General features: G+C 38.3%; 1 protein-coding gene across 2 annotated transcripts; it reads left to right on the top strand.

Annotated features, from left to right (window-relative positions):
- The first annotated feature begins 50,122 nt into the window (after positions 1-50,122).
- Positions 50,123-190,713, top strand: CPNE4 (copine 4). Of its 2 annotated transcripts, none has more exons than XM_087947769.1 (14): positions 50,123-50,299; positions 56,940-57,011; positions 60,352-60,426; positions 84,872-84,955; positions 87,969-88,058; positions 142,406-142,504; positions 158,566-158,652; positions 161,098-161,157; positions 173,017-173,150; positions 181,476-181,530; positions 183,861-183,912; positions 185,131-185,264; positions 186,762-186,998; positions 190,134-190,713. In XM_087947769.1, exons 1-14 carry the CDS (start codon positions 50,279-50,281, stop codon positions 190,263-190,265), a joined length of 1,332 nt encoding a protein of 443 aa, XP_087803895.1. In that variant the 5' UTR covers positions 50,123-50,278; the 3' UTR covers positions 190,266-190,713. The 2 variants fall into 2 exon arrangements, with proteins under 2 accessions (XP_087803895.1, XP_087803894.1); XM_087947768.1 differs by having other exon boundaries at positions 181,476-181,542.
- Positions 190,714-223,461: the final 32,748 nt, after the last annotated feature.

Here is a 223,461-nt window from a genome sequence, read left to right as displayed (position 1 = left end):
CTGGGCAGGACATTGCAGTAGATAATTTTATGTATTACGTTTAAGTTGGACCAAAGGCGGCATAGTTCTAGGTTGTCTAAGCCTAAAATTTCAATTCTCATCGCATAAGGTATTCTGTTGCGAGTAGAGGAGTAGAGGACTCTTCTCGTGAAATATCTCTGGACTTTCTCGACTGTATTAATATCCAATATGCAATGCAGGTTCCAGACTGATGAGCTGTATTCAAGTATTGGTTTAGCAAATGTTACCAGAGAAAAAGCTATGCAGGATTAGGTTAACAACTCTTAATGCCTTTTTGGCTATGTAGTTACAGTGGGATCTAGCACTTAGGTCCTTGACATAGTGGGAGTCTTCTTCAAGATCGTGACCATTCAGCTTGTATTTTATTTTCTGATTTTCTTTTCCAATATGTAAGACAGAACATTTGTTTTTTGAGATTTGAAGTTTCCACTTGTTTGACCATTCTGACACATAATCAAGGTCTTTTTGAAGGGTAGCAGTATTGTCAGTGGTGTTGAATAGTTTTACATCATCAGCGAAAAGAACGCAGTTGCTTTTAATATGATCACAAAGGTCATTTATGTAAAGTATAAAGAGAGTTGGTCCTAGAATGCTGCCTTGGGCGACACCTCTGTTGACATGTATGGGATTTGATAGGGCACTCCCTATTTTGACCATTTGTTGCCTGTTTGACAGGAATGCAGCTATCCAATTATGCAGGTGTCTGAAGATACATAAGATTTTAGTTTTAAAAGTAGTTTGTTGTGTACTGCTGAATCAAAGGCTTTACAGAAGTCTATGTAAGTCTATGTAATCGAATTTTGTAGTCCATATGTTTTTACAGTGTAGGAGTTGCAGATTACAAGATAATATTTTTCTGAAACCAAATTGTTTGTTAGAGAGTAGGTTGTTTGTCTCTAAGTGAAGGATAATGGTTTGGCTAATAATTGAGTCCATGACTTTGCAGGTGACACATCATAAAGAGATTGATCTGTAATTTTCAACTAGGCTGGGGTCTCCCTTTTTGAAGAGGGAGATGACCATGGCTAGTGACCATAGGTGGGCAAGGAGCTGGTACTGAAGGATTTTTCAAAGATTATGCTTAGAGGTTCTGCTATGGCAGTGGAAAGCTTTTTTAAGAAATAGTCCATCGGGTCCAATAGATAGAGATGGTTTTAGATTTTGTAGTGCTTTTTCGATGTTATCTTCTGTAAAATTGATATGTATTAGATCATTGTAATTGTTTGACTATGAAATATTGGCATGAGCCATTGCTGTTTACAAAGACTGAGCTGAAGAATGTGTTAAAGAGGCTGGCTTTGATGGTTTCATCGTTACAGTCTTTACCATCAGGTCCTTTTAGGGGTGGGATGGATCTTGAGTCTTTAAGTTTGTTGTTTATAAAATTATAGAAAGCACAGGTGGAATTCGTGCGTAGAAGGTTTTCCTCTTGTTTAATGTGATAATTGGTGCATTCAGTCTTTATCTGATGGCATAGGTTTTTGTAGTGGCTTTTAAAGTTGGCAACATGGCCAGATTTGTTTTTCCACCAAAGGGATTTCTTTTTGGATTGGAGCTTCCTTATTGTTCTTATAAAAGTTTTCATTTTTATCACAACAACAAAAAACAAACATAAAACCTTCTTTCTGTTCCACAGTGTGTCACTTGAGTACATATTTCTTCGTGCACAAAATAATATTATCATACATATTTAACTTGTATATATTTATAATCATTCTTATCAATATTTTATATCACATATGTCACATATTCTTTTATTCTTAACTTTATAATCATTAACTTTCAATAATATATTTCAAGTTCATTTTCTTACTCTATCTAGCTCATCTTATCAGTAACAATATATTATGCTATACTTATATAATTCAATTCTTTACTCTTCTATCCAACCATTCATAACATAAATTCCAAATTGTATTATAGTCTTTTTCTTCTTGTTCTCTAATCGCCATTGTCAATTTTCATTTTTCCAATTTTGTGCAAATACAATCCTGGCTGCTGTTAATATATTAATAATCAAATACATTAACTCTTTGTTATAACCCTCAGGCAAAATTCCCTATAAAAATGTCTCTGGTTTTAAATCTATAGGTTGTTTTATCATCTTCCCCAGCCACATGTCTATTTTAGTCCAATACTTTTTAGTCTTTGTGCATGTCCACCACATGTGGTAGTATGATCCTGGTAACTTCTGACATTTCCAGCACTTCGCCGACTTATCTTCCAACATCTTAGCAATTCTCATTGGAGATAGATGCCACCTATAAAACATCCTATACAAATTCTCTATATCATTGACATAGTTAATTTATAATTTCTAGACCATAATATCTGCCATTTATCAAGATCTATTCCATAGCCAAAAATTTTCCCCCACGCAATCATTGTTTCTTTTACTTGTTCATCCTCTAATTTCACTCCTAGTAAATAACCATGTAGTTTTTTAATCACTTCTCATCAGTGCCTGTTAGGATTTTATCCAATTCGATCAATTCTTTATAAAACCCAGTCATCTTAATGTCTTTTTCATACCTTGTATGTATTTGCAAATACGAATACCAATTTATATTTACCCCTTGTAATTCAAATTCTTGCTTTGATTTGAGTTCACCCTTTTCATTTAATATTTCATCATATCTAATTATGTGTTCTTTTTTAAATAGCTGTGGATAAACACTTCTAAAGTTGATAACCAGACTGGTATTTTCAGATAATGAGAGTCTCTTATTTTTTCCCATACTGTGCCTTACTTTCTTTGTACCATAAAAATGCGTGCCAACCCAATTGTAAATCATGCCCTTCTAACATTAGTAATCTGGCATTTTTCAATACAATCCATTCCTTCATCCACATCCATATTGTTGCCTGATAATATAATTCCCAATTGGGTAATCCAAAAACCCCTCTCACTCTTGCATCCTGTAATAATTTTATCTTGATTCTTTGCCTTATCTCCCTGCCAAATAAATGTCATCATTTTATTTAAGTCTTCAAAAAAAAATTTTTTTTCAGTCTTATTGGAATCGTTTGAAATAGATATAGTATTTTGGCAGTATGTTTATTTTTATTGTCGCTATTCTACCTATTAAAGATAGTTGTAAATTTTTCCATTTTTCTAGATCTATCGCAATCTATTGTAATAATCTGTCATAGTTATTTTCTTTAAGAGTTCCACATCTGTCATTTGTATCCCTAAGTATTTCACTTTTTTTGTAATTTGTATATTTAGTTTGTCCATTAGTCTTTTCTTTTGTTTTTCTGTCATATTTTTCACCCAAAATTTTGTTTTTTCTTTGTTTATTTTGAATTTTTTGTTTATTTTGAATCCTTTGTTTATTTTGAATCTTTGTTTATTTTGAATTCGCCAAACTCCTCTATTTCTCTGATGAACTTTGAGCCTGTTTCCAATGGTTTTTCCAATATGAAAACCAAATCATCTGCGAAGGCTTGTAATTTATACTCTTGTAATTCATTCCCTTTATTTCTCCATTTTTTCTAATATTTCTATTCAAGACTTCCAATGTCAATACAAATAATAATGGGGAAAGCGGACAGCCTTGTTTAGTTCCTTTTAGGATATTGAAGTTTTCTGTCAATTCTCCATTTATCATTACTCTTGCTGTTTGCTTATTATATATTGCTTTTAATGCATTCGTATACTTGTCTCCAAAACCCATCTCCTCCAATTGCATCAACATAAACTGCCAATTCACATTGTCAAACACTTTCTGTGCATCTAAAAAGACTAAAGTCATTTGTTTCTCTGAGGGGTTTCCTAATATTCCAAAGTGTTTAATATTATCCTCATATTGTTTTTTATTTGTCTCTTGGGCAGAAATCCATTTTGATCTGAATAAAATAGTTTAAATATTTTTTTAGTCTTTCTGCCATTATTGAAGCAAATATTTTATAATCAACATTTAGCAGGGATATTGATCTATAATTCTTTATTTGTTGTGGGTCAGTATCTTCTTTTGGTATAAGTGTAACATATGCTTCTGTCCATGAATCACGTATTTTATTTGTTGTCAAAACTTCAATACTTACAACATTGTAGTAGAAATTGTTTCCTGAATTGCCTTATAAAATTCAGCTGGTAGCCCATCTGGGCCAGGAGCTTTTCCAGTATTTTGTCTATTTATTGCTTCTGTCAACTCCATCATTGTTATTTTTTCATCTAACATGGTCTTTACTTCCTCGGGTATTTTCGGTAGTTCTGCCTCTTGTAGATATTGCTGTACTTTGTTTTCTAATATTGCCCCTTGATCATATAGTTCCTCATAAAATTTCTGTACTATTTTTTTCTTCTCTTCATTTTCATAACATAACATGCCATTTTCATCCATTAATTTGGTGTTCTCTTTGATTTTTTTCTTTCTTTAATTTGTATGCTAACCATTTCCCTGGTTTATTTGCATTTCAAAGTAGTTTTGTTTAACTCCTCTAATCTTTTGTGACAGTTCTTCTTTTTCCATTAGTCCAATTTTGTGTTTAATTATATCCATTTGATTTTTGGTATTTTTGTGTTGTGGATATTTTTGTAAATCCTTCTCCAGTTTTTTATACGCTTGTTCTAACAATTGTTGTGTTTGTCTCTTTTTAATATTCTTTTTTCTTGTATAAGTTATGATTACCCCTCTGGTATATGCTTTCATAGTGTCCCATACATTTTGTAATGAGGTTTCTCCTGGTTTGTTTTCTTTAAGGAAGAAAACAAACTCTTTTTCCAGGTGTTTAATAAATTCTTTCTCTTTCAAAATTGAATTATTCAAAGTCCATCTTGATCTTTTCTTCTGTCCTTTCCATTTAATCCTTATTGGATTGTGGTCAGCCCAAATGTTTGTATCAATATTTGCTTCTTGGATATTAGGTATTAAATCTGTTGACATCCAAATCATGTCTATTCTTGACCATGATAAATGTCTATTGGAGTAAATGTAAATTGTCTATTTTTGCTATTCAATTCTCTCCATATATCTTTGATACTCAACTCCTCCACCATCTTAAAAAAAGATTTAGGTAATATTTTCCGTTCTTCTTATTTGTTTTCTGTGTTTTATAGTCCAGTTCAGTATTTACAATTGCATTAAAATCTCTGAGAATGCATATCTTATAATAATCCAGTTAAATTATTTTATTATGTAAATTCTTATAAAATTGGTCTTGCTGGTTATTAGGAGTATAGATTGTGATTAAAAGTACTTCTCAGTTATTGTCTACCCTGTTTCTCCAACAATACGGCCTCCCCCAAGAGGAAGTCCCAGCATGTTTTATAGGCATGAAATGAAATTAAGCCCCTCCCCCAAATTAAGGCCTATATTAAAACATGCAAAATGGGGGGGGAATGGTGGGGGGGCTTGCCATTAGGAAGTATTTTTGTTGCACACCTAGATTTGGTGCTGCCTGCGTTGACCCCAATACGAAGTGCCCCACCAACGCCGAGGTCAACATCCAAGCCGTCGCCACCTGCCCACCCAAAGATGCAAGGGGGGGAATTAAGTCACCCCCGAAAAGACGGCCTAGCCATTTTTTCAGGGCTCAAAAAAAAATAAGACCCGGACTTATTATATGAGAAACACGGTATTATTTCAACCATCAATATTCTTCCTTCTTCATCTGCATAGATTTGCCTGGCTTTAATTGTATTTCTAATATATAAGACAGTTCCTCTTTTATTTTGTTGTGCCAATTATGTAAATATAGTTCCAATTCTAGAACAAGTCAACAAATGTGTGTGTTGTCTTTTAATATGCACTTCTTGTGAGGAGATTATATTCATATTTAATTTTCCTAATTTATGAAATATCTTTTTCCTTTTAATAGCTGAATTTAATCCATTTATATTTATAGAAATCAGTTTCTTTTCCTCTTCCATTATTTATACTTTATAGTTAGGATTTATTGCTCTTGTTGTTCTCTGTTCCCTTGGTTCTGTAATTATCATTTGGCTACTTACTGCTCCCTCTTCCTTTCTTCCTTTGTTCTTTCTCCATTTCCATTGCCATTTCTGCTCATATTTTGAGTTCCTCTTCTCTTGCTCTCTCATTTTCTGTTCCTCCAAAGTATTCATCATAAAATAATTCTGCGCTCTCCACCGAGTCAATTCTGTGTCTTTGTTCTCACCAAATAAATGTCAAACCTTCTGGAATCAACTATCTATAGTTAATTTCTTTTTTGATTAAAATCTTTGTCAAGAATTGATGTTCTCTTCTTAAATCTCTCACTTTTCTTGGTATTTGTTTCAAGGCTATAATGTTTTTTCCTTTGTACTTCCAATAGATCGTCTCTTGCCTTCTGCAGTATCTCAGTTCTTATTGTTTTCTTGGTAAATCTCACATGTACTTCTCTGGGTTTCTCATTGCATATCTTGTAAATACTCAATATATTTCATCCATTCCATCCATCACCTTTTCTTTAGTCATCTCCAAGGGTTCCGCTAGTATTTCTGTCATAATTTCTTTAAGGTTTTCTCCCTTTTCTTCCTCAATATTTTGAAATCTTAAATAGAAATCAACTTTTTCCATTTCCCAAAATATTGAATCTTTCCCTTTCTCACTTTCGACCCTTGTCAGTCTATTATCTATTTCTCCCACTTTCTTATCTGTTTCATCACCTCTTTCTTCTATCTTCTGTATTTTTTTTCTCCATATATCATTAATACCTGTTGTATATCTCCTTCCATTTTCTCCATCCTTTCCTCCAGCTTCTCCATTCTATCCTCTGCATGCTTCCCTTGGTCTTGTATTACTTGTAACATTGACTTGATTTCTTGCAAAGAAGTCTGCTTTTCTTTATCTTTCTCCTGATGCATCATCGTAGTGATAGTTCATTGATCTAGATAGATCATTGATCAGCTGGGCTCAGCGACGAGGAAGTAAGAATTGATGATCCTTACTCATGTCAAATCAAATTATATTCCATTCTCAAAAACCCAAAAGAAGATAGAAACCAATCTTCAAATTCTTCTGTGCCTTAATCCAGTTTTATCCAATAAAAAGGAGCAAAAAGAAGAAGAAAAAGAAAGAAAGAGAAAAAAGAAGACAAAAAAATCAATGATGGAATCGATGAAATCCAATAGCAAAAAAGAAAACTGTAAATCCAGTTTAAAAAAAAAATAGAATAAGAGTTGTATAAAATTCAAAAAACCCAATAAGGAGACCAGAGGAAAACTTCCCCAAAAAAATAAGCGGGGAAAAGGAACTAGCAATGCAAATCCATCCACTTCTACATAAAATAGAAAGAAAAAAAGGGAATGCCAAGAGAGAGAAAAGAGCCACAAGTCCAAAGATAGTAAACTTACTAGTCGATCAATCTATAAGGGGAAGAAGAAAAAGTAAAAGAGAAAAGGAAAAAATATAAGGAAAAGATGGGGAAAAAACCAATCCAAAATTAATCCATATTAAAAATCTGGACCAAAAAATAAAGGAAGCCAGTAAAAAGGGGAGGAGAAAAAAAATCCAAAATGTACTTCAACAAAATAGGATAATCAACCAAAACAAAGACAGAGCAAAAGAAAAAGGAAGGTGCCAACTATAATTTATAAAACCATTATATCTAAGTAAAGCAAAATCACAGTGTAACATTCAGTCAATCCAGGAAGCCAAAGTCAAAAGCAAATATCTTGTTCAAGGTCACAATGTTCTTTCTTTTTCATAATCTTATTCAACTTTAAAGGCAACACCTGTCTTTATTGCTGACTTATTATCTTTCTCCGCTTCTCTGTCATCAAATAATTAGTTTCATGTGACCTCCAGATGGCAGTGTTGCTTAGCTTTCCTTATAGTTGTTCCTTAGTTACACTGTATCTCTATACTCTTAAGCAGTGAAAGTAAAAAGTACAAAGGAAAATCAAAAGAAAAAGGGAAAGTACTTTGTATATTTAAAAGCAAAAAAGATTCAATTTGTTTTTAAGCTCAGTCCAATCCAGTTATTTAAACAAAGAAGCCAGAAAGAATAATCCTTTCCCCCCCCAAGAAATAAAAAAAATCCAAATAAAATTGACAGTTCCTTGCCATTTGCCGCTATTCTTAGTTTTTCTGTCTTCTCTTTCTTTAATAATTCTTTTATCTGGTGTACTCCTTTATTTATTTATTTTTTAAAATAAAAGTTTCTCACCCAAACCAACACACTGTTTTCTTTCTTTCTTCTTCCCTTCCGAGGCTGGCACAGCTGCTCATGATAAATGGCCGCTTCCCACCGCTGCCGGACTGCAGGAGCTTTCCTGTATCTACCAGGGACTTTGCGATATCCCTGGGATTGACAGGATGTGCTCCTTTCACTCACTATCTCACCAGGATGGTTCAGGTCCCTGGGACCGTCTAGCTTGCTATATATTTAGTAGCAAGAATATTAAAAACTTTTAAAATCTAGTTGAGTACTTTAGTTAGTTTAGATGCCGCAGATTCCCAGTGGTAGGTAGTTTAGATGCCACAGAATCCCAGTATTAAACATGTAGGACAACAAAAGAAAACAGATACTATGAGAGGCCCAAACATAATACTGCTTCAATGTGCTCTTCCTGGGATTGCCCCTGAAGAGCATTTAGAAACTTCAATTAATGTAGAATGCAGCTCTATGCAGGTAATAAATAGTGCCAGATATACAGCACACTAACACCACTACTGGATTAGCTGTATTGTTTACTGGTGTACTTCCAGGTGCAAATCAAGGTGCTGCTTATATGGCTTGGGACTGGGTTACCTGAGGAAGAACCTTTTTCCAAGAATCTCTACCCATCCAGTTTAATCCAGGAGACTGGGCATGATGCAAATCTCGTCAGCCAAAAAGTATCAATTTGCAGGGGTTAGAAGGTGGGCCTTTTCTGTAATAATCCTTGCTCTGTGGAATAGTCTCCCCTCAGACATTAGAATGCCCCAGGGGTGGGATTCAATTTTTTTTAAACAACTGGTTCTGTGGATGTGGCTTAGTTGGTGGGTGTGGCTTGGTGGTCATATGACTAGGTGGGCATGGCCAACTCAACACCACTCATGTCAAGGGGTGCTTCTCCTCGCCTGGCCTCTCATGGCACTGGGGATGTTGCAATGGTCATAAGTGTGAACAATGGTCATTAGTCACTTTTTTCAGTGCCATTGTAACTGAATGGTCACTAAATGAAATGACCAAGATTACCTGTATAAAAATACAAAAAGATTCTTTGCTTGCAAAAAGCTGCCCTAAATATAAATCATTAGATTAAAAACACCTGCAAGCCGGAGTTACAAATCAGGCAGGGTGCCAGAGCACCTTGAGGAATTAAAATAGTTAAAATGCAGTGATGACTATCACCAGCCAACTCTTGCTCATAAAGCAGAGAGGTCATTTAAACTCTCCAGAAAAAGCACACCCAGGAAAGCAATCCTTAGATCAGGGGTGGGCAAACTACGGCCCGCGGGCCACATCCGGCCCGTTGGTCTGTCCAATCCGGCCCGGCCCTGAAAAAAATCGCTGGCCGTGGCGTATTGCCCTGCACCATGTGGCCCCCAAAGCTGCAAAACAGTGCGGAGCGCTCTCGGGTAGGAAAGAAAAGAAGAACTTTGCAAAGGCCTCGGCTGGGAGTTCGAAATCACCTTCGAGTGCGACCTCTCCGAAGGTGAGTCCCCGCCGATCCCCCTTTTTTCCGGGCTTCCAGGCTTAAACTTTGCAAAGGCAAAGTTTGCAGGCGGAGCGTCTTCCGGCCGAGGAGTGGGAAGGGTTCTGCCCGGTGGGCGGGCGGGCTGCTTGGAGCGGGCTGCTTGGAGCCACCTAAAGCTAGGCCGCTGCTGGTGGAGCCTTGCCCTGCCTTGGTGCCCGTTTCCCGGCTCGGCGGTCCTGCTCGGGTGGCACTTTAAAAGCCTGCTCCCACCACCCGAACAACTTCCCAGCAACTTGCGGCTTCTTTTTTCCTCGCGGGCGCTCGCGCCTGGCCCCGAGCCATGCGGCGGAGGGGAAACCCAGAGCACCGCCGGGTCGCCTCCTCCAAGCAGCCTGCCCGCCCGCTGGAACCCTTCCCGCTCCTCGGCGGGAAGACGCTCCCGCCTGCAATCTTTGCCTGTGCAAAGTTTAAGCCTGGAAGCCCGGAAACCCGAGCAACTTCCCAGCAACTTTTGGCTTCCTTTTAACTCGCGGGTGCTCGCGCCTGGCCCTGAGCCGCACAGCGGAGGAAGCCCGGCCGTTGGGTGGGCTGCTTGGAGGAGGCGACTCGGTGGTGCTCCGGCAGCAGCAACAGGCAGTTCCGCCCGGGCTCCGCTCAGGTGTCCGGCTGGGGCTGTCAGGAGTTGCTACCGCCGGCGCAGCTCGCTGCGGCTCCAGTCCCGCGTTGCCTTGGGAAGGAAAAGGCAAAACTAGGAGCCACTGAGCCTGAGCCTCCGGTGCCGTTGCTGCCGTTGCAAAGCACCGCCGCGGCTCTTCCTTTTTGCCTTTCCCTTCCCAAGGCAATGCGGACTGGAGCCGTGCGGAGCCGCGCCAGGCGTGTAGCAACTCCTGACTCAGGGGCCTCCGAGGGAGGAAGGAGGAGAAGAGGGGAGAAAGGGTGGGGGGCGATTCCCAAAAATCTTGTGCTGACCCGGCCCGTCTGTCAAATTTTAAAAGTCCATGCGGCCCCCGAGCCAAAAAGTTTGCCCACCCCTGCCTTAGATCCATTTGCACCACTTAAAGATACCAGCTGGTCTCACTCACCGCATAAGTTTGCCAAAAAGTTTGCCCACCCCTGCCTTAGATCCATTTGCACCACTTAAAGATACCAGCTGGTCTCACTCACCGCATAAGATATCCTAAGGAAATCATCCAATTTAAGGAAAGATCACATTCCCTCCAGAAAGGCAGGAAAAAATCAGTGCCAAACTTGCATCCTGCCTCTTGGAAATATATCCCAAAAGAACAGTGCCAGATACCACTAGTGAAGGAAGACCCCCTCCCCAGATAGAAAAAAAAAATGAGGCAGGAAAAAATTCAAACACAATACAAACAACTAAATCACAACAGTAGCTGTTGCTTGTTGAAGCTGAATAGGGAAAATTATCCCATCAATAAATATAGGATTAAACCTTCACCAAAAACTAGTTTTAGACCAAAACTCAGAAAGGGTATGTAAACTCATGTTTGAATGTCAATCTTTGTAGCTAGTCAAGAAGCCTTGCTGAATGTCACTCATCTTGGTTCCCTGTCATTAAAAGTTTCTTTCTGACAGCTCTGCTTCATTATTCAATTATTTCTTCAAAGTGCTGATTGTCCAGGGAAGTATTTCCTCCCAACAGCAGTGTAAAAATCTTAAAACAACCCTTCCCCTTTAAGAAAGTCAAGCCCCAGAAGCTCCAGAGACAGGAAGTCTAGGCATACTGGCAAGAATGTAATAAGGGTGGGGGAAAAAACAAAAGGAGATTGCTTCTAACTACCAGTTCTCCAAACTTCTTAGAAAGTTAACAAGAGGTTCTATAGAACAGGTCAGAACCAAAAGTGGTATTCAGCAGGTTCTGACCAGTTCTGGAGAACCAGTAGTGGAAATTTTGAGTAGTTCGGGATACCATCTGTGACTGGCCCCGTCCCCATCTATTCTCTGTCTCCCGAGTCCCAGAGGATCGCCTGGATCTTCTTTTGTTGCCCTGCACAGGAGAACGGAGCTGGAAATCAGGTTAGGGGGTAGGGAGAAAATGGGGATTTTACAGTATTCTTCCCCTGGAGTGGGGTGGGAATGGAGATTTTGTGGTATCCATCCCCTGCCACGCCCACCAATCCACACCCACCAAGCCATGCCATGCCCACCAAGCCACCCACAGAACCGGTAATAAAAATTTTTTGAATCCCACCACTGGTCAGAACCAGTAGAATCCCATCCCTGGAATGCCCCAATCCTGCTTGCCTTTCACAAGGCTTTAGAAACACTACTATATTTCTGAACTGGGACATGAAATGTGTTAAGAACCCTGTTCTTGGCTTTACCGTTAACTGGTCAAGTATCTCAGGTGCTGGATATATTTCTTCTGGATGTTTTTCATTGTTTTTTATTGCTTTTAAAATGTCTTTTATTATTTTAACTGTTTTATACTTTTTGAATTTTAACACCATCCCCTCAAAGATGGCCCCACTCAGATGGCAGTTATAAAAATTGAATAAATAAATAAAAATAAACATATAAACAATTCAACAGAGCTCAACCATCAACCCACCGCAATACCTGGGATAATAGCCAGATCTTTAATAGTATCCTGAGTGTCATCAGGGATATAGCCTCTTTGTCACCACAGAAACTATCAACAGTGTAATTTTAGTCAGCAACGAAGTGGTCTTTATTAACACTTACCTCTGTTAGCCATAGCTGACATCTTTATGATTTTACATACATCTAACAATTGAGGAAGTAAGTTGAGCTACCACTTGAAATGTTTTAAAATGTCCTAGAGTAATAGCAGATCAGGGACATTGTAGAAAATCTTAATTAACAGTAAGTTCCAGGCCAGCAACCCATTTAGGTTAGACAGGATTTTTTAAAGTTCCATCAGTTCTGGCCGTAGTACTAAGCCATGTACAGCTTGCATGTAATGGAAAGATATATAAATAAATGAAATAGAAGAAATCTATAATTTGAAGCCAAAGTAGCTGGCAGCCCTTAAGGGATGTTGCTTAATCTAAAAAGCTACATAGGTCAAAAGTTGAATTTGAGACCTCCTGAAAATTCCAGGATTATAAACTAGAATGAGAAGTCAAAATTGAAGACTGTGATAAACCCTTTCTGAAACCTTGCAAAGAAAACTGCTACAAATAGTTGCACTCAACTCAAAAGCAACTTATTTACTTTGAAGTTGGAAACACAAAAGATAAACAACATTTTCATTTAAAAAATAAACAAAGCATTAAAGTAGCAATTGGCTTACAGCCTATATTGTATTGCCTACATGTTACGGAGAATGAGATAATTTTTTGAAAAATATTATATAAGCAGTTTTCCATCAGTTTCCTATATTTAGAGGAAAAATCTGGAAGATGCATGGAAATTTTTTTATGGAAAGAGAGATCCGCCACTAGTTATGCATCAGTTGTGGTGGCCTTTATCTGCATCTTAAACTGTATTAAAACAATCTTCCTTAATTTGGGAACAGATATTCTGGGAGCTGTTGTCCTAATACATCCAAAGGTGATGAGTTTGGGAAATACTGTTCCATGTTATTTTTCATCCATGTCTAAGAAGTGTTAATAACTGTGACAAGCTTCAAATATGGAGAATCTTCGGGTGAGAGGTGCATGTTTGCAATACTGAATTGAATTCACCCCATAAATTAAATATTTCTTATTATATCTCAGTCTTCAACTCATTGTCAATCTTTTAGACATGGCATTCTTTTAATTAAATGTTGTTCTTTTATAAAGTAAAAGTGTTTTCATTTGCTTGTCAGTAAAGATAACGAAGTAATAATATAGAATTAGAACAGCTAAAATGAGAAATAATAAATTTGTATATTTACTAGAGCAACCTTTTCATATATCTCTCAACTGAAATTGTGACCACAAAACATGCAATTAAAAATGTGAGAGTAAATTGGTTTTTTTTAAAAGCAGAAATGAAAACGTTTAGATCTACATCAGAATGGTCAAATAAAAAACCCTATGTTTACAACTCATAATTCAGATTTTAATTTTGCCTCCTTGGCAGAATATACGTAGTTGGCTCCAGTAGTAGTGGAGTGATAAGTTTCAATAGTGAAACTTATTAAAATCAGAACTAATATGACTTTGAATCATATTCAACCAGCTTTTTTGTTATTCAGTTTCAAAATAATGAAATAATTACTGTTCAAATAGTCAAAACAAATCATTAATAATATTTCACATAGAAATTCATGTGACATGATTGAAATCCTATACATAATTATCTGTGGGTATTTCTCCACTGAATTTATTGTGTGTAACTTACTGCTTTGCCTTTGCTGTTTATTCAATTGGTGAAATAGATTGAGCTGCAAAATAAAAATTAATTTTAATCAATTTAAAGGCAATCTATAGCTTTCTGTCAGCAGGGCAAAGTCTGTATGTCCATTGAGGGAGTTTGTCCAGTGGGGGAATAAAAAAATAGAAAACCTTGTTACCTCTTTCACTTTATAAAGAAGGGAATGCCATTAATAATCTCAGGGTCTAAGAAGTTGACATTATCATCTATACTCTGTAAAACAAGGAGGGTATGCTCTGTTTTTCCCTCCAGTATATTAGCTCTAGCCATTGCTGTTTAAAGGATACAAAGTCCAAACCCATAAAATAAGTATGAGGCTATGGTTGGACTTCCTTTTTTTGTTGGTTTTTGTTTTTAAATAATTTTATTGTTCTATTTGTATGTTACATTGAATAAGTTTTCTGTGGAGTGTGAGAACATGGAGCATCACTTCATACTATTAGGAGATTAAAATAACATAGTATTCCCAAATGCAACAATTATGTTGTCCTTCTGAACATAAATATTCCTGATAATGGCTGTGTCATACAACATGCCTAGCCATGGTTTAACTGATTTGTTAAATAAATCACTATGGATGGAGTTACAGAAGACAATAAGCCAACTCTCCCACCCAAAGGCACTATGTTATAGCAGTGATGGGATGGGATTCAAATAATTTAACAACTGGTTCTCTATTCTAATGACCATTTTTAGTATTAAAAAAAATGATGTACAAAAGGGTTTGGGTTAGGGCCTGAGTGTTAGGGCTGTGACGTGGCCTGAATATCAAGAGAACCAGGGGCGGAAGCAAGCATTATTTACCTGAAGCTGAAGTCTTACTTTTCTTCTGTTTATTGTTCTTGGGATAAAGATTGCCCATTTATTTGTACAATATTTAAAATGTCATAACATTTAAAAATTAAAAAAATCAGATAGCTAAGTGGAAAAGTAACTTTTCTCTGTACTTTGAAAGTTCTGCCACAACAAGTCACCTTAAAAATGTTTACCTAACCCATTTCAAATTAAAAAAAACTAGTAGTCTGAGTTGCAAAAAAAATCAAGAGCTTAAAAACAGTATTTTAGAAAGAGAAATGAAGGGAAGGGGGAAATGAAGGAACTGGAATTTTTACATATCCATCAAGCTTGTCTTTACAAAAAACCATTATTCTGCCTTAACTCTTTTTCCTTACTGTCTCAAATGACCAGAAAAAATACATAAACTGCTCAAGGATTTACAGAGACACTTTGGATTTCTCTTGCAAAGTTCTTTAAATGCTGGTAACGAAAAACCAAGAAGAAAGTTTTATGGCTTCCTTCCTTCCTTCCCTCCCTCCCTCCCTCCTTCCTTCCTTCACAGTGGAGAACACAGATCTTTAGTTGAGAGAAAAAAGAAAAAACTCTTGGCACAATCCTAAGAATTAATTTAACGAGATGGAAAGGCCCAACTGATTTAGGAGTGAAATCCTCTGAAAAAATACAATTCCTATCAGGGGAGCGAGGGAATCGTGGGAACTTCTGGGAAGACTTTTGGCCAGGGAGAGAAGTAGCTACAACCTGAACCCAGATCCCTTGCCCCCTCCGCCAAAGTGTCGAGATATGGGAAGGTGATGTGTAATTTCAAAGGTGCAAAGAAATGGACAAAATGGGAAATCTATGGAATCATTTCCTCCAAAAACCCTTTCAGGACTTAAGGCACAACAGAGCAGCACAGGCAGACCATTGACCTGACCTGCCTACTATTGGAGCCACTGACTGGCAGGGACTTTTGAGCAGGAATTTTCTCCTTCTCCTTCCTTTGTGCTGGCTGTTCTGACCAAGGCTTCCTGAGACACCAACAAACACTCATAAAACCCAAAACTCTTTTATTTTAGTTCAATGGCTGTAAATTATCGTCATTCACAGCCTGGAATAAGTCTTAACCAGTAAGAATTAGTCCCAGGGGACATCTGCCAAAGTTCTTCAGGAGATATCTGACAACAACACACCTTATCTGACTTGCTTCCCATATCCCAGGAAATGTTATACTATAAAACCATTAATAATATTTTGTAAACTCATCAGTGAGCAATATAGATCATGTCTTATGATATGGTCTGGGGGTGATTTGTGGGCAATTTCTCTTTGTCTGGAGATGTTTGAAGGCCAGGTCTACTTCCCGGCAGCTGTGATGACCCAGAGTGTAATACAAACATAACAAAAAGCAAAATGTAAATAAACTTCCTTTAATGCTTTCAACTTGGTTTCACTGTTCAATTGTTCACAGTTGGAGATTAAACTCTTTCCAAAATAACATTCCAAACAAAAGAAATACAGTCCAAATTCAAAGAGCAGATAACAAAGCAATAAAAAAACAAAAAACAAACCGCACTGAAGAAAGTTCCATGACAGACCAGGATAAGTAATTACAAACTTCAAGAAGATAACCAGGTACAGTCCGTTGGAAGAACGCCAATCAAGATAAACCTCATCCAGGAATAAAACACTCTTTGTTTCCGGTGTTTGCTAGCACACAGGTCCGAACTCTTATGCAGTTCTCACACCTGCATCCCATGAAGAGGATCAAGGCCCTCTCCTCCTGAGTAGACCACATCTTTCCCTTATCCTCTCCTCCCTGCGTGCCCTAGGATGGATAGGGGATGGGCCTGGGTCCTCCTCTGTCTGCTCAGCTGGCCTTTGCCCTTCCCCAGCTCCTCCACAACCTCCGGAGCCACACTTCCACTCCATGTTGGCTGTTCCTCCTATCCCTCAGTCAGTCTCTACCAGGGGCATGACAGCGGCTCTTCATTCTTCATTATGGTAATTGGTTCTGTTGGCAGTCCACTAATTCTTTCTCTGAAAGACCAAATGTAAATTCTATCTATTTCTAAGTTTGTAAGTTCCTAACCTATGCCAGGAGAGTGAGAACAATAAGGAATAAAGGCTTAGAATGAGGGGGATAATGCTCATGATAGCATGTGCATTTCTAGCATGATCCGTGTATCTGTCATTTCTTCAGTGGAAGAAGAAAACGGGGGGAGGCTGATAAAGAAATCCTTTCTTGATGTAACCTGAGTATATTTAACCTTATATTGAATTTGTATAACCTACACATGATACAATGGAGGGAGAAAAGCCAGATGGCCAGAACCTATCACCTCTGAGAGGCACAGCCAGGAGATGAGAAGATCATAAAAATTCCACAGTGAGATGTATCCAGGGAATCTCTGGAAAAAGTTTGTTCTAAAAAGGGGGTGGGGGGAAATTAGGTATGTCCTGGGAAACTGTGAGAAAGATCGTTCCTACAGAAGGGTGGAAGGGGAATTAACATACTGGCTTTTGTTTCTCTAAATACACATCGAGATAAAGGGAGGGGTTCTAAACTCCCTTATGTATCCCTGTATGCCTGAGAGACCTCAGACCCTGCTTTGAACTCCTACAGGAATTGTCTCATCTCAATAAAGGATTCCTTTTGATACGTTTGGTTCTCAGAAGTTCATTCTTGCTAATTGAATGGGAAAAAGTTATGTAGCCTGACATAAAGCAGTGTCAGCAATAGAGGTCAGCCTGGAGAGGAAATTAAAAAAAAAAAAAACCTTCACTCTACTGAGGGGACCCTGCAAGAAAGGAAAATGTCTGAGTACAGCAAGGACCAAGGGGAAGCCGGGGAGAAACATCAACAGTTACCCAGCCATATACTGACTTGGTGCACCCCATCGAAGATAGCGAAGCTGCCTACAAAACCTCCACAAAGCCCTGGTGGTCTATAGGTATAGGAAAAAGAGAAATAGGAAAAAGAGACAGCTGGGACGGAAGAACCAGAGGAGTAACCCTCACCTGGGGCAATCGTAAACCCGGGTGGAAATTGGAGCTGGAGGCCCTATCGGATCAGGAAGAATAGGACGAGGAGCCACTGGCCGAGGACCGAATGAGACAGTACATAAATCGCCTCGTGAGGGAAGCCCTGGAGAACCTCAACGTGAGGGATGCACCAGGACAACAACGCAGGAGAGCGAGGGAACCAGATAACGAGAGAACTCGAGCCGCCACCCCAGATCCAGCGGAGATTGAGCAGGCAGAGAGACAAGCCGAAGAACCAGCAGCCATACCAGGTACACAACCTCTAAACCCCCCGGATCAGGGGATTAACCCTGGCCAACCCAGAAATGTACAACTGCAGAGGAAGATCCCGCCCTTGGGAGTAAAATTCGATGGAGACCCCCAGAAATTGGGATTTTTCCTGGCGCAAGTGCTCACCTACATGCAAGAATATGGGTGGGATTTCCCAACCCAGGGGTCCCAAGTACGGGTCGTCACCCTGGCCCTTGAAGGGGCAGTAGCCAGATGGATGGTGACGCTCCACAACGTCAATGCCCCAGAATTAAGAAACCTCTATCGCTTCATGACAGCCTTATGCCACCGCTTCGAGGACCCCCTCGCCGATAGAAAAGCCCACGACCACATTAGCGTCATAAAACAAGGCCGTCGCCCAGTAGCAGAATACACCGAGGAATTTCGTGACCTGGCCGGCCGGGTAGAGTGTTCCTAGTCTGTTGGTTCAAAGATGGACTAAATAATGACCTATACGCTGCCTGCCTGGCCCGTGGGGCTCCAAACCTTTCGCACGAATGGTACATGATGGCAGAGGAGGCAGAGATAGACATGACTCGAAACCAGTACCGCAGTGGCAAGTCTTGGAAAAGATCCCCACCCCAGGGGAAACAGGAAGTCTTCAAACCCCAATCCACCATGACTCCAAGAACGTCTGGTTGCTTTAAGTGTGGAAAGGAGGGACACCGCGCAGCAGAATGCCATTCGAATAACCCTGCCAGAAAGCTAGACCACCCATCAGGGGGGAAACCCGGAACATCCAGCCCTCAAGGAAAGGAGACTGTCCTGAGAGGCTGAGTAGATGTGGGATTCCGATCGCCCTCCAACTCAGAGAAAGATTCCCAAATGCTCTGAGGCGACCTGAGCCAGTCTGAAAGCAATCCGGAAGATGACCCACTGGTAAACAATCCAATTGAACCAATCACCCTACCCCTGAGACTGTTTATCCCCAGCCGAGGGAAAAGGGGAGGAAGTTGCAGCGTTGCTGGATTCGGGATGCACCTGATACCTAATAAACTCCTCCCTTGTAGATAAATTGGGAATCCAACTGAAATAAATGGAAAATCCCATCACTTTCTGCCAATTAGATGGAACTATAGCGGGGGGTGGGGAGCCAGCCAGGTTTACCACATAACCATTGAAAATAAGACTAGGGAACCATAGGGAGATGCTCACATTCATTGTAGCCCCAGGAATGGAAGAGCTGTTAGTCCTAGGTCTCACAAGGCTGCGGAAATGGAATCCAAAAATAAATTGGAGGAAAGGAACCGTACAATTCCAGAGAGACGTAATATTTGCAAAAAGCTCAGAGGAAAGGATAAAGAAAGGACAGAGAACAGAGAATCAGCCATGACCGGACAGTTGGCTGAACCCATTAACATCCCCAATGAGTACCAGGATCTGGCCCAAGCATTTAGTGAGGAAGCTTGTGATGAACTCCCACCCCATCGAGCCACAGACTGCACTATCAAAATCCTACCAGGGGCTAAACTCCCAAAACTGGCTCCGTACACTTGTGTGTTAATTACAAAAAATTGAACACGATTTGCATAGAGAATATGTATCCACTACCCCTTATGAAGGACATGTTAGCCCACCTCTCGAAAGGAAATTTTTTTTCAAAGTTAGACCTACGAGAGGCATATTACCGCATCAGAATAAAGGAAGGGGATGAGTGGAAGACAGCTTTTTTTAACACACCATTGGCATGCTACCAATTTAAAGTGCTCCCCTTTGTACTGCAAGGAGTGCCTGCCATGTTTATGCAATTGATCAATGAAACCCTTCATGAATTTTTATATAAAGGGGTTCTAGTGTATCTTGATGATATTTTTATCTACACGGAAATGATGGAAGAACACATCAAGCTACTCCGTGAAGTCCTCACAAAACTCTTAGACGCTAAACTATATGCAAAGCTCTCTAAATGCAAATTCCACCAAGAAAAAATTTACTACTTGGGGTATAGAATATCCCACGAGGGAATAGAGATGGACCCACATAAAGTAAAAGCTGTACTGGACTGGGACCCACTGCACACCCGCAAACAACTGCAAAGCTCCCTGGGGTTTGCGAACTTTTATCACCAATTCATTCCAGCTTTTGCAAACATCGCCCTCCCTATCATGAACTTGCTAAAAATGAAAAGGAGGGGGAGAAACCCAAACCAAGGCAACCCCTTACCTGGACAATGGAATGCCAAGCGGCATTCGAGAAGCGCAAACATCTATTCTCAGCAGAACTGGTTCTTAAGCACCCAGATCCCAAACAACCATTTGTCATCCAAGCAGACACCAGTGATGTTGCAGTTGGAGCAGTCCTCTTCCAAAAGAATGAAAGTGGACAATTACAACCATGCGCTTATACATCCAAGAAATTGACGGAAACCGAGCAAAGATGGGCCATATGGGAGAAAGAGGCATATGCTGTGCGGTGGGCAATGCTCACATGGAGACATTTCCTGGAAGGAAACCAAATCTCCTTTGAAGTATGGACTGATCATAAAAACCTGGAAGCCCTGAGAAATCCAGGAAAACTCTCCAAAAAACAAGGAAGGTGGGCTCAATATTTTAAACGGTTTAATTTCACTCTCAAATATTTTCCTGGGAGAAAGAACTTATTAGCAGATGCCCTGTCCAGAAAACCCCAGTACAACAGCAAAAAGATTGAGGTTATAAAACCGATGATCCAACCGACCCAACTAGCAGCCAAAGTAATCACCCGGGCACAAAAGAAAAAAATCATCACTGACTGAAGACACAACGACGTCAATATTTAAGAAGGCATTACTTAAGGACAACTGGCTCCAGGCTAACAAAAACACTTGCTTACTCAAAGATGAACTGGCTTGGGTAGAAAACAAACTTTATGTCCCTGCAAGCCAGAGAATGGACCTCGTGAAACACTGCCACGACTCCAAAATAGCAGGACACTTTGGGTTTGTAAAAACCCTGCACCTCATCAAAAGACAATTTTGGTGGCCGTCCCTCAAAAAGGACATTGAAAACTATGTTGCGAGTTGCCCCACCTGTGCTGCTGCAAAGAGAAGACAAGGAAAATATCCTGGACTTTTATAAACAGTAGCAGACCTTTTGCTCCCTGGAAAGAGATCTCTATGGACTTTATAGTGGAGCTTCCCGAAAGTGCTGGGAATACTGTCATTTGGGTTGTAACTGATCTTTTTTCCAAACAGGTTTACTTTATTCCACGCCAAAAGATCCCAACTGCCAAGGCATTGGCAAAGATGTTTCTAATACAAATTTATTGCCTTCATGGAGTGCCCCAATGGATTATCTCAGATAGGAGTGTTCAGTTCACATCCAAATTTTGGCGGGCGTTTTTAAACCTATTAGGCTCCACCCAGGGGTTGTCGTCAGGAAATCACCCCCAGATTGACAGATCGACAGAGAGAGTGAATAATGTATTAGAACAATATTTAAGATGTTTTATTAATTACCAACAGAACAATTGGACTGACCTTCTTCCTTTTGCAGAGGTAGCATACAATAACTTAGTCCATAGTAGCATGGGACTCACCCCATTCCAGGTAGCAATGGGCCAAGAATTCAACCCCATGCCGGAACTACCCACCAAAGAACATGAAATCCTTAAGGAGTGGATGGATAACTTACAAGCCATGTGGCCAGTGGTAAGATTATCTTTACAGGAAGCTAGAGCAGTTTACAAAACTCAAGCAGACAAAAAACGTTGCGAACCTAAACCTTTCAAAATTGGGGACCGTGTATATTTGCCCACAAAATTCTTAAAATCATTACAGCCCTCTAAGAAATTAGGACCAAAATTCCTTGGCCCATTCCCCATATCCAGAATTATTAACCCCATGATGGTAGAGCTTCAACTTCCCAAAACACATAGGCAGATTCATCCAGTATTTCACTGTAGCTTGCTCAAACCGGAGATCACTTCAAACCTCAGACCCCCCGCCCCTTTCACACCTCCAACTCCCATCATGGTACATTGATTTGTCATTGGATTATTCAATTGAAAATGAATTAATAAATGTTTCATTAAGAATGTGTCATTAGCAGGTAGTATTTCTTAAATTAATACCTACACTGGATCTTTATCAATTGATACAATTCATCAATCCATCTCAGAAATAATATTAGTAATGTTTTGGTTATCCAAGTGTGTTAAGCAGCATTTAATGCTTAACTACATTGCTATTTATAGGCAATTTATTAAATTGCAAATTACATGAACAATGTAATGAGATTTCACTCCTTTTCATAATCAAATAAAGATTAAATAAAAATCTGCATAATAATAGCACCATTGTACTCTATAAAAAAGAACATTCTTTTCTTCAAGACAGGTGATAACACGATGGCAATATTTTCATATTGTGGCAATTGCTTTTAAACAAAATCAAATACTTGTGTAACACAAACCAAGTAAATGACTCAATTTGTGTCATATGCATTCTCTTGAAGTATTTAAAAGCATGGATCTGAAAACAGACATAGTATTTAAAGTCTGCCATGATTAATTGAATTTGCCTAAGAATATCTGTTCTGGCCTTAAGATCTTTAAATGCAGATAAGGGCAGACCAATGGGATTTTCAGTGGTGGCATTAAAAATGGAGTGTAATAGGAACATACAGGTGAAACTCGAAAAATTAGAATATTGTGCAAAAGTTAATTTATTTCAGTAGTGCAACTTAAAAGATGAAACTAATTTATGAGATAGATTCATTACATGCAAAGCAAGGTAGTTCAAGCCATAATTTGTCATAATTGCGATGATTATGGCGTACAACTCATGAAAACCCCAAATCCACAATCTCAGAAAATTAGAATATTGTGAAAAGGTTCAATATTCTAGGCTCAAAGTGACCCACTCTAATCAGCTAATTAAGCCATAACACCTGCAAAGGGTTCCTGAGCCTTTAAATGGTCTCTCAGTCAGGTTCAGTAGGAATCACAATGATGGGAAAGAGTGCTGACCTGACGGTTGTGCAGAAAACCATTATTGACACCCTCCATAAGGAGGAAAAGCCTCAAAAGGTAATTGCAAAAGAAGTTGGATGTTCCCAAAGTGCTGTATCAAAGCACATTAATAGAAAGTTATGTGGAAGGTAAACGTGTGGAAGAAAAAGGTGCACAAGCAGCAGGGATGACCGCAGTCTGGAGAGGATTGTCAGGAAAAGGCTATTCAAAAGTGTTGGGGACTTTCACAAGGAGTGGACTGAGGCTGGAGTCAGTGCATCAAGAGCCACCACACATAGACGGATCCTGGACATGGGCTTTAAATGTATTCCTCTTGTCAAGCCGCTCCTGAACAACAAACAACGTCAGAAGTGTCTTACCTGGGCTAAAGAAAAACAGCTCAATGGTCCAAAGTCCTCTTTTCTGATGAGAGCAACTTTTGCATCTCATTTGGAAACCAAGGACTTAGAGTCTGGAGGAAGAATGGAGAGGCACACACTGCAAGATGCTTGAAGTCCAGTGTGAAGTTTCCACAGTCTGTGTTGATTTGGGGAGCCATGTCATCTGCTGGTGTTGGTCCACTGTGCTTCATTAAGTCCAGGGTCAATGCAGCCGTCTAACAGGAGATTTTGGAGTACTTCATGCTTCCTTCCGCAGACGAGCTTTATGGGGATGCTGACTTCATTTTCCAGCAGAACTTGGCACCTGCCCACACTGCTGAAAGCACCAAAACCTGGTTCAATGACCGTGGGATTACTCTGCTTGATTGGCCAGCAAACTCGCCTGACCTGAACCCCATAGAGAATCTATGGGGCATTGCCAAGAGAAAGATGAGAGACATGAAACCGCACAATGCAGAAGAGCTGAAGGCCGCTATTGAAGCATCCTGGTCTCCCATAACACCTCAGCAGTGCCACAGGCTGATAGCTTCCATGCCACACTGCATTGAGGCAGTAGTTGCTGCAAAAGGGGCCCAAACCAAGTACTGAGCTTATACTTTTCAGAGGTCCGATATTGTTCTATGTACAATCCTTGTTTTATTGATTGCACGTAATATTCTAATTTTCTGAGATTTGGGGTTTTCATGAGCTGTAAGCCATAATCATCACAATTATGACAAATCATGGCTTGAACTATCTTGCTTTGCATGTAATTAGTCTGTCTCATATATTAGTTTCACCTTTTAAGTTGTATTTCTGAAATAAATTAACTTTTGCACAATATTTCTAGTTTCACCTGTACTGTAAGTATGAAGATGACACTGTCCAAACTTGAAGGCAGTAGTCAGATTCTTCATGCTGTGGCAAGATATGGTGATAATAAACTTTTTTAACTGTTGTTGGTAACAGAATAACCAAAAAGCTCTTAAAATGGATAAAATAATAAGCCACATAAAGATACTACTGTTTTCTTTTGACTGTGTTTCTATTTGATGTTGAAACTTTTATTTAGCTAAAGTTCAGTTTGCTCATTTGAATAAAAATTGACCGGAGAGTGGGAAATATTTTATTTATTCTAAATTGTATTGCTGGCATATTTTTGAAAGTATGATTATGAATTATCCTTGGAAATGTGTCTACAAATTAGATTCTAATAAGCTTCTGAACTTCAAATTTTGTTATACATGTAGTATCACAGATGGCATAGTAGAACTCTTTCATTTTCCAGGTGACACAAGCTGGTACCATGTTGTTCCTCAAAATCCTAGTTCTAAACTTCTAATTTTAATTACTCTAAATTGCCCAGAGATTTCTTCACAGTAGAACTTAAATAATTATAAACAACCTATTTTCAAATTTGGTAGATTTATGCATATCTCTTTTCCTTTGCTTAATTGCATCCAAAATTGAATATATGCTATTTTATCCCAAATACAAGACTTTGAAAATAGCATAAGGAATTATGTATACTTTCTAAGGAGTATATATATGCATTAATGCAGTGCACACTATTATTTTTAATTGCTTTAATTGATGTATTTGCATGCATCTTCAAGTCAGTGTCGATACCTGGCAATTCCCTGAAGTAGTCCCTGAAGTTTTCTTGGGAAAGTGTTTTGGAAGTGGGTTTCCCATTGCTTCTTTCATAGGGATGAGAGAAAACAACTGGTCCAAGATCACCAACTGGCTTTGTGCTCAGATAGGTCTAGAATCCAAGGTCAACCAATTTCTAGCCTGATTCCTTAACCACTGCAACGATTTGAGTCTTTTTATATTTAGAGACATTATATTCAATCATTTCATATTACGATCCTAGTAAAAAATACCCCAGATGCTGAGATGTAGTAAGCAGGAACAAAATTTAAGATTTAGGATCTGTTTTTCCTCATGCTGAATTGGGCATTTTTTTTTCTTCTAGCCTGAGGATCTTAAAAAAAAGTTTCCCTCCAATTTATTCTATACAGAGGAAATAAGTGATGCCATTTTTCTGCCCTTCCAAGGGTGTTTTGATGGAATTGGAGGACTTGGGATTCTGAAGATACATAATTTTTATAAGGTTCTTGAAGCCCCTTCTTGTTCCAAGATCAGAGCATCAATGTTGGAGGGTCATTTAATCATGTAAAAATACATCAAATTGTGCATAAATTTAACTATTCTTGTAAATATTATGAAATATGTGCCAAAGGAAACCATATTGTGCTATATCTTAAAGTAGATAAAAATTGATAAATTATATATGTCTATCTGGGGTAATAGTAGTTTTTCAATGTCTCAATATAATTATCTTAGTTATTCACCATTATTCCTCAAAAACAGATTCCACAATTTTGAAATATAATAACATTGATATCTATTACTTCAAAACATTTACCCAAATATCTACTAACATACATTATAATATTTTTCAAAAAAAATATGAATTGAATACAATCAAATTGTTTGAATTAAAATATCCATTTTATTTCATCATCAACAATGAAAATCTACAATTCATCAATTCTGAAACGTTTTCCAGGAGATAAATAGACTTGTAATAAAATATTTTAATAGATTTATGTTCAACTTCAAATCTAAGGAAGCAGATTTATTTTAAGTATTTGGTCCACTGATGTTTCCTTATCAAATATTCCAACTTTTTATTCCATAAGTCACAAATATCAATAATTTTAGCTTTAAAGGTATTTTTAAATGTATGATGTAATTTTAGTCAGTTTAATTTCAACAATAAACTCAATCAGAAAATATAGTATCTCAAACTTACTTGAAGCAGCTAAGGTATCTGGTTCATACTAGAATCAAAATATGCTTAAGTTGGTTATATTGTCACTGATATGCATTAATCAAAAAAGTTTCATCTATATTTGTTGGAAATCCTTACAAACAATTGTTTTAAAGTAACTATTTCAGGCTCTGACCATAATTTCTAATATAACTTTATGCCACCAATTTTAAAAGTAAGATTTTCACAAATTTAAATATTCCTGAAACTTAATTAGTCTCTATTGTAATAAAGCTCAAATATGCCTGTTGCTGTAAAATTGTTAGAGGGTATACAGATATTCATAATAACATTTCTGTTGTGCCTGTAGATGTTGATGTTCAATTAAATTTTCATTCCACAAACATTGATATTGTTGAAACTCACTAATTAGCTAAACATGTCTATAAGTTGCACAAAACTTAAGATCTTTATGTGGTTTTAAATCAATGTTACATAGGTCTCCTGTAAAAGATAAAGGTGATTTTCCAGATATACACAGTACATCAAATAAAATATACTGGAACTGTAAGAAATCATTTTGGAAAGACGCATGGACCAGGGATTTGTCATTTTTCATCAACTAAATTTGAACTTTTCCAATATTTCTTGTAACTTCAAAGGTGCTTCCAAGCTATCCATGCAGTCCTGCAATGATGGTTAAATATCAGCCTCACAAAAATACATTCTATTTGCCATTCATTCACCATAATCAAATATATGTAATATATTATAATAAATATATATTAAATATATTCAACAATGATTTGGACAAGGGGATAGATGGGGAACTCATCAAATTTGCAGATGACACCAAGCTAGCAGGAATAGCTAACACTCCAGAAGATAGGCTTAAGATACAGAAGTATCTTGACAGACTTGAACATTAGGTGCTATCTAACAAAATGAAATTCAATGGTGAAAAAAATAAGGTTCTACTTTTAGGCAAGAAAAACAAAATGTATATGTATATGTATAAAATGTATATGTGGTACCTTGCTCAATAGTAGTAATTGTGAAAGGGGTCTTGGAATCCTAGTGGCAATCATTTAAATATGAGCCAGCAGTGTGCTGCAGCTGCCAAAAAAAGCCAACAGAGTTCTAGGCTACATAAACAGAGGGATAGAATCAAGATCACATGAAGCATTAATACCACTTTATAATGCCTTGATAAGGCCACACTTGGAATACTGCATCCAGTTTTGGTTGCCACGATGTAAAAAAGATGTTGAGACTCTAGAAAGAGTGCAGAGAAGAGCAACAAAGATGATTAGGGAATTAGAGACTAAAACATATAAAGAATGGTTGCTGGAAGTGGGTACGTCTAGTTTGATGAAAAGAAGGATTGGGGTGACATGATAACAATGTTCCAATATCTCAGGGGCTGCCAGAAAGAAGAGGGAATCAAGCATTCTCCAAAAACACCTGAGGATAGGACAAGAAGTAATGGGTGGAAACTAATCAAGGAGATGCAACTTAGAACTAAGGAGAACTTTCCTGATAATTATAAAAAATTAATCAGTAGAACAACTTGCCTCCAGAAGTTGTAAATGTTCCAACACTGGATGTTTTTAAGAAGAGATTGAATAACCATTTGTCTGAAATAGTATAGGGTTTCCTGCCTAAGCAGCGGGTTGGACTAAAAGACCTCCAAGGTCCCTTCCAACTCTGTTATTCTATTCTATATTTAATTGAAATAATTATAAATTAATGGACAAGTCTCAGTGCAATTTGTTAAAATTTCAAAAATTATATTTTGTTGTTTCAGTTGTTTTAAATAAAGTGTTAATAGTTTATCTTCTTTTTCATCAGATTACCAATATTTTAAATTTAATCCATTTAAAAAGAATTCAATTTAATCAGAATAGAAATTGCCCATCAGTAACTTAACTAATTTAAAGCATTATACTAAGCCTGTTCCACAGAGTTCCTTGCATATGCCAGTAAAGTAAGTATTTTAGGATGTGATATATTAAGAACATTTTTACAGAATGTTAAGAATTTTGTCTGGTAATTTGTTCAATTTTTATTTTTTTATTTTTGTTCATTCTGATATTAAAATTTTATAATTCATTTTTGTATACTTTTTTCCTGTACTTTCTTTTTAAAAATTGCAGTAAAGGTTATTTTTAAAAATGTTGAAGCAACATACTTTTTGAATTCTGTGAAGTCAAAACATCCTTTCCAGGAATGGAGTTCTTTTGCCTTTCCTGCTCTTGTAAAGGGATATCTTAAAAAATATTGGATTTTGAGTCATCTTTCCAAGCTGCAGCTTTACAGCAAGTAGTTGAAATTCTGAATACAGTTAAATCCAGAGCACAATTTAGATGTGGGTTCTTTTCTGCACTTATTTATATAGCTGTCCATTTCACACAGTGACTCTGTTTAGTATATTGTGTGTGTATGTGCGTGTGGTACATATTATATACAGACACATACATGCATCTCCTCTTTAAGCAATTATTATAGGTACTATAATTACCAAAGTAATTATTATGTTCATATTCACAGAATCACTTGATAGAATTGCTTCCACTTTTCCATTTTCCTAGAGTTTTCTGCCCTTTCAGATCTTTTCCAGAAGTTCCCTTTAACCAATTTATTGTTCTTTTTATAGAATATTTTTTATTTAAGTACTATATTTTTTGTTGGAAACTACTGTTTTTTCCACACAGAAGAGTAATACTCCTATCCCTATATACGTTCCTATTAATGTGTAAATAGTATTTTGACTGAATGTAATCATCTGTATATTATCTGTGCTATTCATAAAACTGGGCTAAATTGGTTATTTATCTCTGAAATTAGTTAGAAAGTTAGTTTTGATAGACTTGTTGTTCCACTGATTTCAGTGAGGCTAAAGCAAAAGCAACCTAACCCAAAGGTTCTTTTTCAAAAGGCAACTGGATTTTAGCTGCTCCAAGTAAAGCTACTTTTTGCAATTGACTCAGGTGAATTTATCAGTGCCGATTGTATTCAAGTGGTGCTCCAGTTGTTTTGGTATTGCACCCAAGGCAGATATTACTGTTGGTACTTCTTTTGCTTTCTTTTGGCACAATTGTTCTATTTCTGTTTGCTTGGTCTTTATAGTTTGTTATCTTCTCTAGTTCTTTCTCTTCCATCCTGCTGTGTCCAAATATTGCCTCGTCCACTAGGCAGACTATTTTTTCTTTCTTGATAACCATTAATTCTGAGGTATTATGTGGCAGGTGGCTGTCTATTATTGTAGTAGTTGTTGTTATTGTTATTATTTAATTAAGCATGAAACTCAGTCAACTGAATATTTTAAAAATGTTTAAAAATTAAAACATAAAATTATTATTATTATTAGCCACACCATTTACATTTTTCATCCTTTTTTACATTTCTTACAATCTCATTATTATATCATCTCTCCTCTCTTTCTCTGCAATTTCCACTCTAACACAAGTTGAACGCTTTGAGATTGGAGTTGCTATTGTATTGGCAATAAATTTATACTGTATTGTAAAAAGGCACCAGGATGGTATTTTATGAGTAGTCCAGATTTCAGACCTATATTCTCACAGAACACTCAACAAAAATCCCATCAAAAATCATTATATTACTCCCAGTAATCTCTATGCCTAGGCTCATAAATAATACTAAATCAGAGTTTTAAAACTATGGCTTTTGAATAAGTCAAAAGAGTCTGGTCCATATGCAAATTAAGCCTTTGGGTATGGTTTCACACATTATTATGTTTCACACATTATTGTGATTATTGGTTTCACACATTATTCCACACATTATTATGTGTGGACCAATTTATATATTGACCTTGCTTCCTTTAAAAATGCAGATATGCTTCAACTCTTCTTGCGGCTGGATATTGCACTCCTTGACAGGAATCACATTTTTATGCAACAGTAATTTTTCAATATGCAATTATTACTCATTAAGGCCATAAAAACACTATAATATAATACCCATATGAGCATAAAGTATATATATCTCATAACTACAAGGTATGGGAAAGATCACATATTTTTGGCAACCAATTGAACTTCAATTGCAATTTCTGATTGAGTGATTGTTTTAATCCATACCTATTATTTTTTTATTCATGCATATTTTATACTATCACAAACCAAACCAAACAATTCTTTCTCGATCTCCTGTCTCTTGTGAAAAATATCTTTTCTTAGCAGCATTCAGGTTTTGACTGGATGTGAAAAGCACTAAATTTAGAGAACAGTATGTTGTGGTCTGTGAAGGAGACAGTCAGAACTCTTGTAGGATATAACCAGGGGTGGGATTCTACAGGTTCTCACCTATTCTCTAGAACCGGTTGTCAACATTCTAAGCAGTTCAGAGAACTGGTTGTTAGAAGAAATTACTGGCCTAATTCTGTAAGGAAGGCAGGAAGGAAACATTCTGGTGTTCCTTACAGAAACTGCCTCTCCGTTGACCCTTATTACATTCTTGGCAGGACTGGACTTCCTATCTCAGGAACTTCTCTGGAGTTTCCCCCCCCTCCTTTCTGGCACTTTGCTTGTGTCGAGTGACCATTCAAAGTTACAATGGCACTGAAAAAAAGTGACTTATGACCATTTTTCACACTTACAGCTGTTGCAGTATCCCCACAGTCATGAGAGGCCAGGTGAGGAGATGCGTGCCTCAATGTGAGTGATGTTGAATTGGCCACACCCAGCCAGTCACATGTCCACCAAGCCACACCCACCAACTAAGCCATGCCCACAGAACTGGTTGTAAAAAATTTGAATCCCACCCCTTGATATAACATCTATGTAACGATGTTGGTCATTTGCCCAGCCTGGCTAAAGATATGCGGTATGTTATAACTTACAAAACTTTAAATAGCTTAGGACAGTATTTTTTGATCTCAGCAAAAAATTTTGATGTATGGGCTTCAACTCTTCAACCCTGACCAACATACTGGCTGGGATAGTTTAATCTCACACATCTTAAGGTTGCAAAGATAAGAAACACTGCCATAAAGGACCATTCTGCAATCAAAATAAACTTGTTCTCTGGTGAATTCATGGACACCACCATGCAATTTTCCTGGCCACAGTGTAGAAATGATTTAAAATTGCTTTTCTCTGGGATGCTTTTCAGCTTCCTGTTCTAGTATATAGCATTGGTACTCTCTAGAGGGCTCCTGTCAAAGCATAAGAGGAGGTATAATTCTCTTTTGGAGGCTGCCTCTCTCTCTCTTCCTCAGGTTTTGTATTGCAATTACAACAGATCGGTCATGTGAAAAGAGAGTTGTTTCAAAGATATGCATATGTTATTGGCACTAAAAAGTACTACATTAATTGAAAAATAAACATTGAGTGATTACATTCAAGAGTCCATTCAGGGAAGTAGAAACCTTTTCAGCACAATTTTAAAAAGAGAGAAAAAAGTATGCTTGTGTACATGGGAATGAGAGACATTAAATGGAATATGTGAATAACATATCATTCTATAGTTTGCAGTGCATGGCAGCAGAACCATCTTTAGGTTTGAGTTGGCACTGCCTAGTGTGCCAAAACTTAGGAGATACCAATGCTGTTCTTTCTTCCAAAACAAAGTGTTAAGTTGTGGGAAAGACGTCTCGAGACCAGTTAATCTTTAGTTGCTTTTAATTTTCTCTCTGGAACTGAGCAACAACGGAGCCGCGGCAGCCTCTTTTATAGCGGCTGCTCGCGGCTCGCGGCCAATGATGGCTATTCAAGTTTCCCGCCGTCTGCCCGACCAATCAGAACGGAGCATTTAAACATTCCAATATATAACACCCCTCCCTATGTGGTCCAGTCCCACCAATCAGGCCATCCCTATGTTACGTAGTCACGTAAATAGGTGGGGCTCTTATGGTTTCTACTGGACCTGCGCAATTCAGTCGTGGTGTTGTCTTCGGACTGCTCGAATGGGTTCGCTGTTCCTCCCGTCCTCTTCGGTGGAACCTCCTGGAAGTTGGAGTCAGCCATGCCACTCCCGCCTGGCCTTTCTGGGCTGGTTGAGTCGGCTTGGCTGCTCCTGCCAGGAGTGGCTTCATGATGGTTTTCTGACGCCTGCTCCAGTCTTCCGAAGTTTTCTACTTCTTCAGGTACGTGATTTCGATTTCCCCTCGGGGCTAATGGTGATATTGGTTGTTGCATTGTTGTTAGGGTTTGTTTTGTTATTTCTCGTGCTTGTGGAGGGTCTCCCCCTCCCCTCTCATTTGTGTTTGAGGGGTCTCCCCCCTCTCTGGTTTGGTTATTATTTTAATTTAATGTTTGATTTGGTTCCTGTGTTTGTGTGGGCTCTTCTCCTTCTTCCCTTTGATTGTTAGTATTTCTTAATAGGGCCCTTGATCTGAGTTGGTCTATATGTCTCCTCCAGCTCTTTCTGTCCTCTGTCTCTACCCTGTATGACTGGGGTCCTGTTACTTGGATTATTTTAGCTGGTATCCATAATGGCTCTCCCGTTAGGTTTTTTGCATAGACCAGGTCCCCTGTTTTAAATGTACGGCACTTACTGGAGGAGTCTGTTGGCTTTTCTGTGCTATATGTGGGGTGTAGTCTATCTAGACTAGATCTAAGTTTTCTTCCCATCAATAGTTCTGCTGGGCTTTTATTAGTTGTGGTGTTTGGCGTAATGTGCTGCATCGTTAGCAATTTATATATTTTTTCCTGGATGTCCCCAGCTTCTAGCCTGTGTAGTGTTTCCTTAGTATAACGGACCATGCGTTCCACCTGTCCATTTGTAGCCGGCCGACCCGGCACTGTTAAAGCGTATCTTATGCCCTGTTCGGCCAGGAACCTCTCAAATGGTAGTGCAGTGAATTGCGGTCCGTTGTCAGATACAACTAAATCCGGCAATCCATGCATTGCAAAAAGCTTTCTTAGTTGTCTAATAACAGCTTCTGTTGTGGTTGAGTGCATAATGCTTACCTCTAGCCAATTTGAGTAAGCGTCTACCACTATTAAGAATGTGTGTCCTTTAGTTGGTCCAGCAAAATCAATGTGTATTCTAGACCATGGGTCCCTAGATGTTTCCCAGTCAAGTGCAGGCGCAGAAGGGGGTGCAGGTCTAGATTCTTGGCATCGTTTCAACGTTGCGACCCATTTCCCTATGTCCGTATCCATCCCTGGTCACCATACATAACTCCTAGCCAGGGACTTCATTCGGACAATACCCGGGTGACCTTCATGTAATAATTTAAGTATTTGTTCCCTCAATCTGTCCGGTATGATCACTCTATTCCCCCCACAGTACACATCCTTTTAAAATAGATAGTTCAGTTTGTCTATTCCGAAATGGTTTAACAGTCTCGTCACTTTTGGTCTCCGGCCACCCTTTACCTACCCAATTTAAAATCCGCGCCAGGATTCTGTCTCTCGCGGTTTCCTTCGCAATGTCTGTTGCTGTTATGGGTAGGTCCAGGGTCTCAATGTGCAGGGTTGACGTGGTTGGTGCAGGATCATCATCTAACTCAGGTAGTGGAGAATGGCTCAGGGCGTCAGCGTGTGTTATGTTCTTTCCTGGCCGGTAGATTAATTCGTAGTTGTATGCAGCGAGGAATTCGGACCACCTCGTCATCCGCGGTGACAATATGTTGGGTGTAGTAGGTTTGTTTCCTGCGAGTATTCCTAAAAGAGGTTTATGATCTGTGATCAGTGAAAATTTCCTGCCATAGATGTACTCGTGGAACCTTTTAACTCCTGTTATTGCAGCCAACACTTCTCTATCCAATTGGCTGTAGTTCCGCTCCGCTTTTGATAGAGTTTTTGAATAGAATGCGATCTGTGCTTCTCTTCCATCGGGTAATATGTGGCTGAGTATAGCCCCGACGTCGAACGGTGACGCATCGCAGGTTAATGTTAGTGGCAGGGTTTCGCTGTATTGGATTAGTACAGTCTGATGTAATTAAGTCTTTGATTCCCTGGAATGCGGTTTCTTCTCATCACCCCCAGGTCCAGGTAGCTTTCTTATCCAGCAACCTATGTAGCGGTTCTGCTATCATTGCCTTCTGCAGCAAAAATACATTGTAAAAATTAATAAGTCCCAAGTAGGGTTGTAAATCTGTTTTATTTCTGGGTCTGGGAGCTCCCTTGATTGCTCTGATTTTCTTTTCAGTGGGGTGGATCCCTTCTTTGTCTATAAGGTATCCCAGGAATTCAACCTTATCGGTGGCTAATTGGCACTTCTCTCTTTTAACTTTAAGTCCCGCCTCTTTAAATTTTTGTAAGACCTTCCTCAGGCGGTCTTCCAGTTGTTCTTTGTCCTTGGCTGATACCAGCACGTCATCAAAATATGGCACTACCCCTTTAATTCCTTGCAGTAGGTGCTCCATTAGACTCTGAAATACCCCTGGGGCCACGCTAACTCCGAATTCTAGTCTTTTGCATTTGAATGCCCCCCTATGAGTCACTATTGTTTGTGCTTCCATGGTTTCTGAGTCAACTGGCAACTGTTGATAAGCTTGCGCAAGGTCTAATTTCGCGAAAATTCTACCTCCCCCCAAAGAGTGTAACAGGTGCTGTACCACCGGATCTGGGTATGCGCTTTGTTGTAACTCGTGGTTGAGGGTGGCCTTGTAGTCTCTGCAGATGCGTACGGACCCATCTGGTTTGATAGGAGTCACAATTGGGGTTTCCCACCTTGCGTTGTCTATTGGTTCTAATACCCTCTGTGCGATAAGTTTATCTAATTGTTCATCAATTTTTGGTTTTAACACGAAAGGAACTCGTCTCGCCTTTAACCTTATTTGGGCTATCTTAGGATCCAAATTAAATGAGATAGGGGACCCTCGGTACTTGCCCAGTTTTCCATTGAAGATGTCCTGGAATTCTCTCATCAGGTTCTCTTCCCAGTCTGTCTTGGTGATGTTGTTTATTCCGGTCACTCCGATTCCTAGCGGTTCAAACCATCCGAGTCCCAGTAGGCTGGGGTGATCCCAGTCATCTATGGTCAGTGGAAGGACTTTCGTGTATTTTCTAAATTTGATCTGGAAATGTCCGGTTCCGACTATGGGAATTCTGTTTCCCTGGTAGTCTTTAAGTGTGAGTTTTTGTTTTTCTAGTTCCTTTCTTTTCATGTCGGGTATCAGGCTTTTAAGAGTGTTCCATGATACCATTGATAGATACAAGCCGGAATCCACCTCCATCTCACATGGTTGGCCTTCTATGGTGACTTGTACCAGTACCTTCTTCGCATTGACTGCACTCGAGTGTCCAATAGTTATTGTCTGGTGTGTTTCTTCTTTTCTATTGGTTTCTTTCCACCGCTTGTTTCTGCTTTCTTGGCTCCAACGGCCCCCTGTCTGCCTTTCTCTCGTTCTGGGGGGGGGGTATTTCCTCTTCGTCTAGGACTATAGTTATTTCTGTTTCAACATGCCCTAGCTATTTGTCCCCGCCATTCACAATGCCTGCAAATAGCATCGAAGAAACGGCATTTGGAACGTGGGTGGTCTCCTCCGCACCCAGCACAACGAAATCCCAACTTTCTTTCCCTTCGCTCCCGTCTGCCTTTCTCCGACCGAAGTAGATTTACTTCTTCTTCTTCCTCATCGGTTTCGGATAGGGATTCAATGTCTTCATGGTGTGTCGTGGTGGTGGGTTTTTTAATTTCCTCTTGCTTCTTGTTTTGAGCTTGGTTAGTGTCTTTTGGGGTTTCTTGTGTTACTTTATTCATCTGTCACATGGTGGCTGCTGATTTCTGTGCTGCTTCTGCTGTGGTGGCTTCTTCTATGGCCTCAGTCAATGTTATTTTGGGTCTGGTCAGTAATCGGCTCTGTAGTGTAAGGTCTCTTAATCTGAGGACTACGCGATCCCTCATAGCCTCATCCATGTTTAGGAATTCGCACGCTCCTCCAATGTCTCTTAGGGCTGCAACAAAATCTCCGATGCTTTCGTCTTCCTTTTGGTTGTGCTTGTAAAATTCGTGTCTCTTGATAAGGCATGAGATGGTTGGTGTATAATGGGCTCGCAGTAACTTGTCTAAGTCCGACCACGCCATTTTCTTTACATTGTGGGGTGATGCCAATGCCTTTGCCATTTTGAAGACGGTGGGTCCGCAGTGGGTGAGAAAAACGGCTCTCTTCCTATTTTCGGATATTCCTTGGAGCTCGTTCCCTTCTAGAAACATGAGGAATCGGTCGATGTACGATTCCCAGTCTTCCATTGCTGGGTTGAACAGTGCGGGTGGCGAGTTGTTGCCAGCCATCTCGTCTAGCTCGGTTCTCATTGCCACATGCTCAACTGGTCTCCTTTGTCTCAGTATCCCATCCTCGTCGCCAATGTTAAATTGTGGGAAAGACGACTCGAGACCAGTTAATCTTTAGTTGCTTTTAATTTTCTCTCTGGAACTGAACAACAACAGAGCCGCGGCAGCCTCTTTTATAGCGGTGGCTCTCGGCCAATGATGGCTATTCAAGTTTCCCGCCGTCTGGCCGACCAATCAGAACAGAACATTTAAACATTCAAATATATAACACAAAGCCTACTGTAAAAATACAAGTCTTTTTAATGGTGGAAAGTGATGCTGCCAATCAATATGGCCTAAGGGCAAAGCAGTTTGACTATGTATTTCTAAAAGTTCAATTTTGTTAGGATCAATTTCTCTTTTCTTCTGGGTTTGGTATTATTTATTTATTTATTTATTGAATTTACATTCACCCATGGTGACTCGATACGACCTACAGAATGTAAAACCATATTTAAAATTAAAAACAATAAAAATGAACAAAAATAATCAAAATCTGGGGAAAAATAAATAAAAAATCACCCCCAACTCCCACCTTCCACCACGATGACAGCAGATCACATGAGCCATTTGATGGGTTCCATCCCGTTCTGGGTTCCCCAGGCCTGCTGGCAGAACCAGGTCTTCAATGCCTTCTGGAAAAGAATCAGAGTGGGGGCCAGTCTAATCTCTGGGGGAATGATGTTCCTGAGAGAGGAAACTACCTTCTTCTGGGTCCCACCAGGTGTATCTCCCTCAGGGATGAGACCCGCAGCATTCCCTACCTCCCCGCTCTAATGGGTCGGGTAGATGTGACCAGCAAGAGATGTTTCCTCAGATAACCTGGTCCCAAGCCATGAAGGGCTTTAAAGACAACCAGCATCTTGAATTGCACCTGGAAGCAAATCAGCAACTAATGCAGCTCCCGCAGGAGAGGTGAAACATGTGCACACTGGGGTCTGCACAAAACCATGCGGGCCGCTGCATTTTGCACCAACTGGAGCTTCCGGGTGTTCTTCAAGGGCAGCCCCATGCTGCCTTTTTATTAATTAATGCTAATTTACTAATTTTAATTAATTTTACTAAATGCCCTTGATGCTCTTTTACTAATTGTTTTAGTATTGTGTGGTACTTTTCTAATAGTTATATTAGGTTTTCAGGTATTTTATTTACTTTTACCTCCCAAAAGTATAAAAATGATTATTTTTTAAAATGGATTGGTATGCAGGTTGCAATTTACATGTTCTTCTCTATATCATAGGTCCTCAGATAAACAAAAAATATGTACCACTGAGATCTTATAAAAAGTCCATGACTCTTCATGCAATAGTATTTTTAAAAAATCATAAATCTGACATTAGCAGAAGGAATAGAAACTGTTTGTGTATAGGACACTAAAAATTGTTCTCTTAAAATGTACACAAAGAAATAATTTTTGCATGTGGTTCATTTTTATTTTTGTTCTCTTCTAAAAGGGAAATGTGAAATCCACTTGAGATAGAGATCATATCAGAGTGCGCACAGCTTTATTACGTGAGACAACCCAGAAGCAGTAACAGCAAACAGAGGTTTGTAATAAATAGTGGTTTTATCTACAAAAGAATATATACTGTACATATACGTACTGCAGGCAAATTACAGCAGGGAAGAACACACAGCAAGAGAGATATGCCCTAACAGGGCCTCTTCTTAGTATACAGGCTATTAAAGGGATAACAGCCAAAAACCTTGTTGACTCATTCCTATCATTGCATCACTGCATCAGCTGGTCAGCTCTTAAATCACTACCCTGACACTCCTCCCATATAAAGCTGAACAGTTGTCAATCTAAATCCTTTGGCTTAACATATATCCTCCCTGTTGTGGTTTCCTTATCTCCACACCTAGGTAATTATTTATTTCTCCCAGGCTTTTTAATTGAAATTTCTTTTCAAGCTACCTGGTAAAGGAGTAAGCCTGTGAGTGATGTTTAACAATAAAACATATGTAATCCACATATGCTAACAGCAAACATTCTGCTCCTTCATACTGTGCTGTGTATAAACATGGATCTGCTTTGCTACCTCTGAAACCTAACTTTCTGAGAATGGCATCTAGGTGCTGATTCCAGTTTCTTATTGACTGTTTTAATCCATATATGGCTTTATTTAATAATATCCAGGGGTCTCTGTTCCATAACCTGGAGCTTGAGCCATATATATTTCTTCTTCTAATTCTGCATTTAAATATGCAGTAGAAATATCGAAGTGATATATGGTATATCTGCATGCAGCTGCTAAAACCAGTGCTAGGCTTATGGTCTCGCTTCTTATTGTTGGTGCAAACACTTAATCATAATGAACATTTTTCCATTGTGCAAATCCCTGCTCAACTAATCAGTTGAACCTGCAGTTCATTGTTGTGTAACACATTCTTTTTATATACCCATTTACACCCCACTGCCTTTTGTCCTTCTGATAATCTCATGGATGTAAAAACCTGATGCACATTCATAGACTCCATTTCACTGTCCATAGCTTTCTTCCATTTTTCCTGTTCTGCCCTAGGCAACAACAATAGCTCTTAGTAATTATGAGGTTCACATCAAACACTACATACTCTAACCCCACTTGCTGAAAATTGATCAGGAGGTACATCTTTATTGCTTCTTTCAAATCTCCTCGGTATCATCTGTTCCTGCAATTCTGTGACTTCTCTTTTTATTTCAGGTCTATCATCTTCTATATCTACTACTTCTGACCTGCTTTCCTCTTTCCCCTTTATCGGCTTTGTATAACTTCTCCTTCCGGAGAACTAGTGCTATGCGTTGGCATGAACACCTCAGAATTAGCATACACCCTATTCCAATTATTTTGTTCTGCAAAATTAGCAGATCATTAAACTACCACCTTTCTGGTTCCATCTGTGAATCTATAACCTTTGGAACCTGGCTCATATCCAACAAACCTAAGTTTCCTGGCCTTTTCTGTCTTTTTATCAGCCTTTCCTGGCTTTTGTCAGCTTTTTCCTGCCCTTTTCTGTCCTTTTTGTCTTCTGGTGCCTTTGGGATTATGTACCCAGGCATAACTGTCAAATGTTCTTAGGTGAGCCAATGAAGGTTTTCTTTCATATAATAGGAAATATGGAGTTTCATTTATAACAACACTCCATATTCTGTTTATTAAATAATTGGCTGTTTTCAAAGCTTACCTCCAGTACATTCTACTCATTCCCGCATCTGCAAGTAGTGAGTCTTTCATGGTTTGCATTATGCTATTCCTTCTTTCAGCTACTCCATTTTCTGCTGGCGAGTACAGATTCATACATCTGTGCCTTATGCCTAAACTCCTCAGTCATTGATGGATTTCAAAGATTGTGCAGGGTGCCAAGATGTCTGACTACCTAAGTAGTGTTTATTACATTTATACCATTTTACAAGACAAGGAAGAGTAACATAGATACAGCATTTGGATTGGTGAAACCCCCAACCAATCCTTAAGAATAATGATGATCTTAGCAAGGTGACATCATGTACAAGTCTGGGACTTTCCAGCCCAAGATAGTAGGGAGTGAGATCATGCAAAGAGGCCCTTGTATTAGACACAGCAGTTTGCTGTGTGCACCATCTACAGGATCTCTTCTGTCACTACAAGCTGTTGTGACTAGGAGGTTTGAGCCTGCTATGTCAGAAGACACAAGCTCTAGTGATGCGGAAGATTTGGCATTGGGATTTGAGCCTGCTTTGATGGGAGATACAGACGTGAGCCAAGAGGAAGAGGAAGATAGGGCATTGGAGTTTGAACCTGCTTTGCTGGAAGTTTCGGAATCCTCATCCTCTCCAGGACCTTCCTCATTAGTTATACCTGTGTCGGCAGATATTCAGGAGAACGTGCCAGAGTCCTTGGATGAAGATCAAACCGAAGAATCTTGGTTTGATGCAAGGAACAGACGTAAGCAGAAACGTCAAGCACAAACTGGAAGGAGACGTCGAATCAGGGACTGAGGAAAGAGACTGACATGTCCCTCAGGGAATATAAGGAGGCGTGTTAGCTTTGAATCCCCGTTCGGGTCAAACTTGTTAATTTGCGTCTGCAGTTTGGACAAAGTATTCTGTTTGCCGTTCATCTCTGATTTATAGTCCTGCTCATTATCAGAATTTGCAGACAGCTTCTGGGAAAATTGCCAACGATGAATTCAGCCAAAGGAAAGTTAACTCTGTTGTTCCTGATATTGTCTGTTTGTGTTTTTTCCTTTGGACATTTGGACTCTCACCTCTTGGCCACAGGTGAGACAGAACAACAAGCCATCTTTGGAAGTTATCAGATATGAATTCTGTTCCCGTCTGTTTGCAGCTTTCATACTTTACAGTCATATCTGTGCTCTACAAATCTTACCCATTGCTTGAACTGTAGCAATACCTCTGTCTTGCTTTTTAGCAGATAGCAAAACCCATATCTAGTGTAATAAACCACTATGACTAGTGCATACCTAGCTCCTCCTAGAGAGGGTGCCATAAGGCCAATCAAATCAGTGTGTACTAACTGCAAGACTCTGTTTGTTTGCCTTGAGCTTTTCTTACACACAAGATACATCCTGGATTTTACTCTTTACAAACAGCGCAAACTAAGTACTTCTGGCATTTCTTTATCTTAAATCCCTCAGCTACATCTGGCATCTTCTGCAGTACTCTGAAATGTGTATGCCCCAATCTCCTGTGCAATAACTGTGTACACAATTGTCATGCGTAGTATTTTCAGATGATGTTGTTGCCAGGGAAAAAGATGATGATGAAGGACTACTCCTCATAGGTTGAGTAGCCCTACACCCTTGTCTCACTGCTCCTCTGTTTCTCCTCTCAGGGCAGTGTCTCTGAAGATGCTCTGCAGAACCACATGTGAAGGAACATTTCATTGTGTAAATGGTCTCAGCTACTCTGCTATCATCTTGTAATGTTACAGTTTTTGGCCTGGGCTGAGCATTATCTCCTTCCTTTCCTTGTCGCCTCTCCAGCTATTTCTGATCTTCCTCCAGTAATCGGCCAGTCAAATACATCATGGTTAAGTCCGTCTTTTACATAGTCTCTAGGCTTGTCACAAGAATGCCCCATGAAGTATCTAACGAACTGAACAACACATATACCTTGTGTATCTCAGTAAACATAATTCTTCTTTCCTCTAATTCTAGGAATGTCTTTCTCATGGACTGCAAATGTGTAGACATGCTCTCTCCTGGTTTCAGTTGTGCCTTATACAGTCTCCTTGTCAGCAACACTTTACTGCCATGGTCTCTCTTAACATACACACTGCGTAAAGCCTCCCATTACTCTTTCACAGACTGGAAGCCCCTCATGTGTTGACTGTTCTCCAAAGCCAGAATTATGCTGGCTAATGCCTTTTCATTCCTTCTCCGGTTTCCATCATCTAAAACTGCTGATGGATCAGTAACTGTTCTCCACAACTCCTCCCTTTGCAGGTATATTCCCAATTTTACACACCAGGAGAGGTAGTTTGCCTCATTTAGCTGAGACACCATGAAACCTCTTCCCATTATGCTGATGGAATCCATGTTGCCTGTTTCTGTTACAATTGTCAACCACTAAAAAACCACAATGCACAACCCCTCTGCCTCTGGAGCAAGTTCTCGCTGAGTTTCTCTTTTCTCTAGTCTCTCTGGTCACTCTGGGCTTCCCTCTGGTCTGGACCCATAACCTGTCAGAGTGCACACAGCTTTATTACATGAGACAACCTAGGAGTAATAACAGCAAACAGAAGTTTATAATAAATAGTGGTTTTATCTACAAAATAATATATACTATACACACATATACTACAGGCAGAGGTCCAACAAGCAGCAAATTACAGCAAGAAAGAACACACAGCAAGAGAGAGGTACCCTAACAGGGCTTCTTCCTAGTTTACAGGCTATTAAAGGGATAACAGCCAAAAACCTTGCTGACTCATTCCCATCATTGCATCACTGCATCAACTGATCAGTTCTTAAATCACTACCCTGACAGATCATATTCAACTTTATACCTGATCTGCCTATATGAAATGCAGATTTATTGCATTCAGATCTGGCTGGATAAGCACTCTACTAAAAATATTGTTTAGTTATAGATGATTTTAGGGAAGAAGATTGTTCTAAGAAAAAGCTACAGTACCACTATGGACAACTGAGTTTTCCCCATGTAGATTCTTCCAGTATCTAGCAAATAAAGTTTGGAAATTTGGACAGGAAAGACTTCCTGGTCAGTAACAGGCCCAAATTATTTCTAATACTCAAAAAAAAAAAAAAAAAAAAAGCTACAGGATCCTTGGTGCTTTCTGAGCTTGGTTGTTTTCTTGCAGACATTTCATTACCAAACTTGGTAATATCATCAATGCTAGAAGGTAGTAGAGTTTAGTGGACTTGCTGATTCTTTGATTAGGCTGGTGTTTAATGTTTTCTTCTTTGAGTTTATAGTTCCTTGATTGGGATATTGTTTGCTTCTTGATTGTTGGTCTATTGTTAATCTTGGTGTTTATCTCTGCTCATCTTAATAGAAAAAGCTGAAAGGGTCTTTGGAGGTCTTTTAGTCCAGCCCCCTGCTCAAGCAAGAGAATCTATACCATTTCAGATAAGTGACTGTCCAGTTTCTTCTTAATAAGTATTTCTAAAGTCTCAACGTCTTTTTTTAGCATGGCAACCAAAATTGGTTGCAGTATTCTAGTTGTCGTCTTACTAGGATTTTATAAAGAAGTACTAATACTTCACAGGATCTTGATTCTATGCCTCTGGATTGTATTAGCTTTTTTGACTGCTGCTGCACACCGCTGGCTTATATTCAAGTGATCATCCACTAGGACTCCAAGGTCTCTCTCACAGTTACTGTTTTTGATCCAGGTTTCACCTAATCTGCACATATTGATTTTTCTTGCCTAAATGTAAAACTTTGTTTTTATTCACATTAAAATTCATTTTGTTGGATAGGGCCCATTGTTTATCAAAATCTTTTTGGATCCTGAGCTTGTCTTCTCAGGTTTTGGCTATTCCTGCCAGCTTAGTGTCATCTGAAAATTTGATGAGTTACCCTTCTATTCCCTCTTCTAAGTCATTTATGAAGATATTGAAGAGTACTGAGCCTGAGACAGAGTCTTGTGATACCCCACTATTTACTTCTCTCCACATTAAGGACTTCTTGTTGAGTACGGTTTGTCAGCCAACTATAAATCCATCTGGTGGTGATATTGTATATTCCAGGGGTCGCCAACCTTTTGGACTCAGGGACCACCAAACTCATAATTTTAGATCCCAGGGACCACTAACCAGTTCTGTGGGCATGGCCTAATTTGTGGGTGTGGCTTGGTGATCATGTGACTGGCTGGGCATTGCTTGTATGTAAATATTATAAATATTTATATAAATATTTATTTATTTTTATAAAAAAAGAGCAACTTTTACTCAAAATCAGGCAAAGCAGGCAGATTGAGTTGGTTACAGAATCACAGATTCATTCAGAGATCTATCTATCTGCCATTGGCTAGCTGAATCTGTCACATAAAACTTGCTTGCAAGCAAACTCATAAAATTTGCTAGCAAGCAAACTCACAAAATGAACTCACAACATACTATGCATGTAAATATTGAATTTTTTATTAAAAAAAAGAGCAACTTTTACCCAAAATCAGGCAAAGCAGGCAGATTGAGTTGCTCACAGAATCATTCTACCTGCCATTGGCTAGCTCAGTCTCTCAAATTTGCTTGCTGTGAGTCTGCACTGAATTTGCTTGCAAGCAAACCTTCAGTCCTAAGGGAGGTTCGGCTGTGCTGAGCCGAAGATCTAAAGACTAGCTAGAAAGCAAGAAATCCCACCATTTCCTGCTTCTAGCTAATCTAAATCTCCCGGCACAGCAGAACAGATGATGTTCGGAAAAAGGAAAAATAGCAATTTAGGAGGCAAGTTTACCCAGTAAGGAGTGAGTGGGCGAGGAGGTTCCCACGGGCCATGTGGGTGGCGCAGCCTTGTGTTTCTGCGCAGCCTGGATTAATTGCTTTGTGGGGGTTGCTCTGGGGGGTGAGATTTCTCTGTGGCCCACCAAAATTTTCTCACGGCCCACCAGCTGTTCTATTCCACATTTTTCTAATTTACCAAGAAGTAGGATGTGGTCTACTTTGTCAAATGCCTTACTGAAATCTAAATGTACTAGATTTCACTGATCTACTAATTTAGTGACTTTATCAAAGAATGAAATAAGATTGATCTGGCATGATCTGTTTTTAACAAACCCATACTGGCTACTAATTATAACTTTATTTGCTTTTAGTTGTTCACAGCTCTGTTTTTTATTAACTTTTCCAGGATCTTCCCAACTATTTATGTTTGACTGATAGATCTGTAGTTTCCTGGGTCTGTGTTTTTTCTTTCTTTCTTGAAGATGGGGACCACATCAGCCCTTTTCCAATCCTCTGGTAATTCCCCAGTGGTCCAGGATGTTTGAAAGATATGGTACAATGGTTCTGAGATAACATCAATTGTTGGCAAGGAATAGTTTAGGTCTTTTTGTTTCCTTTTTGTCTTTTTGATTATCTCTTTTATATAATATGTAGATATTTATCTATATGTGTCTATTGATGGCTGATTTGTCTGAGTGCCAGGAATTCTCGTGTTTTTTAACTGTGCTTGATATAGGATGCTCACATTTTTCCAGGATGAATTATACAGTCTGACCATGTATTGTGAAATTAAGGAATTTTCATAGATTCAAGTACTGCACATTATGGATCTTACATCTATACATCTACAAACTGGATGTAGGATCCATACATCTTACACAGTATAGAAAAATAAAATACTAGAAACTATTATGTTATTTTAAATTTGCTTTACATTAATTCACACATACCTTTATACCATGATTTCCCAATCAATTTTTGACTGAATATGTGAATTAACTGAAATCATTGGGTAACAATCAATGTTGGACATCATTCAGTGGAATTTAATTCACTCAGCAGGGTTTTCCTTCTTTTATGTATTTATCTATACGCTCCTCAGTCTATGTAGGTTTCTCAACCTAAAGTGGTATGTGAGATCCTACAAGTTGAGAATCAATTCCTCCAGTATTCCTGTTCCAGGACTGGATGATTAATTATATCACTGTATTTAAGGTGCAATAGCTCTGTCAATCACATTCCATTTGTACTGACAGATATTTTGGAGATATGCATATTTTAGTGTCTATAAATGAACTTAATCATATAGTTAATTTACAGATTAAATTAGGGCTAGGGCAAAGCAGCTCCAACACAATATTCCAGCTATACTTGGAAAAGGTTAATTTCACATTAGTTACTTGCTGCTATTTTCAAACATAGTTAATGCAAAAACAAAAGATCTAAGTGACCTTTTTCATTGGCTTTTCATTTGTGGCATGCAGGTGAAATGGTGTGAAAACATAGTTAATAAAAACATAGTCTTGGCTTCCAGTTTGCAGGGCTTCGGCGGCAGGCAGGAATCTGCGATCGTGCGCGGTTTCTGCCTGGGCTCGCCACTGGAGCGCCCTGAGCCAGCTGGCTTCGGGGATAAGCCACCCCGTAGAGGTGGTGAAGAGGGGGGAGATCGCCAGCAGGGTCGAGGGGAGCCGCATTTCTCCTCCTTAGCCGGCCAAACTCCCTTTCCCAAGGGCGGTAGGAGCGGTGGTCAGAAATGGCCCCCTCAAAGAAGCACTCAACCGGAAAAGAAAGTGCAGGAGGAAGATAAGAAGTGAAAGTTTTGGCTGACCAGGATAAAAAGCAACAACTAAGGTACCCTGGAATTTAAATTTTATAAAAGATAACATTGCTCCCAAAGAAGAGTCGGAAGCAGCGAAAGAAAGTGAAAAGGGAAAGGTTTTTTTTCCACTCTCCTTCCTCACATTGACAATGAAGAGAGCTGAATAAGAAATCGGAAAAATCCGCTTTGGCATTAATAGGTAAAACTGAAAATATAATTAAATGCCAAAGGGACAATAAAGATTTCTGGACACTAAAAAAAAATTTTTTTTCTATAAGGAGGAAGGGAGAGGAAAAGAATAAGGGCAGGATTTGGAAGGAGGAGACTGCCTGGACTTCAAAAAAATCTAAAGTAAAGTCTCAATAAGACTTCTAAAAGATACATTTTAACTGGAACTTTGGAACTAAATAGTAACCCCAGGAAGAGAAAGTGAAGAAAGAAGAAAGTGTAAAAAGAAACAGCTTGTGTGTATTTGGATTGCTTGGTGACTTTGGGATTTTTGGATATTATATTTGAATGACTAAAAACAATTGGGTGGCTGTTTTAAAAAAATCCACAATGGCATCACTTATGGATGAACTGAAAATGGAATTTAAAAAAATATAAAGAAGAGACACAAGAAGGGAAGGGCTTCTTTGGCTCCGTTTTTCAATTCTTAGAAATGGCAATCTGCATCTATGAGAAACAACAAGAAAAGACTGCGCAACTAGAAGATTGGGACAAAGAAGAAGCCATCTTTAATGAACAAGTAACTCTATTTGGGGAAGAAAGGGGAAAGGGGGAAAAGAGAATGGAGAATTTAAGACTTTAAAAAACAGCCAAAAAAGGGAAAAATAATTTGAAAAGTGGATATAAAGTTGGAAAGCAACAGAAAAGGGGAATACAGAAGAGGGAAATGGAGGTGGAGAGACAGGGGGGTAAAAAGAGGAGAGAGAAGAAGAAAGGAAGAGAAGTTACAAAGGTTTGGAGCAAGATGTAAAGAAACAGGACTTATTCAGAGATAATGGGTGAAAATTTAACTGAAAAGGGGATTCTGTGAAGGTACATAAGATTGTATTGTTATATTTGTAATAGAAATAATGTTAGAAAATTGGAAACAACATATGATTAAAAAGTGGGATAAAATAGTCAGTGTAATTTAGTGAAACTTTTGTGAATAAAATAAATGAAATAAAATAAATGAGAGAATTGAATTAGGAAGGAACAGGAACATTTTAATTACTTAAGGTTTTATAAAATATAAGTGAAGTGGGGGGGAATTAACTATGGAAAGTTTATAAGTGTTCCCATAGAAGTATGATACTTATCTGAAAAGTAATGTGTAAAACGTTAAGATTTAAATGAATATTAATATTAATGATAGAATTGAATTGGTATGGATTGTTGTTTTAATTATATTATACATTTATAATTTTTTTCTTTTTTAAAAAAATACAGTGTGTAGTTTTAGAATGTACCAAGCAGGATGCGAATGGAAGTTATGTATTATATTAAGTGTTATAATTATAGGGGAAAGATATAAAGGCGTCATACTCCAATCAGTGATTACAGGAGAAATTTTGTTCAATGAGAAAAGATAGTAGACAGTTGAAACAGGACAGACAAAGAATATAAGTACAATGATTTGAATTGAGATGAAATAAATAAAATAAAATTAAGAAAGTTAAAAGAGGGGAGAAGCTATATAGAAAATATAGAATAGTAATAAGATATGGAATGGAATATAAAAATGAACATGAACTTGAATTTGTGACTGTACGAAGAGATGTAACCCGGGATTATGCTGCTTTCAAAAAAGATGTTTTTAAGTTTTATGTTTTGTTTGTTTATGTTTGTTTTTAAAAATCAATAAAATTTTCAAAACAACAACAACATAGTCTTGGATTCTGGAGTGAAGTATAAATTGTTTGTATTGCAAATTCATAGGTTATATTTTGCTTCCAATGTTTTTCTTACTAATTTCACCTCGCTTTGTTTCATTTGCAATTGCAAGATTTTCTTTCATAGGCTTCCTGAATGTAATCAATACTTAAGACACTGACAATGGCATAACTGCATATTTCAATAAGTAAAAAATGCTTTACATGTCATTGGAACTGCAATGCTGACTTTTCTTCAAAGAAATAAGGCCCACTGAATATAGTACAGGGGTCTCAAACTCGCGGGCTGCGGGCCAATTGTGGCCCGCAGGACGATATCCTGTGGCCCCCACCGTGATATGAAAGTATAATATTAGTGCGGCCCGCAGGGGGAATGGACCTCTGAAGGAAGTCCCGCCTGCCGTTCCTCGTCGTGGCTTCTTCTCCACCCTGAACTTTAACAAGTCCAAGTACAGGTCCAGACTTACTGATGATCATCTTCAAGCCATACTGAGGGTCTCAAGTGCCTCCTCTCTCAAGCCAAATGTGGCTCAGATATGTGAGAGGAAGCATTGTCAAGTCTCTGGCAGCAAGGAGTAAGCTGGAGAAGCCATGTTCTGAGGAACTGTTCATGATCTTCATTCAATGTTCCATTCATGTGTTCAGGACAGTTCATGTATTGGAGAAATCTAACTGTTGATGACATTTGAGGATATTTTTTTAACAATGTTTTTTGTGGAATCCCTTATGCGGCCCAGCCTCACCCAGACTCTGCCTCCAGCGGCCCCCAGGTAAATTGAATTTGAGACCCCTGATATAGTAGAATACATAGCTTTGCACTGTCAGTACTATAAAAAATGTTTATTGGAACTGTATTTTTATTTTCACGTTATTAAAGTTAGTAGACAATCCAAATGTATAACTATCAGGAAAACTTTTGATGCTATAATTCAGATTGCCTTTTAAGAGTTCTCAAGTAGGATTATCAGATATCTGAACAAGCAAAGGAGGACACTCACAATTGGAAAGAAGAACAGGGTGGGGGTGGGCAAGAGAAACATACTTTGAAATTCATGATAAAAATTACAGGGAAAAGGTGCAAAAAAGTACTTTGGCTTACATGTATATGAAATTATTTTTTTCAGCATCAGAAGGACTGGATTTTCAATTGCAAGGATTTGCTGATTAGGAGGAAAAGCCCTTTAGCATGTATCTGATTAAGGTCTTGTCAATTTCAGGCAGCAGTGCAAACCAAAAGAATACTAATCAATTAATTAAAGCCGCAGAGAAAAGTTGTTAATTTTCCATCATTAGGAAAATACTGTGCAGCAGAGTGATGCCTTGTTATTAGAGACTCAAAAACCCAAACATTTGATTTTAAGGCTATGCCTGCCAGATGAAGAACATGAGGACAAAAAGGAGGGCATGTTCTTATTTTGCCAGATGGCTGATCACTCTAATTTCAGACCAAGGAGAGCTATTGTATTTGATTTCTATAATCTCTGGAACTTCTGCAGATGCAAATCATTGAGTGAGAGCCATCATATCCTGTTTCACACTCTCATATTCTTGAGCAGATATAAATTCAACCTACGTTTTTCATGGCTATGAATAGAAACCAGTCATGAAGGGAGGACATAAAACTGTTACAGACCCAGATTGGATTTGTTTGCTCTTCTGTATGTCAGAATATGTGACAATAAATACAAGTTCATTCCTAATCTAACCTGTACTAGAATATATAGTAGAAGCTAATGTGAGGTTGTTAACTTAGATTGATGGTTTCTAAAGTTGCTACACAGTTTGTCCTGTCCCTCTTAAACTATCTACCAAAACTGTTTCTTGAATCTATGGAGATTCTCAGTCATCCAGGTCATGGTTGTCCCAAAGGTCCTTTTTCAAGAGGCAATTGGACAATTGCAATTAGACTTCTGGTTTTTGGACAGTTTGAACATGTTTTGCTTCTCATCCAAGAAGCTTCTTCAGCTCTGGCTGGATGGTGTTTCTTGAGTCTAGGTGTATTATTAGAATGATTTTTATCCTCTATAATTTTTCATATTTTTTAAAAAAGCTTTGTTAAACATAATTTTCTCCTTGACTTAGATTGTTACATGTGTTCTATATTTCAAATCTGTTTTAAATGACTTTTAAAAATCCCTGATAGCTGACTCTTTTGATTGACAGGTTGACCGGACAGAAGTCATAAGAACTTGCATAAACCCTGTCTTCTCAAAGCTATTCACAGTGGACTTTTATTTTGAAGAAGTACAGAGGCTACGTTTTGAAGTCCATGATATCAGCAACAATCACAATGGGCTGAAAGAAGCAGATTTCCTTGGTGGCATGGAATGTACTCTGGGGCAGGTAAAGTATTTGTGGTTTTCTTGGCTTTTTTTTTTTTTTTTTTGCTGTCCTCATTTACTTCTGTAACTGCCAGGAATCTTGCTGACTTTGACACTAAAAAAACCTAAAGACCAAACATACACTATCAATAAATATTAATAACTGTACTTTTCATGCAAATTCTGAGAGAGAGATAAAGATTTGACAAATGAGCTGAATGAGTGGGATATGGTATCATGATGAGTAGGGTATGGTACCATGATAAAATAACATTGACAGATGGAGTAACTGAAGCAATGTCTGGTTATATTGTGAAATATGTAATGCCTTCAACATCATGTATAGTTAAAAAAATTCGGAAGAAATACGAGTTAGTACATCCAAGGCACCTACACTAGAAGCAACAAAAGATTTGACAGGTTTGAAAGGCACAATAAGCATTGGGAGAAGAGAAATGTAATATTAGTAAGAATCAACACAAATAGTATTGGGGGGGGGGGCAAAAAAAAGAGACACTAGTACTGACCAAAATTTTAATGAAGAAGAGAAAATGAATGATGTTTTAATTTATTGTACATCACTGCTTGGTGAAGTTCCAGACAACTTGAGAGTTAATCTGGTTAAGAAGGGAAGATAAATTCTTCAGAATAAAGATGGTCCTTTATCACTGAGAAAGATAAAAAGCAACTTAATGGTTTCAGAAATACTTATGAAATGGAGAATTATTGAGAGTTGGGATAGCTTATTCAAAACCAAAATAACTTTTCTAGGTTATCTATTTTTCTGATGTGAAGTTTTGGAAGAAGTTAGAGACAAACAACCTACTCTCTAACAAACAATTTGGTTTCAGAAAAAAACTATCCTGTTATCTGCAATTCCTACACTGCAAAAACATATGGACTATACAAGTTGATCAGGGCAATTGACGCTATTTACATAGACTTCTGTAAAGCCTTTGATTCAGTGGTACACAACAAACTACTTCTAAAACTAAACTCTTATGGTATCTCTGGACACCTGCATAAGTGGATAGATGCATTCCTGTCAAACAGGCAACAAATTGTCAAAATGGGGATCGCCCTATCAAATCCTGTACCTGTCAACAGAGGTGTCCCCCAAGGCAGCGTTCTAGGACCAACTCTCTGTATACTCTACATAAGTTACCTCTGTGATTATATTAAGAGCAACTACATTCTTTTTGCTGATGATATAAAGCTATTCAACATCACTGACAATACTGCTACCCTTCAAAATGACCTCGACTATGTGTCAGAATGGTCAAACAAGTGGAAACTTCAAATCTCAACAAATAAATGCTCTGTCTTACATATTGGCAAAAAAAATCAGAAAATAAAATGGAAGCTGAATAGTCAAGACCTTGTTGATGTCCCCAACTACGTCAAGGACCTTGGAGTACTCATCTCTAATGATATAAGTGCTAGAGTCCACTGTAACTACATAGCCAAAAAGGCATTAAGAGTTGTTAACCTAATCCTGTGTAGCTTTTTCTCCGGTAATATCACACAATTAACTAGAGCATACAAAACATTTGCTAGACCAATACTTGAATACAGCTCATCAGTCTGAAATCCGCATTACATATCAGATATTAATACAGTCGAGAAAGTCCAGAAATATTTCACGAGAAGAGTTCTCCACTCCTCTACTCATAGCAGAATACCTTATGCCACCAGACTTGAAATTTTAGACTTAGACAATCTAGAATTATGCCGCCTTCGGTCCGATCTAAGTATAGTACATAAAATTATCTACTACAATGTCCTACCTGTCAATTAATACTTCAGCTTCAACCACAATACAAGAGCACAAAATAGATACAAACTCAAGGTAAACTGCACCAAACTTGATTGCAGGAAATACGACTTCAGCAACAGAGTGGTCAATGTCTGAAATACTCTACCTGACTCTGTGGTTTCTTCCCCAAACCCCAAAAACTTTAAACTTAGACTGTCTACTATTGACCTCACCCCTTTCCTAAGAGGTGTGTAGGGGGCATGCATAAGCACACCAACATGACTACCATCCCTGTCCTATTGCTTCTTTTTATTTTTATCCATTTTTTGTACTTATAACCATGTTTATACTTATACCTGTTATCTAATACTTGCTTGTCAAATAAATAAATAAAAATAAAGTTAATCTGACACAAAGATACAGTATTTGCAAATAGGAGAATTGGCTTCGAACAATATGCAGTGAAACTCTAAGCTTTGTTCCTTGGTGTCCAGAAATTGTGGAGAAGGCCATTTATTATCAAATTATAACATGTAAGGAAATGGGAATTAATGTAGAGAAAGAATTAAATTTTAATGAAGAGGCCAGGAGAAAGTGTAAACGATGCTAGTCATATGATGCCAAAAGAAATCAAAAGCACAATACCTTGCCTGTTTTACCTATTGCTAGGCACTTATTCTAAAGAAATGTATCAAATAATGGCAATGTTCACTATGATTCACTATTCATCCATTTCTGCTATTTAAAAAAAACCTCTGGAGGATGTTATCAAGTGTAACAGAAATTTATAACACATTTTCCTGTGAAGATATTTTAGAGGAAAATTTTCATCTTTGGGGTCATTTAAAAACCACTAGAATGCCAAAGAAACAAAGACATATACAGTATTGTAATTTGAGGGATTCATTGTAAAATTGGTTTTTAATGAATTTCTACCAAGCTTATCTATCCGTCAATTCATCTATCCATCACTTATTTTCATTCTGCCTTTATTATTTTTATAAATAACTCAATGAATTAAACATATTTAATATTCCCTCCTCCTTTTTTTTCCAGTTGGGCTGAATCAGACTGACTGGCCCAAAGTCACCACCTCACTAAAGTGGAACATTTCCTAATTAGTATACTTGTTGATTTGTGTGAAAGAAGTTTTTTAATATTGAAATTAATAATTAATAAAATGACTTTAGTCAACTATGAATTGACAATAGATTGACAATGGCTGTATTGTCACTTAAATATAAATACACAATAAATATCAATGTTAATGGTCATTAAAAATAGACAAAAGTTAAGGCTCAAAACAGAATGTGTGTCTGTGTGTGTGTGTGTGTGTGTGTGTGTGTGTGTATTTATGGCCATTGCTATTATTCATTGCATTTCATAATTATTACTGAATATAATTTTGTAGTATAGAGAAAAGAAGTATTAAAAAACAATTGTTCTAGATGTCACATTCCTTAGTATGCCACTGTGATGAAGCTTTATACAAAAACGTGGAATATCCATAAAGGTCAGTGGTATTAGGAATCTGGTCATTAATCCCAAATTGGGGGTCAGTTCTGGGCCTGATAATACTCCAAACTCAAGGTAAAATGTTAGCAACCTCTTCTAGTGGAGCGTACACATGGTTGAGTACCAACACATGATCACCTCCAAGATGGCAGCAATGGAGGAAGCATAGTTATATCGCAGAGAGTTAAAAGAAGAGAAAAGTTGCTATGAAATGAAGATAAATGATAGGAGGAGAGGTGGAGAGGGAAAGATGAATCACAGAATAAATCATAGAGAAAGAAAAAAGTGGAGAAAGAAAAGAAGAGGAAAGATTGGAGAAATAGGAGGAAAATGATCCACAACAAACAGCCTGCTAAGAGAATACCAGCTGCACCTGAGAGGCCTACTCAAGAGCCCGGAAGCCCATTGAAGTGAAGTGAGCAGAGAAGCAAAATGATCCAGCAGAATACAAGGAGGCAAGCTGGTGAGCAAGTGGGGCCCAGCTGTGGAGCAGTGAGGAAAATCATCAATGGGGCAGAGAGGCGAGCCAACTGAGGGCAAAGTAACGACCAGCAGAGATGAAAAGGATGAGCTGATGTGAGCAGGGAGGAGGAGAACTAGCTGTAGAGAGGAGACAAGAGGCAAGCTCACCATAGGCTATCCAGGCGTGAAGCAGCGCAAATGGGAGTCAAGCGGCCAAAGAACCAAGTGCAGTGGTAGTGCAACTGAAAGGAGAGCCAGCAGCAAAAAGAAGAAGATCTTGAGAGCAACGCAGAGAGGAGCGTGGGAAGCATTGGTGGAACCTGAGGCTGTCGGTGGTGGTGGAGCATTGCAGCAAAGGGAATCAGCAAACTGGTGACTGAGAATGGCAACAGAGCAGCACAACAGACCAACAAACGGGTGTGGGGGGCGGGAATGCCACGAACTGAGAAAAGCAGGGAGAGCTGAATACCCAGTAGTGGCAGGAGAAAAGCAAGTAGGAAGAGAAGATAAAAAGACAACATAGGACACAAAGCAAAATAAATCAAAGGAAAGTAGCAAGTACGGAACATATAAAGGCAAAGAAGAAAGAATTAAGCCTATCAGAAGGCAGGGAGGGAAAGGATCATAAAAAGGAAGGGAGGAAAGGGATAATTATAGAATATTCCAGGATAGGCTAAGAACCTTGCACTTAAGCCCATCAACACTGAAAATTTTAAAATTGAACAGTTTAAATTATCTGCTAGAACTTTAAATTTTTAAAGTAGATAATTTTGAACTATATAACTTTAAATCCTTAAACTAGACATTTTTAACTGATAGAACTTTAAATTTTTAGCTAGACTTCCCCCCCTAAATTTTAAATGATTTGTTAGAGTACCAAAATTCTAAATGGGACATTTTTCACTTTTAAAAATCTGTAGTAAAACCTACACTTTCATTTTCAATTTTTAAAAAAATCCATTCATGGAAAAAGAAACTGATACTATTGTGATCTGCAGAACATGTTCCATGGATACACTTATGTCCAAAGAATAACCTAACTGTATATGTACCAAAGGTAAACAAATCAAGCTGCTAGAAGAAAAAGTAAAGGATCTAGAAGGAACTCTAACCATTCTGAAACTCAACCTACAAAATGAGAAATCCCAAACCTTGCAAGAAATATATAGCAAATTGAACATAACAATGATCAAACAACTTCTAAAAGAATTGAGCCCTTAGAGGAAGAAGACAGATAGAAACACGTCACTCATAGAAAAAAACACAAACCTAGTACAAAATCCCTGTCCAACCCAACCCACTCTATCCTGAAACAGTTTGCTGTGGCAACATTGCCCAAATTGCCCTTTAAAGGAAATGAACAACACAGTGATCAAAATAAGACCAGCTGTTCTATTTATGAAAAAATTGCTTCTATGCTAGTATGTATTTCAGCATATGAAGCTCCACCAGAAATCTTCTAATGTATTTTATTGACAGAATTGTAATCTATCTCACTTTTATTATATTATTTACTCCCTTTGTATTCTTGTCTCTCTAGGAAGTTGCTCAAATTGCCTAAAATAATTTTCTCTGGGTTTTTTTCCTTCAAGCAACACAGTGAAGTAGGTAGAATTATTCAGTTCATACTGCAATTTGTCCAAGCTCATACATCTTAATGACATTATTTGCAACATTGGCTTTGGGTTAAGACAGCGAAACATGGGTTCAAATCTTCAATTGGCCGTAAACCTGAGGCAATTATTAATATTGCAATACCACTGTTATTTACACATTAAACATTTAATATTATTTACATTATCAGTGATATTTTTGGCTCATTTCTGATAGCTGTATCCATGCAGTTTTCTTGGCAGTGTTATAGAAGTAGATTTGTAGCCTTTTTAGATTTCTCTAGGCCTGGCATATTAACTTTTTTTAACCTAATCAGGACAAAAGGTTTGGCTTCCAAGATAAGGTGAGATGAATTTGCTGCTTGCACCTGCTAACATTTAAATATGCACTATATTAAATTAAGTCAGATGTAATATGCACTATATTAAATTAAGTCAGATTATGGGAGCAGAGTGCAAGTTCTGATGTGTATAACATAGTTGAACCAAAAGTTATGCTCACCTCTTGAGAGCTAAATTAGAGGCAATCCACCAAAAACAAGAGGGAATTGTAATGTTTGTTACATACATTATGTAAAGCTAATGTAGTTCCATCAAAAAGCCTTTCCCCATTTTTTGCAAGAGAATTATCATTTTTTTCCTGTAATGAATAGTAAAAAACAGCACTTTTTCTCAGAAATGTTAAAAATGTGATTTTTAATACATTTTTAAAGCAAACACGAATATTTTTTATCTTGCATTTAATCTTCACCTTCCAGTGGTGGATAAAAACTGTTCCTTTCTAAGCCTCCTTTTTCAGAGTTTTCTTTCCTCTGCTATAGCAGCTGTTGCTGATACTGATTTACTGCAAAGCTATGGGAAAAGAAAACAGGTGCAGGTCATATTTTCTCTGGAAAATTAAGTGAGCATATGACAGATAACTGGAAACTCAGAGAATGACAGGTCTGTAGATCTTTTAGCCACATTATAGATGACAGTTCCAGAGAGAAGCAGTGATGTCTAAGCAAAAATAAAATAACTGAAATGGGCTACTCTATGGCTACATCTGAAGTCTGGAATTTGTTGTTCCCTTTCTTGTGTGATTCATTTACTCATCATTTAACATAGGATTTTTTCACCAATTATTGTGAACTATTGTGCTTACTGTAGAGGCTTAAATTTTACTGTGCTTTATAATTTCAAAGCATATTTTAAAATTATGTGGCATAGTCTTTTTAATTTGTTTTCTGTTGATTGTTCAGTAAATTGCATGCATATATCATCCAGACATAAACTGTAGCTCATTTGATCAAGTTTTCTTTTTTTATTATATACAGATTGTTTCTCAGAGAAAACTCTCAAAATCTTTATTGAAGCATGCCAACACAGCAGGGAAATCTTCCATAACGGTAGGTCTATCTGTCCTAATGTTTTCTCCCTTTCATCTTGAGGGGGGGGGAAGGTAATACACATTTAACATTAGTTTTCTCAATCTTTCCTGAATTTTAAATAGAAATCCTTTGTTGGCATATGCACACTATTTTCCAAAACCTGACAATGATAAAACATAGCATGTGTTTAAAAATATGTGTTAACTTATTGATTGAATGATCTGCTCTTCACAAAATATACCTGCATTAGACTAGTTTACAGGTAGAAAAGCAAATTTTATAAGGCATTAAGACAGGGCTGTCACACTCACGGCCCGCGGGCAGGATAGGTCATGTGCTGGCCATGCCCCCACCTAGTTTAGTGAAGGGGGAAAAAGTCCTGATATGTCACGTGATGTCGCTGTGACAATGGTAAGTTTGACACTCCTGCACTAGGGTGTATATTCCTTCAATTTCAAATCAGCAATTGTTAGCCTTAAGTATAGAGCAACAGCATAATGGTTGCTGTCCTCTTAACCCAATCATTTTTCTTTTAAAATTGAATTTTATCTCACCACATGTAATTCTTTGTGAAACTTTCACTTCTCAGTCTTATTTTTACAACTTTGAAATCTGAAAAGCACTACAGAAATATATACTTTTAAATTAAATGTTACTGCTGACATCTCAGAGAACTGTTTTCATTAGTTTCCCATTACATGAACAATGGAATAACCAATAATATAATATTACTATGTGGTCATAAAGACAACATTTTAAATTGGAATGAAATTTAAAATTGTTGTGAGGGACCTATAATTAAGTGAGCCCCATGACAGGAAATGTAAATTGAATTAGCTTGTGTCACTTCAGCGTAAGCCTGGAACAGCAGTTTTGTTTAGGACTAATCAAATGCCCAGCAATATTTGTGTGAAAAATACAGTGAAAATATTTGAGATAAAAAACCACCCTTGACCAAACTGGTGTCTCAGTGGGTAGGTGGGGCAGTCATCAACATTTGAAGATAGCATCACAATCCCAAATCCCTGCCGCTTTATTCTATTAAGAGAAAGGATGGAGTTATTTTACAAGTCTGCCTCTGCCATGTTATCAATATTGACTCCTCTGAGCAGACTGTGTTTCCCTTATGTTTTGGAAAAGATGTTCAACAATCCAACAGGCACGGTTTGTTGTTACGTTAACAATAGAAGATTACGATAGCATGTCAGAAGGTTCCTGATTGACAAAGGCTTCCATTAACTTTAAGAAAATAAAAGCATGTCCACACAGTAGGGTGTCAACAGATATTTTTTTTCTAAGTATATTTTAATCTCACAATTGCACATCAAACACCTTAAAGATGCTTCGTCAGCTTCAAAGTGACAAAATGAAGAGATAAATAAGTTCTGTATTGCAATAACTCACATTGAGTTTGTATTCTGTGCAATTCAATTCTTTTTTATCCAGGCTGGAAAAAACAAAATGCAACAGATTATGTGAGTTATATACAAAATTGAAATGGACCACTTTTTACATATAAATTGCCACTTGCAGAATAGTAAATAATATGAAATTTGTCTTTCCAAACATTTGAGATTCTTGCAGATTTTTATAGGCCTGCGACTGAGAAGATTGTCTTATATGACAGAATTACAAATACTGAGTGTAAAATTCCAATTTGTAATCATATAATGTCATCACTCTATTCTCCAATCATTTCATTGTCCCTGAATGCATGGAAAAGGGACAGGAGTGTCTAGTGGTTATCTCACTAAGCTACCTTCATAAAATTTGCCCAATGTGGAAGCTATTTTCATGAATTTAGAGAAACATAAGCACTATCATGAGTATGGCCTGCAGATCAGGGGTGGGATTGTACCGGTTCGGACTAGTTCTATAGAACTAGTTATGATTCTGCACAGTTTGGAGAACCGGCAAATCGTGCCCCTGGCTGGCCCCTCCCTTCTCTGCCCGCCACTCCCCTCCCAGTCAGTTCTTGTCATGCATGGGCAACATCGCACACATGCCCGATGTCGCTGACCGAGTTCTCCCCTGCCCAGTCACTCCTTAAGGTTTTTTTTTCTTCCCAATGATCAGCTGTTTCGAGATCAGCTGTGCTAGGATCCTCCTTGCTGTCTTACTGTTTCACCCAGGAGGCTTTCCTGAGGCCCAGGAGGCAAAAGGGGTGCAGGGAGCAAAAATACCTCCCAAGAGGCTTCCCTGAGGCCCAGTAGGCCCAAAAAAGGAGCATAAGGGTTGCTGCGCATCCCCCCTGTGCTCCGTGTTTTGCCATCCTGGGCTCCAGGGAAGCCTTCTGGGAGCAAAAATGGAGGCTTCCCTGAGGCCCAGGAGGCAAAAAAAAATGGGGGGGTTGCTGCCAAAAAAAAAATAAGAAGCCATGCCCACCCAGTCACATGGCCATGCCCACCTAGCCACGCCCACCTAGCCACACCCACAGAACTGGTTGTTAAAAAATTTAAATCCCACCCCTGCTGCAGATATAGTTGTGCCCAGCTCATATAGTTCTTTTGCTCTTTTCACATGTTTGGGCATGTAGATAACAAGGCCACAACAATTAAACACATCATTTCAAATCACAACGTTGGCTTCAATTTCAAAGCCATTTTATCTGGTTCCTAGTAGTTCTCATTGTTTTGTTTGATGCAGATAAACAAGCCTCCCTATTCCTTTTATTTAGTAAACATTTTTTTAGGTAAATGAATATTGGGAGTAAAATCACATTTGCATATTATATCTCTCCATAGACATTGTATGTTATACCTTAACATCTTTCTATAAAAGTCTGGCTTTTAACTCTCAAAGGGTTAGAAAGCTCCATGCTTGTACTTGAATGAGAGGCCAAGTGTGTTTAGTTTTCATTTTTAAATGAAAATGAAGCTTTTTTCAGATCAATATGCAAATTTGAAATATTGTAAACCTTCAGATTATTCTGGACATTGAGTGATAACAATGCAACAATGCATAATATGTACAGTATGCAAATTAATACTAAGATATTATAGTATAATATATACAATAAAAAGGATATGGATATATTAATAGTGATTCATATCAAATATTATATATATGATAAAATGTTTCAAATAACATATCAACATATAAAATAATGTTATATGTCAAAGGTTTGGAAGTATGTGTTCGCTTCTGATTCCCAGTCATGTTCTGGAGAACATGGCCTGCAAGAATGCAGAAATGGAATATTTGTTAATTATATTGGCATTTGTGTTCCATTCCTGATAGTGAAGTTATCACATTGTGGCCTCATGAATCTTTCTGTTCTCCATGCATGCATATCATTAGATTGTGTTGCCTAAGATTTTATTCCTCATTCCTTGCCTTCCATTGTCTTTTCACATAGGTAATCGCTGAAGAATTATCTGGCAATGATGACTATGTTGAGCTTTCTTTTAGTGCAAGAAAATTAGATGACAAGGTAAGCCAACTGTTTATATTAACTTTACTGAATGAAAGAGAAATGCAGACAAATGTGATTTAATGAGATATCTTCCCCTGCAGATATTTTTGCTAATGTTATTAAATGTATTGGAGATTGGCAGATTAATCCTCATAATGAGGCTTTGGTCAAGTTGTATAGTAATGAGAGAGTAAAATTCCCAATGGAATGTAATTAGGAAAAATACAATTTAATTATGTGGGGACCTTATGTATTTAAAATGCCAACAATCACAGCAGTTGGCTTTTTCCAACTTATCACAGACAATAACATTCAAAGTTGACATCTTGCAATATAAATATGGACAAATGTTTGAGCCTGAATGTTCTCACTCACCCCAGGAGATTTTTTCAGATAATGTATAAGGTAGCCAGAAACTTGATGCTTTTCATGTATTCCTACAAAAATACTTTGGCCTTTAACCAGAGAAGATAGTCATTAATTAAGAAAAAGTTACTTATTTTAGAGATGATATTTAATTTTATTTATTTTTATTTATAAGTTTTATTTTAAAACACTGCTCTGTTTTTATTCTAAAATATTTATGCGTTACCTTATCTCTGACTATCTCTTTGCCTATCTCATAATAAAGGCTACAGAACTCAGAATGGACTCAAACAAAGAGATATAAATACCATTCTATACCTTAAATCTAAATAAATGAAAAGGGATGTCATACATGTTACATCCATCTTTCACAAAATGGTAGATTAGTTGCACTCCTCCAAAGCTTATAAGGAAGCCAAGTAGGAAAGTTAAGAGAATATGGAAAGAGTGATATGAAGAAAGAAGCAATTAATAGAATAAAAAAATAGGATGGATAGGATAGAATAGAAAAAAAACAGACAATCAATGCAAAAAAAGAGATGATACTGGTCTTTTTGGTAAAGTACCACAAATAATAATAATAACACTATCAAGACAACAACTTCTGCCTTTCCCAAGTCACTGGAAAAGACTCTATATGTGGGTTGAAATACAAATGCAGTCTAAATATCTGGATGACTGTGTTACCAACTATAATATATTAAATTTATATACCTTCTGACTCCAGGTGACACATCTGTAAATAAGTGCTGAGCACTGTTCTCATATAGAAGCAACTTATACCTAGCTGTGTCTAAATTTAATGTTATTGTTAAATAAATTCACAAAGTTTTAACTTTTTAGAAACTATTGATCTCTTTTTTAGGCTTTTTCACATTTTACCAATCTTATTCTCATTTTTAATGGAACTGTGACATCATTATTATATATACAAATTTTCATACATTTATATACATTCATATACATTTATCTACGATTTTCTAATCTCTATCATTCTTATTTCTACTATTCAGCCATTTGTACCAGTTGTCCCAAACCACATAATACTCTGACTCTTTGTTATCATTTAACTCTAGCGTGAGTTTATCCATTTCAGCACAATCCAATATCTTTTGGATTACTAATTCCTCCAGTGGCATGCTATCTTGCTTCCAATATTGTGGAAATGCAGTCCTCGCTGCTATCGTTATGTGTAGTATCACATATTTAATCTTTTTACTATATTTCCCCTTTATTATTCCTAAAAGGAATAGTTCAGGTTTAAACTCTATCTGGTCTTCCACTATTTCTTGTAGCCAATTCCATATTTTGACCCAGTATTTTTGGGCTTCTGAGAATAGCCACCACATATGGAAAAAGGTATCTTGGCTTTGTTTGCATTTCCAGCATCTTGGATTCATATTGGGATACATTTTTGCCAATCTCATTGGTACCAAATGCCATAAGTAAACATCGTATATAGATTCTCTTTATAAGCTGCCGATCTTGTTAATTTATAGTTTTTATTCCATATTTTTTCCTAATCTTTTTCCCAATTTTCCCAAATTTTGTGTCCAAAATTTTTGCCCATGCAAAAAAATTTTTACTACTTCCTCTTCTGTGTCAAATTTTAATAAATAATTATACATCCTTGTTATAAATTTCTCCTCCAGGCCTACTAAAATTTTGTCTAATTGTTGCAACTCAATATCAAATCCGTATTCTTCTGCATCTTTTTTGTGTCTCATTTGCAGTTGAAGATATGGCCACCAATCTTTAAATATGCCTTGGTCTTTTAACTCCTATTAGTTTTTAATTTTCCCTGATTATCTAATATTTCTTTATATCTAACTATTTTGCCTAAACCAATGTATTGGGGCAAATCATCGCCTCCATGGTGCATAGCCAACCAGATATTTTCAAATAATGTTTTCTCCTAATCTTTTCCCAAATCTGTATCAGAGAATCTCTCGTTTGATGTCTGTAAAAGTATGTATGCTTCTTGCTTCTCTTTTCCCACAAGAAGGTGTGCTACGTCATCTGTAAATCATGTCCTACCAGAGTTAAAATCCTTTCGTTATTCAAATTTATCCAATTTTTAATACATGCCAAGGCTGCAGCGCTATAGTAAAGTTCCCATTCTGGAAGTCCAAAGCCATCTCTACTTCTACTATCTTGTAGTGCTATTAATTTTATTCAAGCCTTCTTGCCTAATCATATGAATTTTAAAGTAATTTTGTTTAATTCCATAAAAAAGTTATCTAATTGTATAGGGATTGTTTGAAATAGGTAAAATAGGTAGAACATTCATTTTAATCGTAGTGATTCTTCCTAGTAAAGATAATTGTAATTTCCCCCACAATTCCAAGTCTTTCTTTATTTGTTGCAACAAGTTTCATATAATTATTTTCTTTCATCGAGGAATATCTCTCAGTTAACCATATTCCTAGGTATTTGACTTTCTTTGTGATTTGCAGTCACATTTCCTTTTCTAATTCTCTTTTCTGATTCTCTGTTAAATTTTTAGCTAATATTTTAGTCTTTTCTCTATTAATTTTGAGACTTGCCACTTCTCCATATTTTTTCTTGAATTAAAATGTTTCCTGTCTCCAATGGGTCTTCTATGAAATAAACCAAGTCATCTGCAAAAGCCTGAATTTTATATTCTTCTTTTTTTATTTTAGTTCCTTTAATTTCTGGATTTTATCTAATTGGAATTAATAATATTTCTAGTGTCAGGATAAAAAGTAGAGGTAACAAAGGACATCCCTGTCTTATCCCTTTCGTTATTTTGAAAGTCTCTGTAACTATCCCCATTTAATAGTATATTCACCTTTTGAGTGGTATATGTCGCCTCTATCATTTTCTCAGATTTGTCTCCTAAATCATATCTTTAATTTGTTGCATCATGAACTGCCAATTTAAATTATCAAAAACCTTTTGAGCATCCAGAAAAATTAGAGCAGCTTGTTTTTCTGGATGGGCTTCATAGTCCTCCAATATGTTTACTACCGTTCTTGTTTTATTCCTAATTTGTCTTGTCAGCAAGAATCCATTTTGATCTTAATGTATGGATTCGTTTAATAAATTTTTCATCCTTTTTTGCTATTATATTTGTGAATATTTTATAGTCGACATTTAACAATGACATTGGCCTATAATTTTGAATTTGTTTGTTATCTGTACTCTTCTTTGGTATTAAGGAGATATAAGCTTCCCTCCAAGATTCAGATATCCTTGCTTCCATCAGTGCGTCATTGTACACTTCTAACATTAATGGTTCTATCAGTTTGCCCATATTCTTATATATTTCCCCTGGAAGTCCATCTGGACCTGGAGTTTTGTTATTTTTCTGTTTTTGCACTACCTTTTTCAGTTTTGTTGGTGTTATTTCCCTGTTTAACATTTCTCTCTTTTCTTCTGCTTTCGGAGGAATATTTTCCCCTTTTAAATAATCCCTTATTTTGCCCTTCGCTATTTCTTCTTGTAATGGCCTTCAAAATAATTTTAAGTAATCCTTTTTTTCTCTTCCATATTATGTTGTAACTTTCCATATTCTTCCTTTTATATCTGCGTAAATTAATTTTGCTTTTATCCCTTCCCTATCCATTCTTTTTCAGCTATCCATTCTTTTTCATCTGCCAATGCCACATAGAGTGTTCCTAATTTGGGGTATTCTAAACAATTCCTATGTTGTTTTTTAATATGTATCTCCTGCAGGAACACTATATCCATTTTTTATTTTACTAATTTTACAAATGTTTGCTTTCTTTTAGCAGGTGAGTTTAATCCATTGATATTTATTGATATTAGCTTAAATTTCTTCTCCCATTCTCCTATTTGTGCATTTGTCTTTGTCTTCTGTTGGCCCTTGTGTCTCTTTGTATTCTTGCTCTTGCACTTTCCTTTTAATGCTGTTCTTTCTCCTTCCTGCTTCTTTCTTCCTGCTCTACTTCTTTTATTCTGTGTTGTTGCTCTTCTTGGCTTCTGGACTCTAGTTCTTCTCTGCTACTCTGTTCTTCTTCCATCCCCACAAGTTGATTGTACAGTTCCTGTGCCTTGCCTAAATTGTCAACTTTAATCTTTTTCTCCTGCTAAGAAACCAGCATTCCTTCCAGTACTAACCATCTGAACAATATATTCCATTCAGTCAGTTGTGTTGCCAAGAAGTGGTAGTCCCTTCTCTGATCTGTCACCCTTCTCGGGATCTGCTTCAATGTTGTATCTCTTTCTCTTTGTAGATCATCAGTTTATCTCTTATTATCCTATAAATTATGTCTCTTACTTTTTTTCGTGCAAACCTGATGTGAATTTCTCTCAGCAATCCATGCTTTCTGGCGTAATTCATGTGAATTCTATATACTTCGTCCAATTCATTCAGGATTTCCTGTTTGTCTCTTTGCAGAGCTTCTGCTATCAGTTCTGTCATTATCATTTCTAGATCTTCTTCTTTGGTCTCTGTGACATTCTGGAATCTTAAATAAAATGCTGCATGGTCCAACTCCAAATGTATAAGTGAATCTTCTAGGTCTTTATTTATCACCATCATCTTTTCATCTACCAGCTCTAATTTATTTTCTGTTTGTTCCGCTCTTGTTTCCACTGTTTTTATTTTCTGTTCATTTTTTTTATTGCTTGCTGAATTGTGCCCATTTTATCATCTATGTATGTACTTCATAGCTCTAAAATTAATCAATCAAAAGTAAAGGATTACACACTTTGTTTCAAATATGTACCAAAATCTATAAGATGCCTTTCCCAATTGTACAAATATCTTAATCTCCCTTTTATACAGGGATAATAACACTTAATAGTATTATAAAATTACTTCTATTTTTCTATTGGTCAATTAATCCTTCATTAGTTAATCCTTAATCCACCAATTAATTAAACCATTACTGAAATTCACAATATGTTCCAGTCTATACAGACTCTATTGCATCAGCTTCTTCCATCCTTTCTCCCCTTTCTTCTCTGTCCTTACCACTGCTGAAAGAAAAGCAATTGTCTTATAGTCCTGGCTCAATTCTTAATCAGCTCCTCAGGTTCCTCATGTAGCAGCTCTCGATCGCCAATCTTTTCCCCAATCCGAGTCAAAGTAACATAATTCTATCCACTTTTGTTCCACTCAGTTCATTCACTTTTCTGATCTAATCACTTAGTTTGGTTAGCTTGGCAAAATCCTTTCCCTTCCAAACACCACTACTCATATGCCGGATCGCCGCCAACCTATTGGGCTTCCACCCACTTGTTATGGAGACTCACTGTTCAGCTGTCCACAATCTTCAATCTTCCCTCTTCTGATAGCAGTCTCCACTTTTTGCAATATTAAGATTCCCCGATGCCACAATCTGTTATCTAATTTCTTCCTTCCTTCTTCAGTTTGGTTGTCGCAATCTTGAGTCCACCATTAAGAAATGACACGACACTTGCACGCTGGATTTAAAGGGTTTCCCTTCATCACAATAGGTGGTCACCTTCCACCTCACTGCTCCATGGACTTCCCTACTGTTCTGCGAATCCCTCTAAGACTTGCATGCCCTCAAGGGGCCTCCAAAAGTGTAGATTTGGGGCAGAGGAACAGAGCTCGTTCTTTTCTCGCACCACCGCGATGTTACCACCAGAAGTCAGAAACTATTGATCTTCTGAGTAAATATGATGCAGAATGTAAAGACATAAACCTTCCCACTACCTAAATGTACTATGCTACCGTGTTTCTCACAAAATAAGGCCAGGCCTTATTTTTTTTGGACCCCCCAAAAACTGGCTAGGCCATCTTTTCGGGGTTGACTTAATTTCCTCCCCCACCTAGAGCGGCCCATACGCATGTACCTCGCCACGAGGCCACTTCTATTGGCCAACAAAAGCTCCCCGAAGGCAGAGTCCCCAGCTGCTTCGGGGCATGGTGTGGTTGCCCGTGTCCCCTCGCCATTAGGCAGTCTCTTTTGGGCGATGGAAGCTCCCCAAGTGCAGACACCAGCCACTTCGATTGGCTGGTAGAAACGGCCTCGGGGTGAGTGCACACACACACACACACTCCCCTCACTGCGAGGCCGCTTCTATTGGCCAACGAGCTCCCAGTCAGAGTCCCCAGCTGCTTCAAGGCAAGGCATGGCTGCCTGTGTCCCCTCGCCTTTAGGCAGTCTCTTTTGGGCGATGGAAGCTCCCCAAGTGCAGTCACCAGCCACTTCGATCGGCCGGTAGAAGTGGCCTCAGGGTGAGCACACACACACACACTCCCTTTGCCCCAAGGCCACTTCTACCGGCTGATCGAAGTGGCTGGTGACTGCACTTGCGGAGCTTCCATCACCCGAAAGAGACTGCCTAATGGCGAGGGGACACAGGCAGCCACGCCTCGCCCTGAAGCAGCTGGGGACTCTGACTTCGGAGAGCTTTCATTGGCCGATAGAAGAGGCCTCACGGCGAAGGGAGAGTCTATGTGTGCACTCGCCCTGAGGCCACTTCTACCAGACAATTGAAGTGGCTGGTGACTGAACTTGGGGAGCTTCCATCGCCTGAAAGAGACTGCCTAATGGCGAGGGGACACGGGCAGCCACGCCATGCCCTGAAGTGGCTGGGGACTCTGCCTTCAGGGAGCTTCTATCGGCTGTCAGGGTATTCTAGCCTAGGATACCTGTAGGGCACTCCTAAAGGCCAGTTTTCTCCCCCTTCTGCCCTTCCCCCCATTTCTCTTCACCTCGTGTAGTTCTAACGAATGATGTGAGAAATGGCCGGGAAACGCATGGATTAAACAGGCCTAAATTTTGGGGCGGGGCTTAATTTCACCTCATGCCTAGAAATCATGCTGGGCCTTCCTATTGGTGGAGGCTGTATTGTTGGAGAAACACGGTACTAGGCAAGCACTGATAAGAGACAGTATATAAATGTCAGTATATAAAAATTTAAGTATCTCATTTTGAGATTGACAAGATTTAAACCACATTCCCCAAACAAACTTTGAAGCAAATATATCATTTCTGATCAAACAAATCCAGTTTTGCCATATCATTCTTACTTGAATAATCAGTGAATATACAAGTACAATTGGTGGAAATTAAATAGCATTCTAGAACTAATATCAATGACTCATGATTTTCCATGTTCAAACTGGAAAAGATGAGGTCATGAAATCCAGCATTTCCATCCAAGCAAGAGACTCTCCAAGGCTTAATAATTTATTTATTTATTTATTTCGATTTGTCAATCACTTACAAGATAATAGGTACAAGTATATACATAGTTATGAATACATGAAATGGATACATATAAGAAAAATAAAAGAAACAATAGGACAGGGACGGTAGGCACATTGGTGTGCTTATGCACGCCCCCTACAGACCTCTTAGGAAAGGGGTGAGGTCAATAGTAGACAGTCTAAGGTTAAAGTTTTTGGGGTTTGGGGAAGAAACCACAGAGTCAGGTAGAGTATTCCAGACATTGACTACTCTGTTGCTGAAGTCGTATTTCCTGCAATCAAGTTTGGTGCGGTTAACCTTGAGTTTGTATCTGTTGTGTGCTCTTGTGTTGTTATGGTTGAAGCTGAAGTATTCATTGACAGGTAAGTCATTGCAATGTATGATTTTATATACCATACTTAAATCAGACCGAAGACAGTGTAATTCAAGGTTTTCTAGGTCTAGAATTTCAAGTCTGGTGGCATAAGGTATTCTGCTATGAGTAGAGGAGTGGAGAACTCTTCTTGTGAAATATTTCTGGACTTTCTCAACTGTGCTAATATCAGATACGTAATGTGGGTTCCAGACTGATGAGCTGTATTTGAGTATTGGTCTAGCAAATGTTTTGTATGCTCTAGTTAGTAGTGTGATATTACCAGAGAAAAAGCTACAGAGGATTAGGTTAACAATTCTTAATGCCTTTTTGGCTATGTAGTTACAGTGGGCTCTAGCACTTAGATCATTAGAGATGAGTATTCCAAGGTCCTTTACAGAGCTTGGATCATCAACAAGGTCTTCACTCTTCAGCCTGTATTTTATTTTCTGATATATATATTTTTGCCAATATGTAAGACAGAGCATTTATTTGTTGAGATTTGAAGTTGTCATTTGTTTGACCATTCTGATACATAGTCAAGATCTTTTTGAAGGGTAGCTGTATTGTCTGTGGTATTGAACAGCTTTACATCATCAGCGAAGAGAACGCAGTTGCTCTTAATGTGATCACAGAAGTAATTTATGTAGAGTATGAAGAGAGTTGGTCCTAGAACACTGCCTTGGGGGACACCACTATTGACAGGTACAGAATTTGATAGGACACTCCCAATTTTGACCACTTGTTGTCTGTTTGATAGGAATGCTTCTACCCAGTTATGCAATTGTCCAGAGATACCATAAGATTTTAGTTTTAGGAGTAGTTTGTCATGTAAAAGTTCAAACTAATTGTGCAATGGCCCTCCTGTTGCCTTGCTGAATTGGGAAGCTACCATTTAATTTTCCAGATTTTTGTTAATAATGTTGCATGATGGGAAATTTAATATGGTAGCTTCTGCTTGGTACTAATTAGGACACTTACAATGGTAATTCACTATTACTGCCATTTTAGTCAGTGAGAATCCTCTTATAAAAAGATGGCCACTAGAAGGCAAAATTCTGTCGATCTGAAACAAACTTACGCCTTTGCTGAGATTCATATACTTAATTAACTTCAGCTTAGTATATTTCCTTAAAGGTTCAGACCATATGGATCTCTACTATTGAGGTTCGGATATTTCACCTATAAAAATTTGTTACAGCAAAACTTGATACTGTAAATAGAAAAGACAGAAGATTTTCTTTTTTAAAAAAAGAATCTTGCTAATATTGTATGAATATATGCAACGTTTGCAGCATACGTGATTAGAAGGAAACCACAAATCTAATTAAAACTGCCAGCAATATTTAGGTTAGCAAAATGTAATGAATCTGTAACTTAAAGTGTCAAGGTTAATAGCATCCCTAAATTAGGTATCTTTAATCACTCTTAAATATCCAAGACCTTTGTTTTGTGGCTCCTCTGAAAGGTGTGGCTCATCTGTGGCTCATCTCCTTATTTGGAGAACAGTTCTTGACTATGAAGTTTTAACCTCAGCTCATTATGTTTAATTTTCCAGAGACTTAATGTAGTCACATTTTTAGATAGAATGAAATTATAGGAATCTGTTATATATAGTTTGAAAACTTCTGGTCATGCAAAAAAGATACAAAGGAGAAGGGAAGAAAGGCACTCCCCATGATACAAAAGAACAGGTGCGCCAATAGTTGATTTTTCTTTATTTACACAAATGTACTCCATAATCTTGTGAACACAGGGTCCTGAAAAGAAGACAGTTATCATTATAGTTATTAAGTTCAGCAACAAAAATTTTCCTAGGGATGTTCCAGACTCAATTCTGAAGCAAACAAGATTGCTTCACTTGGTGATTGCTTCCACTTGGTGAAGTGTCCTGATAGAGTTAGTTAGGAATTTCAGCAAGTGATTATTATTCATATAGAAGTAACATATCCTCTGAGTTATCCCAAAGTGGAGCTGTACTTCATTTTTATTTAATGACTGAATAAAGTGAAGAAGAGATAGACTCTTTTGCAGATGTTGTAACAGAAAATTGCTGCTGTCTGTTTACCAGATTATCTCTTGAATTATTATTAGCCTGTGAACCTAATAAATGTTGTTGTTGTTAGTTGCAAAGTCATGTCCAGCCCATCATGATCCCATGGACAATGTTCCTCCAAGCCTTCCTGTCATCTACCATCTTCTGATGTCCATTTAAGCTCATGCCTACTGCTTCAGTGACTCCATCCAGCCACCTCATTCTCTGTTGTCCCCTTCTTCTATTGCTCTCAATCTTTCCCAGCATTGGGCTCTTCTCCAGTGAGTCCTTCCTTTTCATTAGATGGCCAAAGTATTTGAGTTTCATCTTCAGGATCTGGCCTTCTAAAGAGCAGTCAGGATTGATCTCCTCTAGGACTGACTGGTTTGATCGCATTGCAGTCCAAGGGACTCACAGGAGTCTTCTCCAGCACCATAGTTCAAAGGCCTCAGTTCTTTGGTGCTCAGCCTTTTTTATGGTCCAACTTTCACAATCATACATTGCAACTGGGAAAACCATAGCCTTGACTATATGCACTTTTGTTGGCAAGGTGATGTCTCTGCTTTTTAGTATGCTGTCTGGATTTATCATAGCTTTCCTCCCTAGGAGCAAGCGGCTTTTAATTTTTTAGCTGCAGTCCCCATCTGCAGTGATCTTGGAGCCCAGGAAAATAAAATCTGTCACTACCTCCATTTCTTCCCCATCTATTTGCTAGGAATTGAGAAAGCCGTATGATCTTAGTTTTCTTAATGTTGAGTTTCAAGCCAACTTTTGCACTTCTTCACCTACATTAAGAGACTCTTTAGTTCCTCTTCATTTTCTGCCATTAGAGTGGTATCATCTGCATATTTGAGGTTGTTGATATTTCTCCCAGCAATCTTAATGCCAACTTTTGATTCATCTAGCCCTGCCTTTCTCATGATGTGCTCTGCATATAAGTTAAATAGGCAGGACGACAGTATTCAGCCTTGCCAACTCCTTTCCCAATTTTGAACCAATCAGTGGTTCTGTGCCCAGTTCTCACTGTTGCTTCTTGACCCACATATAGATTTCTCAAGAGACAAATAAGATGATCTGGTACTCCCATCTGTTAAGAACTTGCAACAGTTTGTTGTGATCCACACAATCAAAGGCTTTAGCATAGTCAATGAAGCAGAAGTAGATGTTTTTCTGGAACTCCCTAGCTTTCTCCATGATACAGCGTATGTTGGCAATTTGATCTCTAGTTCCTCTACCTCTTTGAAATCCTAGCTGTACCTCTGGTAGTTTTCAATCCACATACTGCTGGAGTCTAGCTTGTAGGATTTTGGGCATAACTTTACTAGCATGTGAAATGAGTGCAATGGAATGGTAGTTTGAACATTCTTTGGCATTGCCCTTCTTTGGAATTGGAATGTAAACTGACCTTTTCCAATCCTGTGGCCACTGTTAAGTTTTCCAGATTTGCTGGCAAATTGAGTGTAGCACTTTTACTGCATCATCTTTTGAATAGCTCAGCTGACATTACAGTATCTTAAGTTGGTATTTGAAGACTCTTGTGTTGTGAAATATTTCTTATCTGTGATTCTTGGCAGTCTCGTACAGTTTTGGCAAGGTTTGTGCTTATCAAAGTTAATTAGTTTGCAGCAGCCTTTTAACCGGGGATTTGTAAGACTCATTAAAAGATTTCTGTTCCCTTTGGTTATTGTTTGTCTTATTGGAAAAGGGTTTGGTTCAGAACAGATGGTGAGGATGGCAAGGATAGTGGACCTGAGGACATTGGAGCCTGACCTACAGACCCCCATAGGCCGGGCAATGCTCGTTTCCTGCCACTGATGACGTCGCCGCTTTAGGTGTCTTAGTAGGACACTTGGCTGCAAAATGGCCTTGATTGCCACAATAGAGGCATAAGCCATCACAACAACGCCTATCCTTTTCCTCTTGGGTCAGGCGAGGGCGGGCAGCCCCCAACTGCATGGGCTCATCCAGAGGCACTTCCAACGGGGGCGCTGTCTTGCTGGGAACGGATGCAGTATCGGTCTGTCATTGCGCCTGTCATTGCTGAAGCCTGGCATTGATATGAAGACACAGGTGCATGAGCTCCTGCAGGGTGCGAGGGCATTCAATGCATGCCAACTCATCCAGAAGCTCCAACAACAACCCTCCTGGAACTGGTCTATCAGTGCTGCCTCATTCCATTGTAAGTCCTGGGCGACCACCTGAAAGCTAGCAATATAATCCGTGAGCGAGCCTTGCCCCTGCTTCAATTCTCTCAATCACCTGTTTGCCATTTGGGCCCGAACAGGGTCCTCAAACATGGCCTTGAACTGATGGCAAAACTCTGCATAATTGTCCAACAACTGGTTGGGCTGGGTCAACAGAGGCATCGCCTAACATGCTGCAGAACGTGACAACAAACTAATAAAAAAACCCACCTTATCCCAGTCAGTGGGAAAGTCCTCCGGCCGAAGGCTCTTATAAAGCTGGCACTGCCCAAATAATGCTAGAAATTGGGCCAGCAAATCATCAAATTTATCCAGCACTGCTACCGGCCATTTGTAGCATGGCCGGACAGCTTGCATCTGCACAACCTGCGCAGTCAAAAGAGCCACTTGCTGGCTTAACTGAGCATTGTCTGCTCTGAGCTGATCCAAGGTGACCCCACGTATAACAAAATCTGATCCATGATCACCCCATGTAAAACAAAAGCAAGTTGGAGGGGTAGCCAGAAGCAAAATGTGGTGACCCAGAGTGTAATATAAATGTAACAAAATCCAAAATGTAAATAAATGTCCTTTAATGCCTCCAACTTGGCCCCACTGTTCAATAATTCTCAGTTGGAGATTAAACTTACTAAAAAATAGTCTTCAAAAGAAAGCAATACAGTCTGAACTTAATGAGCAGATAGAGGTGAAATAAAAAAACAAAACAAACTACAATGATGAAATTTCCACAATGGACCAGGATAAGTAATTACCAAATTCAGAGAGATAACAAGGTACAGTCTGTTGGAAAGACGCCAACCAAGATAACTTCAGCCCAAAATAAAACACGCTGTTTTATTTGTATTATGGGGTTTTTTTTGTGAAAACCCAAATAAAATTTTCACCAAAAAAAAATGCTTTGCTTCTGGCAACACTGTGTTTTAACAGTCTCTCACTTATATACTATTCTCCCCAGCTGCAACTAATGAGGGGGATCATGGCCACATCCTCTCTTATAAGCCAAGTTGTTTCCTTCTCTGTTCCTCCCTGTGTGTTCTAGAATGAAGAGGGGATGGGCCTGGTTCTTCCTCTGACTGCCAAGCCGGCCTCTGCCTTTCCCTAGCCTCCTCCACAACCTCCGGAGCCACACCTCCACTCCCTGTCGGCTGTTCCTCCTCTCCCTCAAAGTCTGACTCTACCAAGGGCATGACGCTTCCCTCCTTTCCTCAGCTATTTGCAAAGCTTCCTCAGACAGCCATTTTGCTTTTTTGCATTTCTTTTTCTGTGGGATGATTTTAGTTGCTACCTCTTGTACAATGTTGCGAACCTCCATCCATAGTTCCTCAGGCACTCTGTCTATTAGATCTAATTCATTAAATCTGTTTGTCACCTCTACTGTATATTGATCAGGGATATGATTTAGTTCATAGCTGAGTGGCCTAGTGCTTTCCCCTACCTTCTTCAACTTAAGCCTAAATTTTGCAATGAGAAGCTCATGATCTGAGCCAATCAGCTCCTGCTCTTGTTTTTACTCGCTGTATAGAGCTTCTCCCTCTTTGGCTGCAGAGCACATGGTCAATCTGATTTCTGTGTTGACCATCTGATGATGTCCATGTGAAGAGCCTTCTTTTGGATTGTTGGAAAAGAGTGTTTGCTATGACCATTGTATTCTTTTGCCAAAATTCTATCAGCCTGTACCCTGCTTCATTTTGTACTCCAAGGCCAAACTTGCCTGTTATTCTGGTTATCATTTGGCTTCCTACTTTAACATTCCAATCCCCCATGATAACCATCATTTTTGGTGTTAATTCTATAAGGTGCTGTAGGGCTTTTTAGAACCAGTTAATTTCATCCTCTTCAGCACCAGTGTTGGGGCATAGACTTGGATTACTCTGATATTGAATGGTTTGCCTTGGATTCGAACTGAGATCATTCTGTCATTTTGGGGATTGTATCCCAGTATTACTTTTCCTATTTCTTTATTGACTATAAAGGCTACTCCATTTCTTCTGAGGGATTCTTGCCCGCAGTAGTATACCTGATGGTCATCTGAATTAAATTCACCCATTCCTATCCATTTTAGTTTGCTGATTCCTAAGATGTTTATTTATGCCACCAGATAAAAACTGAATGCACCAATTATCACATTAAACAAGAAGAAAACCTTCTATGCACCAATTCCACCTGCAATTTGTACAATTTTATAAACAACAAACTAAAAGACTCAAGGTCCATCCCACCCCTGAAAGGACCTAATGGTAAAGACTGCAACAATGCCACTATTAAAGCCAACCTCTTTAACACATTCTTTGGCTCAGTATTTGTAAACAGCAATGGATTATGCCCAGTATTTCCTAGTCGAACCACAGGCAACTACAATGATCTAATATATATCGATTTTACAGAAGACATTGTTGAAAAAACACTGCGCAATCTAAAACCATCTCTATCTATTAGACCGGACGGAATATGTGCCTACTTCTTAAAAAAGCTACCCACTGCCATAGCCGAACCTCTAAGCATAATCTTTGAAAAATCTTTCAGGACCAGCTCCTTGTCAAAACTATGGTCACAAGCCACGGTCTATCCCCATCTTCAAAAAGGGAGAGTTGAAAATTACACACCAATCTCTTTATGCTGCGTCACCTGTAAAGTTATGGAATCAATTATTAACCAATCCATCATCCTCCACTTAGAAGCAAACAACCTACTCTCTAATAAACAATTTGGTTTTAGGAAAAAACTATCCTGTAATCTGCAACTCTTACACTGCAAAAACATATGGACTACACAACTCAATCAGGGCAAAGCAATAGACGTAATCTACATAGACTTCTGTAAAGCCTTTGATTCAGTGGTACACGACAAACTACTCCTAAAAGTAAAATCCTATGGTATCTCTGGACAACTGCATAACTGGATAGAAGCATTCCTGGCAAACAGACAACAAATGGTCAAAATTGGGAGCGTCCTATCAAATTCTGTACCTGTCAACAGTGGTGTCCCCCAAGGCAGTGTTCTAGGACCAACTCTTTTCATACTGTACATAAATGATCTCTGTGATCATATCAAGAGCAACTGCATTCTCTTTGCTGATGATGTAAAGCTATTCAACACCACAGACAATACTGCTACCCTTCAAAAAGACCTTGACTATATATCAGAATGGTCAAACAAATGACAACTTCAAATCTCAACAAATAAATGCTCTGTCCTACATATTGGCAAAAAAATAATAATCAGAAAATAAAATACAGGCTGAATAGTCAAGACCTTGTTGATGATCCAAACTCTGTCAAGGATCTTGGAGTACTCATCTCAAATGATCTAAGTGCTAGAGCCCACTGTAACTACATAGCCAAAAAGGCATTAAGAGTTGTTAACCTAATTTTACGTAGCTTTTTCTCTAGTAATATTACACTAATAACTAGAGAATACAAAACATTTGTTAAAGCAATATTTGAATACAGCTCATCAGTCTGGAACCCACATTACGTATCTGATATTAACACAGTTGAGAAAGTCCAGAAATATTTCACAAGAAGAGTTCTCCACTCCTCTACACATTGCAGAATACCTTATGTCACCAGACTCAAAATTCTAGACCTAGAAAACCTAGAACTACGCCGCCTTCGGTCCGATCTAAGTATAGTATATAAAAAATCATACATTGCAATGTCCTACCTGTCAATGAATACTTTATAACCATAACAACACTAGAGCAAACAATAGATACAAACTCAAGGTTAATCTCACCAAACTTGATTGCAGGAAATACGACTTCAGCAACAGAGTAGTCAATGTCTGGAATACTCTACCTGATTCTGTGTTTTTTTCCCCAAACCCCAAAAACTTTAACCTTAGACTGTCTACTATTGACCTCACCCCTTTCCTAAGAGGTCTGTAGGGAGTATGCATAAGCGCACCAATGTGCCTACCATCCCTGTCCTATTGTTTCTTTTATATATATTTTTATTTTTCTTATATGTATCCATGTATTCATAACTATGTTTTTACTTATACCTATTATCTTGTAAGCAATTGAGAAATAAAAATAAAATAAATAAATAAATAAATAAATGTTGATGTTCAGTCTTGTCATCTTGTTTGACCACGTCCAGCTTGCCTTGATTAATGGATCTTACATTCCAGGTTCCTATGAAGAATAGATCTTTACAGCATCGGACTTTCCTTTCACCACCAGATGCATCCACAGCTGAGCATCCTTTCAGCTTTGGCCCAGTTGCTTCACTCTTTCTGCCACTACTAGTACTAATCCTCTCTTCTTCCCCAGTAGCATATTGGACACCTTCCGACTTGAGGAGCTCATTGTCATATCTTTTTGCCTTTTAGTACTGTCCATGGGTTTTCATGGCAAAGATACTGGAGTTGGTTGCCATTTCCTTCTCCAGTGGATCACATTTTGTCAGATCTCTCTGCTGTGACCTGTCCGTATTGGGTGGCCCTGCATCGCATAGCTCATAGCTTCATTGAGCTATGCAGGCCCTTTCACCACAACAAGGCAGTAACCCATGAAGGGGAAATAACCCTATAGCAGCAGGCTTGTATGGGAGATAGCTTTCTAATATGGCATATTTAACAAATATCCTTTACCCAGCCGCAGGATAACTTCTGTCTTCACTTTCTAGAATGTCCTATAATCTTCCCAGTTAGAAAAAGATTTCACAGTGTTCCTGTGCAAGAACAACTTTTCACAGTGTTCCTGTGCAAGAACAACTCCACTAAAGGAAATAAAAATATTTTCCCACATCATCATCTATCATGCCTCTTCTACACACCATGGCAAACTGAATTAATAATGCTTCTTTTAATAATAACCAATTTATTAAAGGATGAGATTTTTGCCTCTTCTAAGCAGAGGCATCATCAGATATCTTCAGAAGTTCACTAAATTCATTGCACTTATCAGAGCTTTTAGATATTCAACAGTCTGAGAATTTTGATAATTTGCTTATCTTTTAAAGTTAATTCATTCATTGTCTTAGCCTTCCATCCTTCTGAAGTCAGTAAAATGAGGACCCAAATTATTGGGGACAATATGCAGCCCTCTGTAAACTGTTTAGAAAGGGCTCTAAAGCAGTATATAGGTTTAAGTGCTATTCCTATTTATCTTTTGGTGTTTTATTCTGAAAACTGTTTCTTTTTACTTTTCTTTGTATTCTCTGGGATGGTTTATTTATTGTAAAATCAAATACATAAATAAGCTTGTGATGGAATGAACTGTGACATATTCATTTCATCTGAAAGTTCAGTGAATTTGGTATACATATCTGTTAACTATATATGAAAAACTGCCAAATGTGTTATCCGCATCAGAAGTTAAGATTTTCTCTAGCAACATTTTGTATTCAGTTGGAGTTGACTATTCCCATTTATAGAAAGTGAAAATATCTAGATGATCTGAGATACTTTTCCAAAAAATCTAAGCACAAACAAATGGTTTGTACTTGGTTAGTAGACAAAAGTGAAAAATCAGAACTCTTCAGGAAAACCACCTGAAAAAACCAGACCTGTATATTTAGAAGAACATTTTTTTTAATTAAGAAAAAGGTTGTGTTTATGTAATCTCAATTGAGATTGCCCAAATTTTTTAAAATGTCATTCCAAGTGGGGAAATCACCAACTGATATTTATTCATAGGATGATGATTACTATTTTCATTTATCTTGCCATCTTGAAACATCAGGCAGAGATGAACAAAATAATTTTTACATTATCTGAAAGGATATTACACACATGCACATGCACACTTAAAAGTTTGGACCTCTATTCAATATTCTCTTTATCGATGCCCTAAAGAAAATAGACCTTTCTGTTTTCTATGAAAGCTAGATAAAGAAAACCGAATTAAATGAGTCAAAAAAATCTTCATTCAGGAAAATGACCCAAGGCTGCATATTTGTATGTGGCAAAAATATGTGAACTTTTATTTTCAAGAACTGGTGTGCCCTGTTGGGCAGCAATAACTGCAACTAAATATTTTCAATAATTATTGATCAGTCCTACAAATCAGCTTGGATAATTTTAGTTCCTGGCCTCCCTATGGAATGGCTTTAATTCATGGATATTGGTAACTTCCTCATGAGAATTGCACATTTCAGCTCTTTCCAGATTAAAGTCAGACCTTTGCCTTGGCCATTCCAAGACATTAACTTTGTGGCAACCTACCCTGGTCTAGAAGGAATAAAACCAGCCCAAACCATAATAGTATCACCATTATTTCACAGATAGGATGAAGTCCAAACAGACATTGATTGAAAAATTAAACAAAAATTGCCTTTTTCCCTATTAATAACAATAATAATACTTTATTTGCAGTCACAGACCAAAACACAAGTACAACAAAAGAAGAACATGGGAAAATTAATCATGAACAATTGGTCACCAAAAACTTGACTAAGGGGAATTACAGCATTCTCCTCTGATGGTTACAGCTCTTAAAAAAAATTGGAAACCAAAGAAGTGATATATGAGGAGCCATCCCCTGGACAATATAAGAACAAATTACTAACATTGGGTCTAGAAGGGTCTGTTTCAAGGAGAGACAGTAACTTAGATCTGCCTGCATTGTACATAGGGCAATATAAAAGGACATGCCCCACAGTTTCAACCTCAGCTCTGTCACAGGGGCATAGCCGCTCGTTAATTGGGAGCCTCTTAAATTGCCTATCCATTAGTGCTGAGGGCAGAACATTAAAGTGAGCTAGGGAGAAAGCTCTTCTATACTTGGGAATGGTTAGAGTGTAAAAATAGGAAGCCATCCTCAGTCTGTAATTATTAAATTGGCTGAAGATCAGAGGGGAGCAAGTTTTGTTAGCTCTGGCTCGTAGATATTGCAAGTCAATGTCCACAAGCCATTGGACTACCCTAAATTGGGCGTCCTTAAGGCCATAATCTCCCAGGGCATCCCCCATAAAAAACTAGCAAGTGTAATTTCTTCATCAGCTCCCTCTCCCAACGAGAAATATGAGAGTCAGCAAACGCCAGGGACAGGTAGCTACCAGGAACTGCCAGAAAGAGCACCCGAAACTACCATTTAAAGGTGTTAATCCACACCATACATTCGACTGATCGAGTGCCCAGTTCCAGGTACATCAGAGCAAAACCAACACAAGGAGGAAGACCCAGAAGTTTTCTAAAAAAGACAGTCTGGGTTCTTTCAATACAATCCTTGAAGCCCCGTATCCATATGGGAATTCCATAAAGAGTTTGAGCCAATGTTTTGGCTTTGTAAATATGCAGAGCAGAAGGAATAAACTGGCCTCCTTGGGTATAAAAAATCTTAAAATCTGCTGGTGACTACTACAGGAGGCCGAGTTCAGCACCTGGGTTCGATGTCTAGTCCAAGCACCGGTGTTCTGAAATTGAATACCTAAATACTTAAAATGGAAAAAACCTGCTTAACGGCATTACCATTGATAGCCCAGTTATACAATTTCCGAGCTCTAGAGAACACCAATACTTTGGATTTGTCGTAATTAATAGACAAGTGGTTCTCAGCACAGTAGGACCCGAATGCAGAAAGTAATTTTTTCAGACCTGGCCTTGACAATGAAAGGAGGGCTGCGTCGTCAGCATAAAGGAGAAGCGGGATCTTTGTAATTGACAACTTTGGGGTGTGGGACTCAATATGTTCAATGTGAAAGGCCAAGTCAGATAAGAATAAATTAAACAAAAGAGGAGCCAGAACACAACCCTGCCTTACTCCATTCTTAATCGGGATAGGATTTGAAAGTTCTCCCTGCAGACCACACCTGACCTGACTAGAGGTCTGGTTGTACAAGGATCTAATTAGGAACAGAAGACGTCTATCGATAGAACTTTTGAGCAGTTTTGACCACAACAGTCCCCTAGGGACTGAGTCAAATGCTGACTCTAGGTCGATAAAAGCAGTAAAAGTTTGCCACCTGGAATGGTAGTATATTTATCGACCAGGTGTACTAAGACAAAGCAGTGGTCCAGTGTGGCACAGCCCGCTTTAAACCCAATCTGTTCAGCACCAATAATATTGGTGAGGAGTCTACATTGGAGATATTTAGCATACAGTTTCCCAATGATGGAGAGCAGGCTTACGGGGCGATAGTTGGCTGGATTGTTCCTATTTCCTCGTTTAAAAACTGGAACAATAATTGCTAAGCTCCAGGAGGTAGGGATCCTGCCAGAGGTATTGATATCCATGAAGATCCACCACTCGGGATTGGATTTTAACAGATCAGGGGGTATAGCATCAGAGCCAGGAGCTTTGCCTGACTTGAGTTCGGAGATAAGCTCGGTAATCTCAGCATGAGCCACAGGTTGCCAGTCAGGAACTGCAGGAGGCAGCTGTGGCCCCAGCACGGTCAAACTTGTTGATGCCTGGAAAATTGCCAAGAAATGATTTTCCCAATCTCTGTTGGAAATACAGCAGAGAGGGAGTTCTTGATGACCCAGCAAGGAGCTGGCAACAATTTGCCAAAATAATCGAGTGTTCTTCTGCTGGATGGAGATGAGAAGTAGAGCCCACTTCTCTTTCTCTTTAGCTTTTTTTTTTCTTAGCAATTAGTCCTTTATACTCCCGCTTCAAGTGATAGTAGTCCTCTGGTGGGCATTTATCCCCTCGATTACGATAGAGCAGGTAAACCCGATTAATCTGGTTCCTGAGCATCAGACACTTTGTCAAACCAAGAATTGTTTCTTGAATTATATGGACCACTCAGCCTACGGACAGCTCCTAGCTCCCTTTGAACACTATTAATTAGTGATTCAAAGGCCAAGATTGTCCCTGGGCCACTACTTGTTAGGGCCTGATTGTATAGGCTGAGACACTCCGGAGATGATAAAAAGGAGTGGAGCTTTCTTTCAGTATTAGAAGACCACTTGATCCTCCTTGTATATGAGACCACATAGGGATCTAATATCTGGGGACCCCTAGGGAGATGTATATTTGAGGAAAGCCCGATGATTGTAACCAGGGGGTAGTGGTTGCTCTCCGTAAGGTAGTCCACATAAAAAGCACGGACTGCCTTTCTAAGAAGCTGGGATACCAGCACAAAATCAATAACACGTGAGGAACTAAAAGTAAACTCACCAGCTAGATCACCTTGGGTACTCCCATTAAGAATTATCTTATTGTGTTGGGCTGCTAAAAGGGCTAACTGAATGCCAGCAAAATTTGTTAATTCATCCTTAGAATGTCTGGCTGAAATCAGGTGTCCTATGGCCTGGAGGGTTTCTTGGGAGTAGAGTGCCTCAATCGATGGGGGAACTTGGACTCCCAATTGGGCATTAAAGTCGTCCCCTATAAGGATGTACAGCACTGGGAATTTAGTTTATATACAAGTAATGTAATTCTCCAGCACGCCCCATTGAGCCTTAGCTTGCCTCATCGGGGGAAGATAAACATTGAACAGTAACAGTTTGCTGCGTCCTCTCTTAATTAGGAGCACCATAGCTAAAGAGCCACGGGCAGGGCAGCTCCACTGTGCCCACTTTCAAAGCAGTAGAGACCAAGCAAGCTAGACCACCCTTAGGCCTTCCTGTCCTAGATTGTCTGGTGGCGGCCAAGGAAATGACCGTAAACCCTGTAAGGGATATCTTATTGCATGCCCAGGTCTCCTGAAGCAGGACCACATCAAATAAGTGAATATAGTTGGCGAATTCTGTGGTACCACACCTTCTTTCCCAACCTGCTATGTTCCACGAAAGGCACTTAAGTGTGCAGGTTTTTTTTTGCCAGACTTAATAGTCATTCTGTGTGATTAATTTTTCCCAGAGTGCCCTTCGGATCCGAAAAGATACACCCATTGTTAAGTGTCAGGGTCATCCTCTTAGGAGGCAAAGGCAGGGAAGGGGGAGGGGAGGCAAGCCTTGTTCATGGGGCTGTAGGGCTCTAAGCGCACTCCAGTTCGTACTTGTGGCATTAATTGGTTGCTTAGCTGGCAAGTATTCAGCAGCATCAACAGACGGAGTTTGAAGTAGCCCTGGATCTTCAAATTTACGAATTAGACATTCTGGAGAGAGCGCCAAGGGAGCTTCCATTGGTAAATCAGTATAGACTCTCTGGAGTCCAAGGGAATCCTTATCAGGTAGTGAAAGACTCCAGAGCTTGAATTTAACTGCATCCAGACACTTTATGATTTGGGCCCTTTCTGGTTGTGGAAGCGCACAAAAGGAGTCGAAGAGCTGTGTCTCCTCCTGGTTCCAGAAATTGTCTTGACATAAGTCAGTTTCATAAATAAATGGAATCCCAGAGGCACTGACCTGGGGCTTATTTACTAAGGTACCATGGGTGCCCTAGGCTGGTGTCGCTTCCTTTGGGGCCATTTCTTCCCAGCTGATCAAGTCAAGGGAAGCTTCCTGGTAAGATGTTACTCGCTGCAGGGGGTTGATTTGACCGGTTGTAGGAGGAACAGTCAGGCTACCATCTGAGAGGACGCCAACTGGAGGTTTTGTGGGAATAGGTGTATAATTAGTATGTGATGTAGTATCCAAGATGGCATTCAAGGTTGGCACATGAATATGTGCTGCTGAGGATCTTTGGGGGGCAATAAATCTCCTGCCACTCACAAATTGTTGATTACTCAAGAGTGGCTTAATTGACATATATTTGAAGACTCTTCTTGGCAGAATGCCAAAGGATCTTAACAGGGATCCTCTTCTGAAAAATAGTTTTGGGGTATTAGAGTTGTCAAAACTGAGTAGCACTCTAGTGCAGTGTTCAGGAGACGGTAAAAGTTAAATCTTCTTCAAATCATCAGCTTTTAGCCCCAATAACTGTAATATATGGCCCTTCGCCAGCTGTGTTGAATACCAGTGAGGAAAGTTGCCATTAATGGGATTAATGATGAGGGCCACCTGTTTCGACTGTAAGACCAGGTGACTGTTTGCGTCAAAAGATGTAAAGTTCGAACTATTGGTAGGATTATGTTGGCCAGTGCTTTTGCTGAGGCTTGGCAGGGAGAACCAGGCTGCCGAGCGGTCAACCCAGGGCACCCACTGGTAGTCCAGGAAACTAAGTAGTTTAAAGTACTTATTATTTTATCAACCTGGAGCTGAATGCTCGCTGTAGTTTCTGCGACCAAGAAACATTGCTGAGCCAAAAGTTCTGTAAGGGTGGGCTCATTTAAGGATTGGTTGGGGCCTGTAGTTTTAGATAAGCCTTTGTTCTCAACTCAGGGGGCGACGCACTCAACCGTCAGAAGATCGCAACAACTGGCAGCAGCCAGACAAAAGTGAGCAGGAGCTTTCAAACCGAGAGGCCGAGCTAAAACAAAGTCCTCAATCTTGGATTGCTTCAGAGAAGGTTGAGGAACCGGGTCAGTGAGAGATCTGCTCCTTTTCCTTGTCTTCATTATATTAAGTAGCACAATAATGGAGGAGCTGCGTAATATAGCATAGAGTCTAGTCACTGAAACAAGTCCTTAATCCAGAGGAAAAGGAATCGGAAGTGGAGAAGAAACGAGTCCTAATGCAAACAGTGGCAGAGCTCCTCACAAGTATACCAAGGATCCTGCCCTCCCGACAGAGCAGGGAACATGACTGAATAAAAATGATAAAATAATAAAAATAGTGGATAAAAATAGAATAAATTAGATAAGAGAAATCACATCAAAGCTAGGCATTGCTAGACTTCCAGCTGAAGGAGTAAGATGTGTAGAACAACAAAACAAAGAAGCAGCAGCAAGGCCCTCCTAAAGCTGAGGCCCAGCTCGGGCTTTTTTTTATAAATTCAGCTAAACCATAGCTGAAATATAACTAAAAGTGAATTAGTAATCACACTGCAAAACTTTCAAAAATGTAAAGGGTTAAAAAATAAATAAAAATTTGAACACTAAGATATGATAGAAAAATAGCCTTAAAAGCAGGTAATAATTAGAATAGGCTAATTTAATCTTAGTTAAGCAGAGAGCCTATTTGCCTGCTGCTCTCCAGGGAAGCTTCCTTCCAGGTGGTGCCTCTTGAATTGTGCATGTAAGAATCTCTTTCCTTTTCTCTCCTGAAAAAGTTTGAATGTGGTCGAAGAAGGTTCTTTGCAGTTTGTTTGCAGTGGCAACTTGATATCTGTGTTGGTTGGTTTGAAGAAAAGGTTGCTTGAACTACAGCCGAGGATGAATCAGCAAAGGAAGAAAAAGACCAAAAGAGCGCCGAGGAAGACAGGGTCCTAATAACCAGCCTGTTTCAGCAGACAAGAGCTTGAGCTTTTTTCAGCTCCAAGATGACTTATTGTTAATTCTCTTAGCTGCTTTACTGAATTCTTCACTCCTTTTTCCCTATTCAGTAGTTAAGCAAATAAGATTGTGTGAAACAATCCAAGAGTTTTGACCATAAAAAAGTGCCATGTTTTCCATTTCAGGATTTCTTCAGCAAATCTGATCCCTTTCTGGAAATCTTCCGAATGAATGATGATGCAACCCAACAGCTTGTTCATAGGACCGAGGTAAGTTGAGAAATATCATCTACATACACAAACATACTCACCTAAATAAAATGTTTATTTGTAAATTCACAATTTCTTTTGAGGATATTGTTCTACTTGTACTGCTCTTTTTTTAATACCGCCACTGAATTATGTGATTCTTGTCTGTGATGCTACAGCAGACATTTAGGCCTTCAAAAAGTGCTATATTATAAATATTATATATCCTGTTTCTAGGGTATAACTGAAGAGTGATAATCTTACTAAATTTAAGAAAAGCTTGGTTGCGTACTAGGAAAACAGCAAGATATATTTCAGTTCCATTCTTTGTCATTGTTACAATCTTAACTTAATTTCTCCTCTTCATGCTGGACTATTCGATGCCGAGGCAGTTATAAATCATCAGATCCTCACACTTGCTATTTTCATGGATGGGAAATTTATATTGAAACAAATGGAAGCTCACCCTCTTGCTAATTGTGGGCCTTGATCTAGATCAATGTTTCTCAATCTTGCAATTTTAAGATGTGTGGGCTTCTTAATTTCAAGAATTCCCCAGCCAGGATAGAGTAGAGAAAGCTAGGAGATGAAGTTCACACATTTAACGTTGCCAAAACTGAGAAGCACTAATGTAGATTATAACCAGAATAAAAAGCAATGTATTAGGTCTCCCCTAGAGTGCAATTCCTATTCATTCCCTCTGGTTGCAGATATATAAATGTATACTCAAAAACCAACCATACAAATAACACAATAGTGGTGGGTTCTTCACACTTTTAAAAGCAAAAGGGATTGTGAAAGCCTGCTTTTTACTGGAGTGGGAAGCTTTGGTGTTGTGCTGTGCCATTTTTTGCATGAATAGCATAATGAGCAAGTACTTCAATATCCAAGGAATAAATAATCATTTAAATACTATCTGGAAAAATTCACAAATGGTGCAAGTGTTATGGAAAATGTAATTGTACTTGGATTGCATGCATACTTTGGATAGTCAAACAGCACATTGTAATTGATTTGTTTTTTCTCCTCATTTTCTGCTAAAATGATTCCATGAATGAAAATCAAGGAATTATAAAATAGCTAAAAAGTGTAATCATTCCTTGTATCAATGTCTCCGTGTCCACTGATAAGATCAGAGTATTGTACACTATATTTGTGATCGCAATATTAATTCCATACTAGTGTAAATGTTGCTAGCAGTGCTCTGGAAAAAAATATTTCTAGCACATCATTAAAGAGATTTATTGTAGCAAAATCTTCTCTCTGGAAACTTATTATTTAAGCAGAAAAGTGGTTGTTTCAGTCTAAACAGAAAGAAAACTATTGGAACAGTGATCAGCTGAGGATGTTCTCACTCTCATTTGGAAAACCCAAAATGCCAACTGGAAAGACATATATGTTACAAGATAGCTTTGTATAATAAAAATTGACCCATTTTATTCCCACTTCTAATCTTTTATCCAAAGACAGTCTATGGCTACTGAGCATGCCATCTTCTTATTATGATATTGGGAGGAATTCATTTCCTTAGGTTCTCTCCATAAATATAGTTTGCTAACTAACATTTCCTCTTTGTTCCCTTAGCTGACCCAAGAAGGAAAAGTGGAGACAGCTCCCACTCTTAAAACAATTGCTTGCCAAGCACTGTTGGTTCTATAACTTATTTCAACTGTTTTATTTTGATAATGCTGTTCTGTTAACATTCTCATTGGACACATCCTTGAATATTCCAGCAGTGTTTGAATATGAAATCATATGACAAAAATAGAACATGTGGGAAATACCTATATTTATTCTGAATTTTCTTAAGTGTTGACAAAGAGAATGAGAGAAAATCATTATGGAAATGGCAGTCAGTAGGTTGCTTGCGAATGTGTAATAGAAGGAGACTTTCTAAGACAATGTTTTCCAGCAGAATGCTTGTTCTAACATTTAATCTAAGTTATTTTCCTTGTGCTTAGAATCTGCATTGTAGTTTGGATTCTTTGGAATAATATAATTGTGACATCATGATATATATTTTCAAATAATTATGACCTTTAACTATATCTTTCCCAGACTAAACACTCCATGCAATTCTTCAGCCCCATTTTTATGGCCTCCAGAAGGTCCCAGAAATGTGCTGTTAAAATATAGTGGCAAAATATTCATCTTAGACTGCTTAAATTTTAGTGAGAGGAGAAAAGAGGGTGGATAAAATAAATCTTTAAAATGCATCTTTAAAAAAAAAACATTAACTCCTCCAAAAGATTTAGTGATTTAAAATTTCAGATCCCCCATGATATAAATGCATTGCTGTCATGTCTTCTGTGGCTAATGGAAATTTTAAAAAGCTGTGTCCACAACCACAAAAAAATTGTTTATCCTGCTTTATTGGGATATATTTCCAAGTTTCCCACATCTTTCTTAATGTTCTTCAGTTCATTACTTAGTTTTCTTACATCAGAGTGTTCCCAATATTGCAATCATCTAAGCTTTATCAGTGGGATGTAAGATGCACCAACAAGTTATAAACTTGATATAAAGAGAATGAATTTCTTCCCAGTACTTCTCTTCATTCTGGAGTGAATCTCGTTTCCCTGCTCTTAAAGTTTTATTATTTTAATATCTTTTTCAATATTTTATTTATTTATATTTACTTTTTAATCAAATGTATATAGCAGAGCCCCTGTTTTCTCATTCAGTATTCTTTATTTTTGCTTCATCCACAGCAAAGGAAATCAGTTAAAAAAAAATTCCCAATGATTTTAAAGGGCTTTGGAAAGGAGCCTAATGGCCAAAAAACAAAAAACCCTGCAAAAAACCTCAAATGTGAAAGCCATTACTTATGAAGCATGTTCTGTATTGGCAAGAAAACAACATTCAAAAAGTATATCAAAAAGTGTAGGCAAAGATACCATGCTTAATTATTTGTAAAGCTTCATTATTCTTGCCAATTTAAAAATGTATTTGTAAAAAAGGGCTATTTTAAAATCATTATTATAGCTTTGCATTTTAGGTTGAAATAAACCTATTCTTTTCCTTTAATTTCTAGGTGGTGATGAATAACTTAAATCCAGCTTGGAAGGCATTTAAGGTGTCTGTAAATTCCCTTTGCAGCGGTGACCAAGATCGCAGACTGAAGGTTTGTGATCTTTAAACGATGAAATAAATAGATTTTCATTTTTAAAAAACTTTCTTTTTTAAAAAAGAATTAAAGTTAAAGTCTAGTGCTACTTTTAAAGAAAACTTTATTTTTATGTTTATTTATCCTCAGCCAGTTTGAGTTAAACTCTTCACAGCTTTATATTCTCCTAATGATGCTGCATAATATTATGGAAGTCTTTCAAAATAACACTTTAACTAATAGAAATAAATATTTCAAATTAATTGAAAAATCTAAATATCAGTTCAATTTGCAAATAAGCTGCTCAAATTCTAATACATCTCAATTTTAAACCTCAGTTCCAAAATCTGATTTTAGTGAGGGACTTTGCTCTTCATGTAAGTGAGTTCTATAGATTCAACTATTTGATATTCTGTGATATTCTGTGATGGAATCTGTTAGGATTGCATATTTTTATTTAGGGCAGATGCATGCATGTAAAGAACCAACATATTCTATTGTACCAAGAGTGAGCATATTTTAATGTCCATTAGCTGCAGAGGAAAAAATGATGAATCGCCATGCATAAGTGGGTTCCAGGAGTTTTTAGGTGTTCATGTTTGGGAGAAAACCTATCTATGTTGGGGGAGGTTTTTTTAAAAAAAAATTAAAACTGTGTTAAGTCTATTATTGAGTATTGTCAGGGGGAAACCTGATTATGAGTATAGCTGCACTTAATAACAATTGAACAGACAGCACACCACAAAAGGTCTCACTTTAGGATTCAGAGGTTTATTAGAATTAAAGCATAGCAAACATAAAATCACTTACAGTAGCCACATTGCAATGAGGGTCAATCAGACAAGTTGTCAAGAGGGATGGCTTGAGACTGATCGAAAACCTCCCCTTCTTTACTCTTCCTTTATATACCTTAAGTCCACCAACACATTGACTTTCAGGATTCTTCCTCCTTGCAACAGAGTAGTTTTGAGAGTTTTTCAGCGATAATTCAGCACCAGAAAAATAAACACAGATGGCTGGTGTTTCATTTAACATCTTTATAAACATATGTAGATTTTACAAACCAGTTGTAGATTTCTCCAACATGGAGCAAACTCAAACAGAAACATGTTGCAAGTTCAGAGCAGAGCTCCAGTCTTCAGCAAGCAAGCAAGTTAGTTTCATCTTCAATAGGCACACTCAGAGCTCAACATAGCTGCAGAGTTGCAGAGCTTAACATAGAGCCACACCTACACTACTTTTAGTTTCAGTTTCCAGCCTAGGCTACTTCTAGTTTCAGTTTCCAAAACAGTCCTCATTGGCTGATTCAGTTGCTATGCCTGTTCATTGGCTGACCTTGTTACCAAGCTCTATTCCAGTTCATGACACTCCTCCCTTCATAACTGGAATAGACATAAATTCAATTACCTTTAATATTCTTCAGATACCTATATTTGAAGACCCACATTCACAATTCCCTCCAAATATCTTGAGAATTCATTTTTATACCTATCCAATACAATTCCATTGATCCCCACCTTTTAACTTTCCAGTGGATATGCAACTATCAGCCTTGCAACTCTTGAACCCAAGACCTTTCAATGCAGTATCTAAACAGATATTCCAAATCCTGGCTGACTGCTTCAGCCAATAAATGGCCTTGTTCAATTTATATACTATGTTAGACTTTTTGCTTTCATACCCTGGTGCTTGAACCATGTAAATTTCTTCCTCTAATTCTGCATTGAGAAATGCAGTGGTTATGTCAAAATGCCAAATTTTATGGCCATGTGCCACTGCCAACACTAGCGCCAGCCTGATGCTCTCACTCTTTACAGTTGGCGCAAAAACCTCACCATAGTGCACATTTTTCATTTGTGAAAACCCCTAAAAACCCCTCACTAACCTTGCTTTATATTGTACTTCATTATTGGGTAGTATCTTTTTCTTGTACACCCACTTGCATCCTACAACTTAGCTACCCCGTGGCAAAGTCATAGATGAGAACACTTCATGTTCTCTCATGGATTTCATTTCCTTGTCCATGGCTTCTTTCCACTTTACTTGTTCAATTTTAGGTAATGCCAATACTTCTTTGTAATTCCTTGGCTCATACCATACATTACGCACTTTAACTTTACTAGCAGAATTCCTATCAGGTGTAATCCCCTTGTTCCATCACTCTGACCTGCGTGGCACTGACTGCTCCTGTGTGTCAACCCTCTCTTGCTTCATATCTTGTTCAGTTTCTCCTCCCTGAACGCTGACACCATCACTAAGTGAGTTACCATCACTAAGTGGATCACCATCACTAAGTGAATCATTCCACAAATTTGCATCAATTCTGTTCCAATTTTGTTCTGCAAAGCTTGCAGACCTTGAAAATATTCTTTTGCTCCCATCACTAAAGTGATAACTTTTTGAGCCTGGCTCACAGCCCACAAACCTGAGCTTTCTAGCGTTTGGTTGCCCCTTTCTTCTAATTGCCTTTTGGAATATGCCACCCACACATTGCTTCCAAACACCCTTAAATGTGCTAGATATGGTTTTCTCCCATATAGCACTGCATATGGAGTATCATTAATGGAGGAACTCTACAACCTATTAACTAAATAGTTAGCAGTCAATATGGCTTCACCCCAATATGACCTGCTTAGACCAGAATCCTCTAGCAGTGAGTCCTTCATGGTTTGCAAGACTCCATTCCGTCTCTCAGCAACACCATTCTCAGCTGCTGTGTAAGTTTAATCCTAATTGTGCCAACCACTTGTTGACATGAATTCTGAACCTCTGTCAGTTTGCAGCTGACATACCTGCTGTTTATACCTTTTTTCTACAAAGCTTACCCATTGCTTAAATTTGTGTAGCACTTCTGTTTTACTCTTTAGTAAACAGCAGAACCTAAACCATCTACAAGGACCAGTGCATACTTAGCTCCTCCCAAACTGGCTTGCATTGGGCCCACCAAATCTGCATGTACCAGCTCCAGAGCTCTTGTTGTCTGCCTTGTGCTACTCTTGCTTACTGGGAATGCATTGGACTTTGATGTTTTGCATATTGCACAATCCAAATATGCCTTACATCCCTTTACATGCAATCCTTCTGCATACTGATTCATCTTTTGAACAATTTTAAAATTGGTATGACCAAGTTTTCTGTGCAAAAGATGAACACATGAATCATGTTTTGCAACATTGCCAAATGTTTGTGCACATTGAACTTTTTGTCCCTGTAACATATAAAGGTTATCATGCTTTATGCCCTTTGCACATACAATTCCATTTTTCTTTATAAGACACTGCCCATTTACAAATGTGGTTTCAAATCCTTGCTTGTCTAAACTAGAGACACTAGTTTCATTTCTGGCACACATAAAACATAAAACCTTGTTTCCAAATATGGAATTTGCACACTGCCTCTTCCAATGACTTTAGCCTTCTTGCCATTTGCCAAGGTTACTGTGTCTCCTGCAGCTGCATCCATCCTGTAAAACAATTTAGCATTATTAATAAGCATTTGGCTAGCCCCACTGTCAATAAGCCATTGATCTCTTCCATTACTATTGCAAGCTTTTGCAACAGTAATCTGTCCATCAACCCGTCCTTGCAAACTTTTTCTGTCTTGCAACAAACAGTCTGTTTTTAAGTGAGATGTCTCTGTTGCTGGATTGTAATCTGATATCCCCTGCTGCTCTTTTCTTCTCTGGAGACAGCCAGTCTGTGGAATTTTCCATTCTGCTCCTTGGGTCCCCTCCTCAGGGATTTCTCCTCCTTGAGGCTTTTTCTATAATGGCATTTCTGCTCTTCAGCTATCAGGCTTGCTTTCAGAGCTTCCAGACTCAATTCCTGCTTTGGTTTGCATTCAAACACTGCAGACACAATGTCCCAAGTTTCATCTAGACCAGGGGTCCCCAACCACGGTCCGCGGACCGGTACCGTCCAGCGGAACAAGTCCTACCAGGCGCTGGCTTGCTGGCGCTGCCATCTTTTTTGATGAAAAGTGCTTCCAGTGAGCTTTTCCGGTAGAAAGCTCACCGGAAGGACGTTTCATCAAAAAAGATGGCAGCGCTCAGCGCTTCCGGGTGAGCTTTTCCGGTAGAAAGCTCACCGGAAGCATGTTTTCATCAAAAGATGGCGGCGCCAGCCACTTCTGGTGAGCTTTTCCGTGTAGAAAGCCATTTCTACCGGAAAAGCTCACGAAGCGCTAGGCCGCCATCTTTTTGATGAACAAGTGCTTCCGGTGAGGTCACCGGAAGCACTTTTCATCAAAAAGATGGCGGTGCCCAGCTGATGCCGGACCGGGCCACGGCGCCCAGCTGATGCCGGTACCGGGCCGCGGCGTAAAAAAGGTTGGGGATCACTGATCTAGACTGTTTAAAACTAAGAGCACTTTCTGAGATTCAGGAATCCTCATCCCACGTTGTTCTAATTCCACAAAGTTTGCATATGAACAAAATGCTGTTCCACTGAATCTCCTGCCTGCACACGAGCTCTATATGATTTTCTTGATAATTGTACGATGTTGCATGCAGATCAGAGGTGGTATTCAGCAGGTTCTGACCAATTCTGGAGAACCGGTAGCGGAAATTTTGAGTAGTTCGGAGAATCGGCAGATATCACCTCTGATGGCAGATTTTACAGTATTCTTACCCTGCCATGCCCACCAAGCCGCACCTATAGAACCAGTAGTAAAAAAAATTTTGAATCCCACCACTGATGCAGATACACTCACATGAACAGTCCTCAATTTATCCCAGACTTCCTTTGCAGTCTTTAAATCATCTACATTGATAAATCATCTTCTAAACTTAAGATGATATAAGCAAATGCTTATATCCCTGAGGATCATGCAGCTTCTGATCTGTAGCATTCAATGATACCTGGAGTGGATTTTCAACAATATTCCAAAGCTCTTTAGCCTTCAGGAAACATTCCATCTTTGCAGCCCAAATAATATAGTTCTTTTGACCCAAACTGGGTAGAGAGCTCTCTTTAATTTTTTCAGCCATCCTGCAAAGCCTCTTGCCTTGTTTCTTACTTTTAAAACAGGCAGTCTCTCAGTTTTAATTACAATTCAGTTTTTTCTCTGGCCTTCTGGGCCCATAATCTTTTGAGAGATTTTCAGCGATAATTCAGTGCCAAAAAATAAACACAGATGGCTGGTGCTTCATTTAACATCTTTATAAACCTATGTAGATTTTACAAACCAGATGTAGATTTCTCCAAAATGGAGCAAACTCAAACAGAAACATGTTGCAAGTTCAGAGCAGAGTTCCAGTCTTCAGCAAGCAAGCAAGTTAGTTTCATCTTCAATAGACAAGCTCAGAGCTCAACATAGCTACAGAGTTGCAGAGCTTAACATAGAGCCATGCCTAGGCTACTTTTAGTTTCAGTTTCCAGCCTAGGCTACTTCTAGTTTCAGTTTTCAAAACAGTCCTCATTGGCTGATTTAGTTGCTATGCCTATTCATTGGCTGACCTTGTTACCAAGCTTTATTCCAGTTCATGAATATACTCTGCCAGTTTATTCATTACATCCTACATGTCACAATATAACTATATTTATATACATGATCAATATAATTTCCCTATTTCCCAGAATCTTAGCCCACCACATATTGCCAGCCAAGTAGCTATCCTGCTTGCAAGGCACATTTTCAACATACACAGCATAATTTCCACAGGGGCACAAGTCAGGGGCACAAGTCCATCACATAGGCATCACTGATTTTCCATAAGTTAATCAATGTTGTTCTGTGTGACAGGTCTGCGACACCCCCCCCCCCATACCTTCATAACTGCAGACTCTGGTACTGCTGGTAATTTCATATTAATTTTGGACCTAATCCATATGGCCTGAGATGCTTTTAGGGCTTAGGGAACTGGATAAGGGGATAGTAGTATAAAGGTATTTATCTATAGCATAAAGTTATTTACCCATTTTGCAATCTTCCCATAGTATGTGTGTATCAATGCCTTTGTGTCAGTTTTGATTTCTAATGAACAATATGGCCAAGTCTCTGCAGTTTTGTACATTTTTCAGATGTTGGTAGGAAATCACAGATCCCAGTGCAGAAAAGGAAATTTGGATCCACTGGGATTGTGGATCAGAGGTTGTCCATTTCTGGACTAAAGGAAGAGGATTACAAAGCTGCTTATGGTTTCTTTCTCATAGTTCATTCCTCCTGTGCTTGAATTAGCATAAAAGTATGTTGACCTATCTTCCATGTGATGATAACTCTCAGAAGTGCCATAAACACCCAAGACTAAATGCCAGTAGAGTTGCATTGCCCAACCACTGGATAGGGAAGAGGCATGCCTGCATGTACAATATGTATTAAAATTGATATCTCTTGTGAAGAAAAAATGGTATAGAAGTACAAACTATTCTTTTTTCACAGGTGATGTAGTCTTCCTTTCAAGATATAGAACTAGTGATACTTTAATTAAAAAAAAAATTAAAAAGACTTGCACCATATATAATGTGACAACAAATATTGCTTCAAAAGGAATATGGTTAGATAAGCTGCCTACATAGTTTTTGTCTTCTGTGTTGTTTCTAGATTCTGAGGGAAAATTCATGAATATTCTGAGCTTACAGCATGGGTTACACTTTGCCTGATAGTTCTGTCATTTTTTTAGCCCTCTGTAAATATGATATGATGAAGCTCCTGTTTGGCACAACATGAGAAAAATCAACCTCTATCATAACTTGGAAGAAAGAAGAAGTGTCTTTCATAATTCATTGAGCTTTAGGGCAGGCAGATGCTACTCATGCTGATTTGGCCTACTCTAAAGCTCAGCATGACAACAAATGAAATTCTTCCTTCTCTTGACACAGAGGCAGAAAGGATCTGCCATAATAAAGTAATGTGGTGAAGTAGAAAAACCTGCACAGCTTTAACTTACGCAAAAGGTCAGCATACTATTAATTCATTAGCCAGGTATGTTTTTATATTGCTTTCCAATAAATCTTTTCAATGCAGGATGTAAGTAAAGTCAGCATTTAAATAGTAAATTCAAAATAGCTGATTTAGAAAAAGGTGGATAGAAAGAGAATTTTAAATCTCTATTCATTTAAAACATTCACGCTTCAGGAAAATGCCACTATGATATTTGATTTCACCTCCATTCTGTTCTGTTTCACCTTATTTTGCTAATAACTCAACTTTATATTTTAAGAGAGATATTTTTAAATTTTGTGTGAGGTTTATATCTCTTTTTCTGCATGAATGAAAAGAGAGATACATGGCTCTCCTTCCAATTTTTAGTGACAATTACAGTCATTGTGAAGTAGGTTGCACTGAGAATTGATGGCTGGCTTGAAGTCACTCAATAAACATCTGCAATGTCATCTCCTCTTTATCTATTGTTGAAAGGCTGGAAAATGCCTTTCTTCTGAGGGTTCGGTTTTCCTGCTGGGAGAACTCCAGTGCAAGGATTCAGACAACTGCTTGGAAGCTGGTTCTTTTTATTTTTCAGGAAGGCGAGAGATAGCAAGAAGTCCGCGTTCCTGGGGCTAGCTCGCTTTGTATAATAAACCCCTGATTTTTATACTTTTTCTCCTTTTGTGTGTGAGTGCTTGTGTTTGTATTTCTTAATGTTTTAAATCCTGTCAGGGGTTGTCTTCATTTCCGCCGGAGGGTAAACTCCGTGGGGTGGTTTGATTGGATTATCAGTTTCGTCCTAATGTTTTCTTATATTTGTTTTGTGGCAATCTCCTGTCTGCTATGGAATTTATTTCATGTCTTTTGTCTATTTGTTTTGCTGATTTGGCATGACCTGTTGTTTGTAAGGGATTTCTTTTTCTTGTTTCCTAGCTTTCTTAATTACTTGGCTTTTGTCTAGGGGCTTCTTTCAATACCTTTTATTAAATCTCTTTTCCTATGCAAGTTTGTTTTATGGCTGGCCTGATGTTCCCTTTGGGCTTTTCCTGCTTGGGTGTCACCACTGTCCTCATGAAGTTCCCTTTCCACAATCCTTCATTATTTTTTTTAGAGGGTGGTCTCTGATTGAATGTCTGGGTATACTTGGTATTGTGATCAATCTGGATCATTATCATGGCTGCCTGTCTCCCCTTTAATTTTCTCTTCTGAGAGGGAATACAGGCCTTTAGGCAGCTAAGGCAGGGTGGTATGCATCGACAGAGGCAACACATGAGGGCTCCAAAGACACAAATGGTGACTGTGGTTGTTATAAGGATTTTGAGCCAATGGAAATCTGGCATCCATGAGAAGAGCCTTCCCTTCCTCCCCCCCTCCTTTTTTTTTTAGCAATGTAAAAAAAATGTAAAAGGTCAAGTATCAAAAAATTATGAAAAAGGTATGGTTAAAGTCCTTTTTGTTAAAAAAAAATACGATGAAAAAAGGTTTAAAAAAGAAAAAATGGAGAAGGTGAGAGAAAAAATAAAAAAATAGTTTATAACTCAGCACCTGGGAGTCCAGTTTTGTGTAATGCAACGTTTGCACTTGGTTCCTCACAGTGGTGTGGTTCAATGGTGTTGAAGAATGCTGCAAGCGTCCATTGATCTGTGTCCCGATCTTTCTTGAGTTTGATGGGTGGGATTGATTGTGGTGGAGTTTGGCTATGGTCTATGACTGCTGGCTTTGCATGTGTCCAATGTAGCCAAGAGTCTCGTTCTGCAACCTTTATGGCGGTGTGTGTAGTCAGTAAAACTTGGTAGGGTCTTTTCCACCTGGGTTGTAGAGGGGAGGTTCTGGTGAAGAACTTGATCCACACCCAATCTCCTGGCTCATATGGATGCAGGGCTTCTTCCAGGGGTAAGGTCTGTGTCAGCGCACTCTGGGTCCAGAGGGTCTGTAGTCTCTTTTGCAGGGCTGTAAGATAAGAAGAGAGAACCCTATCCCCCCTATCTAAGCAAAGGGAATGAGGATCTAGGCTTTGTAGGGTATGGGGGGGGGGGGTGACCAAAAGGATCTTAAAGGGGGAAATACCTATATCTTGTCTTGGTCTGGTTCTGATATAAAAGAGGGCAATTGGGAGCACTTGTGGCCAGGAGAGGTGTGTCTCCTTTAAGTAGTCCCACTTCTGATGTATCCCAGCCCCATAAGGAGGGTGGCAGGCTTTTTAAATCTTCATGAAGTCCTGTGTTACTGGTTATCAGCATGATTGTCTTGTGTGTGCCTTTTCCTGGGATTTCCAATTGCAGCCCCTGTTTGCCTCATGTTATGGTAGCTCCCATTTTACATAGGAGATCCCTTCCTAGTAGAGACAGTGGGGACTGGGGACAAAAAGTAAATGCATGGTCTACTGTGAAAGGTCCTAGTTCTACTGGTATGTTGTGGGTAAATTTTACAGGGATTATTTCTCCCCCCCCCCACTCCCATTATGCTATCCCGAGCCCCTTCAGCCACTGAAGCTTTATATGGTGGTTCAGTAATGAGGAGGTGGCTCCAGTATCAACTAAGCAATTGTATTTCTTTCCTCCTATAAGAATGGTGACAATGGGTTCCCCTTCTGGGCCATTTTCTAGGGGGATAGCCAGTCCATTAAAGGTAGCCATGAATTCAGTGCTTTCATTGTCATGCTCTAGTCAGGAAAGGGGTAAATCATGTTCTCTTCTTTGCTCCCATTGATGTCTATTGTTATTATTTATTGGAGGAAAGGGAGCGCTGGGTGGTGCCTGGTGACTGAAACTTTGTTGCTCAGTGTAATGGACTGGATTATTGGCTGGCCTCATGTTCCTAGGTGGTGGGTGATACTGGTTGCAAGAGGAGTGTTGCCTACATTGCCTGCTGAAATGACCTTCCTGTCTGCACCTATAACAATGCTGATATTTGCCGTGCGACCATCCTGCTTTATTGCAATGCCAGCATTTCTTTGAATTATAGGGGGTTTTACCTGGCATTTGTCTGGCATCGTGTTTCATTACAGCAAACATTTTTAAGTCTTCCTGTCTTTCTATTCGTCTCTTTCTATCTTTCTCTTCCTCTTTCAGCTTGTCTCTTTGATCATAGACAAAGTTAGCAATCCTGCGCAACTCTGCTATGTCTAAGGTTGGCCAATTGGAGACAAAGCGGTGGAAATGTTCTTTAATATCTAAGGTGGACTGATCCACGAAGGCTGAAGCTAAAATCCTTTGGTCCTTCAGGCAGCTAAGGTCTAGGTGGGCATATGTAATAGCTGCTTCTGTCAGGCGGACCCAAAAGGCATCAGGGTTTTCCTTTTCCCTTTGTGTTTTTTTTTTTTTAATTCAGACTAGTTTAAAGTTTTTTTTTTCTTTTTTCTTATTTCCTCTAGAGCTTCTAGTAAATTATCTTTTGCTCTAGTGTTCATCCCATTGATTGGTATCATTATAGTCCCGGTCAGGGTGATGTACTGGCCATGCGATGTGGGCTGGGGCTGCCTGACCAGGGATAGTTGGTGGTTTGGCTATTTGGTCTGTTTTTGTTTTTTCAAACAGTTTTAATAGTTCGTCTTTTATTAGAAAGACTTGTAACAGCTGAGTCATGTTACCCCAGGATGGATTATGGCTGTCTATGATAGATTTCAGGGTTTTAATAACTGTTTGAGGATCAGCCCTGAAAGCTGGGGTATCCTTTTTTCAGATGACTAGGTCAGTGGCAGAGAAGGGGGTGTGGGTAAAAACATATTCTAGTTGTCCCCTATTTCTGCCTGGCACTGGCTTGCTTAAAAGGGGAGCCATAATCCGTGCCTCAGTATTCCCTTCCCTGAAATGGGTTTCAGGCTTTTCCTTATTATTATTATTTTCTCGGTCAGGTCTTTGGTCCTAACAATTTCAGCCCAGCAGTACCAATAGGGTATTTGGCTGGGCTTAATGCATGTTCTAAGTGCTTTCAGGGTTTTATAATTTAAAGTACCGCTATCAGGCCAAATTTGTCTACCCGTGTCATCTCGCAATAAAGCCCATTTTTTGCAAATTCTTTTTGCATCTTTTTATTCATTCCAGGCAGGACAGGCACTAGCCTTTCGTCCCAAGCCTCAAGTAATTTATCCAAGGGGGTCTCTTCCATTGCCCTCGAGCTACAACTTCCCATATTCCCTACCTGATGTGGGGATTACTTTGGTTTAGCCGGGCTACCGCCGTCAGTTTTCAGACAAAAAGGTCTGGAAAGGACTCCGGTTTCCCTACACATGGAGTACGGGCCCCTTTCTCGTAGGGAAACTCCACCGTCAGTTTTAAGACCCCCCTAAAAAACGGGGATCTTGGAGGACCGTCTGCCCCCTAGCAGCCCGGTGCGGGCCCTCCTCACACTCCGTCAGTTTTCAGATCTCCCTTAAAGGTGGGGATCTGGAAGGACCTGCTCTGCTTTGTAAGGCAAACTATTTCCAATTTTGTTTGCCAGCAGCCGTACGGGCCCCTTCTAAATGCACAGGGCTTTGCTTGAGATGCACCAGGACTATTTATTCTGCTTTCTATTTATTTCCCAACACCAGTTCCTTTCTCAGCCCACTCAGTTTTTCTTACGTCCTTCAGAAGGACTCACACTCTGTGATCACCCCTTGCGTTCCCAAATCCAGCCGGTCACGGCTCGTTTTGGAGCTAGCAGCTGGCTGGGGTGCGGCTGGCAATCACAGAGAAGGTGAGGTCCCACTGTTTCCGCAGAGAAAACCCACAATCACACACCTGGTACACTCACGCTTCCACTCCCCTCCCTAGTAAGATTATAAATTTGAAGCGGTACTCACCTGCTTTCAAGCAGCTGTTGAGCAGAAAAGCCCAAGGACTCCCTTTACTACCCTTATGCCTTCCGGGCTGGGTCCGTGGATGTTGTCCCTGGACAAAGAAGGTCCATGCCGGCTCGGTTTGGATCCGCGGGCCCAGTCCGGTGGCAGGGTTGGCTGGAAAACCTTCATGGTCGCCAATTGTTGAAAGGCTGGAAAATGCCTTTCTTCTGAGGGTTCGGTTTTCCTGCTGGGAGAACTCCAGTGCAAGGATTCAGACAACTGCTTGGAAGCTGGTTCTTTTTATTTTTCAGGAAGGCGAGAGATAGCAAGAAGTCCGCGTTCCTGGGGCTAGCTCGCTTTGTATAATAAACCCCTGATTTTTATACTTTTTCTCCTTTTGTGTGTGAGTGCTTGTGTTTGTATTTCTTAATGTTTTAAATCCTGTCAGGGGTTGTCTTCATTTCCGCCGGAGGGTAAACTCCGTGGGGTGGTTTGATTGGATTATCAGTTTCGTCCTAATGTTTTCTTATATTTGTTTTGTGGCAATCTCCTGTCTGCTATGGAATTTATTTCATGTCTTTTGTCTATTTGTTTTGCTGATTTGGCATGACCTGTTGTTTGTAAGGGATTTCTTTTTCTTGTTTCCCTAGCTTTCTTAATTACTTGGCTTTTGTCTAGGGGGCTTCTTTCAATACCTTTTATTAAATCTCTTTTCCTATGCAAGTTTGTTATATGGCTGGCCTGATGTTCCCTTCATGGATATTCTAGTTATGGTGCTTATGTGTATATATTTGGGATTTATGTTGGGTCCCTTGTGTCATTAAAAAAATGCATAAATGCACATATATAAACTTATTTCAGTCAATATTTCAAATACTTCAAAAAATAAAGATCCATGTAAATGATTCTTAATCACTTTAGTTTATCAGGAATTAGTTGTCAAGGATATAAAATAACTGAAAAGAATGCTGTACTCTGAATCTCCAAGGACTTTTCTGTCTTTAAGAAATGGCAGCCTGAAGGTGAAGTATATCAATGATGAACAACTATTGGTGAGAGGAAACCTTTTCCCAAGGCTCCATTACATTTTAGAAACATAACAGTAACACCCTTCTGTCATGATGGAGAGGCAGTATAATACAAGCACCAAGAACGAGTCAAAAAGGGGGCTGTGAAAATATTTACAGACCCCTCATTTATTTATTTATATTTATTTATTTATTTATTTATTTGATTTGCCAATTGTTTACAAGATAATAAGTATAAGTGTATACATAGTTGTGAATACATGAAATGGGTACATATAAGAAAAATAAAAGAAGAATAAGAGAAACAATAGGACAGGGACGGTAGGCACGTTGGTGCGCTTTATGCACGCCCCTACAGACCTCTTAGGAAAGGGGTGAGGTCAATAGTAGATAGTCTAAGGTTAAAGTTTTTGGGGTTTGGGAAGAAACTACAGAGTCGGGTAGAGTATTCCAGACATTGACCACTCTATTGCTGAAGTCGTATTTCCTGCAATCAAGTTTGGTGCGGTTAACTTTGAGTTTGTATCTATTGTGTGCTCTTGTGTTGTTATGGTTGAAGCTGAAGTATTCATTGACAGGTAGGACATTGCAATGTATGATTTTATATACCATGCTTAAGTCAGACTGAAGACGGCGTAATTCAAGGTTTTCTAGTTCTAGAATTTCAAGTCTGGTGGCATAAGGTATTCTACAACGAGTAGAGGAGTGGAGAACTCTTCTTGTGAAATATTTCTGGACTTTCTCAATTGTGCTAATATCAGATACGTAATGTGGGTTCCAGACTGATGAACTGTATTCGAGTATTGGTCTAGCAAATATTTTGTATGCTCTGGTTAGTAGTGTGATATTACCAGAGAAAAAGCTACGTAGGATTAGGTTAACAACTCTTAATGCCTTTTTGGCTATGTAGTTGCAGTGGGCTCTAGCACTTAGATCATTAGAGGTGAGTATTCCAAGGTCCTTTACAGAGCTTGGGTCATCAACAAGATCTTGACTATTCAGCTTGTATTTTATTTTCTGATTTTTTTGCCAATATGTAAGACAGAGCATTTATTTGTTGAGATTTGAAGTTGCCATTTGTTTGACCATTCTGATACATAGTCAAGATCTTTTTGTAGGGTAGCAGTATTGTCATACCCCGGACATAAACTGTTTCAACTCCTTCCCTCAAAATGACGCTATAGAGCATTGCACACCAGAACAACTAGACACAAGAACAGTTTTTCCCCGAAAGCCATCACTCTGCTAAACAAATAATTCCCTCAAACCTGTTCAACTATTACAAAGTCTGCACTACTATAACTTAAATCTTGTCATCATTCCTTATCACCCATCCCCTACCACTTGTGACTGTATGACTGTAACTTTGTCGTTTGTATAGTTACTATTTATATTGACTGTTTCCTAGTATGATTGATTGCTTATTGTACCCTGTGACTATCATTAAGTGTCGTACCTTATGATTCTCAACTCCTGATGAATGTATCTTTTCTTTTATGTATACTGAGAGTATTTACATCAAGACAAATTCCTTGTGTGTCCAATCACACTTGGCCAATAAACTATTCTATTCTATTCTATTCTATTCTATTCTATTCTATTCTATTCTATTCTATTCTATTCTGTTCTGTTCTGTTCTATTCTATTCTATTCTATTCTATTCTAATTGAAAGTAAACAAAATGATTGATACTCATACTCCATGACTGCAGACTTTTTAAAAGTTTGCTAATGTTACTTCTAAAGCTAGACAGAAAAGCAAGTCAAAAGTCTTTTCAAAGCAAGCATGGTGGGGCAATGTTGCCTCTATTAAAACAGAATAAGATTCTTTATTCACCCTCGGTTATATTTTAAGGAGAAATAACTAATAGCTCTATATAATTTTTAATCACTTTTTAAACATCTAAACATCTTTTGGAATATTTCTGTTAGGGAATATGGGTGCAGATGTGATAATGTAATTGGAGATCAATTTATTTTGTCAGTGAAGTAGCTACCTTATTTTACAAGAATTTTTACCCAAGCCTCTTTGAGCTCTGTTTGAGATTGTTTACTAGGTATACCATGAGCACATATTTGTTGGAGTTGGAGATAGATAGTTGTTTCAGTTAAAGTTAGCAAACAAAGATTAACAAGCTGGAGAAGCTCGTGCAGGATTTTTGTCTTAGTAAATATTTTGTCTACTCTTCATCCTGAGATGATCTTACATTTCAGTTAAAACTGATATATGTGTCTGTTTATTTAACTAACTGATACTACTGTATGATGTCTGTTTTTAATAATCCTTAGACATATTGGATGAATGCAGGGATGGGATTCTACCAGTTCGAACCGGTTCAGTAGAACTGGTTGTTATGATTCTCTGTAGTTAAATCGGGCCTCTGGCTGGCCCCACCCCTCTTCACTGGCTTCTCCGCTCCCTGCCCAGTCAGTCCCTATCGCACATGAACAACATCATGCACATGCGCGACATGCCTGCAGCCTGCTTTTGCCTACCTGCCAGGCCAGCCATTGCTGCCTGCCTTTTGCTGTGGCACAGCGAAAAGCTTGCAAGTTCCCCTCCCTTTGGGAAACAGCTCCTGGGCAGCAAGAGAAGCACCCTGGTTGAATCCTGTTTCTCTTTGCTACCCAGGATCTGTTTCCCAAAGGGAGGGGGATTTGCAAGCTTTTCACTGTGCCAGGAGAGGCTCTCCCAGCAAGAGCAGATGAGAGAAGCAGCCCGGAGCTGACATGAGGCTTTCCACTGTTCCTTGCAGCTGAGTTAGGCTAACCCTAACCACAACTGAGCAGCCCTGATTTTCCTGCTCACAGGTAAGCCTGTGAGTTATGCTAGCCCCTCCCCCACTGTCCTCGGGCCCCACCCAGCCATCTCTGGGGCTCCCCAAGCCTCGCCCAGCCATCTCCAGGCCTCCCCGAGCCACACCTAGCCATCCTAGGGCTCCCCAGTTCTTTACGCCACAGCTCACAGCCTTTTATTCCAAGTCTAGCTACACCCTTGACACTTGCAGCTGCTGGAGACCAGCACTGTGGTTCCCCTCACTCCAACCAGCAGCCTCTGCTTGCATCCAGAAGCCACCGGCCAGGCGGAAGGAGGCCAATGTGGGGCACCGTTTCTGGGCGAGTCTGGCCACTGATGGGTGAGCAGGCAGCTCTTGGGGTGATATGACAATGGCGGTGGCTGGAGCATGCCATGGCCATTCACTTTCTCTGATGTGCTGGGGCTGAGACTGAGAGGGGTGGCAGAGGTACCACGAAAGGGAGGGTGGGAACTCCTGGAGTTGCTTCCCACCACTGCCCCGCCACCACCACCACTGCCCCTGCCATGCTGTTCCAAAAGGGGGGGCAGATGAATGTTCTGGGGCTGCTGCTTTCTTTGTTCTCCTGCCGCCTGCTGCTCTGGAGCTCACCAGATTCAGTTCAATTCGTCCCAGACCAGGTTCGTGTGTGCAAGAGAGTTTGGGGGTGAGAGAGAGAGGGGGAGGGAAGGAAGGAAGGAAGGAAGGAAGGAAGGAAGGAAGGAAGGAAGGAAGGAAGGAAGGAAGGGCATAGAAAAAGCATGAAAGGAAGGAAGATAGAAAAAGCATGAAAAAGAGCATGGAAGAAAGAGCAAGAAAGAAAAAGAAAGAAAAAGAAAGAGGAAGAAAGAAAGAAAAAGAAAGAAAAAGAAAGAAAGAAAGAAAGAAAGAAAGAAAGAGAAAGAAAGAAAGAAAGAAAGAAAGAAAGAAAGAAAGAAAGAAAGAAAGAAAGAAAGAAAGAAAGAAAGAAAGAGAAAGAGAAAGAGAAAGGAAGGGGGAGAGAGAGAAAGAACTCTGTGCTATTATTTTTAATTGTTCCATTACTTATCATATATTAATAATTTACACTGTCCCTACACCTAGAGTGATTTTACTGCCTTTCTTTTGCCCAGGTATTTTTCAGGGTTTACATGTCTATAGTCCAGAGCATAAATACATGTGTCAGGCTACAGAACTTTTCCCATTCACTCAACTAGAATGAACTTCTGAAAACGTATCAAAATGTATCAAAAAGGAATCCTTTATTGAGATGAGATAATTCCTGTAGGAGTTCAAAGCAGCGTCTGAGGTCTCTCAGGCATACAGGGATACATAAGGGAGTTTAGAACCCCTCCCCTTATCTCGATGTGTATTTAGTGAAACAAAAGCCACTATGTTAATTCCTCCCCACCCCTTTTGTAAGGAACGATCTTTTTCACAGTTTCCCAGGCCATACCTAATTTTCCCCCATCCCCTTTTTAGAACGAACTTTTCAAGAGATTCCCAGGACACATCTCACTGTGGAATTTTTATGATCTTCTCATCTCCTGGCTGTGCCTCTCAGAGGTGATAGTTCTGGCCATCTGGCTTTTCTCCCTCCATTGTATCATGTGTAGGTTATACAAATTCAATATAAGATTAAATATATTCAGGTTACATCAAGAAAGGATTTCTTTATAACCCCCCCTCTTTTCTTCTTCCACTGAAAAATGACAGATACATGTACTGACAACATGTGTGTTTAACAGAGTTGAAAGGGACTATGGAGGTCTTCTAGTCCAACCCTCTACTCAGGCAGGAAAACAGAGGATTCCAAACTCTGAGTAGAGGTCCTGGGAAAGGTGTCAGCAAAATAGAAAAACACTTGGAAGGGACCTTGGGGGGAACCCTATACCATTTCAGAGAAATGGCTGCCCAGTCTTTTCTTAAAAACCTCCAGTGTTGTAGCACCCAGAACTTCTGGTGGCAAGCAGTTCCACTGTTAATTGTTTTCACTGTCAGGAAGTTTCTTCTTAGTTTTAGGTTGCTTCTCTCTTTGTTCAGTTTCCATCCATTGCTTCTTGTTTGCCTTCTGGTGCTTTGGAAAATACATTGCCCCCCTCTTTCTGGCAGCCCCTTAAAAGTCTGTTGCCTATTACACTTTTGAGCAAAGCATGTGAGCCATTTCCTCCTTTCAGTGGTTCATGAAAGTACATCTATAGTATGTAGATAATAAAGTCAAAAAAGGTGAACAACATTTTTACAGAACTATAGATAAGTTGAGGCTGGGTGTGACAAGGAATGGCTGGGAGGGGAAGGGTCAGGCGAGGCATCCCTTGACATGAGTGACATTGAATTGGCCACACCCACCCAGTCACATTACCACCAGGCCACGCCCACTCAGTTACATGACCACCAAGCCATGCTCCAGTCAGCAAGCCACACCCACCCAGTCACATGATCACCAAGCCATACCTACAAATTAGGCCATGCCCACGGAACCAGTTGTTAAGAAATTTGAATCCCACCCCTGGATGAATGAAACTTTTTCAGTCAGTTCTCCTGCCACCATTTCTACCTATATAAGGCCCGCTCTTTCATTTTAATAGAAGAACCATTATTTTTCTGAAGACCACCGCACTGAAATAGCCAATGCTCAAATCAGCACCACACTGAATGAGCATGCTTTGCAAGAGAGGGGAAAGGATATTCAAATTTAAATTTAATGAAAATACATTCCAGAAAAAGGAAACCTAGCCATTTTCATAAAATTGCCAAAAATGCCAATGCCAAAACTCAACTCAATAGAAGCTTTGATTTTTACATAAATGAACCATTTCTGATGTAATGGGAATACAGACGTTCCTGAAAAATGAACAAAATTCTTGGGCCTGCATATTTCCCAGCATTCTGTTGTTGTCCTCATATCATAGGGGATTTTTTTTTATTTAAACTACTTTTCCATGATATTTGAACTCAGAGAATAGTGCTTTACTTAAGCTATAGCAAGAGAGAGGAAAACCAAATTTAATGCATTTTAAAACTTGCAGGCTTGTAATGAAAACCATGATTTTCTATTATGTCTTAATGAAGCCTGGGTAAAGAAATTTTAATTAATTATGATTATAATTAGTAAGAACTCATCTAGTGTTCATATGAATATCATATGTAAGCATTATTAATTCTTTTCAATTACCACTGTCTAGTGAAGATCAATTCTATAAGATCTTTTCCACTGCAGAAGAAAGGAGAAGGAAGAAAGGTCATTTGTATATTTGAAATAAGAACATTTAATGTAATGAAGGCATGTGCATTTTTAAGTTTAAGAATATATATTCTTAAAGTACATTAGAGTAATTTTTACTTTCATTTCTACTCCTTGTCTGTTTTTTCTGGTGAATAAGAATGCCCACAAGTGAGTGACTGAGATCAGTTATGGTATGATTGCCACATGTGATATTTAATTGGGTGTTGCTGTTATCTTTGTAATGCTCAAGAAATAGCACACTAAGTGCAAAATGTTGCCACCTTTGATTAAGACATTGATTTCAAACCTGCAATTATTAAAAGCATAATTATCCTCACTTGAACAACCTAGGTACCTGGTAATGAATATAAAAATAGCAGTTAAATATCTAAATAAGCTAACCTACTTCTTCCTTCCATAATTAGGGATTAAAACCTAAATATCAGAGTTTGAAAGCCCAGACTCTATATTTTCTGTCTTGAAACAGGTTCTGTTCCTTGTTTAATCCTTTAAAATAATTATTACCAAGAGTTATTTATAAAGTACAGGTCATGGCTTTTTATTTCAAATACAGTGATTTAGCTTAAATGGAGCCTCTGTGGCGCAGTGGTTAGAGTGCAGTCCTGCAAGCTACTTCTGCAGCCAGCTACCTACAATTTGGCAGTTCAAATCCCACCAGTCTCAAGGTTGACTCAGCCTTCCATCCTTCTGAGGTGGGTAAAATGAGGACCCAGATTGTTGGGGGCAATATGCTAACTCTGTAAACCACTTAGAGAGGGCTGTAAAGCAGTGTAAAGCGGCATGTAAGTCTAAGTGCTATTGCTATTGCTATTCTCACATGTAGTTCTGTACAATATTTGATTCTATACCACCAACATAATATTGTTCATATCATCAATAGCAAATGTATACTATGTTTAAAATCAATCATAGTTACATAACAGTTTGAAGGTATATCTTTATAACGATATTCTAGGAAGTCTTATTTATTGCTTCAATTTTCAGTTAGTATTGTTCTGCAGATTAAATTAACTGCCAGAACTGTGAAGGGTCAAGAAGTCACATGTTAATTTAAACTTTATTTTCATTAAGCACTTACTATTTGTTGTCAAGCATGTTTTAAAAGGCTTTAATTCACTTGAATAGCTAGAGGGTCTATCTGATTTTTACCAGAGAAAAGATGAAAGATTGAGTGAAATGTCATGCTGTAAACTATTGAACAGGAACAGGAACATTTTACATGTTTATTCAAGCAATTTCAAATTAGCAGACTTTTTTTAGTCTATCAAATTGACAGAAGAGGTAAAATCCACATGGCTAGATTAGCAGGGAAAGATGTATATGTATTATTTATTATTAGGTCTTAGTTCACTGAGATTCAACTGTTGTCCTTTGGCTGCATGGAAAAAATCAGCAAATGGTAATATTGATGAACACAGTTGTACATTTCTGGAGAAATATATATAACTGAACTTCATATAAATAAGAAACTTTAAAAAAACCCAAAGCTAAAATATTCATCCCTAAATTGAGTGAACAGGGATCTCACAAGATTCTGGTGGCAAAAGGAAAGCAGGCATTTGCTCTTAAGGCAATAGATCTGCAGGAGCAAGAAAGAAAACAATTCTATTAAGCAGTTAAGAGTGAGCCCCAACATACTCACCAGAAATATGCAACTTATTAATGCAAATCTTTATTCTTCATTGTTCTTATGGTACTCATGGTCAGAGATAGAAGTAATGAATCATTAATCATATATATGTATACTCATGACTTAAACCCTCTGGATTTTACTTGAACAACTCCTTGCCATCTCAGTCTATTTTCATCCAGTTTTAAACAGATTCTGACAATGATTCTAAGGCCAGACCTCTAAGTTGTTTTTCCTCCCAACATGCTATTAACCTTTCTGTTCCTTGGTTCTCTTTACTATTAGATTTATCTTCCATATGTTTGTTATCAATGACTTTGTCAAAATCACTTTTTTTGCTGAATTACTTTTATCTGGTATGACAGTTAATACTGAGAAGAAGTTCCTTTGAAAACTTAAATTAAAATCTATGGCTGCACAGACCTTTTAGAAAAGATTACATACCAATTAAATGATAGTGACAGTTCTGCTTTTTAGACATGCAGGAGCCAATATCACTCAGAGAACTGTGGTGATACATAATGCTCTGTGGGATAGCATGATGGCACTAGATTTAGAAGACAATCCATCCAGGCCTGGATTTAAATCATTGTACAGCTATTCTGCTTTCATTGTGTAATTTTTATGTTGCGTGGTTTCCATGAACTAATAACAGGAAATAATTATCCTGAATTCTTTTCTTTGAGTTGAATTCAATTTTGTGAAAGAGAAGACATTCAAGAAATTATTTCAAGGGAAAAGAAACCTTCAAATAAATGATAATGTATGGGAAGGGATACATTGGTCCTTGATATTGTTAGGGAATATATACATGTCCTACCTTTCATATTACAATCATTTCTCAAGTGATCTGCTGTCTTCCTGTCTTCCAAGGCTTCAAGTGAATCCCAAGGGAAGATTTCATAAAGGAATTCTTCTCAAGGATCATTTTAGTGATGGTGTTTGTTACCATGAGGGGCTGCTGGTTTTGAAAAATTGTTCAAGCAGTTATTCCTCTGTTGGAAAAATCATCCATCCAAATTATCTGCCCATAAATCTCATGAGGAATTTTTAAAGCTTAATTGAGTACTCTTCCAAAAGAGAAGTTGTACCCGCAAGAGATAAAAAAACCTATAGAAATTCAGTTAAAGATAAGAAATTTAGTCCATCATGAAGCACTTCTAGTGAGCAACCATATCTATGTATAGTCTGGTAAGAAACAGGTGAAAATAAACCAGTAAGAAAGATTAAGCAAACTACTTGCAAACTGCAAGTTTCTCTTGCAAGCCTCCTATACACAATCAATCTAAATCTCTGTCAAGAACAATCTGTTCCTTCACCACAAACTTGGTGTGGACAGAGATGTTCACAAGTCATGCTAGCTCATCATATAATTTGATCTGAATTAATTGTATTAGAATAGTCTACCCAATTGTGGTAAACTATGAATAAAGAGAGCACCACTTACTGTGCTGTGTGATCCGAATGTGTTTGCAAGAGAAGCATTACCTCACCCAGCTTCCTTTTGTCTTTTCTTCATTTATCTAAGTGGCCTTAGTCATTTCCACCCAACACCTTCCACGGCCATACTGTCAATAGAGGGCCTCCACTGATAACATTGATGGAGATCGCAAGACTCACAGCCAAAGATAAAACAATGGTGTGAATTTTGAACTGGGTCTGGAGGGGCTGGCCAGGAACCATAGAGGGGGATGATGTAAAACCATACAAAACCAGGCAGACAGAGTTGTCGATGCTCAAGGGCTGCCTGATGTGGGGAGAGAGAATGATCATTTCCCCTCTGTTATAGCAAAGAATCCTGAAGCTGCTGCACGAAGGCCGGATGAAGGCCCTCACCAGAAGCTACGTCTGGTGGCCAGGCCTAGACAAAGAGCTCGAGGCCTGGGTTGCCACCTGCAGCCCCTGTCAGGAATCACAACCGGCACCCCCTCCAGCGTTACCCATGAAATGGGAGACACCCACAGCCCCGTGGGCCCAGATACACATTGACTTTGCCGGGCCCTGCCAGGGACAGACATTTCTGATAGTGGTGGATGCCTATTCCAAGTGGCTGGAGGTCATTCTCATGAGGTCCACCACCACTGAAGCAACTATTTGGGCACTGAGGAGACTGTTCGCAACCCATGGACTACCAAACATTCTAGTGTCCAATAATGGGCCGCAGTTTACAACACAGCTCTTTGAGGAGTTTCTGGCAGGGATCCGACACGCACTCTCGGCACCAGCTCAGCCCACCACCAATGGGCAGGACAAGAGAATGGTCAGATCAACCAAGGAAATACTTAAGAAGATGGGCAGGAAAGGGTGGATGGAATGCTATTGATACAACACATCATGCCCCACTCCACCACACTCCGCAGCCCTGCCAAACTGCTAATGGGAAGGAAATTCAGGTCGGCCCTAGACCTACTACATCTTCACTACACAATGAAATCTCCACAGACTCCACTGGGAAGTGCAGGCACTTCAACATAGAGGACCCGGTCTATGCCCGAAACTACACAGAGGGGTCACCTTGCCCAGGTCATACTGAGTGGAATTCGACGGGGGAAACTGTGGGAAAGACACATAGACCAACTCAGGGGCCAGGTCGTAAGCCACAACAACCAGCCAGAAACCTTACATGCAGCACAAGAATGGACCCTAGCTAGTGACATACCCAAGGGCCACGAAAAAAGAAGTGGCCGCCTAGCCTCAAACCTTGGGAAAACTTCAGAACATATTACTTTGACTGAAGAAGTCCCACAGAGTGCTTCTGAGGCCTCAAGCTCGATAGGCCCCATCACGCACCAAGACGACTTCGAGACGCTTCCACCAACAGGGCCCGGAGTGACGGCAGACCACTCTGAATAGGTCGTTGTCCCAGGAACGAATGAGGTGCGCAGGTCCAGTTGCACCCCGTGAAGCCCCGCCTACCTGTGTGATTACATGAGACACACAAGCACGGATTGGTGGAACTATGATTAGGAGGGAGGGGTGTTGAGTATTGCCTTATATGGTCAGTTGAGTGGAACCTGGGGTCAGGTCCCCCTGATTGGCCCAGACACTGGCGGGAAGAATGAAGTCCCATCAGTGGCTGAAACATTGGACAGCACTGGCTACATAAACTGGCGCCAGCCATGGTTTCTCAGCTTGTGTTCTAAACTACAATAAAAAAGTTACCTGGCCATCCTGTGTCCACTTCTTCACTTGCGCCCATCTAACACTCACTGTCAGAAAGTTTCTCCTTATTTCCAGGATTATTTCCTTGTTCAGTTTCCATCCATTATTCCTTCTCTGGCCTTTGGGTGCTTTTGAAAATAGCTTGACCCCTTCCTCACTGTGGCAGCCCCTCAAATATTGGAACACTGCTATCCCTGGTCCTTCTCTTCACTAGACTAGCCATGCCCAGTTCCTGTAACTGTTCTTCATATGTTTTAGTCTCCAGTACCCTAATCATCCTGATTGCTCTTCTCTGTACTTTTTCTAGAGTCTCAACATCTTTTTTATAGTGTGGTAACCAAAACTGGATGCAGTACTCTAGGTGTGGTCTTACTAAGGCTTTATAGAGTGGTATTAGTACCTCACTTGATCTTGATTGTATCTCTCTGTTAATGCAACTTAGGGTTGCATTAGCTTTTCTGTCTGCTGCTGCATACTACTGGCTCATATTTAGCTGGTTGTCCACTAAGAGTCCAAGATCCCTCTCACAGTTACTTCCTGGTTTCACCCAGTCTATATGTGTACTTTTGGTTTTTCTTGCCTAAGTATATCACTTTACTTTTCTCTACATTGAATTTCATTTTATTAAATACGGCTCAGTGTTCTAGTCTGTCAAGATCCATCTGGATCTTAAGCCTATCTTCTTGGGTGTTAGCTATTCCTGCCAGCTTAGTATCATCTGCAAATTAGGTAGATTCCCCTTCTATTTCGTCATCTAAGTTGTTAATGAAGATATTGAAGAGTACTGGACCTAAGATGGAACCTTGTGGCACCCCACTGCTTACTTCCCTCCATGTAGACTTAGACCCATTAAGGACTACTCATTGATTATGGTTTATCAGCCAGTTGTGAATCCATCTGGTGGTGGTGCTATCTATCCCACTTTTTTCTAGCTTACAAAAAAGTAGGTTGTGGTCTACTTTGTCGAATGCCTTGCTGAAATCTAAGTATATTATGTCCACAGTATTTTGCTGGTCTACTAATTTAGTCACTAAGTTGAAATAAGATTGGCTTGGCATGATCTGTTTTTAACAAATCTATGCTGACTGCTAGTTATTACTTTACTTGTTTCTAGATGTTGGCAGTTCTGTTTTTTTATTATCTTTTCCAGTATCTTCCCAGGTATTGATGTTAGGCTGATTGGTCTGTAGTTTACTGGGTCTGTTTTCTTCCCTTTTTTTGAAGATGGGAACCATATCAGCTCTTTTCCAGTCCTCTGGTAGTTCCCCAGTGCTCCAGGATTTTTGAAAGATATAGTGTAGTGATTCTGAGATGACCTCTGCCAGCTCCTTTAAAACTCTGGGATGTAATCCATCAGGCCCCGGTGATTTGTGTTCATCAAGATCAGACAGGTGTTCTCTTACAATTTTTTTTTCTTATTTTAACTTTTATTTCTGATCTGTCTATTACAGTTATGTTTTTGGTAGGTTGAGCTATAGTTTGTTTTTACAGTGAAGACCGATGCAAAGAACGTGTTAAGCAGCTCTGCTTTCTCTCTGTTGCCTGTTACTTCCTTGCTGTCTTCTCTCCTTAGTGGACCGGCTGGTTCCTTGATTTTTTTCTTGTTATTTATATGTTGTAAGAAACTTTTAAAATTATTTTTGACTTTTGTTGCAAGTCTTTGTTTGTTCTGAGCCTTTGCTTTCCTGATGTCATCTTTGCAGATTCTGGGTATCTGCTGATATTCTGCCTTAGTTGTGTGTCCCTCTTTCCATTTTTTTTGTACTTGTCCTTTTTGTCTTTCAATTTGCCAGAGAGATCTTTGTGCAGCCATGCTGGTTTTTTCTTGGATTTCTTGTTTTTCTTTCTCAGTTGTATTGTGCTGGTCATGACTTCTATGATTGTACTTTTCAGAGTTTCCCAAGATTCTTGAGTTGTTTTTCCCTTTAGGATTTTTATCTATGGAATCTTTCCTAAGTATTCCCTTTTGTTATGATATAGAAACAATACCTTTTTTGAAAAAGCAATTAAACAAAATACAGATTCATAGGGCCAGATTCTCATCTGATGTAAATAATGCTGTATAACAGGGGTGTCAAACTTAAGTCCCACAGGCTGGATGCGGCCCACGGTGAGGCTGAATCCAGTCCACATGGCCATCAGTGGTGGTTTTCAAAAATTTTTACTACTGGTTCTGTGGGCATGGCTTGGTGGGCATGGCAGGGGAAGGATACTGTAAAATCCCCATTTCCACCCCACTCCAGGGGAAGGATATTAAAATCCCCATTCCCTCCCCACCCCACTAACCTGCTTTCCAGCTCCGTTCTCCTGTGCAGGGCAACAAAAGAAGACCCAGCTGATCAGCTGGGACTCCGATCAGCTGGTATTCGGGAGGCAGCAAATAGATGGGGGTGGGGCCAGCCAGAGGTGGTATTTACCAGTTCTCTGAACTACTCAAAATTTCCACTACTGGTTCTCCAGAACCTGTCAGAACTGGCTGAATACTACTGCTGGTGGTTATTCATGAAACTGGAAGGGTCTGCCCCGCATCATTTCAGCCTGGCCCATGCCATCCCGGTGTACATGCATGCACACAGGCCCAGTTCCTCCCCACCTGAGATATCTCATGTGCTGTTGCATATGAAAAACAGAGGAGCTCTGATCAACTATCAGAGCCATCATTTTGACAGTTTTGCTGTACTGTAGTCTGCAGACACTCCCACGAAATGTAAGCATGGGATAAACTGAGCCTAGTTTGTTCTCAGTTTTATAAGTGGTCACAAACTATTAGCAAAAGTAACATTTGATCCCAAGGCAAAGAACGTTTTCCCTTTTGCATTTGAGCATCCAAGAAGGTACAGGAAAGACAGAGAAAAAGAAGGAAAGAGGGAAAGAAAGCAAAGAAGGAAAAGGAAGGAAAGGGGGAAAGGAAGAAGAAAAAAGGGAGAAAGAAGGGGAAGGAGAAAGAAGGGAAGGAAATAAAAAGAAGGGAAGGAAGGAAGGAAAGAAGGAAGGAAGGAAGGAGAGATTATAATGAGAGAGAGTGGGGGTCTGATTTAAATCCTGCCTTAACAGTTGGCCACCAGCAGCCCTGCTGCCTTTTGCCGTGTCCTTGTCCCCTCCTCCTGATCTCTCCTGGTGGTCTCCCATCCTATCACTGAGGATGCTTTGGTTACAAAGCCAGGTCTCCTCGTAAGGAGATAGAATGAGTCTCCTTCCTGCACACGCCATGAGCAATCTGGCCAAGGAGAGTGAGCACAGCAGCAGAGGGAGCTGGCCATGCCCACCCTGGCCACGCCCACCCCAACCCCCTGAAGTCAATCAGAATTCTTTTTTAAAAAAAATATTTTATTTTATTTTATAACAAACAAAACAACAAATAAAACCTTCTTTCAATTATACAGTGGGTCGGTTTGGTACTGTACATATGTCATGTGCACAATATTTAAAAACCTTTCCTCTTAAATTTATATTCATATTATATTCTAATCAACATTCTATATCATATTGTATCATTATTATACTATCATTAAAGTTTTAATTTCAATTGCAGGCTATCTTTAAGAGCAAATCTCAACTCTTATTAAATATATTCATAATATAAATATATATTATATTCATATTATAACTTATTCAAAAATAATCATTTATAATATAACATTACTATTACAATGCATTTCAATTTCTTACTCTTCTTTCTAGCCATTCATAAAATAACCCCCAAATCTTGTAATACTCCTTTTCTTCTTGCTCTCCAATTGCTAATGTTAATCTACTCATTTCTGCACATTCCATTATTTTCTTAATCATTTCCTCCTCCATCGGAATTTTCTCATTTTTCCAGTTTTGAGCAAATACAATTCTAGCTGCTGTTATTACATTAATAATTAAATATGTTATTTCTTTACTATAACTTTCAGGCAAAATCCCCAATAATAATATCTCAGGCTTTAAATCTATATGTTGTTTTATCATTTTTATCATTTACCATATGTGTATTTTAGTCCAATATCTTTTAGCTTCTGCACATATCCACCACATATGGTAATATGATCCAGGTATCTGATGGCACGTCCAACAATTCTCTGATTTGTCCTTAAACATCTTTGCAAATCTTGCTGGGAGTAGATGCCACCTGTAAAACATCTTATACAAATTCTCTTTATAGGCTGTTGACATTGTTAATTTATAGTTTCTAATCCATAATTTCTGCCATTTGTCCAAATCTATCCCATATCCAAAAATTTTCCCCTAGGCAATCATTGTTTCTTTGACTTGTTCTTCTAATTTCACTCCTAATAAATAACCATATAGTTTTTTAATCATCTTCTCTTCAGTACCTGTTAGGAGTTTATCTAATTCAGTCAATTCTTTGTAAAATCCATCTATCTTACTATCTTTTTCATATCTAGAATGTATTTGCATATATGAATACCAATTCATGTTGATCCCTTGTTCATCTAGTTCTTGCTTTATTTTGAGTTCACCCTTTTCATTTAAAACATCATTATATTTAACAATATGTTCCATTTTAAAAACGTTTGGATGCACAAATGCATTGTCGATAACCAAACTGGTATTTTCAGATAATATTGTTCCCTTATTTTCTCCCATGTTAACAGTAAAGCATTTCGAACATAATGTTGCTATCTTTTATAAAAAGTCCCTACATCTAAAAAACATCCAAGTTACCCAGGAGCTTGCTATTCCTGAGACCATTGTCTGTGAACTGTCCTTAAATATCACATTTCTGTTCTTACTATGTTACAGAGCCCCTGATTATGACATCGAACATGCAAACAAGCTAAATACACTACTAACATGGGCAGCATCCTGCCAACATGCTTTTATCTTTCTTGGTGACTTCAATCTACCTCATATTAACTGGACCCTTAACGAATGTACAACTGAACCCACACATGCAACCTTCTACAATGCAGTAACAAATCTGGGACTAGAACAACTAGTAATCAACAACACTAGACTTAACAACTGCCTCGATCTCATCTTCTGCAATAGTTTGAATTCAATTTACGGAATACAAATTAAAGAACCCTTTTCCAACAGTGACCACAACATGATTGACTTTTGTCTCAACATACATCCATACAAAAATCATCACAATAACGGAATCCCCAATTATAACTTCAAAAAAGGCAACTATGATCTTATAAACAACGATCTCTCATCCCTTGATTGGCAATTTCTATTCTCTGGATGCAATACAGAGAAGACCATTACAACATATTTTTACTTGAAGTCAAAAGAGTCATCAAACTATATGTACCATTAACAACTCTCAAAACCAGAAAAAACAAATTACCCATAACAATAAGGAAGCTTCAATCCAAAAAGAAATCACTTTGGCAGAAAAACAAATCTGGTCACGTTACCAACTTCAAAAGCCGATACAAAAATTTATGCCACCAGATAAAAACTGAATGCACCAATTATCACATTAAACAAGAAGAAAACCTTCTACGCACAAATTCCACCCACACTTTCTACAATTTTATAAACAACAAACTAAAAGACTCAAGGTCCATCCCACTCCTGAGAGGACCTAATGGTAAAGACTGCAACGACGACACTATTAAAGCAAACCTCTTTAACACATTCTTTGGCTCAGTATTTGTAAACAGCAATGGATCATGCCCAGTATTTCCTAATCGAACCACAGACAACTACAATGATCTAATACATATCGATTTTACAGAAGACAATGTTGAAAAAACACTATGCAATCTAAAACCATCTCTATCTATTGGACCAGAGGGAATATGTGCCTACTTCTTAAAAAAGCTATCCATTGCCATAGACAAACCTCTAAGAATAATCTTTGAAAAATCTTTCAGGACCAGCTCCTTGCCAAAACATTGGTCACAAGCCACGATCATCCCCATATTCAAAAAGGGAGACCCCAGCCTAGTTGAAAATTACAGACCAATTTCTTTATGCTGCGTCACCTGTAAAGTCATGGAATCAATTATTAACTAATCCATTATCCTCCACTTAGAGACAAACAACCTACTCCAATAAACAATTTAGTTTCAGAAAAAAACCTATCCTGTAATCTGCAACTCTTACACTACAAAAACATATGGACTACACAACCCGATCAGGGCAAAGCAATAGACGTAATCTACATAGACTTTGATTCAGTCGCACACGACAAACTACTCCTAAAACTAAAATCATACAGTATCTCTGGACACCTGTATAACTAGATAGAAGCATTCCTGTCAACAGACAACAAATGGTCAAAATTGGGAGCGTCCTATCAAATTCTGTACCTGTCAACAGTGGTGTCCCCCAAGGCAGTGTTCTAGGACCAACTCTTTTCATACTCTACATAAATGACCTCTGTGATCATATCAAGGGCAACTGCATTCTCTTCGCTGATAATGTAAAGCTATTCAACACCACAGAAAATACTGCTACCCTTCAAAAAGACAGTGACTATGTATCAGAATGGTCAAACAAATGTCAACTTCAAAACTCTACAATTAAATGCTCTGTCCTACATATTGGCAAAAAAAAAATCAGAAAATAAAATACAGGCTGAATAGTCAAGACCTTGTTGATGATCCAAACTCTGTCAAAGATCTTGGAGTACTCATCTCAAATGACCTACCGTATATACTCGAGTATAAGCCGAGTTTTTCAGCCCATTTTTGTGCTGAAAAAATCCCCTCGACTTATACTCAAGTCAGATTCCCCTCTGAAAAAAAAAATGGTGTGGAGTCGCTGCCGCCGGGCGGCCCAGTCCCGCCGCCTCGGGAAGGGAAAGGCAAAGCGCTTTTGCCTTTCCCTTCCGGCCGGGCTGTCGGGAGTCGCTGCCGCCGGCGCGACCTCAGTCCCGCCGCCTCGGGAAGGGAAAGGCAAAGCGCTTTTTGCCTTTCCCTTCCCGGCCGGGCTGTCGGGAGTCGCTGCCGCCGGCGCGACCTCAGTCCCGCCGCCTCGGGAAGGGAAAGGCAAAGCGCTTTTGCCTTTCGCTTCCCGGCCGGGCTGTCTGGAGTCGCTGCCACCGGCGCGACCTCAGTCCCGCCGCCTCGGGAAGGGAAAGGCAAAGCGCTTTGCCTTTCCCTTCCCGGCCGGGCTGTCTGGAGTCGCTGCCGCCGGCGCGACCTCAGTCCCGCCGCCTCGGGAAGGGAAAGGCAAGCGCTTTTGCCTTTCCCTTCCCGGCCGGCTGTCGGGAGTCGCTGCCGCCGGCGCGACCTCAGTCCCGCCGCCTCGGGAAGGGAAAGGCAAAGCGCTTTTGCCTTTCCCTTCCCGGCCGGGCTGTCTGGAGTCGCTGCCGCCCGGCGCGACCTCAGTCCCGCCGCCTCGGGAAGGGAAAGGCAAAGCGCTTTTTGCCTTTCCCTTCCCGGCCGGGCTGTCGGGAGTCGCTGCCGCCGCGCGACCTCAGTCCCGCCGCCTCGGGAAGGGAAAGGCAAAGCGCTTTTGCCTTTCCCTTCCCGGCCGGGCTGTCTGAGTCGCTGCCGCCGGCGCGACCTCAGTCCCGCCGCCTCGGGAAGGGAAAGGCAAAGCGCTTTTTGCCTTTCCCTTCCCGGCCGGGCTGTCGGAGTCGCTGCCGCCGGGCGCGACCTCAGTCCCGCCGCCTCGGGAAGGGGAAAGGCAAGCGCTTTTGCCTTTCCCTTCCCGGCCGGGCTGTCGGGAGTCGCTGCCGCCGGCGCGACCTCAGTCCCGCCGCCTCGGGAAGGGAAAGGCAAAGAGCTTTTTGCCTTTCCCTTCCCGGCCGAGGCTGTCGGGAGTCGTTGCCGCCGGCGCGACCTCAGTCCCGCCGCCTCGGGAAGGGAAAGGCCACGGCTTGGAAGGCCGCCGCTGGAGCGAAGCTGCGCGCGCAGCCGCTGTGCTAGCATCGGATCGGGCGCGCCGGACGGTTCCGACCGAGCCCCGAGCGTCGTCTTTGGCGCCCGCCCAGCATCGCGGAGCTCCCTGTACCGGAGAAGGGAAAGACACCCCCGGGGCAGGGCAGGAGAGGCGACTCCCAACAGCCCCGGCCGGGAAGGGAAAGGCAAAAGCGCTTTGCCTTTCCCTTCCCGAGGTGGCAGGACTGAGTCGCGCCGGTGGCAGCGACTCCCAACAACCCAGCCGGGAAGAGAAAGGCAAAAAGCGCTTTGCCTTTCCCTTCCCGAGGCGATGTGAGATAGTGAGATCGTTCCCAAATTAATTATTTTTATTTTTGAAATTTACCAGTAGCTGCTGCATTTCCACCTCGGCTTATACTCGAGTCAATAAGTTTTCCCAGTTTTTTTGTGTAAAATTAGGTGCCTCGGCTTATATTCGGGTCGACTTATACTTGAGTATATATGGTAAGTGCTAGAGCCCACTGTAACTACATAGCCGATAAGGCATTAAGAGTTGTTAATCTAACCTTACATAGTTTTTTCTCTGGTAATATTACACTAATAACTAGAGCATACAAAACATTTGCTAGACCAATTCTCAAATACAGCTCATGTGGAACCCACATTACGTATCTGATATTAACAGAGTTGAGAAAGTCCAGATATATTTCACAAGAAGAGTTCTCCATTCCTCTACTCGTTGCAGAATACCTTATGCCACCACTTGAAATTCTAGACCTAGAAAACCTAGAACTACGCCGCCTTCGGTCCGATCTAAGTATAATTTATAAAATCATACATTGCAATGTCCTACCTGTCAATGAATACTTCAGCTTCAACCATAACAATACAAGAGTAAACAATAGATACAAACTCAAGATTAATCACACCAAACTTGATTGCAGGAAATACGACTTCAGCAACACAGTGGTCAATGTCTGGAATACTCTACCTGACTCTGTGGTTTCTTCCCCAAACCCCAAAAACTTTAACCTTAGACTGTCTACTATTGACCTCACCCCTTTCCTAAGAGGTCTGTAGGGGGCGTGTATAAGCGCACCAATGTCCCTGTCCTATTGTTTCTTTTATTTTTATTTTTTATTTTTCTTATATGTATCCATGTATTCATAACTATGTTTTTACTTATACCTATTATTTTGTAAGCAATTGACAAAAATAAATAAATAAAATAAATAATGTCTCCGGAAATATCTATGTGCCTTGCTTTCCTTATATGATAGAAATGCATGCCACCCCAATTGTAGATCATGACCCTCCAATGTTAACAGTCTAGTATTTCTCAATACAATCCATTCTTTTATCCACATCAATATTACTGCCTGATAATATAATTCCCAATTGGGTAATCCAAAGCGTCCTCTCATTCTAGTATCCTGTAAAAGTTTTAATTTGATTCTTGTCTTTTCCCCCTGCCATATATATTTCAACATCATTTTATTTAAATCCTCAATATATTCTTTTCCTAACTTTATTGGAATCATCTGGAATAAGTATAATATTTTAATTGTCGATATTCTCCCTGTTAACGATAGTTGTAAGTTTTCAATTTTTCCAAGTCTGCTGCAATCTGTTGTTTTAGTCTATAATAATTATCCTCCTTAAGTGTTCCACATCTTGCTGTCAGTTGTATCCCCAAGTATTTCACTTTTTTTGTGATCTGGATATTTAACCTGTCCATCAGTACTTTCTTTGTTTTTCCATTATATTTTTTGCTAAAATTTTAGTTATTTTCAGTCCTGCAACCTCCTGATATTCTTCTATCTTTTCTATCAACTTAGAACCTGTTTCTAATCATTCTTGTAATATGAAAATCAGATCATCTGCAAATGCCTGTAATTTATACTCTTCATTTTTTATCTTAATTCCTGTTGTGGTTAGCTGGCAGCAGGTGCGGATGGCTGAGGAAAGCGAGGACTCAGATGAGGGGCGAGGACCATTAGGGAGTGGACTGCTGCCTTCAGAGATTGTGGGGGCTGGCAGCAGTGATAAGGAGGTTCCCGAGGAGCCTGTGCCAAGTGCACATGTGCACAGGATTGCTCGCAGGAAAGAGCAGCTGCAACAGCAAGGGCAACTCAGGAGTAAGGCTGCAAGGTAATGGCCCCTCCTTCAAGAAGATAAAAGCCAGCTGTGAAGCGAACGTTCTTTGCAGGAAGCAAATACGTTTTGAAACTGAGCCTCATGGACATTAGAGTATTTGAAGACTCTTGTGTTTTGAAATATTTCTTATCTGTGATTCTTGGCAGTCTCCCACAGTTTTGGCGAGGTTTGTGCTTATCAAAATTAATTAGTTTGCAGCAGCCTTTTAACCGGGGATTCATAAGACTCATTAAAAGGTTTCAGTTCCCTTTGGTTATTGTTTGTTTTATTGGAAAAGGGTTTGGGTCAGAACAATTCCCTTTATTTCTTTGTTTTTCCTAATGTTTCTATTTAATACTTCCAAAGTCAATACAAATAACAATGGCAACAAAGGACATCCTTGCCTAGTTCCTTTTTTAATATTAATATTATCAGTTAAATCTACATTTATCATTACTTTTGCTGATTGTTTATAATATATTGCCTCGATTGTTTTAATAAATCTTTCTCCAAAAACCATCTCTTCCATTTGCAGCAACATAAATTGGCAATTTACACTATCAAAAGCTTTCTGTGTACCTAAGAAAACCAAGGCCATTTGCTTCTCTGGGTGTGCTTCATAGTATTCCAATGTGTTCAATATTATCCTCATATTATCTTTTATTTGCCTCTTAGGCAAAAATCCATTTTGATCTATGTGTATAAAATGGTTCAAATATCTTTTAAGTCTTCCTGCCATTTTTGAGGCAAATATTTTATAATCTGCATTCAGCAGGGATATTGGTCTATAATTTTTTATCTGATGTAAATCAATGTCTTCTTTTGGTATAAAAGTAATGTATGCCTCTGTCCATGAATTAAGTACTTTAGTTTTTGTCAAGATCTCATTCATTACCTCTAACATTGTAGTACTGAAAGATTCCTGTAATATCTCATATAATTCTGCTGGTAGCCCATCTGGGCCAGGTGCCTTCCCAGTAGGTTGTCTATTTATCACCTCTGTCAATTTCATCATTGCTATTTCCCCTTCTAACATTAACTTAGTTTCATCTGATATTTTAGGTAATTCTGCTTCTTGCAAGTATTGTTTAACTTTTCCTTCTTCGATATTCTCTTGATCATATAATTTCTCATAATACTTCTGTACTATTTCTTTTTTTCTTCATTCCCATAGCAAACCCTTCCATTCTCATCTATTAATTGTGCTATCCTTTTCAATTCCCTCTCCTTTTTCAGTTTGTACGCTAACCATCTTCCTGGTTTATTTGCATTTTCAAAAAAGTTCTATTTGGCTCTCCTAATTTTTTGTGCCAGTTCTTCTTTTTCCATCAGCCCCATTTTATGCTTAACTATATCCATTTTACTTTTGAGATTCTTTTGTTGTAGATATCTTTGTAGTTCTTTCTTCAGTTTCTTGTAGTTCTTGTCTAAGATCTGTTGTGCTTGTCTTTTTTTGATATTCCTTTTTCTTGTATAAGTTATAATCAGACCTCTAATATAGGCCTTGAATAGTGTCCCATACATTTTGTAATGAAGTTTCCTCTTTTTTATTTTCTTTAAAGAAGAAAGCCAGCTCTTTTTCCATATTTTTATGAATTATTTTTCCTTCAAAATTGAATTATTCAAAGTCTATCTTGATCTTTTCTTTTGTCCTTTCCATTTGACCCATATTGGGTTATGGGTCCAAGTATTTGCTTCAATGTTTATTTCTTGTACATTTGAGATTAATTCCATTGATATCCAAATCATATATATTCTTGACCACGATAAGTGTCTATTAGAGTAAAATGTATATTGCCTATTCTTGATGTTCAATTCTCTCCAAGCATCTTGAATTCATAGTTCCTCTGCCATCTTAAAAAAAGATTTCGGCAATGTCTTTCTGTTTTTTTAATTTACTTTCTGTGTTTTGTAGTCCAACTTTGTATCCACTATGGCATTAAAATCTCCTAGAATACATATATTGTCATATTCCAATTCAATTACTTCCTTATGTAATTTTTTATAAAACTCTTCTTGTTTATCGTTTGGTGCATATATTGCTATTGAAAGTATATTTTGATTATTGTCTATTATTTCCAACATCAACATCCTTCCTTCTTCATCTGTAAAAATTAATTTAGCTTTTATTGTATTCTTACTATACAAGACTACTCCTCTTTTATTTTTATTTTTTTAATATAAATTTTATTTGGGTTTTCACAAAAACATAATACAAATAAAACATCTTATTTTGAGAATAGCATGACCCCAGGTTATCACTTCTCCATACAGACACAAACTCAATTTCATATTCATCTTTGTGTTCTATTCCATATCTTATAACTATTTTAACATTTTCTCCAAATTTTTCCCATCTCATATCTAAATTCAATTATATATCTTTTTCTAAGTTTCAATGTCTTTCTAACCATTATATTTATACTTTTGTCTGTCCTGTTTCAATTTTATATTATCTTTTCTCATTAAACAAATTTTCCCCTTTAGTTACTAATTGGAGTATGACACCTTTATATCTCTTAATTTTATCTATTCAATTCTTATTTAAACTTCAATTTATGCCTTTAGAATTATAACATTCAATATAGTACATGACTTCCAACCGAATTCTGCTTGGTACATTCTTAAAACACACTATGTTTATATATATATATATATATATATATATATATATATATATATATATATATATATATATATATATATGTGTGTGTGTGTGTGTGTGTGTGTGTGTGTGTGTGTGTGTGTGTGTGTGTGTGTGTGTGTGTGTATGTATATGTATATGTATATGTATATGTATATGTATATGTATATGTATGTATGTATATATATATATATATATATATATATATACATACATACATATACATATACATATACATATACATATACATACACACACACACACACACACATTGAATGGAATGAGTGTTTTATTTTATATATATATATATATATATATATATATATATATATATATATATATATATATATATATATATATATTTATTTGTTTTCTGAGGTTCTCGCGGTATTTGTATGTGGATCTTTGGTTATTCGGGTTCTCTCCCGCGTAAGATTCAAAGTATCTAGGCAACGTTTCGGCGAGGTCCCACTCGCCATCTTCAGGCTGGTGCTTTCGGCTTAGTGCCAGTGCAAGCAGTGTGTGACCGGAGCTGCCATCTCTCTCTATATACAAGTGGAGGGGGATGGTGTGCTGGGCTGGTTGGCTGTGCTGCAGCCTCTTGATTGGTTGATGGAGTTGATGTTGGTATAATGGGCTGTGTAATGGCCTTTTTGTTGTGGAGATATCCTGGATCTTGTGCTGTCATCTCCTGGGTCGTTAGCCTCTTGTGTTTTAACGGCTTGGGTAATGGGTTGTGTGATGGGCTTGTGAGTTCTTTTGTTGTGGTATCCTGGGTCTTGCGTTGTAATCTCCTGGGTCGTTTGTGTTTTGATCTCTTTTCCATTAGCCTCCTGTGTAGTAACAGCTTGGGTAATGGGTTGTGTGATGACCTTGTGAGATTTATTGCTGTGGTATCCTTGGTCTTGTGCTGTGATATCCTGGGTCATTTGCTGTGTTGTGACTTCTTGAGTTCTTGAGGTGTAATTTCTTGAGTTTTCTGATGTGATGTCCTGAGCAGGTGGCTGTGATGTAGCATTTTGGGTTTTTAATATGGCTTTGAGTTTGGGGTCTGGGTCTGTGTTCGTTTGGCTTCGAGTTCGTGGTCGTGCCACATCTTCATGGTGGGGTCAGTTCGCTTCATGTATGGTTCAGAGGAGTTTGAAGTGGGTAGTGATGCAGCTGCAGTGCGGCTTCTGGTCTGTGGTCGTGTCTCATCTTCTGTGTGGGTGTGAGTCTGATTTTTACGTGGAAGTGTGGTGGTGGCATCTTGTGTGGCCCTCATGGGTGTGGGTCTGGTGTCATTTATCATGTTGGGTACTCGTCTGTTCATGAGGCGGGTTTCCAAATGGCTGGTAAGCGGGAGGTGTCATCTCTTTTATTCATGCTGTGTGGGCGTTTTTCTATCTCTATGGCTTCTCTGATTATTCTGCTGCTGTGGTGTTCAGTTTTGGCGATAGTTCTGGTATTTTTAAGGTCAATCTCATGTCCTGTGGCTTTGAGGTGTTGGACCAGGAAGAGGTTGGTTCTTCTTTTTGATTGAGTTCTTATGTTCTTCAACGCGTGCACTTATTCTTCTGTTAGTTTGTCCAATGTATGTGGTGAGGCAGGCAGTGCAGGGGATTTCATATACTCCTTGGTTTTCTAACTCGATTTTGTCTTTAGGGTTTCTTAGGATGGTGGATATTTTTCTGTTTGTGCAGAATGCTGTTTTAATGTTGTGTTTTTGGAGGATCTTGCTGATTTTGTCTGTAGTGCCTTTTATATATGGGAGGAGGGCTTTGCCGTTCTCTTGTTCTCTGTCTTGGATTTTGGTTGGGGTTTCTTTTTGGATTAGGTGGGTGATCTTCTTTCTTTGAAATCCATTGGCTGTTAGTACGTTGGTGAGAGTGTTTAGTTCGGTTTTTAGGTGTTGTTCATCAGCTAAGCATTTTGTTCTGGAGATGAGTGTCTCAGCTACGGAATTGATCTGTGCTGGGTGGTGGTGTGAGAGTGCGTGTAGATAGCGGTTTGTATGTGTTTTCTTTTGGTAGATGGTGTGTCCTAGGGAGCCATTGGGTTTTTGTATACCAAGACATCTAGAAAGGGAAGTTGATTGTTAGCTTCTGTTTCCATGGTGAATTGTATTTTGGGGTGTAGGCTGTTGAGGTGTGTGAGGAAGTTGTTCAGTTTTTCTTTCCCGTGTGGCCAGATTATGAAGGTGTCATCTACGTATCTGAGCCAGAGTTTGGGTTTGTGATCATATTTTTCTAGAGCTTGTGTTTCAAAGTGTTCCATGTAGAGGTTTGCGATGACAGGTGAGAGGGTGATCCATGGGTGCTCCTTCTATTTGTTTGTATTTTTGTCCATTGTAGGTGAAGTATGTATTGGATAGACAGTGGTTGGTCAGATCTAGGATGTGCTTGGGGGGTTGTATTTGTTTTGGATGGCTGTCAAGGCTTCTTTTATTAGCACTTGGGTGAAGAGGGATATGACATCGAAGCTAACTAGTAGGTCAGCTGGGTTGTAAGTTTTGTTTCTTTATGATCTCGATGAACTGGAATGAGTTTCTTACATGTGAGTTGATGGATTCTGCATAGGGCTGTAGTTGTTTGGCGAGAAATTTGGCTAGGTTTTGTAGAGGTGAGCCTATGGAGCTGACTATTGGTCTAAGTGGAGTTCCTTCTTTGTGTGTATCTTGGGAGACCATAAAGCTTAGGGCATCTGGATGATTTCTCTCTGGGTATGATTCTTTGCTGGATTTCTTCACTGATGGGGAGGCTTTTATTTTGGATCTGGTGGTTTTTCCAGGTAGGTGGTGGGGTCTGTCTTTAGGGGTTTGTATGTGGGGTCTAGGAGTAGGTTGGTTAACTTGGTTTGGTAGTCAGATGTGTTCATAACCACTGTTGCGTTGCCCTTGTCTGCTGGTAGGATTATTATGCTGGTGTCTTCTTTCAGGTTACGTAGTGCAGTTTGTTCTTCTTTGGGTAAAAAAGCAGCTTATCCAAGAAGAACAAACTGCTGCACACCAATAATATCCACCAGCAGACAAGAGAACAGGCAACACTGCAGTGGTTATGAACAACCAACTGACTGCTGAACCCACAACAAACCTGGTGCTCAGAACCTACCTGGAAAAAAACCACCAGATCCAAAATAAAAGCCTCCCCATCAGTGAAGAAATCCAGCAAAGAATCATACCCAGAGAGAAATCATCCAGATGCCCTAAGCTTTATGGTCTCCCCAAGATACACAAAGAAGGAACTCCACTTAGACCAATAGTCAGCTCCATAGGCTCACCTCTACAAAACCTAGCCAAATTTCTCGCCAAACAACTACAGCCCTATGCAGAATCCATCAACTCACATGTAAGAAACTCATTCCAGTTCATCGAGATCATAAAGAAACAAAACTTACAACCCAGCGACCTACTAGTTAGCTTCGATGTCATATCCCTCTTCACCCAAGTGCCAATAAAAGAAGCCTTGACAGCCATCCAAAACAAATACAACCCCCAAGCACATCCTAGATCTGACCAACCACTGTCTATCCAATACATACTTCACCTACAATGGACAAAAATACAAACAAATAGAAGGAGCACCCATGGGATCACCCCTCTCACCTGTCATCGCAAACCTCTACATGGAACACTTTGAAACACAAGCTCTAGAAAATATGATCACAAACCCAAACTCTGGCTCAGATACGTAGATGACACCTTCATAATCTGGCCACACGGGAAAGAAAAACTGAACAACTTCCTCACACACCTCAACAGCCTACACCCCAAAATACAATTCACCATGGAAACAGAAGCTAACAATCAACTTCCCTTTCTAGATGTCTTGGTATACAAAAAACCCAATGGCTCCCTAGGACACACCATCTACCAAAAGAAAACACATACAAACCGCTATCTACACGCACTCTCACACCACCACCCAGCACAGATCAATTCCGTAGCTGAGACACTCATCTCCAGAACAAAATGCTTAGCTGATGAACAACACCTAAAAACCGAACTAAACACTCTCACCAACGTACTAACAGCCAATGGATTTCAAAGAAAGAAGATCACCCACCTAATCCAAAAAGAAACCCCAACCAAAATCCAAGACAGAGAACAAGAGAACGGCAAAGCCCTCCTCCCATATATAAAAGGCACTACAGACAAAATCAGCAAGATCCTCCAAAAACACAACATTAAAACAGCATTCTGCACAAACAGAAAAATATCCACCATCCTAAGAAACCCTAAAGACAAAATCGAGTTAGAAAACCAAGGAGTATATGAAATCCCCTGCACTGCCTGCCTCACCACATACATTGGACAAACTAACAGAAGAATAAGTGCACGCGTTGAAGAACATAAGAACTCAATCAAAAAGAAGAACCAACCTCTTCCCTGGTCCAACACCTCAAAGCCACAGGACATGAGATTGACCTTAAAAATACCAGAACTATCGCCAAAACTGAACACCACAGCAGCAGAATAATCAGAGAAGCCATAGAGATAGAAAAACGCCCACACAGCATGAATAAAAGAGATGACACCTCCCGCTTACCAGCCATTTGGAAACCCGCCCTCATGAACAGACGAGTACCCAACATGATAAATGACACCAGACCCACACCCATGAGGGCCACACAAGATGCCACCACCACACTTCCACGTAAAAATCAGACTCACACCCACACAGAAGATGAGACACGACCACAGACCAGAAGCCGCACTGCAGCTGCATCACTACCCACTTCAAACTCCTCTGAACCATACATGAAGCGAACTGACCCCCACCATGAAGATGTGGCACACTACGAACTCGAAGCCAAACGAACACAGACCCAGACCCCAAACTCAAAGCCATATTAAAAACCCAAAATGCTACATCACAGCCACCTGCTCAGGACATCACATCAGAAAACTCAAGAAATTACACCTCAAGAACTCAAGAAGTCACAACACAGCAAATGACCCAGGATATCACAGCACAAGACCAAGGATACCACAGCAATAAATCTCACAAGGTCATCACACAACCCATTACCCAAGCTGTTACTACACAGGAGGCTAATGGAAAAGAGATCAAAACACAAACGACCCAGGAGATTACAACGCAAGACCCAGGATACCACAACAAAAGAACTCACAAGCCCATCACACAACCCATTACCCAAGCCGTTAAAACACAAGAGGCTAACGACCCAGGAGATGACAGCACAAGATCCAGGATATCTCCACAACAAAAGGCCATTACACAGCCCATTATACCAACATCAACTCCATCAACCAATCAAGAGGCTGCAGCACAGCCAACCAGCCCAGCACACCATCCCCCTCCACTTGTATATAGAGAGATGGCAGCTCCGGTCACACACTGCTTGCACTGGTACTAAGCCGAAGCACCAGCCTGAAGATGGCGAGTGGGACCTCGCCGAAACGTTGCCTAGATACTTTGAATCTTACGCGGGAGAGAACCCGAATAACCAAAGATCCATATATATATATATATATATATATAAAATAAAACACTCATTCCATTCCAATTCAATTCTATCATTAATATTAGTTACAATCTTCTTTAACATTTCTTTTCGATTGAATATCATACTTCCTTGGGAACACTTATAGACTTTCCATAATTAATTTTTTTCCATATTTCCTCTTCATTTATATTTTTATAAATCATTAATAATAATTAAAATGTTCCCATCCTTTCCTAATTTCATTCTCTCATTCTCTTTATATCATTTATTTATTAACAAACATTCCACTGCATTACAATAAATATTTTATGCATCATTTTAATCATACATAATTTCATATTTTCTAAAGGTATTTCTATTTCTAATAGAACAATACTACCTTATGTACCTTTGCAGAATCCCCTTTTCAATTAAAATTTCACCCGTTATCTTTAAGTAGGTTTATACTTTCAATCCTTATACATTTTCCCTGTTTCTCTATATCTTGTTTCTGTCTTTTATAACTTCTTTTCCTTTCCTTCTTCCCCCTCTTCTTCTCCCTTCCTTTTTTACTCCCTTGTCTCTCTACTTCCAATTCTCTCTTCTGTAATCCTATCTTCTGTTGCTTCCTAATATTGTAATTATTTTTCAAACTATTCTTTTTTGGGGGGGTTGTTTTTTCAAATCTTAAACTTTTCACTCTCTTTCCCCCCTTTCCTTTCCCCCCCCCACATAGAATTACTTGATCGTTAAAGATGGCTTCTTCTTTGTCCAGACCTTCTTGTTCTACAAGCGTTTCTTCTTGTTTCTCATAGTTCCAAATCTCCATTTCTAAAAATTGAAATATGAAGCCAAAAGAACCTCTTCCTTCTTGTGCATCTTCTTTTTGTTTTTTAAGTTCCATTTTCAGTTCTTTCAAAAGTGATGCCATTTTAAACACTTTTAAACAACCACCCGATTGATTTTAGTCATTTAAATCCAATAGCCAAAAATCCAAAAATCACCAAGTAATCCAAATAATCCAAAACTGTTTCTTCTTGCTTCTTTTTTCCACTTTCTCTTCCTGGGGTTCTATTATTTTGTTACAAAGTTTCAGTTAGAATGTATCTTTTAGGAATCTTATTAAAGTTTCACTGTAAGTTCCTTTTAGTTCCAGGCAGTCTCCTCCATTTTTCCAGATCCCTTTTCACTTTCAGCTTAAATGCCTATGGGTGTCAAAGTGGATTTTTGTCAATTTCGTACTTAAATCTCTTAGCTGTCAGTATAAGGAAGGGAAGAAAAAAAAGCCAAATCCTTTCCCTTCCTTCTCTCCTTCGCTGCTTCAAAATCTTCTTTGGGAACAATGTTATTTTTTATAGTTCAAATTCCAGGATACCTTACGTTGTTGCTTTTTCAGTTCAACCCGGTCAATCAAAATTTTCTCTTCTTATCTTCCTCCTGCACATTCTTTTCCAGTCGAGTTCTTCTTTGAGGTGGCCATTTCTGACCACCGCCTTCAGGAAAGGGAGTAATGTCCAGCTGAGGAGGAGAGATGCGGCTCTCCTCGACCCTGCTGGTGATCTCCACCACCTCTACAGGATGGCTTAGCCCCGAATCCAGCCGGCTCGGGGCGCTCCGGTGGCGAGCATGGATTGAAACCGCGCACGATTGCAGATTTCGGTCCATCGCTGAAGAAGCTCAAACTGGAAGTGCCTCTTTTATTTTGAGGTGCCAATGAAGTATACACATTCCCAATTCTAGGACAGTCCAGGACTTGAGCATGTTGTTTTTTAACATGTACTTCTTGTAAGCAGATTTTATTTAACTTTAATTTTTCTAGCTTATGAAAAGTCTTTTTCCTTTTGATGGCCGAATTCAGTCCATTTATATTTATTCACATTAATTTCTTTTCTTCTTCCATTGTTTACACTTTATATGTAGGATTTATTGCTCTTGTTGTTCTTTGCTCTCTTGCTTGTTTTGTTTTCACCCTTCCACCTGTTGCTCCTTTTTCTCGTATTCTTTCTTCTCTTTTTTCTTTATCTCTTTCTTCAACCATCTCCTCTTGAACTTTAATTATTTCCTTGTCTCTTGTTCTCTTTTCTTCTTTTCCTCTAAAATATTCATCAGAAAATTACTCTGCTTACTCTATTGAATCCAATCTATGTCTTTGTTCTTGCCAGTTAAACATCAAGCCTCCTGGAATCAGCAATCTATAATTCACTCCTTTCTTAATTAGAATCCTTGTCAAGAATTGATACTCTCTTCTCAAATCTCTCACTCTTCTCAATACTTGTTTTAAGACTGTAATCTCCTTTCCTTTATATTTCAATGGGTCATCTCTTGCTTTTCTGTAATATTTCTGTTTTAATTGCTTTCTTGGTGAATCTCACATGGACTTCTCTTGGTAGTTTATTTCTCATAACACATCTAGTATACACTCAGAATACTTCATCAATTCCATTCATCATTTTTTCTTTTGGTATCTCCATAGCTCCTGCCAACATTTCTGTCATTATTTCTGCAAGGTTTTCTCCTTTTACTTCCTCAACATTTTGAAATCTTAGATTAAAAATAAGCTCCTTCCATCTCCCAGGCAATCATTTCCTTTCTCTTGTCTTGTTTCACTGCTGTCAACCAGTAATCTATTTCTCCTATTCTTTTTGGTCTGATCTTCCCTTTCTTCTATCTTTTGCATTCTTTCTTCATTCTTCATCATCATCTGCTGTATATTCTCCATTTTCTCTTCCATTTTCCTGATTTTCTCTTCCATTTTTCCTTGTTTCCTTTGATCTTGTATTGCTTGCATCATTATTTTTAATTCTTGCATTGAAACTTCCTTTTCCCTTTCTTTTTCTTGTTGTAACATAGCTTGTATTGATTGCTGACCCACTGGGTTTAGGGAGGAGGAGGTAGGAATTGAAGATGCTGTAGCAACTGTCTTCCTCATCTCAAATTATTTGTAATCCCAAACAAAAGGTATCTGCCAATTAATCCAAGACCAGTTTTCTTCAGGTTCTTCTCTACCTTAATCCAATTGTAAAGGAAGAAAAAAGAAAAAAAGAAACCAAGCTCTTTGTATCAAGGAGCAAAAAGAAATAAAAATAAAAATAGAAATTTAAAAGTACAAAAGCAGAGAGTTCAAAAATAGAAAATCCACAAAGAAGCCATAAAAGAAGAAGAAACAAAAGCAATAATAATAGTAAAGAAAGAAGTAATCCACTGATAGTAGTTTCAAATGAAGGGGGAAAAACAGAAAAAAAAAAACCTAAGGTATTCCAAAGAATAGGCTAAAAAAATGGATATAGAAAAGCAAAAAGGCCCAAGGGAGATACCAGCAACAAGAGGGGAAAAAACAAATTAAAATAGCCAACTGTAATTTTGAATAAAAGTCACAAAGCAAATCCAAGCCACCATATAGTATCCAAAAAGCCAGAGTGAAAACATCATCAAAGTATAGTCCAAGGTCAAAATAGTCTTTTCTCTTTCCACTTCAATTTCTAGCTGTTTAGATTACTTTGCAAGAGAAGCACCTGTTTAAACAATTGTTTAGTACACAACTCTCTATCTTCTCTTAAGTCTAAACAGCCTGCAACTAAAACAGTTTTCTCACAGATTCAATCCTTTGATCTCTTCAGCTTTTTTGTAACCTCTAGCTGGCGATGTTGCTCAACTTTCACTTCTTTGTTATATTGTAGTTAAAAAGTTTCTAGCAAAGTTCACTTTTAAAATAGAGAATAAAAAGAGGGAAATAGTTCAAATTTTAAATTTAGAATAAAAGTTAAAATTTATCTTCCTTTAATTATTATTATATAGTCCAATCCAGTTAAAAAATAATCTCTTTTTGAAAACACAGTAAAATAGTCCAAATTAAAATTAACAGTTAGAAATATGCTCTATTTCGCCACTAATTTCTCTCTTCTGTCTTCTTAAAAATCTTTTTCCCTTAGGGTACTCTTTTATTCTTAATGAGAATTTTTTTAAAAAAAATCTCACCCAAAACCGACACACTTTCCTTCTGCATCTTCTTCCATTCTGGAACTGTCCCAGCCTTTCAAGAAGCTTTTAATGGCCGTTTCCCTCTGCAGCCGAATTCAAGAGCTTTTCCTGGATCAACCAGGGACTTTGTGATTTCGCTGAGATCAGCAGGATGTGCTCTCCTCTCCTCTTTCACCATCTCTCTGGGACAGTTTAGGTCCAAATGAACCATCCATCTGTGGGGATTTTGACGGCTTTCCAGGAGCTCCCAAATCGCCCATCGTCTTGCCGCGATGTCAGCCCTGCCCTCTCTAAGTCAACCACAATTCTGATGCGGCTCTCAATGAGATTGAGTTTGACACCCATGCTGTATAATGTTTAACACCAATGGCCTTCCATCTCCTTATGACTTTTGTTTAACTATTAACTTAAAGTGGGATCAAATTTTCTTTTTGTATAGTGAAGATGCATCTTGGAAATAGAAGCTTTAATGGCCAATGCCCATTGTTAAGCTATATTTCATTTCATGCTTACTTTTCAGCCCAATAATTGCTAAGCAAAAAATGGTGACAACTGGCTCTGAAATTCACAAAATTGTATTATATTTTTGTCTTATAAAGAGCAACTGGGATTAGGAATGGCAGGAGACATGAATTAATGTGCAATGAATCTGAATTCATACCTATGAGATCTCAAAAACAAAGTAGATAAAGTCAGGAATGAAATACAAAATCAAGAAAGTAAACATAAATTAACATACGAAAGTCCAGAATATAAAGGCAGAGAGCACAGCAGAGCTGAAGTTCAAGAATACAATTGAAAGAAAAGTCTGAAATTTCAGGATCCTAAGATGTCAAGATAACTAGATAAAAATGGAAGCAAATGAGGATATTATTTTCAGCGAACTGACTGCATCTTAGCTAGATACTTTTATATTCAAACCTTCTTTGCTGACTCTTTTATTCCATCTATTTCTCAGATAAGAGAACGTTGTCAAGAAGTCTCTTTGCATTTCAGTCGCTGTGGAGACAGAGGTTGCAATAGTCAGCTTCTATATAGCAGATAGCAGCCTCTCAAAAGATTTGAGAGAATTCCAGGTTCTCCTTTTAATGCAGGTTAAACTGAGCTTGCATTTATTGAGAACTTTTGTCTGATCATAAAATCTGTCCTGAATCATTGCTTAGTTCTTTATAAAACTGACCAACTAATCTTCAATGATAAGACCTCTAAAGGGAAAGCCTGAGAAATTATTTTGTAGAAAAATATAAATGTTATTTGCTCCTACATAAATATTATGTAAGTATGGTTAGTTTCATGAAAGGCATCGTTTTTTGCTTGTCTAGTTAGTTAACATAATTAAGTAGGAAGCAGGCACTTAAGCAGACAGGACAAACAGTCAGGACTCTTGTATAAAAGATCCACTGGGGAGGAAGACAAAAAGGAAACAAGTTTTTGAGGAAGAAAAAAATTACCTGAATCAGGAAAAGGAAGTTGGACCTGAGCATCTAGAAAAACTCAATCCTGATTAATCAAGAAAGCAAGAACATTGGAGGATAAAATGGGGTGATGAAACCCATCCACTATTTGGATCCATACTTGGTAGCTTCCATCGCTCCAGCTAGTGCTTAATTGAGAAGGATGTGGGTAAGTACATGCGACAAAGAGCAAATGTACATTGTAATCAGTAAAGTGTTGCTATTGCTTTAAATTCATTGCATCTCCATATATTAAAAAAACCCAAACCCTGATGTGTCTTAATATTCTATGGAAATTGATTTATGTGAACTGCTAGTTGCTTCTTGGCTGTTGACCTGGGTTCTTATCTACTTTAGTTGCACCTAACTGGACAAGTCTGGTAGAAAATGATGGGGGCTTACAAGATCCATGTGCCTCAATAGTCTGAGAATGTTTGAGTGAGCCAAACCTGGGAGCTATGTAACATTAGTTTGGTTCTGACAAAACAAAAATTATAATTTGTCTGACTTAACCAGCTACAGGATAAACTGAGAGACATAAGTTCAGGAACAAACAGCTTACCATTGTTTTCAAAGCTTATCACTGAGGCCTGAAAAAGGCTAAAGCTTTTGAGTTTTCGTGTCTTGTTTATGAGTGGGACAGATGATGAATCAGAGCTGAGAGAATGAAGCATTGATCAAAGTGAAATAAGGTCTAGCAAAAAAAAAAAAGAGATCAGTTCATCATGATGATGAAATGAGTACAAGAGTTCTAAAAGCAATCCAAAGTCATGATGAGAGAGTAACATAAGGGCAATACTAGATACAGTATGGACTGAATATAACTGAGTAAGAAATTGCAGATTTAAATGTCAATTGAGATGTTTCCCTGATACCTTCTAATATTACTTGTTGTAAGAAACCATGTGCCTCTTTATGCAAATCTCAATTGCTCATTGCAGTTTATTTCTCACCCCCTTCATTTGCCAGTTATTTTTAGGTCTTGGACTACCAAGGTAGGCAGAACCAGGCAGCTACATCCACTGTTTCTTTTTGAGTAGCAGTGCTAAGTTCTCTTTCAATTGTGATGGTTTTCATGACTCCTCATCCAGAACTAATAGAATCATATCCTTGTAGGCAGATTTTTCTGAGAGGAGATGATGCTGTTGCAATTCTATAAGCAACAATGCAATAGATTCTATATAAGCTCCAATCTTGAGTGTATAAAGAAAGAAGCTAAGTTCTGAGGGAAGATATATCGGTTACATCAATGACCAATAGTTATTCAACTTAAAGACCATGATGTACAGGGCATATCCTTTGAAACACAGAAAAGGCAGGAACAAGAAAACATTTGATTTAAATTGCCATGAGTATGAAACAGAAAAACTGTAACCTGACAGAAGACAATCAACTCATTAATGTATCTTCAGTGAGTTCTTATTTAGCCATACCACTTAGAGCATTTCAAAGACTTCTACAGAATTCAGGCTTAACAATCAGTTTGTTTTCTTTATAAAAATATTAATATATTACCAAGGGCAAGAGGTGGTGGTATTCAGCAGGTTCTCACCAGTTCTGGAGAACTAGTAGTGGAAATTTTGAGTAGTTCAGATAACCGGCAATCTCTCTGACTGGAGATTTTACAGTATCCTTCCCCTGCCATGCCCACCAAGCCACACCCACAGAACCAGTAGTAAAAAAAAATGAATTCCACCATTGGGCAAGAGGCTCAAAATGACAAGATAATCACTGCAATGATATGATTAAAGTTTAGCCTCTTTTTGCATGTATTGCAGGCATGACTTGCTTTAAAAAAGGGTCAAAACTTTGTTCATGCTGGACTTCCAGTTTGAAGGGCTTCAGCGACAGACAGAAATCTGCAATCGTGCGCGGTTTCTGTCTGGGCTCGCCACTGGAGCGCCCCGAGCCGGCTGGTTTCAGGGCTAAGCCACCCTGTAGAGGTGGTGAAGAGGGGGGAGACCGCCAGCAGGGTCGAGGAGAGCCGCATCTCTCCTCCTCGGCTGGCCATTACTACCTTTCCTGAAGGCGGTTGCAGCGGTGGTCAGAAATGGCCACCACAAAGAAGAACTCGACCAGAAAAGAATGTGCAGGAGGAAGATAAGAAGTGAAAGCTTTGGCTGACCGGGTTAAATTGTAAAAGCAACAACCAAGGTACCCTGGAATTTAAACTTACAAAAAATAACATCGCTCCCAAAGAAGAGTCGGAAGCAGTGAAGGAAAGTGAAAAGGGAAAGGTTTGGCTTATTTTTTTCTTCTATCTCCTTCCCTATACTGACAACTAAGAGACTTAAATAAGAAATTGGAAAAATCTGCTTTGACATCAATAGGCAATTAAGCTGAAAATAAAACAAAATGCCAAAGGGATAATAAAGATTTCTGGACATTAAAAACTTTCTTTTTCATAAGCAGGAAGGGAGAGAAAAAGAATAAGGGCAGGATCTGGAAGAGGGAGGAGACTGCCTGGAATTAAAAAGAATTTAAAGTAAAACTTCAACAAGACTTCTAAAAGATACATTTTAACTGAAACTTTGCAACTAAATAGTAACCCCAGGAAGAGAAAGTGGGGGGGGAAAGAGCAAAAAAGAAACAGCTTGCATGTATTTGGACTATTTGGTGATCTTTGGAGTTTTGGTTATTATATTTGAATGACTAAAATCAATCGGGTGGTTGTTTAAAATTTATACAATGGCACCACTTCTGGATGAATTGAAAATGGAACTTAAAAAGTACAAAGACAATGCACAAGAAGGGAGGGTTCTTTTGGCTTCGTTTTTAATTCTTAGAAATGGAGATTTGGAACTATGAGAAACAACAAGAAAAGACTGCAAAACAAGAAGACTGGGACAAAGAAGAAGCCATCTTTAATGAACAAGTAATTCTATGTGGGAAGAAAAAGGAAGGGGGGAAAGAGAATGGAGAATTTAAGACTTAAAAAAACAACCAAAGAAAAGAAAAATAATTCGAAAAATAAGTATAATACTGGAAAGCAACAGAAAAGGGAATACAGAAGAGAGAAATAGAGGTAGAGAGACAAAGGGGTAAAAAGGGGAGAGAGATGAAGAGAGAGAAGAAGGAAAGGAAAAGAAGTTACAAAGGACCGGGGCAAGATATAGAGAAACAGGACCTATTTAGAGATAATGGGTGAAAATCTAACTGAAAAAGGGATTCTGTAAAGGTACATAAGATTGTATTGTTATATTAGTAATAGAAATAACTTTAGAAAATTGGAAACAACGTATGATTAAAATGAGGGATAAAATAGTTAGTGTAATTTAGTGAAATGTTTGTGAATAAAATAAGTGAAATAAAATACAAACGAGAAAATTGAATTAGGAAGGAACAGGAACATTTTAATTAGTTAGTTTTATAAAAAATAAGTGAAGAGGGGGAATTAACTATGGAAAGCTTATAATTGTTCCCATAGAAGTATGATATTTAATTGAAAAGTAATGTTAAAGATGTTAAGACTTTAATGAATATTAATATTAATGATAGAATTGAATTGGAATGGAATGTTGTTTTAATTATATACATTTATAATTTTTTTCTTTTTTTAAGAATACAGTGTGTATTTTAAGAATGTACCAAGCAGAATCCAAATGGAAGTTATGTATTATATTGAATGTTACAACTTTAGGGAAAAGATATAAAGGCGTTACTCCAATCAGTAACAACAGGAGAAATTTTGTTTAATGAGAAAAGATAATAGATAATTGAAACAGGACAGACAAAAAATATAAATACAATGATTTGAATTGAGATGAGATAATTAAAATAAAATTGAGAAAATTAAAAGAGGAGAGAAGCTATGTAGAAAATGTAAAATAGTAATAAAATATGGAATAGAATATAAAAATGAGCATGAACCTGAATTTGTGTCTGTACGAAGAAATGTAACCCGGGATTATGCTGCTTTCAAAAAAGATGTTTTATTTGTAGTTGTTTTCTCTTTGTGAAAACTCAAATAAAATTTACAAAAAAAAAACTTTGTTAATGCAGGACCAAGTGCTATTGTGACCTTTTTGAATCCATCCATATCTTTGCAAACACCCAGTATCTTATCCTACTTTACTGTAAGAGACTCAGGGTAGTTTATAGTTTGACAAAATAAAGTAAAAATAACTACTATGGAAATAAATAAAAACAAGAGAAGTTAAGTAGTATTAGTATTTTATTGTCATTGCACCTCATACAACAGAATTAAATGCCATCTTCAGTGTAAGTCATGAACTTGGAAGCATTGAAATTTTACAGCCAAGTCTTGGCTTGAAAATTCTGACAGTGGGCTCAATCCTGAGCTTCCTACTTCAGCACCTTGGGGCTGTGATTCCTTATGATTGATAATATTCTAGAAATGTTCCAAAAAAGCATGACATATTTCCAGATTTTTGGAATTAGATTAAAAGAGTTGGAAGGGACGTTGTAGGTCATCTAGTCCAGTGGTCATCAACTAGTGGGCCAGGGAGCACTGGTGGTCTGCAAGAAAATGTTGGTGGTACACAGAGAAATGTCTCCTCCAAAGCACCCGCCCGAAGTAGTTAATCCAGGCTGTGCGGGAACACAAGGCTGCGCTGCCCACATTACCCACCCATTCACTGGGGCCCACCCTTCAGCTGAGCGCAAACCTTCAAAGCACTGAAGTGTGAATGGGGCGGGAGTGGGGTGGGAATAGAGACTTTGCAGTATCCTTCCTGCCATGCCCACCAAGCCACACCCACCAAGCCATGTCCACAAAACCAGTAGTAAAATTTTTTGAATCCCACAACTAGACAGATTATATAAGAGATCATAGCCAGCAGCTGAATATTGGGCAGGACAATATGACCAGTTCATAATTTCTCAGGTTGTAAAGAAATCAGTGGGGGAATTGTACTTTCAGTCTTTCAAGATTCTGTTCATGTAGCTTCACAATAAATTAAGATTAGCTTACCAGGTTGTATTTCCTGTTTGATCTACCTGATAAGGCTAAAATACACATATGTACGATAACAACACAGAGTGGTGGTATATGGTATATTGATCAGGGTGGTATATGGTATATTGATCAGGGTGATCAATATATCATATACCATATACCAAAAATGAATATTTATTGCCAGACATCAATCATGCTTCTAAAATTTATCCTAATTATAGCTGTGCAAACAACACTGAGGTAATGTCAGTATCTTTTGTCCATGAACTTTGGTACTAAATCATTGGCTTTCTAAAGTTCTAGGAACTACCGTGTTTCCCTGAAACCCTATATTATATATTTTTTGCCACCAAAAAAGGCACCAGGTCTTATTTTTTGGTGGGGATGTCATCCACTGACTCACCTCACTTGTGCATGTTGCCCCCAGCCTCCTTTTTGCTGTCAGAGGCCTTCAGGAACTTCTTCAGCTTCGGATAGTTGCAGCCAGGCCTCGCACACCTCAGCCCATTTCTTCTGCAGCCAGCAAGGTTTTCCCTGAGGCTTCTTAGCTGATAAAACAGCTCCGGACTGATCTCTGTTATCAGCTACAGAGGCCTTTAGGAAAACTCTGCTGGCTGCAGAAGAAATGGACCAAGGTGTGCAAGGCCTCGCTGCAACTATCCGAAGGTAAGTAGTAGGACAGCTTCACCTCCCCAATCCTCATCTTAGCTTAATTTTTACCCGTGCACCCTGGAGTGGGAGGGGTCTTAATTAGGGCTTATTTAGGGGGTAGGGCTTATATTGGGAGCACATGTAAAAATCAAGCTAGGACTTACTTTCTGAGTAGGCTATATTTCACATTACTTCTCTAAAGTTAGAAGTTAAAAAATCAGCTTTAGCATGTTAACCTTAACAGTATATGTAATTTGGGATCTCCAATTACAATTCAAACCTCAGACAATCCAAAATTGTCCTTTCTCTTTTGAAACAACTTTCTGACATTCTAATGAAAGACTGATGAATGAATCATTAACACAATCATGATCCTTTGTCTTTTTCTTTAATCAGCAAGTGGAATTTTGTGCGCTTGTTTTTATAAGAGGTAGGATGGGAGAAGGAGTCAAAGGCAGTTGCATATTGTGTAAGGTATCTTCATCAAGAAATAAAGGCTTTGTGTTTGAAGCTTATTTGATATGCATTGCCCCTTTTGTAAAGAAAGAGTAGAAGATACTGTACAAAATAGTTTACAAAAGCCTGAGGGTGTAACAGGTTCTCAACTATTAGTTCTCCATTTTACCATAGCTGTAGGGCATTAAACCATTTAGTTTACAATTTCCAGAAAAGTCAGGCTCTGTCACTCATTTATATAAAATATTGGCTTCACTTAGAAGTAATGGTGCAGAATTCAGTCACAATGTACTTGCTCAGCACCCGTTTCAGAATCAGTTCTTTAAAACACCAAGTAAGAAAAGATCACAGTCTGAAACTCTTGAACATCATTGCTCATCTATGCAGAGGAGAGATCGCAATCTCCTCTGCCTGATGGACTACATGTATTATCAGGAATCTAGTTATGTACATACTAGTGAGTCCCTCCCTTATAATCTGGGTCTTCACTATCTTAATAGCACTAGTAGTAGGAAGGCAGTAGGGGGGGGAATCAATCTAACAGTATAGACATAAGTACTCAAATGTAAGCTATTTTTTATAAATAATTTTGAATATCTATCTTTTGAATATCTTATCTTTCTTGTGCCTTTTTCCAAAGAAGACAATATTTTATATATACCAGATTAAAGACACTATTAAAATAAAATAAATCTGAGTTTTCTGTTTAGAAAGTATTCCACAATGAAAATATTATAATAAAATGCACATGACAAGACAATTTTCACTGATATAAATTAAATCAAGTATTAGATGAATAATCACAATAGGATGAAAATGCATAATGCCAAAATTAAGCAGGGGATCCTTTTCCTTATGTTTTCCACAATAAAACTGAATTTAAGTTGAAGGAAGAAGAGACTACTGGTAGTCCTCACTTAACAACCAGTTGTTAGTAACCATTCAGAGCACAATGGATCCCCAAAAAGGTACTTAATAACCCAACTTTCAATTATTAGAAAACATTCTTTGGATTTCTTATTTAATAAAGCTCCATTATTATTTTTTAAGTTTTTATTCCTGACAAAAATGCCATTGTCTTAAAGGTCTTGTTAATTTTAGTAAATAGTCTCCCTAAAGCAGTTGCGAATTTTTTAGACAAGCATGAAAACCAGAAAATCTGAATGGCTTTGATATATATGAAATGGGATGCACACCTTCCCAAACAAATATAGAATGTCTTTGTTACTCGTAAAGGTTATGGCCTATCGCAGGATTCTTGCTGGCTTTTGTTGAGATAGATGCCCTGGATTTCATGGAGTAAGTAGGTACTTTCTCATTTCATTATAGAGGGGATATTAAGAATTTGAACATGATTTGCACAGTCTGATATTTTTCCCATAAAAGGGTTGTTTTTATTGTTGTAATCAAATTTTGGGATTTTTTAGTTTTTATATTTCTTTCAGTGTATAGTCTGGGACTGGGATTCCAATGGCAAGCATGACTTCATTGGAGAATTCAATTCAACTTTCAAGGAAATGCGTGGAGCAATGGAAGGAAGACAGGTAGGCTTAGATAAATATATTTTATTTGTAAATAAACAGATAACAATCTATCAGAGTGATGGAAAAAGTGGGTTTTGCTTACACTTTGGTTTTATATGGGAAATTAGACAAAGTACTATTAAAACACATATATATCATCATCTTGGCAAATAAATTAAACATGGAAAGAATACAGTACTAGCGAGCTAGAATCAGATCACTTGGTAGAAGAGAAAATGGTTGATAATTTTTTGGCTGAATAATTAGCTCAAGCACATTTGAGAAGAATTGACATAATAGCACAAAGAGCTAGTCCACTAATCTTTAACCTATGTTAATGATGTTTGGGTAATGGCACTAGCTCATAGAAGAATTCTTTATTGGCCAAGTGTGATTGGACACACAATCACACTTGGTGCATATGCTCTCAGTGTACATAAAAAGAAAAGATACATTTTCAAGAATCATAAAGTACAATACTTAATGATAGTCATAGGGTACAAATAAGCAATCAAATCATCATAGGAAACAATCAATGCTGTATAATGAATTATATGGAAGAGAGCTTTAACTGGATCCATCCACACATCTGCTTTTCCTCACCTAGAGATATCAGTAAATAGTAATGCGTTTTACATCTCAGATTAATCGATGAATACAATATATCTGGTGAATACAATTGGTTCTTGCCACTACCATCACCCAGAAAACACAAATCTTTATAATTAGCATCTACGCTGTCTTTAAATGTCATGAATTATTTCAATAAGAATTGAAGGTAGATTTTAATTGGAGTTTCTAAGAAATCCTATTCTTTTCGGGACAGCTGGACTGCAATCTTAGAGTCTTTCTAAAAGTTTGTATTTTGGGTGACCAAAGTGGAAAAGTATAACATATCTACAGTTTTACTTCTTATAGTGATTTTAAAAATATAGAAAATCATAACACTACTTTTTGGCATTTTACCACTAAATTTCGGTAGTGGAGAGAAGAGATGGGCTCTCTCTTTAAGAAATAGGAAATATAAATACATTTTGATAGTGCTGATTTGGATCAGGTAAACCAGAATTTTGGATGTCCTGCACTAAAATTAATGTTATAGTTTATACTGTAGCTTTCTTATAACTAGGGAGAGAACGGAAGGGAAGTGAGGGATCAAAAAGATGTTTTTGATTATTAATTAATTATTACAATTCTGGTTAGCAGTTCTGATTGATGTCAATTGTTAGATATGACAAATTACTGTCATTTCTTGTGGGTGTATAATACTGGATATTGGCTTTATTAGCTTTGATCCATTTAATTAAGGCAAGTAAACTTTGATAGTTGTCTATTTTCTTCCTGTAATAGTAAACCAAACCAACAGATGATCTCCAAAATGTTCTAGCATTTTCCATATCAAAGCAGTTGGATTGTAAATTCAGAAGTATCTGAAGATATGTCATAGGCTGCAGTGACCTGATAAAAGAATTGGGATGAATATGAAACATTGTAGTAATTAGTACACTGTGGATAAATCACTCAATTCACCTTGCAGGATAACTATGAGGCTCTGGAAATATCTTGGCTTACTGTGCATTGACCAGTCATCTCATCTTTTCTAGAAGTATTTTTTCCTTTCAATGCTTAAATAGAAATTCCCATTAGCTCCTGATAACCTATTGTAAGTGCAGTTTCACTAGCAATGTCCAACTTGCTCCAAGTTTTTCTAGTCAGTCTCTTGTATTGTCCAATGATTTCTATCCCCATAATCTCCTGCTCTGTCCAAAGGTTGGGACTGGAATGATCAATAATTGTTGGACTACTAGTGTTACTGTTATATAAAATATCTTGCTAATTTCAGAATCAAATATTTTTTCTACATCCTATTTTCACCAAGATACAGTGTTAAAATGTGTTATGATATAAAACTTTATAAAACAATTCTCTTCCTAATCTGTATTGGCATTTACTCTTATATCAATTTATCTGAAAAACTAGTGCTTATCATGAAAAAGAGAAATCCAGTATTGCTTAATCTATTAATTTCAAAACATTAGTTGAGAAAAGAGTGTTTGTGGCTAGGATATTTTAAATCTTGGACTTAAACAAGTTTTAATAAAAATCAAGCTAATGCTATTTATGTGTGCCAAGGAAATTCCTCTGCTCAACTGTAAATAATAACCTTAAAATGAAATAGCATCTGAACAATTAGCAGTGGGATTATTATATAACTGAAAAATGTTACCATAATAGGAAATGGAATGGACAAATTAATATTGAAAAATATTCTTACATTTAAACTCTCCATGCAAATTTCTGTAAAGTGGAATGGGCGTTGGTATAATTACCTGAGAACGCCCTTTCTATCTACGCTGCAAGAGAGTCCAGGAATGGGTTAAGCTCCTCCTTCTGACATCATAGAGCTAAGTCTGCATCTGAGTCTATAAAAAAGCCAACCCTGGCTGGCCCACCCATCTTTTAGGCAAGGATACTTGACAGACATAATGTGTCTCTGGAAGATAAGCAATACATTAATTTCACCCCTCCCCAACCATCATAACCAGACGTATAGGGTGGGGCTGGACTCTCTTGCAGTGTAGATAGAAAGAGTGTTCTCAGGTAATTATACCAACGCCCATTCTCATCCAGGCTGCCTCGAGAGTCCAGGAATGGGACATACCAAAGCATGCATGTCCACGGGAGGGCCAACGTCTGGGCCAGTCACTCTGACTGAGGAACCACCTTTTGAAGCACCCTCCGGCCAAACAATGCCTGTGCTGAGGCAAATGAATCCAGGTGATAATGCCATATAAACGGTGAAGCCGAAGCCCAGGTAGCACTCTGCAGATCTCCTCCAGCAATGTTTGAGTAGACCAGGCGGCCAAAGTAGCTGTACACCTAAAGTTTGGTATGCCTTAGATATACAAGCTCTAATCCATCTACCAATTGTCTATGAAGTTACCTTGTTCCCCAGGGTAGAGTGATGAAACAACACAAACATGGCTTCAGATTATCTTTTCTTTTTTTCTTTTTTTTTTACTTTTTTAAAATAAACATACACAAACAAAACATAAAACCATCTTCCAGTTGCATACAGTGTGTTGGTTGGTTACAAGTCTTGGGTGCTTCATCTCACTTAGTCCTCACTTATAATTTGTATTAATTCTCATATTATCCATGTAGTATATATATGTATATTATTATCATTGTTAATCATTTATTTGACTATTACTATTATTCCATCATTTTATGCGAGATATTCAACATTTTAAGTTAATTTATATTGTAACATTCATTCCATCATCATAAATCCATCCAATAATAATATATCCTTATGTTATATTCTCTATAATTCTATTATCCTTATATTGTAAAATCCTCTAAAATATTTCATATTTTTTATATAACCATTAATAAAATAAGTTCCACATCTTGTAATATTGTTTATCTTCTTGCTCTCTAATTTCAAATGTCAATTTACTCATTTCAGCACATTCCATTATTTTCTTGATAACTTCCTCCTGCATTGGAATTTTCTCATTTTTCCAATTTTTAGCAAATACAATCCTAGCCACTGTTAATACATTTACAATCAAATATTTCAAATCTCTACTGTATATTTCCGGTAAAATACCCAATAAAATATCTCTGGTTTAAAGTCTATGTGTTATTTTATCATTTTTTCCAACCATGTGTGGATTTTAGTCCAGTATCGTTTCGCCTCTGCACACGTCCACTACATATGGTAGTATGAACCCAGTATCGGATGACATTTTCAACACTTCTCCGATTTATTCTTGAACATTCTTGCTATTCTCGTCGGGGGTAAGTGCCACCTGTAATACATCTTATACAAATCTTCTTTATATGCTGCTGACATTGTCATTTTATAATTGTGAGACCATAATTTTTGCCATTTCTCTAAATCAATTCCATATCCAAAGTTCTTCCCCCAAGCAATCATTGTTTCTTTTAACTTGTTCTTCTTCTAGTTTAATAAATATCCATATAGTTTTTTAATCACCTTTTCATCAGTACCTATCAAAATTTTATCTAATTCAATCAATTTATCATAGAAACATTCTGTTTTAAAATCTTTATCATATCTAGAATGTATTTTGCACATATGAAAACCAATTCATCCTTATATCTTGTTCTTCTAGTTCTTGCATAGATTTAAGTTCACTCTTTTCATTCAATATTTCACCATATCTAACTGTTTGTTCCATTTTATATATAACTGGGTATGAAAATGCTTCAATAGTTGAAAGCCAGACTGGAATTTTTAAATAATGTTGCCTTTTAGTCTTCTCCCAATTTAATAACAAAGCTTCTCATATATAATGTCTCCTGAAATACCCGTGTGTTTTAGACCCCTTGTACCATAGGAAGGCATGCCATCCCAATAACAAATCATGTCCTTTTAGTGTCAATAATCTAGTATTTCTTAGTGTTATCCATTCCTTGACTCACATCAAAGTTGTCGCCTGATAATATAACTCCCAATTAGGCAGGCCAAATTCTCCTCTTATTCTAGCATCTTGCAATAGTTTAAATTTTAGCCTTCTTTCCCTGCCAAATATATTTCAACACTATTTTGTTCAAATCTTCAAAATAATCTTTCCCTAACCTAATTGGAATTGTCTGGAACAAGTATAAAATTCTAGGTAATGTATTCATCTTAATTGTTGATATTCTCCCTATTAATAATATTGTTAATTTTCCCATTTTGTCAAATCTGTCACGATCTGTTGTTTGAGTTTATAATAATTATCCTCTTTAAATGTACCACATCTTGCTGTCAAGTGTATTCCCAAGTACACTCTTTATTTGTGACCTGGATCTTCAAAACTTCTGCCAATTCTTCCTTTCGTTTTGCAAACATATTCTTTGTCAAAATCTTCATTTTATCTTTATTTATTTTCAAGCCTGCTACATTTCCATATTCCTCTATCTTTTCTATCAACTTAGGTGCTGTTTCTAATGGATCCTCTAAGATAAAAACCAGGTCATCTGCAAATGCTTGTAATTTATATTCTTCCTTTTTAATTTTCATTCCTTTTATTTCTTTTTCTTCTCTAATATTTCTATTTAGCACTTCTAACACAAACAACAGAGGTGACAGCGGGCAACCTTGTCTTGTCCCTTTCTGTCAGCCTTCAAGATTTTCTTCCTTTGCTTTGCATCTTTCGGCTGTCATAAGTAACAGGGAAGGAGGGGGGGACATGATTATGGGAAACGAGCTGGAGGTTTTAAAAAACAGAACTGTATAAGTTGGGGGGGAGTTTCTTGCTTAAGCTTCTATCCTATGCTATGCGCAACCGCAACTCTTTATCAAAATATGTCAAGGTCAATGGACAGAGGCCTCATCACCACCTGGAGATGCCCACGTGATGCCCACACAACTTTTAATTGGATGAGCCAATTGAACTATTGTGGGTGGGAACATTGCCATCACTTTGTATATGTGATTTATGTGCTCATTTTCTCAGATTCAGAATTCTTTTGTTGCTACCGCTTGATTTTCAGTAAAAGATATCTTTTCTCTAATAAATGGAGTCTAAGTATTTCTTGGATTTTGAATGGAGCACCATCTGACACTTTCTTTATATCAATACAATCTGTCAATTCCCCATTTATCATTACCTTTGCTGTTTGTTTATGATATATAGCTTCTATGGTTTGAATAAATTTCTTACCAAAGCCTATCTGCTCCAACTGTAATAACATAAATCACCAATTCGCATTATCAAAGGCTTTCTGTGCATCTAAAAATATCAAAGCCATTTGTTTTTCAGGATGTGCCTCATAATATTCCAAAGTGTGCAGGGTTATTCTCATGTTGTCTTTAATTTGTCTCTTTGGCAGAAACCCATTTTGATCACGATGAATAAAGTTATTTAAATATCTTTTGAGTCTTTCTGCCATTATTGAAGCGAAGATTTTATAGTCTGAATTTAGCAGGGAAATAGGTCTATAGTTCTTAATTTGTTGTGGGTCAGCGTCCTCCTTTGGCACAAGTGTAATATATGCTTCTGACCATGATTTGGGTGTCCTCATCTTTAACATGACTTCATAACTTCGAACAATGGAAAATTCAATGATTCCTGTAATGTCTTATAAAATTCCGCTGGCAATCCGTCCGGGCCTGGTGCCTTTCCATTATTTTGTTTTTTTAATGCTTCAATTAACTCCATCATCATTATATTACTTTCTAACATCAATTCAATGTCTTTAGATATCTGGGTTAAATTCACTTTCTGCAGGTATTGACTTTTCTTCATATTTCTTTTCCTTGTATAGTCTATTATCAATCCTCTGGCATAAGCCTTCATTGTATCCCAAAAATTCTGTATTGATGTGTCCTCTGTTCTATTTTCTTTAAAGAAGAAAGCCAATTCTTTCTCCATTTTCTGTACGAAGTCCTTTTATTTTAATATAGTGTTGTTTAAAGTCCATCTAGATCTTTTCCTTTGTCCTTTCCATTTAATTGTCATTGGATTATGGTCTGCCCAAGTATTTGTTTCTATATCTATTTCCTGCATGATGAATGTCTATTTGAGTAAAAAGTATATTGTCTATTTTTTGCATTTCTTTCTCTCCAAGCGTCTTTTAAATTTAATTCATCTGTCATTAAAAAAAAAGATTTTGGAAGAGTCTTTCTACTTTGCTTTGTTGTTTTCTGTGTTTTATAGTCCAATTTCTCATCTACTATTTCATTAAAATCTTCCATCATTATCATAACCCAATTCAACTATTTTCCTGTGTAATTTTCTACAGAATTCTTCTTGATTATCACTTGGAGCATAAATTGCTATTAGAAGTATTTTCACATTATTGTCCATTATTTCAACCATCAAGAATCTTCCATCATTATCTGTGTAAATTTGTTCTGCTATAATTGTATCTCTAATATATAAAACCACTCCTCTTTTCTTGCATCGTGTCAACAAAGTAAATATTTTCCCTAATTTTGGCTGTACCAACATTTGTTCATATTGCTTTTTAATGTGTATTTCTTGTAGGCAGATTATATCAAATTTTAATTTCTCTAATTTATGAAATATTTTCCTTCTTTTAACAGCTGAATTAAGTCCATTTATATTGATCATAATCAATTTTTTCTATTCCATATTTATACTTTATAAGAAGGATTTACTGCTCTAGTAGATCTCTGTTCTTGTTGCTCTCTGGGTTCCACTCTGCCTCCTACTGCACCTTCTTTTTCAGTCGCTTCTAGACATTCCTCTTGAATTCTAATTATTGTCTCTTCCCTTCTTATCACTGCCTCTTTCTTTCTTGAAGTCTTTCAGGGAGCTAGGGCCTTGGCTCTTATTTTTTATTTTCTTCCTCAAAGGGGCTTGACAGTCTTGGATGTCTTCCAATCATTTGGGCCCTGGCTGGGGGGTGTTCCTTTCCATATTGCAAACAGAGCAGACACCTAGGGTGCTGTGAGCTTCCCCCACTGGGGTGCTGCCTGTTGCTTTGGGCTAGGCGAGTTGCAAAACTGTGAGGCCCTGGGGAAGGTTTTCTCCCTGAAACAAAATGGCCACCCAGCTAAAACAAAATGGCCACGCACCACATGGAGTGGCTCTGGGATGGCCTTGCCACCTCCTTCACTCTTTAGGCACTTACCAGGCCCCGAGTGAACGAATAACAGCGCAACAACTGAGAAGTGGTGAAACTGAGGCTCCGGAGTCAGCTGTGAAGCAGCTTGGCCGCTGGCACCACCAACAAGCTGTGCGATTGATGGGGCTGCGTGGGAGACTCCTGCGAACACTCCCTGGGTCCATTGCCCTTTGTGAGGCAGCACTGAAGCCTCAGAGCTTCAGGAAAGTGGATCCCCACTCTCCTGGAGACAGAGCTCCACCAGATCCCTGGGAGCTGATTTTATAAGTATTTGCTGTCTCCTGTGATCTTCCAACTTACTTTCAGTTTTTTATAAGCACTTCTTTCAGAGACTATGCTCTCAGACAAGAAGCTGAGCCAAAAGATGGGAGGGCCAGCCAGGGCTGACTTTTTTATAGTGGCAGACTCAGCTCTATGATGTCAGAAGGAGGAGCTTAACCCATTCCTGGACTCTCGAGGCAGTGTGGATGAGAACTGTTATATAACTTTGTTTATAAACTTGTCTTTAAAATGTAACTCTGCAAACATTGAGCTTTGGATGTTCAGAAACTATTAACTACCTGAGCTGTATATGGTCATTATAAAATTGGTGAATGGTGTATCCTTGCAGATGGCATCAAATATCAATCTTTAGCAGATTTTGTAAACTAAGTACAGTCTGCTGTACTTGGATGTGGATGTGGATAAAGAACCATTTGGGAATTCTAGGGCTGTGAGTAAGCTGCAAAATTGGAAAAATAACCAGGGAGAAGACATGGGCAAAGTAAATGCCTGGAATGTACTACATGACTCTGTGGTTTCTTTCCCAAATCCCCAAAACTTTAACCTTAGATTGTCTACTGTTACTTCACCCCATTCCTAAGAGGTCTGTAAGGGGCATGCATAAGCGCACTAACGTGCCTACCATCCCTGTCCTAATGTCCCCTTTTATTCGTACCCATTTCATGTAATCATAATCATGTTCTAATTATATCTGTTATCTAATACATGATTGACAAATAAATAAAATAAATAAATAGTGTCATTATACTGCAAAGAAAGTGGCAGAGATGCCATTTGGGATAGCTCATCCAAGTAGGGAAACTTGGCATCAAGTTAAGATAAAATCAAATTTTTAAAACCCTACAAATATTAATTGTTGGGGGTTAGAATTGGCAGTCTAGGGCCAATAGACCTTTGATGAGATCAGCAGGAGTTAATCTTAAATAAAAAGCTTCTTTTGGGTATCCACAGATTTAAAATTTGATGTGTCTGAAGCCAATACTTCTGTAGATATGCAGCATGCAACATAATTCTAAAATTACATTTGGTATGACCTTAACAACTATTTAAAAAAATAAACACTAGCACAGATAATGTTACCTAGTTTGTCAATGAAATATCTGCAAGAAAACTGCCAAATTCAGAAAGGACTCCACACATCTCTTCAAAATAATCTTCAAAAAAAATCCAACAGTGATAATGATCATAGTAATACCTATTGATTTATATCAAATAATCAATCAATCAATATGCTTAATGTTTTGACTGTCTGTGGTAATAAACGACTTATCACAGACAATCACAATTTATGTTGTTATGGATTCACCAGTTGGTGTTGCAGTGGCATGGATATGGGATAGCAAAGCTCCATGGAGCTCCGCGAAACCCAGCCGATACCTTCTTGCCAGGAGACTCTATGGGGTCAAAGCCATCTTAGAGGGGTGGTGAAGAAAGGAGGGACACTTTTTAGATCATGAGGAAATAGCAATTTCCTTGCTTGATCCAAAGAAACCCTCCCAATTGGCAGCAGAGACAATAGCCATTTTGGTAAGACTGAAGCTGTGACAAGACAACCAGGACAAGACAATCTACCTCATATTAACTGGACCCTAAATGATTGTACAACTGAAATCATACACACAACCTTCTACAATGCTATTACAAATCTGGGACTGGAACAACTAGTAACCAACAACACTAGACTAAACAACTGCCTCAATCTCATCTTCTGCAATAGTTTGAATTTAATTTACGGAATACAAACTAAAGAACCCTTTTCCAGCAGTGACCACAATATGATTGACTTTTGTCTCAACATACGCCCACACAAAAATCACCACAATGATGTAATCCCCAATTGTAACTTCAAAAAAGGCAACTATGATCTTATAGACAATGATCTCTCATCCCTTGATTGGCAATCTCTATTCACTGGATGCAATACTGTTGAAGACCATTACAACATATTTTTACTTGAAGTCAAAAGAATCATCAAACTATATGTACCAACAACAACTCCCAAAACAAAACAAAAAGCAGATTACCCATAACAATAAGGAAACTTCAATCCAAAAAGAGATCACTCTGGCGGAAAAACAAATCTGGTCACGTTGCCAATTTCAAAAGCCGATACAAAAATTTATGCCACCAGATAAAGACCGAATGCACCAATTATCACATTAAACAAGAGGAAAACCTTCTAAGCACCAATTCCACCCGTGCTTTTTACAATTTTGTAAACAACAAACTAAAAGACTCAAGGTCCATCCCACCCCTGATAGGACCTGATGGTAAAGACTGCAACAACGACACCATTAAAGCCAACATCTTTAACACATTCTTCGGCTCAGTATTTGTAAACAGCAATGGATCATGCCCAGTATTTCCTAGCCGTACCACAGATAACAACAATGATCTAATACATATCGATTTTACAGAAGACAATGTTGAAAAAGCACTACGCAATCTAAAACCATCTCTATCTATTGGACCGGATGGAATATGTGCCTACTTCTTAAAAAAGCTATCCACTGCCATAGCCAAACCTCTAAGCATAATCTTTGAAAAATCTTTCAGGACCAGCTCCTTGCCTAACCTATGGTCACAAGCCACAGTCATCCCCATCTTCAAAAAGGGAGACCCAAGCCTAGTTGAAAATTACAGACCAATCTCCTTATGCTGTGTCACCTGTAAAGTCATGGAATCAATTATTAACCAATCCATCATCCTCCACTTAGAGACAAACAACCTACTCTCCAATAAACAATTTGGTTTCAGAAAAAAACTATCCTGTAATCTGCAACTCTTACACTGCAAAAACATATGGACGACACAACTCGACCAGGGCAAAGCAATAGACGCAATCTACATAGACTTCTGTAAAGCCTTTGATTCAGTGGTACACGACAAACTACTCCTAAAAATAAAATCCTATGGTATCTCTGGACAACTGCATAACTGGATAGAAGCATTCCTGGCAAACAGACAACAAATGGTCAAAATTGGGAGCGTCCTATCAAATTCTGTACCTGTCAATAGTGGTGTCCCCAAGGCAGTGTTCTAGGACCAACTCTCTTCACACTCTACATAAATGACCTCTGTGATCATATTAAGAGCAATTACGTTCTTTTCGCTGATGATGTAAAGCTGTTCAATACCACAGACAATACTGCTACCCTACAAAAAGATCTTGACTATGTATCAGAATGGTCAAACAAATGGCAACTTCAAATCTCAACAAATAAATGCTCTGTCTTATATATTGGCAAAAAAAATCAGAAAATAAAATATAAGCTGAATAGTCAAGATCTTGTTGATGACCCAAGCTCTGTAAAGGACCTTGGAATACTCACCTCTAATGATCTAAGTGCTAGAGCCCACTGCAACTACATAGCCAAAAAGGCATTAAGAGTTGTTAACCTAATCTCGTAGCTTTTCTCTGGTAATATCACACTACTAACCAGAGCATACAAAACATTTGCTAGACCAATACTCGAATACAGTTCATCAGTCTGGAACCCACATTACGTATCTGATATTAGCACAATTGAGAAAGTCCAGAAATATTTCACAAGAAGAGTTCTCCACTCCTCTACTCGTTGTAGAATACCTTATGCCACCAGACTTGAAATTCTAGAACTAGAAAACCTTGAATTAAGCCGTCTTCGGTCTGATTTAAGCATGGTATATAAAATCATACATTGCAATGTCCTACCTGTCAATGAATACTTCAGCTTCAACCATAACAACACAAGAGCACACAATAGATACAAACTCAAAGTTAACCGCACCAAACTTGATTGCAGGAAATACGACTTCAGCAATAGAGTGGTCAATGTCTGGAATACTCTACCCGACTCTGTAGTTTCTTCCCCAAACCCCAAAAACTTTAACCTTAGACTGTCTACTATTGACCTCACCCCTTTCCTAAGAGGTCTGTAGGGGCGTGCATAAGCGCACCAACGTGCCTACCGTCCCTGTCCTATTGTTTCTCTTATTCTTCTTTTATTTTTCTTATATGTACCCATTTCATGTATTCACAACTATGTATACACTTATACTTATTATTTTGTAAACAATTGGCAAATCAAATAAATAAATAAAAATAAAAAGAAGATTATGGGCTGGAGCGGTTTGTGGACAGAGGAAACAGAGGATTGGAACTGGGTGAGATTTAAACCCAAATAAAAGAGTTCTTTTTAAAAAAGACTCTACAAACGCTAAGAAAACGGCAATTTAACACACGGAGAAAGATTATAAACCCAAAACTGAAACAAACATTTAATGGAAGACTATGAAGCTTTAAAATATAGAAAGCTCAGACTGGAACTTTAGTAGTGTGAAAACTGACTTAATTTGCCAATAACATTGTCTGATTACTGGAAGAAATCATATAAGGAAAAAGGAAGTTTGTTTTCTTTTCTTTTTCTCATTTGATTTGACTATCAGCTGTTCTATTTTTGCTTTGTTTAATGCTGGAACTTAGAGCGGGGTTGCCACCTACTGGTGAAAGAAGATATACTAGTACATGGTAGGAAAAGACCTTGGCAAGTGAGGCAATCCTTGATAACAGAATAAAAACAAAAGGAGAAGACAGGAAATAGTGAAAGGCAAATAACACCTGGAAGGCCTCTTTATTTTGGTTCCATATCTACAGCCATTTTAACTGCTTGGAAGTATTTAGTGAGCCTTTTGAAGATTTTTAAAGCAAGGTGGACTATAATTAACAAGAAATATTCTTGAAACTGAACACTTGATTCTGTGGATTAGAGATTTGGGGAGATCTGGTGGGCCAATCTGGATTATTAATACTATTTGATAGAACATTCTACAAGGTGAAAGAAGAAAAATTAAACAAGACTTTAAAAATTGGATAATTCTGAGGGTGCAAATTGGAAAAATTTTAAGGACTATAAATTTTGGGGATTTTGAGGAACAGTCTCAAGATTGAGTAAACTTTACTAATGCTGGCATTTTTTGTGTTTCTGGGCAATTGGGATATTGGAATCTTGGTGGAATCTTAAGTAACTTTTAGCCTAATAAATTATTACAAAATGTTTCAACAGGGGAAAACAAATACAGTTCATAAAGAAATATTATTGATGTTTCAATGTATTTAGGAAGGTATGATAAGGAATCATAGGGAGATGATGTGAGAGACTAGAAAAAAACCCAACAAATGATAATAAAAGATGAACAAAAAACTCAGGAAACAGAGGAGAAATCAGAAGGAGCTGAGGAAAGAATAGCGGAGATAAATAAAAAATGATAGAAGCAGATAAAGATATGAAAGAGATAGTAATAATTCTTAAAACAGAATAGATATATTATTTTTTAAAAGCTCAAAATATAGAAGAGAATAAAGAGAAAGTTCTTCCAAAAGTGATGAAAGAATTACAGATGGGTGCTCTAGAGATCCAACAGCAAGAGATAGATGTTGAGGCAGTTGAAATACTTAGATTAAATAAGCGTGATGTAAGGAGATACAAGCAGTGGTGAGATTCTGTCCGTTCTAGCTGGTTCTGGCGAACTGGTAGTGATAATTCTGGCTGGCTCACCCCACCCTGCCCACCACCACGCCGCCCCACCCAGTCACTCCTCATTTTGTCTGCTTGCCCGGCATACCTGCTGCTGCTCTCCATCTGGCTCCCTGGCTTGCCTCAACCACATGGCCAGCTTGCCTGCTTTCAGCTGCATCCCATGTGGCACTCTCTGTGTGGGCCAGCTGATTCAATTTTTTAAATAAATGGTTCTGTGGGTGTGGCTAGGTGGGCGTGGCCACATGACTGGTGGCATGGCTTTTTTTGCAGCACCCCTCCCCGTGCTCCATTTTTGGGCCTCCTGGGCCTCAGGGAAGCCTCCTGGGGTAGTGTTTTTGCTCCCAGAAGGCTTCCCTGAGGCCCAGAAAGGCAAAAAATAAAGTGCAGGAGGGCACGCAGCACCCACCACCACCTGCACACCCTTTTTTGCGTCTTGGGCCTCAGGGAAGCAGTAAGACAGCAAGGGGGATCCCAGCATAGCTGATCGATGGAACAGCTGATCGTTGGGAGGGAAAAACAGAAATACCTTAAGGAGTGACTGGGTAGGGGAGAATGCAGTCAGCGATATTGGATATGTGTGCAATGTTGCACATGTACAATAAGGACTGACTGGGAGGGGAGGGGAAGGCAGAGAGGGGAGGGGCCAGCCACGGACACAATTTGCCAGTTCTCTGAACTGCACAGAATTGTAACAATTGGTTCTACAGAACCGGTCCGAACCAGTAGAATCACACCCCTGAAGGGAGGGAGAGGGAGAAAGAGATGTGGCTTCTTGGGGATCCATTTTGGAGAAGTGTCAAGAGAAATGCTAAAAGGGCAATCAGTTTGGGATTAAATTCCAAATGAAATTAGGTCTTCAGGGTAAGGAGACATGAAGAACTTTCTGCTGCAGATTTTTATCTTATTAAATTATTAATTATTTTTATAATAATAATAATAATAATAATAATAATAATAATAATAATAATAATAATAATAATAATAATAATAATTTTATATTATTAATAATAAAATAATAATTGTTAAATCTTATTAAAAAGAATTTATAGAGGCAACTCTTTAACCCATTAGTCCAGAGGGAGCAAAAGAGATAGGGTCCCAATGAGTACCTTAGCTATTTCGCTTAGGAATAACAGAATAACAGAGTTGAAAGAGATTTTGGAGGTCTTCTAGTTCAACCCCCTGCTCAGGCAATGTCAGAGCATTTGCAGCATGACTGCTATTATGAGACAACCCAAGAGCAAAACACAGAAACTTAGACATTTAACAGTGGTTTATATATAAGATGTATACAGAAATATAAGTGGTAGGCATGTACCTTACAAGCAAGCAATCTTCTTAACTCTATATGGAGAACTCTGCAATGAATAAGGAGAGAGAACATGCCCTCTAATGGCTGCCTTTATATAAATACCTCTTAAAGGGCCAGTCTTAAAGGAAAATACCCATACTATGCTGATTCATCCTTGTTACATCAGCCCCATATTGCATCAGCTTCACTGCTGGTCAGCTCTTAAATCCAAAGACCTTAATACTCCTTCCATTTAAAGCCAAACAGCAGATACTCCAAACATAAGGAGAAATTAATTACAGAACATTTACAATAATACCTTTGATTCTACTTTTACTATTTTATTAGTAAAAGGGAACTTCCAATCTCAGTGTGGTGTTGTTAAAACTTCTTTTTTGAGAGTTCCTGGAGACTTTCCTAGCTCTCAAAGAAAAGTCTTCCTCAAAGCAAAATTCTTTCCTGTGGACTAAACGGACAAGATTATGCAATTTTCTTGGCAACAACATACAGATGGGTTATCATTGATTGCATTCTTTCCATTTTTTAAAACTTCTGATTCTAGCTTATGTCCCTAGAGTTTCTTTGTGGTTGCCCTTTAATTAATAAGCAGATCTGACTCTACTTAGTGTTTTTGAATTCCCCAAGATTGACTAGTTGCTACAGCCTGCTGTTATCTTCAGTATCTACGTTTCCAATATTCAGAAGACTGAGTTCTGATTTTGATGCAGAAACATACCAAAGCTCTAAAACAGGCTTGGAAAATGTAAACATGAAATGAGAAAACAAACAAAGAAACAAAAACAATGGTAAAAGACAGATCTCAGCCAATGTATATATGTAAGCAATGCTGAGTCTTTGGGGGTTGTTAAAGGGTGCTAACTCCTGGTTTAAAGAATGCTCACAAAATTGTATGCCTTTTAATAAATTGTATTTGTCAAAAAGATGCTACTAGACTTCTTTGGTCACCATAGACTAACATGTCTCTCCTCCTTCCTGTGCAGTCTTGCGTAATGGTTCAAAATACCATTAAGTTCATAAAATTCATTTTCTATAAACTCAGAACAAATTTCATTTGCAGATCAGCAATCAATATGGTTTTTGACCATCTCTGTCATGTCCTACATTTTATGATTTTAGATGTTGGTCAGTGATGGAATGATAGAATAGCATATGCCCATACTAGAACAGCTTTGCAATTAGAGCATACCAAATCAAATTTAGCAACATTCTCAAGTAGCTGAAATTATATTTATGCATTTGTTCTGATTGCTTGTGGTTGTTTTGTGTGATGTATTGTATAGATTCAACTGCACATTATGTGATCTGAGTAAATGATAAATGAAAACATGACTTTCATGCTCTGACTTGTGTTTTCACAGATTCAATGGGAGTGTATAAACCCCAAGTATAAAGTAAAGAAGAAGAATTACAAAAATTCTGGCATCGTCATTCTTAATCTGTGCAAGGTGCTTTTATTTAAGCAGTGCTTTAATAATGAATGTGAAAATATTGTTTTCAACATCCATGACAAAAGTAAATACAGGAGAGGGAATTAAGTTCTGCTGTCCATATTTTGTAGATTTTTATATGTGTCAAAAATAGAAGATGTCATAAAAATGCATATTGTAGGATTCCCAAAGGTAGGATAACAGATGTTGCTACATAAAGGTAGATCAACATTTTCATTGGGTTGACAGCTGCAGATCCAAAATGGGCATTGACCGTCATACAGTCAATCTGTTAGCCAAGTATATTCAAAGGAATACATTTGCTTAATTATATTAAAAGATACCATTGAAGTTTCTGAGTTAAGATTAAATTCTGGTGATCTCTGGGCATATCAATAGAGTTGCCTTGGTATTTGACATCTTTGAGGACATGTTTTGATTTTTAGATAATATCTGCTAATCTTGGTAGTTTCCCATGCAAATACTAACTAAAGCAATCTTGCTTAGTTTCTGAACCTAGATAATATAAGCCAAGGATATAGCGCCATCATTTAACTTTGTTGTGCTCACAGTACAGGAATTAAATGGATAATCTAATAAAACAAGAAAATGGGATTTAATAAATCTAACCTCAGAATACATTGAAGTTAATCCATAATTAATTGCACTGGTTTTAAATGAAAAAGAAAAGTCCAAATGATGGTTAGCCTGAAATTGCTGGAAATGTAACCAATGGGCATCCAGATGGAGGAGTGAGAAAAAAATATTGTAATTGAGACATTAATTGAGATATTGTCCAATCTGGTTAATATATGGATCAGAGGCACCAGAAATTCTCAGGACTATGGGAAGCTTTTTTTTTAAGGAAAAACAACTTGGAAGAAACCAGAAACAAACCATTTCTGTGTTATTTCAGGAAAGTTACAGAAATGTGTCCATCTAATCAGCAGATGTCAAGATTTACCAAGCGAAATCCACATCTTTTTATCTTACTGTTTATATTCTGAGAATTTGGCAAGATGTTATTATTCATCTATGTTTACCTATACACTTATCTATTTTTTCATTAGACCAAAATGAACAATTTAAAAATTAGGCAATAAAGGGCAAAATAGTTGTACAACATTTTGTAATTAATAGTTCTACAAGCCCTCCACAGAAAAGAACACAGTTTATTATTCCAATGAACTATAATTCGCAATGAAAGGATATCAAGAGAGATGGAAGCTTGGGGATTTTTTCTAGTGCAGTCCACATGTATCACCTTAGGAAAGGATGGCCTACTCCACAAGGAAAATACAGGTAGTCCTCTACTTATGACCAAAATTGAGCCCAAAATTTATGTTACTAAGTGACACATTTGTTACATGAACTTTGCCCCATTTTACGACTTTCTTTCCACAGTTATTAAGTGAATCACTGCAGTTGTTAAGTTAGTAACAAGGTTTTAAAATCCCCATTGACTTTGCTTGTCAGAAGGTAAAAAAGGTGATCACATGACCCTGGGACACTCTAACCATCATAAATATGAGTGAGTTACCAACCATCTGAATTTTGATCTCATTGACTATGGGCATACTGCAATGATCATAAGTGTGAAAAATGGTCATAAGTTATTTTTTTCAGTGCCATTGTAACTTTGAATAGTCACTAAATGCACTATTGTAAGTTGAGGACTACCTGTAGATATAAATAGCTCCTTGTGATAGTGCTTGGCTTGAGAGGGTCATAAGCAAATTGACTTTGAAGAAATATTGTGGAATTCCCACAGATGATGTTAAAACAGATCAAACTATTTTATTCCCTTCTGCATTTGCAAAGAAATTAGTGGAACTTCTTTTTCTAAGACACTCATTGGTGTCCCTAACTGCTCTGAAAAATAAGCAAGCGCAAGATGAGCAAGCACAAGTTAAGCAAGCAGCAACAATAGCAACAGAATGTTCCTTTTCTCATTCCTCCAACACTTCACATGACATATAGATCTGTCTTAAGTTTTACTATCAATGGTGCACTGACTTTGGGATATTGTAGCAACCCTAAATGTGGCATTGAACCATAGAACATCATATATGGAGATTCTCAGGCATCCAGGTCATGGTTGTCCCAAAGGTGCTTTTTCAACCACCTTTGAGACATAGAACATTGTCCATTTTGGGAAATCCCAAATCCATTCCCATTAAAAGGTAACCCCATATGATTACATAATTTTCAACTATCTTCCAAAATAATTCTATGCTATGATTCTTAGCATTAAAAGACTTCTTTTTCCTCCTTTATGTAAAGATAGGGAGAAGGAAAGAATATTTACTTTTAACATGAGGGACATTATTTCCTGTATCACTTATTCTCAATGTTTTCTAAATTACTAATGGCTACAAAGATATACATTCCCATATAACACAAAGGAAAAATATTTAAGAACACATGGTTTTAAACCCAAATTTCTGACTTTTTCCCCTCCAGATTCACAAGATGCATTCATTCTTAGATTACATAATGGGTGGCTGCCAAATACAGTTTACAGTAAGTATTTTGTTTATTTAAAAAAAAGACCAAATCTTTCACATTGCAAATATTATTTTTCACACAGAATAATAGACATGAAGTAATATTGCAAGTTTTTGAAGTAATTTTGTTCAATTCAGATAAGATATAAATGTGTTAAAATCAGGGGTGGGATTCTACAGGTTCTATCTGGTTCTATAGAACCCCTTGTTAACTTTCTAAGTAGTTTTGAGAACTGGTAGTTAGAAGCAATCTCCGTTTTTCCCCCCCCCCATCCTTATTACATTCTTGGCAGACAGCCTAGACTTCCTGTCCCTGGAGCTTGTGAGGCTTGGCTTTCTTAAAGGGGAAGGGTTGTTTTAAGGTTTTTACACTGCTGTTGGGAGGAAATACTTCCCTGGACAATCAGCACTTTGAAGAAATAGTTGAATAATGAAGCAAAGCTTTTAATGACAGGGAAACAAGATGAGTGACATTCAGCAAGGCTTCTTGGCTAGCTAGAAGGATTGACATTCAAACGTGAGTTTACATACTCTTTCTGAGTTTTGGTCTAAAACTGGCTTTTGGTGAAGATTAATTCTGTGCTTGGTGAAGTTTAATCCTGTGTTTATTAATGTGATAATTTTCTCTATTCAGCTTCAACAAACAACAGCTACTGTTGTGATTTAATTATTTGTATTGTGTTTGAATTTTTTCTTGCCTTATGGTTTCGTTTTCTATTTGGGGAGGGGGTCTTCCTTCACTGCTTTAATACTATCTGGTACTGTCCTTTTGGGGTATACTTCCAAGAGGCAGGATGCAAGTTTGGCACTGATTTTTTTTTACTGCCTTTCTGGGAGGCATGTGACCTTTCCTTAAATCTGGGTGATTTCCTTAGGATATTTTGTGAGGTGAGTGAGACCGGCTGGTATTTTTAAGTGTTTAAATGGATCTAAGGATTGCTTCTCCCGGGTGTGCTCTTTCTGGAGAGCTTAAATGACCTCTCTGTTAAAGGGTTTCACTTTATGAGCAAGAGTTGGCTGCTTGATAGTTATCACTGCATTTTAAATATTTTCATTCCTCAAGGTGCTCTGGCACCCTACCTGATTTGTAACTCCACTTTGCAGGTATTTTTAATCTAATGATTGGTATTTAGGGCACCTTTTTGCAAGCAAAGAAGCTTTTTGTACAGGTAATCCTTGACTTACAACAGCTCATTTAGTGACCATTCAAAGTTACAATAGCACTGAAAAAAGTGACTTATGACCATTTTTCACATTTTTGATCGTTGCAGAATCTATGATATACTATCATGAGAGGCCAGACGAGGGGAAGCGCCTCTTGACATGAGTGATGTCGAGTTGGCCACTCCTACCCAATCACATGACCAACAAGCCACACCCACCAACTAAGCCATGCCCACAGAACCGATTATTTAAAAAACTGAATCCCACCCCTGGTTAAAATGTTAATAATCTGTTGAAAAATATAACATATTTAAGTGTAATAGCTTGTATAAATTACACTCATAAATAATAAAAACCTGATAACATGTAAAATTTAATTTTGCCTATAAATATTTGGCTTTTAGGAAACATATACAGAATATATGGAGAGAAACAAATCCAGGGGAAAAACTGTTGTGGAGCGGCGGTAAATACTGAGGCAGACACGGAGCTAACAGATAAGAAGCTTTATTCCAAGAATAAAGGGTTGCCGCGGCTGCCGGGGCTAACAGGCAGTCAGCTGGCGGCAACAGCTGATGCCGTTTGACAGCTCCTTTTATAGCTGGCTGTCAAACAGCATCAACCAATGGGAGCGGTCTGCGCTCCCGCCAGAAACGCGGACCGGACTGAGGACTATAGTCAGTCTGTGAATACAACAAAACCAGTACACATTCTATTCAAATAGGCACAAACTATGGTCTAGAATTGATACAATATGGATGTCAGAATTGAGAACAAATGTGCAAGAGATAGAGATAGAAACCAATATATGAGCCAACCATAACCCAATAAAAGTCAGTTGGAAGGGGCAAAAGAAAAGGTTGAGATAGCTATTGAATCAATCTATACTAAAAGATAAAGAATTTATACAAACAACAGTAAAAGAAATGGAATTCTTCTTTAAGGAGAATAAAAAAGAAGAGACTTCACTGCAAAACCTATGGGATACAGCCAAAACATATATCAGGGGATTAGCTATAACTTACATAACGAGAAAAATTAGAAAAAAAAACAATAACATCAAAAGATGTCAGAGGAAGAACACAAAAAACTCAAATTAGAATTACAAAAAGAGCCACAAAAGGGACATTTAAAAAATCAAATGGAAGCAAGGCCACACTTTGAATACTGCATTCAGTTTTGGTTGCCACGATGTAAAAAAGATGTTGAGACTCTAGAAAGAGTGCAGAGAAGAGCAACAAAGATGATTAGGGGACTGGAGCAGAGGTGGTATTCAGCAGGTTCTGACTAGTTCTGGAGAACTGGTAGTGGAAATTTTGAGTAGTTTGGAGAACCGGCAAATACCACATCTGAACTGGAGATTTTACAGTATCCTTCCCCTGCCATGCCCACCAAGCCGTGCCCACAGAACCAGTAGTAAAAAAGTTTGAATCCCACCACTAGACTGGAGGCTAAAACATATGAAGAACGGTTGCAGGGTGAAAAGAAGGACAAGAGGAAACATGATAGCAGTGTTCCAATATCTCAGAGGCTGCCACAAAGAAGAGGGACTCAATCTATTCTCCAAAGCACCTCAGGGCAGGACAAGAAGCAATGGGTGGAAACTAATCAGGGAGAGAAGCAACTTACGACTAAGGAGAAATTTCCTGACAGTTAGAACAATTAATCAGTGGAACGAGTTGCCTCTAGAAATTGTGAATGCTCCAACACTGGAAGTTTTTAAAAAGATGTTGGATAACCATTTGTCAGAAGTGGTGTAGGGTTTCCTGCCTAGACAGAGGGTTGGACTAGAAGACCTCCAAGATCCCTTCCAACTCTGTTATTCTATTCTATTCTATTTGCATAACTAATACTGTAAGTTAGATGCTCATTTTCTAAAGCAGTGACTCAGAATAAACTGTGATATGGTTGTACCAAGCTTTGGGTATTTATCAATTCATAGTATACATCTAAAAATTTGTTCTTTAGACATTTGCTTTGTTTTTCTTTGCTAAAGCCAACATGGTTTGAGGTTTGCTACTGCTGTTTTTGGAAACAAAATTTCCAAAAATGCTAGTGCATCTGAATACAAACTACATTCATTTGCACTTTTGAATTGAATTGTCAATTGGAATACATTTGTCCTTGCAGCTTTATTTGAGATTTGTGGAAGAAGTATTCTGCTTTAACTCTTATTTAAAATGCATTTTAATCATATACAAATTTTATGTTCACATGTAAACATATATGAACATATGTTTAATACCAAAATGTATGTTTTGATATTATTATACACACATGCATATATAATATGAATGCTTTTCTATACACATACATACACACAGAGAGAGATACAAATATGCGTGAAGTCAAAGTTCCATGCATCTTTTTTAAAATAAATAAATACAAATGAATATAGAAGGTGGACAAAACAGTTATATGACTAACACTAAGAAAGATGAAACTATGCTCTTAAATCAGGGGTGGCTAATTAATGTTCCCAAGGGTCCACTGGGGACTGGGGAACCTGAGAAACTGGAACTGTTATGGAGTGGTGGCACAATAGCTTCAGACTACACTTGCTTGCAAGGCCATGCTTTAACCTAGGCAGTGGTGACCTGAGCCCAGATCCCTCACAAATAACCACTGCTGTCACCTCACGCTGATCCAGGTGAGGGGTGAGTGCTGCGCAGTCACAGAAAATTGCTTTCTCTCCTTTCCCTCCCATGGTCACCAGCCAATTGAAGGAGCACAAGGGATGATTGAAGAGAACAATATCTTATTCATTCCTTTCTCCCATCCACGATGGCATGTTTATTGATATTTGACTTCTAATTTCCAGTTGACCTCACACAGGCCAGACAGAGACAGCCAAAGGGCCAGATCAGAGGTGGTATTCAGCAGGTTCTGACCAGTTCTGGAGAACCAGTAGTGGAAATTTTGAGTAGTTCAGAGAACCGGCAAATACCACCTCTGATTGGAGATATTACAGTATCCTTCCCCCGCCAGGCCCACCAAGCCATGCCCACAGAACCGGTAGTTAAAAAAATTGAATCCCACCACTGGGCCAGATGTGGCCTGGAGAACTGTAAAATGCACAAGTCTGTCTTAGATCAATCTATAGATATTCCTTTTTCCAGTGACATATTGTCCTCAAATATTAAAAGCCATATGTTAATCTTAAGAAATTAAAAATAATAATAATTGCCTCCTGTTTAAGTTTCTGGTTTCATAAAGCAGATAATAACTTAGCAATGAAATGTTTGGCCATAGTCCTGGGGAGAAAAATTAAAGAACTACAGGTTTTCCCAGATATTAAGGGAAATTATAAGCATGGATTTTCACTTCCAAGATTCATCTAATTCATCTATTTTTCTGGAAGAACATTCAAGGACAATATATCCTATAATAATAAATATGAATATGGCAATCAAATTTTTCTAAAAATATTCTCAAAAAATATAAATTAAATCTAGTAAAGGTCCATAGGAATTTATGCCATTAAGACATTTGTTAATCATTCACATGTCATAAGACTTGCAGTGGGTGTTTTGTTTTGTTTTTAATTTAGAATAAGTCCAATTGAGCTCAGTGGAATTTAATTCCAGACAAGCATGTTTAGAATTAATGTTTACGTCTCATAGAAATCAGTGGTAACAAGATTTTCAGAATTCACTTTAAAAGCTATTAACTAACTACTGTATATTCATACTTGTATCTATATATAACATTAAATATATAAATGTATTAAATAAAATCAATTATTAGAATTGTGATTCATTTTAACCCATAACATGTGAAGGACTGCAGTACATTTTGTATATAATGTAATTTATGTGTGTGTGTGTGTGTGTGTGTGTGTGTGTGTGTGTGTGTGTGTAGGTCTAGGTGTGTTCGGGTCTTTTCCCGTGTAAGATTAGGAGTATCTTGGCGACGTGCAGTGCTTGCACTGGCACGAAGCCGAAAGCACCAGCCTGAGGATGGCGAGTGGGACCTCATCGAAACGTCGCCAAGATACTCCTAATCTTACACGGGAAAAGACCCGAACACACCTAGACCTACATACCAGTACCCATGAAAATCTACGAAAACAAATATATATATGTATGTATGAATGAATGTATGTATGTATATGTATGTATGTATGTATATGTGTATATATGTGTGTTTGTGTGTGTGTGTGTGTGTGTATACATATGCACTGAAGTCATTCACAAGTTCTGTTATCTAATAATTGATTTTATTTAATACAATAATTATTATAATGTTTGTGGCAATTTCCAGAGAAGAAAGTAGAAACCATAATTCACAAGGATTCTGATAGATTAAGGACCACATTTTATACTGGCAGTATTTCTGCAGAAACAGGTGCAGAATTCTGATTTTTTTTGCAAGTCAGCCCACTCTTTTTGTTTTCAAATTAATTATGTCTTCAATGAGTTCAAGTAGTGGGTAGACAATACAATGCAGCTGTGATCTGGAAGGCTGTTTGATAGGGGAGGGAGCCAAGTTGTTAAGCATAGGTTTGTGAACAAAAAGCTATAATATGATGAACCTGCTAATTTGAAGAGCTAATGAGAGAGCTTTTGTAGCATCAAATTGGATCTTCTGAAGATGTGCCTTTGTAAGTATATCATGTCTTGCTAGAAATAATGTATCTGATAAATAAAAGCAAATACTTGTTTTTTCAAAATCATTTTTAAAATTTTATGGTCATTTTGAAGGGAAAGCTTTATTTTTTTAAAAAAATGACTAAATGATTCTACAGCATTGTATTAGCAATACTGATAAGAAAAAACCTTATCCTACTGTTAGGGTAATAAAATTTATACAGCAGTTAGTTTACTGAGTCGAATAGAAATGTTATAAAGAATTGTACATTAATAAGTAATAAGTGATGTACAATTACTTATTGGAATTTAAAATGGAAGAGGAGACGGTCAAAGAGAATATATGGGCCAAAAGTTTGGCCACAGTATTGATTTAGACCAATAGGAAAGAATATGGCAAATCAATAAACTAATGTTGTCCGTCTCTTATAAGGAAAATATCTATAAAATGTTTTATCGGTAGCACCTGCCACCAGTGAGACTAGCTAGAATGTTCCCTAACTTGTCAGCTAAATGTTGGAAGTACAACCACAGCCAGAAAGCGTATTTTCACATCTGGTGGACATGTCCCCAAGCGCGAAAGTATTGGCTCAAAATTCAATCATGGCTAGAAGAGTTAATAAAAAAAAAGATTAAGTTTAAACCAGAGATTTTTCTGTTGGGAATGTTAGAACCAACACGGGACAAGAAGTACCAACACCTAATACATAACAGCTGCAAGAATTGCTTTTGCCCAAAATTGGAAATCAACCATGATACCCACAGATCTGGCAGTAATTACCAAAATCCATCAATGCACATAAATGATTAGATTAACTATGGTATTAAAAAATAAGGAAGGAGATTTTTTTAAATAATATGGAATATATGGTATAATTGGCTAAAAGAAAAAGGAAGTTAAGATGTTTAGTGAAAATGATCAAAGAAACTCTAAAGAAGAACAGGATACATGATGTATGTGTATGTAAATATGTATATATGTAAAGTAATGTAAATAAATAAATATGGTAATTTAATAATAATACAATAAGGACTTAGTAAACAAGTGATATATATATATTTGTAGTAAATGAATTGAATTGTCACTAAAGGATATGCACACTGTTATGACAATGCTGTAAAATGTGAGAACTTGTTTCTCTTTCTTTATAATTTTTTTGAAATTCTGAATAAACAAATTTTTAAAATGTTATAAAGAAAACAGTTGCTGCTAATTCTACTTAAGAGAAAAGTGAGGTTCCCATAAATCTGACAGAACATTAACGATTATTTTAAAATACATTGTAAGTTTGAAAACTCACTGCTATTATCTGCCTTTTGAAGATATAAATGTAATAGCAGTGAAGACAAATTCAGATATGCCCTCCTTATTCACTCTCATCAAAAGAACTGGGATTTCTATTTCATATTTCATGGATAATTGTGGCTTTTAAAGACAATGACACATTCAGATAATAGCCCATGTTTAAAGTCAAGATATTATATAAGAGAATATTTGTTTGTTTGTTTGTTTGTTATACATGTACAAGATAACAAGTATAGGTATGAACATAAACATGAACAAAGGAAGTAAATATAGATAAATAGGGACACTAAGACAGGGACAGTAGGCACGCTGGTGTGCTTCTGCACGCCCTCTTTAAGGACCTCTTAAGAATGGGGTGAGGTCCATGGTACACAGTTTGAGGTTGAAGCTGTGAGAGTTTGAGGCTGTAACAACAGAGTCAGGTAGGGTGTTATAATATATAGAATAGTTCCTGATACCTCATTTGTAAAACTGTATAAAGCTGAAATACTATGAGCCGCATAATGATATTTTGATGGAAAATCAAAATTTTGATATGTGTAAATACAGAAAATTTCAAACTATTCTGCATGAACTATCTCTTGGCTTTATATATATTTTTTATCAACTGGGAGCATACAAGATTTTAAAAGTTATGATATAGAGCCACCCTCAAAGCAATTAAACATTAGTTTTACATGGTGCGGGGGGGAAACAGATGAAAAATGCATAAAGCCTAATAAAGAAATGATTCAGGAAAATTCTATTAAAGCCACCTTATTATCCTCAGATTTGCCAGAAACAGGTCTTGCAAAGTTACCATGTACAACAAAATTGGAAACTAAATACCATAATAGAAAATACCCTGATCCTTATTATCAGTGTCATCCCAGGTACAAAAGAAACTGCCTAAATATTGAATAATAATAATTCCAGTGGAAATAGAGTAGTTTCAATGTATTATATCTATCTAATAGATGTATCTAACTAATAGATGTAGCATGTTCCTTTTGTACCGGAATAATAGTTGTCCTGAAATTGATTCCAATAACAATCCAAAACCCACACTCTATGCTATTTGTAACTTCAAAAATATGAAGTTTTAGGGAAAAGATAGCAATTGTGTGCCATAGCATAGGCAAGAAGTACAATGGTAAAAAAGTAAATCTTTTCAGTAGCAGAATTTTGTTCCAGAGAGACATTCCTGGAACTTAGATTATGATTTTTCTCCATGTTGTATAAGTATAGTTGTATTATAAAACTATAACATATCACGATCTATATACCATGTAGTGATATTGAATATTTTGCAGCCAGTTTTATAATCTGCATCATTATTACTACTATTATTGTAGTTTGAGTTTGCCTTCTCCTTCTCCTTCTAGCTGTTAATTAGCTTATAATTTGGAGATGCAAAGTCTAATACCAGAGATTAGTTTTATAATAATCAAAGTAATGATTAAGTATTGAGAACGTGAACATGAAAATCTAACATGAACATGACAATCTGACATGCTTGGAGTTTAAATGTATATATACAGTGGAAAATATTTTATTTTGCCATGTTCTTATTCTAGTTACAGCACCTGAGAGTGAGTTATTTGATTAAGCTCTCAGTGCTTCAGTCTTATAATCAAACAAATGAGTGTAATGGAAAAGATTGCATTTTATTTGTTCTACTGTCATAAGTTTGTTTAAAATAGTAAAACAAATAAATGCAATTGTATTGGAATACATTATTTTAAAATGTACTTGCACGTTGCTTGGAAAATATCAGACATGTCTTAAATTATGCTAAGGGTTCCAATGCTTCTTGGCCTTCTGTAAAAGTCCTCTTTGACTTTGTTCAATAGAGATCATGTAATTTAACTCCTTTCCTGGCCCCAATAATTTCCCCCCTCTCTTTTTCAATTGGTTTCTCAGTGACAACCTACCTGGTTGAAGATAGTTCTGCTTGGATTTCTTGAACCAGACTAATTAGTTTTTTCTATCTAATATTTAAACTTTGCCTCACTTCTTTTTAATATACCTTCCAGCAGTGTGAGAAGGAGGTATTTTTTTTTGCCTTAGCTTTTAATTTAGAGGGTCATATGGAAAATTTCAACCATATTAGATCATTTTTTCCAATCTTCCTTTTTATTCCTTATGATGATGATTATTACTATATATTTTCTTCCTCTTTGGTCTTTGACTGTGAACAAAATTAAAACTTATCCTGGGAGAAAGGATGAATATTCCAGATTGCATCAAAGACCCTGTAAGATTTTCCCTATAATTCAGGTATGCCTTTTAGATATCTAGGATCAAATATAAACGAGAGAGGCAAGAAACAAGAATGATAAATTTTCAAGTGATTTAGTATTTTGATTAACAGTTTAATCCAATTGTACAACGCATTATACTGTGTATGGACCAATACTCAAAGTATGCATAGTTTTCATTTTGTATTTCATTTTGTATTTCACTTTGTAAAATACAAAGCATATAAAATATAATGATGTAAAATATTTAATTCGAAATTATTATATATATATATTATACATACATACATACATACATACATACATACATACATACATACATACATACATATATATATATATATATATATATATATATATATATATATATATATATATATATATATATATATATTCTGAGGTTGTCACGGGTATTTGTATGTGGATCTTTGGTTATTCGGGTTTTCTCCCGCGTAAGATTGGAAGTATCTAGGCAACGTTTCGATGAAGTCTCATTCATCATCTTCAGGCTTCTGTCTTCAGCTCTGTGCTTCTCAGAGTGATGTGAGCTTGCAGCTGCTTCTTCCTTTTAACTGCTAGTGGGGGTGTGACTTGATTGGGTTGGGGCTTGGCTGTGTTCTGATTGGGTGGGGGTGTGTTCTCATTGGGTGTGTTCTCATCCCCCAGTAACTAAGACCAACCTGAGCACAACCAAGCCCCCACCTGAACAGAACACACCTCCAGCCAATCAGAACATGGCCAACCCCCAACCAATCAGAACACACATCCAAACCCCCAACCAATGAGAACACACCCCACCCAATCAGAACACAGCCAAGCCCCCACCCAATCAAGTCACACCCCACTAGCAGTTAAAGGAAGAAGCAGCTGCAAGCTCACATCACTCTGAGAAGCACAGAGCTGAAGACAGAAGCCTGAAGATGATGAATGAGACTTCATCGAAACATTGCCTAGATACTTCCAATCTTACGCGGGAGAAACCCGAATAACCAAAGATAGATAGATAGATAGATAGATAGATAGATAGATAGATAGATAGATAGATAGATAGATATACACACAAGAACTTTTATATTAATAGATCTGTGTCTATAAACTTAATCTGAGCATGAGTCCAAATGCATCCTGTACTTAGAGGTCCATCAAAATATCTAAGAACAGTATATGCAAAAGGGCAGTGTTTTGGGGTAGTTTTTTATATACCTAAGTTCATCTCCTAATAATAACAAATAGTAATGTTATATAAATATTCATCAAATCTCTAAAACCATCCCCCGCCACAAACACTTTCTTATACAAGTTTGTTTTCTCACAAAACATCTGGAAAGTAAAGCTGGCATCTGTGGGCAGCAAACCTCCAAATGTCCATTAAATGGCAGCAAAGAGATGGATTAAAAATAACTTTTTGCAAGCTCAGTTGTTAGGTAAAATTGATATATGCATATCTTTGAACTTTTGGAGGAAAGCTGAAATATAAATCTAACACATAAAATTTCTTTCTTTATTTGTTTGTTTATTTAGGATTTCTACCTCTCCATTGGGAACTATGGTGGCATAAAGATCATTTTCACATTTGTTCTGTTCGGGATTTTACACAATATTGATTATGTTATTTCATGGCCAAAGAGTTTTACAGCATAACCTAGAGTGAAAAGAAAATCTGAAACATTAAATTTAATATAGACATATTATGATCTGTCTAACTGAAAAGCACTTAATGAGGATGAAAAGACCATGATTTCTGTTTTTTATATCGTCTCAGTTACTTTGCTTTTAGCTATCGCTACTTTAAATGTGTGTTGGTTTTAACGGTTGTTATATTATGAATCATTTTTTGTTTGGTTGATGGGTTTCTTTTTTTTCCTGCAAGCTGCCTAGGTATTTTACTAGAAAGGCTGGATAAAATATACATATCTATAATATAAGAAATAATCCATAATGTAAGAAATAATATATTCTATAATATGTTCAGTTTTGCTAAATACAGCACATTATAAAGAAATTGGTTTCATAACCAATAGTTGGTGAGGGAATGTAGCAGAAAATAGATGTATTGCACGATAAACTCTTGTTTCACATTTTCAATTTCCAGATTTTGACATTGATTGTGATAGGAGATGATGCCATGAAGTACAGGTAGTTCTCAAACCTACAACCACAATTTAGCCCCAAATTTATGTTGTTAAGCAAGACAGCTGTTATGTGATTTTCCTCACTTTATGACCTTTCTTGCCACAGCTGTTAAGTGAATCACTGCAGTTTGTTATGATAGTAGCACAGATATTAAGTGAGTCTAACTTCCCTTGACTTTGCTTATCAGAAAGTCATGAAAAGTGGTCACACGACTCCAGGACACTGCAACTATCATAAATATTAGTTGCCAAGTGTCTGAATTTTGATTATATGACCATAGGGATGCTGCAACAGTCACAAGTGTGAAAAATGGTCATAAGTCACTTTTTCAATTCCATTATAACATCAAGCTGTCACTAAATGAACTGTTGTAAATTGAGGACTACCTATATAGATACAAGCATAGTAAGATGTTTATGACTCTTTTTGGTTTTATTTTCTAGGTGGCTATAGATTTTACAGCCTCCAACGGTGATCCTCGGAACAGCTGTTCTCTCCACTATATACATCCATATCAACCAAATGAATACTTGAAGGCACTAGTTGCTGTTGGGGAAATCTGCCAGGACTATGACAGGTTAAAAATTATCATGTTATTTTAGAATAGTTTCTAAATATCTGTCAAGTAAACTTATAAAGCTGATAGTTAGATATTGATAGTTGTATAGCAATACTAATTCTATTGCTAAAAACAACAAGCATTACGGTATAATTGCACTAAAGTACATACAGTTTTGATAAATATTACAAGTAGTGATATCTTCATTAGAAATCCCTACAACTTCATAAATATTGTTTAGAAGTTTAGATTCTGAACACCAACTATTTCTTTAAACTTGGACATGCATATTTTCAAATAGCTCCCACAGCTTCCATTACTATAGGAAAAGTAAAATATAAAACGTACATACATGTCTGATCTGGTATAATACTCATTTGAGCCTTATTTTGAATTATGACTCAAATAATTATTGATAAGTAAGTCAAACTAAGGATTAAAAAAATTCTAAGCCTTTAATATTGGCTGTTCCAAGACTTTTTATTAAACACTTGATTTGCAAGTGCTATATAGTGATGAAGTAAAATTGCATGTTATTTATTGGGTAAATCTGTGATGTTTAATACTGTGATTTGATTTAACTGTCTTCTCTGTAAAGTAGTAACATTTCTTCTGTTCACTTGAAATATATTATAATGTCTGTCATGAAGTAGCATGTATGTGCATAACAGATAGAAATACCAGATTGTCAGTGCTGACAACTGTTACTGCTTCTGGTTTACTCTTGAGGCATTTTCTGGTGTCTTCCATGTAATTAGCTACTTCAAGGCATTGCTATTTGCATCATAATGATGCTGCCTTTCAAAGATGTGAAGGACTTGAATTAAATACAATACTGCTGGAGTAGCATAAATGAAACTTCTAAAAATTAAAATAAAATCTCCAGAGTGGGAACAATTACATATGTGGCAGGCAAAGTCATTGATAAGAATTTATTATAATCAAGGGCCAACACTCAACCCTTTGTCCACAAAATGATACATCTTAATATAGTTGTTGGAACTGCCTATTTAATCAATAGATAAGTTCTCCAATTTAGAATCCATTCAACAAAGTGTAAGATTACTAGAATGAGTCAGGATGAGCACAGAAGGGTACCTGAAATTTTCAATTTTCTCATGACAATGTACATTCCTGGGAATCATTATGTTTCCCTTTTTTTGCAACTTGTTATTTTAATTTACAATTTGACCTAATCCTAGGTACTGTCTATCTTGCCTTTCATTCCAAATTACATAATTTATGGCAAAGATAACAAATCCATGGCTCATAGATCATTTATATGAACCAAGAAACTATTGCTAGCCTCTAATTTTTCTACATTTGCTTTCAAAATGGATTACAACATGATTTGTCATAATTTTATTGTGACTGAGCACATTGGTAACTTTCAAGAGCTAAAAAAAACATATTACCTTTAATGTATAGAGTAAGTGATCTAAAATCTAGGTGGTCTGAGCTAGACTTGAGAAAAATATTCAGTAACATGAATAAGCTACAATTAATAAGCTACGGTCATGAAGTCTGTAGGTAATGCAAATTACATCAGTCATAAACACTGATGTAATAATGTGACTGATGTACATGGATGAATTTCCACTTGGAAACCTGTTGAAGTTGTTCTGTTAATATTTAAAAATATACTTTTTCCTTCTTTTCAAATGTCCCAAGTTATGATAAAATAATTGTATACGTATGCATCAGCATGTATGTTTTCCAGTCTGAGGGAAAGTACAGGTTCCTGAAAGAATTGCAGATAGAGGACGTATTTATGCCAAGAATGTTGCAAAGTACCTTTTGTCCTTAAATCTGAAAGGCTGCATAGCTTTACCATTTATTATACCTGTGTTGAATCCCTGCTTTAGACCATTCTGTGCTCTTCTACCATAATATAACAGAACTGGGATTTTAATTAATATTTATTAAGGCTATGCAGCACTGCAGGTTCATTTGTCAACAGATGCTTTGGAGCAAGTGGCAGCCTTAAAGGAACAACACCTGTGATATCTTAAAAGAGCCATGACTGCTATTCAATTTCAGCTTCTACTTTTGGAGACTGAATGCTTTCTAGTAAAGTGAAGGCCTTACTTGGTTTTAGATGGATTTTCGCACATGATGATTGTTGGGGTTTGATATTTATTATCCTGGTGATTAGGAGGACCAAAATGCAAACAACCAACTTGTATTAATAGACTATTGGCCTTCTAACACATGTTTACCAATTTTCTTATCTACTGTGAAGTTTCTGGATATTCATAAGCATTTTATATGCTGACATGTATATGTATATATATGGTATTCGGCTTGGTTCGGGTATTTTCCCACGTCATTGTAGTTGTTCTTTTAAAGTTGTAGCAACGTTTCAGCAGAATCTCATCTGCCATCATCAGGCTTCTGTATTGTGTCCGCCTGTGGGTCAGACTTTTACAGTGGTTTCAGATTTAAATTTGGGGCAGCCTATTGCTGTGCCAGAATGGTTTTTTCTTCATCCTGATTGGTTGGGAGTCTTGGTCTGTGTTTATTGGTCTCGGAGTTTGCTGTGTTCTGCTTGATGGGTGTCTCTGATATCTTCTGTCTGTTTTTGGCTCTTTTTGTATCTTGATTGGCTGGCAGCATTGTGTTACTTTAATGGAGGCCTTTAGTGCAGCTTGGCTTCGGGTAAATGGACGGCTATCATTAGTTAGGAAGCTGGGTTTCATCTGGGTGCCTGGTTGGGGTGTGTTTGAGCTGGAGGTATCAGGGGGATCTGTTTGTGCCCAGGTGTTTGCCTGGCTTGTGGTGTGGAGATTTTTTGTTTGTGAGTGCAGGCTTCCAAATGATTGACAGCCTGGTGGAATCATCTCTTCTATTCATGCTTTCTGGTCTTTTTTCAATCTCTATGGCTTCTCTGATGACTCTGTGGCTAGGGTTTTCCATAGTGGCCAGAGTTTTGGTGCCATTGAAGTTGATGCTATGACCTGTGGCTTCCATGTGTTGGACTAGTGAGGAAGTGTGTTCCAGCTTTTTGACTGCATTTTTGTGTTCATCCAGGCGGGTACTTATTCTTCTATTGGTCTGTCCAATGTATGTGGCCGGGCATGATGCACAGGGGACTTCAGTATATGCCTTGGTTTTCCAGGTCAATTTTATCTTTGGGGTTGCTAAGGATGGCTGCTATTTTTCTGTCTGTTTTGAAGGCAGTCCTGATGTGATGTCTGTGTAGTACCTTACTAATTTTGTCTGTAGTACCTCTTATGTAGGGCAGGACAGCTGTTCCATAGGTCTGTTCATCTTCTGGGTCTCTATTATGTTTCAATGTGTTTTTGTGGATCAAGCTGGTGATTTTGCTTTTGTGGAAGCCGTTGGCTGTCAGTACTTTAGTCAGGGTGCGTAGTTCAGTCTTAATGTGTGTCTTGTCTGCCAGGCGTTTGGTTCTGGTAATTAGTGTTTTAGCCACGGAGTTTATCTGTGCTGGGTGGTGGTGGGATTGGGCGTTGAGGTAGCGGTTGGTGTGTGTTTTCTTCTGGTATATGGTGTGTCCTAGTGTGCCATCTGTTTTTTTGTAGATTAGTACATCTAGGAATGGTAGTTGTTTATTTGTTTCTGTTTCCATCGTGAACTTGATTTTGGGGTGTGCGCTGTTTAGGTGTGTTAGGAAATTGTTTAGGTTTTCTTGTCCATGGGGCCAAATCACGAATGTGTCATCGATGTATCTTAACCATAGTTTGGGTTTGAGGATGGCATTGGCCAGGGCTCTGGATTCGAATTCTTCCATGAACAGGTTAGCAATGACAGGTGACAGTGGTGATCCCATGGGGGCTTCTTCTATTTGTTTGTATCTTTGTCCTTTGCATATGAAATATGTGTTGGTTAAGCAGTGTTCTGTTCGTTCCATGAGGTGTTTAGCTGGTTGGTATTTATTTTTGATGATTTCAAGGGTCTCTTTTATCGGGACTTGAGTGAATAGGGAAACCACGTCAAAACTTACAAGCAGATCTTCTTGCTCCACGTGTAGATCTTTGATCATTTCCAAGAAGTGGTATGAGTTTTGTACATGAGAAGCTGCTGTTTCAGCATGGGGCTGTAGCTCTTTTGCTAGGTGTTTAGCTAGGTTTTGTAGTGGTGCTCCTCTGGAGCTGACTATGGGTCTGAGAGGTATGCATTCTTTGTGTATTTTTGGGAGGCCGTATAGTTTGGGGCATCTGGAAGATTTCTCTCTGGGTATGATCGTGTGTTGGATCTCTTTGCTTATGTGGCTGGTTATAATTTTCTTCTTGGTTAATTTTTCCAGATATGTGGTTGGGTCTGTGTTTATGGGTTTGTATGTGTGGAGTCTTGGAGTAGGTCTGTCAATTTTGTTTCGTAGTCTTTTCTGTCCATTACTACAGTGGCATTTCCTTTGTCTGCTGGGAGGATGATTATGCTGCTATCTCTTTTCAGGGTTTGTAGTGCTTTAATTTCATTTTTCTGTAAGTTGCTTTTGGGTGGCTTGCTTGTGCATAGGATATTGGTAACTTGGTGTCTTATTTTATTAGCTTCATCTGTATTTAATTTAGTTAGACTGGATTCTACTGCACATATGATGGATTCTGTGGGGATTTTTTGGGGTGCTATTTTATATATATTTTATATTTTATATTTTGGGGTTGCTACAACTTTAAAAGAACTACAATGACGTGGGAAAATACCCGAACCAAGCCGAACACCATACATGTAAGTACCATTAAAACTTAAGAATATATATATATATATATATATATATATATATATATATATATATATATATATATATATATATATGGATCTTTGGTTATTCGGGTTTTCTCGCAGTAAGATTGGAAGTATCTAGGCAACGCTTGATGAAGTCTCATTCATCATCTTCAGGCTTCTGTCTCAGCTCTGTGCTTCTCAGAGTGATGAGAAGCACAGAGCTGAAGACAGAAGGCTGAAGATGATGAATGAGACTTCATCGAAACGCTGCTCAGATACTTCCAATCTTACGCGGGAGAAACCCGAATAACCAAAGATCCACATACAAATACCCGCGAGAACCTCAGAAAACAAATATATATATGGATCTTTGGTTATTCGGGTTTTCTCCCGCATAAGATTGGAAGTATCTAGGCAACGTTTCGATGAAGTCTCATTCATCATCTTCAGGCTTCTGTCTTCAGCTCTGTGCTTCTCAGAGTGATGTGAGCTTGCAGCTGCTTCTTCCTTTTAACTGCTAGTGGGGTGTGACTTGATTGGGTGGGGGCTTGGCTGTGTTCTGATTGGGTGGGGGTGTGTTCTCATTGGTTGGGGGTTTGGCTGTGTTCTGATTGGTTGCGGGGTTGGCCATGTTCTGATTGGCTGGAGGTGTGTTCTGTTCAGGTGGGGGCTTGGTTGTGCTCAGGTTGGTCTTAGTTACTGGGGGATTTGAGCTGGTGAGCTGTGATCTTGCTGTTTGGCTTCGAGTTCGTGGTCGTGCTGCATCTTCATGGTGGGGGTCAGTTCGCTTCATGTATGGCTCAGAGGGGTTTGAAGTGGGTAGTGATGCAGCTGCAGTGCGGCTTCTGGTCTGTGGTCATGTCTCTTCTTCTGTGTGGGTGTGAGTCTGCTTTTTACGTGGAAGTGTGGTGGTGGCATCTTGTGTGGCCCTCGTGGGTGTGGGTCTGGTGTCATTCATCATGTTAGGTACTCGTCTGTTCATGAGGGCGGGTTTCCAAATGGCTGGTAAGCGGGAGGTGTCATCTCTTTTATTCATGCTGTGTGGGCGTTTTTCTATCTCTATGGCTTCTCTGATTATTCTGTTGTTGAAGTGTTCGGTTTTGGCGATAGTTCTGGTATTTTTAAAGTCAATCTCATGTCCTGTGGCTTTGAGGTGTTGGACCAGGGAAGAGCCAAACCCCCACCCAATCAGAACACAGCCAAGCCCCCACCCAATCAAGTCACACCCCCAATAGCAGTTAAAAGGAAGAAGCAGCTGCAAGCTCACATCACTCTGAGAAGCACAGAGCTGAAGACAGAAGCCTGAAGATGATGAATGAGACTTCATCGAAACGTTGCCTCAGATACTTCCAATCTTACGCTGGAGAAAACCCGAATAACCAAAGATCCACATACAAATACCCGCGAGAACCTCAGAATATATACACACACACACACACACACACACACACACACACACACATATATATATATATATATTTGTTTGTTTTCTTAAGTTTTCGTGGGTATTTATATGTATAGTATTCAACTTTGTTCGGGTATTTTCCCCACGTCATTATAGTTGTGCTTTTAAAGTTGTAGCAATGTTTCGCAGAATCTCATCTGCCATCATCAGGCTTCTGTATAGTGTTCTGCTGTGTTCGTCTGTATAGTGTTCACAGACAAACACTATACAGAAGCCTGATGATGGCAGATAAGATTCTGCCGAAACGTTGCTACAACTTTAAAAGCATATATATATATATATATATATATATATATATATATATATATATATATATATATATATATATATATATATATATATATATATATATATATATATATATATATATATCACAAAACATGGGCAATCAATATAGTTAAGGACATTCAGGTTGTCTGTGTTCATAAATAACAAGTAAATGCAGATATTGAATCCTGGTTTACCATTTTAGGGGGCTGCAGCTACACTGTTTCTTATTTTGAATCCCGCAATTATTCCTTGCTTTACAGTATATTCATGAATAAAAATGTGTTGATAATGTATTTTGTGGTTAGGCTGCACATTTGAGACTCATTTAATAAGTAGGGGAGGTAGGCATTCCTTTGTCAGCAGTGCTACTGTTACTGCTAACCAGATAAATTTATGGGTATAGTATTTGTTGGTTAATTCATTAGGAAACACCTTTTAAACATTTCTGTTAGGGCTCCTCATGTTCATTAATTACTCCTTTTGTAGATAGCACATTTGTGTTTTCTATTTTCACATAGTTAATGCTCAATTATAAGCACACATTTCCTGCTAGTCAGCAACTTCAGCTTCCCAAGCAGCAATTTGTTTTATTTTTTAAGACAAAACTAACAATTTAATTAACAGTGATTAAAGTAGGTGCTTATATTTTAATTTCTTTTTTAAAAAAGCAATATTTATTTTAAAATAATCTTATCTTGCAGCAATTATGTCATCTTACTTTAGGTTTTTAGGGCTTCTTGAACATAGAAATTATGTAAAATTGAGAAATCAACCTCTATACTTGACATATGTATATTTAATCTATCACTCAATTTATATAGCTGCCTAATCACATGCAATTCAGAGCAGCACGCAAGATAAAAACTAATATGACAATAGCTTCAAAAAAATAAAAACAAACAAAAATCCTAAAACATTACTGCATATAAGACAACCAAAATAAACAGAATGAGCACAATACCCCATCTCATTCCTGGGGGGAAAGCCAGGTATTAAGAGCTTCTTATAGCACTGACAACTTTTAAAAATCAGCATTTATTCAAGAAGTAGTAACAGTAGGATAATTAGCATAAAATTAATTGTCAGTTCACTTTTTGATACAGATAGAGGTAAACATGGATACAGATATGGATATCATTATAGATATAAAGGCTAATTACAAGATGCTAGCACAGATTCCCAAGACTTACTGTCAATATATAATAGAATAGAATAGCATGTATACACATACAAAATCTTTTGATGTTATTAAATGGTGAAGAGAAGCAGTTGTACAAACTTATTTTATTAAAAATATTATGGTTTCAATTTAATACATACTTGGAAGTGAATTTTTTTTTGAAATAAACTGCAAATTAATCAAATTCAGCAGAATTATATCATCAAATGCAAGCTTGCAGGCCAAATATTTATGCTTTCAAATACTTCAGACAAATTACTTAGCTTGAAGGGTACGTTCTTAAATGACATCCAGTCAATTGACATGAAAAGCCTCTATTAGTATTGGAAATGACTGGGAATTCTAAGATTGCTAAATGCAGTGGGAAGTAAAGAAAACTCAAGAAGGCAATAGCCAATTATTTCCATAAAACTTCTAGAAAATCCAGGTGCAATCAGCAGAAGTCAAGTTCAGTTCAAAGGCCTATTTGTTTGTTTGTTTTATTTAACAGAATAGACCCTAATTGCCATAATGGCTTACTAGTTATCAAAGGAGAGGCAGGAACCTAGCTATCTCATATAGGAAAATTTATATTTGCAAGCTGAGGTAGGTGAAACCTATGTAATTGCTATGTAGTGGGTCCTTTCTCTTTCATAACTTTTTTCTGCCTTGTAATTTATTTATGAATTTGGTGGAGGAGGAAAAATGAAATGAGATCAGTATAACAAAGATCAACAATCATTGTCTATCTTAATTTCAGTGATAAAATGTTCCCAGTGTATGGCTTTGGAGCCAGGATACCTCCCGACTATAAAGTAGGTGAACAGGTGAAGCTTCCTCATTTTCTTGATGTCTCTAGCATAATGTGTAAGTTACTGGAGAGGGAAGCAATGATGTGAATGGCAGGAGGGAATAAAGAGGCAAGGCAGAAGCAATTTTAGATTCATCTGCATCATTTACAGCTTGGGGGCTCTCCACTCAAATAGCTTCGTGTTATGCATAATTCTGAATTTCAAACCAATGAAGATAACTGTAAGGACTTTAAAACTTTCCACATGAGAAAGTTTCTCATACCACTCAATTTCTGCTCCTGTTGTGACCAGTTTTATTTTTAGCAGTTGATATTTTGGATGGTTATCAGAGCTTTGAGGGCTGGAATTAAAATAACTTTTGAGAAGAATTTTGTTTTGTTAAGATCTCTGAACAAATATGACCATATTTTGTAACTACGGAATGAGCAGGGATGAAAAGGAAGATGGAGGCCATATTAAGCAAAATTAACAGGACCCCATACAGACAATCTTTGGGGCAAGTGGATATAAATGGCTGAAAAATATATATAACCGTGAATAACTGAATATGTTTGGGAGGAGGATAACATGTATTGTTCCAACCACCCATTCAGAACTCTCGAAGTTCTGTATCATATCCCACATGCTTCAAATAAATTAGTGAATACCGATTATTATTATTTTATTTTATTATATCAGCCCAGAAGTCAGATTACAGAAAGATGTTGCTTTGCAATATGTCATCTTCCATTAACTTTTAATTGAAAAGAATCTTGTGAATGAAATAAAGACAGATTAGTGATCTCATAAACAGTTAGCCCTACAAAATAGGCCAGATGAGAGAAATGACTCCATAGGAAGACTACAACTGTATTTTATTGAGATAAGCTATAGTAATAGAACTTTCTATATCTTCCTTCTCTTTTATTCCTCAGGCAATATAGGAAAATCAATCTTTTTCTAATACCTTTTCATCGCTGGGATTAACGTGCTTTTCTACCTGTTGTCTTAAAGGCTTCATGACTCCCTTCATCAACACCAGAGAACATGTCTTAGCTATATGATAATATAAACTAATCCATCACATTATATACCTCTGTATTAAAGTATTTAAATTACCTGTACCAGTGGTTCTCAACCTTTTCTTTACCACAGACCACTTTTAATATATGTTATGTTTACGGACCATGGTCACACTCCCCAAGACTTAAGATTTAAATTCTTTGAGTTTTTGTGGAACCCCTGTGATGACATTGTGGCCCTCAAGGGTCCTTGCACTACTAACCTATATAACATTAGATAAGAAAGGTGCATTTCTTTAATGACTGTTTAGAAGACCATTCTACTTTCTGGGGTATAAATATTTATTGGCCTGTTAATGTAGCTTATGGTTTGACCTAGCCTAAATTAAAACAACAGGAAAGAAATTATTTATTCATTCATTATTACATAACCACCAAAGATTTCCTGTGATTAGTATAATAAAAAACAAACATATCATATGTAAAAAAAGTTTAATATCACTTAAAACAGCAAGGAATAAAAATGGCCTATCTAATTATGCTCTTCAGAAAAATTCTGTTTCAAACAATTTTCCAAATTATATAACAGCTTGCTTTCAGAAAGACACTATTACATGAACAGCATCATTGAACAGTACAATTCTAGACCATGGTTCTCCTTCACTTCACTAAATCAAGAGCAACTTCTCCTACATTGAAATTAATGGATGGGTCAATTCAATCTAAAGAGATTAATTTTGGAGATTATTGTTTGCAGTTACTGAAAATTTGGCTGTAAGGATGGTTTTATAAACATTAATTCAAGTTTGTAGCAAAATAGTTTCTTTGGTATTATAAACATTCTTCAAGTAGTTTCCCCAATAAAATGCTTGTGCATTATTTTCATGGGTATATGTAGTTTTTTTGCAATATGTACATAAATACTTTTCTATAATTTACAGACTTTAATATTACTATTATTAGAAACTGTAGTGCAGAATTTGAAGAACTGCAAATTTGAATGTAATTAAATTTTGAATCATATAATGGTTGGTAAATACAAAATTAGGTAAGTTCATATTTTGATATGAATTCACTGAACGTTTTCCACTCTTGTTTCTTCTACTTTAGAAAATATTCTTGACTTGTGTAAATGCTCTTCCTTAATGCACCACACAAAATCTGCAACTTTGAAGCCACTCAATAAATAATTATTTGGAAAGCATTTGGTATTGATCTCTAAAAGAAAATTAATTTGAATTCTCCACTTGCCAATGAGAAACAAGAATTATTTTTAGAGCAAAAATGAATCTAATTCTTGGGTGGGGTGGGTGGGGTTGGCTTTATTCGCAGGTATCTCATGATTTTGCAATCAACTTTAATGAAGATAATCCAGAATGTGCAGGTAACCAGCTTTTTTTCTCAGCAAGCAAATTAATGCAGCTCTGCTGTTTACTGTATTTTTCATCAATTGTTAAGCCCAAACTGTTTATTTCAGTGTACGTATCTGTACAGTACTGATTTCATATTCAGTGTCCTTTGTACGCTTGCTTCTTAGAGCTCATACTCAGTGAAAGGGTGATATGAGAAGTGTTAAATGTAATGCACTTCACACAGAATTTCCCAGGATCAATGTCCAGCACTTCAGGTATAGCTGGGAATGATATCTCCCTGCAGAACTGTAGGTGATTGGACCTTCAATAATTGAACTCAGTATTAAGACAAATTCCTTTATAGGTGTTGTTTTCATATTCTTAAATGTGAACCATTCAAAGAAGCCAGAAAAAATTACATAGAACTATTAAATGAGAATAGAAATTCAATAATTTGTAAATTAATAGTTGACCTTAGAATAAGTTTGTTGCTAAACTCTTGTTTTAATTTGTTGTTGACCTTCAGTTTAATTATTTAGTTTATGGAAAATTGTTTATAATTGATTGCTTTACTAGATTGTGTTTCTAAAAGAAGATGATTTTTATATATAGCTCTCTTTGAGAAGAATGATGGTGTCAATAGCAGCAGCAATAGCAATGATCCATGACAAGTCTTTCTTATTCAAGATCTAGTTCTTATTCCAAGATTTTGTTTTCAAATTTCTTGATAAAATGCAGGTCTTTAGCAAGCCATATAATGGCTTAGTTCAAAAGTACTAAGGACAGTCAGAGAAAACAAAATGTATCAGGTAATTTCCATTTAATAATTAATCTCTATAAACTTCAAAAATTATAAGATTTTTCTGTTGCTCACATTATTAGCAAAGGCTTCTATGGCATGTAAAATAATCATATTTGCAAAAGCTTCTAATATTTGTAATGGTTAATATCTATAAAATGTACAGTTGAATGCTGACAGCAAGGAAAAGAGCTAGTTCATGAATTATATATTACATGTCATATAAATGGGGATCAGTGGGGAGAGTCGCTTTCTTTCAACTATTTCAGAATCATGGCTGGGAAGATTAAATAGGCTGTCTAACTGATCACTTTAATGAATAAGATTACATTAATTGTTTAAAACAACTTCACTAGGAGGAAAACTTGGAGTCATGTCCTCCTTCCCAAGGAATTTGCTCAGTCCTTGCCTTCATCCCAATTTTTTATTCCATCTTGTCATTTTATACAAGGGATTCAAGGGGTTGTGGAAGCATATCAGAATTGCCTCCCAAAACTTCAGCTTTATGGACCAACCAACATTGCTCCCATCATCCAAAAGGTGGCTAAATCAGCATCAGAAGAAACAAACACCAAGGAGGCATCGGTAAGGATCATGGAAGACAACAAACTACTTTATGAAACCATTCCTTCTGAGAGCAGAAAATATTAGTTTAGATCCACATTAACATACTTTAAGCCATTTTTGATGCTTCAGCATTTGGACAGTACAAACATAAAAGCAGATAATTTCCCTCACTCTTTCAATTGGACCCATTCAATGTTTTTTATTCGTGATGGCTTTCATTGTGGAAATGGTCATAAGAGTATCCATTTCCAAAAATGTATAAAAAACCTAAGTTAAGTTTTTAAGAGCCATGGTGGCACAATGGTTAGAATGCAGTGTTGCAGGCTAATTCTGCTGATTGCAGAGTTTGGCAGTTAGAATCTCACCAGGCTCAAAATTGACTCAGCCTTCCATCCTTCCAAGGTTGGTAAAATGACCCAGATTTGGGGGCAATGTACACCACTTACAGCTGTAAAGCACTGTGAAATGGTATATAAATCTAATTGCTCTTGCTATTATAAGGTATTGTTAATTAGATTTGATACTAATTATAAAATATCTGCTTACCCCTTCATGAATACAAATTATAGTTAAGTTAGCTATGTTTAACTACAATTGACTGCATAGTTGTTGTGCATCATGTTAGCCCCTAATTATGTCCTAGCTTTCTATTATAAAAGAGGTACTCATGATATTATTTTGTGTGTAATTTAAAAACAGACTGTCTTATTATACTATATTATATTGTTTCTAATTTATACACACAGTAGTTGGTGCCAGTCCAGCTACAATTCTTGTGCAGTAATTCCATATATTTTCATTGTAAGTTAAGTTATGAAAAAAATTGTGCCATTTCTTTTAAGGTAATAATTAAAGATAATTATTGTCACTTTTTATATGGCTCATAATTTCTTTTACTTTTATAATATAAAGATATATATAAGTTGTTTTTTGTCAGCAAGAGAATCAGGCAGCCAGCAATTCATACATAAGTTGAGAAAGTAGTTCCTTAGTACTATCAAATTCTTATAATTGCCATCCAAATTAAGTATGGTGCCATTAAATTAATTACTTTCAGAAATCTTTGGATTTTTTTTCTTTGGATACATTCTATTTTTTATCAGACACTTTCCTGATACTTACTCAGCAAAATACCTATGATTGAATTATGGTAGGTTCACACAACATGCATACTATATACCATGATTTAGCAAATAGCTGCTGATTCAAACAACATGAACCAAAGCCAGCTAAATCACAAAGGAGTTTACCATATTATATGAGCCCTGTCTATGTGAATGATTATATGACTCTTCCCAAGGAAGCATATTATCTTACTGTTGCCTTCATACCTCCTTTATTATATTTTGTTTGATCTGATTATATTTATTTAACTTTCCATCTCCAGTCATCATCAGTGAAAAATGTAATAAAACTAGTTACAGTATGCAATTGCCAGGAAATCTCAGCAGCACTGTTTTATCAACAATTGTCAGAAATATGTTCAAATGCTGATGTTCCCTTTCTACCCTCTAGCAATATTTTATTTTGTTGATTCTGACGGATGGGGTCATCACAGACATGGCTGACACGCGTGAAGCCATTGTACATGCCTCTCACCTCCCCATGTCGGTCATCATTGTTGGAGTCGGAAATGCTGATTTCAGTGACATGCAGATGCTTGATGGGGACGATGGCATCCTGCGGTCTCCCAAGGGAGAACCAGTTCTACGAGACATTGTTCAATTTGTGCCATTCAGAAACTTCAAACATGTAAGATTTGTTTCAACCATATTTTTTTGATAAGGCATTATTTCTTAGTTCAGGGATTCCACCCATAAATATTATATCTATCACAATAATATTCACACATAATTCAGATAGAAATTCAAGGGTGATTTTAGTAAAATTTATGGTAAATACTTGTCACTTTGAATATATATCCTAGCCCACCAGAAAACAACTGACCAATAAATCAGTTAAATGTAGATTATGTGTATTTACATAATAATAGTTGTTTGATAAAGTAAATTTATAATTTTCTCAAAAAGTCAATATTAGCATATAGAAACATAAAACAGTGAAAATATTATAGAATGATGATTAATATGAGGAAGAGGGAAATGTAACGCTCAAAAGTTTTGGTTTGGGTATTACAGAATTACAACCTGGCACTGGAGAACACTACTATTGTCACAACAAGACGAAACATATGCTAGTCAAAATAACAATATAACATGAACACAAAACAAAAATCATCATTCAGACTTTTAAAGATGCAATCTATTTTGATATTATTAAACCTACTACAAAAAGAATACTATCTTGATATCAGTTCAGGAACCAATTCAGTGGTGGGATTCAAATTTTTTTACTACCAGTTCTGTGGGCGTGGCTTGGTGGGCGTGGCTTGGTGGGCATGGCAGGGGAAGGATACTGTAAAATCTCCATTCCCTCCACACTCCAGGGGAAGGTTACTGCAAAATCCCCATTTCCTCCCCACCCCACTAACCTGCTTTCCACTCCGTTCTCATGTGCAGGGCAACCAAAGAAGACCCAGCCGATCAGCTGGGACTCGGGAGGCAGAGAATAGAGGGGGATGGGGCCAGTCAGAGGTGGGATTTGCCAGTTGTCCGAACTACTCAAAATTTCTGCTACCGGTTCTCCAGAACTGGTCAGAACCTGCCGAATACCACCTTTGAACCAATTCTTCTCCTCTAAAAGAAGATTAAACAGAAAAAAGTACAAAATATCCTGCACACTGACCAGCTTCTTGATCTTATCAATTTACTTGTTATTCATAAAAATTAATGCAAATTGCCTATCTTATAATCTTGCCCCAATGGGATTAGCCCACCCTACTTGGTCCAATGGAAGGGTCTTACTGCAGTGTATGTCTATTAAGGAATTTCAGCTGGTTGGAAAATAGAAGAGGCTTTTTCACTGTGGCCCCCACCCTGTAGAAAATTCTATTGTCAGCAGTCAGATCTGCTTCCACTCTCATGGCTTTCTGGAGGCGCATTAAACATGGTTTTGTTGGTTGGCCTGGGTCCCAATGGGGGCTACTTGCTGGAAATGTTTAACAGGATAAGAAGACCACAATCTCAAGTCATTTATATCTTCGGTCTTAGCTTTTATGTAGCTCTTTTTAATTTAATTTAATTTTTATATTTTTATTGTGAGTTGTCTTAGATATGAAATGTATGGCATATTGATTTAATGAATAAATCAATCTGTACATTCATGTAACTATACAGAATCATCTCTCTCTCCCTTCCCCCCACCCCCCCTCTCTGTATCTGCATGTCTGTATAAGCATACATTTACAAATTCTGAGATATATTTACCTTGGAAAAACTAGAAATCTGGAGTCATTTAGAAAAAGGCTTGCTTTGTAATACATTCCGTTAAGTTCACTGGCTCTTCTTCCTAAACAATTTTTAAGAAAATATTTTTATTCCACCTTTATTATTTTTATAAATAATTCAGGATAGCAAATATATCTAATATTCTTTCCTATTTTCCCCACAAGAACAATCTTGTGAGGTGAGTTGAGCTGAGAGAGAGCAACTGACTCAAAGTCACCCAGATGACTTCCATACCTAAGGCAAAACCAGAACTCATAATCTCCTGGTTTCTAGCATGGGACATTAATCACTAGTCAGAACAAATATACTTAAGTCTTCAAGCCATCAGTCAACATGTATTGACCACCAGGAGCAATTTGTGATTAGTTTCATTCTGTATTTAGATTTTTCAACTTAGATAACCAGCTTTTTCTATAAAATTCAGGTCCTCTTTCAGGAATTGGACCCCAGCACTTTAGATGACTATTGTATATATATTGCATTAACTGTAGGAACTATTTGGGTCCTGGTACTCATTAGTGTTACAGGAAGATTAACTCAGAATCTAACTGAAGAATAGTATTTACAGTCAACATTTCCTTAAGTTCTCAAAGAAGAGAAATACAGATGTTACTTTATACCATGTCATCATGTGTGATATTTTAGATATAGGAGTGGGTGAGTACACTATATAAAAAATAGAGAAAGTTCTTTCCCCTCCAAGTGGGGAAGACATAGATGTCATGTAAAACCTTTTAACTGGGGACATGACATAATGTAATATCAGTATTTATCTAAGAGCTTAAAGAATGGTGGACTGGACATACCATTAATAATTATTTTCTTTTTGTAATCTGCTATATATAATGGGAATATCTGCTATAGAGACTCTTCCTGACTGAGGATCCTGGTTTTTGTTTTTTTTAATTCCTTGTTTGGATGGTGGCACTTCATGAACAGATCCCCAACTTCAACAAATTGTGAGAATGGACAATGGGTGGTAATAGGAGATGAAACTATTGTGTTTCCCCCTTTCTTCTCTGTTTCAATCACTTCATTATTTTCACCCAAATTTGCATTTACTCACTTGCAATGACATCTTCCTCTATTAATATTTCTCAAGGTATTTCAATCTAATTATTTGGAGGAAGAGGGCAGGTTTGTTTTCTTTCTGGTAAATGCTATGTTATAGTATAGTTTTTAGTATAGTGTAAGTTTAGTATAAGGTGTTGGGTTTTTTTTAGAAGTAATGACTGGATTGAAGTAAAACATCTTTCATCAGTTAGTGCAAAATAGTGACTAAGAGACTGCCCTTGAACTGGGAAGTCAATCAATAAATCTCACTTCACAGGATTGCTGTATGGATAAAATAATATCCTCCTTTCCACCTATGCAGTATGCACCATTTTGACTTATAAAAGAAAGCTGAGAAACATAAGAAACAAGTAAACAAAAGTAACAAAATACAGGGGAGTTATGAACTCAGCACTGTTAGTTATAAAGAAATGTTGGAACAATTAGACCTGAAGTAACATACATTATTTTCTGCCATTTCTTGCAGGCATCCCCAGCTGCATTAGCAAAAAGTGTTTTGGCTGAAGTTCCAAATCAAGTGGTCGACTATTATAATGGGAAAGCAATTAAACCAAAATGTATGTCAGAATATGAGTCTTCCAGGACACTAGCTCCATGAACTTTCCTACATACTTGACAGAGTCCAGATGAACTACTATTTACAACTATTGTACTTAAAATGAAAATAGCACGTTTTTGTGGTTTTTACTTAAATTTCCACTCCCTTTCATTTTTGCATGTGTAGCCTAAAGGCTTACAAGTAAAGATTAAGCTACTGTATGTTGAAGACTTTTTATGGAAAAAAACAAAAACAAAATTATTACTCTTTACAGCATGTCATCTTGAAATGAAAAGTTATCTGTATCTGTTTTTTTATACTGGTTTGTTGAAAATTTGCTAAATTTCTTATTATCTTTACACTGTAAAGCATTTTGAAACATTTCCTGGAAGTTGATAGCCAAAATATATTTGGGTTTATCTGCTATTAAAATGAAAAGTTTTTTTCCAAGTGGCAGATGCATGGATTATATTTGCATGTTCCAAAATAAAAACAACTCAGTTTTGCAGTTGTTGTGTGTATTTCTTGCTACAAAGCTGTTTGTTCAGATGTTTTTATAAAGAATTCCATTTTCAGATTGTGACAATTCCTATTATCAAAACCTCCTTAAACTATTTCAGGAAATTATACTTCAAACATGAATCTAAGATATATATATAACAAGCATTAGTAAAACATACCGGCTAATTTCCCAGAAACCTTAAATCAAGCAATCAAGCAAATGTCCCAAAGGTGCTTTTTTTCAAAAAGCAACTAGATTTTCTTTTCTTTGAAAATGTTTCACTACTCATTCAAAAAGCTTCTTCAGCTTTGACTGGATTTTCAAAAAGCAACTAGATAATGTCCTATCCCTCCATCCTCTGTAGAGAGAGAGTTGTTCAATTTTGAATAGATGGCTTCTTTGACCCCTCTTTCAAACCAGCGATCCTCCCTGTCCAAAATGTGGACTTTGCTGTCTTCAAAAGAGTGGCATTTGTTTGGACTGCTGAATCTAGTCCTGATGAATTTGTTCTCCTATGTTGTGTGATGTCTTTATGCAGTGGTTGTTTTGTTTCCCCAATCTATAGATCTGCACATGGCTCATGTACTCCATGAGAACTCCATGTACCACATTGCTCAGTTTGTGTCTGGGTGTTTTATCCTTGGAGTGGAGAAGCCCTTCTGCATTAATGTATTCTTGGGTCTGAAGCACATATGTTGTGGTGGCTGAAGAGCCTCCTGAGCTTTTCTGATATTCCTGTAACATATGGAATGACAACATTGCTTCATTTATTGTTCGCTTCGTCATCTTATGGAGGAGTTCCTGAAACTCCTTTTTTGAGATTTGATGAAGGCCCACTTGGGATAGCCACATGTTCTGAGTGCTTCCTTGATGTTTTTAATTCTTTTTCTTTCCCATCTTCGCTGGTAGGTACGCCTTCAGCTTGGTGGTGTAGGATTCTGATTTCTTACTGAGCCATCTTTGGTTTAACAAAATGCATGAATCCAACTTTTTTTTAATAAAAGTTTTTTATTTTTTACACATATTTTCAAGTGAGCAATGTGATTCCAGGTTACAACATTCATACATAGTCATAGTTACATTTCCAACTTTCTTATCTAATTTCATATCAAATCATTATCTATTACACTGATCTTTGAATAAGTTCTCACTTCATATTTTCAATTCATTAATCCAATGTCAAGAGCATTTCATCCTCACATATATTTTCCACTCTTTATCCCCCATTATTTTCATTTCCAGCTTACCACCTATTTTATTTTACATTATCTTCATTAACTTTCTCAAAGCTAATGTATAATAAACAAACAAAAAAATAAAAATAAAATAGAACTAATATATTCAGGATCCACATGGTATTTTCCCCAATCTACAGTAAATCTTATATTTATTCCGGAGATATTCATATAACTATTTAATATTTCCTCTTCGTTTCCATTTAACCAAATTTTACCTATGAAATTTTATTAAATTTTCATTCCCCTCCTTTTTAATCATAATATAATAATCTCATTACAAATACTTTACAATATAATCCTTGTTGGTTTACCATATTCTCTGTTTTCTAATATCTTTTATATAATCAAGTACATTTTCTATTTCATGTCTAATATGTATACAATAAAAAGAGGGGGGGGGAGAAAATTGAGTTTCCTTTTTGTTTCCATTTAACCAAATTTAACCTATGAAATTATATTTAATTTTCATTCCTCATTTTTTGGACATAACATTGCAATCTCATTACAAATATTTTATAACATAATTATTTCTAGTTTACCATAATCTTTGTTTTTCTAATATCATTTAAATAATCAATTACATTTTCCATTTATATTTATATTTATATTTATATTTATATATATATATATATATATATATATATATATATATATATATATATATATATATATATATATATATATATGGTATATATATATATATATGGTATATATATATATATATATATATATATATATATTTGTTTTCTTAAGTTTTCAAGGTACTTACATGTATGGCCTTCAGCTTTGTTCGGTATTTTCCCGTCATTATAGTTGTGCTTTTTAAAGTTGTAGCAACGCTTTCAGCAGAATCTCATCTGCCATCATCAGGCTTCTGTTCAGCATCATCATCAGGCTTCTGTTCTGTTCAACAGAAGCCTGATGATGGCAGATGAGATTCTGCTGAAACGTTGCTACAACTTTAAAAGCACAACTATAATGACGTGGAAAATACCCTAACAAAGCTGAAGGCTATATATATATATATATATATATATATATATATATATATATATATATATATATATATATATATATATATATATGAGATAGATATATATATATATGAGATAGATATATATATATATTATAGATATATATATATATATATATATATATATATATATATATATATATATATATATATGAGATATATATACATATACATATACATATACATATACATATACATACATACATACATACATACATACATACATACATATATATATATATATATATATATATATATGGTATATATATATGGTGTGTGTGTGTGTGTGTGTGTATCATCCCAAGAGAAAAATCTTCCAGATGCCCCAAACTATACGGCCTCCCAAAAATACACAAAGAGGGCATACCTCTCAGACCCATAGTCAGCTCCAGAGGAGCACCACTACAAAACCTAGCTAAACACTTAGCAAAACAGCTACAGCCCCATGCTGAAACAGCAGCTTCACATGTACAAAACTCATACCACTTCTTGGAAATGATCAAAGATCTACATGTGGAGCAAGAAGATCTGCTTGTAAGTTTCGATGTGGTTTCACTATTCACTCAAGTCCCGATAAAAGAGACCCTTGAAATCATCAAAAATAAATACCAACCAGCTAAACACCTCATGGAACTAACAGAACACTGCTTAACCAACACATATTTCATATACAAAGGACAAAGATACAAACAAATTGAAGGAGCCCCTATGGGATCACCACTGTCACCCGTCATTGCAAACCTGTTCATGGAAGAATTCGAATCCAGAGCCCTGGCCAATGCCATCCACAAACCCAAACAATGGTTAAGATACATCGATGACACATTTGTGATTTGGCCCCATGGAAAAGAAAACCTAAACAATTTCCTAACACACCTAAACAGCACACACCCCAAAATCAAGTTCACCATGGAAACGGAAACAAACAAACAACTACCATTCCTAGATGCACTAATCTACAAAAAAACAGATGGCACACTAGGACACACCGTATACCAGAAGAAAACACACACCAACCGCTACCTCAACGCCCAATCCCACCACCACCCAGCACAGATAAACTCCGTGGCTAAAACACTAATTACCAGAACCAAACGCCTGGCAGACAAGACACACATTAAGACTGAACTATACACCCTGACTAAAGTACTGACAGCCAACGGCTTCCACAAAAGCAAAATCACCAGCTTGATCCACAAAAACACACTGAAACATAATAGAGACCCAGAAGATGAACAGACCTATGGAACAGCTGTCCTGCCCTACATAAGAGGTACTACAGACAAAATTAGTAAGGTACTACACAGACATCACATCAAGACTGCCTTCAAAACAGACAGAAAAATAGCAGCCATCCTTAGCAACCCCAAAGATAAAATTGACCTGGAAAACCAAGGCATATACGAAGTCCCCTGTGCATCATGCCCGGCCACATACATTGGACAGACCAATAGAAGAATAAGTACCCGCCTGGATGAACACAAAAATGCAGTCAAAAAGCTGGAACACACTTCCTCACTAGTCCAACACATGGAAGCCACAGGTCATAGCATCAACTTCAATGGCACCAAAACCCTAGCCACTATAGAAAACCCTAGCCACAGAATCATCAGAGAAGCCATAGAGCAGGCTTGTCCAACCCGCGGCCCACGGGCCGCATGCGGCCCAGGTCGCCTTGTAATGCGACCCAGTGCCCACCCCAACCTTCTGGCAAGAGCCAGCGAGGAGGAGGAGGGAGAGGCAGGCGCGAGGCAGGGTGAGGCGAGTGCCATGCCAAGGAGCAACAGAAAAGGCCTTTGCTGCTTCTGCCCCGCCGCCGCCCCCACCCCACCGCTGCCGCTTCTGCCCCCCCGCTGCTTCTGCCATTGCCGCCCACCGCTTTGCCCCGCCGCCGCTTCTGCCGCTGCTTCTGCCCCCCGCCGCCGCTTCTGCCGCCGCTTCTGCCCCTGCCGCCGCGCCCCCACCCCGCCGCCGCTGCTGCCGCTTCTGCCCCCGCCGCTGCTTCTGCCCCCCACCCCACCGCCACCGCTGCTTCTGCCCCCGCTGCCGCCGCTTCTGCCCCCGCCGCCGCTTCTGCCGCCGCCCCCCCCCACTGCCGCTGCTGCCACTTCTGCCCCGCTGCCGCCGCTTCTGCCGCCGCCCCCCACCCGCCGCCGCCGCTGCTGCTTCTGCCCCGCAAAAAAAAAACCCAGGTTGAGTGAAAAGGACAATCCTCCCTGTTAGGTATAACATTGATACCAAATATGGTTTGGGTGAATAAATATATAAAACTTAGATATCATGGTTTAAGTGCTTATCACTTTAAGCACAATGCTGCAGGCAATTAGCCGATTAAGGGTGCGGTTAGAAGTTACAATATAAGGAAGCATTAGAAGCTGGAAAGCTTACTGTGTGTTACTGCGACTAACTGTGTCTTATTGTAACTGTGCCTGTGACTGAGATGATCCTGTATGCTACTGTTTGCTGATTTACTGCTGAATTCAACTGTTCTACTGTTTGAGCGTCTTGCTGAATATCCAGCGATTGTTCCCCTGGAGAGAGGCACCAGAGGAGGAGAAGATATCTTTATCGGCTGATAAAGATATTGTAAGGACTCTTAACTTGGACTGTAATAGTGAGTCTTACTGGATGGAAATATAGTGAATGACAATTGGACTGAATGACAATGCTTTAAACTCTAAATGGATTAAAAACTATTTAAACTACAAAGAAGTGTTTGTGTTCAGTGTGTGTATACTCTGGGGCCCTTCCACTCTCGTTTGGCTTCCTGGCTTGACTACTGCTGCAATACTCTGCTAGGGGTTAATCCCCAAACACTAACATTGGTTATGGGCCCAGCAGCATAGTCTAACTAACCAGGATATAGCAGAGAGAGTTGGTGTGAGTTGCACATTACTGTAAAAAACAAACTGTTTTAATTAGTTTAAAATAGTTAAAATATCTGAAGAGTAATGGCACAAGTAAATTTGTCACAACTGTCCATGATATCCAGGCTGGATGGAACAAACTATGTTTCATGGTCAATGAAATGTAGTTTACTTCTACGCAAAGAAGGTTTGTGGGACATTATAGCAAACCCACCAGATGTGAGTAGCTGGGATCCTGCTGATGATGATGATAACGAAAAGTTACAAGACTTTAAACTGAAGAATGAGCAGGCTTTATGCATCATAGGACTGACTCTCTGTGATCAGCAACTTGTCCATATTCGTGGAGAAGAAAATGCTGCAAACTGCTGGGAGAACCTCAGGAAGATTTATGTTCGGGACAGTGTAGGAGCACATATAAATCTTACACGGAAGCTTTTTCAAACGCATCTTCAGAGGAATGGAGATATGTTAGTTCATTTAAACTGTATGAAGAGCATTTTTCAAGAATTGCAAGAAAAAGAGCTTATATTTAATGAACTGCAACAAGTCTACATAATATTATCTTCATTAGATCAAAGCTATGATGACTATGTGACTTCGTTAGAGGTATTGCCAAAAGAAAGCCTCTCATTAACCGACATAACAGGCAGGCTACTAGAAGAAGCCAGAAGAAGGCGTGAGCGTGACTTAGCTGAGAGAAGATAAGAAAGAAGAAAAATTATCTTCAAAGCTTGAAAGAAACCAGCAAAGCAAAGGAAAGCACCTGGAAGAAGAGAATTTATCTTCGACGGCATACACAATTAAAAAGTGTTTTAATTGTGGAGGCAGAGGACATTTGGCAAGATTCTGCAAAAAGAGAAAAAGCCAGAATGTAAAAAAGCCAAAGAAAGCATTTGAACTAGCCACGTTTAGAAACTCTGATGTGAAGAATGATCTATGGGTGGTTGACAGTGGCGCATCCCACTGCATCACAAGAGATAAGACAAAATTTATAAAAATGTCTAAAAGCTCTCAACATATATCTCTTGCAAACGGTTGGAATATTAATGCGAAAGGTGAAGGTTTTGCACATTGTCCGTGCATAAACCAGGATATAAAAATGTTGTATGTACCGCAACTAAAGTTTAATTTGCTTTCAGTAAGGGTATTAGATAAATTAGGTTATGTAATTACTTTTAAAGATAATAATTGCATAATTGAAAAAGATAACAAAAGGGTAACTGCAGCTTTAAATGGAACATTATATGTCTTAGATAATAGTAAGAAAGGGGAGGCACAAACTGTATTTAATAATATAAAGCCTCATGAAGAATGTATCCATTTATTGCATAGGCGTTTGGGGCATGTAAATTTTAAAATGCTAAAACATACAGTTGAGTTATCTGAAGGAATAAGGTTAAAACCTTGTGATAAATATTTGCGTTGTAATGTTTGCTGTGAAGATAAGAGCAAAGTATTGCCTGCAAATAGGCTAAATGGTTTCAAAACAAAAGAACCTTTAGAAGTAGTATTTGCAGACATCATAGGTCCAAAGAAACCCAGTATGGGGGTGCTAGATATATACTGAGCATTATGGACCATTATTCTAGATATGGGTTTTGCTATTTAATGAAAAGCAAAACTGAAACATATCAACATTTTTTCAATTGGCTTAGGTTTGCTGAAAGAAAGTCTAAACGACAACTGATAACCCTGGTGACAGATAACGGTACGGAATTTATTAATAATAAATTCCAGAACAGACTTAAAGTAGCTGGAATAGAGCATAAGAAGTCTGCTCCATACAGGCCAGAACATAACGCTTTTATTGAAAGAAGAGGCCAAACACTACAGGCAATGGTTAGAACAATGTTAAATGATTCTGGGTTACCTGATTCTTTGTGGGGGGAGGCTACAATGTGTGCTAATAACATATTGAACAACGTTGTTAACACAACGACAGGTGAAATACCATTCACCAGGTGGCATGGCAGGAAACCTGACCTAAGTTACCTGCACACATTTGGTGCACCAGCATGGGTGCATATTCCTGCACAACTCAGAAAAAAAGGGCAACATAGAGCTAAAAGATTTTTCTTCGTTGGTTATCAGGCAAACCATAGGGCATATAGATTTTGGGAGAAAGGCACATCTAAAGTGTTATGTAGTGCTAGTGCCCAATTTCTAGAACATGAAGGATGGGAGAAATTAGAACAGGATGCCAATAAAGATGTAATTATTGAATCCTATAGAAATCCCATTAGTTATCCCTGTAACTTTAAAAATAAAGTAAAGAGACAAATACAGGATGAAATAGTGCCCATAAAGGAAGAAACAGATTCAATAGCTGAACAGGATGAGGAAGATGAACAGGTAGTAGTTCAAGAAAGTCCTCCTGTAAGCCCTGTAATTCCCAGAAGAACTACACGTATATCTAGACCGCCTGATAGGTACCAGGCTAACACAGTGTGCCAGATTAATCAAGTTCCTAATTCTGTTGAAGAAATTAAAAAGTATCCTACTAAGGAAAAAGAAAGTTGGTATGCAGCAATGAATAAGGAACTGAATTCATTAAGAGATATGAAAGTGTATGAAAATGCCAAATTACCTGTAGGTAAGAAATCCATTGGCTGCAAATGGATTTTTAAGGTAAAAACAGATAAAAATGGTAATTTAATCCATAAGGCAAGGTTAGTAGCCCAAGGTTTTAGGCAGAATGCCAATGACTACGATGAGGTGTTTGCACCTAGTCTTAAGGCAGCAACCTTGAGGGCAGCTTTAGTGTGGGCAGCTAGTAAAAATATATAGTTAACCATCTAGATGTGGAAACTGCTTACTTGCACGCCCCATTAAAACATACTATTTATATGAAAAACCTGTTGGTATTAAAAGTGAAAATAAGGATAATAATGATTGTTGGTTGTTAAAGAAAAGCCTCTATGGTCTTAAACAATCAGGCTATGAATGGAACCAGTATATTGTAAAGGAACTAGACAATATAGGATTTAAAGCTGGTTTAGCCGATCCATGTCTGTTTAAGAGGGAGACAAATGGGAAAGTATCATTATTATTACTATTCACAGATGACATTGCATTGATTACTGAAACTAATGATGAAGCAAATAAAATAATAGCATCATTAGGAAAGAGAATAAAGATCAAGCAATTAGGGGAGATAAAGAAGTATCTCGGTTTGAATATAAAGAAAACACGGAAAGGTTTTAAGATATCTCAGGAAGATAAGATAAGCAAATTGCTAAAAGATTACAAGATGGAGCTTTGTAAGCCGGCTAAGACTCCAATGAGTCAGGAGTTTAGCAACACTGATGAACAAAGCCTGGAGTTTGATAAGGTGATTTATCAATCTTTAATAGGTAGTTTGTCTTATATAAGTAATTGGTCTAGACCAGATATATCGTACTGTGTGAATCAGTTGGCTAGATTCAATTCTGCACCATGTGAAAGACACTGGAATGCAGCTAAGAGGATATTAAGATATCTTAAAAAGACAATGAATTATTCATTGTATTTAGAACCAAAGGGTGATTTAATTCTGAGTGCTTATGCAGATGCTAGCTTTGCATCAGAAAGAGACACTAGAAAGTCGACTTCAGGAACAGCCATAATGCTGGGTAAGACATTAATAGGCTGGAAGTCAATAAGACAACAGCATATAAGTTTGTCTACTATGGAGGCAGAATTCTCCTGTTTATCTCTGTTATGTACAGAATTAATAATGTATAAACAAATGTTAATTGATATAGGTATAACTGTAGATTATCCTATAATTATACATGAAGATAATCAGGCAGCAATTCAAATGGCCACAAATATTGCAGTAAAAACAAGGAGCAAACATACAGATCTTAGATATCTAAACGTGAGACAATCTGTAAGAAGTAAGATGATTCAGCTAGAGTACTGTATGTCGGAGGACAATTTAGCTGATAATTTTACTAAAGCCCAAGGTGCCAGTAAGCACCAGGAGAGTTGTGAAAAATATGGGGTTAGATTGTAAAGGTATTATATATTTATTTCACCCAAAAGGGGAGTATGTTAGGTATAACATTGATACCAAATATGGTTTGGGTGAATAAATATATAAAACTTAGATATCATGGTTTAAGTGCTTATCACTTTAAGCACAATGCTGCAGGCAATTAGCCGATTAAGGGTGCGGTTAGAAGTTACAATATAAGGAAGCATTAGAAGCTGGAAAGCTTACTGTGTGTTACTGCGACTAACTGTGTCTTATTGTAACTGTGCCTGTGACTGAGATGATCCTGTATGCTACTGTTTGCTGATTTACTGCTGAATTCAACTGTTCTACTGTTTGAGCGTCTTGCTGAATATCCAGCGATTGTTCCCTGGAGAGAGGCACCGGAGGAGGAGAAGATATCTTTATCGGCTGATAAAGATATTGTAAGGACTCTTAACTTGGACTGTAATAGTGAGTCTTACTGGATGGAAATATAGTGAATGACAATTGGACTGAATGACAATGCTTTAAACTCTAAATGGATTAAAAACTATTTAAACTACAAAGAAGTGTTTGTGTTCAGTGTGTGTATACTCTGGGGCCCTTCCACTCTCGTTTGGCTTCCTGGCTTGACTACTGCTGCAATACTCTGCTAGGGGTTAATCCCCAAACACTAACACTCCCGTATGAATTCAGTCAGATTTCTAGGCAAAACAGCCCAGCGGCGTCTCATGCCCGCTGCAGCAATTGAGCCGCAGTCCTAGCCACACTTTGAGCTCAATTCCGACTGACATCCGCGGCGCTTCCTCCCCGAGCAAACCCAGATGCCTGCCCGCACGCGAGATGGCCAACACTGCGCGCTGCCTTACTCGCAGGAAGCGGGCAAGCCAGGCGCGCAAGGGACGAGGTGGGGGGGGAGAGAGAGAGAGAGAGAGAAACCAGGCACGCCGAAGTCAAGAGCGAGCAGCTCCGAGGCGGCGATCCGGGGAACCTAAGGCAAGCGCGAGCCTCGGCTCCCGCACCAGACCAGCCTGACAACCCCCTCCCTCCACGCCCGCCAAGTCAGACCCAACGTCTCCTAGTCCTGAAGATTGCCCGCTTTCCATCGCGCCACCCAGCCCTGGAGATGACGGAGAGGGTCGGGCGGGGGTGGAGAGGAGAAACAAAGCGCTCGGTTCCCTCTTCTCACTCACCCCGAGCTTCCTGCTGCGGATTTTCACATAGCCTTGCTTGACTATGTCGTTAAAGTTGGAGGCCATGGCCAGAACCAGCTTACCCCGCCGCCGCCGCTTCTGCCCCTGCCGCCGCCCCCACCTCTGCCCCCCACCCTGCCGCCCCCCAACCCTGCAAAATAAATAATTAATAATTTTTATAAATAATAATTTTTATAAACAATAAATAATTTTTAATAAATAATTTTTAATAAATAATAAAAATAATTTATAATTTATAATTTGTTATATAATTTTATAATATAATTATTTTATAACAATTTATTATATGTGCGGCCCAAACCAAATTTTCATCTTCTAATGTGGCCCAGGGAAGGTGAAAGGTTGGACACCCCTGCCATAGAGATTGAAAAAAGACCAGAAAGCATGAATAGAAGAGATGATTCCACCAGGCTGTCAATCATTTGGAAGCCTGCACTCACAAACAAAAAAATCTCCACACCACAAGCCAGGCAAACACCTGGGCACAAACAGATCCCCCTGATACCTCCAGCTCAAACACACCCCAACCAGGCACCCAGATGAAACCCAGCTTCCTAACTAATGATAGCCGTCCATTTACCTGAACCCAAGCTGCACTAAAGGCCTCCAATAAAGTAACACAATGCTGCCAGCCAACCAAGATACAAAAAGAGCCAAAAAACAAACAGAAGATATTAGAGACACCAATCAAGCAGAACACAGCAAACTCCGAGACCAATAAACACGGACCAAGACTCCCAACCAATCAGGATGAAGAAAAACCATTCTGGCACAGCAGTAGGCTGCCCCAAATTTAAATCTGAAACCACTGTAAAAGTCTGACTCACAGACTAACACTATACAAAGCCTGATGATGGCAGATGAGATTCTGCTGAAACGTTGCTACAACTTTAAAAGAACAACTACAATGACGTGGGAAAATACCCGAACAAAGCCGAAAGCCATATATATATATATATATATATATATATATATATATATATATATATATATATATATATATATATATATATATATATATATATATATGTATGTCCCACCTTCTAAAATAAACAGTTAAGGCTGAAAGCAGCAGTCCTTGTAAAGAAAGGCAGCAAACAGGAAAATGTTATGTCCCACCTTTTAAAATAAACAGATAAGGCTGAAAGCAACAGTCCTTGTAAAGAAAGGCAGCAAACAGGAATTTTCACAGATAGCTCCAATAAATAAAAGTTCCAACGAACTAAATCCAAGACTCAACAAGATTCTTCAGATCAAAATCCTTCACAAAATAATTCCAATAAGTAGAAGTTCCAACGAATTAAATCCAAATCCCAACAAGATATTTCAGATCAAAATCCTCCAAACTGTTCTCTTCAGTTCTCTCTTGCAAATAGACACTTTGTTCCGGACAAAGTGCAAAGTCATATCTCTCCTTTATAGAGTAACTAATTAGTCTAATTGCTGGTCTGCTCTCCTACTGTATCCTCGTTGGTTCCTCCTTGTCAGGAGACGTCTTGTCCTGACATCTACCCAGCAATCATCCAAATTATCATCTTCTTCACCTGAAGATAACATTTGTTCCTCATTATCACCCGCCCCGGCTGACCACCTAATTGAAGGGTGGAGGAGTTTGAAGGTTCAAGCCGACCTTGCAAATCAAATGCATTCATCTCCTCCTCATCGTTAGAACTTGCTGATTCATATAAGTCCTCCTCGCTGGAGCTGTCATTCAAAAACCTGTAGCAGATGCCGGAATCACAACATATATATATATATATATATATATATATATATATATATATATATATATATATATATATATATATATATATATATATATATATATATATATGATTTGATAATAATAAAACCATCTTCATTTCTCTTACTCTATCATTTCTCTTACTCTATCATTTCTCTTACTCTATCATTTTTCTCATATATAATTATATAATAATCTTACAGTGAGGTCTTATTCCCTTTTAATTCCAATTAAACTTATTTCTTTAATTTTTAAGTAATTCCCAATAAATTTTAAACTTCAAATCTCCCCAATCTATATTTCTAAAAAAATACCAAAATACATTTCCATGTGGAATCCCCCCTTTATATTATCTTTAACCCTCATCTCTAAATCTCTCGGCCTTAAGAGTATCTTGTAATTTTGGCCAGTTTTCCCTGTTCTGAGTTTTTCCGGTTTTTCCTCTTAACTCCTTTTTTTTTCTCTAGTATTATTTTTAGTTTAATTTTCCAATCATTTGTTTTTTCCCCCATCCTTTCCTGTTCTCTCTTTTGCAATTTCTTCTTGTACAGCTTCTTCTTATTTTGTTTAATCTTGGAAATATTTTCCCTTTTATTTATCGCATCTATCATCAGTGTATTAATTTTAATTCCTTTCATGTCTTTTTGCAATGTCCCTTGTTCTTTGTGCTCTTTTGGGCTGATTCCCTCTTTCTTTAACTCCTTGTCCTTGAATTTTCTCTGTTCTTCTGTGAACTGAATCGCCATTAATTTTTCTGCCAATATATCCGATAGTTCCATTCTTTCTTTTAACATTCCTCTCACAGTTTGCAGTTCCAATCTGAATTCTTTGAATAAGTCTTCCATTTTACTTAATGTTGAGTTATTCTCTATTTTATTAAAAGTCAGTGTCTTCTATTTTAATCCTTGCCAAAAATATCCATTTATCTCAATTCCTCTTGTTATTCCTTCTGTTTCCTTGTCACAATCAACATCAAAGTGTCCCAAGATATTATCTTTGTTTGTCCCTTTGCTGCAATCCCCCCCTTTTTGTGCTTCCAGTGTTATTGTTATAATATAGTTTTTTATTTCATTTTATTTCTCATTCACACATTTGTAAGACCAGTAATTTTCCATAAAGTCATAAGAAAAAAGTACCTTTAACCATTAGGTGGTGCTCTTACATCGCTTTCCACTTTTTAAAATTCTTGTTTTCCTTTTCACTTGTATTAATTCCACTAATTTTCAACCATAGCTCTTTTAAATATAGTCAATTCTGGGCAAGTCCAGCATTCTGTCCAATGCCTAATTAATGCCAATTTCTGTATCTTGTTCCAAATTTGGTCTCTAATTCCATTATAATCCTTTTATAGTCCAATTTTTTATTTACCTTATAATTTCCTCTTATTTTCCATTTGCCGCTGCCACACTCTCAAACGAGGGCTCTTTCCTTCTGTTTCTTGGGGTTGTCTTGAAAAAATTCAAAACCTTTTGCCTGGTTACATGCTGCTCACTGCTTCAGCACACACTTAAATCCTGGAAGCTTCCCTTCTTCAGGGCAGCCATTAAGACTGCCGCTACCTCCTGTTTTCAAGGGAAGTAAAGCTAGCCAGGGAGGGGAGATGCATTTAATACGCCAGGAAGGCTTGCTGATTACTGAAGAGAGCAAGCTGGCCTACAAGAAAGACCAAATGAAGAACAGAATGGAGACATGGGAAGACAAAGCACTACATGGCCAGTACATTAAAAAATATAGCAGGGAAAGCAGATAATAACAAGACCTGGCAATGGCTAAGAACAGGAAAGTTAAAGAAAGAGACCGAGGGATTAATTCTGACTGCACAAGACCAAGCCTTAATGACAAATGTATACAAAGCCAGAATTGAGAAGACAGGAACAGACAGTAAGTGCCACCTATGTAAAGAAGCTGAAGAAACAGTGAACCACCTGGTAAGCTGCTGCAAGAAGATTGCACAAACTGACTACAAGCAGCAGCATGGCAAAGTAGCAACAATGGTGCATTGGAAGATCTGCAAGAAATATCATTTGCCTGTAAACAAGAACTGGTGGGACCATAAAATAGAAAAAGTCAGAGAAAATGAAAAAGTTAAATTGCTCTGGGACTTCAGAATCCAGGCAGACAGGCACCTGCCACATAACACACTGGATTTAACATTTGTCAATAAGAAAGACAAAAAAGTCTGGATAATGGATGTGGCAGTGCCTGGAGACAACAGAAGAGAACAACTGGAGAAGATAACAAAATACAAAGACCTACAAATAGAAATAGAACAACTATGGCAAAAGCAAGCAAGGGTAGTACCAATAGTAATAGGTGCCACCAACCCAAAGCCTACAAATACCTGGGCATACTGCAGCTGGACAATATCAAGCACGGGCAAGTGAAAAATGTGGTCAGCAAAGAATACACACAAAGGGTCAGAAAACTTCTAAAAAGCAAACTGAATGGTGGTAACACCATCAAGGTTATAAATGCCTGGGCCATACCCGTCATCAGATATACTGCTGGGATCATAAACTAAACACAGGCAGAGCTGGACAGCCTGGATAGGAAAACAAGAAAACTGATGACCATACACTATTGTACTGTACCCGCGTAGTGACATTGACAGACTATATTTGCCCAGAAAAGCAGGCGGCAGAGGACTTTTGCAAGTGACACAGAGAGTCGAAGAAGAGAAGCATGCTCTGGCAGATTATGTGAAAGACAGTGTTCAACCAACTTTGATGGAGGTCAACAAGAGGAAGTTGCTCAAAGTGTAGCAAACAAAGAATCAATATAGGAAAACAGCAGTGCAAACGGGCTGACAGCTGGTTTAACAAAGCACTGCATGGACAATTCCTTGAAAAGATCCAAGGAAAAGTAAATAAGGAAAAGACCTGGTTATGGCTGACCAACGGAACACTGAAGAAAGAAACAGAAGGCCTGATTCTTGCAGCAAGCCATCAGAACAAGCCATCAGAACAAATGCAATCAAAGCCAGAATAGAAAAATCTGCTGATGACCCCAAATGCAGACTCTGCGAAGAAGCAGATGAAACCATTGATCACATACTGAGCTGTTGCAAGACAATCGCTCAGACTGACTACAAACAACGTCACAACACAGTCGCCCAGATGGTCCACTGGAACTTGTGTCACAACTAAAATCTGCCTGTAGCAAAGAACTGGTGGGTTCATAAGCCTGAAAAAGTGGTCAAAAATGAGCATGCAAAACTACTGTGGGACTTCTGAATACAGATTGACAAAGTTTTGGAAAACAATACCCCGGATATCACTATTGTGGAGAAGAAAAAGTGTGGATCGTCAACATTGCCATACCTGGTGACAGCAGAATCGATTAGAAACAACTTGAAAAAGTCACCAGATATCAGCACTTGAGAATCGAACTGCAGAGACTCTGGCATAAACCAGTGCAGGTGGTTCCAGTGGTACTCGGCACACTGGGTGCTGTGCCTAAAGACCTAGGCAAGCACTTAAAAACAATTGGTGCTGACAAGATCACCATTGGTCAGCTGCAGAAGGCCACCTTACTGGGATCTGCTCGCATAATCCGCCGATACGTCACGCAGTCCTAAACACTTGGGAAATGTTTGACTAGTGATTTGTGATACGAAGCCCAGCATGGTTATCTTATCTGCTGTGTACACTGTTGTTTTTGTGAATAATAATAATAATAATAATAATAATAATAATAATAATAATAATAATAATAATAATAATAATAATAATAATAATAATTCCAAGTCAAACAGAATGCCAACCTCTAATTTATTCCCAAGAATGCTTACTATACAAGGATTATCTGGAGTATCTAATACTGTTATCGTTCTCCAATATTAAATGTACCCACTTGTAATGGTATATTTTGAAATGTACCCACTTGTAATGGTATGTGAGAATGACCTTGGCAGGGCTGGGAGGAAATATGGCCTGGAGAACAACCAGATAAGAGAAGGCATACCCTGCATTTCCATACTGCAGCTATTCAGCTAACTATAAAAACAAAAATAAAAATACTCCATATGGACCAACTTGAGTTATTCGTTGCAGGGGACCAATGTACTCTGTGGCAGGGGTGTCAAACTCGATTTCATTGAGGGCCTCATCAGAGTTGTATTTGACTTTGGAAGGCCCAGGGGTGGGTATGGCCATGGTGAGCATGACCAGCTCAATGTCACTCATGTTGGAGAAACCTGTGGTGGTCAAGGCAGGATTTCCCTGAAACCCTCCCTCACTCTCTTTATAATCTCCCTCCCTCCTTCCTTCTCCTTCCTTCTTCCTTCCCCTATTTCCTTATTTTATTTTTGATTTGTTTTTAGTTTATTTTGATAGCCATCTGCTAGCAAAAACAGAACTCTGAGGAGCCATGCGCTGCCCCCCCCCGTGCCCCATTTTCAGCCACCATGACCTCCTGCAGGCCTCTGCCAGTGAAAATGGAGTGCAGGAGGCTCCCTTGAGCTTGGTTTTTGCTGGCAGAAGCACTGCAAGCCAGTCCTTTGCTGTTTCCTGGCCAGCCCCGCAGACCAGATCTAAGCATCTTGTGAGCCAAATTTGGCCCACAGGCCTTGAGTTTGATACCTCTGCTCTATGGCTACTTTCATAGGGAGGCCTTTGTGTCAGGAACATTTCCAAGAAAAGTCAAATGGTACCATGTTTCCCTGAAAATAAGATCCAGTCTTATTTTCTTTTGGGCTTGAAAATAAGCACTCGGGCTTATTTTCAGAAAGGTTTTTTATTTTTTAAGTACAGGAGGCAGCGAGCATGGATGCTGATGGGAGAAGGAATACCTCTCCATCCTACTGTCTGCTTGCCTGCAGCTGCAATGGCTAAGCTCTCAGCATGCCTCGACCTCCTTGGCACAGCACAAATACCATTCATTCCAAGCATACAGGCAGAGGCATGGGGGAAGAAGACAGGCAATGTGGATGTGCTGCACAGCTGCCTGGCTCATGGGAGGCTTGCAGGAGGCTTGTGCATCACTAGCGGCAGCAATGGGAGGAGAGGCATGAGGGGGTGAGACATGTGATCCAGATGTGCTGCACAGCTACCTGACTCACAGGAGGTTTGTGGGAGGCTTGTACAGTGCCATCGGCAGCAGAAGCATGTGGGGGAAGAGAGGCAATCTGGATGTATTGCATGGCTGCCTGGCTCATGGGAGGCTTGTGCAGCAGTGCCAGCAGCAGGCAGAGGCATAAGGGAGGGGTGAGGGAGGCAATCCTGATGCCCCATGCGGCTGCCTGCTCCACGCTTGTCAGCCTCCATCATGCTTGCTTGCTGTCGACTGCCATAGAAATGGGGAGGGGGAAAGTTTGGCATTTGGGAGGGAAATTTGCTGAAGAGTGGAATGTGAACCAAGTGTGGGGGGATGTTCTCATGCTCACTGCACAACTGCATGGACTTGTTCTGCTCAGCCAAGGTCAACCGTCTCGGCATACCAGATGGGGGGAAACACCTGAAGATTTACCCCACATGACACCATAGGCACTGGAGATTGGATGTCTAGTCTGCATCCTTGGGGGAGGGAACTTGGGATAACTTTCAATATGTAATTTTTGCACTATTGCCTCAGATCTTGCTTTTCTTTCACTGCTATCACTTCTAACACAGTAAAAGTACCTCTTCTCTACAAACATGGAGCTGGGGGGTTTCTTTCTTGGGTTTTGAATGGAGGCACATCTGACAGCGCAGATGCTGAGAGACAGTGGAATGGAGTGGATGGTGTATTGGAATTCCCCCCCTCCGCCTGCTGCCAGTGGTGCCGCACAAGCTCCAGCAAGCCTTCCATGAGCCTCCCATGAGCCATGCAGCTGGGATCACCTCTCCCCCCACCCCCATGCTTCTGCTTCCATGCTCGGACTTATAGGTATCTGCACTGCACCAAGGAGCCAGCTGCCATGCCCATTCCCCTTATTTTTGGGATAGGGCTTATATTAGGGCCACTTCAAAAAATCAGCTAGGTCAGATTTCCTGGTATCTTGGAAGAAAATCTATCAGTCTTCAAAAGATCATCATTAGAGTTGTCTCTTATTAGCAAGTTAATCCCATCTTTACAATGTAATGTGATATGTCAATCAAATGATACAGAAGCTTTCATGTTCAATTCAGAAGCAATTAACCAAATTGATTTCATTGGTAAAGATGAAAAATTTATAATAAGAGGTAGTAAGCTAAAATAATGACAAAGGTAGCAATTAAAGTGTTCATATACAAGGCAGAAACTAACAGATATAATGATCTCCATGTCACTGTCAATTTCTGGTTTAAGGAGTAGGAGGAAATTATTTTATTTTGCAGTGCAGTAAGAAAAAACACTTTTCTGTTTACATCTTAACTGGACAATTTTTTATATTTTGGTTATTAAATTAATACAAATATAAAAATGAATGGTGAAGTGTTCTCTCTGCCATGTTTCTTTTTATGGATCTTCTCCAAAGGAAACCTGTGCCATTTTGACATTTTCCTTGATGTTATTTTTACACTTCCAAAGCTTCAGTTTAAGAACCAAGGGAGTAGTTTCCACACTAAATGAACTGATAGCAAATGCTTTTCCTGCTGGGAGAAGTGTTCATGGTGGTGGCCAGTATTAATTAGCATCAGAGTATATCATGTAAAAAGTTTACAGACTCATTTGGTCAATCCTGCCACTTCAGAAAATAAGGGAGGCAAATAATGTAATTGGATATTAGAATTTCTTTGAGCTTTTTTCCATTCCAACTTCAGCCATCCCTTTTCTTTGTCAGTTTTTTTTTAATAGTGCTTGAAACAATATTTTTCAGTCTGGAGTTTCTGCATCTTACCTGTGTTTCAGTAACAGGTGTTTCCTTAATAGCTTCTAGATGGCTTCCCCAGGTTATCTCCAAGGCTTCCTACACATTTGTAGCTCAGAGGCTCCTGGGGGACTGCAGATCTCTCATTTTTGCTTTTGTTGAATTAAATTTCATGTGAGAATGATGGTTAATACAAAGAGCTCCCCAATACCTTGCCAGTCAGGAGTAAAAAGCAATCAAGAAGGCAGCAATCAGATGTGGTATTCAGCAGATTCTGACCAGTTCTGGAGAACCAGTAGTGGAAATTTTGAGTAGTTCAGATAACTGGCAAATAGCACAGACATGATATTTTTCCGATTAAAATCAGAATTCCGATTTTTTTGGGAATCGCCCGGGCAGTGCGAGCGGAGCCCGGCGGGCGGGCGGTGCGAGCAGCGGGCGGGCGGTGCGCAGCGGCGGGCGGGTGGCGTGAACAGCAGGCGGTGCGAGCGGCGGGCGGTGCGAGCGGAGGGCGGTGCGAGCGGCGGGCGGTGCGAGCGGCGGGTGGGCGATTTCTTGGCGCGCGGTGGGGGGGTCTCTTTTGGCCGGCCCCGATTTTTTTTTCAGAGGGGAATATCATGCCTCTGACAAGAGATTTTACAGTATCCTTCCCTTGCCATGCCCACCAAGCCACGCCCACAAAACCGGTAGTAAAAATTGAACCTCACCACTGGCAGCGATTATGGGTTTATGGGTTTGAAAATCTGCATTATTTTATAATGCATTTGAGTCTGCATAATCACAGCTGCCATATTAACTCTCTCTCTCTCTCTCTCTCTCTCACACACACACACACACACACACACACACACAAAATGGATCAGTGGTAGGATTCAAATTTTTTTACTACTGGTTCTGTGGGCATGGCTGGGGAAGGATACTGTAAAATCTCCAGTCAGAAGTGGTATTTGCCGGTTCTCCGAACTGCTCAAAATTTCTGCTACTTGTTCTCCAGAACTGGTCAGGACCTGCTGAATCCCACCTCTGCTATGGATGCTTTTGAATCTGAGTCAGCATGAGATTCTTCCTTGAAGAATCCAATACGAGAATTTTGTTGAACAATTAGCAGATAACAGATAAACAGATTTGGAAGGGAACTTGTAGGTCATCTAGTCCAGCCCCCACCCCCGCCCAAGCAGGAGATCCTACACTATTTCTGATAAATGGCAGTTCAGTCTCTTTTTGAAAGCTTCCAATACAGAGGTGGTATTTAGCAGGTTCTGACCAGTTCCGGAGAACCGGTAGCAGAAATTTAGTAGTTCAGAGAACTGGCAAATCCCACCTCTGACTGCCCCCCCCCATCTATTCTCTGCCTCCTGAGTCTCAGCTGATCAGCTGGGTCTTCCTTTGTTGCCCTGCACAGGAGAACAGAGCTGGAAAGCAGGTTAGTGGGGTGGGAAGGGAATGGGATTTTGCAGTAACCTTCCAGGGGTGGGATTCAATTTTTTAACAACTGGTTCTATGGGTATGGCTAGGTGTGTGTGGCCATGTGACTGGGTGGGTGCATTTTGGCTCCCAGGAAGCTTCCCTGCGGCCCAGAAAGGCAAAAAATGGAGTGGGGGGGGGTGCAGCACATCCCCACACACAGACTCTGTTTTTGGGCCTCCTGGGCCTCAGGGAAGCCTCCTGGAGAAGCATTTCTGCTCCCAGAAGGGGCCCAGGAAGGCAAAATATCATAATGATTTTACAGAATTTTACAGAATTTTACAGATTTTACAGAAGACAATTTTACAGATTTTACAGAAGACAATGTTGAAAAAGCACTACACAATCTAAAACCATTTCTATCTATTAGACCGGACGGAATATGTGCCTACTTCTTAAAAAAGCTATCCACTGCCATAGCAGAACCTCTAAGCATAATCTTTGAAAAATCTTTCAGGACCAGCTCCTTGCCTAACCTATGGTCACAAGCCACGGTCATCCCCATCTTCAAAAAAGGAGACCCCAGCCTAGTTGAAAATTACAGACCAATCTCCTTATGCTCGTCACCTGTAAAGTCATGGAATCAATTATTAACCAATCCATTATCCTCTACTTAGAGACAAACAACCTACTCTCCAATAAACAATTTGGTTTCAGAAAAACACTATCCTGTAATCTGCAATTCTTACACTGCAAAAACATATGGACTACACAACCCGATCAGGGCAAAGCAATAGATGTAATCTACATAGACTTCTGTAAAGCCTTTGATTCAGTGGTACATGACAAACTACTCCTAAAACTAAAATCTTATGGTATCTCTGGACAACTGCATAACTGGATAGAAGCATTCCTGTCAAACAGACAACAAATGGTCAAAATTGGGAGTGTCCTATCAAATTCTGTACCTGTCAATAGTGGTGTCCCCCAAGGCAGTGTTCTAGGACCAACTCTCTTCATACTCTACATAAATGACCTCTGTGATCATATTAAAAGCAACTGTGTTCTCTTCACTGATGATGTAAAGCTGTTCAATACCACAGACAATACTGCTACCCTTCAAAAAGATCTTGACTATGTATCAGAATGGTCAAACAAATGGCAACTTCAAATCTCAACAAATAAATGCTCTGTCTTACATATTGTCAAAAAAATCAGAAAATAAAATACAAGCTGAATAGTCAAGACCTTATTGATGATCCAAGCTCTGCAAAGGACCTTGGAATACTCATCTCTAATGATCTAAGTGCTAGAGCCCACTGTAACTACATAGCCAAAAAGGCATTAAGAGTTGTTAACCTTACGTAGCTTTTTCTCTGGTAATATTACACTAATAACTAGAGCATACAAAACATTTGCTAGACCAATACTCAAATACAGCTCATCAGTCTGGAATCCACATTACATATCTGATATTAACACAGTTGAGAAAGTCCAGAAATATTTCACAAGAAGAGTTCTCCACTCCTCTACTCGTTGTAGAATACCTTATGCCACCAGACTTGAAATTCTAGACCTAGAAAACCTTGAATTACGCCATCTTCGGTCTGATCTAAATATGGTATATAAAATCATACATTGCAATGCCTTACCTGTCAATGAATACTTCAGCTTCAACCATAACAACACAAGAGCACATAATAGATACAAACTCAAGGTTAACCGCACCAAACTTGATTGTAGGAAATACGGCTTCAGCAACAGAATGGTCAATATCTGGAATACTCTACCTGACTCTGTGGTTTCTCCCCCAAACCCCAAAAACTTTAACCTTAAACTGTCTACTGTTGACCTCACACCTTTCCTAAGAGATCTGTAAGGGGTGTACATAAGCGCACCAACGTCCCTACTGTCCCTGTCCTATTGTTTCTTTTATTTTTCTTATATATACCAATTTCATGTATTCATAACTATGTATATACTTATACCTATTATCTTGTAAGCAATTGACAAATCAAATAAATAAAATAAAATTTTAAAAAGGAAGCGCTCCCCCTGCCCCGCCTCCCCTTTTGCCTCCTGGGTCTCAGGGAAGCCTCCTGGGTGAAGCAGTAAGACAGGAGGGGACTCATCAGAACAGCTGATCATCGGGAGGAGAAATAAAAATAAATACCTTAAGGAGTGACTGGGTGGGGAAGAATGCAGTCAGCAATGTGGGGCATGCACGCAATGTTGTGCATGCACAATAAGGATGGGGAGGGGAGTAGGCGGGGAGGGGAGGGGTGGGCAGAGAGGGGTGGGGCCAACCAGGGGCATTATTTGCCGGTTCTCTGAACTACACAGAATCATAACAAACCGGTAGAATCCCACCCCTGAACCTTCCTCCAGGAGTGGGGTGGGAATTAAGATTTTACAGTATCCTTCCCCTGCCATGTCCACCAAGCCATGCCCACAAAGCCACACCCACCAAGCCACGCCCATAGAACTGGTAGTAAAAAAAATTTAATCCCACCATTGTTCCAGCAATGAAGCTTCCACAACTTCCAAAGGCATTGCTGGCTCATATTTAATTGGTTTTCTATTAAGACTCCAAGATCCCTCTCACATTTACTGCTATTAAGTTTGGTTTTACCCAGTCTATGTCAGGTTCCAATGTAAAGTGAGAAAAAAAAATTCAAAACATAGTTCTGAAATGTAATTTCTTTATATCTCATAAACATTGGCACGAACTGACATACATCAATTGTAAATTCAAAGTCAGGACTAACTTTCCAGTTAACGTCTCACTATTTTTGAAATGTTCCCTAACCCCATCCAGTGTGTGGGGTAGTTTTGTCCCCAGTCTGTGCATCTGGTGGCCCATCAAGGGGCACACAGATCTTGGAGGGATCAGTGAAAATAAGAAGTGTTGTAGAGCAGCAGAATAACTGAGGCGAATGCAGAGCAACTTCAGCTGTTAACTTTATTGTAACAATAAAGGGTTGCCACGACTGCCGCGCTAACAGGGCAGCCAGCTGGTGAGCAACAGCTGATGCTGTTTGACAGCTCCCTTTTATAATCCACTGTCAATGGCATCAGCCAATAGGAACAGTCCGTGTTCCTGCTGGAAACACGGACTGGAGTGGAGACTTCGGCTCAGTCTTTTCTGCATGCAACACTCCTTTCCCCCAGAACGGAGCATGCATAGTCCTTTAGGTAACTCGGGTGCTTGCGCAGGCGGCCAGATCTTCTGGGCTCTGACAGAGCTGCTGCTGGATGGGACTCCTCTGCTTGGCGGGCTGTTTCTGGTGACAACGAAGCTGGCATCTCGGCTTCAGGCGGCTCCGGATGAGGGACCGATGACTGCCCAGGTAGGCTTGTGTCGCTGTTGGGTTCGTGGATAGTTTCTTCAGGCGCCGGTGGTTTCTCTGCAGCAGGAATATCCTGAGGGCCATCTGTTGACCCCCTAAGTTGGTCGACATGGCGGCGCCAAATGCAACCATCTTGCAATTGGACCCTGTAAGACTTAGGACCAGTTACTGCCACAATCCACCCAGGCATCCACAAAGGGTGTCCCGCATAGTTCCTGGCATAGACCTGGTCACTCTCAGTGAACTTCCTAGTCTGGCTATTTGATCCTAGGGGCATGACTGGGGTGTAATATGGATGGAGTCTGTCTAAAGTAGTCCTCAGATGTCTACCCATGAGAAGTTCAGCTGGAGACCTATTTTTGGTGGCACAGGGAGTTGTGTGCTGGGTTAGAAGATATTTAGCGAGCCTAGAGTGCCAATCTATGGGCCCAAGCCTTTCCAGAACCTCCTTAGCAGATCTGACTGCCCTTTCAGCCAGACCATTACTGGCAGGGTGGAAAGGAGCTGTAAGTGCGTGTCTGATTCCTTGGTTAGCTAGGAAAACCTCAAATTCACAGGAAGTAAACTGGGGGCCCTTATCAGACACGATAAGGGAGGCCATGGCTAGCGAATATCCTTGATAGGGCCTTAGTGACAGCTTCTGAAGTTGTGGAGGTCATTAAGGTCAGCTCTACCCATTTAGAAAAAGAATCAACCATCACCAAGAAAGTACATCCATGAAAAGGGCCAGCCAGATCAATATGCACCCATGTGCCTGGAGTGGATGCTGGTGGAGAAGATCTGGTGGCTTGGCATGGCTGACAAGCATTCACCCAGCTAATAATCTAAGCATCCATGCCCGGCCACCACACATAACTGCAAGCTAGAGCCTTCATCCTGACAATGCAGGGATGTCCCTCATGCAGGACTTTTAAAACTGAGGTCTGCAATTGGGAAGGGATAACTACCCTAGTTCCCCAAAGTAACCAGCCTTGCAAAGAAGACAATTCCTACTGGTGAACTTTGAAGGGCAAGAATTCAGGGGAATAAGGAACTGCAGGCCATCCCCTTCCCACCCAGTCAAGAACTTGGGAGATTACCTTGTCCCTGGCAGAGTGGGCAGCAATATCAAAGGCGGTGATGGGAAGCTTGAGATCGTTGATCAGGAATACAGCATTAGTTGGAGCAGGATCCTCAACTGGAACAGGCAGGGGGCAGCGACTAAGGGTATCAGCTGAGGCTCTTGACTGCTCGATGAACCAGCGTACAGGAATATGCAGCCAGAAACAAAGTCCACCTGGTCATTCTTGGAGACAAAATCTGAGGAGTTTGTCTATCACTAGACAGAAGACCTAACAGAGGCTTATGATCTGTAACTAACTCGAAATGGTGTCCATATAGAAACTCATGGAATTTTTTGACAGAAGCAACTGCAGCTAAAGCCTCTTTGTCAATGTGACTGTAGTTGCGCTCAGCTGGGGAAAACATTCTGGAGAAAAAGGCAATGGGTGCCTCAGAACCATTAGGCAGTCTGTGACTTAAAATGGCTCCTATGCCAAAAGGTGATACATCTGCTACTAAGACTAAAGGCAAATTTTTGTTGAATTGAATTAGAACAGCATCAGATGTAAGCAATGATTTGACCTCATTGAAAGCATAGGCTTCCTTAGGTCCCCAATGTCACGAGGATTGTTTATCCAGGAGTCTATGCAGAGGTTCTGCAATGGAAGCCTCATGTGGCAAAAATGAAGCGTAGAAATTAAGAAGTCCTAAAAAAGCCTGGAGTTTGGTTTTGTTAGTTGGTGTGGGTGCCTCGTGAATAGCCCTTACTTTGGATTCGATTGGTTGAATACCAGAGGCATCAATTCTGTATCCCAAAAATTCGACCTGCGGGGTGGCAATAGTGCATTTCTCTTTTTTTAATTTGAGACCATACTTTCTGAAACAATCGAGGACCCCTTTGACTCTCTGCAGTAACTGAGGCTTGTCAGGGGCAGATATTAAAATGTCATCGAAATAAGGTATTATGCCAGGTAATCCTTGAAGCAGTCTTTCCATTAATGATTGGAAAATTCCTGGGGCCATACTAACACCAAATTGGAGGCGCCTACATTTAAAAGCGCCCCGTGCATTACAATAGGATCCTCAGCAGCTGTGTCATCAACAGGGAACTGTTGATAGGCTTGTGACATGTCTAGTTTCGCAAAAATGGTTCCTGGCTCAAAAGAATGCAGCAGGTGCTGGATAATTGGGACTGGATACGCGCTGATTTGTAAATATTTATTCAATGAGCTCTTGTAATCCTCGCAGATTCTTAAACTGCCATCTTTCTTCAAGGGTGTCACTATTGGGGTTTCCCATTTTGCGAAGTCCACAGGCTCTAATATGCCCTGTGTAATTAATTTGTCTAGTTCCATGTCCAGTTTGGGGTGGATTGCAAAAGGTACCCTTCAAAGCTTTAAATGGATTGAGACTGCTAGAGGGTCCAAGTTGAAAAATATTGGGGTTCCCGAGTAACAACCCAGGCCCTCGCTGAACACGTCAGCATAGTTACTAAACAAGACGTCCACCTCTGAATTTGCAATAGAGTGGATTCCGCCTATATGGAGGCCAAGGGCAGGGAACCAGTCTAACCCCAACAGGCTTGGGAGGGCACCATCCACTACAACTAAAGGCAAGTGACCTTTAAAATTTTGAAATTGAATAAAAAACTTGCCTTTTCTGATGACTAGGATGGTTCTACCTTGGTAGTCATGTAGGGTTAAGTTGCAGTCTTGAAGTCTCTTCTTAGCCATTCTGGAAAACAGTTGTTTCAAGGTGCTCCATGAGATGATGGACAGTGCTGAGCCAGTGTCTACCTCCATCCTGCAAGGTTTCCCTTCTATAGAAACAAAAACACTGATTTTGTTAGAGCCTTTGTTTGTCAGCTTGGCTTGATAGCAGGTGAAACAGTCTTCAATTTGTCTTTGGGAATGCTGAGCTGTCTGAGGTTTCTGTGGTTGCGTAAAAGTCTTTCCTGCCTGACAGATCCTGGCTAAATGACCCTTCCTCTGGCATTTTAGACAAATGGCATTCCTGAACTTGCAGGATGCCCTGAGGTGATTTCCCCCACAGCTTAGACAGATGGGCTGAGACCGTGGAGGTTGATTGGTGGTTGACCTGTTTTCCCCTTGACTGGTTTTGGGTTGCCTGAGGTGATTTACATCACTAGCCTCTTTGGAGCCTTCCTCTGTGGAGGCTTCATTGTAATGGATGGCTGAGCTACTCTGGCTAATTGGATTTCCCTGAATTTCTGCTGCTGAAAGTGCTGACAGCTCAGCAGCTTGAGATTCTTCAATTGCTAATTTAAGGGTTAAATCCCCTTTAGCCAATAGACGCCTTTCTAGCCTTAAATCTCTGACTCTACAAACTAGTTGGTCTAATAACATGTCCTCCAGATAGTCTCTAAACCCACAGTGCAAGGCAGCTGTTCGTAGAGCTGCCATATACCCACTAATAGTTTCTCCCTCAGCCTGGATCCATCTTCTAAAAGCGTGATGCCTGGTAATTTGGGAGGGCTTTGGGGAATAGTGGTTAGAAAGAATTTCCTGCAATTCTTCCCATGGAACAGTCTTAATTGAACGTGGAGCCAACAATGCCGTAGCAGTGTCAAACAGTGTGGCTCCGCAAAAACTTAAAAAGTAAGATTTTTTTCCTATGGTCGGAAATATCAGCGAGGTCTATGGCATCTAGGAAACAGTCAAATCGGTTTCTGCAGGACTCCCAGGTTTCTGCTGTTGGTCTGAAAGGCAAGAACACCAGGTTTGAAGTCATCTCGACTCAGCGGTGCCAGTTCTTCTGAGGAAAGTTGAAATTCGCACTCACGAATAGTGACAGAGCTCTTAAAGTGACATACAGCTCAGTAGTGAATTCAGCTTTTTTTATAGTGACTTCGCTCAGCTCTTCTTTTCTCGGTTGCCTCTTATATGTATCCTGCCCTCGTTGCCAGTGTTGTAGACCGGCGGAATAACTGAGGCGAACGTGGAGCAACTTCAGCTGTTAACTTTATAAAGGGTTGCTGCGACTGCCACGCGGCGACAGCTGATGCCGTTTGACAGCTCCCTTTTATAGTCCACTGTCAATGGCATCAACCCATAGGAACGGTATGTGTTCCTGATGGAGACTTTGGCTCAGTCTTTTCTGAACGCAACAAGAAGAAGCCTGAGGTGGAAGCAGATGGAGGGAGACTGTCTGCTACACTGCAAGGAAACTTCAGAAACTCCAACGTGTGAGTGATTGGCCATTACAAGCTGACCGAAGCCGCAGCGAGCACTTTGAATGAGGAAAGAACAATAGTGACAGCAGCATTGACACCAAATCCATTATTAAACGTGACTGTGCAGAGGCGGTGAATGATCCTTAATAAGGAGATAATTGAGAGTTGAGCGGCAGAACTGTGAGTCTCAGAGCAGGGGTGGAAGCCCATTTGAGAAGCAGAGATCCAACGGGGAGAGCACTGGACTTAAGATAGGATGCTAAAGCCAAAGGGATTTGGTTACCTAACAGCGTTGTAGTGGATTTTGAGTACTGGATTGGAGGATTGAAAGATTATGAAAATGGAATTTGTGGTAGATGTTATAAGTGTGGGGAAGATCAGAAGAAAGAAAACACAGTAAAAGAATTGGACTGAGAAATGAGATGACCATGTTGACTCCGAAAGACAGGAAAGAAAGCTGATGCAATAGAGAGTGACAAAGCAAAAAAGACATACTAACAGGAATGCTGTATAAAAACCGCAGAAAGAAAGAGAATTTGAATAATTGCTACTGTTGAATGCTAAATGAATTGATAATTTAGATTAACTAATTATTTATTATTTAAGAGTGTAACATATTATCTAGTCTGGATAGAGAATCAGAAATAATCAGTTGTAAGATATTAACTTATGGTTTAATTAACTAGTTAATTAATTTTGGGAATTAGTTTTGAATAAGAAAGAAATGGTATAGTAAAATGTTAAATGATTAATGAATGTTTAACTTGTTTAGTGTAAGGAATTGATTTATTGTGAATATTGGGATTAATGAATTAAGTATTATTAAGGAATTGAAGAATATTTAAGAATCATAGAAAACTTTTGGAATAACTTTTAGCAATTTAAACAAATAGATACTGAGAAAATTTATTGATTGTGTATATATAAAAATAGTATTAATAGAAATTAATATTGGTGAATAGAGACTAGAGACTGGAGACATCCAATTGAGTAGAGGAAAGAATTTATAGAATTTACAGAATTTAAAGTTAAAACTGTTGAAATAATTTTTAGTTACAGAACATTCCTTTTCCTACATATTATCTTCTTCCCTCTTCTGTACTTAATATTGTTACTATTTGGTTTGTAGTATTAATAGGTTAAAACCTCTGATTACTTGTTATAAAATACATTAAGCCAACAATATATTATAAATATTACATCAGTAATTTGAATTAGTATATACAGAAATATTGAATAAAAACGATAAAGTGGATAGAAGTAAACTGTGGATGGTAAATTGGGAAGAATTATACAATAAAGTAAAAAATATGACTACAACAACAACTTTAAAAGGAAAGAAACCAATTTCAAGCTCATCAGTATCTATCGCATCCCCAGCAGGACAGAAAACAGTAGAGGAGATGTTGGCTGCAGACAAGGCAAGCAATTCCGCGAACATGCAAACAATGCAAGTGATGCTGCTACCCATTCAAGAAATGATGTTTAAAGTACAAGAGAAAATGTCAGCAAATCATATTGACTTGAAGACAGAAATGGGGGAGATGAAAGGCAACATCCAGAAACTTGATGAAAAAATAGAAACGATACAACAAACAATGGAAAGGATGAACAGAAAATTTAAAATATAGAGGCAAAAGCAGAGCAAACTGAAAAGAGAGTGGAAGCAATGGATAGGAAAGTGATTGAAATGAACAGAGATTTGGAGGACTCAATAATTCAATTGGAGATGGAGCGCGCAACGTTCTATTTGCGATTCCAAAATGTGCAAGAAATGAAAGAGGAAGACCTGGGAGCCATAATGGCACAACTGATCGCAGAAGCATTGGAACGAGACCAACAAGAAATTACAAGACAATTGGATGAGGTCCACATGAACTATGAAGGCAAAACAAACTGTCAAGGGAGATTCATGTAAGATTTGCGTGGAAAAATGTGAGAGATATTGTTTACAAAATGACGAAATATGAGCTGATGATCTACAAGGACAAAGAAATTGTGACCCTAAAGCAGATCTCAAGGCGAGTGAGAGAACTATGAAAAGAATACAAATTCTTAGCATCATTTCTAAATAAACAAAGCATCTGGTTTAGATGGTTGGTGCCAGAAGGAATGCTTGTGACCTGGCAAGAGAGGAGAATAACAATTGATACCATCAAGAAGGCACAGGAATTGACTTCCGGTTTGCAGGGCTTCGGCGGCAGGCAGGAATCCGCTATCGTGCGCAGTTTCTGCCTGGGCTCGCCGCTGGAGCACCCCGAGCCAGTTTGGCTTCGGGGCTAAGCCACCCCATAGAGGTGGTGAAGATGGGGGAGATCCCAGCAGGGTCGAGGAAAGCTGCATCTTTCCTCCTCAGCTGGCTAAACTCCCTTTCCCGAAGGCGGTAAGAGCAGCGGTCAGAAATCGCTGCCTCAAAGAAGCACTCAACCAGAAAAGAAAGTGCAGGAGGAAGTTAAGAAGTGAAAGTTTTGGCTGACCGGGATAAGAAGCAACAACTAAGGTATCCTGGAATTTAAATTTTATAAAAGATACATCGCTCCCAAAGAAGATTCGGAAGCAGTGAATGAAAGTGAAAAGGGAACGTGTTTTTTTTCACTCTCCTTCCTTATGTTGACAGCAAAGAGAGATGAATGAGAAATCGGAAAAACCCGCTTTGGCTCCAATAAGTAATTAAACTGGAAATATAATTAAATGCCAAGGGGACAATAAAGATTTCTGAATATTTAAAAATTCTTTTTTTTTGCTATAAGTGGGAAAGGAGAGGAAAACAATAAGAGCAGGATTTGGAAGAAGGAGCCTGCCTGGAATTCAAAAGAATCTAAAGTTAAATCTAAACAAGACTTCTAAAAGATACATTTTAACTGGAACTTTGCAACTAAATAGTAACCCCAGGAAGAGAAAGTGAAAAAGAAGAAAGTGTTAAAAGAAACAGCTTGTGTGTATTTGGATTGCTTGGTGACTTTGGGACTTCTGGAAATTATATTTGAATAACTAAAAACAATTGGGTGGTTGTTTAAAAAAATTCTACAATGGCATCACTTGTGGATGAACTGAAAATGGAATTTAAAAATATAAAGAAGAGGAACAAGAAGGGAAGGGCTCTTTTGGCTCCGTTTTTCAATTCTTAGAAATGGCGATCTGTACCTACGAGAAGCTACAAGAAAAGACTGCGCAACAAGAAGATTGGGATAAAGAAGAAGCCATCTTTGATGAACAAGTAACTCTATCTGGGGAAGAAAGGGGAAAGAGGGAAAGAGAGAGTGGAGAATTTAAGACCTAAAAAAACAGCCCAAAAAGGGAAAAATAATGTGAAAAGTGGATATAATGTTAGAAAGCAACAGAAGAGGGGAATACAGAAGAGGGAAATGGAGGTGGAGAGACAAGGGGGCAAAAGGGGGGAGAGAGAAGCAAGGGAGGAAGGAAGGGAAGAGAAGTTACAAGGTTTGGAGCAAGATGTAAAGAAACAGGACTTATTCAGAGATAATGGGTGAAAATTTAACTGAAAAAACAATTCTGCAAAGGTACATAAGATTGTATTGTTGTTTTAATTATATTTGTATTAGAAATAATGTTAGAAAATTGGAAACAACATATGATTAAAAAGTGGGATAAAGTAGTCAGTGTAATTCAGTGAAACTTTTGTGAACAAAATAAATGAAATGAAATAAATGAGAGAATTGAATTAGGAAGGAATGGGAACACTTTAATTATTCAATGTTTTATAAAATATAAGTGAAGTGGGGGGGAAGTAACTATGGAAAGTTTATAAGTGTTCCCATAGAAGTATGATACCTATTTGAAAAGAAATGTGTAAAATGTTTAAGAGTTAAATGAATATTAATATTAACGATATAATTGAATTGGTATGGATTGTTGTTTTAATTATATTATATATTTATAATTTTTTGTTTTTTTAAAATACAGTGTGTAATTTTAGAATGTATCAAGCAGAATCTGAACGGAAGTTATGTATTATATTAAGTGTTATAACTTTAGGGGAAAGATATAAAGGCGTCATACTCCAATCAGTGATTACAGGAGAAATTTTGTTTTAATGAGAAAAGATAATAGACAGCTGAAACAGGACATACAAAGAATATAAGTATAATGATCTGAATCGTGATGAAATAAATAAAATAAAATTAAGAAAGTTAAAAGAGAGGAGAAACTATATAGAAAATGTAGAATGGTAATGAGATATGGAATGGTATATAAAAATGAGCATGAATTTGAATTTAGAGATGTAACCCGGGATCAAGCTGCTTTCAAAAAAGATGTTTTATGTTTTTATGTTTTATGTTTTGTTTGTTTATGTTTGTTTTTAAAAATCAATAAAATTTCCAAAAAAAAAAAGAAGGCACAGGAATTATATGAACAGCTGGCAGGAACAGAAGAGGAAACAAGCAGTAAGGAAGAATTGGAGAGCAAGAACCAAGAAGACAAACAAGAAGACCAACAACAAGAGGAGTTAGAAGAAGAACAAGAAGGAGATAAAGAAGAGAGAGATCGACCAAGAAGAGAAGGATTGCAAACAAGACCCCAGCGAGAAGCAAGGATCAATAGAAAATTAAGACAGACCTACTATTAATAAGATGGAGGAAGAAATTAATTTCATAAATATTAATGGGTTGAATTCCCTGCCAAGAGAAAGCAAATATTAGCGAAATTAGTGAAACAAGATGTCGACATCCTATGCCTACAAGAAGTACATATCCAAAAAAATCAGAGTATTTGGAATTTCCTAAATTGTATGTAGCACTGGCAGACCAAAAGAAAAGAGGAGTAGCTATGTACATTAGAAAAGGGATAGATGCAAAACAAATTAACGCAGAAGAACAGGGAAGAATTTTGATGGTACAATTGGAGATATTGCAAAAGCAATTACTGTTAGTGGGGATATATGCTCCAAATGTGAATCAAAAAGTGCTTTACCAAAAACT

Source organism: Notechis scutatus, chromosome Z, assembly GCF_049901735.1.
Source record: "Notechis scutatus isolate UNSWTSFEM ecotype Mainland chromosome Z, rNotScu1.2, whole genome shotgun sequence".
NCBI classification, from domain to species: Eukaryota; Metazoa; Chordata; class Lepidosauria; order Squamata; family Elapidae; genus Notechis; species Notechis scutatus.
This window is presented reverse-complemented; position numbering and strand designations above follow the sequence as displayed.

Excerpts from the sequence above, each read along its gene's own strand:
- CPNE4 (XM_087947768.1), top strand. The coding sequence starts at position 50,279 with ATGGAATGTACTCTGGGGCAG. Across the intron at positions 84,956-87,968 it reads AGCTTGTTCATAGGACCGAG|GTGGTGATGAATAACTTAAA; the intron begins GTAAGTTGAGAA and ends TTTAATTTCTAG. Across the intron at positions 185,265-186,761 it reads CAAACACCAAGGAGGCATCG|CAATATTTTATTTTGTTGAT; the intron begins GTAAGGATCATG and ends TCTACCCTCTAG.